Here is a 288,358-nt window from a genome sequence, read left to right as displayed (position 1 = left end):
TGTCCCAATGCCCCCTTCTATAAGACGCCACTCATATTAGGGGCCCACCCTACTCTAGTATGACCTCATCTTAATTAATTACATCTACAAGGACTCTGTTTCCAAGTAAGATCACATTCTGAGGTACTAGAGGCTAAGACTTCAGCATTTGAATTTGGGGAAACGCAATTATAGTGGAGAAAATATTTTTCTTTACCCTTCTGAGTTCTCAGCTGGGCCCCCTGTATCAAAAGACAGATTAACAAGAGAAAAACAAGCAGAAGTTTATGAACATGTACATTTCAAATGTACATGAGAGAAAACTCAAGGACAGAGTAACCCTCAAAGAGGTGGCTTAGATCTCCAGCTTATATAGCATCTTCAACAAAGAATTAGTACATTTTTAGAAAAATGACAAGGCAAAAGGAAAGGATGTTAATTAAGCCTGTAAGTGCAGCAGTTGTGGGAAGCCAATGATATAGAAAATTCATGTTAAATAGAGGCTAAATAGTAAAGTTTGTTACGTAGATTCCTCTGGTGCCCTCCCCAGGCTGATAATGGCCTAACTGTGTCTCCAGTGACCAACCTTTGCCCTTCCTGGTAGAGAGGGAAGGAGGGACATCTTTGTAAATTGATGTCCTGCTTTTAGACTAATAGCGGGGAGGGAACAGAGCTTTTCTTGTATCTGATTCTTCTCAACTGCCTTTAGCTCAAAATAATCCTTATACCAAAGTGGCACATTTTGGGGTGGCATATTCTGCACCATTCACTATGCCACCCATAACAGCAGAGAAACACTGGTGGGAGCTGAGCCTCAGAGGGTAATGGTGGATGCCACATGTAGCTGAGAGAACATGTTTTTGAGCCTATGTGAGAAAACTGCTGAAATTCCAGAAACTATGATGGAGCCCTTGTGAGTGGTGGAAGGTCTCACAGAGCAGATGGAGGCAAAGGACAGAAGAATATTACTTAATACTCTAAAACCTCAATTTTACTGCCTAGGCTAAGGAAACATATGTTCATATGTTATTCTGTTTTCTTCCAGTTTTTCACATATTTTTAAACATTTAGCCATCTGAACGGTTTCAAATTCATTGTGTTATATAGAGTAAGCATACATCTAATTAATTTTTCTCTCTCCTGATATTCACTTACCCCAATCATCTCTATTAAGCAATGACTTGAGAATAATATGTAGTGAGTTTTTATTGTATTGCAGTTGTAAACCAAAAAGTTGTCTGACACAGATCTCAATCAATTTTGAGGTTTATTTTGCCAAGGCTGAGAATGTGCCTGGGAAAAAGAAACACAAGTCACAGTAGGATCTGCAGCTTGTGCTTTTTCCAATAAGGGTTTTGAGGACTTCAATATTTAAAGGGAAAGAGCAGGCAGGAAAGGAAAGTGGAAAGAAAAAGGGAGGATAGGTAATGAGGCAAGTGGTCCCATTCTTGTAAGGCTTTGATTAAGGCTCACTGAATCCACATTTTACATGTGAAAAGAGAGGAGTGGGGAAAGTCAATTATGCATTTGTTTCATGCTCAGTAGATCTACATTTTACATAAGTATGTGAAATTACAGCTATCTGTTTAGGAACAAACAGAAGGCAGTTTTTGCATGACCCAGTTCCCAAGCTTAACTTTTCACTTTAGCTTAGTGAGTTTGGGGTCCCAGGATTTTATTTTCCTTTCACACAGTTAAGAAAGCAACTCTAGCCCATTGCCCTAACATCAAATGATTATTCAAATCTATTATAAAACACATCTTAAGGTTTATAACACTCTGTAAAAGGATGCTTTTCTAGTGTTATTTTGGAGGAGCTAATGATACAGCAACATTGAACCATTCTAATAAAAGTTGAGAATTAGATCACCAAAAAAAAAAAAAAGCCAGCAAGCAACTTGTCAGCCATGTCCATTCAATCCTTCCCTTCTGCTTGAGACTCCCAAAAATTTTGCTACAAGAAATAGCAAATAAGAAAGTACTGGTTTGAGAGGACTGAGTTGGTGCCCAATACCTTGAGTGCAACCCTGTGATGAAGCTGAGCTGGAGCATGCAACTGGGCCTGCAAACTGAAGCCTGCTCCAAAATCCTGAGATAATACCATTCTCCAGCCAGATGCAAGATCCAACAACACACCGATCTGCACTTTTTGACGTGTGTGTAGAGAAGAGAGAAACCTGGCAGGCCCTAAGTCACTTAGCACCCAAGCTCATGAAAGCAGCTCAGACCTGGAGGCAGGGAGGCAGAGGCAAGCTGAGCGCCATAGCCTCTCTCTCCAGTTGTCATATTGCTTCTATTTTGCCTTACATTCATTTTCTAATATATGTACAATAGAATAGACTCCTCTGGTCAGTTTATCCTCTTTTAACCCAATGCTATACTGTTTTGGTTTTTATTACTTTCTAAAATGTTTCAAATTTGACAGAGCAATTTTACATAAATGTATACATATTTACTATTTCATATTGAGTCCTTTAGTCCTCCAGGTGACTCCCCAATTGTCAATTTCTATTTTCTATTCTGCTATAACTTCAACTGGTAATGCATCAATCATGCAAAAACCTATGTGTTATATTTAGTTAAGAATTACTGTCTTCTTTACTTACAGTTCTCAATTGGCAATCGCATATATCTGTCCATTTATTCTTGTCCTCTTTTATCTTTCATGTTAGGATTTTATGATTTCCTTAAATGTTTTGTGTCCTGAGTTAATTCTCAGTAATTCAATATTTGTACAAACAAAAAAAAAGGAATCTTTTCTTAGCATTGTATATTTTAGCATTATGACATTCACATGTACAAATAATAAATCTTGCAGATTTATTTCATATGTGCATTTAGGAGAACTTATTACCTCTGATAATTTTTGATAGATCCCTTTGAATTTTCCAATGACAGATTCGTAAAATCTACAAAAAGTAAAATATTTATTTCTTTTTTCCTTTATTTGTAATTATTGTTTTCTTCTCAACTATCATTAGAATTTTTGAATAATTAGGGGGTTTTTTTTTCCATTTGGGTATATTCTTTCTGTCTACTAAGTCTCCCTTTAATGCTAAATTAAGTAATTTTTTTATTTCTACAAGTCTTAACGTCTGCTGTTTTTAAGACCAAATGGGCCAGGCATGGTGGCATACACCTGTAGTCTCAACTTCTCCAGAGTTTTAGGCAGGAGGATCACCTGAGCCCAGTTCAAGGCCACAGTGCACTATGATTGTGCCTGTGAGTAGCCACTGCACTCCAGCCTGGGCAACATAGCAAGACCCTTTATCTCTTTAAAGAATCACTTGGAAGGAGCTATTTGTGATTAAGCATAAGAAATTCAAATGCGAAGTAGAGTAGCAGTCTTTCATTTCCTTTAATGAATTAGGAAAACATCTCTAAAGAGTAACTATTTGGGGCATATCTCAGAAATCACTAACTTTGGGGGGCCATTAATTGCTTTCTCTTTCCCTGAAGTTTTCAAGAATAGTGCAGTCTTGAGTGAGGGTTTGTGGGGGAAGCAAAGGATGGGATTCTGATAGTCAGGGCCGATCATGTCTAGCAGAAGAGTACCTTGGAGAAAGTCACTCTCCCAGCTCTGATCCTAACGCCTGTGGGTTTTTCGAATAGAAAAGAGGATAATCAATGAGTCTAGTTCCATGGGCAGCTGGTTAAGGGACGGAATCTCCCTTCTAGCATAACTGCTTTAAAAACACTATTTTATCCTTTTAAAAATTATTATTATTTTAAGATGGAGTTTTGCTCTTGTTGCCCAGGCTGGAGTGCAATGGTGCAATCTTGGCTCACTGCAACCTCCGACTCCTGGGTTCAAGCGATTGTCCTGCCTCAGCCTCCTGAGTAGCTGGGATTACAGATGCCCACCAGCACACCTGGCTAATTTTTTGTATTTTTAGCAGAGATGGGGTTTCGCCATGTTGGCCAGGCTGGTCTCGAACTCCTAACCTCAGGTGATCCACCCACCTCAGCCTCCCAAAGTGCTGGGATTACAGGCAAAAATTATTATTTTTTAAATCATTCAAGATCAGTTATTTGTAGCTGACACAAAATGCAGTGGCCTCTCAATCTTGAGTTCCCAAGGCCGTGTTTCCATCCCCCTCCTGGCCACAGGGGTGAGTACTTGAGCCAAACTGAGCCAATCATGACACCTCACCCCTGGCCGCAAGAAACTGGCCAATAGCTAATTCATGGCAAGCAAAATCTTTCACCGCAATGCTCCAAAATGGAGCTGGAGGCAGAAAGAACCATGTCCTGTCTGTGGCAGAGTTGTTAGGACCTCAGTCTGGCACTGCCTACAGCCACATCCCCTGCCACAGAGAGAGAACGGGTTGGATAGAACAAAGCCAACACACAGAGAGAGGTGCAGGCGGGAGAACAGAGGACAAGAGGAAGTCCTGGTGGCATGCAAGTTTCTGATTCCTGTCATTCCTGGGGCCAGCTTGAGCCCCAGCCTTCCCAAGTTTCAAACTTGCAAGCCAGTAAGTCCCAATCTGCTTCAGCCAACTTGTAAATTTTTCTCTTATAACCCAAGGAGTCCTGAAGCTGTTCCTAGATTTTTTTCTCCCTTCTCTGGATTCCGTTGGGGTATCTATCACTAACCAACAGTGACTGCACTGTCTTTAAAGGCAGCTACAATTTCTCTCTCATTTCTTGTACAATCTGCGGCTGAATACAGGGACTCTTGAGCTATGAGTCTCCCTTAGTCTCCCAGCTCCTCTCTCCCTAGTCAAATCCCAGCTCCAGCACTTATTAGCTGGAAGACATAAAAACCCAGTGTGACACCTGGAGAAAGTGGTCTGTTTCGGTGGACCCTATTTAACAGGAATTCCTTCTTTTTTGTGGGCTGCTTTGTAGGTTGGCAATCACATAGCTTATGAATGTCACTAATCTGGGGGCTCCCGGAGCATTATCTCAAGTACACATTCCCATTTGGTCATTCAGGGCCATCATTCTTCAGCTTTCCCTTCCTTCACTATTCCTTTGTATCCTACACTGTCATTATAAAGGATCCAAAAAGCTAAAACCAGAAGAAAGAATAACACAGAGGCAGCACCTGCCAAAAGAAGACACAAATGGGAGGGAGATTCAGAGTAGAAAATGGATGTTTCTTGGGACTGTTGGAGCTTCCAAGGAGAGAAGTGTATTCTGTTTTTGTTTTGTTTTTTTGATATTAACTATCTTCTTTTCTTCTTATTCTTTTTTTTTAGAGATGGAGGTTTCACCATGTTGGCCAGGCTGGTCATGAAGTCCTGGCCTCAAGTGATCCACCGGTCTCAGCCTCCCAAAATGCTAGGATTACAGGCATGAGCCACCATGGCCAGCCAATACTAACTATCATTTTTATTTATTTTATTTTACTTTCTTTCTGTTTTTAGAGACAGTGTCTTGCTTGCTCAGGCTGGAGTGCAGTGGTGTGATCATAGCTCACCACGGCCTCTAACTCCTGGGCTCAAGGGAACCTCCCACCTCAGCTTCCTGAGTGGCTGCAGTCACAGGCACACGCCACCATGCCAGCTATTTTTTTTTTTAAAGATAGGGTCTCTGTATGTTGCCCAGGCTGGTCTCAAACTCTTGACCTCAAACAATCCTCCCGCCTTGGCCTCCCAAAGTGTTGGAATTACAAGCATAAGCCTTGGTGCCCAGCCAACTGCCTTTTTTATATTTACCATAATATTGGCTTAGAAACTTTCAGAGGACTATGAGAATTAATTCATGAAATACTGCCAAACTGGAAACTGAGAATTTCCTCATGAGGAGAGTGCTGTCGTGGCTAAGGTTTACAGATAAGACAGTGTTTGTTACTGATGGTACAGGGGCTGCCTAATCAGCTGGTGCATTATCACCACCATCCTGACAATTCCACGTACTTATTACATGTGATCCTTTTCCAAGGCTCCATCTAAAATGAAATGTTTCACAATCCTAGCCGCTTTAAGGTGTACCAAATCACTGTCATTAAGGTTTATAACAACTGAGTCATCTGCCAGGAAGGGGAAACCTTTGCCCTAGAACTATTCATCCAGAGAAGATAAGTTCTTGAGGACCTGGGATGTTTTTTGTTTTGCTTTGTTATACAATGATCAGAAAAATAACGAAATATTGAATCTTTTTATTATGACCATTAGAGTAAGAACACAAGAAAAACCCAAAATAGGAATATTTGAAAATACTTGGAAAAGGAAAATTTAAAAGCCTAGATAGCTAACCCAGCACGGTATCTAAGTTATAGACACTTGAGGCAGTTATATAAAAGGATATAGAAATCAGATCCTTTAAAACAAATCCCCTCACAGAGTAGATGTTCTAATTGTAGTTATTGGAAAAATATGTTAAAAATGTAATCACTTAAAAAATTAAAAAGGGAAATGTTGTACTTCTCTCTTTCTCCTTCTCCTGTCTGTGTATACTTTCCTAGGCTCCTAGGAGATCTGTTCAGATACATACACAGATGTATGTATGTATGGAACTGTAGTGTGGGTGTGGGTGGAACTGTAGCAGAAAGAGGACCTCAAGCTGTCTTTCTGGAAACTGCTGTGGCCATCAGCTCCTGGGCAGAAGGGCTTACTGAATTTTGAAACCTGGAAATTAGCCTTAAGTCTTAGGGAGATCAAAAGCAGTTAAAAGCAGAGATGAGAAAAGGCCTTAGGTGAGAGGACCAATCCTTTTATTGGCAGGTCAAGTAAGTTCCCTAGGACAGTAGGCTGCTGAGTCTGAGGAATGGCTTTGTAGTCTCAGTCAAATTGCAAATCTGATTTTTACCTCCATTCTCACACTTACTGGTCTAATTTCCTTTCCATTCGTTTTGGTGGTAGAGCATTGATTTGATTGGGCTCTGCTTGGTCATTTACCACCTTAAAGATCTCCATGTAGGTTCTGTGTAAGTTGCACTTAAAGGGGAGACAGGTTGCACCCTCTCCCCCTCCTGAGGCATGATGGGACCCTCCTGGGGTGGCATGTGCTGCCTGGGGACTGCGCGGTGGCCTCACAGAAGAGGCATGACTTGATGGCCAGACTGACCAAATTCTGACCCCAGTATTTCTCCTCCGCCAAGTGAGGATTAACAATGTCCCCTATCACAAAAGACTGTTTGGAGGATTAAATAAGATCATATACAAAACACCTGACACAGAGGCTAGACCTGAGTACAGTGTCCCTTCCTCCAAAACCGCATTATTCCCTCAGAGCAGGGAGTGATGATCTCTAAGATCCTAAAACTCATGCATATCCACCTTGAAGGGTCTGTTTCCACCTCCCAAGCTAGTCTGAAATAAAATCTCATGGCTATTTAAATGGCCAGTGATTAATTATATCTTTCCAAAACAGGTTTTCACAGGCATCTGAGAACACTGAAGAAATTTCTCATAATCGGCAGCTCTAAAGATGGCAAGCCCTTCATTTCTAATGTAAAATACATCTCACACTGGGGTTAATGTTATAGAAGCTTCCAATCTAATGACTCTAGCAGTCAGACTTGACTTCAGTGGTGAAATTTGGTTTTATGTTAAGACTGTAGATACCAGAGGATAATTGTCTTTCCTGCAGTCCACACACTTATTTAAGTACGATTACTGATACGGAAGATGATCTGAATCTGAATGGAGTCCTGTTTTTTCCAGGGCCTAACTAGTGATATCAGTAGAAATGCAGGAACTTTAAGGCCATTTTGAGCCCACAGATTAAATAATGTTCAATCTCTCCCTGGTATTTAAGAAAATAGATTAACTCATTAATTTCCCTGGGTGCCAATAGGCCCAAAAGACAGAATGAGGGTATATGCTTCCCTGAGTATTCAACTACTAGAGGATAATTTTGCCTATGAAATGTGATGTGGCAAAATTCCATGCAAAATGTGTAACTTTAAATTTGAAATAACACACTATTAAATGCAGTCATAAAGTCTCTGTACAAAATTTAAAATAATGTGAAACATCCCAAATTAAAAACTCTTCAAGAATCTCATCATTTTAAAGCTAGTAGTCCACATGAATTGAAAATTAATTATGTTACAGCCACAAAGGAGTCCATTTTCCACAAATATCCATTGTCCCTTGTCAGTCAAAACTGGTAGAACCCAATGGCATAACAAACGTGCAATGATAGGCCTCACAAGTCTATCTTGACAGCTTGCTGTCGTAAGGGGTATGGAACTATCAAAGGCTAGCAGGGAACCAAATCTGGAGATTAGCAAAGCCAATCCCCTCTTTCTACGGCACTGAGACCTTCTGTAGAGGGACCTATTCTCTGCTTTGAAACGATACTGAAAATTCTTGAACTCCCACTTGGGAAGCAGTTAATTATTACCTTAGGACATTTATCTTAAATAATCACAGGGAACCATAGAAAAAGTAATCAAATGAAAGTCTCCTGCTACTTACTACCTGGTACTCCTGGTACCCATTGTAAGTACTGGGCCATGACCGACTGACATGGTTCCATTTCCCCTCTTACTTTAAAAATAACTGGATATGGGATGGGAGTTCTCCTATAATTGAAAAAGAGGAAACATTTGCTACCAATTAGGCATGACTAAGTAAACTGTTGTATGCCCCAGTCATAATCTTTAAAAACAACTATAAAGCAAAAATCCATATACTATCAAAAAACTTAAAGTCTGAAACTAACAGGTCACTAAAATTTGGACCAAATATAGCTATATGATATTAATAAATGTCATTTGACTAAAATGTATAGATACCTGATCATTGATTTGTCCTTATGATATATTCTTATATTACATATGAGTAATATGATTATGTTCCCATATAAGAAACTGAAGGTTTTTTTCTTCTGTTGACCCTAGAGTAAAATATAAAATTCTCAAAAATTTATCTTGATCTCAATTTGAGAATTTTTTTATTATGGAGCAGTAACAGTTTACCCATAACTTGGTAGTAGGTAACCACCCAAGAGAACCATAGAACTTGTGGCTCAAATGGCATGGCTCTACATAGAAAACAATGATTAGATTAACCTTCAAAGGGCTGACTTTTGTTAATCGGGATTTTTATTGTAAACCATCGTAAACACATACTGCAAGGAAAGGCACATATGCTATTGCTTTTGCTAATCAGACTCATATTAGTTTATTTTCACTCTGCTATAAAGAAATACCAGAGACTGGATAATTTATAAAGGAAGAAGTTTAATTGACTAGCAGTTCTGCATGGGTGGGGAGGCCTCAGGAAACTTACAATCATGATGGAAGGGGAAGCAGGCATGTCTTACATGGTAGCAGGAGAGAGAGGAGAAAGCAAAGCAGGAGGGGGAGGAGCCAAGATGGCTGAATAGGAACAGCTCCGGTCTACAGCTCCTAGCATGAGCGACGCAGAAGACGGGTGATTTCTGCATTTCCATCTGAGGTACCAGGTTCATCTCACTAGGGAGTGCCAGACAGTGGGCACAGGACAGTGGGTGTGCACACCGTGCGCGAGCCAAAGCAGGGCGAGGCATTGCCTCACTCGGGAAGTGCAAGGGGTCAGGGAGTTCCCTTTCCTAGTCAAAGAAAGGGGTGACAGACGGCACCTGGAAAATCAGGTCACTCCCACCTGAATACTGCACTTTTCCAACGGGCTTAAAAAACGGCGCACCAGGAGATTATATCCCGCACATGGCTCAGAGGGTCCTACACCCACGGAGTCTCGCTGATTGCTACCACAGCAGTCTGAGATCAAGCTGCAAGGCGGCAGCGAGGCTGGGGGAGGGGCACCCGCCATTGCCCAGGCTTGCTTAGGTAAACAAAGCAGGCGGGAAGCTCGAACTGGGTGGAGCCCACCACAGCTCAAGGAGGCCTGCCTGCCTCTGTAGGCTCCACTTCTGGGGGCAGGGCACAGACAAACCAAAAGACAGCAGTAACCTCTGCAGACTTAAATGTCCCTGTCTGACAGCTTTGAAGAGAGCAGTGGTTCTCCCAGCACGCAGCTGGAGATCTGAGAACGGGCAGACTGCCTCCTCAAGTGGGTCCCTGACCCATGACCCCCGAGCAGCCTAACTGGGAGGCAACCCCCAGCGGGGGCAGACCGACACCTCACAGGTGTCAGTACTCCAACAGACCTGCAGCTGAGGGTCCTGTCTGTTAGAAGGAAAACTAACAAACAGAAAGGACATCCACACCAAAAACCCATCTGTACATCACCATCATCAAAGACCAAAAGTAGATAAAACCACAAAGATGGGGAAAAAACAGAGCAGAAAAACTGGAAACTCTAAAAAGCAGAGCACCTCTCCTCCTCCAAAGGAACGCAGTTCCTCACCAGCAACGGAACAAAGCTGGACAGAGAATGACTTTGACAAGCTGAGAGAAGGCTTCAGATGATCAAATTACTCTGAGCTATGGGAGGACATTCAAACCAAAGGCAAAGAAGTTGAAAACTTTGAAAAAAAATTTAGAAGAATGTATAACTAGAATAACCAATACAGAGAAGTGCTTAAAGGAGCTGATGGAGCTGAAAACCAAGGCTCGAGAACTGCATGAAGAATGCAGAAGCCTCAGGAGCCGATGCGATCAACTGGAAGAAAGGGTATCAGCGATGGAAGATGAAATGAATGAAATGAAGTGAGAAGGGAAGTTTAGAGAAAAAAGAATAAAAAGAAATGAGCAAAGCCTCCAAGAAATGTGGGACTATGTGAAAAGACCAAATCTACGTCTGATTGGTGTACCTGAAAGTGACGGGGAGAATGGAACCAAGTTGGAAAACACTCTGCAGTATATTATCCAGGAGAACTTCCCCAATCTAGCAAGACAGGCCAACATTCAGATTCAGGAAATACAGAGAATGCCACAAAGATACTCCTCGAGAAGAGCAACTCCAAGACACATAATTGTCAGATTCACCAAAGTTGAAATGAAGGAAAAAATGTTAAGGGCAGCCAGACAGAAAGGTCGGGTTACCCTCAAAGGGAAGCCCACCAGACTAACAGCGGATCTCTCAGCAGAAACTCTACAAGCCAGAAGAGAGTGGGGGCCAATGTTCAACATTCTTAAAGAAAAGAATTTTCAACCCAGAATTTCATATCCAGCCAAACTAAGCTTCATAAGTGAAGGAGAAATAAAATACTTTACAGACAAGCAAATGCTGAGAGATTTTGTCACCACCAGGCCTGCCCTAAAAGAGCTCCTGAAGGAAGCGCTAAACATGGAAAGGAACAACCGGTACCAGCCGCTGCAAAATCATGCCAAATCGTAAAGACCATCAAGATTAGGAAGAAACTGCATCAACTAACGAGCAAAATAACCAGCTAACATCATAATGACAGAATCAAATTCACACATAACAATATTAACTTTAAATGTAAATAGACTAAATGCTCCAATTAAAAGACACAGACTGGCAAATTGGATAAAGAGTCAAGACCCATCAGTGTGCTGTATTCAGGAAACCCATCTCACGTGCAGAGACACACATAGGCTCAAAATAAAAGGATGGAGGAAGATCTACCAAGCAAATGGAAACCAAAAAAAGGCAGGGGTTGCAATCCTAGTCTCTGATAAAACAGACTTTAAACCAACAAAGATCAAAAGAGACAAAGAAAGCCATTACGTAATGGTAAAGGGATCAATTCAGCAAGAAGAGCTAACTATCCTACATATATATGCACCCAATACAGGAGCACCCAGATTCATAAAGCAAGTCCTGAGTGACCTACAAAGAGACTTAGACTCCCACACAATAATAATGGGAGACTTTAACACCCCACTGTCAACATTAGACAGATCAACGAGACAGAAAGTCAACAAGGATACCCAGGAATTGAACTCAGCTCTGCACCAAGCGGACCTAATAGATATCTACCAAACTCTCCACCCCAAATCAACAGAATATACATTTTTTTCAGCACCACACCACACCTATTCCAAAATTGACCACATACTTGGAAGTAAAGCTCTCCTCAGCAAATGTAAAAGAACACAAATTATAACAAACTATCTCTCAGACCACAGTGCAATCAAACTAGAACTCAGGATTAAGAATCTCACTCAAAACCACTCAACTACATGGAAACTGAACAACCTGCTCCTGAATGACTACTGGGTATATAACAAAATGAAGGCAGAAATAAAGATGTTCTTTGAAACCAACGAGAACAAAGACACAACATACCAGAATCTCTGGGATGCATTCAAAGCAGTGTGTGAGGGAAATTTATAGCACTAAATGCCCACAAGAGAAAGCAGGAAAGATCCAAAATTGACACCCTAACATCACAATTAAAAGAACTAGAAAAGCAAGAGCAAACACATTCAAAAGCTAGCAGAAGGCAAGAAGTAACTAAAATCAGAGCAGAACTGAAGGAAATAGAGACACAAAAAGCCCTTCAAAAAATTAATGAATCCAGGAGCTGGTTTTTTGAAAGGATCAACAAAATTGATAAACCGCTAGCAAGACTAATAAAGAAAAAAAGAGAGAAGAATCAAATAGACGCAATAAAAAATGATAAAAGGGATATCACCACCGATCCCACAGAAATACAAACTACCATCAGAGAATACTACAAACACCTCTATGCAAATAAACTAGAAAATCTAGAAGAAATGGATAAATTCCTCGACACATACACTCTCCCAAGACTAAACCAGGAAGAAGTTGAATCTCTGAATAGACCAATAACAGGATCTGAAATTGTGGCAATAATCAATAGCTTACCAACCAAAAAGAGTCCAGGACCAGATGGATTCACAGCCGAATTCTACCAGAGGTACAAGGAGGAACTGGTACCATTCCTTCTGAAACTATTCCAATCAATAGAAAAAGAGGGAATCCTCCCTAACTCATTTTATGAGGCCAGCATCATCCTGATACCAAAGCCAGGCAGAGACACAACCAAAAAAGAGAGTTTTAGACCAATATCCTTGATGAACATTGATGCAAAAATCCTCAATAAAATACTGGCAAACTGAATCCTGCAGCACATCAAAAAGCTTATCCACCATGATCAAGTGGGCTTCATCCCTGGGATGCAAGGCTGGTTCAATATACGCAAATCAATACATGTAATCCAGCATATAAACAGAACCAAAGACAAAAACCACATGATTATCTCAATAGATAAAACTGGCACAAGACAGGGATGCCATCTCTCACCACTCCTATTCAACATAGTGTTGGAAGTTCTGGCCAGGGCAATTAGGCAGGAGAAGGAAATAAAGGGTATTCAATTAGGAAAAGAGGAAGTCAAATTGTCCCTGTTTGCAGACGACATGATTGTATATCTAGAAAACCCCATTGTCTCAGCCCAAAATCTCCTTAAGCTGATAAGCAACTTCAGCAAAGTCTCAGGATACAAAATCAATATACAAAAATCACAAGCATTCTTATACACCAACAACAGACAAACAGAGAGCCAAATCATGAGTGAATTCCCATTCACAATTGCTTCAAAGAGAATAAAATACCTAGGAATCCAACTTACAAGGGATGTGAAGGACTTCTTCAAGGAGAACTACAAACCACTGCTCAAGGAAATAAAAGAGGATACAAACAAACGGAAGAACATTCCATGCTCATGGGTAGGAAGAATCAATATTGTGAAAATGGCCATACTGCCCAAGGTAATTTACAGATTCAATGCCATCCCCATCAAGCTACCAATGACTTTCTTCACAGAATTGGAAAAAACTACTTTAAAGTTCATATGGAACCAAAAAAGAGCCTGCATCGCCAAGTCAATCCTAAGCCAAAAGAACAAAGCTGGAGGCATCACACTACCTGACTTCAAACTATACTACAAGGCTACAGTAACCAAAACAGCATGGTACTGGTACCAAAACAGAGATATAGATCAATGGAACAGAACAGAGCCCTCAGAAATAACGCCGCATATCTACAACTATCTGATCTTTGACAAACCTGAGAAAAACAAGCAATGGGGATAGGATTCCCTATTTAATAAATGGTGCTGGGAAAACTGGCTAGCCATACGTAGAAAGCTGAAACTGGATCCCTTCCTTACACCTTATACAAAAATCAATTCAAGATGGATTAAAGACTTAAACGTTAGACCTAAAACCATAAAAACCCTAGAAGAAAACCTAGGCATTACCATTCAGGACATAGGCATGGGCAAGGACTTCATGTCTAAAACACCAAAAGCAATGGCAACCAAAGCCAAAATTGACAAATGGGATCTAATTAAACTAAAGAGCTTCTGCACAGCAAAAGAAACTGCCATCAAAGTGAACAGGCAACCTACAGAATGGGAGAAAATTTTTGCAACCTACTCATCTGACAAAGGGCTAATATCCAGAATCTACAATGAACTCAAACAAATTTACAAGAAAAAAACAAACAACCCCATCAAAAAGTGGGCGAAGGACATGAACAGACACTTCTCAAAAGAAGACATTTATGCAGCCAAAAAACACATGAAAAAATGCTCACCATCACTGGCCATCAGAGAAATGCAAATCAAAACCACAATGAGATGCCATCTCACACCAGTTAGAATGGCGATCATTAAAAAGTCAGGAAACAACAGGTGCTGGAGAGGATGTGGAGAAATAGGAACACTTTTACACTGTTGGTGGGACTGTAAACTAGTTCAACCATTGTGGAAGTCAGTGTGGCGATTCCTCAGGGATCTAGAACTAGAAATACCATTTGACCCAGCCATCCCATTACTGGATATATACCCAAAGGACTATAAATCATGCTGCTATAAAGACACATGCACATGTATGTTTATTGCGGCATTATTCACAATAGCAAAGACTTGGAACCAACCCAAATGTCCAACAATGATAGACTGGATTAAGAAAATGTGGCACATATACACCATGGAATACTATGCAGCCATAAAAAATGATGAGTTCATGTCCTTTGTAGGGACATGGATGAAATTGGAAATCATCATTCTCAGTAAACTATCGCAAGAACAAAAAACCAAACACCGCATATTCTCACTCATAGGTGGGAATTGAACAATGAGAACACATGGACACAGGAAGGGGAACATCACACTCTGGGGACTGTCGTGGGATGGGAGGAGGGGGGAGGGATAGCATTGGGAGATATACCTAATGCTAGATGACGAGTTAGTGGGTGCAGCGCACCAGCATGGCACATGTATACATATGTAACTAACCTGCACATTGTACACATGTACCCTAAAACTTAAAGTATAATAAAAAAAAAAAAAAGGAAACCAAAGCAGGAGAGCCCCTTATAAAGCCATCAGATCTCGTGAGAACTCACTCACTATGAGGAGAACAGCATGGGGAAAACCGCCGCCGTAATCCATCACCTCCAACCCTCGACACATGGGGATTACAGGTCCCTTCCTCCACAAGTGAGGATTACAATTCAAGAAGAGATTTGGGTGGGGACCCAGAGCCAAACCATATCATCTATTGAAAAACTACTTTTATTCAGTTCCCCCTCTTCATCCTCCTTCTTCCTTTCCCCAGTTCACTGAGAATAATCTGTTTTTCTCTAATGTTCTTCCTCCTGCTTTTCTACCGCCCCCTGCTTTCTATCATCCCCTCATATTTCCTCTTCTAGCACTAGCCGTTCTTACTTACACAGAGCTTATGGTGTGCCAAACACTGTTGTAAACACTTTACATGTGTTATGTAATTTAATTCTTGCAACAACATTACAAGATGTGTATTTTTATTACTCATTATAGAGATGAGGGAATTAAGGCATAGAGACTTTAAGTAACTTGTCTAAATGCACACAGCTAGTTAGTGTGTGGCTGGGATTCAAACCCAAGCCATCTGGCTCCAGATTCTCCACCTTCACCACCAGCATGTGGGCCACAATTATTCTTCTGTCACTAAAGTGACTTGCTACACCTTCCTGTTTTGGGGGTGACCACAGCTCCAGGTTTGCCAGGGACAGCCAAAGTCTGCTGTCCACAGTCTTTTTTTTTTTTTTTTTTTTTTTTTTTTTTTTTTTTTTTTTTTTTTTTTTTTGGTGTGAAATCTTGCTCTGAAGCCCAGGCTGTAGTGCAGTGGTGTGATCTTGGCTCACTGGAGCCTCCATTTCCCAGGTTCAAGCAATTCTCCTGCCTCAGCCTCCCGAGTAGCTGGGACTACAGGCGTGCACCACCATGCCTGGCTAATTTTTGTATTTTTAGTAGAGATGGGGTTTCGCCATGGTGGCCAGGCTGGTCTCAAACTCCTGACCTCAGGTGATCTGCCTGCTTTGGCCTCCCAAAGTGCTGGGATTACAGGCTTGAGCCACTGCACCCAGCCCACAGTCATTTTTGACATCACCTTTTTCACCCTCAAAATTGTTCCTGTTCAGGTAATAAAGTACATCACACTTTTAAAACTACCTACTTTTTATATCTACCATTTGTTGAATGTCTGCTACATACCAAAAAATCTGTACTTATTATTTTATTTAACCTCATAGGAATTCCATGGTGCAGTGATTATTGTTCCCATTTTACAGCTGAGGAAATTGAGGCTCAGAGAATTAGGAAGCCTCCCAAAATTGCATAACAGTAATTACTGGTCCAGGATTGAAATTCAGGTCTATCTGATGCAAAAGCTCATGGTCTTAACCACTACCCCCATATTTACCCCTTATGAAAGGTAAGAAGCCATGAAAAATCATCTGAAATGTCACTAGCCAGGTAAAGAAAGGTCTACTATTACTGCCTGCATAGAGTTCAACTAGGGCAGTTATTCTGAAAGGGTGGTTCACAGACCCTGCAACCTCTGAGATCCTTCCATGGGTCATTGAGATTCAAAATATTTTCCTATTACTACTAAGATGTTATTGGCCTCTTTCACTGTGTTTACATTTGAACTCCTAGTGCAAAAGTAATGGTGAGCCCATGGCAAGATACCACTTCACACCCACTAGGATGGTTACAACTTTTAAAAATAGAAAATAATATTGGAAAGAATATGGTGAATTTGGAACTCTCACACATTGATGGTGTGAACGTAAAATGGTTCGGCTGCTATAGAAAATAATTTGATAATTCTTCAAAAAGTTAACACAAAATTACCATGTGGCCCAGCAATTCCACCAAACAACAATACACACATAACTTGGACAGCTTTGAAGAAGTTGATCAAATTTTTTGAAAAACAGCCACTATAACCTTCATGAAATATGAAATAGATAATTTGACTAGCCCTGTAACTATTTAAAAAAGTCAAATTCATAATTTTAAAACTCCCCCAAAAGAAATTCCAGGCCCAAATGGTTTTACTGAAAATTCTACTAAACATTTAAAGAATTAACACCAATTCTACACAATCCCTTCCCTCTCCCCCAACAAAACAGAAGAGGAGCCAACATTTTCCAGTTCATTTTAAGAAGCTAGTAGTATCCAGATATCAAAACCAGATAAAGACAGTACTGAAAAAGAAAACCTGACCGGGTGCCGTGGCTCACACCTGTAATCCCAGCACTTTGGGTGACAGAGGCAAGTGGATCCCTTGAGGCCAGGAGTGCGAGACCAGGCTGGCCAATATGGTGAAACCCTGTCTCTACTAAAAATACAAAAATTAGCTGGGTGTGGTGGTGGGTGCCTGTTATCCCAGCTACTTGGGAGGCTGAGGCACAAGAATTGCTTGAACCTGGGAGGCAGAGGTTGCAGTAAGCCAAGATAATGCCACTGCACTCCAGCCTGGGTGACAAGAGTGAGACTCGGTCTCAAAAAGATAAACAAAAAAGAAAACCCAACAGACCAATATCCCTTATGAATTTAGAGGCAAAAATATTTAACAAAATATAAGCAAATACAATTCACCAATACATAAAAAGAATCATACACCATGACCAAGTGTGGCTTCTTCCAGGAAGTAAGATTGGTTCAATATTCAGAATCAATCAATGTAATCCACAGTATTAACCAGTTAAAGAATAAAAATCTCATGATTACATAGATTGGTACAGAAAAAGCATTGAAAACAATTCTACACTCATTTATGATAAAAACTTCCAGAAAAATAGAAATAGAGAAAAACTTCCTCAACTTGAAAAAGAGAATCTATACAAATCCTACAGATAACATTATACCTAATAATGAAAGACTGAATGCTTTTCCAAGACTGAAAACTAGGCCAGAACGTCCACTTTCATCACTCTATTCAGTGTAGTTCTGGAAGTTCTAGTCAGTGCAACAGGCAAGAAAGGAAATAAAAGGCATACAGATTAGAAAAAATAAAATAAAACTGTCCCTATCTGTGAATAGCATGATCGTCTAAGTAAAAAAAAAATCAAAGAATCTCCAAAAAAAAAAAACTCTCCTAGAATTAAGCTAGCTCAGCACACAAGTTCAATATATAAAAATCAATTACATTACTATATACTAGCAATAAACACATGGGCACCAAAATTTAAAATATGATAGCATTTATAATAATAGTTTCATTGCTGGGCGTGGTGGCTTGTACCTGTAATCCCAGCACTTTGGAAGGCAGAAGCCGTGGATCACCTGAGGTCAGAAGTTTGAGACCAGCCTGGCCAACATGGTGAAACCCCCGTCTCTACAAAAATACAAAAATATTAGCCAGGTGTGGCGGCAGGCGCCTGTAATCCTAGCTACTCGGAAGGCTGAGGCAGCTACTCGGGAGGCTGAGGCCAATCCTAGCTACCTGGGAGGCAGAGGTCACAGTGAGCCGAAATCGCACCACTGCACTCCAGCCTGGGTGACAGAGCGAGACTCTATCTCTAAATAAATTAATTAATTAAAATAGTTTCTCCTAAAATGAGATACACACAGATGTAAATCTAACAGAGCATGCACGGGACTTGTATGCTGAAACCTAGACAATGCTGAAGAAAGAAATCAAAAAGGAACATAAGAAAGGGAGAGAGAAACTATGCTCATGGATTGGAAGACTCAACTTAGTAAAAAGGTGTCAATTCTCCCAAAATTGATATTCAGATTTAATTCAATTCTTGTCAAAATCTCAGCAAGAACTTTTTTCAGATATAGACAAGATTATTCTAAAATTTATGTAGAAAGAAAAAGAAACTAGTATAACTAAAACAGTTTTGAAGAAAAAATAATAAAGTGGGAGGAATCAGTCTACCCAATTTTAAAACTTACAACACAGCTATAGTATATGTGTAGTAATCAAGACTGTATGTCATTGGCAGAGAAAGATTATATAATCAAGACTATATAGTAATCAAAAGTCTATGGTGTTGGTAGAAGAATAGATGCATAGATTAATGAAATAGAATAGAGAATCTAGAAATAGACCCACACAAATATGTTAAACAAAAATGCAAAAACAAACCAATAGAGGAAAGATAGCTTTTCAACAAATAGTGCTGTAGCAATTGGACATCCATAAGCATCCCCCTCCCCAAAAAAATGAGTCTTAACCTAAACCTCACACCTTATACAAAAATTAACTCAAACTATATTACTGGCTTAAATGTAAAACATAAAATTATAAAACTTTTTTTAAGATATAGGAGAAAATCCTCAGGATGTAGGGCTAGGCAGAGGGTTCTTAGGCTTTACACCAAAAGTTCAATCCATTAAAAGGAAAAATTGATAAATTGGATTTCATCAAAATTTAAAACTTTCGCTCTGCTAAACACCTTGTTAAGAGAATAAAAAGATAAGCTACAGAGTGGGAAAATGTATTTCTAAATGACATATCTGACAAAGGAATAGTATATAGCATATATAAAGAACTCTCAAAATACAATAATGTAAGAACAAAAAAGCTTGGAGCCAGGAATGATGGCTCACACCTCTAATTCCAGCTACTCAAGAGGCTGAGGCTGAGAATCACTTGAACCCAGGAGGCGGAAGTTGCAGTGAGCCAAGATTGCACCACTGCACTCTAACCTGGGCGACAGAGTGAGACTGCCTAAAAAAAAAAAAAAAAAAAAAATCTGATTAGATGATTAGAGCATGAGCAAAAGACATGAAGAGATATTTCACTCAAGAGAATATGCAGATGGGAAATAAACACATGAAAATAGGTTCAATATTATTAGCTATTAGGAACTGCAAATGAAAACCATGATGCAATATCACCACATATTTATCAGAATGGCTAAAATAAAAAAATACTGACGATAAGTGAAAAAGATGCATCTAAAAAGGCTACATACCATATCATCCCAACTCTATGATATTTTAGAAAAGGCAAAACTATGATGACAGTAAGACTCAGTGGTTACCAGTGGTTGGTGGGGAGGAAGGATGAATGGGCAGAGTATAGAGGATTTTTAGGGAAGTGAAGCTATTTTGTATGATACTACCATGGTGGATACACGTTATTATACACTTATAGAACCTATAGATTGTACAACTCCAAGAATAAGCCTAATGTAAATGGTGGACTTTCAGTGATACTGATGTGTCAATGAAGGTTCATCAATTGTAACAAATGTACCATTCGGGTGCAGGATGTTGATAGCGGGGGAGGCTGTGTATCTGTGGAAACAGAGGTATATGTACTTTTGTTCAGTTTCATTGTGAATCTAAAACTGCTCTAAAAAATAAACTGTATTTTTAAAAAATCATGACAACACCAAGAACTGGAGAAAATGCAGAGAAACTGGATCATGCATCCATTGCTGCTGGGAAGGCAAAAATGGTATAGTGCTCTGCAAATCATTTTGGTAGTTTCTTTAAAAACTAAACATGCAGTATCTCAGAGAAATGAAGACTCAAAAGCTTGTACACAAACATTTATAACAGCTTTATTTGTAATAGTCAAAAAACTGGTAACAACCCAGATGTCCTTCAACAATGAATTATTCAACAAACTTTAGTCCATCCATATCATGGACAACACCAATAAAAAGCAACAAACATCTCACGGGCATGATAACCTGGATGAATCTGCAAAGAATTAAGTTGAGAGGGCAGGGGGAAGCAAATTCCAAAATGTGCCACACTGAATGGTTCTATTAATAGAACGTTTTAAAAAAAACAAAATGATATAGAGAACATATTAATGGTTGCCAGAGGATAAACGGGAGGTGGGAGAAAAGGGAAATGGATGTGGCTCTATAAAGGCAACTTTAGGGATTCCTGTGATGGTGGAAATGTTCTGTGTCTTGACTGTATCAATGTCAATATCCTGATTATGCTATTGTAGTATATATAGTTCTGCAAGATGTTACCATTAGGGGAAACCGAGTGAAGGGTAGACAGATCTCTCTGAATTATTTCATATTACTGTATGTGACTACAATTCTCTCAAAATAAAATTTGAATTTAAAAAATTGAGTAAAGTGAGCCTGATGCTACAAGAAAGACGGGATTTGTTGCCAACGATAAAATTTAATCTTTCAAACAAAAGTTAAAATTTTGGAAAATTTGTTTCTGCCACCATGAGCATAACAATTTCCCAAGACTTAAAGACTTTAAAAATATATATATTTTTAATTTGGGGGGGGGTTAGTCATTTATTTACTTATTTATTTCAACACAGAGTCTTGCTCTGTCCCCCAGGCTGGAGTGCAGTGGTGCAATCACAGCTCACTGCAGCCTTGACCTCCTGGGCCCAAGCAATCCTCACACCTCAGCCTCCCAAGTAGCTGGGACCACAAGCATGTGCCAACATACCCAGATAATTTTTTTTATATGTAGAGACAGAGTCTCCCTATGTTGTCCAGGCTGGTCTCGAACTCCTGGACTCAAGTGATCCACCTGCCTTGGCCTCCCAAAAATGCTGGGGTTACAGGCATGAAAGACTTTAAAATGAGATCAGTAGTGCAATTAACTAATGTTGTTTTCATACTGCATAATGAAATGTGTCAAATGTTGTAAAAGCTGCAGAACTCAGTGAACCAATATTTTCTAAATGATCAATGCACAGTATTGCAATATGAGACATAGCTGAAAGACTCAAAATACAAGATAGACTAATGGATTTTACAGGACGGAATACAAAAGTTCATTGATATGGTTTCAGATTTTGATTGCAACTAACATTTAAGAAGTTACCATTGTCAACTTTTAACAAAATTATTTCAAAAGAATATTCATATTTACCTGAGAAAGCTATTCAAATATGCCTCCTTTTTCCAAGTACATATTTGTGTGAGGTTAGATTTTCTTCACATCCTTCAAACAAATTAATATATCACAACAGAATAAATGCAGAAGCATCTGTGAAAACTCAGCTGTCTTCTATTGAGCTAGGCATTAGAGATTTTCCCAAAAAATGTAAACCAATGCCCCTCTCTTTGCTAAATATTCTCCTGTTTTGAAAAATATAGCGACTTTTCATATTTATGTTAGCATATAAGGGGCTTATTTTTTGTGATTAATAAATACATACTTTAAGTTTTTCCTGGTTTGAATTTCTAATAAACACTTATTTAAATCAATGAACTGCTCATAAGCAAAATAGATCCTCCGTAATCTATTTGAGATCCTCAGTAACCTATTTGAGATCCTCAGTAATTTTTAAAGTGTAAAGATTCCTGAGATCCAAAACTTTGAGACTTGCCACTCAAAGAGTGAAAGGTTTTCTTGCTGATTACAGTCGTATGCTCAAACAAATTCTAAACCAAGCTCATGTACCAAAGGGATTATATAAGAAAACAAGAGAGTAGCCAGTTTTGGAGAAGAATGTATATTGACAGAGAGTGGGGAGCTGTCTCATTACCCTTCCCAATGCTGGGAAAGGATGGCACTGAAACTGCTGTGATTCCGCATGGATGATCATTCCCATTGGGTGTTTCTAGCGGGTTTCTAAGGAATCACTTGTGAGGACACCACACTTGGCCCCCATATGGAAGGATCAGTAATTTGAAAAGCTATCTCTAACTGTTGCTCTCCCTTTTTTCTAGACAATATTATACTTCCAGAAGAGCCTGAATTGCTTTTCTCTCATTTAAAAGAAGGAAACACAAACAGCATTTCACCAATTTGACTTTGACCAAAATAGTGATTTATAGTATTTCCAGCTATTTACAGAAAAATATCCACTTTTAGAAGAATGAGGTGGCTGTAATATCACTTAGGCGAAATCCATGATGAAGAATCCTTTTTAATTTCATTTGCTGGCCATATTGTCGAGTTAATCTTCAAAAAGCATGCTGCTAAAAGGGGAAAGAACAATTGATGGTTTAATTTCTAAATTTAAAAACTGCTATTTAAATGAATCATAATAAAACGATCTGGTCTTTAAATGAAGTCCCCATCAGCAGTCTCCTGGCCTCCCTCCTAGCTGGCAATGGCTCCTGCTCCTGGTCTCCATTTAGAGCCCTGGTTTTTCGGGCCCACATGATTCAGATGCTAAAACATTAGGGTGAACACATACATTCGCCTCAGAAAAAAAGGTCATTCTGATTTAAGATCTAAACGACATCTGGGAGATCTGTTACCAGTGAATTAACTGTAGAAATGCCTAGCCTAAGATAATGTAAGTCAACTGCCTTGTCCTTAGGAATGTGTTTAAATGGCCCAGAAACAAAACAGCTCTGTTGTAATATTATGGAGTGTGTGTGTGTGTGTGTGCATGTGTGTTTCCACTTACTATCCTTACCATGTCTCTGATACTGTCATGGTTTCCCTGCTTTATTGACTTAGCTTCCTAGCTTCCTTCTTTCTCTTCTCTTTGGTTTTGTCATTTTTCTTTAACTCCTTCCAGTTTTTACTTGCTAAGTTAGAGCGCTTATAACAGCTGTTACACTACCCATTCATTGTTAGGGAAATATCCTGGCAATCCCATCCACCCAGTTAACTTGTCCTCTCCTGCCCTGCCACTCTTCCACCTTCCATGCACCAACTCCTGGCTCATCCCAGTGGCCCAGGAGACCGAACTTGCAGGCACAGCTGCCATCAGGTTGACCTACCAGGCCAAGTATTCACTGATCTTTCCCTTTTATTTTGAGTCATAAAATAAGCTGAAAGTTGTCTTAAAACAAAACAACCTGTTTATATTTTAAATACTTTTCTAATAATTTTGTGAGGTAATTGATCTATTGCCTTATTATTAGCATTAAACATCTTCCTGATGTTGAGGAAATAGGACAACAGCCTACGATAATACAACGATTTGCTTTCAGTTCATTATCATTGTTCATGTTTTGACTGACTTGGCCAAAAAATAATAATATCTTGATACCAGGCTGTCCCCTTTAAAAACTCATAGCTTTAAATATAGTATGTCTTGAATAATCGTTTTTCTTAAGAAAATGTACTCTTGCTTTAGCCAATTGCAGTATTTTTATTTTTGGAGATATTCTAATTGGGCATTTTTTCTGACTGGCTTCAGTAGCAATTTTCAGAGACTCCAATTGGAATGAAATAGAAATGGAAGAATTTTAGGGCTTCACTTTTAAGTAATGCTCAGATTTTATGCCACTTTCTCTGTGCTTCTTTGCGAGGAATATGAATCTGCATGTAAAACTCTGTACTCTACTGCTGGAGTATGTAGTGGATGCTAGGGAAGTGCTGCTTTGTCCTGCCCTTTGAATGAAGGCTGTTATGCAAGAAATGCCCTCCCCCAAAGGCCGTTGCCTTGCCCAATTTTATGCCCCCTCTTTGAGGGCAGCCCCCTTCCAGTGATGGGAGGACAAAGGCTTGGCCCCCTCCCTCGATTCAGGACGTGCCTAAGAGGGAGTCATCCCCACTCCAGAGCTCCCTGAAGGATGGGCTGAGGCCTCAGCTGCAACCACATCACAGTCCAACCTCACCCTCTGCCCAGGCCAGCGCCCTCAGCCTATTATATGTGCTCCAGGAGCCCTCCCCAATAAACCTCCTGCGTACAAATATCCATCTCAGAGTCAGCTTCCCAAGGGACCCACTGGAAACAGGATCGTTTCAGGAGTCTATTAGCATTCTAGAGATTTTTTGAGGCAAGACTTTAAATCCTTTACTTGAAAACTTGCCTTAGAATTAGTTATTCCACATGAAGCCAGAATGAACTGGAACCTTCTTTAATGAAAAAGCTTCCCCAAACATGCCTGCATCCCCTTCCTATGGCCTCAGCTCACCACCACTACAAGACCTTTAGAACAAAAACACTTGCAGGCCACCTCTCCCCTTTACCAGGAAGGTTTGAACTTTCAGGCAAAAATCAGTTGTGCCTTTCAGGTCACAGACCACCCCACACTCCAGGAAAAAAACCCACACACACAACTGTACACAATGTTGGATACAATTCCAGGAGGATAATGAACCTCCATAAATCCCAGTTTAAGAATCGTTGATTTACAGTGGAAGTAATAGGAACTTTTATAATCTGATATCAGTTGTCCCAGCATAGGAAACAGAAAGAAGAAGGCAAGAACCAAAGTATATAAAAAATGTCCTAGTTCCTCTCCATAAGATTTCACCAATAGGTTGTGAATAATCAAACATCAGCCTCAACTTACATTTTGCGGAGTCAAATTTGGTTGATTTGAGCTCATCCTTTCACGATATTTCTTCCTGGTGCAATAGACACTGACAAGAGTGATGATCAGCATCAAGGCGAACACAGCAACAGTAGATGAAACAGCAATGACTATGGTGTCTCGGGTGGAGCCTCTCTTTTCACACCTTTCTCCCATGTACCACCAGTCTTCCCCTGACTGGCACCTGCACGTTGAGAGCATGACTCAGAGTTATGAGTTGATATCTAACTCCAGAAATCTTCACAGTTAAAGATGTGGATCACCTTTAGTCTATTTGATCACCAATAGGTCATTGCTATATGAAACTATTTTACCCACTCTGGACTGGAGAGAGACTAGCATCTAGAGCACAGGTATAAGCAATGGAAAGAAAAAATGGAATTCCTCCTAATCTGATACTAAAACAGTATCTCCAAGTTAGGAAAGGCTGATAGCACAGATAGACAGAGAAAGTTTAGTTCTCAGTGTCCCATGCCCGCCACCCTCCAGATTCACATCTTGGCCAAGGGCTCCTCAGAACGTCAGTATCTTCATCTAGAAAATGGAGGTAGCTACACTTAAAATGACTGGACTGTTATGAGGACTTTTTCAGACAATTAGAATATAGTGTTCTATTTTTTTCATAAAAAAATTGTGTTGGCTATCACAAAGATAGTTCTTGAGGTTATCCAAAGCCCCAAAAGGAGAATAAAAAAAAATTCTATGAATGGCTGTGAGATGAGAATCAACTGATTTCATTCATAAGAACTATCTAGTAATTAATCCTACATTATGGAAATAAAATTTCTAACCAAAGAATGGAGAGATCTCTTCCAAATCATTCTTACCTGCACTCAGCTTTGCCATCTCGAACAGTGCAGACACCATCATTTTTACAGGTGGTTTTTGAGCAGAGGTCTTGAACACTAGGGGTTGGTGTTAGCTGGATTTGTGTAGAGTTGAGGTGAGATATGTCTAGGAAGATGGGGAAGAGTGTGGATGGAAATCAGCTTTTGTTTAATAATCATTTGATCTTTAAGTTTCTTTTTCTTTTAATGTTTCTTTTTTCCTTTTTTCTTTCTTTTTTTTTTTTTTTTAGAGGTGGAATCTTGCAATGTTGCCCAGGCTGGTCTTTGCTCCCAGGCTCAGACAGTCTTTCCACTTCGGCCTCAGAGTCCTGGGATTATAGGTGTGAGCCATGATGCCAAGCCCAATCTTAAGTTTCAGAATAAACAATGATCAGATTTTAGGCTTGTGAGAAATTCAGGTATCCTTGAAGCACAGTCTAGCGACATGCATAGGCAGCGAGATAAGAACTAGGCAAAGGGAAACTAGGCCAGCCTACTGGGGCTCCAACTCAACCACATGCTAGCCTGGATTGTGGGAGCCCAGAAGGGTACAAGCCACTGATACCAACTTTCAAGAGACAGATAAGGAAACCAAAACTCAGAAATGTAAAGTAATTGAGGGCATTGCCCAAGGTCACAGGTCTCTGGCTTGGTAGAGCAAGTCGGTGGAGATTTGGAGCAAGACACCAAGTGCCCTGACAACCAGTGTTAGGTTCTTTGCAGTATTTGTTATTGCTTCTGGTTGAAATCGCTATGGTCAGAGAGAACTGATGCTTACTGATTTTTGTTCTCTGCTACATAAAATGTTTTCTCTCTTAACAAAAGTTATTTCTGAATAATTTCTCCAAGAGTTATCATCTAGATTTACTCTAATGGACACTGGAGTCAAAATTTTGTGGGTTTTAATTGCACCACCTTTCATCACAAACAAGAATCTGATTTACTGACATCCAAGTGGGTCTTTAATAGAAAATGAGTTAAAATCCTACCACATAAAAAATGGAAACCACCAGAATTGCTGCAAAATGTATTTATTGGCTGCCAGGAGTAAGAAATTTAACATTAATCTAACAAGAGATTAATGTCATTTCTGTCAAGATATGTATATATATATATATGCATATATGTATGCATATGTGTATATATATACACATATATGTATGCATATATGTATATATATATGCACATATGTATGCATGTATGTACCTTTGAAACAGATAAGACACAGACGTTTCCAGTCATTTAATTTCATGTGCTTGTGTGATACTTTTATTTCAGGAATCCTAGAGTATAATAGTTCTATTTTAACTTATTTATTTTCTTTTTTTTTTTTTTTTTTTTTTTTGAGACGGAATCTCGCTCTTTGACCCAGGCTGGAGTGCAGTGGAGCAATCTCGGCTCACTGCAAGCTCCGCCTCCTGGGTTCACGCCATTCTCCTGCCTCAGCCTCCCAAGTAGCTGGGACTACAGGCGCCCGCCACCACACCCAGCTAATTTTTTATGTTTTTAGTAGAGACAGGGTTTCACCGTGTTAGCCAGGATGGTCTCAATCTCCTGACCTCGTAATCCACTCGCCTCAGTCTCCCAAAGCGCTGGGATTACAGGCATGAGCCACTGCGCCCAGCCTATTTTAACTTATTTCTAAAGAAATTTCCCAACCTGAAGGTTTCCACTATAGTTTCATGTGGTGGTCATTAAATTCTTTATTCTGGAATCCTCACTGTTTCAAATTAAATTATTTTCATATTGTTAATAATTCATATTCCTCCCAAACCCCATTCATGCCCATTCCCCCCACATCTCTATATAATACATCTAAAAGTGGAATGCAGAAAAAAAAACAGAAAATAATCAGTGGCCACAACAAAAAAAACTAGTTTATATAAAATTATTTTTATTGACATACCTTCCACTGTCAGTAGGATATAAACATCATCTCCTTTTATAAAATCTCTGCTTTTCAGCCTTTCGTGGGTTATAAAGGCACTGGTTCCATAGCCCCCACCTCTTCTAAACTGAGTTCCATTAGGGAACAAAGCCACTGTTCCCACTTTGGAAGGCCTGTCCCAGAAATAGTTTCCATTATCTGAAAAAGCAATTTATATTAATGGAGTGTGTTTATCATCATCGTAGCTTTTGGTGGTAGGAAAGAACAGGCAATGTGAAACACAATTAGGCTGGAACTCGAAATAATTAAATGATGCTATTGACCTGTGATGTATTCCCTGGCAAATCACTGGGGCTTGTTCATTTATACTGTCCTGGAGGAAATGAAATTGCCTGGCAGGGAGGACCACACTCTAGAATAAGAGTGGAGAGGTACCAGAAGTTTCCTAGGTACCAGATATTCCTGGGAATATCATATCTTTACTTATTGGCCAGTATAGAAACCCTCCTATCTATTAGAATAATTTAGAATAGCCTTCAAGGCTACTAAGAGAGTCCTTTTACAAAGTTACAGATTGTCCAGTTAAAGCAATATGTTGCTGAGAGAGTTTTTAATATCAGCATAGAATGATTTATCTTATTAACTGAATTATTCACCTAACAGAGCAAAGTGCTTGAGAAGTAGAAGACAACAAGAAGCACTGCTTCTGGGAAAAGATAATGACCTACCGAGCCCTGAGCTGTTTTTAATGTCATTTAGGAAGAAACACTTTAGGAAAAAGTGAAGAAATTCTGAATGTCAAGTCCCTACAATTCCATTGGTGAATATTATTGTTTTCCTATGAGATTAAGTTGGATTTTTTTCTATGTCGATTTGGTCCATGTTTTTCATATATAGAATTCACATTTGGCAAAATTATTCAGCTTGCCATAATTCCATTTTTTCCTTTACTAGGGTCTCAGAAGCAAAGAATTATTAAAATTAGTAGTGTGATCATTGCTTTCAGTGGGTTGCTTCTTTTTGAGATGGGAAAGATGGGGAATGATGTCATGATTAGCAAGTCCTCTGTAACTTTTTACTAAGAAATTATAATGCATTTTCATACCCTTCCCACCAACACTTGAATGCACCTGCTCAATACCTTCCTTCTGGTCAAAAACTACCCCCATTTCAAACGCTGAATTATTTTTGACAATCCCAGTGACGTGAACAAGGTAGCATGAGTTAGAAGAACCCAACATCTGAGGGCCTCTCCACCGCAGGCCTTTCCACAGCTTCCACACTTGACCTGTACTAATTCTCATAGCAAATCTGTGGAATGATTACTACAGCCCTGGCTTTACAGCTGAGGACACTGGGGCCCTAAGAGATTATTTGCTCAAGATTACATAACTAATGAGAAGCAAACTTTGGACTTGAACTCAGGCATGTCAGACTCTAAAACCAACACTTCTTGCACAGAAGTGGAAATTTGAGAAGGGCCATCAATTCTTAGGAATACAGTCAGTATTTGTTGGAGTCCTTGCTGACATTTCTGATGAGCTCCTGTCTGACAGACTCAGTCCACAATTCTTGAAACCTTTCCCCTAAATATCTGTTCTTAAGATTTGGGGCTCAAAATTCCCTAGGTAACTAACTGTGCAATCCCTCATTCCCAAAATTATCTGTCCCTCCTAGAGCAATGATTGTTTATTAGCAATAAAGAAAATGAGTTACGAACCGGTGGTCATAAATGGGTCTGTAGTTATACTCCGCTGATTGGACATACGCTGTCGAATGTCAGGATTTTGATCCAAAAGTGTCATTGTGGCTTGTTGCCAAGGACATGGCCACTGTAATTGGTCATCATTGGCTCCAGAGATCAAGTGGAAATATATCCCTGCATTAGTCACATGGGCTAGATTTAAGTAAATCTGAAAGGCATAACCTTTAGAAGAGTAAAATGGAGGGCTATACAGAGTTCCATTTGGGCTGCCAATGAACTGTTTGAAATTCCTTATATGCCAGATATGATGAGGGCACCGTGTTTCCGAAAGATTGATGTCATCAATAGACAGACCACCCAGTGATGCACCAGAGCCTTTGCGTCCTTCAAACACCACTCTAAACTTCTTGGTCACTTTCAATGTTACATGATAAAGTTGCCAGCTCCCAGTGGGTATTTCTGCAAAAGAGTCATTATTATTTCAAAGACAAAGAAGTTCAAATCATGTACATGTCAACATTAGATTTCTAGCCTTCTTAGACAAAGGGTCATCCAAAGCCGATTTATTTCTACAGGTCAGAAGTATGGTTTTGCCAAAGCTCCAGCCTAGAATTATTTACTTCAAGGTGCTTCTGTGGGGTCACACTGTTCTCTGGAATAGCTGAATGTTTGTCTAGCTGTTTCTCAAATAGATCACCCTTTCCTAGAGATCAGTGAGTAAATAACAACATCTAGCTCATGAGTACTTCATGCCCTACCTATGAGTTACCTGCCATTCTCCATTAAAGGGCCAGCAAACCCAACACTTGTAACACTTCTACCCAAGATTCCTGTGATACTCAGGCAAAGGCTTCTTTAATATATTTATAGTTTGATTGGAATACTTCCCTCACATACAAAGTCTTCAATCAACTTTTTGGTAATATTAAACAAAATCCACCAAACCCTAGAAAGCCCACATCCTGCAATCTACTCTTTAGATCACTTCCCAGTAACTCAGCATTGTAAGTATTTATCTGATATTTGGTACCACCTCCTTTCTTTCCAACCTGCACTTCCTCCCCAACTATTAGCCCATACCCCTCGCTAGCAGCACATGATATGCCATTCTGTCTGATTTTCTTATATCACATACTCAAATAAGAAGCAGTATACTAAATAATCTGCAGAGGCCCCCAGATGAACAACAGCTGAGGAATTCATGTCAAACTAGTGGTTAACACAAAGTCTTAAAACAAAAATATGTTGGCACTTAATGTGAAACACAGCTACTTGAAAATAAGCTAGACATACCCAAATGACAGAAAATAAGCAAGCTTCTTAAGTGCCTTTTTGTGTTATTTTGTATCAATGACGAACCCACAGATTGCTAATAGAAAGGACCCCCCTTCCAATCCTGGACAATTATATATATTACAGATACATTATATCAATATTTGTATTAATTTAGATATTAATACATAAAATATAATATTTATAGTAACATATATGGCTTATATATAAGGCTTTTATATATGTAATATATAATATATTATATATAATTATTCTTTATATATTTTATATTGTTACATAAATAATATATATGTATAATGTGTGTATATGCTTAGTGAGATTAAGAACCTTACTGCTTACAGGTGTTCACAAAGAAAAATATCGCCTGTATTTCAGATTGTTTCTCATTGTTAAAAACAGGAGGAAAATGGCATACTATATTGCATAATATGGATCCAATTGTGGAACAAATTGAATTACTCAATTCATTCAAGTCATGAGATGATTAAGTGGAATAGACAGTAATATATTTGCCAGCCCACAGCCCCTCCCTTTCTCAGTCACCCCCTTAACCATCTACTTGCATAGGTGGTCAACATGGCTCTCCTCTCTGACACATTATTGGTATGAAGGGTGGGTACCCATTTCCCACTCAGGAATTGCTCCAGAAGCTGTGTTTAACTTAAGACATAAGCATCCCAGTTCTTCACTGGGATTTATTTTTTAAGCTTTATATTAGAGGAAGAGTCCTTTTTCCAGACTGATAGCAAATTTGGTCAAATGTAAGCTGGGAAGTGAAACAACCAAAGTACCAGTCTTATAAAGAAAGCCATTCTGAGATAAAACAAGAGGTCCCCAGCAATGTTCAGAGACAGATCTATTAATAATTCCCCCTCAAGCCAGTGTCTCCCTCATCTGTCTCACAGGCTGTAACTAACCTTTAGCCAGGAGCCCATCCTATTTTGCCTAAGCTAGTTCACATTGTATTTTTATGTATTTTATTTTTATTTTATTTTATTTTATTTTATTTATTTTTTCAGAGATGGAGTCTTGCTCTGTCGCGCAGGCTGGAGTGCAGTGGCGTGATCTCGGCTCAACTGCCACCCCCGCCTCCCGGGTTCAAGCAATTCTCCTGCCTCAGCTTCCCAAGTAGCTGGGACTATAGGCGTGTGCCACCACTCCCAGCTAATTTATGTATTTTTTCAGTAGAGACAAGGTTTCACTATATGTTGACCAGTCTGGTCTCAAACTCGTGACCTCAGGTGATCCGACCGCCTCGGCCTCCCAAAGTGCTGGGATTACAGGTGTGAGCCACTGCGCCCAGCCTTGTATTTTTATTATTTGCCAAGAACTGACCTCCATAGTGCCAGAGACTGATCTACAGTTTCTTAAGTGAGTGTTACATAACAGAGCACTCAGAAAGAATCTTCATTCTAGCTTCCTTTCCACAGCTTAAAACAAGAATCTAGTTCTTAGTTGAAGTGTAGTGACTCAGTAGCCCCTGCCCTATTGTAAATTGTTGCATTAACTAAAGAAAAGACCTAAGATTGCCTCATTTTGAATCCAGACAATAAGGATGTTGACATTGTACCTTTTATTTCTTCCATAAGGGTTAAATTGCCATCCACATTGTCTGCAGAATACTCCCTGATATAGATGTTCAGTTGATCACTTTCACTGCCACTGTTATATAAGTAAAATTGCAGGCACTGAAATCCTCTTTTAGGGTACAGCGTTCTACTTTCCAGCACTGCTGTGGCCCCCACATTTACAGAGCTGCTATCGAAATGCATGAAGAAACCAGAACCTGTTAAAGAAAAGCAGAATTGAGAGAAAAACAGATACTGGGTATAGGAATGTGTGTTTGTTAATGGTGGTGCTAGATTCTTTACACGAGGCATAAGTAACATCCATATATAAATCGCCAGGGAGAAATGACAGAAGCCTAAGCTACATATCTGGCACTTGCAAAAGCTAGCAGATTGACATAACAGTATAAAACTCAAACCTCTCTATTATTTATAAAACGTTTACTTACAATAGTAGTTTTCCGTGGGCACTAATCCTTGCTTATCTTCATTTGTTATGAGCTATAAAGATAAAGCAAGTTTAAGTATCAAATGCTAACTTTTTAAAAATCCACTGTAAGGCTGCAGGTCAAGCCCAAACAGCAGGGCTAAAAGGTAGATTCTACATGGGACACCTTTCAAGTGTCCAAAACCCTGGTCCAGCTCCAAGTGGGAAGAGCTACCATTGGAAAAAGATGCTACAGAGGGTTGTTCCCCCGCTGAGAATATGAAAAAGGAAAATGGAAATTAAGTCAAAACAAGGGTTTGAAACTTGGGTGGGTAAAGAGTTGTAGCATCTGTGTCTCCCAAGGGTAATTCAACGTGAACTTCTAGGTCTTTCTGGAGAGGTGAACACACACTGCGGACAGAGGTGAGAGTCCAGCCAGGAAATCAGGGCCTTGGCTGACCTGCCCGCCCCCGCCTTTTTTTTTTTTTAAACACTTTCTAACTTCTTTGGCTTCAAACTGTCACAAAAAAAGAAGGAAGAAAAAAAGAAAAGGAAGAAAGAAATTCAACTTTCAGAAGATATTGTAACTACAGCAACCATCTGGGGAGATTCACATTTTAATATTTTTAAAATGATACTTGTAATGAAAACATTGAGAATAACTGAACCTGATAATTTCAGAGGCACCTCCCACTTATCTGCTTTCATTATCTGCAATACTTAACCTTCTAAGCCATCTCTAAAGAAGGCACAGCTAGTAATTCTGGTTTGAGTGTATATATATTTTCTTTCTTTTTTTTTTTTTTTTTTTGAGACAACATCTTACTCTGTTGTCCAGGCTGATACGCAATGGTATGATCTCAGCTCACTACAACCTCTGCCCCCTGGGTTCAAGTGATTCTCCTGCCTCAGTCACCCAACTAGCTGGGACTACAGACATGCGCCACCACACCCAGCTAATTTTTGCATTTTTAGTAGAGACAGGGTTTCACCATGTTGGCCCAGCTGGTCTCAAACTCCCAACCTCAGGTAATCCACCCACCTTGGCCTCCCAAAGGCCGGGGATTACAGGCATGAGCCACTGCACCCGGCCCAATTTTCTTTACCTTATTTCAAGTATTCGCTTAGTTTCCACTATATGCAGGGAATTGTGTTGGGCATTTAAATATGGTTCTAGGAGCAGGCGATTTATGAAAGAGACAACATTAGGGAACCTTTCCCTTACCACAGAAATTAGTTTTCAAAAACAGAAAAAAGTGAGAGCTACCTGGTCTGGATTCTTCTTCTTTTCCCCCTCCCTCCCTATCTACTTTCCTCTGGTCTGAGTAGGACCACTATCCACTATCCAAATATGCATTTAAAAAGAAAAATAAAAGGAAAAGCACCTTTTTGCCATTAGAGGCCTCCAATTCCTGCCTAGATCATCTGAGCTATTAAGCACTGGCCCTAAGTTCTGAAGTCTAGTTTTACATATTTGTTGCCAGAATAAGCAAATACGTAAAAATTTGGTCCTTGTAGCCAAATAACTACTTAAGGCAAAACAAAATGAAAATGGAAAAGGATACGCATCTGAAGAAAATTAAATAAACTCTGCTTTTTAGATATTTTTGTAACAGGAGCATATAATCACATCCAGCTACAGTTCTGAAACAATAATTCGCAGCCTAGTGCTGTCCATTGGAAAGAGTCTCTTGTATTCTGCAAACTTCTAGGAAACAATAGTACTGCCCCTGAGTTAAGAGGCCTTGCAGGAGGCCCAGTCTGGTACACTCTTCTATGGGAACACACTGGTAGAGGCATCACAGAGCCCAGCTCTGACTTGTAGAAAGAAAAATAAACTCAGGAAGGAAAAGCAAAGAAATTAACAATGTCTTTATCAGGTGCAAGGCCTATTTCTCAGTAGTAACCTAATGAATAATCATTAATAATTCTGATAGAAATTAGAGATAAAATCCCATTCTTTCATAGAGAAGTATGTGGCTGTAGCCACTGAGTATACAGTCTAGGAATATCTCACTCCTGTTACCTTGGCACTGGCCCATGTTGGAGTGATCACTCTCTGGCCCCCTGGGAACCTGTGAAACCCGTTGCCAGTCAGCATTATCTACTGAACTTTGGATCATGCCACACACATTTTCCAGTTCAAAACTGCACGAGTCCATAAAACTCAAGGAAGAGGCTACAAAAAGCAAAAAACAATTATTGACACTCATACAACATGATAATCTAAGTAACAAAAACTGAACTTATCACAGTATTAGAAATGCCAGGTTGGTATTACAGGGAACATCTAGCTGATTCTGGATGATGGTGGCTTAAAGATCCCTCTTTATTTGCAGAACCCCTACAAAGAAGGTAATTAATTCTGTATATCTGAATAAGCTCCCTGCCCGAAGTCTTTTTTTTAAAAAAACTATCTAATTTGTAGAAACCTGAGTCTATACTCCCCTAGTTATTCGAATCATTAAGCCACAATCCAGATTATTTGATCCCTTTCATATTACAACTAGACATATCATTTTGGCTAAAAGGAAGTGTGAGTATCAATCTGACCGACGTTTGAATTATTAACAGCTTTAAAAACTTGCCTGAGGCATATTCCTACAGGACCCAATTTGTTTTTAGATCTCAACACCAGACGTGGTGAAAAGAAAAATGCTGCTTCCAAGTTGTAGATTGAGATCTGAGTGCTATTCTGTTTATTTCCTGAATATCAAATCTCTATAATCGCAGAAACCCCACCAATGCTTGACAAAATGGCACAGACCATCATTTTTTCCTACATAACAGAGGAAAATATAAGTCATTTCAAAGAACCTGTCACATACAGCAGTTATACAGTTGATTCAACTTTAGGAGATCAGAGTCACTGAAATCCATTCGTTGGCCGATCACATCCTCAAAGTCTGAGATTCTTGTGACAATTGTCGGCTCTGTTCCATTTTGGAATGCAGTTTTACTGTAGTGCATTACTGAAGTGTAATCATAGGGAACATTCAGGGAATCTGATATGTCGTCACTATAGGTGTTAAAATTGTGCTCTCTGCCTAAAGGATAAATAAAAAATCTTTACTTGATGTTCACAAAATTCAGCTTATCTTACTCCAAATACTGCTCACTTAGAAATGGAGAATATAATAAACTCAAGCAATTTTTGCTACAACTAACAACAGTTTCATTATTCCCATCTTACAATATAATATTCAAGCTTAGAACTGTGATACCAGCAGTCACACTGAACATATCTAAGGTTCTATTGCAGCCCATAGTTAGGACATTGGCATTTAGTCTAAGGCTGTAAAAATTGCTCGTGGAAAGGAGGATTCTAGAAAGTGCTGCTAACCAGCCTGGGCAACAAAGTGAGACCTCATCTCTAATAAATATTTTAAGGCCAGGCGTGGTGGCTCACGCCTGTAATCCCAGCACTTTGGGAGGTCGAGGCAGGCGGATCATGAGGTCAGGAGTTCGAGACCAGCCTGACCAACATGGTGAAACCCTGTCTCTACTAAAAATACAAAAATCAGTCCATTGTGGTGGTGTGCACCTATAATCCCAGCTACTCAGGAGGCAGAGGCAGGAGAATTGCTTGAACCCAGGAGGCAGAGGTTGCAGTGAGCCAAGATTGCGCTACTGCACTCCAGCCTAGGTGACAGAATGAGACTCCATCTCAAATAAAATAAAATAAAATAAATATTTTAAAAATTAGCCAGGCGTGGTGGTGCATGCCTGTAGTCCCAGCTACTCCGGAGGCTGAGGTGGGAGGATTGCCTGAGCCTGGGAAGTCGAGCCTGCAGTGAGCTGTGATCATGCCACTGCACTCCAGCCTGGGTGACAAAGTAAGACTCTGTCTCAAAAAAAAAAAAAAAAAAAAAAAAGTGTTGTTGAACCAGTCAGGGCATTGGCCAGCAATGATGGCAGGCTGAGGACGTCCACAGTAGATGGAGATGGAAGTAAGAAGGCTTTGAAGGGATGGTGAGATGAAACCTGGGAATGATAACTTTCTAGTTATCCTACAAAGGAGTCATTAAAAAGCATTGACATGCAGTTATTGACTAACCATAATTCACGGTTACTGGAATAGGTGTAGATGTATTTAAAGCACAATGAACCAGCCTGGCCAACATGTTTAAACCCTGTCTCTACTAAAAATACAAAAATTAGCTGGGTGTGGCGGCGGGCGCCTATAATCCCAGTTACTCGGGAGGCTGAGGCAGGAGAATCACTTGAACCCAGGAGGTGGAGGTTGCAGTGAGCCAAGATCGCACCACTGCACTCCAGCCTGGGCAACAGAGTGAGATTCTGTCTCAAAATAAATAAATAAATAAAGCATAATGACTATAGTTAATAATAATGTATATTTCAAAATTGCTAAGAGAATAAATCTTAAATGTCTCACCATAGAAATGATAAGTGAGGTGATGGCTATGTTAAGTAGCTTGTTTTAGTCATTCCACGTTGTGTACACATGTCAAAATATCACTGTACCACATAAGTATATACAATTATGATTTGTCAGTTTAAAATAATAATAAAAAACAAAAATGAATATATTTAGAGAAGACATTCAGGCCATTTAGCATTATACTAATGGGCAACTGATTTCAACTTGAAATGGAATGATTCTGTGGACACTTTAAGGTGGTTCTGATCTCCAAAACATAAAGATGTGTTATGAAATGTGAGCAGAAGTTTAGATCAAAAATAAGACTTTGGGAATCCTAAGGAGTGTGGCTGTGGATTAAAGCTAAACACTGCTGTTTCTCTAGAAATCTTTTAGTTTGCTGCTATGCCTGACCCCATTTGAGATAAGCAGAGTCGGGGGATAAAGAGCAAGAGCTGTGATTTCAAGAAGTGTGGTGTCAGGGGACCTTGTATAGGGCACTCCTCACAGTGCCTCAGACATAATAGCAATGCCCTTTCCTCTGTCTCGCCCCACACAGGCAGGACAGATGAGGAAGCTGAGTGTCACTGTGGAATGTGGAAAACATGAGCTCTAGTCAGACATGGTTATTAAGACTTTGTGACTTTGAACACAAAATCACAAACAGTTCATGCTACTCAACTATTACTGAAAATTGTTCCATGAAACAATAAATCCAAATACTCTACAAGCTACTCTGCAAAAAGAAAAAAGAAGACCATGATCAAATCATTTTGGGAAATGCTCCTTTTCTTAGAGATTTACAATTCCTGTCAACCCAATAAACACTCAGAGCAGTATAGCAGGATAAGTAAGTCTTAATTTCTTTTAACCTAGGTGTTATGCCTTGAATATGTCCCCCCAAAAGCATGTATTGGAAACCTAATCCCCAGTGCAACAGTGTTGGGAGGTGGGGCCTAATGAGAGGTAATTAGGGCATGGGCTCCGTCTCATAAATGGATTAATCCCATTGCTGCAGAAGTAGGTTTGCTACTGCAGGCGTGGATTCCTTGTAAAAGGACAGATTTGGTCCTGTTTTTTCTCTCTGACTCTCCCTTGACCTCTGCCCTCTGCCATGGTATGTGACACAGCAAGAAGGCCCTCATCAAATGCCCACCCCTTGATTTTGGACTTTCCAGCCACCAGAACAATGAGGAATAAATTTCAGTTCTTTATAAATTACCCAGTCTGTGGTGTTTTGTTATAGCAGTGCAAGATGGACTAAGACTTGGGGATTTGCAAAACTAATTTGGCCACAGACTCCGTTCCACATAATACTCATGAACATATTGTGGGACTGAATATGCTTTAAGAACCACAAAACCAGTTTCTAGAGCATATCTAGCTCATATGGGTTCTGGAATACTAGTGCTCCAATAACTCAGAATGAGTTCAAGCTGAATGAATTAAGACCTCAAAACATCAAAGTTTTAAGATTATTAACAGTTGCCACAGATGACAAGAGAGGACACATGCTTAGAAATTCAGTCCTTAACTAAAAACATAGGAAAAAAAGAGAAATGTACCTGACAGAATTCTGTCCCACATTATCCTGACATAGTCATCCCGGTCAGAACGCGACTGCTCATGCCAGAATCCCAGAGCGTGGAGGAACTCGTGTTGAACTGTTGCTATTCGGTCACAGTTTGCCCCGATGGAAAGTTCTTGCTTCCCAACCCGCCTATTTCCTACTGAAGACCAGCAGCTTACAGGAGAGTTTACAAGAAAGGGGGAAGAGGATGTTACAATCTGAGGTCTCAGGGCAGAATCGCCACTGCCTAGTCCACTTCATTACCCACCTTTGCTCTTACATCTGAACACTGTGCGTTTCTCTCATAACCCAGGTGACATAGTTTGGACAATTGTCCCCACTCACATCTCATGTTGAACTGTAATTCCCAGTGCTGGAGGTGGGACCTCATGGGAGGTATTTGAGTCATGGGACAAACCACTCATGGCTTGGTGCTGTCTTCGCGATAGTGAGTTTTCATGAGATCTGGTCATTTAAAAGTGTGTAGCACCTCCCCCTCCCCACTCTTTCTCTGGCTCCTGCTTTTGCCATGCGACATGCCTGCTCCACCCTCACCTTCCACTATGATTATAAGCTTCCAGAGGCCTCCCCAAAAGCTGAGCAGATGTCAACACCATGCTTCCTATAAAGCCTGCAGAACTGAAAGCCAGTTAAACCTCTTTTCTGTATAAATTACCGAGTCTCTGGTATTTCTGTACAGCAATGCAAGAATGGCCTAATATACCAGGTATTGTATAATATTAAAAAACCTTACAGACCAGGTGATCTTTAAAGAACTTGCCCTAACACCAAATATTACATAGGAGCAAATCATCCCCAAGGTGGTCTAGACCTGGTTTTTCTTGTGAATTTCAAAGTCTTTGAGCTCCTCCTTGTTATGCCTGTGCCCATTAACAAGGGTTTTACAGGGACAGCAACCACTCAGAATTGCTGAGCTCAAGACAAATAATACTGTCGCCTTCTTAACCCAAGAAATAAGAGTGGTTAGGTTAAAATAAGCTTAAGCACAGACATGGACACACATAAATACACATGTTTTTTACTTGAAAGGGATAAAGAGTATGTAAATTACAAACGGGCTGAAATTCACAAGGTTGTGGGTCTGATGGCATTGCAATCCCATCCACTTTCCACTTTGTCTAAAGGCGGTTACATGTATGGGAATATAATTTCTATGTCTACAAAAACTAGATCCAGTTGTTTTTTACTCTCCAGCAACTAGCAAGAAAGTCCCCACCCCTTCCTAAAGGTCAGAGCCTAGGATGATTGCTGCAATGTAATGTCCCAGGCACTAGAGTTCTCCTTAGATGCCTTAGAAGACTAAGTCTGCAACTTACCCACTGCCCTTGAACACTGATATATAGTTTGTTTCTCCAGCCCAAGGCTTAAAGTCAATACATGTTTTAAGGCGATAACGTTCAAATGCATTGAGGATAACTCCCTTAGCATTCATTTCTGAAGGAAGAAAACAAACAAAAATATGCTTATTAAAACAATCACCACTGAAAAATCTTCCATGGAAGCAGGCCACTGCAATATATTGCTTATCATGAGTTAGTCCCTTCATGAATGTTGAGTCTTTTACTTTTACAAAAATTAGAATTCAGTACCCATTGAATATCATATACAGTATCTGCTTATTCTTCAGATCCCTTATTTGGCCTCATATTTCTCTAGCACTCACTAATGGTGCATTACTAAATAATAAAAATGCATCTTTACCTCAGAGAACATATCCATTGGATCACAGGCAATCAAAATAAATAATCACCATCACATACTTCATCTGAGAAGCCATAATATGTATTTAAAGCCACACAGCTGGGCTTTTAATCTGAGGATCTTCAGATGGGAGAGTCTATGAACACCCTGAAATAGTATGCAAAGTGTGTATGTGTGTGTGTGTGTGTGCATATCTACATATGCAAAGTGCATTTTCTAGAGAGAGCTTTCATGAGGTCTGCAAGTGAGTTCAGGGCCCAAAATAGGGGTAAGAGCCAATGCTCTGGATATAAGAGTGATATGGATATGGAGCTCAAAGAAGGCAGAGGTGTGGAAGAAACAACATGCAGGAAAAGAAACTTGTGAGTGACCAGGAGGAACGGGCTGTATCAGATGCACATGGAGAGGCATCACATGGGCCAGGTCCTAGTGACGTGAAAGATGGGAGCCTGCCAGGAGGTGGGAGACAGTATGGCAGAGGGGAAAGTGCTTGGACTTTGGAGCCAGACACACCTAAGTTCTTCCCTATCCTCACCACTCACTTTTGACATAAAACTTTTGCCAATTCAATCAACCTTTGGAGCTTTGGTGTTATTATCAGTTAAGTGAGGAAATAAAATCAACTTTGCAGGATATTGTGAGGATAGTAAGAGAAAGTAAAGGTGAAGTTCCAAGTAAAATTAGCATTTGTCAAATGTTCATTTCCTTTCTCCCTACTAGAGTAACCATTGCATAGACATTCAAGGAAGATTACTTGGTATGCCTCTGTTGAGGCAGGTCTAAGAAGATCAAGAACAGGATTCACATAGGAAGACCCTAAAATCCATAAGTTGTAAAAGGCACTAAGTTCAGACTTTTACAATACCACATAAGTAATACACTATCGTTATAAATAAGTTAAAAATTGATATGAATAAAAAAATTTAAAATCCTATCATCCAGGAATAATCAATCACCCTTACCATACATTTTGCCTTTGAATACATATATAACATACATATGTTAATATTTCTATAAAAAATAAAGTCATCTACATAGCATTTTACCATTTTTTCACTAAATATTATGTCATCAAAATCTTTTTTCATCATTATTGTTTTTATCATTTTAATGAATAGAGGATTACAAATTGGATCCATTGGACATTGGATCACAGGAAATCAAAATAAATTGCCACCACATACTTAATCTGAGAAGCTATAATATGTATTTAAAGCCTCACAGCTGGGCTTTTAATCTGAGGACGTTGAGATGGGAAGGTCTATGAACACCCTGAAATAGTATGCCGTGTGTGTGTGTGTGTGTGTGTGTGTGTGTGTGTGTGTGTGTGTATCTATGTATGGCTGTTAACGTTCAAAATGTTCTGTCCTATAAGTATCATATTTGGGCCATTATTTCAAATGTAATATTTCCTTCAAATAAGGCATGATAATACTGACCACCATATCACTGTTTTAAACAGAATGTAAAAGAGCATACTAGTTTAGGCCATTTATCAAAACTTAATGAGGATAGTTTCTTGAATTAATAAATAAAGTAACACGTGAAAGCTTTATAAACACTGAGGCCCTTTACCAAGATAAGATCTTTGTTTTCCATATGCCTTTATTTACTGAGGGCCTTAGTTAACCTTGCGTTATAGATGCAGAAAGCTCCACTTGGAACCATGCCAGGCTTTGGAAAATGAGGCAAGTTGCTGGCAATCCTAGGAGTTCAGTAAGCAGCTGTTCAGGATTGTTTCCCCTTAGTAGCCCCTTCAGGTTTCTAGCACCTTCCCCTTCATTTCCATCCCCAACTCTTTACCCTCAGCCTCCCCCACTGCCTTTTCTCCCTTGGTGCTAAGGCAAGGAATTATAACTTAGGCCCTGGAAAGTATAAACGGCTGCTATGAGTATTACTCCTTTCAGGGAAGTTGCATCTACCAGCCAGGTAACATCTGAAGTTCAAGCTCAAAGACTACAACCCTACTGGTAGAATTTCACAGGTTGACCTACTGGAATCTGAGTAATAGGGCCTTCCAGAAATCAACCCTTCATAGGTATTTACTTTTGCTACCTGTAAGAGTGGCCTTGCTTAGTAATTTTCTTAGTCTGAGTCATTTGAAGATGGTATACATTTCTGAAACGTAAGGATACTTTTCTTAATTTGAACATAGAAAACAAGTTGAATTCTACAATATTAAACAAAAGTATTTTCTAAATAAGAAATAATCAAAATCACATAATTGAAAAAAATTGTTCTATAAAAATTTGAAGTTTGATTCTATTATAAAGACTATACAATATGAAAAAATGCAATAACATTAAGTGAAAAAATTAGAACAAAAGATTTAAGACATCATAGTTATAACTATGTAAAAATGTACACAGTTTGGATGGTAGGATCTAGGCTGAATTTTTACCTAACATTTTTCATTTATATATATACATATGCTTATCAATTTATTTCAAAAATGTTATTACATGTAATATGCCAGAGACTATGGTAATCCTCCAATTTGCAAGATGAAAAATAGCTCTTATCCTCAAGGCATTCATTATGTTGTTTAAAAAATAAATAAAGCTCATAAGGTTAGATGGCTTTGGTTAAATACATGGCAAAAAAAAATAGCCTAAGATATATATAAAATTAAAGCTCCCTAATCTTTCATGGAACATACTTAGGAGAATAATTTTTTTAAAAAAAGAAATATAACTGGATGTGGTGGCTCACGCCTGTAATCCCAACACTTTGGGAGGCCGAGGTGAGTGGATTGCCTGGTGAAACCCCATCTCTACCAAAAATACAAAAAATTAGCTGGACATGGTGGCATGCATCTGTGGTCCCAGATACTTGGGAGGCTGAGGTGGGAGGATCATTTGAGCCTGAGAGGCAGAGGTTGAAGCCTGGGTGATAGAGTGAGAACTCGTCTCAAAAAAGAAAGAAGGAAGGAATGAAGGAAAGGAAAAAAAGGAAGAATTAAAACAAAAGAACTTAAAAATTTTTTAATCAAAAGACTAAACCAAAAAACATGTATATTCAAAATCTTTCAGGTTCCTAATTCCAAAAGTCAATGAACATCTTTCTCTCCTCATGCTCCCTGTGCTCTTTATGGCTTCCAACCCCGCTAACTACTCCTGCCCTGGCTTTCCCTGCCCTACTGTTAGTTTTTTATCTATGTTTCTGGCCAATTCCCCCTTCTCAATAACTTCCACTAGATCTTCCTTCTATACCAGTTCCAAAAAATGGCACTGAGTTTCATTCTCGACCATCTTCTTACTTATTCAACACAACCTTCCAGGATAAATCAATAAAATCCAGTTATCTATGGAGTACCTGCTCTATGCAAGGCACTGTGTGAAATGCTCATCCATACTCACGGCTTCAACCATCTCTTACATCCTAATAACTCCCAAACATTTCTCGACCTTGAATGACCAGGTCGTATACCAACAATTTATTTGGTATCTCCACCACAGTGACTCTGATGCATTTCAAATTCTGCATGCCAAAAACTAATTTCCACCGCGCTTCTCTGTCTCATGCTCCTCAAGGTTAAATTCTCCATTCTTGTTGAAGACATTACCATGCCCTCAGCTACCCAGGACTGAATCCTGAGCACTAGAATCTCTTTCTCTACACCCACCTTCTTCTTGACCTCTTACAGTCAATCACTAAATCTAACAAATGCATCCCAAATAGCTTTTAGATTTATCTTGGTTAGGAATCTCTTAATTCTTTCTCTGAATTTCCTCAGTAGTTTGCTAACTGGTCTCCCTACCTTCTTTTTACCCCACTAATGACACATCTTCTATACTTCAACCCAAGTGATTATTTTAAACTGCAATTTTAACAATCTCACTGCCACAATAATACTTTTGGTGGCACCATGTTATTAGTATACACGACAAGTTCTTTAACACCGGGAAGACCCAAGTCCTACCCCATTTGGGTTCCGCCTACCTGCTCAACTTCCTAGCTCCCCACTCTCAATCTAAATTCCAGCTCAGGATTTTCTCCCTTCTTCAGGACTTAGCAGATCGTGATGCATCTGGCTAAAGCACCCTTCCCTTGCTATCAGAGGCCACACTAGCCCACATGGTGCCTGTGTGCCAATTAGAAAGAGGCACTACCTCTGAGCAGGTGCTGCAGTTGCTGGCTGGCCAGATGGGTGAACAGCACTTTCACACAAAGAAACAAATGCCTCCTGGTGAACAGAAAGAACATAAACCTGGTATCAGCTCCACTTGTTTCCTGGCCCAGCCACCTGAGAGCAGCTTCTTGAAGCAGCTTTACATCATTAATGGCATTCTTCATTCATTCCTCTCAGTCAAAAAGTCTTGGAGAATCTGAAAGCTGAGGTGGCATGGCAGCACCAGCTCCAGGAGGTCATGTCAGTTGTACGGTGTACAACTTACACAATCTTCATGGCAGTCCTGCTATATAGTGTCCTCTGCTTATAATGCATATGCTTTTCTATCCAGGTTGAGTTTAATGCCCCTCCAATGTGCTCCCATAGCTCTTTGAACACATCACTAATCATAATGTTTATTCCATTCTATCATAATTCACTTTTGATTTATGTGAGTCTCCACTGAAATGCATGATCTTTAAGAAAAATAGCAGGGTTTTCAAATACCATATGTTTTCCCATAAGTGGGAGCTAAATATTGCATAGACATGGATGTAAAGATGAGAACAAAAGACACTGGGGACTACAAGAGGGGAAAGGGAGGGAGAAAAGGGTTGAAGAAGCCACCTATTGGGTGCTATGCTCAACTCCTGGGTGATGGGTTCATTTGTACCCCTAACTTCAGCATCATGCAACACACCCATGTAACAAACCTGCACACGTACCCACTGAATCTAAAATAAAAGTTGAAATTTTAAAAAACTATAACAGGCTGGGTGCAGTGGCTCATACCTGTAATCCCAGCATTTTGGGAAGCCAAGGCAGGCAGATCACTTAAGGCCAGGAATTCGAGACCAGCCTGTACGACATGGTGAAAGCCCGTCTCTACTAAAAATACAAAAATTAGCCAGGTGTGCTAGCACATGCCTGTAATCCCAGCTACTCGGGAAGCTGAGGCAGGAGAATCACCAAAACCTGGGAGGTAGAAGTTGCAGTGAGCCGAGATTATGCCACTGCACTCCAGCCTGAGATTGTGCCACTGCATTCCAGAGCAAGACTCTGTCTCAAAACAAAAAAAAAAAAACAAAAATGAAAAATAAAATTAAAAATTAAAAAACTATAGCAGGGTTTTTACTCAAACTTTTCCCAAACAGCAATTTCTAAGCTAATGCTGGTCAGTGACATAATTGTCACTAGTCCATAGATTAAAATGAAGACCATGTTTAGAGTTTTCCAACATATTTAAATTTCTTCTATAGAAAAGCTGTTCTTAGTTTTGGATTTGATTCTTCTGACTTTTTAACATTTTAATACTACACTAATAACATTATTTACTGTATGAAAAGAGGATGATGAAAGCTCTTTTATCATGTTGGGTTGTTAAGTTCCTGACCTGGCAAAATAAAATGTTGATAAAACAATGCCAGTTCCTCAAATTTAGTTGGTTATTTTATGTATTTTCTCATATGTATAATTGATCATAGGGTAAACCACTGCTTTAAAATAAAGACTGGCTCCCTGTGAGCCCATCAATCAGGCCCTGCACCTGTTTAACAAAGTGTAGGGAGCAGTGCACGCGGAGATCTGAGCCTGCCTGCGCCTCCTTGCCCGCCTCCACTACATCATGGGCAAGTACGCAGAGGCCCTGAGAAGCCAGCAGAAGGCAGTGCTGATGAGCGTGCGGGTGATGGGCATCGAGCACCCCAACACCATCCAGGAAAACATGCACCTGGCCCTGCACTGCTTCACCAGCAGGCAGCTGTCCCCGGCCCTCAGCCTGCTGCAGGGCGCCCACTACCTCACGCGCTGGTGCTTGGGGAAGACACCCCGAGGTGGCGTGCTGGACAACATCAGGCGGGTGCTGCACAGGGTGATGGAGTACGACCTGTCACTGTGCTTCCTGGACAACGCGCAGGCCGTCAGCACCAAGTACCAAGGGCCCAAAGCTCTCAAGGTGGCCCTTGGCCACCACCTCGTCACCTCGGTCTATGAGAGCAAAGCTGAGTTTCCGGTCGGCCCTGCAGCACCAGAAGGAAGGGCTGGCTGCACACCCTCCGTAAGACCCAGCTGGGCGAGGACCAGGAGAAGACCAAGGAGAGCTCTGAGTACCTCAAGTGCCTGACCCAGCTGGCCGTGGCCCTGCGGCGCGCCATGCATGAGATCTACCGCAACGGCTCCAGCAACAACATCCCGCCCCTCAACTTCACAGCCCCCAGCATGGCCAGCGTCTTGGAGCAGTTCAAAGGCATCAATGGCATCCTCTTCATTCCTCTCAGCCAAAAAGACTTGGAGAGTCTGAAAGCCGAGGTGGCGCAGTGACACCAGCTCCAGAAGGCCAGCAGAAACAGGGATAAGGCCAAGGAGCCCAAGGCCACCGAGCCCAAGCCAGCTGGGGCACCAGAGGACCTGGGTTCCCAGCCCCGGGCTGCCAATGACCCTTCTTCCCCGAACTTGCAGGGATAGAGAGGGACAGGCAGACGGACAGTCAGTCAGTGGCCTCACTCACCAGGGATCCAGACTCTAGGAGAAAGGAGCATACCTGCCATGGGAAGAGGAAGCAAGGCCCTCTTCTTCCATGTTTCACCCTCACCGCACCCCCAGCATAGCATCCTCCTGGGACCCTGGCCTGGCCTGTCTGCTCTCCAAAAGATGTTTTTGCACTGGTTCAATGAATATATGATGCAGAGCCCCTCCCCCAAAAAGAAGACTGGCTCCCTAATCGTTATGTCCCTAGCATAACAGAGTAGGCTCTCCGTAAACGTTGGTTGAACTCATTGCTATGTTGGTCAAGACACTGTAAATATTTCAGACAGAGTCATTTAGGTTACTTTCATTGTTCTTTTTGCTTATTTTTTTTTTCAAAGTAAATGTACATAGCCACACAAAGGAGCAAACCAAACAAAACCTTAAAGACCATATAAGCCCACCCTTTGAAACATTATAATCATATTTTTTGTCTATTTTGTCAGAAATAGACATTAGTTATGAATACTCCAAGGTGCATACTAACCCAAGCTATCTTCTAGAACATATGGAATGGTATGAGGCCATCTATACTTTTCTCCAATGATGGAATTTCTAATTTGTGCCTGTCAAAAATAAATGCAAAAGGGCTAGTTAAACAAATAAGGCAAACACTTAGGAAACCTGTAGTTAATCTAGAAATAAATGAAGTTTGAAGCTCTCCCAGTTCGCACAAACAAATTGTGTGTGTGTGTGTGTGTGTGTGTGTGTGTGTGGAGCCCTACTTTTATCATAATATAACAAAGTTTCTAGGAAGAAATTACTAATTTCTATCATTAATTTTGTTAATACAGTTGAAGAAGGAATAATGCAAAAAATAACTGTTGGAAAACTGAACTACAAATATTGGTAGATTTATAGGTTAGTTTCCTACACTTAAAGATTAAAAATTTGCAAGAAAACAGTGATAGCAAGACCTTGATAATCTGGATCTCACAATATCAGAAAAAGTCACACATGAGCTGGGCCAAAGTTTTCAAAAATTTTTAAAGGATTTTAAACTGTATAATAGAAAATGAGTAATATTTTACTAATGTATTTACTCAGTCCACAAATTGAATATTGTCCTAGAGAATAGAGATTCCTTGGTAATAAAGGTCTCTGGCTTCCTGGAGCTTATATCTAGTGGAGGAGAGAAAGAGTATGTAAAAAAAAAAATGTTTAAGCAGGATGAATGCAATAGGGAGGAAATTAGAAAGAGAGATGTGAACAAGGGCACAGGGATGACGGAGTACATGAGATGGAGTGATCAGGACAGTCCTCTCTGAAGGGATGATATTTAAGGGGAAATAGGGATCGCAAGACAGAGCCAGCATTGAAAGGGGTCCTGGGAAGATGGTTTCAGGCAGAGGGAACATTAGTTGTTCTGGTTCTGAGGTGGGAGTATGCCTGGGATGTTTTGAATATGTGTTGAGACCAGTAGCCTGATGAGTCTAAGAGAGAACATGGATGAGATAAGAGGAGAGGAAAAGAGAGAGAGGGGAGGACAGAAGCGGGAGCTAAGGCATGCTAGGCTTAGATGGCTGGGGCTAAATCCGGAGATGATTCTAAACCCATAGGCAACTGTGGAAGAGTTTCAAGCCAGGAGGTGAAATGAAGTCACTGCCTGTTTGAAAAATGACTTTGCTGTGAGAGATAAGGACAAGTAACAAGGTGGAAAAGATTATAGGGGAACAATATCTGAAATAGAAAGACAAATTAGGAGGCTAATGGAAAAGGCCAGGCAAGAGATGATGGGGCCTGAATTAGAGTGATGGAGAAAAGTGGATGATTTGCAGTGTATGTTAGAGCTAGAAATGATAGAACTTGCTGACGGGCTGGATGGGGAGTGAAGGAGAGAGGAGAAGCAAAGGTGACGCTCGAGGTTTTTATGTGTTCAGTTGAGTAGAGTCAGGTTGTGAGGATGACTTTATGAAGAGAGGAGAGTGGGGAGGAACAGTTTGGGGGGAAGGTCACAGTTCACCTGATCAGAGGACACCTTAGGTTTGAGATGTCTTGTAGACATTCAAGTGGAGCTGGCAAATTAGTGCTTGGATAGACCAGTCAGGAGCTCAGGGAAAGGAGAGGACCAGAGATATGCCTTTGGATTCATTGGCATGGAGATGACATTTGAATCCCTGGACCAAGGTGAGATCAAGAGAGAGCACAGATAGAAGAGTAGGCTCAGGACTAAGCCTGGGACACTGCAGCTGTGTTTCCTGAGGGTGGGAGGACTATGAGGGATGTTGGTGCTTATGATATAGGAAGTAAGGGAGTGACTTAGGACTGTGTTGGAAGGAAGAGCAGAATTTTACAGGAAAAGATCTACTGGGTAATTTCTAGGCCACATGGTGTATATATTTTAAACTATGCTAGCTCTTCTCAAATTGCCTTCTTTCTTTTTTTCAAATTTATACACTCTCCAGTATAATAACATGTTCTAAACACATTCCTAGACAAGCATCCTAGTTTCTCTCTATCATCACCAAAAGGGATAGTAAGTAGTAAGTTTCTTAATATTTTTCAATCTAGGGGGCAATAAACTATATCTTGTCTTTTGAAAAATAGTGCTTATTTCCATGCTGTGAGAGAACACTGAAAAAAACAGTGCTTTCATGATAGTGAACTTTTTAGTCCCCCTAATCTACCTGCAAGGTTCTTGTGTTTATCTGCGTGGCATGATGACTTAGATGAGAATCAGCACTCTTTATGAATAGGTTTGGGAGGGTCTTAACTTGGCAACATTATTTTTAGCTAAGGCCAGGGTAGAAGTCACAAAATCTATTTATTGGGGTAAAAAGCCTGATTCATTGAAGATGTTTACAAATTCAGTTTAATTTTGCCTCCACTAGATTGAATCTGTGAGGTCCTATTTTAAAATCAAATGTCATATTGCTCCAATAATGAAAATCAATCAAATCAATAAGACTAAGACATATGTAATGAGTTATGGTGGCTTGAACCACACAGAAATCTGAGTAATGAAAGATGAAGACACAATTATATGCATTTCTTTGAGTATAATATATTCATTGAATAAATGTGTCACCATGATTCTGCACCCTTAGAGATAGTTAGGCTTAACAAAATTCATGCTGTCTAATCTTTCTCATTTACTCTGAATTTGGCTTGCAGTGGTTAATGGAAGATTCTTCCTTATACTGTTTCAACTCACCCTATCAAGTCTGATGTCACCCTCAAAAAGATCCAGTCCCAAACCTAAGAGTAAAGATAAAAATTCATGTTAGCAAATTGGATTCAAACTCTCTACTTAAGAGATTATGTAAAAAAAATCCACAAACCTTCATTGATATCAAATATGTCCTGGTCCATTCCGCCATCTACATCTTTGATTAAAACAACAACAACAAAAAATTGAACATTATGTTTATAAAAGGAGAAAACCTTTATCATTTATATAATCAGAACTAAGCAAGTTTCTTTTGGCCTCAGGTAAGTGACTACTAGATTCAGACTCAACATACATTGATTGATTGATTGATTGATTGATTGAGAATCTCCTATGAGCCAGGTTGGGCTCTAAAGAGCTTTTATGTATGTATTCTGTCCTATCGACATTCCTTGAATGTCAAATGACTTCGGGAATAAGAAATTGGTTGCTCTATATATTATTAAGCATAATTTGAAAGACTAGAAGACTAGATTAAATAGGAAACAAATGATTAAATTTGGTCAAACTAGCCCAATCTACTCATACATGTATATCACTTGCTAGTAGTATACCTTGGAACTCTCAAGCAAAATTCTTAAGTTAAACTTGAATTACTATTTTAAGTTGCAAAGGTGTATCTAATATGGCCAAATCTCCGAGTATGCAAGTGAATACTGAGTAGACTGTTATTATTAGGTCCATCTGATTTGACACAAAATAACAAAAACAATAATAGCAAGCATTTATGGGATGTCTATGTGTCAGTCACTGTGCTTGGCCTTTCCTATACCATCTATTTCTTTGCTGGGCATATGAACCCTGGAACATGGACAATAAAATGTCCCTCCATAAATCAAAAGAATCCAGTATTAGATCAAAGTTCAATGCAATTATGCATCAATTATGCATATGTAATTATGTATGATGTTTAGCATTAAATATGTCCTAGGTTCTCTATAACCTAGAACAAAACTCAAAATAAACTCACCAAAGTTTTCTGGAGTTGGCTGGGAAATAAACACATAAACAAAACATATTATTATAATGCCCAGGAATGGTCTTCTTGGATTCAGTTTATATCTAACCATTTGTTGTTTGTTTGTTTTGTCATTAATATTATGGATTACTTCCTGACATGTATTTAGGATGGCTAAATTGAAGTTTAAGATGACTTTTTGACCAAAGGGTCTTCTCATTTCATATGGAAAATGAAACTGCCTGTTAAATCAATTTGAAGGTGAAGGAAACAAGAAACCAACTTCAAAAATTGGGGGGAGGAAAGGCAGAACATAAGACTCTAGCTCTCAAATAAGTGCTCACTTTACATACGATTTTCTAAAGCATTCATGGAGCAATGTTTGAAAAACCAAATAATTTATTCTCAATGTTGAAATAATACTGTAATTTATAACAATTCTTTAAAAAGAAATGTTATTCAAGACTCATTGATCAAGTTATTTTGCATTCATGTTTCTCCCAGAATAATTCTGCCTTCAAAGACAATACAAATATTTAAGAAAAACAATGGGTACATTTTGTGATTAATTTTTTTTCTGAAAATAGATTCTCCACAAATGGTCAATGAAACTCAGACTACATGTCCAAAGGAAAAAAAAAAAAACAACTAAGTAAACCTGAGAAATGTCTTAGTGTGATTGAATTAAAAAGCTCATAGGACTGTCTGGGTTATGTTACCGGTTCTACTAACTAAGGGTAATTCAGTTCACCTTCCAGGTACTCAGACTATCCATAAGATATGGTCAGTACCTGCTTTGCATGGGTATTGTGAGGGTTACAGTATATAATGTGAAAGAAGGCTCATTGTAAGCTATAATAAATTGTCACAAAAGTGTAAAGTACAATTTTATTCAAATACAGCTTACATATCTAAATACTAGAATCATTTGGAGCGTTTAACAAAATGTGGGAATGAACTGGATGGATGGTTACCATCATTTTTGACATTAACAAGTGCTTTGCATGTTTCACACTATAACCACACACAGGCATACACTCATAGAGGAATGCCAGTGCACCTACAGAATAAAATTATCAAGGATTTATTCCTAATTACACTTTAACATGTATTCATCTGTATCTCTTGTATGCAATGTTCTAGTTCCTATTCATAGAATATCACCCCAATATAATAATTGTTATTTTAAAATAACAACTGAAGGTTTTCCACTAGCCATTTGAAACTTCATTTAAAACCTTGGGTTGGTTTGTGATACAAACTACCTGATAGAAAAGATTAGTCCAAACTGTAGAAGGATTAGTCTAAACTGATGAAGAAGCATAAGAGAAATACCACGTTATAAAACTTTGTAAGTACTGACGGTGCCTGTGACACTCATTCATGTATCAAGTTACTGTGCAGCAATCTGCATTTCATTCAGCAGTAAAAATGGAATGATTTTCAAAATACACATTTATAATCTCATCAAAAGAAAACTTGTTACACAATGATGAAACTGAAAGGAAAACATAACTTTATATCAATGTCTCTACTCTGGTGTGGCTATTTGTCACTCCCTACACACTGCCCACCCCTAATCTCCAAGAAGAAACACTCATTTGAGATCAACATTTCAAGATGTAAAAAAAAACAAACAAAAAAAAAAACACTTGTTCTTTAACAATCAATATCAACTGCCCCAAAATTTTTAAATTATCTTCTATATACTGTTTCCTTACCAAGCCAGAAATCACGAGAAGAGCATCCAAGAACAGAAACCAAGACAGATTCCATAAATCCATGTTGTAGCTTCCAGTTGAAAGTAGCTAACTATGACATTCAGGGTTGAATTGACTTCTTTAAAGGCAAACATTATAATTTATAGCCTTTGATCTCAATGATCCATATTGCAGGTCAGCTTGATGCTGTAATAATACCTCCAATCAGGGGATGAAAGTCCAGTATTTTTAACACAGCTCTGTGGAGTTGGTTTGTTGGCTTTTTTTTTTCCCTGTGTCAACAATTAAGTGCCTGGCTGAGACTTCTTAATGAATACATTCTCTAATGTATGTGTACTGGTCCCTAAGACTAGTAAACACCACTTAAGCAAAAAATATATATATCAAATTAATTTTTAATCTTGATCTTATGAAACTCCTCCTCTCATATAGCCCCATGCTGCTTTAATATATCCAGTTATGTCCACTGCTTTTTATCATTCACTCATTTAATAAAAATTATTGAGTGCCTATAATTTATTGGGTTATAAAATCCATTAATGTGCTAGAAATCAGGCACACCGGTTATTCACATATAAAGTAGTAAGATAGCAATGTATCTCATCCCTAAAAATTCCCATCAAGCAAACACTGGTGGGACATGGGTCATAAAAGTAGGAATGGTCACTGATTTTCTAATAAAATAATGTTCCCAATCCATCTCTTAATTCTTTCTCACTTTTTCCTTCTTTTCTTGGGATAATTTCTCTTTAAAAACAACCTGTTCTCTCAGTTCCCATGGCTTCATATTCAACTTACTTAAGATGCAGGATAATATTTTTTGAATACTAATTTTTGGCCATGGTGGCTCACACGTGTAATCCCAGCAGTTTGGGAGGTCAAGGTGGGTGGACCACCTGAGGTCGGGAGTTCGAGCCCAACCTGGCCAACACAGTGAAACCCCATCTCTACTAGAAATACAAAAATTAGCCAGGTGTGGTGGTGCATGTCTGTAATCCCAGCTACTTGGGAGGCTGAGGCAGGAGAATTACTTGAACCTGGGAGGCAGAGGTTGCGGTGAGCCGAGATCACACCACTGCTCTCCAACCTGGGCAACAGAATGACACTCCATCTCAAAAAAAAAACAAAAAAAAACCCAAAAAAACCTAACTTTTTTCTAGTTTCCCCTTCCCCTCTCCAGCTTAGCCTTCACCCCATTTTGTGCTAATAGGAAGACTATCAAGAGACATGTAGCATAGACAAGGAGTTTGAGAGGTTGCTTCTTGAGTACAAGCCAGCACTTCCCACCCTATGAGGGTAGGATGAGAATGAAATGGGAAAACTGAAAACTGTAGTTATAGTCAGTTCTTCACTTGATCCCTGAGATCCCCTAGATATATTATAGGATCCAAAATCAAATGGTCCTGTTTCTTGGCTAGAGCTACAAGGAAGCAAAGGGACTCTACAGAAGAAGGCACATCTTAGGAAGAGGAGAATAACTCCTGGGGCCAAGGGAAGCACAGAAGTATCAGAAAAAGCTGTCATGCCTGAAGAGCCATGTGGATAGGAATAAGGATGTCTCCATTGCAGGCTGCACAGAATCACAAATAAGGACCAGACAGAGGGACTGATATTTTAGAGGATGCCTATGAGGATAGATGACCTCAGGGATCATAAGGGACCTTCCCAATGCATTGGGACTGTTAATTAAGGTTAGGCACAAGCCTAAAAGTAAAATGTGAATCCTGAATTAGCCACAATTAAATTTTTGACATCTATGTGAATGGGAACCTAAAATATCAATTATTATAACAGACCAATGGAACAGAGTAGAGAACCCAGAGAAACCAGATGCCAAGAACTTACACTGGGGAAAGGACAATCTCTTAATAAATGGCGCTGAGAAACTGGATATCCATATACGGAAGAATAAAAATAGATCTCTGTCTTTCATCATATACAAAAATCAACCCAAAATGGATTAAAGATTTAAATGTGGCTGGGCACGGTGGCTCACACCTGGAATCCCAGCACTTTGGGAGGCCGAGGCAAGCGGATCACAAGGTCAGGAGTTCGCAACCAGCCTGGCCAACACGGTGAAACCCTGTCTCTACTACAAATACAAAAATAAGCTGGGCATGGTGGTGCACACCTGTAATCCCAGCTACTCTGGAGGCCGAGGCTGGAGAATTGCTGGAATCCAGGAGGCGGAGGTTGCAGTGAGCTGAGATCGCACCACTGCACTCCAGCCTGGGTGGCAGAGAAAGACTCTGTCTCAAAAAAAAAAAAAAAAACCCAACAAAGAAACAAACAAACAAACAAAGATTTAAATGTAGGACCTGAAACTATAAAACTACTCAAGGAAAACATTGTAGAAATGCTCTAGGATATTGGTCTGGGCAAAGATTTTTGGGGGGTAAGACCTCAAAGATACAAGCAACCAAAGCAAAAACAGACAAATGGGATTACATTAAGCTAAAAAGCTTCTACACAACAAAGGAAACACTCAACAAAGTGAGGAAACAACTCACAGAGTGGGAGAAAATGTTTGCAAACTATCCATCTGACAAGGGATTAATAACCAGGGTATATAAAGAACTAAAACAACTCAATACCAAAAAAAACAAATAATCTGATTTTAAAATGAGCAAAAGACCTGAACAGATATTTCTCAAAAAAGACAAACAAATTGCCAATAGCTATATGAAGAAATGCTCAGCACCACTAATCATCGGGGAAATGCAGATCAAAACCACAATAAGATATCATCTTACCTGAGTTAGAATGGCTATTATAAAAGAAAAAAAACGAAAGATAACAAATTCTGGAAAGGTTGTGGAGAAACAGGAAGACTTGTACACTGTGAAAATGTAAAGTAGTAGAGATATTATGGAAAACAGTATAGAGGTTCCTCAAAAAACTAAAAATAGGACTCCCATATGATCCAGCAATTCCATTGCTGAGGATATATCCAAAAGAAGGGAAATCAGTAAATTGAAGAGATACCTGCACTCACACGTTTATTGCAGCACTATTTGTAATACCCAGGATATAGAATCAACCTAAGTATTTGTCAACATATAAATGGATAAAGCACATGTGGTCTGTATACACAATAGAATATTACTCAGCCATAAAAAAGAAATCTGACACTTTCAGCAACATGAATGGAACTGGAGGTCATTATAAGTGAAATAATCCAGGCACAGAAAAACAAATATCGAATGTTCTTACTCATATCTGGAAGCTAAAAAAAAATTTATCTCATGGAGGTAGAAAGTAGATTGGTAGTTACCAGAGGCTAGGAAGGGAAGGGAAGGGAGGAGGAGATGAAAAGAAGTTGGTTAAGGGGTACAAAAGTATAGTTAGATAAAATAAATGATTTAGTATTTGATAGTACAGTAGGTAAATTATAGCTAACACTTTATTATATATTTTTAAATAGCAAGAAAAGATTACTTGAAATGTTCCCAACACAAAGAAAAGATAAATGTTTGAGTTGATGGATACCCTAATCACCCTAATTTGATTATTATACATTGTATATAGGTATCAGATCATCATATGTACTCCCAAAATATAAACAATTATATATCAATAAAAATTTTAAAAGAAAAAGAAAAAAAGTATGATTATAGAAAAATAAAGACAGTCTGGGTACAATGGCTTAAGTCTGTAATCTCAGCACTTTGGGAGGCCAAGGTGGGGCAGATCACCTGAGGTCAGGAGTTCAAGACCAACCTGGCCAACATGGTGAAACCCCGTCTCTATTAAAAATACAAAAATTAGCTGGGAGTGGTGGTGGGCACCTGTAATCCCACTACTTGGGAGGCTGAGGCAGGAGAATTGCTTGAACCCGGGAGGCAGGGATTGCAGTGAGCTGAGATCACACCATTGTACTCGAGACTGGGCGAAAAGAGTGAAACTCTGTCTCAAAAAAAAAAAAAAAGAAAAGAAAAGGAAAGACATTTATTAAGCACAGCTGTTTCTATGAGCCAAGATTTGTAACTGAAACACCTGAGTGAATTCTCTGTGTTGCTACAAGCAGTTCATATTTGAAGTTAGGAAAAGTGGAAGCAGGAAGAACAGGAAGCAATCATTCCCAGGATGTTGGAGTCTGTTTTGAACCCTAATTACAGGACATGGGCAGAGCCTCACTAGGAATCTCATGGAAGTCATTGAGGCATGGCTGAAATCCAATTTCCAAAAAATGTATTTTGCCTACAATAAATAGATATCTTTTACAGTTTGTTCTTTTCTAAGGTTGTCAATGAAGCTCTACTGCAGAAGCTACACTTGGCTGGTCTAACATACCTCCAGCTTTCATCACTTGTATCCTGCCCCTAGAAAGCCTTTACAAGCTTCATCATGGCATTAGGAATCTGATCTCAGGAACCTTTCTGCCTTTGGTCATTGGTCCACCTCTGGTGTTCATTTTTCCCCAGGCAATATCATCAACAGGAAACCCAATGCTGAGATGATAGGATTTATATACTGTTCTGAGATCCCCTGGCACCATCAGGAAAGCATATTTCTCTTAGGAATGTGATTCTTAAAAAGTTTTTGTAAGTTATGTCATAAGTTTCCCAATACTAGCTCTTTATGAAATCTTACAAACATTTGCCTAACAGATTAGAAAGTTATGTATTTATTTGAATTTCAATTAAATTAAATGGGTTTAGGAAAAAGAAGAAAATGAAGATAGAGTAATTACAGAAGTCCCTGCGAAGCTGAGAACACAAATTCAATTGGAACTCAGCCAACTAAGGGGTGGAAGGGCTCATAAGACATCTTCCTAAGACATCTGCATTGCCTGGTATTGGACAGACTAAATCACATATTTCACACAGATCTTCCAAGTCACTCCCCCAAATTACCATCTTTTACCCCATTTTTCAAAATTGTAGTATGTTACTATATTAGTCAAGGTTTACCAAAGAAACAGAACCAATAGGATGTGTATATAGATAGATTGGATTGGCTCACATGATTGTGGAGGCTGGCAAGTCCAAAATCTGCAGGGTAGGCCAGCAGGCTAAAGACCCAGGCAGGAGTTGATGTTGCAGCTACAGTACCATGGCAGTTCGCTTCTTCTTCCTCTAAAGACCTAGAGGAAGAAAATGAAACTCTTCTCTCTCTTAAGGCTTTCAACTGATTGGGTGAGCCCCACCCACATCTGGATGGAGTAATCTAAACGTTAATTTCATCATTAGAAAAAAAATACCTTCGCAATTATGTTTAGACTGGTGTTTGACCAAACATCTGGGTAGCATAACCTAACTTAGTTGACACATAAAATTAACCATCACGGTTACTTTTTTTGCTTCTTTTCTTGTGTTTCCCAAGGATGGGATTGTGTGTACCCAACACTAACATGGTTTAAAAAGCCATTCATGGGATTTCCAGTTTCCAGTCTGGCATGTAAGAAGTCACCACTCTGCCCTAACAATAAGTGAAAATATGAACAAGCTGAAAAATAATCAATTCTTCTTAGATTTATAAAAGTTAGGTTAGAGGACAAAATGCTGTTGCTAAAGTGGGAGAGACCAACAGGTGAATACCCAGAATCACAACAGAGCAGAATCTGCCGCAAGGAACCATCACTGGGTTAAGGAAACCTGAACTGTAACTGACAAGTTCCTGGAGGGTCAATGTGGACAAATCTGAGTGATAAAAACTCCAGGGGGACCTGTCATGGGGAAGGGGTGGAGGGTATGCTTTTCCAAGTTTTACCTCCAGGAGCCTCATCAAGTCTTCACAGTGAACATCAGAGAAAAATTCCCTCATGATTACATCAAAGGCAGGGGAAAGAAACTATTCTGAAAACCATAAAAGCACTATGTTCTTCTGCTTTAGGTTCTGATAAAACCTGCTGGAACTCACCTGACGGAAGGAAAACACCCAATTCTATCTGACTCTGCCCTTCCGTGTGGAGGAACTACCCAACTCCAGTCCACTCTAGCCATCCTGCCCCACCTATGGGGGTGAGGTGGGGAGGTCTGAGAAGCACATGTGGAGTTCACAGTCCAGAGGCACAGGCTTACTGAAACACTGAGATCTAATCATAAGAGTATAGAATGCTTCCCTTCCTCCCACGCCTTACCAACACATTAATAAAGACCTAGTTACAGCAATTCCTTTTACCTGGTACATTTTGTTCAGCTATCAAGAAAAAAATGCAAGGCATACTAAAAAGCACAAACACAGTTTGAAGAGACTGAGCAAGCAATGGAACAAGACTCAGATATGGCAGATATGTTGGAATTATCAGACCAGAAATTTAAAACAACTATGATTAATATGCTAAGGGCTCTAACAAATAAAGTAGACAGCATGCAAGAGGACATGGGTAATATAAGCAGAGAGATGGAAATTCTAACAAAGACCCAAAAAGAAATGCTAGAAATAAAAAACACTAACAGAAATGAAGAATCCCTTTCATAGATTTATTAGTAGACTGGACACAGCTGAAAGGAATCTCACAACTGGAGGATATCTCAATAGAAACCTCCAAAACTGAAAAGCAGAGAGAGAAAAAAAAAGACTGAGGGAAAAAATCCAAAACAGAATATCCAAGAACTGTGGGCCAACTGCAAAAGATGCAACATACACATAATGAGAATACCAGAGGAGAAGAAAAAGAGAAATGAACAGAAGAAATATGTGAATCAATGACTCAGAATTTCCCCCAAGTTAGTGTCAAACACCGTAACACAGATCCAGGAAGCTCAGAGAATACCAAGCAGAATAAATGCCAAAAATCTATACCCAAACATATCATTTTCAAACAACATAAAATCAAAGATAATGAAAAAAATCCTGAAAGAAGACAGAGGAAAAAGAATATCTTACCTATATAGAAACAAAGATAAGAATTACATTAGAATTCTCAGAAATTATGCAAGCAGGAAGAGAGTGAAGAAATATTTAAAGTGTTCAGAAAGAGAGAGAGAGAAAAAAAAAAACTAGCCAAGAATTCTTTACCTTAGGAAATTATCCTTCAAAAGTGAAGGAGAAATAAAGCCTTTTTTGAACAAACAAAACTTGGTGAAATTTTTTGCCACTACACCTGCTTTGCAAGAAATGTTAAAAGAAGTTCTTTAGAGAGGAAGAAAATTATATAGATCAGAAACTTAGATCTACATAAAGAAAGGAACAGCATGGGAGAAGGGATAAATGAAAGTAAGATAAAACCTTTTATTATACATATTTTTAATTGATCTAACAGATAACAGTTTGCTCAAAAATGGTATAGCAATGTATTTGATTATGTATGCACATATATATGCTTATGTATGTTTATATATAAGTGAAACGAATAACAGCAATGATATAAGGATCAGAAGGAGGAACTGGGATTATTTTGTTATTATAAGGTGCTCACACTGCCCATGAAGTCATATAGTCTCATTTATTTATTTATTTATTTATTTTTTGAGACAGAGTCTCGCTCTGTCGCCCAGGCTGGAGTGCAGTGGCGCGATCTCAGCTCACTGCAAGCTCCGCCTCCCGGGTTCACGCCATTCTCCTGCCTCAGCCTCCCGAGTAGCTGGGACTACAGGCGCCCGCCACCACGACTGGCTAATTTTTTGTATTTTTAGTAGAGACAGGGTTTCACCGTGTAAGCCAGGATGGTCTTGATCTCCTGACCTCATGATCCACCAGCCTCGGCCTCCCAAAGTGCTGGGATTACAGGCGTGAGCCATCGCTCCCGGCCATATAGTCTCATTTAAAAGCAGACTTAGATTAGTTGTAAATGTATATTGCACACTGTAGGATGCCAATAAAAAAAGTTTAAAAGGCAGTATAACTGATATGCTAAGAAATGAGAGAAGATCCAATCATATAAAATGCTCAACAAAAACCACAAAAGGCAGAAAAGAGTGAAAGACAAAAATAGGAACACAGAAAAGGGCAACAAACAGAAAACAGTAACAAATATGGTAGATATTAATCCATATATAAAATAATCACTTAAAACATCAATGGCCTAAATGCACCAATTAAAAAACACAGATTGTCACAGTAGATCAAAAAACAAGACCCACCTATACATTGTCTATTAGAAATCACCTTTTTTTTTCTTGAGACAGGTTCTTGTTCTGTGGCCCAGTCTGAAGTGCAGTGGCACTATCACGGCTCACTGCAGCCTCAAACTTTTGGGCTCAAGCGATCCTCTTGCCTCGGCCACCCAAGTAGCTGGGATTACAGGCATGCGCCACCACACCCAGCTAATTTTTTTTTTTTATTTTTTGTAGAGACAGGGTCTCACTATGTTGCCTAGGCTGGTCTCCAACTCCTGGGTTCACGCAATCCCCACCCTCAGCCTTGTGAAGTGCTGGGATTACAGGTATGAGATACTGCATCTGGCCAAGAAACCCACTTTAAATATAAAGACACAAAAAGATTAAAAGCAAAGGGATGAAGCATGTCAAACCCAACTATGTATAAAAAGAACTATACACCACAAACAAGTGGGATTCATCCCAGATATGCAAGGCTGGTTCAACATTAAAAAAAAAAAAACTCTTGAAACTTAACAATAAGAAAACAGCCAATTAAAATATGAGCCAAAGACCTTAACAGATACCTCACCAAAGAAGATATACAGGTGGTGAAGGAGCATATAAAAAGATGCCCTGCATCATATGTCATCTAGGAAATTAAAATCAAAACAATGATGAGATACCATTACAAATGATGAGATACATTTGGCCATTAGAATGGCCAAAATCCAAAACACTGACAACACCAAATGCTGGTGAGGATGTGGAGCAACAAGCACTCTCACTTATTGCTGGTAGGAAAGCAAAATGGTACAGCCACTTTGGAAGACAGTTTGGCAGTTTTTTACCAAACTAAACATAGCCTTATTATGCTCTGGTTTCTTGTCAGAGCATATACATCTTTCACCTCTTAAATATATCCTTACCGTATCATCCAGCATTTGTGTTCCTTGGTATTTACCCAAAGGAATTGGAAACTTATGGCCACACAAAAACCTGCACATGAATGTTTATAGCAGCTTTATTCCTAATTGCCAAAACTTGGAAGTGACCAATATGTACTTCAGTAGGTGAGTGGATAAATAAACTGTGTTACCTCCAGACAATGGAATGTTATTCTGCCCTAAAAAGTAACGAGCTAGCAGGCTATGAAAAGCCATGGAGGAAACTGAAGTGTATGTTACTGAGTGAAAGAAGCCAATCTGAAAAGACTATGCACTGTGTGATTCCAACTATGGCATTCTGGAAAGGGCTCAATTAAGAAAACAGTGACAAGTTCAGTGATTGCCAAGGGACAGAGAACAGGAAGGGATGAGTAGGCAGAGCATAAAGCATTTTTAAAAGAGTGAAGCTATTCTGTGCATTACAGTTGTGGATTCATGTCAGTATACATTTGTCAAAATAAAACATACAGCACCAACACTGAACCCTAATGTAAATTATGAACTCTGGGTGAGAACAATGTGTCAATGTAGGTTCATTAGTTGTAACAAATGTACCACGCTTGTTGGGGATGTTGATGTGGGGAAGCCATGCATGTGTGGGGGGAAGGATATATGAGATATTTCTGTACCCTCCAGCCAACTTTGCCATGAACCTAAAATAAGTAGTCTCTAAAAAATAAAGTCCAAGAAAAAAAAATTAATCCAATAAATAAAAACCATTCAATATTTTAACAAAAACACGTAAGCTGAGAGTATCAGGTGTACATGTTATAGGCCCTGATACAGGATCACCAAGATTCAATTAATCAAGTTTAACCACTAGCAGGTGGCATCTTCTGTGCACCCAACACTGTGCATCATCTTGCTTCTCCTCTACTGCATTGACTTTTTGTTTTGTTTTACAGTGTGTGCCTTCTGAGAAAACTACTAGAATAACAAACATTTTCCAAAGGATGTAAATGACACTACCTGCAGTGCAACAACAGAAAGAGGCCAAAAAGTAAACAGGGTCACACACTTACTACAAGACTACACTGTTGCCGTGGAGACTCCACTACAATGTGTTCCTGAAGTAGGAGGGGGTCCATGGCATTGTTTAAGCATTCGCTGTACCTCGCAGTAGAAAACATCCTGCACAAAAGCAAAAAAAAAAACTTGTCACACACCCATGGGTAGATGGGTGGATGGAGAGCACATCTCCTGTGCTCAAGTTGACTTCAAAGAGAAATGTAGTTGAAAAAGCTGAAATAGCCTTTTAGGTAATTGTGGCTGTTCTGCTTAAGTACTACACCCAAACTCAACAAGCTGTAGTTTCTTAAACCACATCAGTGAACTTTTCATATTCTGTTATTTTTAAGTCCATTTCATATGCTGTTATATTCAAATCTATTGGTCTATCTTACATTTGAATGGATCCTTTACCTATGCATGATTTTCTAACATCATTCATCTTTTAGAAAATCTAGGCTCACTGAGTTATGCAGATCTTACAAATGTTGACACATTTAGTTATACTTTATCAGATAAATCACTTTGTTAATATCACCACCAATTTCATCAGAAAACTTTAGACGTATCTGGGAAACTGTCAAGTTCATAGTAGCAGATACAAGCTTTCCAAAATTCCAACTTTCTCTTGAAAGCTTAATTTTTTTCATTGCCAATAAATACCATCAATTGATTTTCTTGATGTTTTAGGCTCACTCCATTCACTTTCTTTTCTTTCCTTTTTTTCTTTTTTTTTTTTTTTTGAGATGGAGTCTCCCTCTGTTGCCCAGCCTGGAGTGCAGTGGTGTGATCTCGGTTCACTGCAACCTCCGCCTCCCAGGTTCAAGCGATTCTCCTGCCTCAGCCTCCTGAGTAGCTGGGATTACAGGTGTGTGCCACCATGCCCGGCTAATCTTTGTACTTTTAGTAGGGACAGGGTTTCACCATGTTGGTCAGGCTGGTCTCAAACTCCCGACCTTGTGATCCGCCCGCCTCAGCCTCCCAAAGTGTTGGGATTACAGGCATAAGCCACTGCACCCGGCCTCCATTCACTTTCAAGTACATTTCTGACAAATGCCTGATAACCAAAGTTTGTCTGTCAGTTGTTCTTCGAGTAAATATAGTGTGCCATGAAAAAGGCATCTTTTCCACAACTCAATCACACAAATGCTTTTCTTCCAAATGTGTACTTTACATTTTGTCATGCAGAATATTAAAAAGATGTGTACTCAAGGGTCTAGATTTAATAAAATTAATTTTTATAGCATCATCTGGACATTTTAAAGTGAGACTTTTGTTATTATTGTTTTTACTGTAAGTGCACAGTGATGAAAAATACAATGACTACCATTATCACTGCTTTTGCACCAAGGTACAGTTGTCAACGTAGTTTTTTTTTTTAAGACAAAAAGAGTCAGTATTATTGTAAAAATAGTTTTGACCTGTGGACTCTGAGAGAGTCTCAAGGACACTCAAGAGTCTATGGACCACAACTTGAAACTGTTGCCTCATGGTGATGGGAAGATAGAGCTGCACTAAAAAAGACTGGGGTTTGAACCCTTAGCTGAGAAGTTCAGCTTTGCATTAGCTAACTTTTTTTCTTCTGTATAGATGGGGTCTCCCTATATTGCCCAAGCTGGTCTTGAACTCCTGTGCTCAAGCAATCCTCCCACCTCGGCCTCCCAAAGTGCTGGGATTATAGGCCTAAGCCACTGTGCCCAGCCTCAACTTTCTTATGTATAAAATAGAAGTAATAAAAGGACAGGATTAGCATATTAAAAATTATATATGTAAAGTGCCTGAAAATTAGAACAAACACTACAATATGGACCAGAGACATGTATGTAAGGAAGTTCATGCAAAAGGGAATTATTAGAGAAAACTAAAGTGTTCTTTAATTAACATATTCATGCATTCATTCAAAATATTTATGGAGAACCACATCCTGGCATTGTGCTAGATACTGGGGACATAGAAACAATTGACATGATCCCTGCTTTTAAATAGTTTACAGGGGGCACAAGCATTTAAGTAGACTGTAAGGGCTTCGTCTGATCAGTTATAAGAAAGGTATCCACCAAGTGCTAAGGTCAAGCAGTGAAATACTTGCTCATAGTCTATGTCTGGACCTTGGAAGCCAATTTAAAAGGGAGGATGGACTCTTGGGTCAGTCCAAGTAGAGAAGAGAACAGAGAGCCTAGTTTTGGCAAGGTTTACTGAGTCACCAAAGGGCCTGATGGTCTGAGAGGGAGAGAGGGAGCTGCACCATTCTGAACTGCAAACTCTGCCCTTGGATGGGGAAGTGGGTCAAGGCGAGATTTTCACATGTACTGGGTTTTCAGATCCCCACCATGGTGATGAGAAGAAGCTGCTTCCCCTACATATGCACTGTGGGAACCCTAGGATCTATGATAATACTCAGCTGTTCAATGACTGAGGACTTCTGCTTTGACAGCTGCTGCATGTGGTGGGCCTTGATTGTTGACTTTGCTCCATGTGGCCAGAAAGGCCAGGTGAGCATGGAGTGGGTGAGATGTGACTCATTGCAGGTTTTGGTTAGAGTAAAAGAGAAAGAAAAACATTTGCTTCCCAGTTCAAATGTCTTAATTTAAGCCACAGGTAAGTGTTTCCATGGAGTCAGCTACCAGATGAGAGTTCTGAAGGGGTATGCCAGGGCCCAGAACACGAAAGAACACCACCGTACAGACACAGAATATTAGGTTATCATTTTTTTATGACAAAACAGACAGGAAGTACAAGCTGCTGTTCTATCTTCATCTGAGAGAGGAAAGAAGAAAAACAGAGAAATAATGAACAAGCTTGGAAATCATGACTACACTTACATGTGGGATAGGCAATTTTACCATCAGTATTAGACATTTCAGATCTGAGGACCAGAAGCCAAGAATAACCACCAGTTTTCACAAATTGGCCCAAAAACTGCATAGTGCAATGACTTGATTTGCTTCAATTATGCTAGAAACATCTGAGGATGGCTTTATCATACACAATCCTTTGCACTAATGTAGATATTTCTCACTATGAGGTTATGAACAAGGGGAGAATTTGAAAAGGGGGGTAAGTTACACATTCATACCTTCATTGCGTGGGCTCATTACTAAATGGATGGATGGATGGATGGATGGATGAGTGGATGAGTGAATGTGTGGATGGGTGGATGGATGGATGGATGAGTGGATGGGTAGATGGATGGATGGATGGATGGATGAGTGGATGAGTGAATGTGTGGATGGGTGGATGGATGGATGGATGGATGGATGAGTGGATGGGTAGATGGGTGGATGGATGGGTGGGTGGATGGATGGATGGATGGATGGATGGATGGATGGATGGATAGATGGATGGATATATGAGTGAATGGGCAGATGGATGGATGGATGGATGGATGGATGGATGAGTGGATGGGTAGATGGGTAGATGGATGGGTGGATGGGTAGATAGGTGGGTGGATGGATGGATGGATGGATGGGAAGGTGGGTTAGTGGGTGGTTTGCTGTGAAGTACGAACTTTAAAGTACATAAATTTTAGAATGAAATTAAAAGCTTCCAAGCTAGGGTGGCTCAGGAGAGCTTTCTGGGGGCCATTTGGTGAGAGAATAGAAAGCAGACTTGAGAGCCATAATCTCGGCCTAGAACAGGAGATTAGAAATCCTGTGAAAATTTCTAACACTCTGTATCAGCGAAGCCACTTACTTTTTGTTCCACTTATACTACATCAGGAGAATTCAAGACAGTGTCTTTGAGGGCTGAGAGATCCATAGACTCTGCTTCAGGATCTCTGAGGCTAGAGAGTCATGTGGTATCTATAATCCTCTTGCCATAATAATTCACTAACGTGGGGACATTCTTCACCTCCGTTGATCTTAATTTGGGGCCCACAGCCATGGATAGAAATCACAGGTTCTGAGACTGAGAAATAAAAAAATAATTACACCTTAATTTCATTAGCTTGTAATTAAAATGTGGCATTTCTCTCCATTGTGAAAATAGACGTCTACATCCTTACCACCCTGAATCCACCCAATCTCGTCTGATTTCAAAAGCTAAAAAGGGTCAGTCCCAGTTAGTATTTGGATGAGAGCCAGCCTGGGAATATTGTGTGCTGTAGGCTTTAAAAATAGATAGATAGAGGATAGATAGATAGATAGATAGATAGATAGATAGATAGATAGATGATAGATAGATAGATGATAGATAGATAGATAGATAGATAGATAGATAGATAGATAGATAGATAGATAATAGATACATAGATACATAAATAGAAATTTTTAAAAGAAAATAGGCAACAAGTCATAGTCATGGTATAAGTACCTATGACTTTGTCATCAATGGAAACATCAAATATTTTCATATCAGGTCACAATAAGGTCCTATATCTCAAAATATCATTTGTACTCATTGCTACTTTGAAATTACTATAGTTCTTAGGCCCACAGCTAGATCTTGTCATTTAATAGCTTAAAAAAAGAAACGTGTGTATTACTATATCACAAATTTATTCTTTTTCCTAACAGTATCTCAATAAGAATTGATTTCCTTTGTAATCCTATGTATATTTTATTTTGCACATTTAAAACATTATTCTGAGGAGGAATCCATGAGCTTCATTAGACTAACAAGTCCATGGCTCAAAAATGTTAGAATGGGAGCTGCCTCTTTCAATTGTCCCCGCTGTCCCTGCCTAGACATTGCCCTGAATTCTCATGAAGGGATAGGCAGTTTTTTCATGACATTTCCAGGAAGCAGCCCAAACCATCAAGTCAGGGGACTGTCAGCAAGCTGTTTTATCCATTAGGAACCATAGAAACAGGGCCCAGGGCCAATGAGCTTGAACAATGCTGTCTACAAACATGCTTGAGACAGACTTAGGGGGAAAAATTATTTGCTCCTACCTAAAAATAAAGCTACAGATGTGAAATCAATAAATGTCTAATTAAACATTCTACCAAATATGTCAAACTCATCAGTCATTAAATTTAATATTCATAAAATTTTTGCATAAAAAAATGACGTCAGATTTTCTCACTTTGCAAGAAGCCTCAAGTAAACATGATTATGAAGAAAGGCTATAAAAGATTAAAAGTTACTCATAGCCAAATATTTTCAGAGGCAGAATTATAAAAATATGCCCAATATTTTATGGGAAGAAGAATCTATGTGATGTGGAATGTCTGCATTTTAATATGTTTGATGGGGTGTAAGGTGGGCTTCAAAACAAGATGGAAAGGGGGTTAAGTCTTCCTAGGTTGCAAAACCATGACGACTAGAAGTTGTGACTTGTCCTCTCGGCTCCCGTGAGGAGCACAGTCTCAGAGTTCAGGACTTGGGAAGATTTCCAGCATTGACATCCCTTTCCCCTTTCCTCCCATGGGCTTCCCAATCCTCCCGCTGCCCTCTCTAAGCCCTCACTTTCAGCCTCACTGCCCTCTCCTGGGCATCTCACTCTCTGAGAAAAGTAAAGAAGACCCAGTTTAGTGAAAAAAGCCAGGCATGGTGGCTCGCTCCTGTAATCCCAGCACTTCGGGAGGCCGAGGTGGGAAGATCACTTGAGCCCAGGAGTTCAAGACCTGTCTGGGGAACATAGCGAGATCCCATCTCTACATACCAAAAATTAAAAATTAAAAGAAATGAAGAAAAAAAATTGAAAAATATTTGAAATTTGATACATTTATTTAAAGGCACCAAAGACAGGGAAAAATCAAAACGTTGATGTTCTTCCTCACGCTTACACTAAAATGTAAGATCTGTGCAAACAAAATTGTCCCAAAGCCTAGATTTGGAAAGAACTTCTTCCTAGGAAGAAATTAGCATCCTGATAAAACTCATAAGCCATTTTCTAAGGAGGTTTATTTGTTTGTTTGTTTGTTTGTTTGAGACCAAGTCTCACTCTTTTGCCTAGGCTGGAGTACAGTGGTGCGATCTCGGCTCACTGCAACCTCCGCCTCCCGGATTCAAGTGATTCTCCTGCCTCAGCATCCCAAGTAGCTGGGATTACAGGCACCCGCCACCACACTTAGCTATTTTTTCATGTGTGTGTGTGTGTGTGTGTGTGGTTTTAGCAGAGACAGGGTTTCACCATGTTGGCTAGGCTGGTCTGGAACTCCTGACAGGTGATCCACCTGCCTCGGCCTCCCAAAGTGCTGGGATTACGGGTGTGAGCCACTGCGCCCAGCCCTGAGGAGGTTTAATAGGACTAAGATTTGTTCTGGGAATCTAGTTCCCTGCCCCCTGTGTTACTGTCAGCTGCTTTTGACCAACTTGTAAAATTTCTGTATTTAATCTAACAAGGATTATATAAATATTCTCTTTTTCTATAAAATACTCCTACTGAGCATAAATCTTTCAATTTGCCTCCCAAAGGCCTTTCCCTATTTATGCAACGTTGTCATAAATTTTATCTGTTTATGATTAAATTGTCTGAGAAGTTTAGCATGTCTGTTGTTCTTGTTTTCAAATAAGGGGTTAGGCAATATGTTCTTTCGGAAATGTAAGTCTAAGCATGGTGGCTTCTGTACTGTTGAATTGCTTTATAAGCATATATTACATTTCTAGAAGAATTTCTTTAAAGAGTGTAGGCAAAGAAATTTGGTTTAATCACATTTCTCACATAGTTTTGTTAAGGTACAATACTATTACAATATAATATTTTAGAAGCTCATATTATGACCCTCATGCAAATATAAAATGTATGTATGTCAAAGATTGTATTCAATTAATCAAGAAAGAAACCAGTAAGATGTAAGAACCAGTTTAAGAGAAAATTTGAACAACAGTCATATGTAGAGAGGCAATTAGGAATGCTGAAATGCATATGCTAATGGTTGTAAAACTTATTAATATTATGTAAGAAAATGAAATGTAGCATTTGGGGTTATCTTTCTACACGGCAGAAATCAATTATATCTCTACCCGACAAAAGCATTTGCGTTTCTGTTGACAAGAATTGTTTGCCGTGACTACCAGTTTCCTGCAAGTTCAATTCTGCCCTAGTCATTAGGAGACAATCAAAGGTACCCATCCCTATAAAATCAGATAACATTCTCTGGACAGTGCACAGAACTCCACTGAAAGGTTACCGTGCATTCTGTTTAGCCAATTTTTAAGTCTTGGACAAATTTTCTTGATAATACATCATTTTATCAACAATTTTACCTTATCAAAAACCAACGCACAGAACAAATTAATGGTAAGGGCTACACAAATTATAGGTGAACAATTGCTAGCTCCTCCATTTTCCTCTTTTTGACTTTATAACAATAAAATGATACTTTATAAAATTATTTATAATTATAGTAGTTTCAATCTAAATCCCTTTTTTGTTTTGAAGAAGGAGAAATGTGAAAAAGGAGATTCTAGCGCTCACTCGGAAAAGTAAGCATCTGAAAATAGTCAAGAAAATTTGAAAAAAAAAATTGACTGATATAGCTAGGCACAGTGGCTCACATCTGTAATCCCAGTACTCTAGGAGGCCAAGGCAGGTGGATCACTTGAGGTCAGGATTTCGAGAGCAGCTTGGCCAACATGGTGAAACCCTGTCTCTACTAAAAATATAAAAATTAGCCAGGCATGGTGGTGTGTGCCTGTAATCCCAGCTACTCGAGAGGCTGAGGCACAAGAATCACTTGAACCTGGGAAGTGGAGGTTGCAGTGAACTGAGATCATGCCACTGCACTCCAGCCTGGGCAACAGAGTGAGACTCAGGAAAATAAAAAAAAGAAAAAAATTGAAAAAAAAGTCAAAAAAGAAAAAAAAATTGACAGATGGGGTGGTGGATATTAGTAGCTATGCAGGAAAAAGGTGGAGAGGCTTGCCTTCCCTCACATTAGATATTAAAAGTCATTTGAAATTTATAATAATAAAAATAGTAACAACACAAGAATGGATATATTAATAGAATATTAAATAATATAAGGCCCCAAACGAGACCCAAATGTAAGAATCTACCACATGCTGGAGGTGACACTGAAAATCAGTAGAGAAATGATGGGTTGTCAACTGATGACATTGGGACATCTAGATCCTTCATTATTTCAAAAAAATTAAAAGACCAGGGTATTAAACCATCAACTGGAGTAAGCTGGATGGAGATGAGAGAAGAAATTCAGACATTTTAGACAGAGGGCACCCAGAGCAAAGGAATCACAGTAAAGAAAGAGTTGCTGCATGCATGAATGAAACAATGAATTCAGACAAAGAACCCAATCAATGCCCAGCAGAGAAATGTTGAGAGATGAGGGGGGCAGAGTGGTCAGGAGCCAGCCATGTCAGCTGAGGATGCCATTCGAAAGAGGCTTGAACTTGATCCTAAAAAAGATGGGAAGCCTCTGCAGTTTTTAAGTAGGAAACTCTCATGATCAGGTGTTCCTTTTAGGTTGATTACTCTGCTGCCTGTTTAGCAAATGGGTTCCAAAAGGTTAAGATAGTGATATGGTTTGGCTGTGCCCCCACCCAAATCTCATCTTGAATTGTAGTTCCCATAATTCCCCACGTGCTGTGGGAGGGACCAGGTGGAGATAATTGAATCATGGGGGCAGTTTCCCCAATCCTGTTCTCATAATAGTCAGTGAGTTCTCGCAAGATCTGATGGTTATATAAGGGGCTTCCCCTTCACTAGGTACTCATTTCTCTCTCCTGCTGCCGCGTGAAAAAGGACGTGTTTGCTTCCCTTTCTGCTATGATTCTAAGTTTCCTGAGGCCTCCCAAGCACTCTGGAACTGTGAGTCAATTCAACTTCTTTCCTTTATAAATTGCCCAGTCTCAGGCAGTTCTTTATAGCAGCATAAGAACAGACTAATATAGATGGGATGCAGAGACCATTTAGGATAGTTACATAAGAAGGAGGTTCCAGAAATATCTAGGAATAGGAGCCAGATTGTAAAAGTTTCAGGGAGGAATTGATGGAAAGAAAAGAGTGTTGTCAGCACTATCCTCATGATTTAGGATTTGGGGAGTGAGAGAAAGGAGAAAGGTAGGGTGGTAACTAAGGGAGCAGCAGGTTCTAACAAAGCTTAGACCTAGCCTTGGCATGCTGGCAGTAAAGCAGGAGCCAGTGGAGACAGGGGAGAGGAGAAGATGAGAGGGAGGCCTGGGGAGAGTGGGGAGGAGTGGGGCAGGGAAGGGTTGGGGCACAGCCAAGACCCATCTATTTAACTTTACGAAAAGGAGAAAGGGGCTAACTTGGGGAATGGGCTAGTGTCATGCACTAAGCAGGCCTCATACTCAGCACTCATGTTCTTGTCTTTACCAGTTTTTGGAAACTGATTCTAAAAGGATAATATGCCTAATAAAAAGAACAAATCAACTTATTGCTCTAGAAAGCTCATAATCATCCATTTAACTTATTTCCTTTACCTGTTTTATGCCGGTGTTGTTCTCAATCCTGGGGATGAGGCAGTAAACTAAACAGATAAAGCCCCTTCCCTCGTGGAGCTTACATTCCCGTGGGAGAGAAGACAATTACCAATTACCACGGAACACAATTTCAGGGAGTCATAAGTGCGGTGAAGAAATAGAACTCAAGCAAAGTAGGTAGCAAGGCTGAGGAGGGGAGCTATTTTATACGATGTGCTCAGAGGAGGAATCTCCAGTCAGATGACATTTTTCTTAGACCACAAGAGCATAATTTAGTGAATGGTGGGCATAGTAATCAAAGTTCAGGATTAGCCTCAGGTCTACCTGAGACATGACTTCTATTCGTAAGTCCCTATTAAATGTTTCTTTCTGAGAGGGGGGAAAAAAAAGGACCTTTCAGGATTAACGATCCTGTAAAACACAACCTTCTAAGAAAATAAATAAATAAAAGAAATCTAGGCTAGTTATCAATTATCCAGTGGCATTTCCCAACTAAAGATTTATTTGGGCCTCAAATCAACCTTCCCTTAATCCAAAATCTGACTTGTCTCATTATAAACTGTGACTTAACATTTATTTCTGGTTCTAAAATCAGAATTTTGGAGAACTGAAGGATACAGTTGGTATTATAATATTTCAATTTCTGATAAGTTTCCATGAAAAACAATGGGACAAACTAAGAAAAGCCTGAAACAAATGGCTGGGATGTCTAAAATGTTTTAAATCTCTTTGTAATTTAATTGTTGATCAAACATGGTGCTGTGTGTCTTCAAGTGCCGAGCACTGACCTGGGCACCAAGGGTACAAGTTTTTGTTTGTTTGTTTGTTTGTTTTGTTTTGTTTTGTTTTATTATTATACTTTAAGTTCTAGGGTACATGTGCACAACGTGCAGGTTTGTTACATATGTATACATGTGCCATGTTGGTGTGCTGCACCCATTAACTCGTCATTTAGCATTAGGTATATCTCCTAATGCTATCCCTCCCCCTCCCACCCCATAACAGGCCCCAGTGTGTGATGTCCCCCTCCTGTGTCCAAGTGTTCTCATTGTTCAATTCCCACCTATGAGTGAGAACATGCGATATTTGGTTTTTTGTCCTTGCAATAGTTTGCTGAGAATGATGGTTTCCAGCTTCATCCATGTCCCTACAAAGGACATGAACTCATCCTTTTTTATGGCTGCATAGTATTCCATGGTGTATATGTGCCACGTTTTCTGAATGCAGTCTATCATTGATGGACATTTGGGTTGGTTCCAGGTCTTTGCTATTGTGAATAGTGCTGCAATAAACATACGTGTGCATGTGTCTTTATAGCAGCATGATTTATAATCTTTTGGGTATATACCCAGTAATGGGATGGCTGGGTCAAATGGTATTTCTAGTTCTAGATCCCTGAGGAATCGCCACACTGTCTTCCACAATGGTTGAACTAGTTTACAGTCCCACCAACAGTGTAAAAGTGTTCCTATTTCTCCACATCCTCTCCAGCACCTGTTGTTTCCTGACTTTTTAATGATTGCCATTCCAACAGGTGTGAGATGGTATCTCATTGTGGTTTTGATTTGCATTTCTCTGATGGCCAGTGATGATGAGCATTTTTTCATGTGTCTGTTGGCTGCATAAATGTCGTCTTTTGAGAAGTGTCTGTTCATACCCTTCACCCACTTGTTGATGGGGTTGTTTGTTTTTTTCTTGTAAATTTGTTTGAGTTCTTTGTAGATTCTGGATATTAGCCCTTTGTCAGATGAGTAGATTGCAAAAATTTTCTCCCATTCTGTGGGTTGCCTGTTCACTCTGTTGGTAGTTTCTTTTGCTGTGCAGAAGCTCTTTAGTTTAATTAGATCCCATTTGTCAATTTTGGCTTTTGTTGCCATTGCTTTTGGTGTTTTAGACATGAAGTCCTTGCCCATGCCAAGGGTACAAGTTTTTAACAGCCCTGTCCTTTAAGATCCCACTGCCAGGCTGGGTGCGGGACACACATCTGTAATCCCAGCAATTTGGGAGGCCAAGACAGGTGCATCACTTGAGGTCAGGAGTTCAAGATTAGCCTGGCCAACATAGTGAAACCCCATCTCCACTAAAAATATAAAAATTAGCTGGGTGCGGTGGCGCGCACCTGTAATCCCAGCTACTCCGGGGGCTGAGGCAGGAGAATTGCTTGAACCCTGGAGGCAGAGGTTGCAGTGAGCCGAGATCATAGCACTGCACTCTAGCCTGGGTGACAGAGTGAGATTCTGTCTCAAAAACAAAAACCACCGCAAAAAATCAAGATCCCACTGCCAAAAGGCCAAAAGGGATGGCTGTTGGAAAATTAATTACATCAAGATGGCTATAACAGAACATGGCCAAAGTATTTGAGAATAAAACATCAGAGAAAGTAGCATCTCGGAGAAAATCTGCTGTAACTTTTCCAATTGCTCTGCAAAGAAGATACTTTTCAATCTCTTTCTTAATCATCCATTATGCTGAATTTGGCTCTATTGAATATTTCTTCATTTTAGAAACTCTTTATGTCCTATTTACCCTGAAACCTCTCTCCCTTTTTCTCGAACCTTGCTGAATTCAGCCAGATTGGCAAACATGCCATATTCTTTTTATGATCTCAGTAGCTAGCAAGATACCTGACATATGATAGGTACTCAACAAATATTTGCTGAACTAAACCTAACCAGGTCATGCCTTGACAAAGCTCCAAGAATTCTTACTCAGGTTCTTCCTCTGCCAGACCCTTGCCACATCCTCCCACACTACACTCATTCACTCAGTAAATATATGTGGAATGGCTATTAAGTGCCAAGATCTGTTCTGATAAGATAGAAATGTACAGAAATGTATGGCTTCTTTCCATACAAGAAACTAGGGAAGCAGAGTTAAAATAGCTACCTTGGTATTAAAAAAAAAATTCTGGCTGAGCACAGTGGCTCATGCCTGTAATCCCAACACTTTGGGAGGCTGACATGGGTGGATCACTTGAGGCCAGGAGTTCAAAACCAGCCTGGCCAACATGGTGAAATCCCATCTCTACTAAAAATACAAAATTAGCCAGTGGCACACACCTGTAATCCCAGCTACTTGGGAGGCCGAGGCATGAGAATTGCTTGAACTGAGGAGGCGGGAGTTGCAGTGACCTGAGATGGCACTATTTGCACTCCAGCCTGGGTGAGAGAATGAGAGTCTGTCTCAAAAAAAAAAATAAATATAATAAACAATTTTAATATATATAGAGACTACCATAAAGGAGCTACTCTACATACTCATTTTTTGAGATCAAATTTACTTGATAAACTTAATTTTATGATTATATAAAAGGGCAAAAAAAAGTCTGTTCTGAGAGCCAAGGATACAGCAAAACAGGCAAAAATCCCTGCCTTGATAGAATTTACATTTCAAAGTAGGACACAGATAACTAAAATATAGAGCATGGGAGAAGGTGCTAAGAGATGTGGGGGGAAAAATAGGTTTATTAGGATTTGACCAGAGAAACAAGACCATTAACAGGTATTCACAGTGGTGGGCTGGAGCTGGCTAGTACTGGCCTGAGAGAGCTATCAGCATCTTGTCTCTTCTCCCCATTCAGTGATGTCACATTGGTGGCTTGAAATTGGCCATGGTAAGAATATTTATACCAGGAAAATTGGCAAATGCTACAAATTAGGGTTTTTTTTTTCTTTTTCCAGAAAGCTGGTTGTTAAACATTTATCCACATACCACAATCATAAACATGTGTAATGGCTTATTATAAGGACTTACTATAGGGATTTGCCTATATGCAAATGTGGGGGCTGGTTAAACAGTCTATATGGAGGCTATTGCTTCTGTGTCAGGCACTAGTGCCTGAAATCAATAGGGCAGGTAGTCCAGAAAGGAAGATGGGCTGGGCGCGGTGGCTCACGCCTGTAATCCCAACACTTTGGGAGGCTGAGGCGGGTGGATCACGAGGTCAGGAGATCGAGACCATCCTGGCTAACACAGTGAAACCCCGTCTCTACTAAAAATACAAAAAATTAGCCTGGCGTGGTGGCGGGCACCTGTAGTCCCAGCTACTCAAGAGGCTGAGGCAGGAGAATGGCGTGAACCCGGGAGGCGGAGCTTGCTGTGAGCCAAGATTTTGCCACTGCACTCTAGCCTGGGTGACAGAGCAAGACTCTGTCTCAAAAAAAAAAAAAAGAGGAATCCAAGCTGAATCCAAGTTTTAGAGCTAAGCAACTATACCAATAAAGTTGCTATTAAATAAACCTGGAAAAGCATAAGGACAACTAAGCTTGGATGGGATAGGAGGAGGTCAGGAGTTCAGTTTCGACAAAGTAAGTTTGAATTTTCTCTTAGACACCAAATCGGAAATGACAGTTGGATCTATGAAGAGGTAAGTACAGGCTAAAGATACCAATTTGGGAGTAACCGCATGCAATGAGAAATATTTAATACCACAAGATTGGATGAGATCACCAAGGCATGAACAGAGAAGAGAAGGTACAAGGACTGGTCTCCACTAAAAGTTCAGGGACACGAGGAGAAATAAGCAAAAGAAACTAAGGGACTGAGCAGAGAGGTAGGAGAAGAACCAAGAGCTTAGTAGCCTCTGACTCCAGTGACAGAAGAAGGAGGAGGTGATCAGCTGAATCAGGATGCTGCAGACAGGTCAAATTAGACAAGTACTGAGAGCTGATTGTTGGATTTACCAAAATGGAGGTCTTTGGCTACCTTGTTAAGGACAATTTAGGCAGACTAGAAGCCATAAAAGCCATACCAGCATGAGTTCACATGAGAATGAAACAGAGTAGTTAGAGACAATGAGTACAGACAATTCTTTTGAGGTGTAAAAGGAAGGACAAAAATGGAACATGAGCTGGAAGGCAGAATGGGGTCAAGGGTTTTGGTTGTGGTTGTGGTCTTGGTTTTGTTCGAACTAGGAGAAATAATAGTATGTTTGTATACTGATAGGAATGATCCACAGAGAGGCTGGATTTTATGAAGGACAGAGGGAGAGGACAATTGCTGAAGCAATGTTATTTTAGTAGGTGAGAGAGGATGAGATCTGTTCCACTGTGGAGGGGTTGCACTCTGAGAAAAGTTACTTTCATCCATAGAAGACCAAGCACTTGAGGTCAGCAGACCGAGGTGGATAGGTAGGTAGGTGTGTGGGTAGGGAGATTGTGGAAGTTCTCTTATTATTTCTAACCTCTCATTTCTATATAAATGGGGTAAAAGTATCACCTGAATAGGGTTTTGGGAGAATTAAGTAAGTTAATACATATAAACACATAGGAGGGTTATAGTGAATGTTAGCAACTGTTAGATATTATTCCATGTTAGTCTGGGTGACCTAATTTGTTCTCACAGTTTCGGTGACCTCCTATCCTTAACCTTCACATTCAAAATCCAATTCCTGCTGGACGTATCTCAAAATCAACTCATTTAGAACCCAATTCACTTTGTTCCTCCTAGGGAAAATCTATCTCCTGCAAGCTTCTCTCTGTTAATGGCTCCTCCCACTACCTGGGCACATCAATAGGAACACCTGAGTTTTCTGGATCTCATCCTGTCCTTCATATTCACACCTAAGCCATATCAAGCGTGGCTCATTCTTCCTCCTCAACATTTTGGAAACCCCCTTCTCTCCTCCCCCACCCATCATCCCTACCACATTATCCTTTCAGATTCTCAGCATCTCTCTCTTCTGGACTTTGGCCTCCTAACTGGCTCCTTCTGTCAACATGACCCCCTCTTCTGTATGTACAGAATGGTCTGTCCAAAATGCAAGACACTGTGTCACTTTCTGGGTTCAGCCCTTCAGTGGCAGCCTAGAAGCTGCAAGAGTAAATGCAATCTAGACAGCATGGCGTTGGAGGTCTTCCATCTATATTTATAACTTTGCCTAGTTGTAGATCTCCTGTCCCCTCCAACCTTGTACTCAATATGCCAATTATACCAAGTGTTTACAGCTTCCTTGCACAGTCCTCCCCAAAGCTACATCCCCAAACTGTTTTGTTTTGAGACAGAGTCTAACTCTGTCACTCAGGCTGGAGTGAAGTAGCGTGATCACAGCTCACTGCAGCCTTGACCTCCTGAGCACAAGAGATCATCCTACCTTAGCCTCTCAAGTAGCTGGAACCACAGTTGTGCACTACCACGCCCAGCTAATTTTTAAATTTTTTTAAGAGATGTAGTTTCTCTGTGTTTCCCAGGCTGGTCTCAAACTCCTGAGCTCAAGGAATCCTCCCACTTCAGCCTCCCAAAGTGCTGGGATTACAGGCAGGAGCCACTGTGCCCACCCTCTCAAATTGCTTAGTGCCTCCAAGCTAATGCTTAGTTATCCTTTAACTCTTGGCTTAAGCACCATCTCCTCCGGGAACTCTTCCTGACTTCCAGCTTGAGCCAAGTGCCCTTCCTCAGGGCTCTCACAACATCACATCCAAAACCCAGCACATGAGGGCTCCATGACTTAGTTGATATGTATTAGATGAACTACATTTAATTGACTAAACCATGTTAGATGACATCTTGAAGTCCTTCCCAGTACTATGATATTACAGCAGATATTTCTGTTTTGGTAACAATTTTATTGAGATATAATACGCATACCATATAATTCACCCTTTTGAGGTATACAGTGAAGACTGGCTTTTAGTATACTCACGGCATTAGCTGTCACCACAACAATTTTAGAGCATTTCATTGCCCCCCTCCCCAAATGCTTCTACCATTTAGCAGTCCTTCCCTCTTTCTTCACAGTCTCTCCAGCCCTGTGCAGCCCTAATCTGCTGTCTGTCTCTATGGATTTGCTTATCATGGACATTTCATATAAATAGAATCATATAATATATGGTCTTTTGTGTCTAGTTTATTTCACTTAGCATAATGTTTTCAAGATCCAGCCATCTCATAGCATATATCAGTACCTCATTTTTTTTCCAGAGAATATTCCATTGTATGGATACGCCACATTTTATTTATCTCTTCATCAGTTGATGGACTTTCAGGTGGTTTTCAATGTCTGGGTATTGCAAATAATGCTATTATGAATATGCTCATACAAGTTTTTATGTGAATATATGTTTCATTTCTCTTGTCTATATACCTAAGTGTAGAATTACTGGGTCATAGTGAAATTCCGTGTTTAGGCCATGCGCGATGGCTCACACCTGTAATCCCAGCACTTTGGGAGGCCCAGGCAGGCGGATCGAGACCATCCTGGCTAACATGGTAAAACCCCGTCTCTCCTAAAAATACAACAAATTAGCTGGGCGTGGTAGCGGGCGCCGGTAGTCCCAGCTACTTGGGAGGCTGAGGCAGGAGAATGTCGTGAACCTGGGAGGTGAAGCTTGCAGTGAGCCAAGATAGCACTGCTGCACTCCAGCCTAGGTGACAGAGTGAGACTCCGTCTTAAAAAAAAAAAAAAGAAAGAAAGAAATTCCATGTTTAAACTTTTGAGGAACTGCCAGACTACAGCAGGTATATTTTTCTGTTACCCAAATGAAACTGTGGATACCTGAGTGAAACTTAAGTTGCTTTTTAAGACCAGGCCTCACTATGTTGCCCAGGCTGGTCTCACCACAACTCCTGGCCTTGATCCTCCCACCTCAGCCTCCCCAGTGGCTGAGACCACAGGCATGCGCCACCGCACCCAGCCCATTTTTCTTTACAGAAGGTTTGTGCTGCAGTTGGCTGGTGATCCTGGTAGGGATAACTTTTCAGGTTAGCTGGTCCTCTGAAGGGCCACCGTGCATAGCAAACCACTGCCCAGCTGATTGCAAAGAGCCCCTTTCAAAAGCAAGCCCATGCCCTTGGCACTTTAGGTGGGATTTGCTTCTAAATAAAGTCGTAGTCATTGTCCTCTTCATTCATCATCCATTCCCCAGCTACATCTTTAAAAATTAGTCTATTTATAATAAATGTGGGCCATTATTTGTACTTTGTTCATAAAAAATATTTAAAGTGAAAATGAAAGATATTTCATGAGATTTGTTTTTGTCATTTTCTCAAATACTGTATATCTTTAAAATCTTTTCAACTAATAAAAATTAATATATTTAAAATAGAATGTGGTTCTCAAATTTATTTTGTGATCCAATTATATGATAAACCTACTGGCTATCATATGTTTGAATATTTATATATGTACAATAGCTACAGGTTGTACTTTATGACTTTTTTTGTTTTTTGTTTGTTTTGTTTTGTTTTGAGACACGGTCTTGCTGTGTTACGCAAGCTGGAGTGCAGTGGCATAATCATGGCTCATTGCAGCTGTGATCTCCAGGGCTCAAGTGATCCTCCCACCTCAGCCTCCCCAGTAGCCAGAACTACAAACGCACCACTGTGCCTGGTAAATTTTTTTTATTTTGATTTTTTTTTTTTTTTGTAGAGACAGTGTCTCACTATGTTGCCCAAACTGGTCTCAAACTCCTAATCTCAAGTGATCCTTCTGCCTTGGCCTCTCAAAGCGCTGGGATTGCAGGTATGAGCCACTGTGCCCAGCTTGTCTGGATGACTTTTATAAAACAAAATAACATCTAAGTCTCCAATTATACCCATATCAATATATCCTGCATAATCTTTCAAAAGTTTAGCCTCCACCAGGTCCTTACCCTGTTCAAAGGCCTGCAGTGCCTCTGGGGTAAAGGACAGACTCTCTGAGGACAGACTCCCAGGCGTCCTCATGATCTGGCCCCTCTGCATCTCAGTCTTATCTCCCTGTGCCACACCCTCCTGAACTGTTCTGGGCACCCTGTTCTACTCACCCTCACCTGAACACACCTTCCTGAGCCTCTGCCCCAAGAATGCTTCCCCCTCCTGTTATACAGTTATGATTCACCTTCCAAAGTCCAGGCCAATGCTAATCCCTTCTATGAAGCCTTCCTCCCTCCTCTGAGCATCTATAGCACTTATTTTTGCCATATGTTGTTGAAAGTGCATTTATAGATATGTTATCGTTTTCCAGTAAGTTATAAGTTCCTGGAGACAGGATGATACCACACCCTTTGCCCTATATCCATAGTTTTTACCCTACTGCTGGTCTGAAAAAATATGATTTTACTAAAATATAATTTTGATTTGTTGGAAGTTTAACAAAAGCTACGTTTTAGGTAGTATCTATATGGTTTATTGTAAATAACATTTCCTTTTAATTCCGTAATTTCCCACGTTCATGTGGTTCAGTGCTTAGCTTTTGGACTTTTTATTGGATAGGTTAAATTTATAACCAATCTTTATTAAATGCCTCCTCTGGGCAAGGTATGGAAATATGATCATTCAGACAAGGCGTTGACTCTTACGTCATTTGCCTTCTAGAAATCCAAAGTTTCATGATTATGTTACAAAGGCTGCTGTTCAAATCACTAGAAGGACATGTAGACGTGGCGATAGTATGGGTCAAAATAAGGAAGGGGGCTGGGCATGGTGGCTCACACCTGTAATCCCAGCACTTCGAAAGGCCAAAGCAGGTGGATCACCTGAGGTCAGGGGTTCAAGACGAGCCTGGCCAACACGGTGAAACCCCGTCTCTACTAAAAAATATTTTAAAAATTAGCCTGGCATGGTGGAGGGCACCTGTAATCCCAGCTACTCGGGAGGCTGAGGCAGGAGAATTGCTTGAACCTGGGAGGTGGAGGTTGCAGTGAGCTGAGATCACGCCACTGCACTCCAGCCTGGGCAACAGAGTGAGACTCTGCCTCAAAATAATAAAAATAAAAATACAAAAATTAGAGCCGGGCATGGTGGCTCGCACCTGCAATCCCAGCACTTTGGAAAGCCAAGGCGGGTGGATCACCTGAGGGCAGGAGTTCGAGATCAGACTGGCCAACATGGTGAAACCCCATCTCTACTAAAAATACAAAAATTAGCCAGGTGTGGTGGCACGCACCTGTAGTCCCAGCTGCTCGGGAGGCTGAGGCATGAGAATCACTTGAACCCGGGAAGTGGAGGTTGCAGTGAGCCAAGATCGAGCCACTGCACTCCAGCCTGGGCGATAGAGCGAGACTCAGGCTCAAAAAAAAAAAAAAAAAAAAAAAAAATTAGCTGGGTTTTGTGGCTCACGCTTGTAATCCCAGCTACTTGGTAGGCTGAGGCAGGAGAATGGCTTGAACATGGGAGGCGGAGGTTGCAGTAAGCGGAGATAACGCCATTGCACTCCAGCCTGGGCGACAGTGAGACCCTGTTTCAAAACAAACAAACAAACAAAAAAAACAAAACAAAAACTAGGGAATGGGACCTTGAGTTTCATGGACCCCTGGGTACAGCAGGTTTGCTCTGAGAAGTGGCAGAGAGGTAGACATTCTCTTCTCCCTTTTGCCCCTTTATGATCCTCTACACTGTGTTGCAATATTCCTCTGCTACTGTGTCCACACCTTCCATTTTCCAAAATATGTATTCTGTTTCCCTTCAGTTCAGCAGACATATATTAAACACCCACTATTTCAAAGGCATAGTAGAAAGCACTGGTTTCCTGATTCATCAATTAATGCTACATATTATTATAAAGTATAATATAGATGTATATAGTCTATAATAATATATGGATTTCTGTATGTATATTTTTATAAGCAGAGTAGAGTAGCAACTTAGTGAGGTTCTAAAGTAAATATGTTACATGAACCCCAGTGAAAGTAAAAGTACTCTTAAGAAGTCCTGGCCGGGCGCGGTGGCTCACACCTGTAATCTCAGCACTTTGGAAGGCCGAGGCAGGCGGGCGGATCACCTGAGGTCAGGAGTTGAGACCAGCCTGGCAAACATGCGAAACCCTGTCTCTACCAAAAAAAAAGTACAAAAATTAGCCGGGCATGGTAGCGCGCGCCTGTAATCCCAGCTACTCAGGAGGCTGAGGCTGGAGAATCACCTGAACCCGGGAAGCGGAGGTTGCAGTGAGCCGAGATCGTGCCAAACAGTCTGAGCAACAGAGCGAGACTCCGTCTCAAAAAAAAAAAAAGTTCTTAAACAGCCTATAAAAGCACGCCATAAAAGGTACGAAGGATGTGAGGCCACCTCAGGAAACAGCCAGCTCGCGACTGCACAGCTGACTCATTCTGGGGTTAACACTTCTCAAGAGTGAAATTGATGAGTCTTTGCTGTGTATATGCATTTAAGTGTGTGTGCCTGTGCTTTTTTCTAGGGCAAACAAAATTATAAGGATGTGCGCACCAAATACAATAAATCACTGTCTCTTTCTCCTTTCCCGGTTCTAATTGCCCCAATAAACCCGCTCTCCACTCTCCAGCCTGCCACATTCCCCGCTGTTCGGTCTTTGAATGGTCGATGCGTAATGTCACGGTTCTAAGCTGCCACCTTGTGGCCGTCCCACGTGTGTGTTTTAAGCAGCCTCTTCAATGTGCCGCTTGCCTAGCTATACTTGTAATTTGATGCGGTTCCTTTTGCTTTCTGCGTTTTGTGCTTCCTTCCCCCAGAGCTGCTAGTTGTCCTGTCGTAGATTCACGAAACTGAATTACAACACTTGACATCATTCAGGATAACAAGTATACCAAGAGCTTAAAATTATGGCAGAGTTGCACATTGCTTTGAACTCTAGTAGACACCATTATATTTTTCTCCCAAAATACTTTGTAATATTTATTTTAAATCCCCAGTATCCGAAAAGCAACAACGAATTCCTTTCCCAAGCATTTATTGAGCACCTATTAGCCACTGCCTTTGGGAGTTCCCAGCCTCATGAGGCGACATATGGGGCCATGTGGCAATTGCAAATAATGCAGGTGGACCGCTGTACAGGGGGGCCTGGGAAATCACTCTAGAATCTCTCTGAAGGGGTCAGCAATGCCTTCACAGAAGAGTCCAGGCTGAAGCTTAAGCCTGCAGGTCAGAGGGCCAAGCTTGGAGACAGGTTAGACATCCCAGACAGAAGGAAAAGCAGCACTATTTTGGTGAGGAAGTGCACGCATCATTCTGGGACTTGATCCCCAGAGCTTTGCCAGCCCAAACAGCACTCCAGGTGCTTTGAAGAATGTATTTATGCCAGGCACAATGGCTCACACCTGCAATCCCAGTGCTTTGGGAGGCCAAGGCAGGAAGATCACTTGAGCCCAGGAGTTTGAAACCAGCCTAGGCAGCATAGTAAGACCCTGTCTCTACTACAAATTTTAAAAATTGGCCAGTCATAGTAGCACATTCCTGTAGTCTCAGCTACTTGGGAGGCTGAGGTGGGAGGATGGCTGGAGCCCAGGAGTTTGAGGCTGCCATGAGCTATGAATGAGCCACTGCACTCCAGCCTGACCAATAGAGTGGGACTCTGTTTCAATTTTTTTAAAATAATGTATTTAAACATTCTTAAGAGAACTCCTCCCTTTTTACCCAAATAAAATATACTGAACCATAAGGGCTTTCTGAATCAGTTTGACCAACCACTGCTATTACCCAATATTTGTGCTCTCTTCCCTTAATAGTTTTTCCATTTCACAATTACTTATTCTAAAGCAATACTAGGTCTTTTCACAGCCTGTTCACTCTTGAAACTGGACTGCAAACTGGCTGACACTGATGTCCCCAAGAAGCCACTGAAAAAATGGACTTTTGGTACCTAGTAGCAGAGGAAAGAGAGAGGAGAGGAAAGCTCTTGTTTTCTCTTGTCCCAACAGTACATGCCCACAAATTAGCTCAGAGATGGATAACTCATGGGCAGCAAACCCTTAGGAGCCTTAGACACTATAAGGGGGCCACACCTTGTGGCAAATGTTATCTGTATAGTAATAACATCCCACAAAAATAAGAAATATGGCTCAAATGTATCTAAAGGTTGGGTGATTAATAAATTAGAAATCTATTTAGAGTTGTTAGCGGATTCATAGGACTGTGTATTTCCCCAATCGTTAAAAATCAGCCACTCTGAGCCTTCCACAGAAGACAATTAAAAAATCGGCTACTCATCATGTAGAGAGGTCTGAGAAATATTGTGAGGTTCAAAATTTTACCATGCTGGACAAGACAAGAAGCACTAGTTTAGTTTTGTACAACACTTTTGTCTAGTTAATGCCTACTCTTCCCTCAGATCTAGCTTTAACTGGCATCTTTTCTGTGACCTCCCTGACATAACCAAATTCTGCTATTATGTGCTCTCATAGCATCATAGCACTTAACACACTTGGAGTTTTAGAGTTGTGAGCCATATTTCTTATTTTTGTGGGATGTTATTACTATACAGATAACATTTGCCACAAGGTGTGGCCCCCTTATAGTGTCTAAGGCTCCTAAGGGTTTGTGAGTGTGGATATAGAATATCTCTCTCCCACTACTGTAAAACATCATACGGGCAGGCCTTATGTCTTCCTGATCAATACTGTCTGTCCAGGGTTCAGCACAGTTTCTAGCACACACTAATAACTCACTCAATGAATAAGTACAATAAGCTAAAAGTTCCTGTGTCCCAGTCCTAGGAGATAAATCCAGGGATGACATGTCAAAGTAAACCATCTAAAGGTCTTGGTGGCTGGTAGCTATCTCTAGAGACCTAGACCCAGAAGTAGGTCTCCTAGGAGAGGAGACCCGGATATGTAGAGGAAGGAGAATGTGGAGCTCATAAATGTATCCTGCCTAACAGCCAAAGTCAGGGGCAATTCCACCTTTTATGGACAGTTCTCAGTGTTAGAAAGAGCATTAGATTGGCCGGGCGCGGTGGCTCACGCCTGTAATCTCAGCACTTTGGGAGGCCAAGGCGGGCGGATCACAAGGTCAGGAGATCGAGACCATCCTGGCTAACACAGTGAAACCCCGTCTCTACTAAAAATACAAAAAATTAGCCAGGCATGGTGGCAGGCGCCTGTAGTCCCAGCTATTCAAGAGGCTGAGGTGAGAGAATGGTGTTAACCCAGGAGGCGGAGCTTGCAGTGAGCGGAGATTGCACCACTGCACCCCAGCCTGGGCGACAGAGAGAGACTCTGTCTCAAAAAAAAAAAATAAATAAAGGCCTTAGATTAGGAACTACATAGTGGGTTCAAGTTCTGGATCTACCTACCATCAACCTGGCATATAACCTTGGATTAGATATCTAACCTCATCAACCATGAATCAGATTCTTAATCTGTAAAATGGGGATGATGTCTGCCCTATCTACATCATCATTGTGAAAAACAAGCAAAATGATGGACCCTAAAGTACAGTGAAATTATAGAGTATTCGAGAAATATAAGGGTGGCATTTTTTTCTAAATACAATAAGTCCTCAATGTCATCAATAGGTGCTTGGAAACTGCAACTTTAAGCAAAACAAAACCAATTTTACCATAGGCTAATTGGTATAAACAAGAGTTTAGTTTCTTGTGGCATTTTTCTGGTCACAGAAACATCACCAAACTTCTAAATAAAGACACAAAACACTTCTAATATTAAACATTGAAATAAATGTGAGCTATATATACCTTTAAGAAATATTAATAAAAACAAGTAGCATAATTACCCAATTTTTGGTGAATCAGTGAGTGATGGGGGTTGCAATAGTGGTGGATTAAGTCAAGGAATAAATGTTCGCAAAGCAAAAAATATCAGAGTACTTCCTACCACTATGCAGCTCAAAAACAATCACAGACATGGCAGGCTCAATAAGCGCTTTTGTCCTGCATCATTTATTTTCATGCATGTATTAGTGTGTTCTCACACTGCCATAAAGAACTGTCCGAGACTGGGCAATATATAAAGGAAAGAGGTTTACTTGACACACAGTTCTGCAGGGCTGTGGAGGCCTCAGGAAATTTACAATCACAGCAGAAGGGGAAGCAAACTTGTCCTTCTGCACAGGGCGGCAGGAAGAAGTGCCAAACAAAGGGGGAGGCCCCTTACAAAACCATCAGATCTCATGAGAACTCACTCACTATCACGAGAACAGGATGGGAGAACTGCTCCCATGATTTAATTATCTCCACCTGGTCCTGTCCTTGACGCATGGGGATTATTACAATTCAAGGTCAGATTTAGGTGGGGACACAGCCACATAATATCAATGTATTTATATGATTTTCATATATTTTGTGAAGTTTTATTTTACCATCATATGTATCCATTCCTTTATTCATTTTCTAACCCACTTATTTCAGTTCAGGCTCACAGATGGCTGGATTCTCTTCCAGAAGCTCAGGGTGCAAGGTGGGAAATGACCCTGGAGAGAATGTAATTCCATTACAGAACACACTCACAGACACCCACATACTCACTCCAACTGGGACCATGTAGAAATGTGTACAGCTTTGAGATTTGGGAGGAAACTGGAATATCCTAAGAAAACCCACTCAGACATGAGGAGGATGTACAAACCCCACACAGACAGTAGTCCCCATTGGGAATCAGTTTTTTCTTTCTTTTTTTTTTTTTTTTTTGAGACGGAGTCTCGCTCTGTCGCCCAGGCTGGAGTGCAATGGAGCGATCTCGGCTCACCACAACCTCCACCTCCCGGGTTCAAGCAATTCTCCTGCCTCAGCCTCCCAAGTAGCTGGGATTACAGGCATCTGCCACCACGTATGCCTAATTTTTGTATTTTTAGTAGACACGGGGTTTCCATGTTGGTCAGGCTGGTCTCAGACTCCTCAGTTGATCCACCCTCTTCGGCCTCCCAAAGTGCTGGAATTACAGGCAGTTTTTCCACATTACAACGAAACCATGTTGAACAAAGTCATGTTATTTGAGGCCCTGCTGTGCTGTTTTTTTATGATTCTCCTCTTCAGCTTCTCCTAATTTATAAAATATGATTTATCTTTTCTTTTTAAATCTTCAGTTTTTTCCCATTTCTTTTTTTTTTTTTTTTCTTTTTTTGGCTGCACAATCATGGCTCACTGCAGCCTCAACCTCCTGGGCTCAAGCAATCCTCCCACTTTTGCCTCCCAAGTAGCTAGGACTACAGGTGCACACCACCACACCTGGCTAATTTTTAAAAATTTTGTAGAGACAGGGCCTTGCCATGTTTCCCGGGCTGCTTAAGTTTCTATAGTTTTTCTGGATATTTGTCTATCTGTTAACTTTCATTGATTATGCATCCTAATAATTACCTAAAATAAACCCAATTTCTCAAAGGCCCCATAAAGACTATTTATCTTGATGTCCTAGTAGCTCAGTGGACCGAGAGCCAATATCATTTCTTCCTACTGTCACAAAGCAGATCAACAAACACTTATTGATTACCCCACTACATGTTAAATGTTAGTTAATATCAAATGAGTAATACAACATCACATTTTCAAAAATTTCACAGCCGGGAGACTTCTGGTTTCAAAATGACAGTGTAGAGGTAAGCTGGTTTCACTCTCCCCCCATAGAATACCAAAAAGTATATATACGGCACTGAGATTTTCACCAGCAACAATCCAGAGCTCAGATCTGAGGATGAGACAGTTTTCAGGGCCTTAGAGAAATGGAAAACCTCTGAGCAGACAATAGGAGAAATGGATTTCTACATCTGTAATGACCCTCACCCCGATTCTGCCCAGTACCAAGTAAGTGAAAAATCTCTCCCAAACTCAGTTTCTACAATAGAAAAAGTGAAACTGAGGTGGTCAACCAGCTTCCCCACTTTCTTGGGTTCCCTGGCAGGAACCCTGTCCTTGCTTTAACCTATGGGAAGCATTGTGACTGCCTGATGGCAGAAATATCCCTGAGAACAGGAAGAGACAAAGTGGGGAGACAGGACTACCATCTCCAGCCCTAGGACCTCTGCTCTGTAACTCAGCCAAAGGAGATGCTAAATCAGAGTGGCCGTTCAGCAGCACCACACTGTAGGAAGTAAGTCCCACAGGTCTCCTGGGCATGAACCTCTAGCCAGCCTTCTGACACAGTCAGGATAATCCCTTTGGGACCTCCTCCATTTAGGACCGGGAGCACTCTGAGCATTAACTAAAGCTGAGGCAAACCTGGGCTTAAGGTGTCACCTAAAGCTGAAAAGGAAGCAATGACCTGCAGGCAAAGATGTGCTAAGCAAATATATTCAATTAAAAAAACAAAACAAGACTGAGAAAACTGGGATAAATAATCATCCAATGCAAAGACCTAGACATCCACAAGAAACAGCATGGAACCATGACCTCTCCAAAAGGATAAAGCAAAAATCCAGTAACTGACCCTAACAAGACAGCAATTTGTGAGCTCTCTGACCAATAATTCAAAACAGTAGTTTAAGGAAACTCAGTGATCTCCAAGATCACACAGAAAAGCATTTCAGAAATTTATCAGAGAAATTTAACAAAGAGATTGTAATTAAAAAATAGAAATCTTGGAATGGAAAAGTACATTTGCAGAACTAAAGAACCCTTTAAAGGCTCTCAAGAGCACAATGAATCAGAGGAAAGAATCAGCCCAAAGACTGGCTATTTGAAAATATGCAGTCAAAGAAGAAAAATGAAAAAGAATGAAAAGGAAAGAAGATCACCCACAAGATATAGAAAAGTAGCTCAAAAGATCAAATCTAAGAATTATTGGCATTCAAGAGGGAGCCAAACATGAGCAAGGGGTAGAAAGATAAATAATAACAGAAGAGTCTCCAAAACTTGAGAAGGATAAATGTCCAGGTACAGGAAGGTCTTAGAACACCAAACAGATTTAACCCAAATAAGACTAACCCAAGGCATATAATAATGCAACTCTCAAAGGTCAAAGGCAAAGGATCTAAAAGCAGCAAGAGAAAAGAAGCAAATAACATATAAAGGAGCTCCAATTCATCTAGCAACAGACTTCTAACAGAAACCACAGAGGCCAGGAGGGAATGGAATGAAATTTTCAAAGTGCGCCAAGAAAAAAAAAAAAACTATCATTCAAGTGTAATATATACAACAAAATTTCTCATTTAAATATGAAGGAGAAATAAAGTCTTTTCTAGACAAACAAAAGCTGCCAGAATTTATCAACACCAGATCCATCTTGCAAGAAATGCTAAAGGAAGTTCTTCAATATGAAACAAAAACAAAAACACACCAACATCCCAAAGAAAACATTTCAAGGCATAAAACCCATGTTAAAATTAAGTACACAAACAAACCCAGAATACTCTATTACTGTATTTGGGGGGTACAATCCACTCATAACTCTATTATGAAGCCCAAAAAATAAATCTGTTAAAAACAATAATAGCTACAGCAACCTGTTAAGAGATAGGTAATATAAAAATATATAGTTTGAGACAACTAAATCAAAATGGAGGAGGGGATAGAGTTCAAGAAGTAGAATTTTTTTGCATGTGCTTTTCTTGGCCTTTGTTTGCTTCTATTCTTTTATTTGGAGTCAAAGATAAGTTATCAACTCTTTAAAATAACTTGTTATATGTATAAGATGTTTTCTGTAAGCCTCATGGTAACCACCGTACAAAAACCTATAATACAATTCCTAAAAATAAAATACAAAAAAATTAAAATATACTACCAGAGAGAATCCTTAGCCACAAAGGAAGAAAATAAAGAAGGAAAAGTGGAAGGGAGGAGTCTCAAAACAACGAGAAAACAAGCAACAAAATGGCAGTAATAAGCCCCTATTTATCAATAATAACACTGAATGTAAATGGTCTAAATTCTCCAACTAAAAGGCATAGAGTGTCTGCATGGATAAAGAAACAAGACCCAACTATATGATGCCTTCAAGAAACCCACTTTACCTAGAAAGACACACACAGATTAAAAGTGAGAGGGTGGAAAAATATGTTTCAAGCAATTAGAAACCCAAAAAGAACAGGAATAGCTATTCTTATATCAGATAAAATCAGATGAAATACTTATTTCAGACAAATCAATGACTACAAAAAAAGACAAGGTCATTATATAATGATAAAGGGATCAATTCAGCAAGAGGATATAACAAGTATAAATATCTATGCAACCAACACCAGAGCTCCAACTATATAAAGCAAACATTAATAGATCTAAAGGAAGGGCCAGGCATGGTGGCTCGTGCCTGTAATCCCAGCACTTCGGGAAGCAGAGGTGGGAGGACTGCTTGAGGCCAGGAGTTCAAGGCCAGCCTGGGCTGGGCATGGCGGCTTGTCCCTGTAGTCCTAGCAAATTGGGAGGCTGAGGTGGGAGTATCACTTGAGCCTAGGAGTTTGAAGCTGCAGTTAGCTATGATCACACTACTGCACTTGGCCTGGGTGACAGAGTGAGACCCTGTCTCCAAAAAATAAAAAATAAGAAATAGATCTAAAGGGAGAGATAGACTGCAATGAAACAATAGTAGGGGATTTTAATACCCCAATCTCAGTAATGGACAGATCATCCAGATTATCTGCAAAGAAACAATGGAGTTAAACTGAACACTAGATCTAATAGGCCTAACTAATGTTTACAGAACATTTCACCCAACTGCTGCAGAGCACATGGAACATTCTCCAGAATAAACCCTATCTTAGGCCACAAAACAAATTTTTTAAAAATACAGATTTTATCACTGGCCATGGTGGCTCCCGCCTGTAATCCCAGCACTTTGGGAGGCTGAGGCAGGCAGATCACCCGAGGTTGGGAGTTCAAGACCAGCCTGACCAACACGGAGAAACCCCATTTCTACTAAAAATACAAAATTTTTATATTGTATATAAAAATTTATATTTCTATAAATTTTATATTTTATAGAAAATTTTTCTATAAAAATACAAGCTGGGCATGGTGGCACATGCCTGTAATCCCAGCTACTTAGGAGGCTGAGGCAAGAGAATCACTTGAACCTGGGAGGCGGAGGTTGCAGTGAGCTGAGATCGCACCATTGCACTCCAGCTTGCGCAACAAGAGTGAAACTCTGTCTAAAAAAAAAAAAAAAAATTTACCAAGTATCTCTTCTGACCACAATGGAATAAAACTAGAAATCAGTCACAAAAGGAACCTCAGAAAATACACAAACACATGGAAATTAAACAACATGCTACTAAACAACCAATGGGTCAATGAAAAAATTAAGAAGGAAATCAAAAATTTTCTTGAAACAAATGAAAGTGGAAATACAACATGCCAAAATCTATGAGATATGGAAAAAGTAATACTAAGTACTAAGAGGTAAGATTACAGCAATAAATGCCTATATCAAAAAAGTATAAAGACTGCAAATAAATAACAATGCACCTCAAGGAACTAGAAAAGCAAGAGCAAACCAAACCCAAAATTAGTAGAAGAAATAATAAAGATCAGAGCAGAAATAAATGAAATTGAGACTAAAAGACAATACAAAAGATCAACAAAAGGGTTGTTTTTTGAAAAGATAAGCAAAATCAACAAACCTTTAGCTAGACTAAGAAAAAAGGAGAGAAGACCCAAATAAATAAAATCAGAAACAAAAAAGAGACCTCAGAAATAGAATCATTAGAGACTATTATGAACTATATGCCAACAATTGAAAAGCCTAGAAGAAATGAATAAATTCCTGGACACATACAGCTTACCAAGGATGAACAAAGAAGAAATAGAAAACTTCAACAAACTAATAACGAGTAACAAGATCAAAGCTGTAATAAAAAGTCTCCCATCAAAGAAAAGCCCAGGAACTGATGACTTCACTGCTGAATTCTACCAAATATTTAAAGAACTAATACCAATCCTACTCAAGCCCTTCAAAATAACTGAAGAGCAGAGACTACTTCCAAATACTCCACAATACAAGCATTACCCTGATATAAAAACCAGACAAGGACACAGCAAAAAAAAAGGAAACTATAGGCCAATATAATTGATGAACACAGATGCAAAAATCCTCAACAAAATATTAGTAAGCCAAATTCAATATTTAAGAGATGATTCACCATGATCAAGTGAGGTTCATCCCAGAGATGCAAGGATGGTTCAATGTATAGAAATCAATAAATCAAGGAAATGAATATGTCAAAGAGACATCTGCCCTCCCATGTTTATTGCAGCACTATTCACAATAGCCAAAAATATGGAATCAAAGTGCCCACCAATGGATGAATGAATAAAACGTGGTACATATACACAATGGAATAATATTCAGCCATAAAAAGAAATTAAATTATGTCATTTAGCAACATAGATAGAACTGAGGGGCCATTATGTTAAGTTAAATACACCAAACACAGAAAGACGAATATTGCATGTTCTCTCTCGTATGTGGGAGCTTAAAAAGTGGATCTCATGAAGATAGAGAGTAGATTAATGATTACCAGAGGCCAGGAGAGGGAGATGGGAAGATGAAGGGGAAAAAATATAAGTGTATTTTATTACCACTAACCTGTATACTTAAAAATGGTAAAGATGGTAAATTATATATGTATATTTGGTCTAAATAAAAAATACATAAGTAAATAAAAGATATTAAACCAAAAAATAAAAATTGAAGGAAGTGCAAGTAAAAAGCAAACAAAAAATTTTCACAGTGGCTCTTAACTCTGGCTGTACATTAGAATCATCTGGGCCCTGCCCCAAACTAAATCAAAATCTCTGGAGGTGGGACCTGGGATATAGTTGTTTTTCCAAAGATTCTTACGTGATTCTATTGAGCAGACAATGTTGCAGATCTAGTTGGGAAAGAGACTTACACAAGTTGATGGTAATGCTGTGATGGAGGCATGAAAAAAGTGCTATTGAAATCATACATTCTGCTTGGGGCTGCAATAGAATATGAGCTCAATGAGGGTAGAAGCCTTTGTCTGTTTTGTTTACTGATATGTCTCAAGCACTAGAGCCTTTATTTCTAGCACAGCCACTCAATTCATATTGTTGAGCTGTAGCTTTAAGAGTGAACAAATAGAATGTCAGCAAGGCAAGGTATGGGAAAGGCATTCAAAGAAGAGGTACTTGGAAAATAAAAAAATTAAAAAAAAGTAAGTGCAGCACATATGGGAAAAATTTCAAATAGTTGACTAAAGCTAGATTATAATGTATAATCTCTAATGTATAGTGTATAATGGAGACTGGTGTAAAACTCCTTTTATTTCTATAAAAAGAAATTTGTTCTGTAGTGTGCAAAAATTGGTAAGGTACCAAAGAACAAAACGGTACACAACTTATAGTTTTCAAAAGTAACACTCAAGTTCTAAGGTTATCAAACATTTCTCTTTATGGACCTGGATTCCTATTAACAAGATGACTGCCTCCATTTCTGTAGTGGAGAAAGTTGATGAGGTCAGTTTTCCTGTGTTTAAAACTCCACTAATAGTTTGATCAAAGATGCTAAACTGGTAGATAGGCCTGGCTTTTGTTACAGAAGCACAAGACACAGAGATTACATTAGAGAAGCAATATTGAAATTTTGGGATTTACATACTGAAAATATGTAACATTGTTGGAAATAAGTATCTCCTAAGATAAAGGAAATTATAAAACTAGGTACACCTGAAAAGGATTCTGAATTTAATGTCTTAACAGATTGGAAAGGCAATTATTTAAAGAAAATTTCTTTTTGAAGGAAGACGCATGAATTAGTGAAAAAAAAGGTCATATTTCAACAAGTTCAGACTAAGGTAATATGATCCTTAGGCAAGAGATATTAAAAAGAAAAAGTTAGTAGAGAGGATATTCTAACAACGTTATTATAAATTGATCCCAATAAGGAAGGAAAGGGGGAATATTTGAAGAAATTAAAGTAACTGCCATTCTAACAAGATGAAAAATCAGTCTATAAAAGAGACATGTATACAAGGATAAATAGCAGTGAATCATTTCAAGAAGGTTAGTACCCCAGATATCTAAGACTCTTGAAAAATTCTGAAGATTTTATATTTTAACCTTTTAGAGAAATTTTTGGAACAAGAGAAAAAAAGACTGATAGGTTTCTGTTAGGAGCAGAAGATACAATGTCATTCATTTACTCCAGTGGTTCTCAAACCTTGCCTACATGAGAATCCCATGGAGGCCTTATGAAAACAAAGATTGCTGACCTTAGCTCCAGAACTTCTGTATTCAGAGGACTGAGATAGGACTTCGGAATCTGATTTTCTAACAAGTTCCCAAGTAATGCTGATGCTGCTGGGACAGGCACCATGCTCCAAGACTGACTTAGTGTGTGTCTTGGTTTGGGTTCCACAACAAGTAGACACTAAGACAAGGATACAAGTGTAAGTAATTTATTTTGGAGGTACAGAAAACACCTGTAGGGGGCTGAGCACAGTGGCTCACGCCTATAATTCCAGCATTTTGGAAGGCCGAGGAGGGAGGATCACTTGAGGCCAGGAGTTCCAGACCAGCCTGGACAACATAGTGAGGCCCCATCTCTCCAAAAAATAAAAAATTAAAAATTACTGAGTGTGGTGTTGTGCACCTGTGGTCCCACAGACTCAGGATTGCTGGAGCCCAAGAAGTCGAGGCTGTGAGCCATGATCATGCCACTGCACTCCAGCCTGGGTGACAGAGCAAGACTTTGAGAGAGAGTGAGAGAAAGACTGAGAGAGGGAAAAAAAAGGAAAGAAAGAAGGAAGAGAGAGAGAGAGGAAGGAAGGGAGGGAGGGAGGGAAAGAGAAAAAAAACCTGTTATCCCAGCACTTTGGGAGGCCAAGGTGGGAGGATCACTTGAGCCCAGAAGTTGGAGACCAGCCCGGGCAATAAAGTGAGGCCCTGCCTCTACAGAAAAATACAAAAAATATCCAGACGTGCTGACAAGCACCTGTAGTCCCAGCTACTCAGGAAGCTGAGGTGAGAGGATCACTTGAGGCTGGGAAATTGAGGCTAGAGTGAGCTATGATCATGCCACTGTACTCCAGCCTGGCAACAGAGCAAGATCCTGTAAAAAAACAAGAGAGAGAGAGAAGAGAGAGAGAGAGAAAGAAAGAAAGAAAGAAAGAAAGAAAGAAAGAAAGAAAGAAAGAAAGAAGGAAAGAAAGAAAGACCAACACCTGTAGAGGAGGGGAAAATGAGACAGGGAAACAGTAAAATACAGACCTCAGAGTTGTTCCACAAAAGGGGCTAGAGAGGTAGGATTTTATACATCAACTTCCATTGGGCATTGATCGAGGGTTGATGGAGGGGAGTGTTGATAAAAGAGATTGGTTAATTCTCCAACACTTCCAAACTATGGACCTCCAGGGCGTTACAGGAAGGCCTCATCAGAGGTGGGGATATAGATTCTGACAATTGACGATGCAGAATCACAGTTGATTCCTACTGTGTATTGGGCATTACTATGCCTCCCCCACTGAATAGTCCATTGCTGCTGTGTCCTCATGGAGCTTACATTCTGGGGGAGACTGGCAAGAAGTTATTTAATTGTAACTGGGTTAAATGCTAGGAAGCAGAACAGGTGCTATGGGAGGGTACAGCAGGACCAGAAGAGAGCTGGGTCATCAAGACTGCCTTGAGCAAGTAAGGTGAGAACTGAGCTTTCAGACGAACAGATTACAGCTAGATGGAGAAGGGAGGGTGAGGGTGGTGTTCTATGTTGAGAAAGCAGCATGTGTGGAGACCCTCTGGTGGGAATGGGCATAGCAACTTTGAGGAACAGAATCTATGGCTAATAGCGCCTGTGTCTCTAGTATGAAGAGTGATGATAAATGAGGCTGGGAATGTTATGTAAGATGCAGACGCTGTAGGTTTGTTGGCCAAATTAAGAGCATTTGTTTCTTTTTCTCTTGAGAACAATGGAAATCATTGGATGATTTTAACCAAAACAATCGTAAGAAATTTGATGATATATACTAAAGAGAACACAAGCCTATTCAGGCATACTGATCGCAGTCCAGAAGTAGGGATATCTTTGGGTAGTGGAATGACAGTGAATAGGAAGAAAGACAAAAGAGACTTAAGAAATAAAATCAACAGGACTCGTTAATGAATTAGATGTGTAATATATGGAAAACAGAAGTGACAAGGATGACTCCTAGGCTTTTGGCTTCAGCAAGTGCTGAAACATACTACTGTTACTGAGTTTCAGAATATGAAGACCAGATGTGAAGAGAAGATAAGTTTGGTCTTAGCTGTTATGAGTTTGAGACACCTGTGTGATCGTTGGTGCTGCTGAACAAATAGGTGGATATGCAGAGGACGGATGCGGATGAAAATTTGAGACTGGTTACCATAAAGATGGTAACTTGACGCTTGGATGAATGTGATCACTGATGCACAATGACGGATGAAAATGCTTGACCTTGAGATAAAGTAAAAGAGGAGAGACAGTACTGAGCCCTAAAGAACTCTGACATTTACATGCCCAATCTTAGGAGGTGAACCAGCAAAGAAGAAGTAGAGAGGAATGTGAGGAGAACCAGGAGAGAAGGATGCCACATTAGGCCAAGAGAAAGCAGTATTTCAACCCAATACTGAGTAGTACAGTAAAACAAGTACTAACTAGCTATGAGAACCCCGCCTAGGAAATAAGGGGCTTTTCAGCATTAAGGTTCTCAGGCTACAAACCTTAGTTAGCATCTTTTCTAAGGAAGAGTGGCATAACATAGTTAATAGTGAATTGAAGCTCAAGATACAGGAATAAAAGTAACTTGCTGCTTCAGATGAATTCATATCTCTAGGTCCAGATAAATTTCATCCTAGTATAAGGATGAGAGTGAAAACCTCATGACAATGACAAAAACTGCTGAAAACCTTCCTCATTAAATCTTCACATCCAACCTGTGGGTAGCCTGAAAAGAACAGAAGGGATACCTGTCTTCCAAGATCTATTCATGCTAAGAGTTGCCTGAACCAAACCCAAACCACAGCATACTCATACTTCGTCTCCTCTTTTCCTGCTCTGTGTCTGTTTCTGTTGACTTGCGTCTCCATCCCCCATCCAGTTCACTGTAGTTTCATCTTCCCTCTTGGCTCAGTGCATTTGAACTGGTCACACCATCACTGGCCTCTGGATTTATCTCAGGATTTTGTTTTCTGAACCTGGGCTCACAGACAACCCAAGATATACAGACCAGCCCTGCCACATACTCAAGGTGGATTGAATATCAAACTATGATGATGATGAAAATAGTCACTTTAAAATTCGTGACATTGGCCGGGCACGGTGGCTCACGCCTATAATCCCAGCACTTTGGGAGGCTGAGGCAGGTGGATCACCTGAGGTCAGGAGTTCGAGACCATCTTGACCAACATGGTGAAACCCTGTCTCTACTAAAAAAAAAAAAAAAAAAACACACACACACAAAAATTAGCCGGGTGTGGTGGCAGGCGCCTGTAATCCCAACTACTTGAGAGGCTGAGGTGAGAAGCACTTGAACCTGGGAGGTGGAGGTTGCAGTGAGCCGGGATCATGCCACTGCACTCCAGCCTGGGCAACAAGAGCAAAACTCCATCTCAAAATAAATAAATAAGCAAACAAACCAACATTCAGACAGGTGCAGAGGCTCACGCCTGTAATCCCAGCACTTTGGGAGGCCAAGGTGGGCAGACCATCTGAGGTCAGGAGTTCAAGACCAGCCTGACCAACATGGTGAAACCCCGTCTCTACTAAAATTACAAAAATTAGCCAGGCATGGTGGCACACACCTGTAATCCCAGCTACTTAGGAGGCTGAGGCAGGAGAATTGCCTGAGCCTGGAAGGTAGAGGTTGCAGTGAGCCAAGATCGCACCACTGCACTCCAGCCTGGGTGACAGAGCGAGACTCTGTCTCAAAAAATAATAATAATAAATAAATACATTCTTTCCTATGTTATAAATTTCACAAGCCTCACATCAACTTGCTGCTGCTGCTTTTTTTTTTTTTTTTTTTTTTTGAGATAGGGTCTTGCTCTGTCACCCAGACTGGAGTACAATGGTGTGATCTTGGCTCACTGCAGCCTCAACCTCCTGGGCTTAAGCAATCTTCTTCCCTAAGCCTCCTTGTGTAGCTGGGTTCATAGGCACTCGCCACCACACCCGGGTAATTTTTGGGCTTCTTGTAGAGATGGAGTCTCACTTTGTTACCCAGGCTGGTCTCGAACCCCCAGGCTGAAGCGATCTGCTCACCTCGGCCTCCCAAAATGCTAGGATTACAAGCATGAACCACTGCAGCTGGCCTCAACTTGCTTCCTTATCGTGATATTAGCTCATATTACAAAATAAGCAGCAGGGTGTTTATGAGAAATATGAAAGAAATAAGGCTGCAAACAGAATCTTCACTTCAATTTAGACATATTTGTACTGAGGAGTCTCATACTCATGATATCATAGGCCCTTGATAAGCCCCAGCCAGTCAGTATGTAAGAAACCCTATCTGGATCAAACTGCTCCTGATTTTTTGTTGAAAGAGATACTTTTATTAGAAATGTCCCCCAACATTCATGGCCCAAATAACAAGAGGGGGAAACAAAAACTTCCAGCTTTTTTGCAATAATACACCTATCACCAGTGAAACATATACAACATTTTACATGTGGTCACCTTTTAGTGATATATATATTTAAACATTTTGTAGAGACAGGGTTTCACCGTGTTGCCCAGGCTGGTGTTGCCCAGGCTGGTGTTGCCCAGGCTGGTCTCGAACTCCTGGATGCAAGCAATCCACTTGCCTCAGCCTCTCAAAGTACTGGGATTACAAGTGTGAGCCACTGCGCCCAGCCAACCTATCTTTCTAAAGAAAAAGAATGCATGCTCTGGAAATTACCAGTGAGAATCATGTTGTTCGACAAAATTCTAGAGTATCTGACTTGTAAGCAATTAGAAATTGAAATAGTAATTAAAGGACTCAAGGTGTATTCACTAAGTCAAATCAAACTAAATACATTTCACATTTTAACACATTTAATGGGCCAGAAGATTAAGAATTGTTATCATTGCAAACAATATGCTATGCAAGGGCTGGAGACTAGAACATTTAAGCATAAATATTAAAGTAATAGTTTAATAACTACACTCAAAGATTATTGATTAATAGATGAATGCCAGTCTAAAATAGCCTTTAATGATTTGTTCCTGGGCTCACCTTGGTCCTGTGCAATAAGGTGAAGGCCTTGCTTATTAGTCTGCACATGAATCTGGGAGTGGTAGCTAATATGTTGAGTGCCAAAATAAAAACTCAAAACATCTTATAGGTGAGACCCATGGCCAAAACTAAAAACAATGAAATTTAATAGTCTTTAAAGTAATGTCCTAAATTATGAAAAACATTTTAGGGATTATGATAGACATAAACTGCCATCAGTGGTCATGTAGTCTTGAGCAATTTTGATTAAAATGTGGTTTCTAATACAATGCACATAATGGTACCAAATTATTTTGCTTTGATGGGAAAACAATTTAAAGCACTGGACTGCAATTAAGAAGCCAACAATTTAGGGCGTTGACAAAACTGAACTGAGGCCAGACAATGGAAACCAGGAAGAGAAGTGATCCTAAAACCAGGCCATGAGGAATGATCAAAGCAAATGAGGATGTTACCTTGAAATGAAGTAAAATTTTGCTGATATTGTAAGAGACTCATGCATTCAAAGTTACGTTATAAAACGACAGAATTTTATGTCATTTATTTTTGGTAAGACTGGACTATAGAATTATGAAGTCGTTTTATGGCAATCACTTGGATGGAATGTTATCAAGCTGTGTCAGGAATTGGTGGGTTCTTGGTCTCACTGACTTCAAGAATGAAGCTGCGGACCCTCGCAGTGAGTGTTACAGCTCTTAAGGTGGCGCGTCTGGAGTTTGTTCTTTCTGATGTTCGGATGTGTTCGGAGTTTCTTCCTTCTGGTGTGTTCGTGGTCTTACTGGCTTCTGGAGTGAAGCTGCAGACCTTCGCGGTGTTACAGCTCATAAAAACAGTGTGGACCAAAAGAGTGAGCAGTAGCAAGATTTATTGCAAAGAACGAAAGAACAAAGCTTGCACATTGTGGAAAGGGACCCCAGCGGGTTGCCACTGCTGGCTGGGGCAGCCTGCTTTTATTCTCTTATCTGGCCCCACCCACATCCTGCTGATTGGTAGAGCCAAGTGGTCTGTTTTGACAGGGTGCTGATTGGTGCGTTTACAATCCCTGAGCTAGACACAGAGGTTCTCCACGTCTCCACTAGATTAGCTAGATACAGAGGGTCGACACAAAGGTTCTCCAAGTCCCCACCAGAGTAGCTAGATACAGAGTGTCGATTGATGCATTCACAAACCCTGAGCTAGACACAGGGTGCTGATTGGTGTTTGCAAACCTTGAGCTAGATACAGAGTGCCGATTGGTGTATTTACAATCCCTGAGCTAGACATAAAGGTTCTCCAAGGCCCCACCAGAGTAGCTAGATACAGAGTGTTGATTGGTGCATTCACAAACCCTGAGCTAGACACAGGGTGCTGATTGGTATGTTTACAATCCCTGAGATAGACATAAAGGTTCTCCAGGTCCCCACCAGACTCAGGAGCCCAGCTGGCTTCACCCAGTGGATCCCGCAGGGGCCTGCAGGTGGAGCTGCCTGCCAGTCCCGCGCCATGCGCCCACACTCCTCAGCCCTTGAGTGGTCGATGGGACTGGGTGCCGTGGAGCAGGGGGTAGGGTTCATTGGGGAGGCTTGGGCCCACGGAGAGGGTGGGAGGCTCAGGCATGGCGGGCTGCAGGTCCCCAGCCCTGCCCTGTGGGAAGGCAGCCAAGGCCTGGCGAGAAATTGAGCACAGCAGCTGCTGGCCCAGGTGCTAAGCCCCTCACTGCCCGGGGCCGGTGGGGCCGGTTGGCTGCTCCGAGCGCGGGGTCTGCCAAGCCCACGCCCACCCGGAACTCACGCTGGCCCGCAAGCACCGCGCACAGCCCTGGTTCCCGCCCACGCCTCTCCTTCCACACCTCCCCGCAAGCTGAGGGAGCCGGCTCCGGCCTTGACCAGCCCAGAAAGGGGCTCCCACAGTGCAGCGGTGGGCTGAAGGGCTCCTCAAGTGCCGCCAAAGTGGGAGCCCAGGCAGAGGAGGCGCCCAGAGCGAGCAAGGGCTGTAAGGACTGCCAGCACGCTGTCACCTCTCAATGCCACAGCCTGAAAACACTCTGTAAAAGCCTACTAGCTCAGAAAGTCCTCCTCTCAGCTCCATGGCACTAGTTCCACAGAATTAACTATTATTATTATTATTATTATTTTTTTTTTTGGTGTTTTTTTGCTAAACTATCATCTCTGCTCCACTTAATCTTCTTCATAATCTGCTGCAGTTTGCTGCTTGTCAGTTGAGGACATGGTTTACATTTCAAAAGACATAATTTAAGCTTCTTTCCTTAATAAAAGTACTTTTTAAAAAATGTTCACGCATTTATTTCTTTTGAAATAAATCTGAACTTTAAGAAAATTTGCGGCTGGGTAGCCAGGCGTGGTGGCTCACGCCTGTAATCCCAGCACTTTGGGAGGCCGAGGCAGGCGGATCATGGGTCAGGAGATTGAGACCATCCTGGCTAACACGGTGAAACCCCGTCTCTACTAAAAATACAAAAAATTAGCCGGGCATGGTGGCGGGCACCTGTAGTCCCAGCTACTCGGGAGGCTGAGGCAGGAGAATGGCGCGAACCGGGAGGCAGAGCTTGCTGTGAGCAGAGATCGTGCCACTGCACTCCAGCCTGGGCAACAGAGCGAGAGTCTGTCTCAAAAAAAAAAAAAAAGAAAGAAAGAAAGAAAATTTGCGGCTGGGCACAGTGGCTCACACTATAATCCCAACACTTTGGTATTACAGAAAAAAATAAAAATAAAAAAAACCCAGGATGCAATAAAGAAGCCAGTCAAAAGCTGTCAAAACCAAGATGGTGACCAAAGCAACCTCTGGCTATCCTCACTGCTCCTAATATGTTAATTATAATACATTAGCATACTAAAGTAAACTCCCATTAGTGCCATGACTGTTTATAAATGCCATGGCTACATCCAGAAGTTACCCTACATGCTCTAAAAGGGGGACAAACCCTCAGTTCCAGGAACTCCTCACCCCTTTCCTGGAAAATTCATGAATAATCCATCCCTTGCTTAGCATATAATCCAGAAATAACCATAAGTATAGCCAGTCAAGCAGCCCACACTGCTACTCTGCCTATGGGGTAGTCACCCTTTTATTCCTTTACTTTTTAATAAACTTGCTTTCACTTTACTCTGTCAGCTCACTCTTGAATTCTTTCCTGTGCAAAGCAAAGAACCTACCTGGCCTTCTGGGCTAAGCCCCAGCTTTGTGGTTCACCCTGTGACAGAGTGATAAGACACATAGATCAATGGAACAGAACAGAGAATCCCAAAAGAAACTCACATATGTATGCTCAAATGATTTTTTACAAAGTTGCAACAGCAAACTCAATGCAGGATGGATAGTGTTTTCAACAAATGGTGCTGGATTAATTGGAGAACGATAAGCAATAACAAGATAATGTCAGCCTAAACCAAACCATTTATATAAACATCAACTCTAAATGGAGTAGATTTAAATGTAAAGCATAAAATTATAAAGAATTTTAGAAGAAAACAGAAAAAAACCTGCAGGACATAGGACTAGGTAAAGAATTTTTAGGTATGATACCAAAAGTATAATCCATAAAAGTTAAACTCAATAAATTGTATTTCATGAATATTAAAAACTTTGTTCTCTTAAAGTTTTTAATTTATCAAAAACTTATATATTTTCTTCTCCCCATGTGTATGTTATTTCCTTCTTCCCTGTAAGATGAGAGATCCAGTATATGAGAGACCCAGTTTCTCTGCATCCTTGCCAGCATTTAGTATTATGAACATTTTTTCTATTTTAAACATTCAAATAGGTATATAATGACATTTCATTTGTGGTTTAAATTTTTATTCTGTAATAGATCATGGCATTTGACATCTTTTATATCCCTTATGTCCCTATAAGAATAAGGAAACAACAGATACAGATGGGGAGAAAATATGCAGTAGAAAAACAAATAATCCAGTTAGAAAATGGGCAAATGATAAGAAGATATAAAAGGACATTTCACTAAAGAGAGATGGCCAGTAACACACTAAAAGATGTCAAATACCATTAGCTATTACTGAATAAAAAATTAAACCACAATGAAATGTCATTATATATCTATTTGAATGGCTAAAATAGAAAAAAATACTTATAACCATGTGATTTGTGCCTGTAATCCCAGCTATTCCAGAGGCTGAGGCACGAGAATCACTTGAACCCAGGAGGTGGAGGTTGCAGTGAGCTGAGATCATGCCACCGCACTCCACCCTGGGTGACAGAGTAAGATGCTGTCTTAAAAAAAAAAAAAAAAAAAAAACTAAAAAAATTTTGACTCTTAAGTAGAAGTCTTTTTTAATATTCTGGATAACAAAAGGGGGAAGACACATAAAGTACATTTCCTGCATAAGGAGGTACAATGGTTGTCTCAAGGAAATATATTTGTGCAAATTATATTGAGTTATGACCTCAACCAACTTTTTTTTTTCATGGCATGGCCACTTTTACTTAAAAGAGTGACTGGCAAAATATTTATATGTGGGTATTTGGAGGGAGAAAATCAGCATGTCACTTCAAGGTAACAACCATTTTTTGTCAAAGATAAAATTTGAGGTTTTAAGCAAAAATCAGAGTTTTGTAAGCTTCCTGGCTTCCCAATTTTTAAAGACTTGATGAGATCCATGGTGATATTAATATAATTGCTACAGTATAAAAAGTGAGTAAATATTTGATAGATCTCCATAACTCAGTGCACCATCTTTTGGACTGACCATCACATAATGCTATGCAATCATGTGCAGGTAGAAGGTCCATTCAAATACAGGATAGATCTATGGATTTTCCTGTTAAGTGTACAAAAAGTTTGATGTGGTTCGGATTACAACTAACTTTTAAGAATTTACTATTTGTTCAGGAGGCTGAGGCAGGAGAATTGCTTGAACCTGGGAGGTGGAGGTTGAGGCGGAGGTTGCAATGAGCTGAGATTGTGCCATTGCACTCCAGCCTGGGCAACAAGAGCGAAACTACATCTCAAAAAAAAAAAAAAAAAGTTACTATTTGTTGTTTTTGTTTTGATGCAGTATGTAAGAATACCCAGCCAACTTTTTTTTTTTTTTTTTTTTTTTGAAACTGAGTTTTGCTCTGTCACCCAGGCTGGAGTGTAGTGGCACAATCATGGCTCACTGCAATCTCAACCTCAACCTCCCTGGGCTCAAGAGAACCTGCCACTTCAGCCGCTGTGGGTAGCGGGGACTACAGGCACATGCCACCACACTCATTTAATTTTTGTATTTTTTTTTTGTAGAGACAGGGTTTTATCACATTGCCCAGACTGGTCTCCTGAGCTCAAGCCATCCGCTCGCCTCGGCCTCCCAAAGTGCTGAGATTACAGGTATGAGCCACCTTACTGGAACTCAGTTATCTTTTTTAAAAGGCTATTAAAATATTCCTCCCTTTTCCAACAACATTATCTGTATGAGACTAGATTATCTTCATATCCTTTAAGCAAAATAACCCACAATAGGTTGAATGCTGATGCATATATGAACAATATGAACAATCTAGCTGTCTTCCATTAACCTAGATATTTGAGAGATCTGCTGAATATTTTTGCAAGTTATTTTCCATTACAAATGTTAATGATAATGTAATGAGCTTATTATTTTAAATGTTAATGTTTTCACTTTGTCAATTCTTTTTTTTTTTTTTTTTTTTTTTCTTAAGAGACAGGGTCTCATTGTGTTGCCCAGGCTGGTCTTGAACCCCTGGCCTCAAGGGATACTCTTACCTTGCCTCCTAAAGTGCTGAGATTACAGCCATTAGCCACTGGGCCTGGTCCACTTTATCAGTTTCCTATGTGATAAACGTGATAAATACAGTCATGCATTGCTTGATGACAGGAGTATGTTCTGAGAAATGTACCATTAGGTGATTTCCTCATTGCGTGAACATCACAGAGTATATTTACACAAACCTAGATGATATAAGCCTACTACATACCTGGGTTATATGGTGTGGCCTATTGCTCCTAGGCTACAGAACTGTATGGCATGTTACTATACTGAATACTGTAAGGAACTATAACAGTTTATCTAAACATATCTAAACATAGAAAACATATCTAAACATAGAGAAGGTACAGTGAAAATACAGTATTATAATCTTAAGGGACCACCATTGTATATGTGGCCCATCAACGACCAAAATGTCGTTATGTGGCGCATGACTATATTCACAAAAACAAAACTGCTTTTGGGTTCTCAATAATTTCTAAGGGTAAAGGGCTCCTGAGGCAAGAAGTTTGAAAAGTGTGAGTCTAAGTAAACCTAAAATTACTTCATAAACACAGAAAATGCTGTTGTGATATATCAATTCTATCTGGAAACAGAAACAGTTGGTATAGAGTAGTATTCTCAACCATTACTCATAAAATTTTCAAAAAGCTCAGAAAAACTATTTTACACCCTTTGATACTACCAAATAACCTAGATAATCATATGTAAGCTAGTCAAGTGATTTGCTAATGTTGCAAAATAATTTTTTTCCTAGAGACAATAGTTTCATTCTAATTATTAAAGAACCAAACATGTTAAAAAATGGGTGGGTTAAGTAAATTTCTCATCATACATCCTAGGTATACATTCGACTGAGAAGTATGATCATCAGCTGATTGTTTATTATTCTTTTTCTTTTTTGTTTTTTTTTGTTTTTTTTTTTTGAGGAGTCTTGCTCTTGTTGCCCAGGCTGGAGTACAACGGCGCAATTATTTTAAGATATGTTTTATTTAGAATTCCTCATGTGTGGGGTATTTGTACTTCTTGGAAACAAAAACAATGTCTCAGATCTTCCCACAAAAGTTGAGGCTAGCAAGCCAGGTATGACGCACACCTGCAGTCTCAGCTACTCATGAGGCTGAAGATCCCTTGAGACAAGGAGTTTAGGTTCAAGGGATCGAGGCCTTGAGGCCAAAGCAGGAGGATCACTTGAACTCAGGAGTTTGAGACCCACCTGGGCAACATGGCGAAATCCTCTCTCTACAAAAAATACAAACAGTTGAGGCCAGCAAATAAAGACTAGTAACCCTTTAGACTCTATATCCTTAAGGGGGAAAAAAAATCCAGACTGTCTTGACAGGATTTTAGACTAAAGTAGGACCTGACAGATATAAATACAATAGGTTGACTTGTACTGGATACACAGTAACAATAAACGTAACATGCTCTGTTCCAAGCTCTTTGTAATATTAACTAATTCAATCCTCACAAACCATAGAGGTAAAAAGGGCTAAGAAATGTGTCCAAACTACACAAGTAGCAACCAGCAGAATCATCAAAAACGGGTTGTCTGGTCCAAGAAAGTAGGCTCAGTTGTTTTAAATGCTTGGTCTTCTGGCAAAGATCTACCCAACACCCTTCTGTATCTGCTGCAACCGCTTTTGTTTCTATTGGTGGCTTCAGATCCTATCCCAGAAAATATTGTCCTTAAATACTCATTAAAATCTCCTATTTCCCATGATTTGAGGGAGCCTAACAAAAAAATAAAATAGAAAAATAAAATTCTGTACCTACAAAAATGCCTTGAAAAGAAACATCCAGGCCGAGGTAGGGCACGGTGGCTCACGCCTGTAATCTCAGTACTTTGGGAGTCTGAGGTGGGCGGATCACCTGAGGTCAGGAGTTTGAGACCAGCCTGGCCAAGATGGCGAAACCCCGTATCTACTAAAATATAAAAATTAGCTGGGTGTGGTGGCGCATGCCTGTAATCCCAGCTACTCGGGAGGCTGAGGCAGGAGAATCGCTTGAACCTGGGAGGGGTTGAAGTGAGCCGAAGTCAGGCCGCCGCACTCCAGCCTGGGTGACAGGGCGAGACTCCATCCCCCCAAAAGATAAAAGAGCATCCAGGCCCTGCGCGGTGGCGCACACCTGTAATCCCAGCACTGTGGAAGGCTGAGGTGGGCGGATCACTTAGGGCCAGGAGTTTGAGACCAGCCTGGACAACGTGGTGAAACTCATCTCTACTAAAAGTATAAAAATTAGCTGAGCATGGAGGCGCACGCCTGTAATCCTAGCTACTCAGGAGGCCGAGGCAGGAGAATTGTTTGAACCCGGGAGATGGAGGTTGCAGTAAGCAGAGATTGCACCACTGCACTCTAGCCTGGGTAAGAGTGAGACACTGTCTCAAAAAAAAAGATAGAACATCCCATACACAGCTCATGGAAAGTCAGGTAAGAGCCGCAGAAGGCCATTTGGCTAGACTCTTCACTTCCTTCCTCAGTTATGAGGGGAAGACCAGCCTGTTCTGTTTTTACCTACATTTGGCATCCCCAGGTACCAGCATACATAAAAGAATCACTTGTAATACATTTAACACAACTTTTACAAATACTAAAATGTAACTTTAGAAGACTAAGCTTTTCTGTTCTGGACAAAGGACAAGTCACTGCTGCTGTAAATGCAAGAAAAAAACAGAAAAATCTCAATGTTATAAAAGCCAAATATAAAATAATATTTACTGTGTGCTTCCACTTAACACAAACCCATTTATGGTATTAGAAGTTATGTAGTGATAATACTTAGTTGTGACCGGAAATAGAAACAAAAAGACTTAGGAGATTCTAGCAATTTTTTTTCTTGACTTGAGCATGGATTACTTCAGGTTATCGTTCACTTTGTGCACTTTCAGTATCATGTGCCATTATTGCCCACTTAGACTAATACGAAATCTCCCTCACATCATATTTTCTTCCTCTCCATATCCTCCACCAAATGGCTGTGACTCATCTGCTTACCAGTCTTCCATATTTATTCCCCTGCCTTGCTTGTCTTAAATTCTGCAGGATGTCTTTCACTATTACAATCTTAAGAATTCCTGTTTTTTGGCCGGGCATGGTGGCTCACACCTGTAATCCCAGCACTTTGGGAGGCTGAGGTCAGGAGTTCAAGACCAGCCTGACCAACATAGTGAAACCCTGTCTCTACCAAATACAAAAAATTAGCTGGGCACGGTGGCGTGGGCCTGTAATCCCAGTTAAGACAGGAGAATCGCTTGAACCTGGGAGGCGGAGGTTGCAGTGAGCCTAGATCATGCCATTGCACTCCAGCCTGGGCAACGAGAGAACTCCGTCTCAAAAAAAAAAAAAAAAAAAATTCCTGTTTTTTGTTGAGACAGGGTCTTGCTCTGTCATCCAGGCTGGAGTGCAGTGGCACAGTAACGGCTCACTGAAGCCTCAACCTCCCCAGCTCAAGCCATCCTCCCACCTCAGCCTTCTGAGTAGTTGGGACTACAGGTGCACACCACCACACCCGGCCAATTTTTTGATTACTTGCAGAGATGGGGATATATGTTGCCCAGGCTGGGAGAATTCGTTATATAGGACATCATACAATACAGTTTAAATTGTTTGTTTGTCAGTAAAGTACATAATGGAATACACCCATTTTACTCATATTGGGAGAAGAATGCAGTGTATGTCATCTTTCTCAATCCCAGGACTGGACCACTGCTATTGAAGCAGGGAGACAGGCTGTGACACCCGTTTTCCTGAGATTCCTGTATCCCCCTTTAACTCACCTCCCTTCCCCATCTTTTTTCAAAACTGTACTGCACAGATAATTATGTTACACACTAAGTGATATCATGGAATGAGTGCTTTACTTATATGTCTGAGTTTTATAGTATCTGTATTTACATGTTTTCTGGGTCACACCTTTTCTACATAGTATGCTAAAAAGTCACGCTTCTACAAGGGGTTTGAGTAGCAGCTGTAAGGGGTTTCTGTAGAAGTTATGATGTATTGAAGATCATAATTAATACTTACCAAGCAACCCATACAAGGTATATGACATTGTATTTGGCAACATAGTCTTATAACCCTGGTATCTTACTTAAAAGTACTATCTCCATATAAAAGTGTTTATTAAGCAAATAAGCTTTCTGCCTAGCTGCTAACAGGGCTTGAAAATCTTGCTCCGCAGACACTTCATAAAATTACTTTATAAGGTGATTAACATTTGAAATGGATACAAATAAATAGGTTTATAAAGTTAAATCTGACATATAGCACCAGCATGTGGTAGCTTTTTCTTATCCACTTTTAAGTGCAAAATAATGGGTTATCTCCTACATGTCTTTCAGTGTGAATTATGAGAGTTAAATGTTTGCCTCCAGACAAATTTTAATTAGACACACAAGTAGGAGAAAACCACTTTTAATTGAAAAATAAAGCAATACATCTCAAATAAGACTCTGTTTTAACAACAAAACTGTAATTTGTTGAAATAGCTTTCCTAAGTGGTATTGTGAAATTTAGGTATTGGAGTATCAATACAATTCCCTCCTTTAATTCTGACTCAGCTATAAGTAATATTAAAAATAAAAACTTTTCCCCATAAATTTAATGTCCATAAATCTGTAAAGTCTATCCCTATTCCCAATTCACTGACAAAAAGAGGGGAAATTTTAAACAATCATTTTCATACTGAGAAATTCTCAGATAAAAGCAAATAAAGTATTTTCCTTATGAAAAAGCTGATATGTGAGACACACAAGACTATCAATGGTATTTAACTCATTCACAAAACTTTAAAACACAATTCCATCAAGATGACCTCTACTACAATTTTCCTTTAAAGAAGTTCCCAAATCCCAGAATGGTTTAACTTGACATATTGGATGTATTAAACTTTGAAAGAAACTATGAAAGTTATTGCTTTAAACTGGAAAACACTATGGTCAAAAGTCTCTTAAAAAGGAGCTGTTTTTTAAATTACACCCATGTAACTGAGAGAAAATGCTCAAGCACACACATAGTAAACACCACTCTTTAAAATGACAGAACAAAGGCGTATGTTCATTAAGATGTATGGCTTTTCTTGTGGTTGTTATTACAATCCATAAATAAAGTCTTTACTGTTTGACTGAAAAAGGTTTTTACAAAACTCCACTTCCAAAATTAACATTTTTATTAAATCAAGTTAAAAAAAATGTTCAGTGTAGAAAAGTCAACAAGGGTTTTAACAAAACCAAAATATACCTTTTTATACAATATATGTATATATTAGCAGCAAACTACTTCTGAGATTCTCTTTTATGTTCTTCTAGTTATTTTAAAGAAAGCATAAACAAACAATGTATATTAGTATGGAATGTCAGCAAATCCACTCTTAGTCCTTTATTCTGTGATTTGGGCCTTCTACAAAATACTTTGTGATTCTCACTAATGAATATTAAGAACATACCCAATTTTAACTAAAAAGTAGTGAAACAGTGGTTGGTAGAATCTTTCTCACTATATCACGGTCACACATTATATTTGAGAATAACAAATGAGCACCATATAAACAGGTAATAGTGTGTGTGTAAACTCAATTTTTAAGGTGTAATAGCAGCCAACTAGATAACTTAGCACTGTGACTATCACTTTTTAAAAATTTGGTGATATACAAAATTTTAAACAAATCAGATAAACACTTCAACCCCCTATTGCTTGTCCATTTAAAAAATCCTTAATAGAAATTCTATATATAACCTGACAAACTGCATACACACATATGTGTATATATACACACAAAAGTATATGTATATATACATCTTTAGCTTTGAATAAATTTCTAAACTGAGATGAAGCCAAACCTCTCATTTATATCTTCTAGAATACAATATCACCAACTGAAAGTTTCTAATAAGAGTTTCAACTTAATCAGAAATACTGGCTACTGAAAATTCTGAGGCCAAAGAGCTGTTATTCAGCTTAGTATATTCTAGGCTTACAAATCAGTCAAAGACTGAAATTATCAAATGCCCATGAAAGAAAGAAATTTTTCTCTTTGTATGTCCTTCTAATAACAAAAAGAAAAGAAAATATCTTTACAACAAGCTTTCACTTTTTAAAGAATTAAAATTATTACAGAAATCTCACTAGTCTTCAAAAATAGTAAATGTTATATAAATACAATTTTCTTATAGTTGAATTTTTCAGCTAGAACCTGCATTTAAAAAATTTCCTTTGGATTATTCCATTTAGCACTTCAAGTTTCTATTCTGCAACTCTAATAATAACTGGCTCAGATTTGTTAGGTTATATCAATCACATCGTTCAAAATTTGCTACTGTGTGTTAAATGTGTACAATAATAAAGTAAATGGGAGGAATGCATCAAATTTCAAAAGCAACATAATAATGAAAAATTCAAAAATAATATTACAAAAAGATAAAGTACAACAGGGATTCTCTTTCACCGTTACATTAGTGAAACATCTTTTTTACACCTTTAAAGCTAATGTCATAACTTTCATTTTTTAACTTATCAAGATGATGAAGTTTTTAGAAGCCCTACCTTTATTTCCAATCAAAAACTAAAATGACTGAATTACTTTTATTAATATACACATCAAGTTACTGAAACGGTGACTTCATGTAGTTTCCCCCTTAAAGATGGCACTTGCAGGTACAAAGATGCAGAGATGTCTACAGCCTTCAGATGTTTACTTGAAAAGATTCTTCAACAGCAGTTTGATATTGGGTTTCTTCATCTAGCTGAAGATTCTAAAAACAATAACATTCATGTCAACAGGAAAAACATACTCAACTACTCTAATACTTTGCCCAAAACATTAGACATCTTGATACACAGTACACACACTCAGGACAGTTATGTAAAACATATATAACAGTATCTTTTAAGATACAAGATTTGAATACCTGAACTTTAATAAGACATTAAGTTCAGTTGTAACTGTTCAAGAATAACAAACAAACAGAGAGGATCATCACAGAACAAAATTTGAGTGTTATAATGCCTTTATAAGTCATTCATAAAAAATGTGGTTAACTGGAAAGCTGGGTAAGCATGCGCCTGTAGTTGCAACTATTCAGGAGGCTGAGGCAGAAGATAGTTTGAGCCTATGAGTTTGAGGTCAGCCTGGGCAACACAGGGAGACTGTCACTTTAAAAAATAAAAATAAAAAATGAAAAATAAAACTGAAGTTAATCATAACACACAATCATAAATGTGTCATCTCTAGAAAATAATGCCAAATATCTGACAGTAAACTGATTTTAAGAAAACAAGCATTTATTGAATTATGAGTTGAGTAAGAAATTTTTTTGGGGGGCAGTTTGGCTCTGTCACTCAGGCTGGAGTGCAGTGGCACAATCTTGGCTCACTGCAACCTCCACCTCCTGGGCTCAAGCAATTCTTGTACCTCAGCCTGCCAAGTAGCTGGGATTACAGATACGTACCACCACACCCAGCTAATTTTTGTATCTTTAGTAGAGACAGGGTTTTGCCATGTTGGCCAGGCTACTCGAACTGCTGACCTCAGGTGATCCACCCACCTCGGCCTCCCACAGTACTGGGATGACAGGCATGAGCCATCATGCCCAGATGAGTAATAAATTCTTAACCATAACATGAAGCCTACAGCTTATTCAATCATTATAAAACTACTCCTTAATTTTAAAAATTATATTTGCTACCAATTTTATGCCCTATGCGTTTCGCTTTAAAATCAAGGCCTCTATTTGACAATCTGAAATAATTAGATCACCTACTTTTCTTTTCTTTTTTGAGACAGAGTCTCGCACTGTCACCCAGGCTGGAGTGCAGTGGCGTGATCTTCACGCACTGCAAGCTCTGCCTCCCAGGTTCATCCCATTCTCCTGCCTCAGCCTCCCAAGTAGCTGGGACTATAGGCACCTGCCAACACACCCGGCTAACTTTTTGTATTTTTAGTAAAGACGGGGTTTCACCTTGTTAGCCAGGATGGTCTCAATCTCCTGACCTTGTGATCCACCCACCTCGGCCTCCCAAAGTGCTGGGATTACAGGTGTGAGCCACCAAGCCCTGCCTAGATTACCTACTTTTCTATGGCAAGATAAAACAACTTGACAATTAGATCAAAAGTGGTTCACAAATTTTTGTATTTCCAAATACATTACATAGCAATCTTTCTTACAATGAGAATTTAATAATAATCTAGAATTACTTTATAAATTGCTAAAGCAATAAAGCGCACCTAAATTTTACATATATTTGAATTTTTACTTTGAAATTGGCTAAATAATGCAAATTCTACAAAATTTAAAAACCATTTAAACAAGAATGATGTAATTTCAACACTGGAAGGCAGACAAAAATGTATATTTTGTTCATGTCACTCTGCTTACCTAAACTGGAAAACAAATAGCCATTCTTTGTCAGGACTAATCTTAAATAAAGTTTTGATTAAACTGAAGTTGAATAAAATGCAATTTAATAATTAATAAAACAGGTTTTCACCTAATTAAAAAAGTATATCACACATTTAGAAGTACAAATTAACCCATTTTGCTTTATGAATTCATTTTTACATTATATAACTTCTCTTACACTCTTAGTCTCTTTGTAACCTGGCTTTGCCTGATAACTAAGCTCCCTCGTTTTTAAAAACATTGTGTCTTACATGCTAGATTTGAGAAATCTAAGATTTCTAGCATAATACAAGCAACTTATACTACATGAGAAAGACATCCTCCATATGTTGTACCAATTTTACTTCTCTTGTAGGTACAATTTTCCCTTAAATCTTGACAGAGTTTTCATGTAAATCATCATTTTGTTAATCTGGGTGCTTGCTGTTACTCTATTAATTCTCTCTCTAGTACAGGAGGTGGAGAGTAAACTCAATTTTTACCTTACCATTTCTACAAGCTAAAGTTCACCAGTATTATTAAAAACCTAAGAACTTGCTCTAAATCCATCCAGTAAGATACAACAGCTTGCCACAAAATTTAAGTCGATTAAAAAAAAGTTATTTTAACTTTAATATTTAAACAGTACTTTCTTAATCTTGAAGAATTCACTTACCACAAATTCTCCATAATCAAATTGATGTCTCTGATTTAGATGACTAACGAAATTTCTGGTAATCTGGCTAGGATCTCCCCAAGGAAGAGACACACAAATAGGACATGTCTATAAGAAACAGATTGTTTTAAACAAAAAATAATAAAAATAACGAAATATTATACAATTGACAGTATTAAAATAACACAGGGATATGTTAACCAAAAATATCTATGTGAGAAGCATTTTTAAAGGCCAAGTTCCATGACTAGATCATTTCCCAATCAATTACCTTAGATAAATGACATTAATTTAACACAGTAAGAGAGATCTTAGACATTCTATTCCTTAAATCTCTTATTACACAAATGTTTCAACAGAAAAACCACATCTAGCTTTTAATAATACCAACTGTAATGACAGTTATCACTAACTGGCTGCCTGCAACATATCCAATATATTATCTCATTTGATCCATACAATAACCATATAATTATTATTAGTTTTATTTCATTTGTAAGTAAAATAAAAATGAAGTAAACTGGAAAATTTACTTTAAATTGTATCCTTAGTTTTTCTTTTCTTTTCTTAAAACTAGAGACACAGTCTCACTGTTGTCCAGGCTGGGTCTCAAATTCCTGAGCTCAAGCAATCCTCCCGCCTTGGCCTCCCAAAGTGCTGGGAGTAAAGGCATGTGCCACCACACCCAGCCATATCCTTACGTTTAAATGAACTACATCTTAAAAACTGAATGGATAAATAACTGAAATAACACACAAAAAACCTTCAGTAATTAAACTCTAGCCAAAGTTTATGATATATCGAATATTATGCAGAAATGAATAAAAATTTGGTAATCCAATATAAAACTAAGTAAAATCTTAAATATGAGCGAGATTTCCTGGAACATCTTTGGCACTGTATTTGTCTATTTAAGCATAACTGAACCCATTCTAATAAGCAAAGTAGGTAGTACACCTTCTTAGGTGGTATGTGAGAGCTTAAGGTCATCCTCAATGGTTATTGAAGCATATTCTTTTTATTTTATTTTTAAATAGACAGGGTCTCACTATGTTGCCCAGGCTAGTCTCGAACTCCTGGGCTCAAGCAATCCTCCCCTCTCGGCCTCCCAAAGTGCTAAATTACAGGCATGAGCCACCGTGCCCGGTCCTGAAGCATATTCTTTCACAACTTTTCCTAGCATACTCACTAAAACAGCTTAGAAATATCTACAGTTCTTATTGATAACATTTTCCTTCCTATTCTCCTTTCTGAAGACAATTATTTATATATCAAAATGTTCAGCTGAAAGGGAAATCTCTCTCCCAGCTCAGTTTCTCCTGTTCCATTCACAGCTGAAATAACTTACCTATGAAACACTTCTAGGATCATTATATGTTGGAATCCTGAATTCTGCTCTATCTCCCTCATTATCAAAAAGCTCTCACCATTTTCTTACATACCCTCAAAATGTCAAAAAATACGTAGGCATCAAATACAAAGTCTAAGTCTTTTCCTTCCTTGCTTTATGCATTCACATACTATATGCTGCAAGAAAACAATAAAAATACCTACTGACTTTATTCTTACTTACAGGTATTTTCACCTACAGCAATCTACCTGACTAGATCTACTTGTCTGCCATCTACAGAGCAAGTAACTGAGGCCTCAATAGACAGGTTGTGCTACTGCGCAGGAATGAGTTCCCGGTTCATCTTTCATTACTTCACTCTTCTCCAGACTGTGCTATATTACCTCACACTATGCATCTCCCTTTTTATAATGAGAGTTACTGCAATTTTAAATATCTCATTTTGCTTCACAGTCATCAATCCTTTGTTGACAAAAATCTACCTTACTGATAATGCCCCAACCAAATATAAATCAACTACTTTCCCTTGCATACATGAAGTGAAATAAATAGAACAGCATGTTTTATTCTAAGCAGAAGACTGTCTCAAACATATGTACTTACCACAGGAACTATCTGAAATAGGTGATTACTGTTACAGTGATCCAGTAAACGCTGTCTGGTAAAATTTGATTCTTGACACAGGGGACACTTAAAAGTAGGATGACCAGAAGAACTATAAAACAATTTTAAGTGAAACATACTTAATTCAGAATAACACAAAAATAACGCTCTCCTATTTTTTGAGGAATCACTATACATTTTTTTAAAAAGTTATAATTATTAGACTATTCAAAGATTCTCTCGTTTTGAACATACATATTCAGGAAATGATGCATTACAGAGGTTCCCAATCTCAGTTTACAGTACTCTTAGTATCCTCAATAAATTTTTTCATGGCACCTCTAGGCCAAAACAAAAACAAAAACAAAAACCTAGCTGACTCCATATATTATGTAGTTAGGTCCAAACTTAATTGTAGTTGTTTTCTGATGCCAATAGCTGTCACTGTATGTCCCTTGAAAATTTTTAATATTCTGTAGTATTCCACATTTTGCAAACCTTTTATCTAGGAACTTAAAACTTCTAAAAGACTTCCATCAATATCGTATCTCTAATAAATACCAGGCCCTAGGAATCCAACATCCAAAATTCAAAGGAAAAGAAAAAACAAAAGCACTGATCATGAGAATGAAATACTCGAAAACATTCTGAGGATCAAGCATCACTGAGTTTTAATACTTCTGAATTTCAGGAAGGGACAGTTCAACACAGACAACTTTACCTGAATTGTGTGTGGAAGAAACCTGACCACAGTGAAAGAGAATAACTAAACTCTTCTAACCTAATGTGATTCTTAAAAGCAGTAACTGCATTTTCTATTTCTAAACTGCTAACTTCAAACACTATGCCTAATGATGTAACTGATTTTTTTTTTTTTAAGTTTAATTTATGGCCAGGCGCAGTGGCTCATGCCTGTAATCCCAGCACTTTGGGAGGCCAAGGCAGGTGGATTATCTGAGGTCAGGAGTTCGAGACCAGCCTGGCCAACATGGTGAAACCCTGTTTCTACTAAAAATACAAAAATTAGCCGGGCGTGGTGGCAGGCACCTGTAATACCAGATACTTGGGAGGCTGAGGCAGGAGAATCACTTGAACCTGAGAGGCGCAGGTTGCAGTGAGCCAAGATTGCACCACTGCACTCCAGCCTGGGAAAACAAAGTGAGACTCCGTCTCAAAAAAAAAAAAAAAGTTTAATTTAAAAAGCTATTTGATAAGTGATAAATATAATATTACTTGCTAAAGTGGCAGGATTTTTCAAAAGCTTACCTTGTATTCTCTTGGTAAGTTTCTGTGTTATCAGATGTGGATGTTTCACTCCTATTGCTTAAGAAGCACAGGGGAAAAAGTTAATACCTCAAAGTAATGAAAACACACTAAAGGTTCATTATCTTGAACCATTAATGAAGAAGACTAGTCTGAATTTGTTTTAAAAGTCTGAACTTCAATACACCTTTTTCCTATTAGGTCCTTGAAAAAACAAAATTTGAACTTCAAATGGTTCTGAACTATGAAATAATTACAATATTAATTACTTTTAAATAAATTGACTGCTTACTAGATTCTTATTTATGTTCTTTAAAATTAACTTATGCACAAGTTACAAAAGTATAGAGAATTTTGCAGAATTACCTTAAATCCCATTCCTCTACCTTTACCTAGACTAGTAAGGTTTTAAATGCTACGGTAGACTCAAGAATTTGTGAACTTTTTTACTTCAAACTAGGATATGGTATAAGGTTATGCCCTCCAAAGTGGAGTAATTTAAGAAAATATGTAAATGTTCATTATGTTTGTATTTTATTTCCAGAAAGGAAAGAAACCAGGCTTCACTAATATTTAATATACAGAACAACTTAACATCTCCACTTTTACCATATGCCAGAGAGTCATGTGTCACATGGAATATCAGAGGAATCCTGAGGGAAGAGTAAGTATTCCATACAGGGACTGTCACCTGTGTGCTACAGAATTTGATCAATGTGGTCAATTTTATTTATTTAGTTATTTAGTTATTTAGTTTCTGAGATGGAGTCTCAATCTGTCGCCCAGGCTGGAGTGCAGTGGTGCAATCTTGGCTCACTGCAACCTCTGCCTCCTGGGTTCGAGCAATTTTTCTGCCTCAGCCTCCCAAGTAGCTGGGATTACAGGCGTGAGCCACCATGACCGGCTAATTTTTGTATTTTTAGTAGAGATGGGGTTTCGCCATGTTGGCCAGGCTGGTCTTGAACTCCTGAGCTCAGGTGATCCGCCCACCTCAGCCTCCTAAACTGCTGGGATTACAGGTGTGAGCCACCGCGCCTGGCCCAATGTGCTCAATTTTATAAAAGCAACGTCTTTCAATAGTAGAAATCTTAACACAGTAATAAGATAAGTAGTGGCTAAGAAAAATTGTACAATACAGGTTGGTTCTATATCTCAATGCGAGTTTAAAAAGTTGAACTTAAATGGTTATTCATTTTTCCTTTATAAAAAGACAAGGAGTACTATATCATCTACTTAGCAGCTGATCTTTCTTTTCTGTTTACTTTCATAATAAATGTGTATACAACAATGTGTACACAGTGAAAAGGCACCATTCCAATGACACTCAGTTCACTTCTGTGAAGATAACAATGTTATCTCTCCACACATAGCCCAAGCGAGCAAGCAGACTTCACTGTTAAAATACATAACCCAGGCCGGGCACAGTGGCTCACACCTGTAATCCCAGCACTTTGGGAGGCTGAGGCGGGCGAATCACAAGGTCAGGAGTTCAAGATCAGCCTAGCCAACATGGTGAAACCCCGTCTCTACTAAAAATACAAAAATTAGCCGGGTGTGGTGACGGGCGCCTGTAATCCCAACTACTCGGGAGGCTGAGGCATGAGAATCACTTGAAACCGGAAGGCGGAGGTTGCAGTGAGCTAAGATCATGCCACTGCACTCCAGCCTGGGCAACAAGAGCGAAACTCAGTCTGAAAAAAAAGGACATAACCTAAATAGAAGACTATTAAACTACTATTTGTACCTTTCTGGAACTAAAAACCTGCTCTTTAAAATAAAGTCAAATTATGGAGAGTGCACTTATTAAGGGAGTGTTACATGATTTTGTTACCAAAAACAGCATGTGTCACCAATTAAAGAAAAACAACTCATATCTATACATTTAAAATTGGTAGATGTTTCTAACCAGCTTAAAAAATCTTCCAAATTAATATAATCACTGGGTTTTGAATGTGCCCTTTAAAAATACTGTTAACAACTTCTAATAGGTTTATAGAACTATAATATCATTGGGGAGGATGAAAATTTCAGCAACAGTCCTTTTTATATTTAGAAAATAGGATTAAAACTTTTTTTTTTTTTTTGAGATGGAGTTTCGCTCTTATTGCCCCGGCTGGAATGCAGTGGCGTGACTGCGGCTCACCACAACCTCCGCCTCCCAGGTTCAAGCGATTCTCCTGCCTCAGCCTCCTGAGAAGCTAGGATTACCGGCATGTACCACCACACCCGGCTCGTTTTGTATTTTTAGTAGAGATGGAGTTTCTCCATGTTGGTCAGGCTGGTCTCAAACTCCCAACCTCAGGTGATCTGCCCGCCTTGGCCTCCCAAAGTGCTGGGATTATAAGCGTGAGCCACCACACCTGGCCAGGATTGAAAAAATTTTTATTTTATCCTATGGCATACATCTTCCATTTGGATCTGCTTTTTTTTTTTTTTTTTTTGAGACAGTCTCGCTCTTGTCTCCCAGGCTGGAGTGCAGCGGCGCGATCGCGGCTAATTGCAAACTCCTCCTCCTGGGTTCAAGTGATTCTCGTGCCTCAGCCTCCCGAGTAGCTGGGTCTATCGGCCATGCCACCATGCCTGGCTAATTTTTGTATTTTTAGTAGAGACAGGGTTTCACCATGTTGGCCCAGCTGGTCCTGACCTCAAGTGATCCACCCACCATGGCCTCCCAAAGTACAGGGACTACAGACATGAGCCACCGCACCCAGCCAGTACTATGCAGTTTTAAATAAACACAAACACTGGGGGTACATACTCAATTCTTTCACTGATAGGGTAATGCAATCACAAAACTTCTGATTTAAAGCATTTAATATCAAAGTTAATGCCCTTTTCAAACACGTTCTCCCTTCTGTCTACCATTATAACTCTCAATTTTCCATTATTACTGTCATCATCATCATTCTAGTTCTTCCTAGTCATCCTTGTATCACGCCTAGTCTGTTGTATCATGCCTGCTCATTTAGCTCAGAATAGGTTCAACAATAGAAAATCAATTACTGACAGCAAATTATTATTTTTTTTAAAACTTATGATTTTATCAGATACAGAAACACCAATAAAATTCAATCTCCATAATAAAACAAAAACAAAAAATTATTTTCCCATAGTTATGTCTTGCTTTTTAATTTAATGTTCTATATCACACTTGGTTTACTGCATTCAATAGGATCTCTATCCAATGTTAAATAGTAAGCACAATGCTTTTTAAAAATACAAATGCCTAGACTCCAGGTATCAGAATATCTGGAACTCTAGCCAGATGTATATATGTTTTTAATTTCATACATGATTCTGATTTGAGTAAAACTATTAATGGGGAAACCTTAAATTCAGGGTAATACTGACATGGGGCAGATAAACTGTAAAACTAAAAGATCTACGGTAAAAAACTATAGTAAATATTATACTTATTTGTAATATTATAGGTGTATTCCCACTAAAATCAGGAACAAGAAAAGGTGCCTGCTATTTAACACAATAGAAAACCTATTCAATGCAATAAATCAAGTATTATATAGAACATTAGGTTTAAAAGAAGCAGACAAAACTATGGGAGAACATAATGATTTTCTATATAACAAATCTAAAAGAATCAACAGGTAGATTATAAGAACTGCCAGATTAGAACTATTACAACTAACAAATCATCAAAGCTGCTGAAAACAAGATTAACATAAAAATCAATTTACTCTCTAGTAATAACTAATTAGATTATCAAACAGGAAAAAAAAAGGGGCTCATTTTTATAGCAACAAAAACTATAAGGTTTTACTAGAAAAAGATATAAAACATTTACTCATGTTCTAAATGAACTTTTAATCCATTTCTTTTTAAATGAGAAAGAGGCTGGGGGCAGTGGCTCACTCCTGTAATCCCAGCACTTTGGGAGGCCAAGGCAGGCGGATCACCTGAGGCCAGGAGGCCGAGACCAGCTTGGCCAACATGGCGAAACTCTGTCTCTACCAAAAATACAAAAATTAGCCAGGCGTGGTGGCACATGCCTGTAGTCCCAGCTACTCGGGAGTCTGAGGCAGAAGAATCACTTGAACCCAGAGGCAGAGGTTGTAGTGAGCTGAGATCACGCCATTGCACTCCAGCCTGAGAGACAGAGTTAGACTCTGTCTCAAAAAAATAAAAATAATAAATAAAATAAAATAAAATGAGAAAGAGGCCAGGCACCACAGAGGCTCATGCCTGTGATCCCAACACTTTAGGAGGCCAAGGCGGGAGGACTGTTTGATCCCCAGAGTTTGAGACAGGCCTGGGAAACATAGCGAGACCCTGCCTCAATAAAATAAATAGTAAAATGAGAGAGGTCATATTTCTAGAGGAATGAACAATGGATCACCTCCTACTGCGCCCCCCCCCCAGAAAAAATCAGGATGCAGAGATGTGTAGAACAGAAGTGGCATTATAAATCAGTAGACAAAGAACTGACTCCTCAATGAATGTTACCAAATGGTTTATCACATGGGGAAAATTTTTCCTACCTCACATTATACATCCCAAATAAATGTGAAAAGCTCAGCTTTTAAAGTTTAAGAAGAAAATATCTTTTATAACCTTCATGTAGAAAAAAATTTCTCAGGCACGATATAAAAAGAAAATTAAAGAATATGCATATACATGTAAATACTTTTCTATGTCAAAAGACACCATACAAAACCAGCCAAAGACTAAACAAAAATATCTGCAATGCATGTAATGAAGGATTATTATTATTATTATTATTATTATTTTCTTTTTTTCGAGACAGAGTCTCGCTCTGTCGCCCAGGCTGGAGTGTTAGTGGCACGATCCCGACTCACTGCAACCTCGGCCTCCCAGGTTCAAGGAATTCTCCTGCCTCAGCCTCCTGAGTAGCTGGGATTACAGGCGCGCGCCACCACGCCCAGCTAATTTTTCTATTTTTGGGAGAGACAAGGTTTCACCATGTTGGCCAGGCTGGTCTCGAACTTCTGACCTAGTGATCCACCCACCTCAGCCTCCCAAAGTGCTGGGATTACAGGCGTGAGCCACTGCGCCCAGCATTATTATTATTTTTTGAGAAAGAGTCTTGCTCTGTCTCCCAGGCTGGAATGCAGTGGCCAGATCTCGGATCACTGCAACCTCTGCCTCCTGGGTTCAAGAAATTCTCCTGCCTCAGCCTCCTGAGTAGCTGGGACTACAGGTGTGTGCCACCATGCCTGGCTAATTTTTGTATTTTTAGTAGAGATGGGGTTTCACCATGTTGGCCAGGCTGGTCTTGAACTCCTGACTTCAGGTGATCTGCCCACCTTGGCCTCCCAAAGCTGGGACTACAGGCGTGAGCCACTGCGCCCAGCCATAACAAAGGATTACTATCCAGAATATATGAAGAATGCCTATAAACAAGAAAAAGAACATTTTAATACTATGCCAGATTTCTTCATAGCTATTTAGCCACTTAAAATATTGAACAATCTGGAGAGAAATTTATTAGGAAAAATAAAAGACTGCTGGTAATTTTTTTTTAGTTTTTGTGAAGAGCTGTATTTGAAATAAACTGTATGAGCCTACTGACAACCAGTTACTAACGTTTACAGAGTCAAGATTAGTAGGAACAGCCTGAAAACAGACCAAATGATTTCCAAGGAAGATAAAATTGAAATGTCTTCTGTATCTTAATGATTACATTCATCTTCCCTCCTCCTCCCCACTTCCTGTGGCTAAAGAAAACAAAAATATATAATCTTATGTTAGCAGCAGAATGTTGTTATAAAATAGGAATGGCCTTAGTAAAATTAGCACTGCTATCTAATTATTATGAGAAACTACCCCACACCAATGCAATAATTTTGCTAAAACATCCTCCAACATTTACTAATTTACAGTAAACAGTACTACTCTGAATGATATGAATGAAAGTGACACAGATTATTTTTTTTTTTTTTTTTGAGAAGGAATCTCGCTCTGTCGCCCAGGCTGGAGTGCAGTGGCGCGATCTCGGCTCACTGCAAGCTCCGCCTCCCGGGTTCACGCCATTCTCCTGCCTCAGCCTCCCGAGTAGCTGGGACTACAGGCGCCCGCTACCACGCCCGGCTAATTTTTTGTATTTTTAGTAGAGACAGGGTTTCACCGTGTTAGCCAGGATGGTCTCGATCTCCTGACCTCGTGATCCGCCCGCCTCGGCCTCCCAAAGTGCTGGGATTACAGGCGTGAGCCACCGCGCCCGGCCGACACAGATTATTTTAGATGGCTCAACTGGAAGTTATAGCTTACAGTTAGATACGTGGAAAAAATAATGTCTGTTTTACCAATTCCTGTATATTCATAACGTGGAGTGTGTCCAGCACTTAAGAACGTATAACAAACAGTATGAATTAGTGAAATGATCTATGGATTTATTTTGCAATTTTTTTTTCTACTCAGTTGCATGCAAATGCCACTTTAAGAATTTCCATAGCCATGCTCTATTCAGCTCTCTTCTTCAGGTTCTGGTATCTATTTCCTCCTCTCTCCTGCTTTCAGTAGACCCAGAGCACACCATTATTCCTTGTGGCTTCCTATACCCTACTTATATAGTGTACCTAACATACTACTCTTTGAAAATAGTCTCTTTACTAAATTCTCCTCAAATCGCATAATTAGAGCCCACTGTTTCCTGCTCAGACCGTGAATATACCACAGATCATATTTTTCCTACCATTAAAAAAAAAAAAAAAATTTCTGGCTGGGCGCGGGTGGTTCATGCCTGTAATCCCAACACTTTGGGAGGCCGAGGCAGGCGGATCACCTGAGGTCAGGAGTTCGAGACCATCCTGTCCAATATGGTGAAACCCCATCTCTACAAAAAATACAAAAATTAGTTGGGCGTGGTGGTGGGCACCTGTAATCCTAGCTACTCAGGAGGCTTAGGCAGGAGAATCACTTGAACCTGGGAGGTCGATGTTGCAGTGAGCTGAGATCGCACCACTGCACTCCAGCCTGGGCGACGAGCAAAACTCTGTCTACAAATAAATTAATTAAAAATAAAAATAAACATTTCTGGCCAGGCGTGGTGGCTCACACCTGTGATCCCAGCACTTTGGAAGGCCAAGGCGGGTGGATCACCGGAGGTCAGGAGTTCGAGACCAGCATGGACAACAAATTGAGGACCCCATCTCAATGTGTTTAACACCAAAAACCACCCCCCCACCCCAAAAAACCAAAAAATTAGATGGATGTGGTGGCATGCGCCCATGGTCCTAGCTACATGGGAGGCTGAGGCAGAAGGATTGCTTGAGCCCAGGAGGTCAAGGCTACAGTGAGCCATGTTCACGCCATTGCACTCCAGGCTGGATGACAGAGCAAGACCCTGTCTAAAAACAAAACAGAACAAACAAAATAAATTTAAAAATTAAAAAAAAAAAAAAAAAAGCTTTTCCTTCCTTTGCCAAGTTTCTTACTGACTAAAAATCCATATACAAACTCAATTCTTCCATTGCAATCAGAACTCTGCAAAGGATATAGAAATAAATAAGACTTAAAAGCTCATTCTAGGTGAGGAGACAGGCTGAAATAAATAAATAAATACAATAAAGTTTAGAGATCTAATAGCATAAAGAACAGTTCTACCAAGAAGAAATTCTAGAGCTCAGGAAGGATTTTACTGAGTAGCTAACACTTGGTCTAAGTCTTCAAGGAGAAGAAAAAAGTCAATCAGCTGGCAAAATGCAGGTTGGGATATTACTGGTAAAAGTGTGGAGGTGAGGGAGTGATAATGAGGATGATGAGGAAGAACTAACATTTTCCAAGCAAAGTACTATTCAAGTTTCTTTACCTGTATTAACTTATTTATTAACTTCAACTCAATGAGGACCTATCATCATCATCGCCTCTCATACCTTTCCTTAAACACATGAGACAACTGAGGCAGTTTCTTGACAATGTAATACAATTAGTAAGTGACATCTGAAATTTGAACCCAGCATTCCGGCTCCAAGCCTACATTTTTAACCACAGTCATACTGTTTTTCAAGAATGGCAAAGAGAGGGAACAAATAAATCAACATGGCTAAGGCATGTGATGCAACGATGGATAACCAAGAAAGAGGCTATAAAAAGAGAGGAAAGGGCCAGATCAGAAAGGGCTTTGGAATAAGGAAGTGTGTGTGTGCGTGCGTGCGTGCGTGCGTGCGTGCGTGCGTGTGTGTTTTAGACGGAGTCTGACTCTGTCGCCCAGGCTAGAGTGCAGTGATGTGCTCTCGGCTCACTGCAACCTCCGTTTCCTAGGGTCAAGTGATTCTCCTGCCTAAGCCTCCCAAGTAGCTGGGACTATAGGCACGCGCCACCACGTCCAGCTAATTTTTGTATTTTTAGTAGAGACAAGGTTTCACCATGATGGCCAGGCTGGTCTTGAACTCCTGACCTCAAGTGATCTGCCCACCTTGGCCTCCCAAAATGCTGGGATTACAGGTGTGAGCCACCGCGCCCAGCCAGAATTTTGTCTTTTATACTTCATTAATATTACTTTGGCGATAGAATGTAAAACAGATTAGAGGATAACTACCAGCTAAAAAGGCTATTATCATAGTTCGAGTGAGAGATGATGAGGGCCTGAGCTAGGGAAGTGACAAGATAAAATAAAAGTACAGATGAGGAATATTGCTATTAGGAATCAAGTGTCTATGACCAAGTGGATCTAAGAAATAAGGGGGAGGAAGGCCTGTTTCCTGATAAGAAAAGTTGGTCATTAAAAGTGTGATTGCAATCATGTATACTAAGAACTTTACTAAAAGCTGGAGATATGCTCAACAAGACAAACACCATCCCCTCACTTAAGAACAATCTATTGGGTAAAAAAGCAGATAGGAAATTACAATAAAGTAGAAGTACAACAATAAGAAAAACATAGAAATGAAGAAACCCAGAAGGACTAAAAAAAAACTATAAGAGCAACAACTTTCAAACAAATTTCCTTGACACTAACAAGTCAAGTAAAATGAGAACCTGAAGTTTTTTCAGACTAGGCAATCAGAAAATTACTGCAGATCTTTACCAGACAATCACTAAAAGATTTTTACCAGAAATTTCAACTGAGTAGGGAAGACGCCTAATGTAGTATGATCAACATGAAGTGCTTAAGGGCGGTTAAGTTACTAAAAATTAGCAATATGTAAAATGAAAGGCTACTAAAATAAAATATTAGAGACTGCTTAATATACTGTCTCCTGGGAACCTTTCTATAATAGTGACAATATTGTCTTTCCTTACAGTTACGTATGTGCTTACTACTGAAGTTTTCAAAATTAACAATGCATTGTTTAGGGATACATGCATGGGTGATGATACATAAAGAAAATCAAAGGAATGAATAATCCAAATAAGAGAACAGTGGTTGCATCTAGGAGTGTACGGTTCAAATGGGCAGGAGCTCACATAGAGATCCTAAAGTTCTGAAAAATGTTCTTTCTTGACCTGGGTTAATAGGTAACTGGATGTTAATCATTATTTTTTTAAACCACAAGTGCATTTTGGCCATTTTTCTGTGTAAAATACATTTCATAAAAATGTTTAATGTACATGAATCTGAGATAAGATACAAATCAATCCAAATCTAGTTGTTTAAAAGAAATGAGACTCAAATAGAACTGCACTGCACCTGGTTTCATTTTTACATGACATTTTAGAATAAAAATTTCAAACTCTAAGTCTATCCCTTAGATAGCAAAGAAAAAACAGGTTGTAGTTTGCAAATACATTACTGAAAAGAATTTTCTATAGTTTTTCAAATCATTTCAGTTGCAAAATCAGTAAGAGAAAAATCTCCAACTTATTTTTTACTCAAAAAAATGAAAATTCTTAGAATGATTTTAAATAACATAAGCTGAAGTTCATGAAGTCATCTCCCAGATGAGAGCTTACGTGTGCCAAACAGATTTTAAGGCAAATGCTGTAGTTCTGATACTTGGCAATTCACTTTAAAAACACATGTGCACATACACACACACACATCCCCCCAAATACCTTATCATATAGTTCCCAAAACAATTTCCATTTCAATTATGAAAATTCTGTATTTAGGAATAAGTATTGCTTACCTGTTCCCTACTGAATCTTGAGAGATCTGAAAGTTTGGAATGATAGAAGAAACACCATATTCATCCTGATACTTCTTACAAGATTTGTAATGATGTCTCATGCGATAGAATTTAATCTGTAAATTATTAAAATGTGACTTTTAATTTAAAATAGAAGTCGTAAGATTTGAAATAGTGTAAAAAGAGGAAAAAAATAAAAGTAACTAAATACTCCATTTAAACATGAGTTGTATTTTTTTAAAGTAAATGATTTCATCCTTAAGTAGGAGTTAAGAATAGATAATACATTTCTGTTCATTAAATGTAGAGATGGAGAAGAGTCCATCTGTCCATAAATTCACTGCAAAAAACAGCAAATAACTTCACACTTGAAAAGACACTACCAGCAGTAGACAAAAAAATTAAAAGCACTAAGAGGATGCCAGATGCTATTGGGCATGTCTTATTATTTAACTTCTGCAGCCTGGCAGAGTTAGAAAGCACTTTAAAAAAATTAAGTTCCTGGCTGGGTGCAGTGGCTCGCGCTTGTAATCCCAGCCTTTTGGGAGGCTGGGATGGGTGGACTGCTTGAGTTCAGGGGTTCAAGACCAGCCTGAGCAATATGGCAAAATCCCGTTTATACAAAAAATACAAAAATTAGCCAGGTGTAATCTCAGCTACCTGTGGGGCTGAGGCAGGAAGATTGCTTAGAGCCTGGGAAGTCAAAGCTGCAGTGAGCCGAGATTGTGCCACTGTACTCCAGCCTGGGTGACAAAGTGAGGCCCTGTCTCAAAAAAAATTAAGTTGCCAGGAATACTTGGAACATTTTTCAGTTTCTCACTGAGAGGAATAGCCAGAATCTCTCGAGTGTGTTTTCCAGCTTCACGTCATTGCCTTGTCAGTTAAACACTTCCTTCAAAAAGATGTAAAAGCAGATCTGACTTGTGTGAATGCATGAAATAGCAACCAGCTTTGCTCACTGAATTCATTAGCTATTAGAAAAAATGTCGGTGATAAATCTATAGACACATGGATATACTCAAAGCCTAACCACCCCTCTCTATTTTATTCCTTCTCCAAATGATAGAATAAAATCCAGATTAGAGAATTAATGCTGGTTATTTGTTAACACCTGATTTTCCTACATGTTCCTTAAAATTAACCAAATATTTTGTGATTTCTTTCTTCTTTTTTTTTAGACAGCGTTTCGCTCTTGTTGCCCAGTTTGGAGTGCAATGGCGCAATCTGAGCTCACCGCAACCTCTGCCGCCCAGGTTCAAACAATTCTGCCTCAGCCTCCCAAGTAGCTGGGATTATAGGCATGCACCACCACACCTGGCTGATTTTTTACTTTTAGTAGAGACGGGGTTTCACCATGTTGGTCAGGCTGGTCTCGAACTCCTGACCTCAGGTCATCCACCCACCTTGGCCTCCCATAAGTGCTGGGATTACAGGCATGAGCCACCATGCCCGGCCCTTGTGATTTCTTAAATACATACATAAATACATAAGTAAAGTGAGGAGCTAGAGAGTTCCTTAACTACATAAATCCATGTGCCCAAACTAGTAACATTTCTATGTGCAAAGCTGCAATAATGATGCTACCATGAGAAAAACTTAAGGGGTGAATTTGTACCAGAATGGGGTTTAAATGAGCTAAATGCCAGCTTGCTAATTTAGTTACTTTAGTAAGTAATCAATGAGAAATTACTTTTAGAAAAATGCCATGCTAAGTATTATGAAATTCAGTGATTTTTTTTTCAGTCTCATTTCTCAGTAAGTTTATAATCTAGTAAGATCTATGACCACAGCTTTTTTTGGCCTTTTCTATCCAATTCCCAGTCTAAATACCTTTCATCTTTTCAAAAAAAAAAAAAAAAAAAAAAAAACACCAACCAAGAAAATTCAAATAAGAATTTCAGAGTAGAAACTTGGCTTCCAAAGAAGAGAGATGTCACATTTACTCTACCTGTTTTGCACAGCATCTGCAGCTACCAGAAAACTTCCTCATTATATTTTCAAGGTCTAAGGCCCGTTCAGGACATGCTCTCTCTCTTCTAGTCACATTTCCACGACATAGGGGACAATGTGCTCCGCTTTCCCTCATTGCAGTCAGGAAACATTTTCTACAGAAACTAAACCAAACATTGTGACACATTAATTACAAAAAAAATTACTCGCTTCATCTCTATAATTAAATACAAACAAGTGATTATAAATATGTATTCATATTAAATAAGTTAGGCTACTCATATGTACATAAATCTCAGAAGTTTAGTAACTGTATATGTATTTATCAGAGAGTAAGACTGATAACTGGACTAGATGGGAATATTTGAACAATTACACTCAAGTCTGCTTTACAACTTCTTAATATATGATGAATATTAATGCTACATATTAATACTACTACTAGAGGAAGCATGGTACAAAGGAAAAACTGGATCCTGGCTCTGCCATTTAGTAGCTGTGTAATCTTAGGCCAACAAATTAACGCACACTGGATCTCCATTTCCTCCCCTTACAAAATAAAAGGATGAATAACATAAGCTTTTGTCTCAAACTGATGTATATCCACATGTTGTTCCACAAGACATAAACAGGTCTACTACAAAAGAGCACACAAATTGGTTTGGGAAGTTCTAGGATAAAGTTAATAGGTTTTACCCAAAGTTAGGTGTTACCCAAAGTTATCTGCGTGTTAACAGATATTTGGTTATTTGGTCCGGAAATAGGGAAATTTCCCAAACAGTATGCAATGGAACATAATTTGAGAAATACTTAAGAATACTTCCGGCGTTGCCGGGCACGGTGGCTCACGCCTGTAATCCCAGCACTTTGGGACGCTGAGGCAGGCGGATCACGTGGTCAGGAGATCAAGACCATTCTGGCTACCACGGTGAAATCTCGTCTCTACTAAAAATATAAAAAATTAGCCGGGCGTGGTGACAGGCGCCTGTAGTTCCAGCTACTCGGGAGGCTGAGGCAGGAGAATGGCATGAACCCAGGAGACGGAGGTTGCAGTGAGCCGAGATTGCACCACTGCACTCCAGCCTGGGCGACAGAGCGAGACTCCGTCTCAAAAAAAAAAAAAAAGATTAAACATTTATAACCAACTTTCTAATTAGAATCAAACTAAAATCTTTTTATCTTCTCTAGCCCCACCAAATACCTTATTTGATCATTTTGCTTTCAAGAGAACCAGTTAAATTACAGACATATATATCTGGGATCTAGAATACATATACATTTAATCCAATCTCCTATAAATATATATGAATATTCCTCCTCTATACTAACGAAAGTTGAGAAGAAATGGTGCAGTAACAGATCACATAACCTGAGTTTCCTAACTATGCAGCACTTTTAAACAAGTCAGTTTTCCCCTCTAATATCAGTTTCCTCACTCATGAAATAATAAAAGTATCTACAACTGATTCGGCTGTTCAGAGGATTAAAATAGATAACAAGTATAAAATGCTTAACACACTATTTGTCATGGTCAGGAAAGTGCTCAATAAATAGTAGCTAATATCATTAAAGCAGCACTAGAAGTCATTACCAATTAACACCATAAACTAAAACATTAGGCAGGGCGTAGTGGCTCATGCCTATAATCCCAGTGCTTTGGGAGGTCAAGGCAGGAGGATAGCTTGAGGCAAGGAGTTGAAGACCAGCCTGGGCAACAGAGCAAGACCCTGTCTCTACAAAAATTAAAAATAAAAAAAATTAGCTGGGTATAGTAGCATGCACGTCCAGTCCCAGCTACTCAGGAGGCTGAGGCGAAGGATCACTTGAGCCCAGGAGGTTGAAGCTGTAGTGAGCTATGAAGGTGCCACTGCATTCCAGCCTGGGTAACAGAGCAATACTGTCTCTCAAAAAACAATAACAATTAAAAATATTTACCATAGCCAGAAACCAAAATAACGCAAAGTAAACAAGATGCCAGTTTTCACTTGCCAAACTAAAAACTAGTTTTATTTATTTTATTTTTTTGAGACAGAGCCTCGCTCTGTCGCCCAGGCTGGAGTACACTGGTGCGATCTTGGCTCACTGCAACCTCTGCCTCCAGGGCTCAAGTAATTTTCCTGCCTCAGCCTACCCAGTAGGTGGGACTACAGGCATGCACCACTGCGACGGCTAATTTTTGTACTTTTTGTAGAGATGGGATTTTGCCAGTTGCTCAGGCTAGTCTTGAACTCCTGAGTTCAAGTGATCCAGCCATCTCAGCCTCCCAAAGTGTTGGGATTACAGGCGTGAGCCATGGTGCCCAGCAAAACTAGTTTTAAAAATAGTAAAAGTAACCAAATCTGGGCACAGCAGCATGTACCTGTAGTCTTAGCCACTTGGGAGGCTGAGGTGGGAGGGTCTCTTGAGCCAATGAGTTCAAGGCCTGCCTGGGTAACACAGCATGACCCTGTCTCTAAAAAAATAGTAATAATAAAACAATGGCCAGGCACAGTGGCTCACACCTGTAATCCTGCACTTTGAGAGGCTGAGCGGGGCAAATGGCTTAAGCTCACAAGACCAGCCTGGGCGACATGGTGAAACCCCATCTCTACTAGCCTGGCATGGTGGTACATGCCTGTAGTCCCAGCTACTCAGGAGGCTGAGGTGAGAGGATCACTTGAGCCTGTGAGGCAGAGGTTGCAGTGAGCTGAGATCGTGCCACTGCACTTCAGCCTGAGCAACAGAGTGAGACCTTGTTTAAAAAAAAAAAAAGAAAGAAAAAGACAAAAATGAAAACGGTGGGAAATACCAAGTGTTAGGGAGAATATGAACCAACCTAAACTCACATTGGAGGCTATGGGAGTATAAACTTTTACAACCATTTGGAAAACTGGGTGGCAATATCCATTAGAGCCCATAAATTCCACTCTGAAGTATATACCCATCAAACCTATATACATAAAACCATGGGTAGTGGCTTATGCCTATAATCCCAGCACTTTGGGAGGCCAAGGCGGGAGGATTACTTGAGGCCAGCCTGGACAACATAGTGAGACTTTGCTCCTGTAAAAAAATTAAAAATAAAAATAAAAAATTAGCTGGGCACTGTGGTGCATGCCTGTAGTCCTAGCTACTTGAGAGACTAAGGCAGGAGGATTGCTTGAGCCCAGGGGGTCAAGGCTGCAGTGAGCTATGATCACTCCATTACCCTCCTACCTGAGCAAGAGTGAGACCCTGCATCCATTTAAAAACCAAACAAAACAAAAATTACATATATAATCAGAAAAAATTTGCTAGAAAGTTCATAGCCACACTATTTATAATAGCCCCAAACTGAGAACTATACATATGTCCGCCAACAGAAGAATGCATAACTAATTATGGTATATTCGCAAAATGAAAATTACAATATGATGTATTGAGAATGAAAATGTTACAGCTATAAGCAACAATATGAACATAATGATATAATGTTGAGCTAAACAAGCCAGATATAAAAGAGTACAAACTGCATGATTCTATTTTTTAGAATGTACAAAAAGCAGTTAAACTATGTTAAAGGTCAGGATAATGGTATCCTGAAGGAGGTGGGATATGTTCCCTTAGAGAAGGGAACATTAGGGGAGTTTCTGGGATGCTAATAATCTGTTGCTTGACATAGGTGCTGAATGGTTGCTTGATATGGGTGTACTCAATTTGGGAAAATTCACTGAGCTGGATATCTGTGATAGGGACACGTTTCTGTATGCATTTTATAGTTAAATAAAAAATATTTGGCCAGGCATGGTGGCTCACGCCTGTAATCCCAGCACCTTGAGGAGCCGAGGCGGGTGGATCACCTGAAGTCAGGAGATCAAGACCAGCCTGGCCAACATGGCAAAACTCCATCTATACTAAAAATACAAAAATCAGCCAGGTGTGGTGGCAGGTGCCTATAATCCCAGCTACTCAGGAGGCTAAGGCAGGAGAATCACTCGTACCTGGGAGGCGGAGCTTGCAGTGAGCCGAGATGGCGCCCCAATCTGGGCGACAGAGCAAGAATCCGTCTCCAAAAAAAAAGTACCCTTTAAACAAGGGTAGTTATATTAAAACTGTTATAAAAACAATTAAATAAGGCCGGCGCAGTGGCTCACACCTGTAATCCCAGCACTTTGGGAGGCTGAGGCGGGTGGATCACAAGGTCAGGAGTTCGAGACTAGCCTGGCCAACATGGTGAAACCCCGTCTTGACTAATACAAAAAATTAGCCAGGCATGGTGGCACACGCCTGTAATCCTAGCTACTTGGGAGGCTGAGGTAGGAGAATCACTTGAACCTGGGAGGCAGAGGTTGCAGTGAGCCAAGATCACGCCATTGCACTCCAGCCTGGGTGACAGGGTGAGACTCCATCTCAAAACAAACAAACAAACAAACAAACAAAAAACTAAATTAAGATTATCTTCTAACTGGCCTTTAAAAAAAAAAAACTGCTAAAATTTAAAAAAGAACAAATTACTAGAAAAAAAGGAAAGTGGGCCAGGTACAGTGGCTCACACCTGTAATCCCAGCATTTTGGGAGGCCGAGGAGGGCGGACTGCCTGAGCTCAGGAGTTCGAGACCAGCCTGGGCAACACAGTGGAACGCTGTCTCTACTAAAATACAAAAAAAAATTAGCCGGGCGTGGCAGCGTGCACCTGTAGTCCCAGCTACTCGGGAGGCTGAGGCAGGAGAACTGCTTAAACCCGGGAGGCAGAGGTTGCAGGGAGCCGAGATCGCGCCACTGCACTCCAGCCTGGGTGACAGAGCGAGACTCCGTCCCCCCCCCAAAAAAAAAAGGAAAGTGAATTTAACCAGAGACAGTTAACACACAAGAGCCCTAATCCAGTGGCCCAATAGCCATAGGAGACAGAAAGAGAAAATTATTTTCAAAGAAACAAAAGGAGAAAGTGAGAGTGTGAGGGGAATTTCCAGAGCTAAAAAATATGTCAGCAGAATAAAGACAAGTGAAGGACCTGTACAATAAATTTAAGAGTCACAACCAGAGAGATTACTGGAAAAACTTCAAATAATAATTTTTCAGCCGGGCGCGGTGGCTCACGCCTGTAATCCCAGCACTTTGGGAGGCCCAGGCAGGCGGATCACGAGGTCAGGAAATCAAGATCATCCTGGCTCTAACACAGTGAAACCCTGTCTCTACTAAAAATACAAAAAATTAGCTAGGCATGGTGGCGGGCGCCTGTAGTCCCAGCTACTCAAGAGGCTGAGGCAGGAGGATGGCGTGAACCCGGGAGGCGGAGCTTGCCATGAACCGAGATCGCACAACTGCACTCAAGCCTGGGTGACAGAGCGAGACTCCATCTCAATAAACAAACAAATAAATAAATAAATAAATAAAATAAAATAAAAAATAATTTTTCAACTTCTAGTATCTTCCAGAGAGGAAGTAAAAATAGATCACCTACTAAGGAAAGAGAATCAGATTAGCATCAAACTCATGAGCAATAACAAATGACAAATATAATGATGTGTTCAAAGTTCTGAGGAGAAATGATTTATAACCTAGAACTGCATCTTCTGGATATTAAATCATTTTGTATCACTTAAGGCATTTCTGATATAATGTAACATATGAAACACTGAAAACCTTGGCATTCTGCATACCCGCACACTAAAACTTATAGGGCTTATGGAAAAAAATGGTTGGAATAGACCACTCGTGCAACCTTGTCGCCAGACTACTACTAACAAAACCCAAACAATCCAAATAAAAATACGAACGATTCTGAAAAGGTATGTAAAGTTCCTAATAAACACTTCACCCTAAAATTTTCTTAAAAGAAGAGAGGGATAAGTGGTTGAAGCTGTTAAATTATGGAAATAAATTTAAAATGCACAAGGGAAAGGAGAAACATGCAATAGGTATTCCAAGAGAGAACTCATAGCCAAACTGAACTAAGAAGAATGAATGTTGGGCACCTTGTGTCATAGTGCTTAATTCTATGGTTTGTTATATTCAGCTATGTTTTAATGTGCTTTGCTTCAGCTACCATTTGTTGATGGACCAAAACAATTTTCAGGGGGAAAAAAGTCACATAGAAAGCTATCTGTTCTGATATAATCTGTTGCAGCAAGTAGAACAGACTACATTCAGTCCATCATTTGTCTTTAACCTTGCTGCTTGTGGTCTTCCGATATGGAAATTTTTTAACTTTTAGACATGGCCTTTTCCTAAAATTATGGTTTATGCTTTTGCAGTCTTAAGAATTCCCCACTTCAGGATCAGAGATATTCCCCCACATTTCCTTCTAAAGTTTAAGCTTTGCTCATTAAAGTTTTCAATCCATCTGGAAATATTATCATGTATAGCACACAGCAGAGATTCTACATATAAAGCTATTGCCCAAATACTATCTTACTGATCAAAGCCACCTTTTCCTCATTCATTTGCAATGTCACGTCTATCAAAGATAAAAAGTTCCAAAACATGTGTGGAACTATTTCTGGACTCTGTAGTATATTCTAGTCATTTATCTACTGCTGAATGAACACCATACGATTTGGCCAGTGCGGTGGCTCATGCCTGTAATCCCAGCACTTTGGGAGGCCGAGGTGGGTGGATCAATTGAGGTCAGGAGTTCAAGACCAGCCTGGCCAACATGGTGAAACCTGTCTCTACTAAAAATACAAAAATTAGCCATGTATGGTGGCAGGTGCATGTAATCCCAGCTACTCAGGAGGCTGAGGCAGGAGAATCACTTAAACTCAGGAGGCGGAAGTTGCAGTGAGCCAAGATGGTGCCACTGCACTCCAGCCTGGGGGACAGAGGGAGACTCCGTCTCAAAAAAAGAAAAAAGCATATGATTTTTTAATTTTCATTTTGTATTTTTATATTTTTAATTTAATAATATTTTCACAGGAAAATCAAAGAAGCCAACCATACCATTTTAATTACTATTGTTTCATAATATCTCATTATATCTGATAGGGTTGTGCTATCTGTATGTTCCTCTTTTTCAAATATTTTCTTAGTTATTCATAATCATTAGCTCTTTATTAGAATTTTTAAATCCATTTTTCAAGTTCTACCAAAAAATCATGTTGGGACTTCACCAGAACTGTATGTTTAGAACTGTGTGGAGAAAATTTATACCTTAAATTTATTAAATCTTTCTAACCATAAATGTCATGTTCTCTTACACTTTTCAATAAAGTTTTGTAATTTTCTTTAAGAAGCTGTGTATATTTTTATTGTTTAGTCCAAATAACATTATAATTTTGTTGCTATTGTAAGTGACGTTTTTCTTCTATTAATTTTTTTATCTGATTACTGCTGGTATAAAGATATGTTGTTGATTTTTGTCTGTTCTTGCATCAAACCTCCCTGTACTCTTATTGTTTCTCTTGTTTTTAATCGACAAATTATGACAATTTTATCTCTTCCTTTTCCATCTCTGTGTATCTGATTTCTTCTTCTCTCACTGAATTGTCTAAAACCTGAAATACAATGTTAAATGTCAGGGGTGATGCAGACTTCTTTGACTAGTTCCTAACTAGAAAAGCACCTAAAGCTTACAACTAGGTATATTTGCTATAGATTTTAGGGAAGCCACCCTTAATGAGGATTTTTTCTTTAAAGTTTTAGGCCAGGTCTGGTGGCTCATGCATGTAATCTCAGCCCTTTGGGACGCCGAAGTGGGGGGATCACTTGACCTCAGGAGTTCGAGACCAACCTGGCCAACATGGTGAAACCCTGTCTCTACTAAAATACAAAAATTCGCCAGGCGTGGTGGCATATACCTGTAATCCCAACTATTTGGGAGGCTAAGTCACTAGAATTGCTTGAACCCAGAAGGCAGAGGTTGCAGTGAGCCAAGATCAGGCCACTGCACTCTGGCATGGGCGACAGAACTAGACTCTGCCTCCAAAAAAAAAAAAAAAAAAAAAAGTTTTTTAGCCTATTCCTAATTTGCTATGAAGTTTTCTTTTTTTTTTCTGAGACGGAGTCTTGCTCTGTCGCCCAGGCTGGAGTGCAGTGGCGCGATCTCAGCTCACTGCAAGCTCTGCCTCCAGGGTTCACACCATTCTCCTGCCTCAGCCTCCCGAGTAGCTGGGACTACAGGTGCCCGCCACCGCGCCCGGCTAATTTTTTTTTGTATTTTTAGTAGAGATGGGGTTTCACCATGTTAGCCAGGATGATCTCGATCTCCTGACCTCGTGATCCACCCACCTCGGCCTCCCAAAGTGCTGGGATTACAGGCGTGAGCCACCACACCCGGCCCATGAAGTTTTCATAAGCTCAACATGTACTCTTGTCTAAAAAAAATTTTTTAATGATAAAAAGGGATAATAAAAATATTTTGTGGAAAATTGCTGTTTATTGATTGTGTTCTTTGAAGGACAAATCTTTTTTTTTTCTTGGTGCCTTGAATATCAGGTACACAAAAATGTTTAATCAAATGCTGAATGAGACCAGACACAGTGGCTCGCACCTATAATCTCAACACTCTGGGAGGCTGAGGCAGGAGGATTATTTGAGCCTAGGAGTTCAAGACCAGCCTGGGCAACATAGTGAGATTTCCCCACCTCTACAAAAATTTTTAAAAATTAGTGAGGTATGGTGGTATGCACCTGTAGTCTCAGCTACTTGCAAGGATGAGGCAGTAGGATTCCTTAACTCCAGGAGTTCAAAGCTACAGTGAACAATGATCACCCCACCCCACTGTACTCCAGCCTGGGCAACAGAGTTAAATTAAAACTAGTCTCTAACCAAAAAATGAAAAATAAACACATGCTGAATGAATTTTTACTAAAAAAGGAGAAACAAAGCCAACAATTTCTATTCAGCATTTACTTTCAAAAATATTGGCACACAACTAATAAATGCAATGGTCTGGATTCAAAAATATACATATACACACATGTATATATATATAGGCTATAAAGACAAAGCAAATATTTAAAGGCATAAAAATATAGAAAAGCAAAAAATCAATTTAGATCACAAAACTATTTTGTTAGAAAATCCCAAATTGGCCAGGCATGGTGGCTCACACCTGTAATCCCTACACTTTGTGAGGCCAAGGCAGGTGGATCACCTAAGGTCAGGAGTTCAAGACCAGCCTGGCCAACATGGTGAAACCCCGTCTCTACTGAAAATAAAAATTAGCTGGGCGTGGTGTTGCGCACCTGTAATCCCAGCTACTCGGGAGGCTGAGGCAGGAGAATCACTTGAACCTGGGAGATGGAGGTTTCAGTGAGCCGAGATAGTGCCACTGTACTCCAGCCTGGGCAACGGAAGGAGACTATTTCTCAAAAAAAAAGAAAATCCCAAATTAACCTCCAAAATTACATGTGATAAATCAGGTGACAAACTGTACAATACAAACTCTTCAAATATTAATTGCATTACTACAGACTAGTGACATTATTAAAAACATTCATATAAGAAACTAAAAAAAAGGGCCGGGCACGGTGGCTCACGCCTGTAATCCCAGTACTTTGGGAGGCTGAGGCAGGCGGATCACGAGGTCAGGAGATTGAGATCATCCCAGCTAACATGGTGAAACCCCATCTCTACTAAAAATACAAAAAATTAGCCGGGCGTGGCGGCGGGCGCCTGTAGTCCCAGCTACTCAGGAGGCTGAGGCAGGAGAATGGTGTGAACCTGGGAGGTGGAGCTTGCAGTGAGCCGACATTGCGCCACTGCACTCCAGCCTGGGTGACAGAACAAGACTCCGTCTCAAAAAAAAAAAAAAGAAACTAAAAAAAGGTCAGGTGTGGTGGCTCACACCTGTAATACCAGCACTTTGGGAAGCCCTGGCCAGAGCATCACTTGAGTCCAGGAGTTTGAGGCCATTCTGGGTAACACAGCGAGACCTCCTCTCTACTGAAGAAAAAAAAAAAAAAAAAATCAGCCAGGCATGGTGGTGCACGCCTGTAGTCCCAGCTACTTGGGAGGCTGAGGTGGGAGGATCGCTTAAGCCTAGGAGGTTGAGGCTGCAGTAAGCCGTGATTATGCCCCTGCACTCCAGCCTGGGCAACAGAGTTAGACCCTGTCTCAAACAAGCAAAAATGTAATATGGAAAAATGCATGCAGCCTTGCTAGCAACTAAAGAAATACATTTTAATGTGACTTCTAGACACCATTATGAACTGTATTAAAATAGCATAAAAATGCTTAAAAAAACAAAATTGGCAAAGATGATGGATTACAAATATACTTTTATAGTACTAATGGCATTTTGTAAATTAGCTCAATTTTTGGGAAAGCAACATGACATTTATGAAAATAGCAGTTACCACTTATTGAGTACATAATATGTGCTAGGTGCTAGGCTGGATCCCAGAAACTATCCATTCATGATCTTGAATTCTTAAAAAAAAATAAATTTTTCTTAATAAGTTCCTTCATTTTACAGATGAGGAAACTAAGGCTTAAAAAAATAAAATGTTAATAAACCTATAAGAGTGAGGCAGGCAAATCACTTGAGGTCAGGAGTTCAAGACCAATCTGGCCAACATGGTGAAACCCTGACTCTAATTTAAAAATATATATATATACACAAAAATTAGCCAGGAGTGGTGGTGCACGCCTGTAATCGCAGCTACTCAGAAGACTGAGGTAGAAGAATGGCTTGAACCTAGGAGGCGTAGGTTACAGTGAGCCAAGATTGCGTGTGCCACTGCACTCCAGCCTGGACAACAGAACCAGACTCTGTCTTTAAAAAAAAAAAAAAGAAAAAGAAACCTATAAGAGGTTGAAGCCCAGAAGATGCTTCTGTCATTCAAATACAAAGCCCTGCATGTTCCCTCCTACCTCGGGACCTTTGTCCAGAATGTTTCTTCTCCCCAGAATGTTCTATGCACAAGCACAGCCCTCCACAAATTAATACCTATATCTCTCTTAGATATCAGCAACAATATCACTTCCTAAAGAAAGGGTCATCGATACTCACCCACTAGATCTAGTCCCTCTCTTATACTCTCTCGAAACCTATACATTTGTAATTACACCATTTTTCTGAGTGTTTATTTTAATTTAAATATATCTCAGGCCAGGCACAGTGGCTCAGGCCTGTGATCCCAGCACTCTGGGAGGCCAAGGCGAGCAGATCGCTTGAGCTCAGGCATTCGAGACCAGCCCGGCCAACATGGTGAAACCCAGTCTATACAAAAAATACAGGCCGGGCGCGGGGGCTCATGCCTGTAATCCCAACACTTTGGGAGGCCGAGGTGGGTGGATCACCTGAGGTCGGGAGTTCGAGACCAGCCTGACCAACATGGTGAAACCCCCGTCTCTATTAAAAATACAAAATTAGCCGGGACTGGTGGCGCATGCCTTTAATCCCAGCTACTTGGGAGGCTGAGGCAGGAAAATCGCTTAAACCCGGGAGACGGAGGTTGCAGTGAGCCGAGATCGCGCCATTGCACTCCAGCCTGGCCAACAAGAGCGAAACTCCGTCTCAAAAAAAAAAAAAAAAAAAAAAAGTTAGTTGGGTGTGGTGGTGGCACATGCCTGTAGTCCCAGCTACTGGGGAGGCTAAAGGGGGATTACTTGAGCCCAGGGAGGTCAAGGCTGCAGTGAGCCATGATCATGCCACTGCACTCTAGCCTGGGCAACAGAGCAACAGAGAAAGACCCTGTCTCAAATATATATACAAAATAATAAAATAAAATAGAGGTATTCAGGTCTTTTATGTCCAATTTTACTGTTCCTTCCCCTGTACAACCAAAGATTTTATATATATATATATATATCTCAATCACTAACACCCAGCTCCAAGAGGGCAGGGATCCTATCTATTTGCTCTTTACAATATCCCTGGCACCTAACAGTGCTAAGCACCTATTAGGCAGTCCTAATATTTGCTAAAGCAATGAATGCCAATTTACCTTAATTTAAAAAGTATTAAATCCCTTAACCAAAAGATATAATTGACAGTTCTCAAATCAAAACCTTGAGCACTTTCCATGAACAAGACACTTCACTAGAGCTGCAACTATTCTTGTGTGATGTATCAGAAATATTTGTTTGTATCTACCCTTTGACCCAGCAATTCCATTTGTCAGAATTTAGCTGGCAGGAAAAACTCTCATATGTGAAACGATATATTAGTAGGCTTAAGTAAGTAACAGGAGATCTTGGATGCTTTCTTTATAAAGCTTGCAGCCTAACCAGTGAAACTGACATTGGTCAAATTATCTGATTCCAAAAATGTTATGATTACAAACTGTGATAACAGGTACAAAGAATGGCCGGGTGCAGTGGCTCACAGCCACTGTAATCCCAGCACTTTGGGAGGCCGAGGCGGGGCAGATCATTTGGGGTCAGGAGTTGGAGACCAGCCTGACCAACATGGTGCAACACTATCTCTACTAAAAATACAAAAAAATTAGCCGGGTATAGTGGTGCATGCCTGTAGTTCCAGCTACACGGGAGATTGGGGCAGGAGAATCTCTTGAACCCAATGGGTGGAGGTTGCAGTGAGCCAAGACTGCACCACTGCACTCCAGTCTGGGCAACAGAGCGAGATTTTGTCTAAAAATAAAATAAAATAGAGATATTCAGGTCTTTTATCTCCAATTTTACTGTTCCTTCCTCTGTACAACCAAGCATGTTTCTTCAGACATAAAACGAATTATTCTCATCTCACTTTGGGCTGGAATGGATCAAAGTGCTAGACAGAACTTATTTCAAAACAAAGCAGAAGTAGGAAGGAAAAAGGTACAAATCAAGAATTACTAAAACTAATTTTCATGTTCCTGAAAAGGCCCGTATCTTCAGAACAGGGCATTACCCTATAACCAAAAAAGGTCTCTTTACATTTCTCTCAACTTTAAACTAGCAGATGCTAGACGAATTTCCGTTACGCATTCTCCCAACAAAAGGCTAATCAACAACACTGGGAGAGGAAAAACAATATTCCCACTCATCATGCTCCCAATTTCAGTATAAATTAAATAATTTAAAATCTGGCACTTAGTCTATCTATTTTCCGAGTCAATAATCGAGATCATTCCCCAAAAAAACTTCAAAAAAAAAAAAAAAATCAAAGGTTGTAAACTAGTCCTCAAGATTTAAAATTAAGTAAATCTTTTTTTTTTTTTTTTGAAACGGAGTCTCACTCTGTCGCCCGGGCTGGAGTGCAGTGGCACCATCTCAGCTCACTGCAAGCTCCACCTCCCGGGTTCATGCCATTCTCCTGCCTCAGCCTCCCAAACAGCTGGGATTACAGGCGCCTGCCGCCACACCCGGCTAATTTTTTTTTATTTTTAGTAGAGACGGGGTTTCACTGTGTTAGCCAGGATGGTCTCGATCTCCTGACCTTGTGATCCGTCTGCCTCGGCCTCCCAAAGTGCTGGGATGACAGGCATGAGCCACCGCGCCCGGCCTCAACCTTTTATTATATAATTAAATAGCACAGATTTTAGGAAAGAAGAAAATTATTTTAAAGTATATACTTACAGCATAACTACTCAAGTAACAAGATACCAATAAAGGTGTTAAAATTACAAAGCCAGGTGCTGTGGCACTCACCAGTAGTCCCCGCTACTCAGGAGGCTCAGGTGGGAGGACTGCTTGAGACCAGGAGTTTGAGACCAGCCTGAGCAATACAGCAAGACCCCATCTCTAAAAAAATTTAAACTATAAGAAATATATTGTGGGCACAGTGGCTCACACCTGTAATCCTAGCACTTTGGGAGGCCGAGGCAAGAGGATCACTTGAGGTCAGGAGTTCAAAACCAGCCTGGAGTTCAAAACCAGCCTGGCCAACATGGTAAAACCCTGTCTCTACTAAAAATACAAAAAATTAGCAGGGCGTGATGGTGCACGCCTGTAATCCCAACTACTTGGGAGGCTGAGGGAGTAGAATCGCTTGAACCAGGGAGGTGGAGGTTGCAGTGAGCCAAGACCGCACCACTGCAATCCAGCCTGGGCAACACAGTGAGACTGTCTCAAAACAAACAAACAAACAAACAAAAATATATATATACACACACACACATATACACACATATATACATACACATATACACATATATACACATATACATACACATATATACATAGCCCGAGCAACAGAGTGAGACCCTGTTTCTAAATTAATTAATTAGGCCGAGGATAGTGGCTCATGCCTATAATCCCAGCACTTTAGGAGGCCAAGGCGGGCAGATCACTTGAGCACAGGGGTTCGAGACCAGCCTGGCCAATATGGTGAAACCTCATCTCTACTAAAAATACAAAAAAACAAAAAACAAAAATTAGCCGGGCATGGTGGTGCATGCCTGTAGTCCAGCTACTTGTTGTGCCTGTAGTCCCAGCTACTCAGGAGGACGAGGCAGGAGAATCGCTTAAATCCAGGAGGTGGAGGTTACAGTGAGCCAAGATCCCACCACTGCACTCCAGCCTGGGCAACAGAGAGAGACTCGGTCTCAAAAATAAATAATTAATTTAAAATTGTTTTAAAATTAAGGATTAAAAAAAGTAAATATGAACTAAAAACTCAGGAACTGGATGTTCAAGCTGGTCAAATAGGAAATTACACAAATTTGTGCTTAACAAGAAGTAGAAGTTCATTTTAAAAGATGCCTCCTTACAGAGAGGCCTAAAAGCAAAAACAGATTAGATTTCCATTTTTAAGAGTTTAGCAAAGAATCAAACTTGTTATATGTAATTTTTATTGCAATAGTAGCTTACTTCTGCCATGTACAAGAATTATTTCCTTGACTGTTCAAAACAAGGAAGAACAGAGGTTTCCAAGAGCCTTTGAAGATTACAGAATAAAACACCAAAAGAGATAAACACCTTACTCCTACGCCAGTCTGTACTTTCTTCTGAAGCCTTGCTTTGACTACCTGCTCAACTTTCATATTAATTTGTCTTAACATGTTTTTCAAAATATTACATCTGCCAGGTGTGGAGGCTCTTGCCTGTAATCCCAGCACTTTGGGAGGCTGAGGCAGGAGGACGGTTTGCACCCAGGAGATAGAGACCAGGTTGGGCAACAAAGCAAGACCCATCTCTACAAAAATTTTTTTTTTAATAGCCAGGCATGGTGGTGAGTGCCTGTAGTCCCAGCTAGCTACTTGGGAGGTTGAGGTGGGAAGATATTCTTGAGCCTGGGAGGTCGAGGCTGCAGTAAGCTATGATCATGCCACTGCCCTCCTCGCAACAGAGCGAGACCCTATTTCAAAAAAAACAAAAACAAAAACAAAATTACATCTGACCACTCTAAGGCCTCTGAAAATGCTGACTGCTTCCTTAACAATCATTTGCAGATGATCTGAATCCTCAGTTTCCACTCTCACTTTATTCCTGGTTTTCTTCCTATCCTTCTGTTCGTTCCTTGTCTGGCTGCAATTTTCTCCACTCGATATTTAAGTAAGTATTCTCCAACACTTTGCTCTATCTAGGTGCTCTTCAATCTTTCCATTTATATACCTCACTGGGTGACCACGTCGACACCCACAGCTTTAGCTCCATGTATTCCAGATCTACATATGGTATACACACTTAACTACTGAACACAGTCATCGAATCTTACACACTGTCCTTAAAATGTCAGGAGTCTCTCTGCTCCATTCCTACTATCATTTCCTTAGTTCAGGTTCTAATCATTTCTCTCCCTGACACATCAATGAATGACCTCTTCACTAGTCTCACCACTACCAAGCTGAAAACCCTGCTATGAAGGTAAACTTTCTAAAAATGAAATGTGGCCACGCTGCTCCCCTGCCAAAAATTATTTACTAGGTCTAGTATTATTCATTAGGTTATCTAATTATTTAATAGGTTTTCAGGAAAACGCTCAAATTAGCTTACACAGTAAGTTCCTGCCAATAACGCTAAGCTCCATCTCCACTACGCTGTCTTTGGTTCCAGCCAAACCTCAAAGTCCAGCTCACATTCATCCTCTGTACCCTCCTTGACTCTGGCATTCCCCACAAACACTGAATACAAACGCTGACCTAAGGCATTACTTCATCTAGGAAATTATCCCTATCCTTTAGGCTAATTTAGATACCTGCTCTAGATGCTCACATAAAATCTCTTCTATATCAATCACACTCATTTATAGGTCTCTCCAGCGGACTATTAAGTCTCCAGAGAAACAGTACTTAGTAGTCCCTGCACCAGACAAAGAGCATTCAACAACTGCAGTTTCAGGGAATGAATGGGGATTAAACGGGAGTTTATATTTTAGTAATGTTATTCTAATGATAATGAACTTGCTCCTTTTACTAGGATAGTCAGTAGTCAAATCCTTACCTGTCATTGAAATGGCAATTAAAATTTTTCATTTTCTAACTGATCCACAGTAACCCAAAGCCCTTATCACTTCAACTCTCTATTCGTGAATCAAAAATTGATTTTGCAGCCAAATATAAGTTTCTTTAAAGGCATAGGTCTGTCCTTTGTGAAGAAGGTAGAGCAAATGACATAGATAACTATGTTAATTAAAAAACAGGTCAGGTGCCATGTCTCACGCCTGTCATCCCAGCACTTTTGGAGGCCAAGACAGGAGGATGACTTCAGCCCAGGAGTTCAAAATCTGACTGGGCAACGTAGTGAGGCCCTGTCTCTATAAAAAAGAAAACAAAATTAGTCAGGCATGGAGGCATGCTCCTGTAGTCCCAGCAACTTGAGAGGCTGAGGCGGGAGGGTTGCTCGAACGGGGGAGGTCAAGGCTGCAATGAAACATGATCACACCACCGCACTCCACCCTGGACAACAGAATAAGACCATGTCTCAAAAAAATAATGATAATTTATAAAATTTGTCTCCAATTCCCCCACTAAACTCCTTCCAACTGATTAAAATCCTGTTCCTCCATTACCACCTCTTCCAAATTAAACTTTTTTTCTCCCTCTGCCTATTCTTTTAATTCATTGTTCAGGCAGAACTGTCTATGTACAATCAGTTGATTTGAGAAAGGTCCTGAATTAAAAACAGTCATCTCCAACATTTTCCACAGTCTTGAGGTCAAATCAAATTATAAACCTTGATTTAAAATGTCCCACAAGGGAAGCGGACTAGAGCAATCTACACGGAATTTTGGGGAGTGCTAAAAACTACAATGAGGCCCATTAGGTCAATGACCCAAAGGATAATTAGAATGATTCTATCCAAAAAAGACCTGCTTTATATATATATATATATATATATATATATATATATATATATATATATATATATATATATATATATATATATATATATATATATATATATATATATATATATAGTTAGCAGCTATTACAGCTTCCTCTCACCTTGCTCTCCTCCCTCCCTTTTATCTACCCAATGCCAACACAGCACTTAAATTTTTTTAAAATATTGGAAAGGGACCAAGTTATGCTAGATTGAAGGTGGAAGATCTATATTGTGCCCTAGACACCTCCAAACGTTTTTTTTTTTTTCATGTCAGATGGGTAATGTGCTGACCCTGTAACAAGGTTTGAGGATGGCATATCTCACACATGCCTGTGAACACTCAATCATCACACTATGAACCGCAAAAGGATCCCTCAAAACATTTCCCTAAGAATCTGCATTTGTTGCACAAAATAACAAGATGTCATTCATCTCCCTTAAAGAGCAAAAGCGTAACTGGCATAATTTCTATCATGAAAATCCACACACTCTTGGCTCACACAACCAGCACAAAATAGAAATAAAGTAGACAGTGCAGTTAAGATTGGGGAAAAAATGAGAAGCGTTGGTATCAAGAAAACAACCACAGTAAGGGCATTTGCAATTAAGAACCAAAAATTCAATCTATCCTTTACAAAATTATAGAACCTCACCTCAAAAAAAAAAGAAAAAAAAGTCGAAGGAGAATGAAATACATTTAGAAGGTTGGTCAATTCTTTTCAGTTATTTGCAAACACACGTAACTTTCAAGCCTGAGTGTGTTTTTTAAAAATAAAGATTTCCGGGCGGGGCGCGGTGGCTCACGCCTTTAATCCCAGCACTTTGGGAGGCCGAGGCGGGAGGATCACGAGGTCAGGAGATCGAGACCATCCTTGCTAACACGGTGAAACCCCGTCTCTACTAAAAAAAAAATACAATAAATAAATAAATAAAGATTTCCAGGCCCCACCTGCCCGAACATTCTTTTGTTAAGTTTGAAATGGAGCCTGGGAATTGGTATGTTTACTTAAAAAGTTCCCCGGGGACTCTGATCATCAGTCAGGTCTGTCAGAAGGGCTATACACCTTCTCAACAAGGGCTCTTTCCAACCCTTACTCACACCCTAGCCGTCCATAAAATTTTATCAAAGTTCTTGTAAATATGCCTGCCAATCAAACGCATGCGTTATCTCACCCAACCCCTTTGTGTTCTCCCTCACCCTGGGTAGCATCTCAATTTCGGCTCATTCCTCATAACAGAAGTCTTCCTTTCTCCTCTCCACCCTTGTATTAATCAAGTAATAAGCAGAAAGGTAAAACAAAGGGGAACGCTCATTTCAATGCCCGAAAATCCTGTCAGTTTTAAGAGACCAGAGAAGAAAACTCATTCTAGATCCCTCTAACACATAGTGGACTGGAAACGAAACAAAACGCTCTCGAGGGTGTTCTGTGAAGCAGGGTTGAGGGGAAGTTACAGAAGAGCTCTTGGACCGAGGGGACGGACCAAGGTTCTGAAAGAGGAAACTTGAAAGCAGGGCAGGTCGCGGGGTGAGCGGGCCCGCGCGAGCACCGCCGGCCGCTTTTGACACTCGACACCCCAGCCTTCACCCGGGTTGCTAAGAAACAAAAAGGCTCCAAGATCCCTGCAATTCCTCCCGGGCCTGGCGGAGACGACAGGGGCCTCCGGGGCCTGAACACGCCGCAGGGAACGGCCTGGCCACTGCCCCGGGGGCGCGAAAGCCAGGGAGAGCGGGAGAGCGGGAGAGCGGGAGCTTGGGCTGAGGGGGCTGGACGCGGGGAGCGGGCCCCGAGGCTGAGGAAAAGGCCGCCCCGGGACTCTGAGGGGCGGGGAACGGGACCTCGCGGGGCAGCGACGCTCGGGCAGGGCGCGGCGGGCTCGGTTCCCGCCAGGCGGCAGCCCGGGGTCCCGGGCCGGAGGCCGGGCCTAAGCGACAACCCGGCTCCGCGCGGGGGAGGGGGCGTCTACTCACACGTGCTGACAGGCCGTGGTCCGCACGGGCGTTTTGAGCACCTCCTGACAGACGGGGCAGTAGAAATCATCTTCGGTGTAGGACGTGGCCGCAGAGAGGTCCTCGGCCATGGCGGGGGATGGGGAAACAAGGCTATGGCGACAGCGGCAGCGGCCGAGGTGATGGTGGCGGCCCGGGGCCCGACTCCCTACGCGAACCCGGAGGGGGGAGGGGGATCGCATCAGGATACAGCGCGCGCCAGGAAGGGGGCGGGGCCCTGGGTAGGGCGGGGCCGAACGCAGAGACGCTACCGCCGCACGCGCCGGGCAAGAGGCGACCCCTCCCACGGCTCCTCCCACAGGGGCTGGATGGGGGACGGTGCTTGGCGGGAGGCTGGGCTCGCAGCGTGCCGTGGGCCCGCCCCGCTCGCCCCTCACCCCGCCCCAGGCCGCGGCCTCACGCTCTAGGCCACGCCCTCACCGGGCTCCAGGCGCGGGCTCGCGCCCCGCCCTCAGCCCCCGTCTTCGCCCAAGGCCTCCCTTTTCACTGCTTTTCCGCCTCTACTCACCCCGACCCCGAGCCCCGAGTGCCCAGCCCGTGTCCGCGGCTTCCTCCCCGCCCCGCTTCCCGGCACCCCGGCCCCTCCACGCTTCCGCCGGGGAGACTCTCACCTAGGAGCCCCGAAGCGGCGCTGTGGACGGAGCTGCTTTTCCTTCACGTGTTCGTAGAGAGGCGGCCCAGCGCTTTCCTCGGGCTTCCTGTCCGGCCGCCGCTATCTTCGCAGCCGAGGCCCCGGGGCAAATGGAGGGCGGCGTGCGCTGTGCTTATCGGCCCCAAACGGGGCTGGAGCCGAGGCTCATGGTGCAGGGAGATTCGCCCGCCGCCGCCAGCAGCTCTGTCTTGGCATTGCGCTGCCTACAGCCTACCCGGCCGTCACCGAATGCGGGAGCGCCGGGGATCTGGGCGGAGGAGCCAGGAGAGGCGGGGAGGCACGGGGTGTGAAGTGCGGCCACTATAGCAACCAGCGCACGGCTCCTTCCGCGGGTTGTGACGTAAGCAGTTGGGCGCCCGCGGTAACACCTGCGCCTTCCCGCCCCGCCTCGCTAGGCCCGGGACCCCAGTTACCTCTCCTGTCAAATACATTGGGCCTTTCAGGAAGTTTTCGTCAATGTTCAAGATTTAGCCTTTACTATTTGCCCTACCAGAATGTTTTGATCTTGTCAAGATGTGTTATAAACGAATATTTGTTACGGGATTTTAATCCTTTGGGGGCAGGATTAAAGTTTCCTTGAGAGAATGTCCACTTTCTCCTTTAACAGCATGACCGATGCTTAAATACGGTCGCAGATGCAGTCTTCTACTACACCTTTGGGTTGATTTTTGATTTTTTCTTTTTTTTTTTAGCTTTGAAGAGAAATGCCGTTGAAGCATGGACGTGGCTTTTCACCAAGGTTATTCATTAATTTAAGTGTTTTTTTTTAATTTTATTTTATTTTATTTTATTTTTTGAGACAGGTACTCACTCTGTCTCCCAGGCCGGAGTGCAATTATCTGTACAATTGATAATCTATAAGATGGTCCAACCTGCGTAACAGAGTGAGATTCCGTCTCAAAAAAAAAGAAAGAAAGAAAGAAAAAAGGCCGGGCGCGGTGGCTCACACCTGTAATCCCAGCACTTTGGTAGGCGAAGGCGGTTGGATCACTTGAGGTCAGGAGTTCAAGACCAGCCTGGCCAACATGATGAAATCCCATCTCTACTAAAAATACAAAAATTAACCGGACATGGTGGTGGGAGCCTGTAATCCCAGGTACTCGGGAGGCTGAGGCACGAGAATCGCTTGTACCCGGGAGGCAGAGGTTGCAGTGAGCCGCGATCGCGCCGCTGCACTCCAGCCCTGGCGACAGAGTGAGACTCTCTCAAAAAAAAGAAGAAAAAAAAAAGGATAAATCGATAAGATGGGATCACAATGACGTGAAAGAAGCTAAGGAAAATCTGGAACATTATACAGCATCTACAATTAGCTTCAGAGAAAAGAAAGGTTTTATTACCATCCTTTGTTAAAACCCTCCCCCATGGTCTAAATGAATAAACAGAAGCCATTTAAGGGACTATTTAAATCAATTCTGCCATTTATTGTCTATGTTGACATTGGCATTGTTAGGTGTTATGCAGATGTCATGAACTTTGCTCTCAACCTGTTTACATTATTACATATCTATCAGAATGAGAGAGAAAAAATGGTATTTGCCAAAGTATTAAATTTTGCATTAAACGATGGCTGTAATGAGGATAGGAAATGGAATGATTAGAAATATATAGATTTAACAGAAAACTTTATGGAGGAAATGGGTTTCAATGTACATCTCAAAAGCATTGATTCCTAGAATAATAATAATTTGTCCAATGAATAGCTAATTCCCTCTACCAAACTATATTTTGTATTTTTGTTGCTTTTCCTCCTTAGCAGCAAGCGCAGTGGAAGCAAGACAAGAAAGCTAATACTAGCTTCAGATTTCCTGGAAGGAGGAAGAGCACGTGACGAGAGGGGCAGCTAATAGCAGTAGTTCAGGTGCTTTTCACATTCACTTATAAAATGGTTCTTTGAGTTCAAATTTTTAACAGCCCAGAGAAGAAAACTCACTTTTTTTCTTTCTTCTTTTGAGACAGAATCTCACTCTGTCACCCAGGCTGGGGTGCAGTGGAATGATCTCAGCTCACTGCAACCTGCGCCTTCCAGGTTGAAGCAACTCTCCTGCCTCAGCCTCCCAAGTAGCTGAGATTACAGGCATGCACCACCATGCCAAACTAATTTTTGCATTTTTAGTAGAGACAGGGTTTTGCCATGTTGGCCAGGCTAGTCTCGAACTCCTGGCCTCCAGCGATCCGCCCACCTTGGCCTCCCAAAGTGCTGGAATTACAGGCCTGAGCCACTGTGCCTGGCCTACATTTTACTTTTTTGATAATTCCACTCATTTCATTCATTCTGACCATTTAGGAAGTAAGGTGTATTTTCTGTATAATAGTGTTTCCCATTATTCATTGGGAATATCTAACCATAACATTAATTTTGTGACCCTAATTTTATTTGCTTCATTCTTTCTCTGCAACGGCAGCTTTACTTATGTCTAATCCAAACATATTTGTATCACTCCCCCATATATTCTAATAAGTCATTCGGTATACACGTAAGCATATAGCTGGCAATATGTGGAAATCCAGCAAAAACTTGGACATAAGAAAAATATAGATACCCTTGGAAAGTTAAGCTTAAAAAAATAAGTTGCAATTACCAATGACACAATCTTCTTTCTTGGCAACATTTCTGGTGAAAAGCTACTTGGTATTTTTATAAGAATGTCATAGATTTACTCAAAATACATTCAGCTGCGTAAATAAAATGTCCTCAGCCTTTGGTCATTAGAAGGGAAAACCCTAGATGTAGACCGATTTGGTAAACTGTGCTGCAGTAATTTAAACAGTTCCTTTAAGTTTGGGTTAAACCAGTCAGTCCCTCTCAGTGGGCTTCCCTCAGAATGGCATTTGGGAGAAGGGAAGGGAGGATGATGGGTAGCTGACATGAACTCAAGGCACTATAGGGGAATCTGGGTCCTGAAATCTGCAAGTTCTCTTTTGCATTTTTGCCGGATTTTCTTTAGCCAGACTAATTTTCGCTGCTCCTTGAGATGCAATGTGTCCTGGGTGTTCTCTTGCTGAAACTTGCTGATGAAGATTGCTCGGACCTGTCTCTCAGCTGGGCCAAGGCCCTGAGATATGTCCTAGCTTCACCAACACTGTAAAACCTTCTGATTTCTGCCACGATCACCTTCCAATTCCTTAACCCTTAACATGGCAGGCTCCTTAGCAGGCTCTCTGGCTCTCAACACAACTACTGTCTATGACATCCTTTGTGGTTCTCCCTCTGGTTCTGAACAGCCTGTAAGGCCATGTGCTTCCAGGGCACGCACTCCAACCCATCTAAACCACCTTTCCCCCCAAGAATGAAGCCCCTACTTTGTTTCTTCTCCTACAGTCTCTTGGATTAGAAGGAATGGACTTTTCCCCTTGCCACTTCTTGCTGATTGGGTGCTCTAAAACTCTCCAGTCAAGGCCAGGCGTGGTGGATCATGCTCCTAATCCCAGCACTCTGGGAAGCCGAGGCAGGCGGATCACTTGAGGTCAGGAGTTCGTGACCAGCCTGGACAACATGGCGAAACCTGTCTCTACTAAAATACAAAAATTAACCGGGCATGGTATGCATGCCTATAGTCCCAGCTACTCCAGAGGCTGAGGCAGAAGAGTGGCTTGAACCCAGGAGGCAGAAGTTGCAGTGAGCTGAGATGGCACCACTGCTCTCCAGCCTGGGTGACAGAGCAGGACTCTGTCTCAAAAAATAAAAAATCAAAATAAATAAATAAAACTCTCCAGTCAAGTTCGATGGACCTTGATATGCAAAAGAGAAAAATAAAATAATTTAGAATACTGATTTCTTGACAAGGCCTGGCTTTATCTTACTACAAACCTTCAAAATCCTGTTTTGCTGGCAAAAGTAACTGCCTTTGAAGAAGTGAACTGGGAAGCTGGAGGATGGAACAGGAGAGAGGCTCATGTTTCACTCTCTACCCTTTGGTATCTTTGTAAATTGCTACCATGTGCAGTGTTGACACTCAGCTGGTTTGTACCAGTACCATTTTCCTAGTCTTTTTCAGCCTTGTCCATCCTGACTGGGGAGTAGTCTGCCCTGAATGACCAGTGCCAATTTGGTTCCAGTCGCTAAATATTTTTATTTTAGCAAATATTAGCTAAATATTACTCTTGACTATGTACATACACAACTGTTCCATGAAAGGGCTATATATGCAAAGTGACTCTCAAATGCAGAAGAAGCCAAAAATCCAAAGAAGAGGCAAACAAATCCAGTTTGCTGGTAGCAGGTGATTTACTGGGGAACTTGTGGATGGAAGTGTGGTCTTGGGCAGCAGCAAGACAGGTGGATCTTCGTACTGTTATCCTGCAGACCATAAGGAAAGGGTATACATAATGTGCAGGAAAATTAAAGTTCACCCCTGAGGGAAAGACAAGAATACTATGTGCATTACAGCCTATAATTTGCTTAAGGGCAGGATTTATGATTAAGATCATGCTCTTTTTACACAAGGAATCATAAAGAAGAACTCTTAGGGGCATTCCTGGAACTGGGGTTAATCAGAAGTCAACCTAGCATGTTAACATCCATGATGGAGTTCTTTAACCTCCACAATAACCAATTGTGTAGGGAAAACTCTAACCATATTTTACCTTTACTCTCACAGCACCACAACAATCAACACAGAAGAAGACTTCTGTGAACAAATATGTGGGGGGTTTTCCCCACGCACCAAGCAGCAGACAGCAAATGGGTGTCCTCTAATTCAGTTCCTACCTACCCAGAGACAGTGTCAGATCCCACAGGTTGGGGGCCCAGTTCCCAAGACTGGCTTCCATACCCCCAGACACCACTTACAAGTCCGGGCCTCCAGAACTTCTGATCAACCAGCTTCAAGTTGTGGTTCCCACGGCCCACTCTTTGGGTTTCATTAATTTGCTGGAGCAGTGCACAGAACTCAGAGAAACATGATTACTGGTGTATTATAAAGGATATTGCTCCAGCAAATTAATGAAACCGAAAGAGTGGGCTCTGGGAACCGCAACTTGAAGCTGAAGCAGCACACACAACTCAGAGAAACACGATTACTGGTATATTATAAAGGATATTGCAAAAGATAGAGATGACGAGACGCATAGGGTAAGGTATGGGGGAAGAGGTGCAGAGCTTCCAAGCCTTCCCTGGATTGGCCGTTTCCTCTGGTTTAAGCATGAGTGTGTATGTGACTCAGTTATGACCAAAAGGCTGTGAAGGGAATTATTATGAGGGGCATCGGCAAGCACTTTTCTTTGATGATCAAAGACAAGGCCAGGCATGGTGGCTCATTCCTGTAATTCCAGCACTTTGGGAGGCTGAGGTACGAGGATAGCTTGAGGTCAGGAATTTGAGACCAGCCTGGACAACATAGTGGGACCCTGCCTCTACAAAAAAATTTTAGAGGCCAGGCATGGTGGCTCATACCTGTAATCCCAACACTTTGGGAGGCCGAGGCAGGCAGATCACCTGAGGTCGGGAGTTCAAGACCAGCCTGACCAACACAGAGAAACCCTGCCTCTACTAAAAATACAAAATTAGCTGGGCGTGGTGGCAGGAGCCTGTAATCCCAGCTACTTAGGAGGCTGAGGCAGGAGAATCACTTGAACCTGGGAGGCAGAGGTTGCGATGCGCTGAGATCATGCCATTGCACTCCAGCCTGGGCAACAAGAGCAAAACTCCATCTTAAAAAAAAAAAAAAATTAGAAATTAGCATGGTGTGGTGGCTCACACGTATAATCCCAGCTACTCGGGAGACTGAGTTAGGAGGACTGGTCGAGCCTGGGAGGTCAAGGCTGCAGTGAGCCATGATCACTCCACTGCACTCCAGCCTGAGCAACAGAGAACCTGTCTGAAAAAAAAAAAAAATATATCTAGGTGCAGTGGTGTGCACCTATAGTCCCAGCTATTCGAGAGGCTGAGGCAGGAGGATTGCTTGAGCCCAGGAGTCCTACCTAAGCAACACAGCAAGAGCTTGTCTCTTAAAAAAAAAAAAAAAAAAGACAAATCTACTCCCCCATCTAGATGTTTCTGTGTCTATATGTGCTACGTGGAACTGCAACCAGGATGAAACCATGCAAAGAGCCAGCCGTGAAAAGATAAGCCAATGTGCTGAAGGTGGTAAAGCTGAAAGATGGAAAGAATATATAGGTTCTTGATATATTAATATTTGAATTATTCAATTACTCTAGTCAACCCTGAAACTGCCCTGCCTCCTATCTGTTAATCAAGATTAATTAAACACCTTCTAGTTTGAGCCATTCTCAGTGGGTTCTTTGGTTATTTGTAGTTGGAAGTATCTGACCTAGGCATTTGCCTTTCCACATCTCTTTCCCTGTTCTGCTCTTATTGTTCTGCTCTTGTTGTTGGAGCTGACTCTTATAAACTGTTTCCCAGTTTCCCTTACCAGCTGACTTCTGGCTATATTCAGCCAATACGAGGCACCAATGAGAGATCAGGAAGGAAGGAAGGACGAAACCAAGTTACTTCTCTCTCTTTTTTTTTTTTTTTTTTGATAAGACGTTTCACTCTTGTTGCCCAACCTGGAGTACAATGGTGCAGTCTCGGCTCACTGCAACCTCCACCCCAGGTTCAAGCGATTCTCCTGCCTCAGCCTCCCAAGTAGCTGAGATTACAGGCGCCCGCCGCCACACCCGGCTAATTTTTTGTATTTTTAGTAGAAATGGGCTTTCACCATGTTGGTCAGGCTGGTCTCAAACTCCAGACCTCAGGTGATCCTCCCACCTTGGCCTCCTAAAGTGCTGGGATTACAGGTGTGAGCCACCTCACCCAGCTTGCTCTCTCTCTCTCTCTCTCTGCTTCTGGCAGTGGTTTCATTTCTTCTGCGGTTTTGGCTTCTGTGAGGCTGCACTTTCTTTGGTCCTGCTTCCTGCTGGGCAGGCCCTTCCTTTTCTCAATGCCTTGTGTATTTGCTTCACTGTCACACTTGGCCTTTCTGCTCTTTTAATGTCTTTGTAATTAGTTTCCCATATTAATCATCCTCTACTGAACCACCCTTGCAAGCTCCGCTTTCCTGATTGGCCCCTGTCCCAGTTTCCTAGCTGAATCAACAGTTCAGAAGGAGAGGAGAGGCAAGTGACAAAGAAATGCCGCAAAGTGGTTCTTCCTTCCCAAAGACAAGGAACTGGGTTACTTTTCATTGTAAGCTTAAATTCTCTCCTCACACCTCTGCAAAGTAGCTGAAATGGAAGTTCAAAAGTGAGATTAAATTAACTATAGAAAATGAAGGAATTTATCTTTTGAATTCACCCCAGTTTGAGACAGTTACATTTCAACTTCTTCATAAATGTCATTATGAACATGAATTTTCATGACATTTAATTTCATATCATCCATATTTTATGTATTATTATACAGCTTCCATTTTTAACAATGTTCATATGAGTAGCCCTGGTGACCCTGTTTATCCTGTGGAATCTGGCCTCTATGTTACAGTTGATTAGGATAGAGGTGAATATAATCCCAGCTTGTGATAGCCACACTCTGTCTCCCAAGACTGTGGAACTGAGATTCTGATATTCTAGTCAGTCTCTATCAAATCCCTTAATTTGGAAGGCATGTTAACACAGGAGCTGTGGGGCAGCCACCTTATCCCTTGCCCAAACACACAAATCAGTCAGTAGAAAGAGAGCAAACCAACAATGAAACAGATATTCGGAATGCAGCTAAAGTCACTTCACTGAATAAACCATGCTGTTCTAGGAGGCAGAGCCCTAGAATAGACCAGTAATGATGAATAGATTTCAACAAATTAACTCACATTTCAACTTTTCTTTGACACTGTTCTTGTTTTTTTTGTTTGTTTGTTTGTTTGTTTGGAGACATAGTCTTGCTCTATCCCACAGGCGGGAATGCAGTGGCACTATCTCGGCTCACTGCAACCTCCGTCTCCTGGGTTCAAGCGATTCCCCTGCCTCAGCCTCCCAAGTAGCTGCGATTACAGGCATGCGCCACCAAGCCTGGCTAATTTTTGTATTTTTGTAGAGATGGGGTTTCAGCAAGTCGGCTAGGCTGGTCTCCAACTCCTGACCTCAGGTGATCCACCTGCCTCGGCCTCCCAAAGTGCTGGGATTACAGGCGTAAGCCACCGCGCCTGGTCAGTTGTTTTTTAATCTTTGAGAGAAACATTTATATTTGAAGCTAAAAGATCTTTCTCCATTTCTCTCTCGCTCTTCTCTCCCTTTCTCCCTTTCTTTTTCTTACCTTTTCTCCCTCCCTCCTTCCTTTTTTTCCCTTTTTGTTTTTCCTTTACTCCACATTTTTTTTTCGACACAGGGTCTCGCTCTGTTGCCCGGGCTGTAGTACAGTGGCACAATCATAGCTCACTGCAGCTTCAAACTCCCAGGCTCAGTCAATCCTCCTGCCTCTGCCTCCTGAGTAGTGAGAACCATAGGCACACACCACCACACTCAGCTAATTTTTGTAGAGATGGGGTTTGGCCATGTTACCCAGGCTGGTTTCAAACTCCTGAGCTCAAGCAATCTGCCTACCTAGGCCTCCCAAAGTGCTGGGATTACAAGCATGAGCCACCGCACCTGACCTACTCCACGTTTATTAACATCCTCTGGGCATTGTTCTGCCCCCCGCCGGCTTCCTCGCCAGGACAGAGGCAACTATAACAAGATTAGTTCCAGTATCACACTGGAGGCAAAAGCCTGACACCAGTTTTAAAAAGCAAACAAAGCCTACATTTTAGGGAAACAGAAGAACCCTCCAGCCCACATATAAGCCCTTCTTTCTATACATGAAGTTCAATAATTCCAGCCTTACCCCTTAATATATAGGCATTTATTATTTTCTCGAAAGGAGGTAATCCAAAGTCCCTTCTGGCAGCAATGTCACAATGTCATGAGACCACTATTTTTCCAGTTCAGTATTGCCAAATGATTTACCTTTCCCTTTACTTGGGTCTTAATCTGGTCCAATTTTGAGATCTCATGATACTGCAACCTTAGACCAAATAAGAAATGTAATTCCTATCAACCACCTGTTATGTACCACAATGGAGAGCAAATACAACTACAATGAAAACTTCCATTTAGAACATGGAAAAAGGGGAAGAAACACAGGACATGTACCATCTGTTGCTGGACAGAATTAATAAAGCAAAGCAGAGAACCACAGCATCTCATGGGCATCATTTGGTTGACTTTGCAACAGTGAGAGCTCTATTGCCAACAAATCTAGCTTCTCTGATATTGCCTTCTGGGATCATTTCTATTGTCAAGGGAGCATCTGAAAGGACATTAGAGGAGACTACCCTGTTTGGGGAGAGAGGATGGGTATATCTCACAATTCACTTTTTGTTAAAGGTATTGGAGTCCACAAATGCCCTGAGGACCTTAGGGTCTCCAAGGAACTAGGACATTGGTTTCAATGAATCACAGTCCTGTTATACGAATTGTGTTTTTCCAGTGCTATAATTCTAATAAAAACTTAGTCACCTGTCCATCATTTTCATTATAGGGGAAATTCCTAAAAGCAAACACCAAAAATGTCAGGTCAGCAGGGCTGCTAAATTGAAGAGCCAAGGCTGGCCTACACACATAGAGTTTCCGTTCCTTAGCAGCAACTCTGGGGGCGATGTATATCCCAGTACACTCTGTTTGACAAACTTTATATCAGGACAGCGTGAAGACAACTACCTGGGCTGGCAGAGAGGTCTTCTCTATTCCCTAAAATATTGCCTGGTGATCTGAATTCACAGCATCCTGAATCTACGCTCCCAGGTTGCAGATCTCAAACTTGGCCCAAATAAACTCTCTACTTATATTTAAACAGACATATAATATAAATACAAATATAATATATATGATGTGTGTCCATGTATATATATGTGTGTGTGTGTGTGTGTGTTTGTGTGTGTATATACATATACCAGTCCAATGTATTTTGTACAGGTAGTGACATCTTATTTGATTTGCCAGGAGAGAAGCCAGTGTGAGGTTTTGATTTCCTATTTGATTTGCCAGGAGGGAAGCCAGTGTAATGTACTGAATACCAGTCCAATGTATTTTGTACTGATAGTGACATCCTATTTGATTTGCCAGGAGGGAAGCCAGTGTGAGGTTCTCTAATGTAGCTCAGGGAGCCAAGATTCCCCAAACCCTCCATTCCATTCATTCCTTCCCACTCCGGTTGCCAGGATCTCAAACTTTCCCACTCAGCATTTCAAACTTACATACAGAAAAGGAAGTGAATCAAAGAACTTGACTCCTGTACCTCAGTCCATCACATGATTACTTTCTTCATTTGGACCTCCACATTCTCAATTCCCAACTTCCTTTTTTCTACTCACATCCAGAAAAATCTCCATGGAAGAATGTAAATTTCTGGTTGTACCTTATTGAAAGTACTCAGGAAAAATCAACACAATCTGATTTATCAGTCTGGGTCTAATCATGAGAGAGAAACCACACAATAATTTGAACAGAGAAAGTTTAATATTAAAAATTTTAAATTATAATAGATTTTATAGGTTGAATTGTATCCTTTTCTCTCCCCAATTCCTATGTTTAAGTTCTAACCCCAGTACCTTAGAATGTGACTCTTTTTGGAGGTATGGCTTTTAAAAAGTAATTAAGTTAAAATGGGGGTGATACTAACTATAACTTGTAACTCAGTAAATATCTAAGAGATGGTACAATCACTGCAAATGGTGGGGGAAACAAGCAAACAATGTTCTGTGCTTTAAGCTTCATCCAAAGTCTGGAGAGAGACCAGTGGGTGAAAAAAATAGCAACAGAGAGTAAAGTTGTTGTCTCTATATTTAAATACTTCATTTTTGAAACCCCAAGAGCTTTGCCAGTAAGATGACATTTCTTCTTTCCTAAATTTCACTGACAATTATAATTTCCTAAACTGGGTGTCATAGAACTATATATACACCATGGTATTTGCTTAAAATTTTTTGTTTGTTGTTTTTTTCTTTGTGTTTAAAAACACACAACATGAAATTTACCATTCTGACCTTTTTTTTTTTTTCAGATGGAGTCTCACTCTGTTGCCTAGGATGGAGTCCAGTGGCGAGATCTTGGCTCACTGCAACCTCTGCCTCCCGGATGCAAGCGATTCTCCTGCCTCAGCTTCCTGAGTAGCTGGGATTATAGGCTTACAGGCCTGCGCCATCACACCCGGTTAATGATTGTATTTTTAGTAGACACGGGGTTTCACCATGTTGGGTCAGGCTAGTTTCAAACTCCTGACCTCGTGATCCGCCTGCCTCAGCCTCCCAAAGTGCTCGGATTACAGGCTCGGATTACACCGCGCCCAGCCCATTCTGACCCTATTTTTTTTTGCCTTTTTCAGACGGAGTCTCGCACAGTCCCCCAGGCTAGAGTGCAGTGGCACCATCTTGGCTCACTGCAAGCTCCGCCTCCCAGGTTCACGCCATTCTCCCGAGTAGCTGGGACTACAGGCGTCCGCCATCACGCCCAGCTAATTTTTTGTATTTTTAGTAGAGATGAGGTTTCATGACTTTTAAGTGTATAAGACAGTAGCGTTATCTATAGTCACCTTGTTACGCAACAGATCTCTAAAACTTTTTATCTTGCAGAACTGAAACTCCATACCCATGAACAACAACTCCCCTTTTCTACTTTCAACTACCATTCTAAGAGTTTGATCACTTTATTAAGTTTTTTAAATTAGAAAGTTACAGTTTCTCTCTTTAAGGTAGTTTTAAAACCAGCATGCCTCAAGGCCGAAATTTCTGGAGGACACATCCTTGAAATACTGTCAAAGGACAGTATGATTTTGTTATAAGACTTTGACCTTCTTGCATACATTAGTAAGAGTGTTTCAAAGGCACAAAGTGAAATACCCTTAGAGGTATATCAAAACATAGTGGATAGGCCGGGCGTGGTGGCTCACACTTGTAATCCTAGCATTTTGAGAGGCCGAGGTGGGCAGATCACCTGAGGTCAGGAGTTTGAGACCAGCCTGGCCAACATGGTGAAACCCTGACTCTACTAAAAATACAAAAATTAGCTGGGCGTGGTGGCGCGTGCCTGTAATCCCAGCTACCAGGGAGTCAGAGGCAGGAGAATCGCTTGATCCCAGGAGGCGGAGGTTGTAGTGAGCCGAGATTGCACCACTGCACTCCAGCCTGGGCGACAGAGCGGGACTCCATCTCAAAACAAAACAAAACAAAAACAAAAACATAGTGGATATAAGAGCTAAACATTTTCTTCATTTTACGTGATTACCTAGGTTAGTCCATTTTATTTGGTTACCTAGGTTGACTCTGTAGCAGATTACTACACTGTAACATCTAGAGCCAATGAAACTCAGCAACTATAATATATACAGTTGTCCTTCAGAATTAGCACTATAGCTTTAAAATGAACACAAAATAATACCGCTTCTCCTATAAGAGCTATATCACTGGACTAAATCTTTACTTTAGAACTCTGTCCAGGAGAGAAGTTGTCTGGTAGTTTGGTTCACTTGATGGGCATATCTCTAAAGAGAAGGAATGCATCTGGCTTGAAGACATTATTCATTAAGAACATCTTGTGTAAGCATATCAAACTACAATTTATTCACTAACTTATTTATCAGATGTTTATGGAGTGCCTACAGAGATGCATGACACTGTTGCTAAGTTCCAGAAACAATAATGCACAAATTTAGACACAGGGCTGCTTTCTTCATTATAATTTTGCTCCCCATGTAGGCTTTATTGCTAAGAAAATACACTGAAAAGCTAACATGAATAGTCTCATCCATTTTTTAGCCATTCATTCATCCAGTCAATGAACATGTTGTTAAGGACTGAATGTTTGTGTCTTCCAAAATTCATATGTTGAAGCTCTAACCCACCATTTGATAGTATTTGAAGATGGGGCATTTGGATGGTAATTAGGATTAGATGAGGTCAGGAGAGTGGAACCCTCAGAGGAGATTAATCCCCTTATAAGAGACTCCAGAGATCTTCTCTCTCTCTTTCTCCCCCTCCCCACCATGTAAGGACGCAGTGAGAAGTCGGCTGTCCAAAAATCTGTTACTAAAGTCACCCAGTCTATGGTATTTTTTTATTGTAGCCTGAACAGATTGACACATGAATTGAATTTCTAGTAAAGCCCTGTGATTACAAAGATAAATCCCAACCTTTGCCCTCAAGGAACTCCCCATCTCATGGATCTCAGATATATAAACAAAGAAATATAACGTGATAACTGTAGCAACAGATGTATGGTCAAGGGATACTGGTGATATAAAAGATGGTGTGACTGACTCTACTTGGGTGGGTCAAGGAAGTCTTTTCAGAAAAATAATGAAATTTATTTCAGGCTGAGGAAAAAGTGTGCAAAATCACAGAGGCATAAAACAACATGATGTGTTGGAGATGGAAGGACTAGGGCAACAATAAAATATTTCCTAAAACCTTAGAAACAGTGAAAAGGATTGCACTATGAGAATTAAATTAAAACTAACTAAAGCAAAGTTTAAATATAGTAATTTAAAGATACACATTTCTTCCCAAGCTGACTTGAGAGTAAACTGAATGATGTATTTTTTTTCTTTTCTTTTTTTTTTAGAGATTTGGTCTCACTCTGTTGCCCAGGCTGGAGTGCAATGGCATGATCATAGCTCATTGCAGCGTTGAACTCCTGGGCTTATACAGTCCTCATGCCTCAGCCTCCCAAGTAGCTGGGACTACTACAGGCACATGCCACCGTGCCCAGCTATGAATGATGTATTCACCGATCTTTATTATTATTATTTTTAAGCTATATCCTACAGGAAGGATATTCACCTATCTAATGACAGTGACAATCAAAAAGTGCCACTATTTAACCGTTATTAGACTTTATTACGTCCCACTCCTTTTTTGTCATTATGAATGGTGTTGCAATAAATTTCATCCTGCATATAGATTCCATTTTGGATTAGAGTGCCAGGAAATATTTCCAGATGTAGAATTACTGGGCCAAGAGGTAAGATATTACTATCAACTTGCTTTGAAATGTGTAAGTGATACCGCTATCACCAGCACAATATGCCAGTTTCACCATATCATCCTTTCATGGGGGATTATTAATTGAGAAATTTTGCTAATAGACTGAATCAAAAAATATTTATTGAAGGCTGGGCCTGGTAGCTCACGCCTGTAATCTCAGCACTTTGGGAGGCTGAGGTGGGAGGGTCACTTGAGCCCAGGAGTTTGCAGCCAGCTTAGGCAACATAGTGAGACCCTGTCTCTACAAAAAATTTTAAAAATTAGCTAGATGTGGTGGTGTGTGCCTATAGTCCCAGCCACTCAGGAGGCTGAGGTAGGAGGATCACTTGGACCTGGGAGGTCAAGGCTGCAGTGAGCCATGTCACACCACTGCACTCCAGCCTGGGTGAGAGGGTGAAATCATGTCTCTAAAAAAAAAAAAGAAAAATTATTAGAGGTTACACTATGCCAGACATTATGCTAAGAGAGAAAAATGGTACATGATTAGAGTGGTCAAGTTAATGTCTTTGATTACTGGTAATATTAGGATTTTTTTCTTCTTTCAAAAATGGGGTTTTACAGCCCGGCGAGGTGGCTCACACCTGTAATCCCAGCAATTTGGGAGGCCGAGGTGGGCGGATCACTTGAGGTCAGGAGTTCGAGACCAGCCTGGCCAACAAGGTGAAACACTGCCTCTGCTAAAATACAAAAATTAGCTGAGCGTAGTGATACATGCCTGTAATCCCAGCTACTCAGGAGGCTGAGGCAGGAGAATCGCTTGAACCCGGGAGGCAGAGGTTGCACTGAGCTGAGATCACACCACTGCACTCTAGCCTGGGCGACAGAGCAAGACTCCGTCTTAAGTGTTGGGATTACATGTCTCAAAAAAAAAAAAAAAAAAAAAATGGGGAGAGGTGTTGCTATGTCGCCCAGGCTGGAGTGCAGTGGCTATTCACAGGCACTATCATAGTGCACTATAGCCTCAAATTCCTGAACTCCTGGGCCAAGCAATCCTTCTACTTCATGCTGGATGTTTTATATGTGTGTTATCATCACACACTGATGATGTGTATGTGTATATATCATCAGTAGGTCTCATGATAGATTAGACAGCTGAAATATTTACTAAGTACTTGACATGTGCCATTGTTTTAGATTTTGGAGAATTTAGTGGTGAATACTTGCAATCAAAAATTTATATTCTAGAGAGAGGAAATAACCAATAAAAATGAAAATAAATGTATAAGATAACTTCTCATTCTAGTACAGTTATGGAGACATTACAATAAAACAATAGACAGATTTGGTAGAGGAGTGACTTTGGCTGGAATTACAAGGTAATTCCTTTATGAGAAGATGACATTTGAGCTGACAGTTGAATGATTTAGAAGGCAGTCATGTCAAACTCCCAGCGAAGAGCTTTTCAAACAGAGGGAATAGAAAGTGCCAAGATGCAGGACCCACTGTAAGTGTGGTGTGTTTAATAAACCTAACAGTGTGGCCAAAGTATAAGGATCAAGGGAGAGAGTGGAGTGAGATGAAGTTGGAGAGGTGGGCAGGGACCAGGTTGTGAAGGGCTTTGAAGGGCATGGAAAGGCCTTTAGAATTTATTCTCATAATAATGGAGGCCGGGCATGTTGGCTCACACCTGTAATCTCAACACTTTGAGAAGCCAAAGCAAGAGAATGGCGGGAGTCCAAGAGTTAAAGACCAACCTGGGCAACATAGTGAGACCTCCATTTCTACAAAAATTTTACAAATTAGCCCAGCATGGTAGTGCATGTCTATGATCCCAGCTACTAGGGAGGGTGAGGTGGGAGGATGGCTCGAGCCCAAAAGGTCGAGGTTGCAGTGAGCTGTAATCATACCACTGCACTCAGCCTGGAAGACAGAGTGAGACCCTGTTTCAAAAAAAAAACAAAAAAACAACCAAAAAAAACCTCTTTCCACCATCTTTCCACGTCACCACAATGGTGCGCATAAATGTCCTGGCTGATGCTCTCAAGAGCATCAACAATGCCAAAAAGAGAGGCAAACACCAGGTTTTTATTGGGCCATGCTCCAAAGTCATCATCCGGTTTCTAACTGTGATAATGAAGCATGGTTACATTGGCGAGTCTGAAATCATTGATGATCAGAGCTGGGAAGATTGTGAACCTCACAGGCAGGCTAAACAAGTGTGGAGTGATTAGCCCCAGATTTGATGTGCAACTCAAAGATCTAGAAAAATGGCAGAATAATCTGCTCCCATCCTGCCAGTTTGGTTTCATTGTACTGACAACCTCAGCTGGCATCATGGACCATGAAGAAGCAAGACGAAAACACACAGGAGGGAAAATCCTAGGTTTCTTTTCTAGAGATGTAATATATATTTACAAATAAAATGACTCGTGGACATACACACACAAACAACAACAACAAAGAAAACAATGGAGGCCCTGGGAGCATTTTAAGCAGTGAAAAGGTGGCATGGCACAATCAGATTGATGCTTTTAAAGATCTCTCCAACTGCTGTATGAGGAATGGACCTTTTTTTTTTTTTTTTTTTTTTTTGAGATGGAGTTTAGCTCTTGTTGCCCAGGCTAGAGTGCAATGGCACGATTTCGGCTCACTGCAACCTCCGCCTCCCAGGTTCAAGCAATTTTCCTGCCTCAGCCTCCTGAGTAGCTGGGATTACAGGCATGCACCACCAAGCCCAGCTAATTTTGTATTTTTAGTAGAGTTGGGATTCCTCCATGTTGGTCAGGCTGGTCTTGAACTCCCGACCTCAGGTGATCCACCCATCTTGGCCTCCCAAAGTGCTGGGATTACAGGCATGAGCCACCGTGCCTGGCCGATTTTTTGTATTTTTAGTAGAGACGGGGTTTCATCATGTTGGCCAGGCTGGTCTCGAACTCCTGACCTCAGATGATTCACCCACCTCAGCCTCCCAAAATGCAGGGATTACAGGCGTGAGCCACCACGACTGGCTGAGAAATGGACAATTTCTTAAATGTGGGCACGGAGTCCAATTAGATAGCTCTAGGGATCCAGGCAAGAGACGCTGATGGATGGAGTAGAATTGTAAAAATGGAGGTGGTGAGAAATGGGCAGGTTGGCATACATATCAATGACTTCCTGATGAATCCATGATAATTTCAGAGATTCTGTACATCTGGAGAGGGCCCAGGAAAGTGCAATTATAACAAGTATCCCAAGTGGTTCTGATGGCGGCACACAAGGAGTATACTGAGAAAATACTGTTGTAAGGGACAGACAACATATTTGGCATTTTTGTTAATAAATAAGAAAGAACAATTCAAAAAAAGAAATCACTATTTTATGTCTGAGAAACTGACAGTTCTTTCATTTGGTAAAATAATCCCAAACTTTAAGTAAAATTAACGAAAATATTACCATGGCAGGGCCAGGCGTGGTGGCTCACGCCTGTAATCCCAGCATTTTGGGAGGCCAAGGCAGGGGGATCATCTGAGGTCAGGAGTTCGAGACCAGCCTGACCAATATGGTGAAACTCCGTCTCTACTAAAAATACAAAAATTAGCTGGGCATGGTGGTGCATGCCTGTAGTCCCAGCTACTCAGGAGACTGAGACAGGAGAATTGCTTGAACCTAGGAGGTAGAGGTTGCAGTGAGCTGAGATCATGCCACTGCACTCCAGCCTGGGTAACACAGCAAGACTCCATCTCAAAAAAAAAGAAAAGAAAAAGAAAATACTACCATGGCAAAAATGAACGTGACTTCGTGTTTTAGAAAGCTAGTCTCATTTTGACTTTTCACCCCTCCTTTCCACACATATTTTTAATGTCTTTACCCTGTGTACTTCCTGTCTTCTTTGTCAACTCTGCCTGGCTTGTACCTTCATGGTTGGTATTACTATTATGCCTCAGTATCCAGTTGTCTTCTACGTGAGAAGACTGGATTTCCTCAATGCCTTGACATTACATATGGCCATGTGACTTGCATTGGCAAATAATGAACAGAAATTACCTGTGTAGCCAACTCAGCAGCCTGTTGCGAGGGGTGATATAGGAACACACAGTGATATACAAATGCCATGAGATGAAAGTACCCTGGAATTCTGAAGCTGAAGAACAGCTTCCCTGGAGAAGAGCCAGGAACCACAGTGGACTTTGGATGAGCACTGGGATTTGGGACTTGTAATTGTACCATAACCCAGTTCACCTAGATCAATACTACTCCCTGTGATTCTCCTTCGTTGGGCTTCTTACATGGCTATTGTGGTGGCAATGATTAGCCTTAAGATCCATGCGTTGTCTTTGCTGAAATCTTTAGGATTAAAATACCACATGATTTTCTAGTAATAATACAAAAACATAACTATTAGCTTCAAGGATCTCAGACATGAGTGTCCCTCTGTAATATTTTGTCTTATTTCAATAAAGATAATCTAAATGATGAAGGTAAATCTTCTCAACTGATCTGGGTTCCCTCAATCATCTAGAACGTCACTCAGCAAACAGGCATCAGAGGTTTCGTCAGTAACACTTGTGTTCTGTCCTGTATGTGTTCTTGCAAAAAATCAAAAAATTAATATGCTCATGACATATGGGTACGCATGACAGCTACAGCCATTCAAAACTTAGTATGGATTTAGCGGGGGGAAGAATCTATCTACATCTTACCTTTTAAATTTCAGTGAAGCCTCTTGCTAGCAGAACAAATAATAATTCCATAGTGCTCAGTATTATGTTGACCAAATCAGAGTTTCTAAGCCTAGGCACTACTGCCATTTTGCGCAGGATAATTCTTTGTTGCGAGGGGCTGTCTTGTGCACTGTAGAATGCTGAACAGCATCCCTGACCTGTATCTAGATCTCAGGCCACTAGCACACCCGAGCCCTGTTAGGACAACCCAAAATGTATCTAGACATTGCCAATGTCTGCGGAGAGACAAAATTACCCCCAGTTAAGAACTACTGGCCTAAATGAATGTACACCTTTGTGACAGATGTTGCTCAATGACGAAAATTTAAAAAGCATTATTAAACTTGAGTTAAAAAGTAACCAAGATTAATGTTTAAGAATAGACACAGTAGATATTTTAATAAAAACAATGGTCCTGCCATTTTTTATTTATCATAGCAATACATACTTACAGAAGAAAAAGAATCATACATTTTAAATTCTGATCATTACACTATTTGTTGAATAATAAAAGAATGAATCTCTTAGTGACTTTTTAAAATACCTTCAATGTTTGAAAAATGCAAATTATGATATGATAAACATTCAATAACTGGAGTAAGTTCACTTCCAAATGAAAGACACTTGGCACCCAGTAACAGTAATGAAATTAAACATCACTGAAGACAGTAAGGAGGTCTGCCTGGAGGTCTCTAAGGAGGTCTGCCTGGAACCATATCTTTAGTGTAGATTCACAATCAATCCAATCTTTCAACCTACATTTTAATAATTTAGCTTTAGAAGAATAACATGTGAATCAGTTTTTCTCTAATAAGACCCTGAAAAAGTTGTATCCTGAAGCACTATAGAGAGAGTGAAACTTTTTTGTTGGTAATCAACAGCTTCAAATATTGGTTTTTATCAATGAATTATAAATACCTTTTTATAAAAGGCCAAAGGCACAGTAAAACAATGAGTATTTGTACTTTACCATTTTAGAGCTCAAAATAATTCAGAACACAAAATAATTCAGGCGACCAGCACCTAATCTGTCCTGTAGGTGGCAAAATTATCATAAGAGGAATCCAGGCACAGGAGTCAGAATTGCTGCACTGAGGTTAATAGTGACAGATGACTTAAAGCTTTATCCGACATACAATTTTTAACTTTTTCAAGTTTTATAGATTCAAAGTGCCTTTTGTATTGCTCTGAATTAACAAAAGTTTGTCTGCATGGTCAACACCAATGCTTAAAAATATGTTTTCATTTCTCAGGCTCTGGACTTTCAGTCTGATGATCATTTCTCTTTTTATGATTATTCCTGAAAAATTCCTCTCCTTTTTCTCATTTCCCAACAGATTTTGCTTTATTTTTATTTATATTTAATTATTTATGTTTTTGGAGACAGGGTCTTGCTCTGTTGCCCAGGCTGGAGTGCAGTAGCATGATCATAGCTCACTGCAGTGTTGACCTCCTGGGCTCAAGTGATCCTCCAACCTCAGCCTCCTTAGTAGCTGAAACTTAAGGTGTGCATCATGCCCAGCTTTTTGTTTGTTTTTGTTTTTGTTTTTGTTTTAATAGAAGGAGTCTCACTATATTGCCCAGGTTGGTCTTGAACTCCTGGGCTCATAAGACCCTCCACCTCAGCCTCCCAAAGTGCTGGGATTATAGGTGTGAGCCACTGTAACCAGCCAGGTTTTGCTTTATTGTATGATCCATCTAAATTGAAGAAAGAGAGGTAGTGGAACTAAAAATCAGTTGTTACTTTTTAGCAGCTGTGAAAAGCAAACTTAAAATCAATATCTAAAAGGGAGGATATGAGGCTCACTAGATTTCATTCAGCTTTACATTTTTCCCAATTATTTGTACTGGATAAAAGAACTGTAGCAAGACCTTTAAGGAGTTACAATAACTTATAGAAAATTTTGGGCACCATGGTTATGACTATGCTTATATGTAAGGAACAAAGAAGTTTATAAATGATTACAATTAAAAAGCTAACTCTAGTCAAGTAACATTTTATCCTCAGGAGTTGATATTACTTATTTTCCTGGCTTCTTTGCATCCTTACAAGATGGAGATACTAATCTATGCCCTGGATTCATAATTAAAGAGTCAGATATGAGAAACAGTCAGAGCCATCAAATAAAAACGGGGCAATCGCCTGGCGCGGTGGCACACACCTGTAATCCCAGTACTTTAGGAGGCCAACACAGGTGGATCACTTGAGGTCAGGAGTTCAAAACCAGCCTGGCCAACATGGCAAAACCCATCTCTACTAAAAATACAACAATTAGCCGGGTGTGGTGGTGCCCACCTGTAATCCCAGCTACTCGAGAGGCTGAGGCAGGAGAATCACTTGAACCCGGGAGGCGGAGGTTGCAGTGAGCCAAGATCACACCACTGCACTCCAGCCTGGGCAACAGAGCAAGATTCCACCTCAAAACAAAACAAAACAAAACTGGGGGCAAGTGTTAAATATATAGTTGAAGAACTAAGAATAAATGGGGGATAAAAGGAAGAAAGTACAGTATGCTATACCAGTATATTCTGAAAATGTTGACACAGTATAACTATTTTAAAAATTGGGGTGTTGGGCGCAGTGGCTCACACCTGTAATCCCAGCACTTTGGGAGGCCGAGGCAGGCGGATCACCTGAGGTCAAGAGTTTGAGGCCAGCCTGACCAACGTGGAGAAATCCTGACTCTACTAAAAACACAAAATTAGCAGGGCATGGTGGCACATGCCTATAATCCCAGCTACTCGGGAAGCTGAGGCAGGAGAATTGCTTTAATCCAGGAGGCAGAGGTTGCAGTGAGCCGAGATCGCACCATTGCACTCCAGCCTGGGCAACAAGAGCTAAACTCCATCTCAAAAGAAAAAAAAAAAAAAAAATTGGGAAAGAATGAGAAAAGCAACTGAAAACTTTTTAATTGTTTCAATTGCCATATTATTTGTGGTTGTATTTCTATTGTTATTCTGAGACAGCTGTAAGTGTAAGATAAATAAAAGAAATGAGTAATTGTGGGATGTTCTAATTCTATCGTGCCCTGTGTTCTTGAAAACCAGGACTTTCAGTACAGAAGAAGAGAGGTACAGATGTAACAGAAAGGTTAGATAAAAACCCTGTAGGCCGGGCACAGTGGCTCACGCCTATAATCCCAGCACTTTGGAAGGCTGAGGTGGGTGGATCACAAGGTAAGGAGTTTGAGACCAGCCTGGCTATTATGGTGAAACCCTGTCTCTACTAAAAATACAAAAATTAGCTGGGCACGGTGGCTCATGCCTGTAATCCCAGCATTTTGGGAGGCCAAGGCTGGTGGATCACTTGAGTTCAGGAGTTCAAGACCAGCCTGACCATTATGGTGAAACCCCCTCTCTACTAAAAATACAAAAATTAGCCGGGCATGGTGGCATGCACCTGTAGTCCCAGCTACTTGGGAGGCTGAAACAGGAGAACTGCTTGAACCCGGGAGATGGAGGTTGCAGTGAGTCGAGATCGTGCCACTGTACTCCAGCCTGGGCAACAGAGTGCAACTCTGAAAAACAGAGAAAGAAAAAGAAAGAGAGAGAGAGAGAAAGAGAAAGAAGGAAGGAAGGAAGGAAGGAAGGAAGGAAGGAAGGAAGGAAGGAAGGAAGGAAAGAAAGACACCATGATTTACAGTCTTGCCAAAGGACTGAACCTAAGTCTTCTCAAATTCAATGTGCCTGAACCTGCACCTTGTGCTAATATCTAGAGGACAGGGCAATGTGCTGAACCGTGCCATGAGTGTGCAATCAGCAAAATACAAAGTATGGGAAACTCTATAGGTCCTAGGATCAGGTTCTTCACCAGGTAAATTTTAAGGAACTGGAAAGAAGGAGGAACTTCTAGATTAAAAAAGAGATGTAAAATAAAATATACATTTAATAACAACTTTAAATTGATAATATTAAAATATAGATATATGCATTTAGGTGTGGCAGCAGTAATCAAATGCAACAAAGTGATTACTATTTAAATCAGTCTAGCAGTTACTTTTGTGCGGTTGTAATTGTGACAGGACACAAAAAGGACACGTGGGGTGACTGGCTGAGTCCTAAAAGAGTATTTCCTTATAATAAGGCATTCAGCTATAAATTTTGTGTCTGGTTTTCAGTACTTTTATTTCATAATTTTTAAAATGTTACAATCAAAAAAGATATCAAAGCCCTTAGGGTTTTCTACTAAAAAGTCTGGATGTGAATACTTATACTGTAAGTATCATCTGATGGTTTTTAAGAAATTGCTTATATTATAGAAATATTTCTAAATAAGCTATAAATATTTGAAAAATATTGAATTCTTATGTATGCAGTTATAAAAAGTCAAAGAATTAAGTATACTTTTCTAACACAAAATTTGTTTTGTTAGAGTATTACGTAAGACAATTTGGTTAAATGGATTTTTTTTCTTCTTTTTTTTTTGAGATGGGGTCTAGCTCTGTCACCCAGGCTGGAGTGTACTGGCGCAATCTCAGCTCACTGTAACCTCTGCCTCCCGGGTTCAAGTGATTCTTCTGCCTCAGCCTCCCAAGTAGCTGGGATTACAGGTGCCCGCCACCACGTCCAGCTAATTTTTGTATTTTTAGTAGAGACGGAGTTTCACAGAGACCAGCGTTGGCCAGGCTGGTCTCGAACTCCTGACCTTGTGATCCGCCTGCTTCAGCCTCCCAAAGTGCTGGGATTACAAGCGTAAGCCACCGCGTCCGGCCTAAATGGACTTTCTTGACTTCCAAAATTTTCCTTTCCAACTCCCATACAAGATTATTAACGTTAACCTATTAGAGATTAGAACAAGAGCATTGGAGCAGATTTCTTATTTCTTTGAATGTCTGCACTTTGTTTCACTCTCCATTTTTTTTTTACACAGAACAAAGATTAGTTATCGTGCCTAACCACGATGGTAGTTATTAATATGTAGCATTATACACAGAGTATTATCTAATTTGCAAACTGAGATCCTCCACCTACTTGCCTACCATGTGTCTTTTCCATGTAACAATGACTGATGTAGATAATTTTTTTTGTTGTTAGATGTGTAAGAATCTCAAGGATGTAAAACAGATTTAAACAATTAAAATTAAAGCAGTTTTTAAATGCACTATAACAATAAACATGGACAAACACATAACTGTGTTGTACATTTTTGCCCATCAATCATTGACAACTTCCCTCCAATTTGTTCAAGCAGCATCTTAAATGGTGCAATTCAGTGGTCCCTTTTCCCTTCGTTTTAATAAAATTATGTGGTGTTCGAGTGATTCACATATTCAAGAAGTGACCGGTCTAAGACTCTTCGGATAAGAGCTTCCTCAATTATATTAAAATCCTACAATAAAGAAAAATAATTAGAAATATTCAGAGTCAATAGTATTTCAGAAACTAGAGGATGAGGGTCAATGCAATACCCTCATTTTGTAGGGAACTAAAGTTAGGAGACTTGTCCAAGGTTCCACAAAGCCTGTCATAGAACCCAGGACTTTTGCTTTGGGGCTAATGAATTTTCTACTTCACTTTGTTGTCTATCGATTAACTAGTTACTGTCATAATAAACAGTCTTGATTCGGAATTTGAAGTTTTTATCTGATATAATGAGAAGTTTTTAGTCACCATTACAAATCCTGGTCAGAGTGCTATGTTCCACATAAACCTGTAAAATGGAGCAAAGTTCAGGCTCCCCCACAGGCTTCACCAATGCCAGCAGTACCACTGAATGGCTATTTCTGAAGAAAATGTTAAAAACAAAACTTTCTCCTTGCCTCCTATGTGTCAAAGGGGAATTCAAAATTCTATGTCAGCACATTCTATAAGTAAAACAAAAACCACTAAGAACCCTATCCTCTGCAATCCCTCTCCTCTTCCGCAATAACAAAAGGTGAAATCTCTATTCAAAGTCCATTCTGCAATATAAAAACAAAACAAAAAAAACCCCCACAAAATCCAAAGGAAAGTCATAAAGCACAGCAGAGCACAAGGTTTGGTCTTGATACTGGCTTGTTCTTAGATAATTCAGTTAACCTTTGAGCTTCAGATATTTCAGTTAAATGAAGATAAAAATACAGTATTCACTTCACGGAAGTTGCTACAAGGAATAAAATGTGATATATACATAGAGTGCTTAGCTTAGTATATAGTAGCTCAGGAAGCAAAAAATCAAAACAAAGAACACTACTTCAAGTTCACTTCCCTACCCAAGAATATGGCTGTGAGTGGCTGGAAAGTATTCTTATCAAAGTGGCTTCATCCTGCCTAGCTCTGGATCATGCTTTGTCTGAAAGATCTTGAGAACAGACTGAGCATGATTAGACAGAACAGCCATAGAATCGACCTGGCTTTTAGAACACCTCATAGAGCTAAGGTAAAGAGAAACCTCTTGAGACGGAGTCTCGCTCTGTCACCCAGGCTGGAGTGCAGTGGCGCGATCACAGTTCACTGCAAGCTCCGCCTCCCGAGTTCACGCCATTCTCCTGCCTCAGCCTCCAGAGTAGCTGGGACCACAGGCGCCCGCCACCATGCCCAACTAATTTTCTTGTATTTTTAGTAGAGACAGGGTTTCACCGTGTTAGCCAGGATGGTCACGATCTCCTGACCTCGTGATCCGCCCATCTCGGCCTCCCAAAGTGCTGGGATTACAAGTGTGAGCCACCACGCCCGGCCAAGAGAAACCTCTTTGTATTACCAGAGAGAACACATAGACCAGAACCAAGTTCTGTTGAGGCCTGTGTGCCATATGGGCCACAAAAGACATGCTTAGAGATATGGAGCTGAGAATTTAAAGCCTCTGTCATGTTCCTTGTTCAGTTCCTCAAGTGGTCCTAACAATTCTACTCCCATCCCATCTCCAATTTGCCTAACATCTGCACCTGAACTGTGCAAAGCACTTTATATACATTATCTCATTTAATCCTAAGAAGAATTTTGGGAGTAGGTGCTTTTAATCTCTTCCCTTAACCAGTGCACAAACTGAGTTTCCGAGGTTAAATACCTTCTGCAAGGTCGCACATATATGACAGAGCTATTGCTTAAAACTAGTTTAGAACCTGAGCTCCTTGTATCCAACCTGGATAATAATAATTGGCAGATAGAAAGCATGGAGAAAATTCTCAAATGACAATCTTCAATCGTTATTAAATTTTATCTTGAAATTGCATTTCTTTTTTTTTTTTTTTTTTTTGAGACAAAGTCTCACTCTGTTGCCCAGGCTGGAGTGGAGTGGTGCGATCTCAGCTCACTGAAACCTCTGCCTCCTGGGTTCAAGCGATTCTCCTGCCTCAGCCTACCGAGTAGCTGGGACTACAGGCGTGTACCACCATGCCTGGCTAATTTTTTTATTTTTAGTATTTTTAATAGAGATAGGATTTCACCATGTTGGCAAGGCTGGTCTTGAACTCCTGACCTCAAGTGATTCGCCCACCTCGGCCTCCCAAAGTGTTGGGATTACAGGCGTGAGCCACTGCACCAGGCCAAAACATTCTATTTTCATGATTTCTTACTTAATGCTAATACTCAACACTATAGCTATATACACATTTTTTCCTCTATAATTTTATTCACTTGGATCAGAAAGGTAAGCTTAACAAGACAGCATAAAAACATAATGTAAAAATAAGAAAATATACTTACTATGAAATCATCATAAAACAAAGTGTGACTAACTTGCAGATGTCTTATTAAACTGCCACTGAAGCTGCTTGGATTCTCATCGGGTATTAAACGGCAAAGTGGACAGAACTGGAAACAAACAAGACCAGGGGTCCAAGAAAGAATTTAAAATCGTTATTAGTGTCAGAATTAAAAACAACGGCTGGGCGCAGTGGCTTACGCCTGTAATCCCAGTACTTTGGGAGGCAGAGGCGGCCGGATCACCAGGTCAAGAGATGGAGACCATCCTGGCCAACATGGTGAAACGCCGTCTCTACTAAAAATACAAAAATTAGCTGGGCGTGGTGGTATGCGCCTATAGTCCCAGCTACTCGGGAGACTGAGGCAGGAGAATTGCTTGAACCCGGAGGCAGAGGTTGCAGTGAGCCAAGATCACACCACTGCCCTCCAGTCTGGCGACAGAGCAAGACTCCGACACACAAAAAAACAAAACAAGATGGGGTGCAGTGGCTCCCACCTGTAATCCCAACACTTTGGGAGGCTGAGGCGGGTGGATCATGAGGTCAGGAGTTCAAGACCAGCCAGGCCAAGATGGTGAAACCCTGTCTCTACTAAAAATACAAAAATTAGCTGGGGGCAGTGGCAGGTGCCTGTAATCCCAGCCACTCAGGAGGCTGAGGCAGGAGAATCACTTTAATCTGGGAGGCGGAGGTTTCAGTGAGCCGAGATCTTGCCATTGCACACCAGCCTGGGCAACAAGAGCAAAACTCTGTCTCAAAAAACAAGACAAAACAAAACAAACAATAACAACAAAAAACAACAACAGATAACCATTCAAAAATAAACTGTCAACTTTATTCATCCATTAGCCATACCTCAGTATTATGTTATAAAATTGCATAAACATGAAAGCAACATTAAGCAAATAAAATTACGTCTTCATATGCATTTATTGCTCATATGCATACATAACTATAACTATTTCATATTCATCAATTTATTATTTAAACAATATTACAATTAATACATGTACCATAATTTACTTAATTAGTTTGCCTACCTCTTGGAATACTTGTTTGTATATGGATATTTTACTATCACAAATGAGAATAACTATAGTGTTTACCTTTTAGGGGATTAGTTCCTTAGGAGAAATGACCAGAAATGGCAATTACCAGGTCATGAACGTTGGCCAGGAGCGGTGGCTCACTCCTGTAATCCCAGCACTTTGAGAGGAGGCCAAGGCAGGTAGATTACTTGAGGCCCAGAGTTCAAGACCAGCATGGCCAACATGGTAAAACCCTGTCTCTACTAAAAATACAAAAATGAGTCAGACGTGGTGGTGCACACCTGCCTGCTATCCCACCTACTTGGCAGGCTGAGGCAGGAGAATTGCTTGAAAAAAGATTTCACTAGGTTTTGCCTGTACTCATATTTTTCAGTGTGTGTGTGTGTGTGTGTGTGATAGAGTTTGGAAACTTGTCCCCACCCAAATCTCATGTTGAAATGTAATCCCTGGGTGTGAAGCCAAAAAAATTAGCCAGGTATGGTGGCAGGCACCTGTAATCCCAGCTACTCAGGCAGCCGAGGCACCAGCTCTGTCTCAAAAAAAAAAAAAAGAAAAAGAAAAAGATTTCACCAGGTTTTGCCTGTACTCATATTTTTCAGTGTGTGTGTGTGAGATATAGTTTGGAAATTTGTCCCCGCCCAAATCTCATGTTGAAGTGTAATCCCTGGGCACCGTGGCTCATGCCTGTCATCCCAGCACTTTGGGAGGTGGATCACTTGAGGTAGGAGTTCATGACCAGCCTGGCTAACATGGCAAAACCCGTGTCTACTAAAAAGACAAAAAATTCGCCAGGTGTGGTGGTGCACACCTGTAGTCCTGGCTACTCCAGAGGCTGAGGCAGCAGAATGGCTTGAACCCAGGAGGCGGAGGTTGCAGTAAGCCGAGATCACACCACTGCACTCCAGCCTGGATGACAGAGTGAGAACCTGTCTCAAAAAGAAAAAAAAAAAGGACTTGATGGATTAAAAAAAAAAAAAGATACAGACCATTCTGTCACTACAAAGGAATGTCAGTGCGTTGCTATCCTTTATTTCCTTCTCTCTCCCTAACCTCTGCTCTGTTCCCCATATTATTATTATTACTATTTCGAGAAACTTATATAAATAGAACTATACAGTATTTAATCTTTTGAGATTGGCTTTTCCCATTGAGCATGACTTTGAGATCCATCTAAGTTGCTGGGTGTAACCATAGCTCCCTCCTTATTACTGAGTAGTATTTCATGTATGGATGTCCCACAGTCTGCTTATCCATTTATTTTGTAAAGGGCATTTGGGTTGTTTCCAGTTTTTGGTTAAGATAAAGCTCCAAGAAATATTTGTGTACAAATGTTTGCATAAACATAAGTTTTCATTTCTCTAGGATAAATTTTCAGGAGTGTGATTGCCTGGTTATATGATAAGTATATGTTTAACTTTGTAAAATATTGCCAAACTGTTTTCCAGAGTGGCTGTACTATTTTACATTCCCACCAGCAATGTATGAATTATTCAGTTTTTCTTTATTTTCCCCAACATTTGGTATTGTCCAAATTTTTTTATTTTAGCCATTTTGTTAAACGTGTACTGGTATCTCACCATGGTTTTAATTTGCACTTCTATGATGGCTAATATAAATAACTCTTTTAACATATATTACTTTATCACATTTTAACAAAGGGTTCACTTTTTTAAAATTATATTTATTCATGTATTCTTTTTCTTTTTTTTTTTTTGAAATGGAGTTTTGCTCTTGTTGCCCAGGCTGGAGTGCAATGGCATGGTCTTGGCTCACTGCAACCTCCGCCTCCTGGGTTCAAGCAACTCTCCTGCCTCAGCCTCCCAAGTAGCTGGGATTACAGGCGCCCACCACCATGCCCAGCTAATTTTTGTATTTTTAGTAAAGACAGGGTTTCACCATTTTGGCCAGGCTGGTCACGAACTCCTGACCTCAGGTGATCTACCCACCTCGGCCTCCCAAAGTGCTGGGATTACAAGCATGAGCCACCCCGCCTGGCCCATGTATTCATTTTTTAAAGTATGAGATACAGACTTATTACTGAGTGCCAAGTATGTGTTGTTAGGTAGTAAATTAGGTAGTATTCTCATTTGATCCTCACAACAACCCAGTGAATTAATTGCTATCCTTATTTTGTTGATGAGCCCAATTTCAGAGAGAAAAAAATAGCTTGAATTTACTCAGCTGTAAGTATCAGATCTGGAATCAATGTCGCTGATCCTCCAATGTTCTTTTCACATTCTAACAGTGTCCAATTTATCAACTTGGGTGATAATGTTTTTCTTTATTTAAATGAGGTCTTTATATATTTCTTTTCTTTCTTATTGTTTTATGAGGATCTCAGTTTCAATATGCTCAATTTCTATAATTAAAGGTCTATTTCTGAATTTTGCTCAACTTCGCTAATTTTTACATCTTATTTTTAGTAAAATTACATCCTTTTAATTAATTATTATTGAATTATAATCATTTACAATTTCCTAATGTTCTTGGTTAATTGGCACTACTGGTCATTCCAAGACAGCATTTAATTTTCCCTGATGCCACTATGTATAATGAGAACAGAGCTGAGACCAAGAAATATTTCAACAAAAGAGCACTATTAATATTTGTAGTGTGGGAGAAATTTGTTCATCCAACACTCTTTATTATGCCCCTACTACGTGCTCCGCACTTAGAATATAGAGATCAGTAGGATACTTTGAAGTTAGATACTTTGGGTTCAAATCCTAGCACCAGCAGTGTGATCTTGAGCATGTAAGTTTCCCTTTCTGTGAAATGGAGATAATAACACCTGCCTTGTAGAGTAGCTGTAATATTTACAGATAATGTCTGCAGTGTGCCAGGTAAACATCAAACATTCAATAAATGCCACATATTTACTACTATTTGATCCCTGTCCTTGAAGAGTTGGGGCTCCCTGAGGGAAGAAACTACCATGTGTCTAGTTGATCCCTACATTCTTAGTACCCAGAAAATAGTTTCCGATTTCATCTCAGCCTCTCGCTGATTTTCTGTGTCTCAGAGCTGTTAGATTTAAAATAATACACCATTTACTATTATAAAGCTCAGTCATTATATTAGCTCAGTCTTTAGCTGCCATTATTATCACTTAAGCAGATACTTTCAATAGTGTATCAAGTGCCATACTCAAGATGTGAACAGACAACTGTTCAAGATCTGTAAAGGGAATTACTAATTTTGCCCAAGGGTTTGGAAAGGCTCCAGCAGAGCTGCTGGTAACTGAAGTGGGTCTTGAAGAATGAGCCAGCCAGGCCAGCAGGGAGGAGCATCACAGCAGAGGAATCAATGTGGGAAAAGGCAGTAAATCCTAAAAGAAAAAGGCCTGCTTAGGGCAATGGAAAAACCTCAGTGTAACTGAAAGTAGGGCAAGTTGGGGAAGTGGTAGGGGATGAGTTTGGAATGATAAGTTGGAACTAGCTCTGCTCCATATTTATCCAAGCACCTGACATGGTTTTGGTAGACTTGATGCAAGGAGTCAGAGGTACAGAGATGTCTGTTACCTTGATCCCTACCAATAAGGAGCTGATTAGAGTCTAGTGGAGAAGACAAATACAGAAAACCTGGAATTTTAGGCCAGGCGCAGTGGCTCACACCTGTAATCCCAGCACTTTGGGAGGCCGAGGTGGGCGGATCATGAGGTCAGGAGATCGACACCATCCTGGCTAACACGGTGAAACCCTGTCTCTACTAAAAATACAAAAAATTAGCCGGGTGTGGTGGCGGGCGCCTGTAGTCCCAGCTACTTGGGAGGCTGAGGCAGGAGAATGGCGTGAACCCAGGAGGCGGAGCTTGCAGTGAGCCGAGATTGCACCACTGCACTCCAGCCTGGGCACCAGAGCAAGACTGTCTCAAAAAAAAACTGGAATTTTAAGCAAACAAGATTTTGTTTTGTTTTGTTTTTGAAACAGGATCTCACTTTGTTGACCAGGCTGGCCTTGAACTCTCAGATTCCAGAGATTCTCCTGCCTCAGCCTCCTGAGTAGCTAGGATTACAGGTGCAAGCCATTGTTAGTCTGACGTTAATAGGCAACTAGTGGAGTCTTCAGTCTCTGGTCAACATAAAATTTAATTGTGTGACTAAAGACACATCTATCAAAACGACATTGCAAAACAATGGGCTGAAGTCGGTACTAGTGGAAAAACTTCTTTTGTTTCTTAAATTGGGAGATTAAACCTGAGGGAAGAGAGGGTAAGAATAGGAAGGAGAAAGAAATGGTAGGTGAGAGACAGACTGAAGATTACCTAAGTATTGACTTATACTCAATGTTGTCCATTTCCTAACATCAGCTCATCCTTTCTTACTTGTCTCTACTCAATGCTCCCAGGTTATACTACTTATATTAAGAGCCAACAACTATACAGTGTACATTCAAAATATGCTGGTTTCATCTCTGTATGGGCTTTTTCTGATGGTGAATGCAATGGGCGAATAACAGCTACCATATTAGAAGCTACTACCAACTTCAAATAATTGAAAATTGTTTCTAAGATTAGCCTCCCACTTACTAGACATGGTGATATTATCATGTCCTTATGCTCCCACCAACCCACCCGCAACAATGACAGGTCTTTAGTGGATAAGCCTACAGCCCATTCACTGTGCAGGCCAGTGTGTCAGGGACCGGACATCTGCCTGTCCTGATTTGTGACCTGGCAGCTTTGAAGAGCTTCACCTCATCCTACTGATGCCTTCAGTTGATCCCCTTAGCCCTGTGGTTTCTATTTCCTGGCCTTGAGCATGTTGACTCCAAGTAGGCCCTTTCTATGCAATGAATCTTCATTTATTGTTCTTTCCTTTCAAGAAACCATAAAGCCAAAAATAACCAAAACCATTGAGTAGATTTTCTCTACCTTTGTTTTACAAATGACCAAATTGAGGACCAAAGAAATCCTCTTGCTAGGAAAAGGGGAAAGATCTCCTGACCAAGGCTGCTTTAATAGGATTGAAACAAAACAACACTTGATGTGGGTGGAAACAGATGTTTCTTTCCATTTTTGATCAGATGAGGAAGATTCTTTTGAAAGGATAATTATTCCTCTAAATCCTTAGGATATAGATTATTCAATGCTGGTCAAGATAGTATCAAATTTAAAAAAATAGTCAAAATCAAATCAAAATGGATTAAAAACTTGAATCTAAGACCTCAAACTATGAAACTACTAAAAGAAAACATTGGAGAAACTCTCCAGGACATTGATCTGGGCAAAGATTTCTGGAGTAATACCCCACAAACACAGGCAACCAAAGCAAAAATGGACAAATGGAATCACATCCAAAAGCTTCAGCACAGCAAAGGAAACAATCAATAAAGTGAAGAGAGAACCCACAGAATGGGAGAAAATATTTGCAAACTCCTCATCTGACAAGGGATTAAAAACCAGAATATATAAGGAGTGCAAACAACTCTACAGGAAAAGAAATTAGTAATCCAATTTAAAAACAGGCAAACGATTTAAACAGACATTTCTCAAAAGAAGACATATAAATGGCAAATAGGCATATGAAAAAGTGCTCAGCATCATTGATCATCAGAGAAATGCAAATCAAAACTACAATGAGATATCATCTCACCGCAGGTAAAATGGTTTTTATCCAAAAGTCACACAATAACAGATGCTGACGAGGATGTGGAGAAAAGGGAAACTTCATACATGGGTGATGGGAATGTAAATTAGTACAACTACTACGGAGAAGAATTTAGAGGTTCCTCAAAAAACTGAAAATCAAACTATCATATGATCCAGCAATCCTACTCCCAGGTATATTCCCCAAAGAAAGGAAATCAGTATATTCAAGAAATATCTGCACTCCCATTTTTATTGCAGTACTATTCAGAATAGTCAAGATTTGGAAACAACCTAAGTGTCCAGCAACAGACAAGTGGGTAAAGAAAGCATGGTACATATGGAGTACCATTCAGTCATAAAAACGAATGAGATTTTGTCATTTGCAACAACATGGATGGAACTGGAGGACATTATGTTAAGTGAAATAAGCCTAGCACAGAAAGACAAACTTCACATGTCCTCATTTATTTGTGGGAGCTAAAAATTAAACCAATTGAACTCATGGAGATAGAGGGTAGAATGATGGTTACCAGAGGCTGGGAAGGGTAGTGGGGATTGGGGGAAGTGGGCATGGTTAATGGGTACTCAAATATAGTTAGATAGAATGTATAAGATTTAGCATTTCATAGCACAACAGGGCAATTAAAGTCAACAATAATGTGTTGTACATTTAAGAGTATAGGCCAGGCACCGGGGCTCACGCCTGAAATCCCAGCACTTTGGGAGGCCAAGGTGGGTGGATCACCTGAGGTCAGGAGTTTGAGACCAGCCTAACCAACATGGTGAAACCCTGTCTCTACTAAAAATACAAAAATTAGCTGGGCGTGGTCACATGAGCCTGTAGTCCCAGCTACTTGGGAGGCTGAGGCAGGAGAATCCCTTGAACCTGAGAGGCGGAGGTCACAGTGAGCCAAGATCGCACCAATGCACTCTAGCCTGGGCGACAGAACGAGACTCCCTCTCAAAAAAAAAAGAGTATAATTGAATTGTTTGTAACACAAAGAAAGGATAAATGCTTAAGGTGGTGGGTATGCCATTTACCCTGATGTGATTATTACATGCTGCATGTCTGTATCAAAGTATTTCATGTGCCCCATAAATATATACACCTACTATGCATCCACAAAAATTGAAAGTACATATATGGTCATACTTCTCACTTGCCCTTTAATTTTTTTTTTTTTTTTTTTTAGAGATGGGGTCTCACTCTGTCACCCAGGCTGGAGTGCAATGGTATGATCATGGCTCACTGTAACCACAAACTCCTGGCTTTAAGTGACCCTCCCACTTTGGCCTCATAAAATGCTGGGACTACTGGCATAAGCCACGGTGCCTGGCCACTTCAGCACTTTAAAGGAAGCAATGGTTCTCAGCGTGGGGTCCTCAGACCAGCAGCATTGCCACCATCTGGTAACTTCTTAGAAATGCAAATTTTCAGGCCCTAGCTCAGACCTATTTTATCAGACACTCTAGGGGCAGAGGCCAGCAATCTATGTTTAAACAGGTCTTGTAGATGATTCTCATGCATGATAAAGTTTGAGAACCACTGCCTTAAAGACAATATAATTTCTTTCAGAGAAACAAGATAAAATAGTAGGCGAACAAATGAGAAATTCTAAATCTAATACCTAGGCTGTAATGGAGAACACCTTTCTTAACTCCAGTACCTATAAAAAAAAAGTCATTTGGACCAGGTGCAGTAGCTCATGCCTGTAATCCCAGCATTTTGGGAGGCCAAGGTGGGCAGATCACCTGAGGTAAGGAGTTTGAGACCAGCCTGACCAACATGGAGAAACTCCGTCTCTACTGAAAATATAAAAATTAGCCAGGTATGGAGGCATGCCCCTATAATCCCAGCTACTCAGGAGGCTGAGGCAGGAGAATCGCTTAAACCCGGGAGGCAGAGGTTGCAGTGAGCCAAGATCGCGCCACTACACTCCAGCCTAGGCAACAACAGCGAAACTCCGTCTCAGAAAAAAAAAAAAAAAAAAAAAGTCATTTGGGGTTCTATTTTACTGAGAATCATAATTAGGCCGGAAATATGACTCAATCATAAAAAAGCTAGTACAGTGCTGTATGGATAACATTCAATTATCTAGAATAATGGTTGTTTCCTCTGTTCTGCATTCACTGACCATTCTTGGAGTGCTGTGTTCTATTTTAAGTGCTGGGTAAGGAAAACATCAATAAACTGCAATAGACACAGAAGGGAAATTAAGATGTTGAAAAGTGTAGAAACAAAATCCTTGTAATAACTGGGTTACCATTCTGGAAAACTTCAAGCACTCATACAGTAAGTTACTTATCACCTTGAGAGGGAGGCTACATTAGATCACCTCTGAGGACCCTTTTCTCTACGACTATGTAAAAATCTTTATTAGCTCAATACTATAAACAGCCCAAGTATAATGTAGAAATAGAAATGCTGCTGTATGTCTATTATGTATAAGCTTGAGGAAGAGAGGTAAGGAAGAAGGTTTGTAATTTTTTGCTGTGTAAAAAAATCATTGTTGGCATAAAGCCAAGGGCATTGAGTTTCTTTTGCACCTGTTCTCATTCTCCTACTGTAATCCATGAGAATTAGAAAAACTTCCCACTCCTTTTGCTCTTTTTTTTAAAATTTTTTTTGAGATGGAGTTTTGCTCTTATCTTTTTTATTGTTTAATGTTATTATCTTTTTTTCTAAAATTGTCTTTTTTTTTTTGAGACAGAGTTTTGCTCTTTTTGCCCAGGCTAGAGTGCAACGGCGTGATCTCGGCTCACTGCAACGCAATCTCTGCCTCCTGGGTTCAAGTGATTCTCCTGCCTCAGCCTCCCGAGTAGCTGGGATTACAGGCATGGACCACCATGCCCAGCTAATTTTGTATTTTTAGTAGACATGGGGGGTGGTTTCTCTATGTTGGTCAGGCTGGTCTCGAACTCCTGACCTCAGGTGATCTGCCCGCCTCAGCCTCCCAAAGTGCTGGGATTACAGTCGGGAGCCACCACGCCAGGCCAGTCCTTTTCCTCTTTATTCATGTGAGTCATTTTCTCAGAGCTTTGTAGGGCAATTTTAGAACAGTCTAGATTTACGAGGAGTCAGTACCTGAAGTCTGTTCACTTTACAGAAAGTCTACGAAATCTCTCCTTCTTCCTACGTGAGCCACTTACTTTCATTTTCAGGAATACTGAAGAGAGTAAGAATCCTTGCAAATTCCAGGAAAAAAAAAGTCCTATATGATGTTAAAAAAAAAAGTGTCTTTTATAAAGGCAGCCGGAAATAATAATGGATTTCTTAAGTTTCTTAAAATTAGGGTTTAAATTTTTTTTAATTTTTAAATGTTCTTTTTTCTTTTTTCTTTTTTTTGAGATGGAGTTTCACTCTTGTTACCCAGGCTGGAGTGCAATGGCATGATCTCGGCTCACTGCAACCTCCGCCTCCCAGGTTCAAGCGATTCTCCTGCCTCAGCCTCCCGAGAAGCTGGGATTACAGGCATGCGCCACCACACCCAGCTAATTTTGTATTTTTAGTAGAGACGGATTTCTCCATGTTGGTCAGGCTGGTCTCAAACTACCCACCTCAGGTGATCCACCCGCCTTGGCCTCCCAAAGTGCTGGGATTACAGGCATGAGCCACCACACCTGGCCTAAATGGTCTCTTAATAATCCCCACAATCTCCAAGTGTCAAGGGAGAGACCAGGTGTAGGTAACTGAATCATGGGGGCAGTTTCCCCCATGCTGTTCTCATAAAAATGAGTTCTCACAAGATCTGATGGTCTTATAAGTGTGTGGTAGTTCCTCCTGCGTTCATTCTCTCTCCTGCGTGTGAAAAAGGTGCCTTGCTTCCCATTTGCCTTCTGCCATAATTCCTGAGGCCACCCCAGCCATGTGCAACTGTGAGTCAATTAAACCTCCTTCCTTTCTAAATTACCCAGTCTTGGGCAGTTCTTTATAGCAGTGTGAGAATGAATACAGGGAGCAAGATGTTGGAACAGGAAAAACTAAATAAGAATAACTTGGTCTAATTTCTTTTTTTTTTTTTTAGAGACATGGTCTCCTTTTGTTGCCCAGGCTGGAGTGCAGCGGTGCCATCATAGCTCACTGCAGCCTCAAACTCCTGGGCTTAAGGGATCCTCCCACCTCAGCCTCCCTAGTAGCTGGGATTACAGGTGTGCACCACCAGGTCCAGCTAATTTTGTTGTTGTTGTTGTAGAGACAGGGTCTTGCTCTGTTGCCCAGGCTGGCCTTGAACTCATGGGGTCAAACAATCCCCCCAGCTCGGCCTCCCAAAGTGCTGGGATTACAGGTGTAAGCCACTGCAGCTGGCCTAAATTCTTGCTATGTTAGCTTGCATAGGATTTGGCACATAATAGAAGCTCAAATTCAATTTTTCATATCTAAAGTAGGAATAAAATATATACTTTGCAGATTAGATAATATATATTTTATTCAAATTTTCTTCTTCCTTGGAATAAAGGATCCTAGGGCAAGAACAAATCATATTTATCTTATTTCCTTATGCCTAGACCTAGCATAACTTGACACACAGTAGACACCTCATGAATAAAGAATTCCTTTTTGGGAAAAAGATTTCTAGTACTTTTCTTTCTCTTCTGACGGATTTTTGCTAGCCTTTTGTTTTTTCCAAATGTCTTCCACTTCACATCAGTTCCTATAACAGAGCACTTGGGCAGGTCAGAAATGGAAGAAGAATAGTTGATACACAGAATCAGATGAGAATTCTTTTTCAATGATATAACCTTCCTTCCCTAAATTCTGATACAACCACATTTTCTCCCCAGAGGAGTTCTCACCACTCTCATGCATCACTATTACTTATGGAAAAATAAGAATGATTTTGTTCAGTATTATATTTTTTAGATGTGATGGGACAGAGAAAATATTAGGAATCACCAATGTAAGGGCTTCTGAGAATACATAAAATGTACAGGGCAGATGCGGTGGCTCATGCCGGTAATCGCGGCACTTTGGGAGGCCACAGCGGGAGGAACACCTGAGGTCAGGAGTTCGAGACCAACTTGGTCAACATGGTGAAACCACGTTTCTACTAAAAATACAAAAATTAGCCGGCATGGTGGCGCACGCCTGTAATCCCAGCTACTTGGGAGGCTGAGGCAGGAGAATCATTTGAACCCAGGAGGTGGAGGTTGCTCCGAGCCGAGACTACGCCATTGCGCTCCAGCCTGGGCGACAAGAGTGAAACTCTGTCTCAAAAAAAAAAAAAAAGTACGAATATCTTCACAGGATCATATGAGCTTTGATCATCAGAATCATAGGTGAGAGCATCTAACATAGGTCTATTAGGATACATTTCCTAAAGTTTCTCACACCAAACACCAAAGCCACAGAAATGGAGTTGATACTGCTTCATGGATACATGGAGTCAAATATCCTGTCTCCCCGCCTAGTCTTTCTGAACTGGTCCTTACCAGGGTTTTCAATAAGACACCCCTCCCTTATCCCATTAAGAATAAAGGCAATATTACTGACAGATCATAACCAACAGGGTAGTCGGCTTTCCAGTTCTCCTATTTTTTTTTTAAAAACAGGGTTTTACTCCCATCACCCAGGCTGGAGTGCAATGATGCGATCTCTGCTCACTGCAGCCTCTACCTCCCGCGCTCAAGCAATCCTCCTGCCTCCTAGAGGCACACACCAATGTGCCTGGCTAATTTTTAAAATTTTTTTCTAGAGATGGGATTTTACCATGTTGGCCAGGCTGGTCTCGAACTCCTGACCTCCTGACCACAAGTGATCTGCCTGCTTTAGCCTTCCAAAGTGCTGGGATTACAGGTGTGAGCCACTATGCCTGAAGAGTTGGCCTAAAGTTGATAGTTTTTCCCCATTTTTGTATTGTTATAGGGAATCCCTAAAATAATATCATACTCAGTGCAGGTCTGACAGCCCTCACTGTGAATGACATATATGTTCTTTCTTTTTTTTTGTTTGAGACAGAGTTTCACTCTTGTTGCCCAGGCTGGAGTGCAATGGCACAATCTCGGCTCACTACAACCTCCACCTCCTGGTTCAAGCGATTCTCCTGCCTCAGTCTCCCAAGTAGCTGGGATTACAGGTATGTACCACCATGCCCGGCTAATTTTGTATTTTTAGTAGAAACAGGGTTTCTCCATGTTGGTCAGGCTGGTCTCGAACTCCCGACCTCAGGTGATCTCCCTGCCTCGGCCTCCCAAAGGGCTGGGATTACAGGCATGAGCCACCACGCCCAGCCAATGACATCTATTTTCTACTATAAAACTTGAATTCCATTTCTAAAGTCTGTGCATGACTGATTTAATATTTAATAGAAAATAAGTGTGTCAGAACTTAATTTTTTTCTGGTACCCTTTTCTTAAGTTCTAATAGCATATATGCAAGAACACCATATTTTACTGTTGAGGGATTTCAGTTGCCAAGTACTATGTATGCAATCTAATATCAATGATCCTTAGTGAACAGCATGTTCTATCAAGTTCTCCTGAAGTCAGAAGATGACTCTAGGAGTACAAGTGTAAAAGAGCTGGATGACAGTGCACTCATGTTACAGCCATTCCAAGATGCAAAGGATTCGATCCTTCAGAATATCTATGATAATGGACACTCCGCTCTATCTGTGGCTTAGATTAACCTCCACAGCAACTCAGCTGATTATAGAACACTTCCCATGTGATGACAAGTGCCATTTGAGGAGGTAATTAAAGGTTACTCAATCCAATACCCAAAGAAGAAAAAAGGAACATGCACTGAAAATATTCACAGGCACCTATGTAATTAAAATCAAGGTACAAGACTGCATACCTAATTTTTTTTTTTTTTGAGATGGAGTCTCGCTCTGTCACCCAGGCTAGAGTGCAGTGGCACGATCTTGACTCACTGCAACCTCCACCTCCCAGGTTCAAACGATTCTCCTGCCTCAGCCTCCTGAGCAGCCGGGACTACAGGCGCGCGCCACCGTGCCTGGCTAATTTTTGTATATTTAGTAGAGATGGGGTTTCACCATATTGGCCAGGCTGGTCTTGAACTCCTGACCTTGTGATCTGCCCACCTCAGCCTCCCAAAGTGCTGGGATTACAGGCACGAGCCACCACACCCGGCCACTGAAAGCAAATCTATTGGAGATTTTTTTTTCCTTCCAGAATTATTACCACATAGATCTCCACTGTCACATCAAGTCACAGATATTCTAAGTACTCACGGAAATTAACTGCTATGGAGAGGGGTAGCCCAGGATGTAATCATCACAGTTTACACTTCAAACCAAAAGTCCTGTCCCTTCCTTAAGGAATGAGCCCCCAGGGTAACATTGAAAATATAGAACTCAGGCTGGACGTGGTGGCTCACGCCTGTAATCCCAGCACTCTGGGAGGCTGAGGTGGGCAGATCACAAGGTCAGGAGATCGAGACCATCCTGGCCAACATGGTGAAACCCCAACTCTACTAAAAATGCAAAAATTAGCTGGGTGCAGTGGTGCATGCCTGTAATCCCAGCTACTCGGGAGGCTGAGGCAGGAGAATTGCTTGAACCAGGGAGTCAGAGGTTGCAGTGAGATCACACCACTACACTCCAGCCTGGCAACAGAGCAAGACTCTATCTCAAACAAAAAAAAAAAAAGAAAGAAAATATAGAACTCACTGGAACCCCTGAATCAGGGTGAATGGAATCATGCCTTTTTTTTTTTTTTTTTTTTTTTAAGACTGAGTCTTGCTCTTGTCGCCCAGGCTGGAGTGCAATGGCATGATTTTGGCTCACTGCAACCTCCGCTTCCTGGGTTCAAGCGATTCCTGCCTCAGCCTCCTGAGTAGCTGAGATTACAGGCTCCTGCCAACATGCCCAGCTAATTTTTGCATTTTTAGTAGAGACGGGGTTTTGCCATGTTGGCCAGGCTAGTCTCGAACTCCTGACCTCAGGTGATCCACCTGCCTTGGCCTCCCAAAGTGCTGGGATTACACATGTGAGCCACCGCGCCCAGCCTGTCTTTCTTTACTATCTTTTTTCCACATCACTACATCCTGCTATGTTCTAGGCACTCTGCAAAGAACTGGGCATGCAGTGTTAAACGAAAGACTTAGGTCCCATGACTCCATAAGCCTAATAAATTAGAGGGAGAGACAGACATGAAATGAATATGCAATTATAAGTTGTGGTAAATACTGAAAAGTAGAGGGGAGAAAAGCAAAAGCTGAAATTAATGAGTATCAGGGAGGGCTTCCTTGAGGAAGTAAAATTTAAGCTAAGCTCCAAAGGATGAGTAAGAGCCAACCAGTGACAGAAAGAGAACTTTGAGGCCGGGCGCAGTGGCTCATGCCTGTAATCCCAGCACTTTGGGGGGCCGAGGAGAGCAGATCGCTTGAGCTCACAAGTTCGAGACTCAGCCTGGGCAACATGATGATGAAACACCGTCTCTTCAAAAAAAAAAAAAAAAAAGCACTCTAGACAGAGAGACTAGCTGGAGGGCAAGGTTCTTGCTAAAACATCTTCCCTTTACAGAATAAAATACATTTCTCTCAAAAGTGGTCTCATTAATGTTATCTACATTTAAGGAAAAAGAAAAAAAGTGGTCTCATAATTCAGTCTAAAGCATGCTGTTTGTGTCACCTGCTTCCTTTGAGTCTAATATTCCAGAGATGGAATTATTATTTAAAAAAATAAATGACCGAGCTTAGTGGCTCATGCCTGTAAACTCAATGCTTTCAGAAGCCAAGGTGGGAGGATAGCTCGAAGCCAGGAATTTGAGACCAGCCTGGGCAACATAGCAAGATCTCATCTTTACCAAAAATAAAAAATAAAAAAATAATAATTAAAGAATTATCCAGTTGTGAAGGTGCACACCTGTAGTTCCAGCTACTCAGGAAGCTGAGGTAAGGATCACTTGAACCCAGGAGTTCAAGGTTACAGTGAGCTATTACTGCACCACTGCAGTCCGGCCTGGGTGATAGAGCGAGACCCTGTCTCCAAATTTTAAAAAATGGCAGAATATAACAATATAATTACTGCTTGACAAAAAGGAGCTATTGGCTCTTAAGGATGCATATAAGAAAAGTCAAAATCCCCTGATGTTTTTAACAAACATTTTATCATTCTTGAGCAGCTCAGAAAGAAAAGATGGTTATCTTGTGGTTTGATCTCTGAGTTATCTAATTATTTTTGGAAGTCAGAAGAATCATTTACCCAGGAAATCTCTAACTGCCAGGAAACCTCTTATGTGAGGTAAGTCAGATGATGTCACTGATCTTATCTGCTTGCAAAACCTGTAATCCAGTCCTTTAAAGCAATAATTCCTGGTTAACTTCCACACCCATCCAGAATCAGCATTGGACCCAGCCCTCCTTGCCCAGGACTTCCCTCAGTGTGTTTTCACCCACATGTCCCCATTAGGGATCCCTAAGCACGTGAACCCCAGCTATACCACATATCTGTCCCCTGCCTTTTCCTAACCATGGGGTAAATCATGACTTCTAATGGCTCTAGATCCTTCAGAGTGACATGCTCTTGAGCTTCTGCTCAAGAGTGAAACACTAACACAGGACACCTGAAGGTCTTGTGTTCCAATTACCACCTCTAGACAGCCCTAGGGTATTACAGAACCTTGGATTTCTGAACAATCTGCTCCTGCTTCAAGGCCATGATAGCATCCTGGTCTTTGTGGTGAGATTTTACCACTTCACTTCCCCATCCTCCTCCTCCCCGCCACCCCCCCGACTCACACCACCACCCCATGTGGGTTCTCTGTGAGAGGACATCACTTCCTGTAAGAAATCTGCTCTAGGCCTGATTTTATAGAATTGAAAAAGTGTAGTGAACCTCCACTATCACCACCACCCTCTTCTATTAATGGAGTGAACACCAGGAGACAGAGTGCTTACTTTATTATATGCCTGATTCATTTACTACTTGTGAAAAAGGCATGAATGTCATCACCATCCCCATTTTACAAATGATGAAACAGTGACAGAATTTCATAGACTTCCTGGGATTAGAACCAAGCCTATCCCCTTTAAAGCCTAGGATTTAACTACAAAATCCCACAGGCAATCTGATTCCACCATTCCTAGTTTGTTTCCCTGCTTAGGTCAGCTGTCTTCAATGACCCTGAAGACCTGTAAAATCATGGAGGACCTAGCTTCATGGGCCACCTTCAATTTGGGCCAAACTGAGCAGCATGTGGACTGGATTTCTGCTGGAGCAGGTACACAGTACCACGGAACTGACCAGTACACGGCCTGCCCCAGACTGCTGCTTAGATGCAGCCTAGGACCACAGTCCAGAGGGCCTGGCATTCTTCCAGCCAAAGCAGCACCCTGGGTACTAATGGTCAGGGTTCAACCTTCTTCACAGAGTTGCTAGGAGACAAGAAAATACTTATAACTCAGTAAACTCAGTGATAGTAGTCACTATCATTCCATCCTTATGCTTCCTTCTAACTTCCTCTAGCTCCCCAGGGACCTATTGTGAAACAACTCCCTAGCCCAGTTCCTCCTACAGAGCAGCTTGAGCAGGAAAAGCCCGTGACCATCGGCTCTGCTCCCTCAACACCTAACAAGCTCCTACTTAGCCATTCCAATTGCCAACTCCCTAGGCCATTAAGATCAATAACAAATATCTCTGCATGCTTTTCTCTTGAACTTGCTATAGACCACAGGGGTTTCCCACACAGCCCTGGAGCTAGATCACTGTATTCAAATTCTGTCTTTGTTACTTACCAGCTGTGTGACCTTGTATGATTGACTTAACCTCTCTGAGCCTCAGTTTATCATTTTTAAAATGGGGATAATCATCAAGCCTATCTCATAGGATTGCTGTGAGGATTTTCTCTCTTTTTTTTTGAGACAGGTTTTTTTGGGTTTTTTTGTTTGTTTTTTGAGATAGAGTTTCGCTTTTGTTGCCCATGCTGGAGTGCAATGGCGTGATCTCAGCTCACTGCAACCTCCGTCTCCCAGGTTCAAGTGATTCTCCTGCCTCAGCCTCCCGAGTAGCTGGGATTACAGGTGACCCCCACCACACCCGGCTAATTTTTTTTTTTTTTTTTTGTATTTTTAGTAGAGACAGGGTTTCACCATGTTGGTCAGGCTGGTCTTGAACTCCTGACCTTAGGTGATCCATCCGCCTCAGCCTCCCAAAGTGCTGGGATTATAGGCATGAGCCACTGCACCCGGCCTGAGACAGGTTCTTGTTTTATCACCCAGGCTGGAGTGCAGTGGCACGATCTCAGTTCACTTCAACCTCCGTCCTTCCAGGCTCAAGCAATCCTCCCACCTCAGCCTCCCGAGTAGCTGGGACTGAAGGCGCATGCCACCATGCCTTGCTAATTTTTGTATTTTTAGTAGTAGAGACGGGGTTTCACCGTGTTGGCCAGGCTGGTCTCGAACTCTTGGCCTCAAGTAATCTGCCCACTTGGCCTCCCAAAGTCCTGGATTACAGGTGTGAGCCACTGTACCTGGCTGTATCTTTCTCTTTATTCTCTATCATCTTTATTTCTATCCATTATCTATCTACCTACCTGTCTAATATATTTATGTTTTAATTTCATCCACTTTCTGAAAGGATTTTATGGAAAAAACCCTAAAACTAAAAAACCCCTAAAAACTCATATGAGAAAACACCACACACACATTTGTGTATATATTACATAAAACTACATACTACATAAAATAATCTTCAAAGTATCATTTTATATTTGTTGAGCCAGGGTAAATTAAAAGTAAATGTTCCCAATTATGGTCAGATTAAGGTAAAAGTGGTTTACTCATACATTGCTGACACAAATATAAATTGACTCAGACTTTTTGGAAAGCACTTTAAAAGTACATTTCAAGAGCTAATAAAAAGTCTGCATTATTAATTGCAGAAATAATAATGTAAGGAATTTCCTCTTAGAAAAATTCCAATATAAGGAAAAGTTTAAGCATACAAGAATATGAACTCAAATTCTAAAAACTGGTTAACAATCCAGGCCAGGCGCGGTGGCTCACACCTGTAATCCCAGCCTTTGGGAGGCCGACGTGGGCGAACCACAAGGTCAGAAGATCGAGACCATCCTGGCCAACATGGTGAAACCCTGTCTCTATCAAAAAAATACAAAAAATTAGCCGGGCATGGTGGCGCACGCCTGTAGTCCCAGCTACTCAGGAGGCTGAGGCAGGGGAATGGCTTGAACCTGGGAGGCGGAGGTTGCAGTGAGCCAAGATCACGCCACTGCACTCCAGCCTGGCGACAGAGCACGTCTAAAAACAACAACAACAACAACAAAAAATTAGGCAGGTGTAGTGGCACGTGCCCACAGTCCCATCTATTTGAGGGGCTGAGGCAGGAGGATCGCTTGAACCTGGGAGGTCAAGGTTGCAGTGAGCCGAGATGGCGCCACTGTACTATGGCCTGTCTCAAAAAAATAAAAATAAAATAGCTTAAGTAAACAATGATGTATCCACTCTGCCTTACCTCACAACTATACAAAAATGAAAATTATAAAAGCCACTCTACAAAGAAGAACTAAAACGCCAAGGCTGAAAAGAAAAAAGCATCATTCACAATGAATATAGGAAATAATGAGCAATATGTACATTTACCATACAAACATATGGATAAATATTAACCATGAATAAAACGACACATTAATGAAGATGAATGACTACTTTTTGTTTCTAGTGTAGTGTCATAATAACACTATTTGCATTTTTTTTTTTTTTTTTTTTGAGACAGAGTCTCGTTCTGTCGCCCAGGCTGGAGTGCAGTGGCACGATCTTGGCTCACTGCAAGCTCCGCCTCCCGGGTTCACACCATTCTCCTGCCTCAGCCTCCTGAGTAGCTGGGACTACAGGCGCCCACCACCACGCCTGGCTAATTTTTTTATTTTTTTAGTAGAGACAGGGTTTCACCGTGTTAGCCAGGATGGTCTCAATCTCCTGACCTCGTGATCTGCTTGCCTCGGCCTCCCAAAGTGCTGGGATTACAGGTGTGAGCCACCACGCCCAGCCTTATTTGCATTATTTTTAAATGTTCTAAACATGGCTATAACCATGGTTAGTGTACTAAACTTAGATCTCTCTTTCTCTTTTTTTTTTTTTTTTTTTTTTTGAGACAGTCTTGCTCTGTTGCCCAGGCTGGAGTACAGTGGCTCCATCTCGGCTCACTGCAACCTCTGCCTCCCAGGTTCATGCGATTCTTCTGCCTCAGCCTCCCTAGTAGCTGGGATTACACACGCCCGCCAATGTACCCAGCTAGTTTTTGTATTTTTAGTAGAGATGGGGTTTCACCATATTGGCCCAGCTGGTAAACTTAGATCTTAACTGTGCATTTTGGATCATTTTAGTTGATTATGCCCATGATTACCTGTTAGAGATAATGTGTAATTTCATAAATGAGTGATTACACATTAGTCGTTCTTATCAGTTTCAACTGAACACTTTCACACATTGTAAACAGTCACATAGTTACCATAACCTTAACTTAAATCATTATCCTTTATAAGGTATCTATAAATATAAATCTATTAAATGGCTTTCCTAATGTGTCCTGAATTCAGACATTGCTGTAATACATGTAACAAAAATCCTTACCACAGGCCTCCGTTCCGATCTGTGATGAGTAATACAATGATCCAGCAAGCTGTCTTCATCCAGTTCCCTCTGACAAAAGGGACATACACACCTGGAAATAGCACAGAATACAAATAATATTAAAATGGTTGGCAACTAGATAGTAGTCACTTTTTTTTTCTTTTTTTTTTTTTTTTGAGACAAGAGTCTTGCTCTGTGGCCCAGGCTGGAGTGCAGTGGCATGATTTCAGCTCAATGCAACCTCCCCACCTCCCGGGTTCAAGGGATCCTCCTGCCTCAGCCTCCCAAGTGGCAGGGATTACAAGCCCCCACAACCACACCAGGCTAATCTTTGTATTTTTAGTAGAGATGGGGTTTCACCATGTTGGCCAGGATGGTCTCAAACTCCTGACTTAAGGTGATCCACCCACCTCGGCCTCCCAAAGTGCTGGGATTACAGGCGTGAGCCACCACACCTGGTCACATATCTGAATTTGGACTAGCCACATTTCAAGTGCCCAGTGGACACATCTTGGACAGCACAGATAAGCGACAAATATTCCTAAGTGTACATAAGGATTTAATAAGGTAGCTGCAGGTCACTTTTCTTTTTCTGTCTTTCTTTCTTTTTTTTTTTTTTGGAGAGGGAGTCTCGCTCTGTTACCCAGGCTGGAGTGCAGTGGTGCAATCTTGGCTCACCGCAACCTCCACTTCCTGGGCTCAAATGATCCTCCTGTCTCAGCCTCCCGAGTAGCTCAGACCACAGGCACATGCCACCATGCTAATTTTTTGTATTTTTAATAGAGGTAGGAGTTTCACCATGTTGCCCAAGCTGGTCTCAAACTCCTGAGCTCAAGCAATCCACCCGCCTTGACCTCCCAAAGTGCTGAGATTTCGGGTGTGAGCCACCTCGCCCGGACTGCAGGTCACTTTTCCTTCTTCACTGGAAACTAACAATATAGGCTGATGCACATAGTTATATGCTAGTGAAGTTGGAAAACAAATAACACCCCATCTAAATGTTATGTGAATTCGGAAAGGGAGGAAGAAAAAGGTAATCCAAGGACAGCTGGGTGCTGCAATACTCAGTTTCTCAGTTAATGCATGCTCAGATTGCACTTCTCTCCTAAAGAGAAGTGCAGTGAGCTGGTATCGCACCATTGCACTCCAGCCTGGGCAACAGGCGTGAAACTCTATCTCAAAAAAAATAAAAAAATTCAGATTTGCTGGATGTATAAGATACACACTGAATTTTGAGGGCTTAATGTAAAAAGAAAAAAGAATGTAAAATATCTTGATAATTTTTATACTGATTACACATTCAGATGATAATATTTTGGCAATATTAGGTTAGATAAAATATATTGAAAGGCAATTTAAACTTTATCTTCTTATTTGTTTAAATGTCGCTACTAGAAAATTTTGAATTACATGTGATTAACATTATATTTCTAGGCTGGGAGCAGTGGCTCAGGCCTGTAATCCCAGCACTTTGGGAGGCCAAGACGGGTGGATCACGAGGTCAGGAGTTCAAGACCAGCCTGGCCAAGATGCTGAAACCCTGTCTCTACTAAAAACACAAAAATTAGCCAGGCATGGTGGCACATGCCTGTAATCCCAGCTACTCAGGAGGCTGAGGCAGGAGAATCGCTTGAACCCGGGCAGCAGAGGTTGCAGTGAGCCAAGATTGCGCCGCTGCACTCCAGCCTGGGTGACAGAGCAAGACTCCATCTCAAAAAGAAAAGAAAAGAAAAGAAAAAAAAAAAAACCCATTATATTTCTACTGGACAACACTGCCTTAAGTTCTTAGGGACAATACGGAATCTTGGAGTTGTTTGCTCACTTTCTGTTACAGATGTAACTTCCTGTCCCCCAAAACTTGTACTCTGGACAAACTCTATGTGTAAGAATTTTTAAAATTTGAATTATGTGGTAAATTCTTCTGTAAAGCAAAGATTTTTATCATAAATCAAAATATTAATATATCTTGTAAAATAATCAACAACCCTCTCCATTTTCTATTATTTTAATTCTTTACTATTTAATTCTAATGAGTAAAAGAAATTGGGATTCAAATTAGCTTTCATATATTTTTAAATTTTCATAAAAGCCATCAACCTTGCAATCAAACCCATACACTTTCTCAACCCATTGGTAATCCTTCCTTCCTATTGGTCATTGTGGTCAATCTAACAGGATCCATACTCTGTTTATAGCTAAAATACTCATTTGAAATTTATAAAGTCAGGGTATAAAGCTAATCCTATAATAATAGGTACTTTTGCAAGGCGATCTCTAGTAAAACATAAAGAATGAGGTGATTGTTTAGACTTTTAGGTTTAGAAATGTAAGCTATATTTTGAGTATATTTTCTAAAAATGAGCAGAGCTAACATTTTTCTCCAGGAGAGAGAAATTAAACAGAATACCAATATTGGATAAATGAATCCATAGGCAGATTAATGGCTGGAAAGCCATCAATCTTTGCTAGAGAGCACAGATCACTTTATTTGGTTAGTAGGGGCAGATTACAAACTTTATAATTACTCTGATGCAGCTAAATTACCTTTCTCATCAGGAGAATAATGACTTAGATGTGTTTCTTTTTTTTTTTGAGACAGAGTCTTGCTCTGTCACCCAGGCTGGAGTGCAGTGGCCAGATATCAGCTCACTGCAACCTCTGCCTCCCAGATTCAAGTGATTCTCATGCCTCAGCCTCCAGAATAGCTGGGATTACAGGTGTGCACCACCACGCCCAGCTAATTTTTGTATTTTTAGTAGAGATGGGGTTTTGCCATGTTGCCCAGGCTGGTCTTGAACTCCTGACCTCAAGTGATCTGCCCGTCTCAGCCTCCCAAAGTGCTGGGATTGCAGGTGTGAGCCACCACACCCCACGAATGTTTCTTTCTCTCTTTTTTTTTAAAGAATAAAATACTATCAATATCCTCCATTACATCTGTCAGCTACCTCCATCTTTCCCCTACCCCCATACGAGATTACCCATCAAAAAGGCAAAGGATTCAGGATGCCTGCCCAGCCTGTTCTCTTGTATACTGAGATGCTGCTGTCTATATTCTAAAGAGAAACAAGCAAAATGATAAGGAATGAGCTGGTGAAATGAGCAGTGGTGATAGAAAATGGATAATCCCAAACACAATCTACTTCAGGAATCTATTAGAAAACAAAGCCTAGCAGAAATGTAACAGTTCTGCATTCTATTTTTGGATCTGTGTTAACACAAACTTGTTTGAGGAAGTTGCCCCAATCTCTCCAGTCTGTGGTTGGTTACCCCTGGAAATTTTTAAAGTAGACAGTGCAAAATTCCTTAACAATGATTGCTATCAACAAATGATTACCAGTACCAGGTATTATAGTTAAGAACATAAACATAAATATGTAAATATTTTCATAAGAATGTTAAAGTTTCCAATCCATTAAATTCTTTATAAACATTATCAATTTGAGCATTAAACTATATTGTATTGAAACAAACCTTGCTGCTGTCTCCTCGAGTTCTTGTAGTGGTCCATACTTATCTATGTACTTCTGACAAGTCCGAATATGTGCCCTCATTTCACTGAGGCAAACCTACATAAAAACAAATTCAAAATAAACTCACTGTTAAAAAAGGGCTCAATGAAAGCTTATGCGATCCAGCCTTTTAACTTTCAAGTAAGGTCATACTGTGGGATCAACTGACTAAATAGATGCATTCGTAACACCAGTACCACCAAAAATTAAGGCATTATCAAGAATACTACTATTTTTCAAATTCTCCAATACTTAGAAGACCCAACTGTTAAGTTCTTGAATTTGGTTCTTCTAAAAAGCATATACATTTTTTAAAGTAGATAGATGTGTGGTAACTCAAATTTACTTCTTTTGCATGCCATTACATAAACAGGTTTTAGAAAGAAGGAAGCAAGGGAAAAAAATGGGTGAAGAAAAAGAGCACAAGAGAGAAGAAACAATCTAAGATGGAAAAAGAGACAGAAAAAAGAAATGGAGAGATAAGAAGAAATGGATACATTTTAGAGGTGCCCATAGTAAGTTAAATGAAACACTGTGCCTTAGGGAAAGATATAAATACCATGGTTTTATAACACACCCAACAGTATTACATGAATTCACAATACACAGTATACTTAATGGTCCCATTAAGAGCAAACATAAAAGACAGCTCTTGCAGTCCATTTTTATCAATGCAGAATAAAAAGCCCTTGTTCTTTCACATATACATTCAGAGAGCCTAACCATGAGGGATCTGTTGCTAACATAACACATCCTATTAAATGTTTCATTAGAAACTCTGATAAGATCTTGTGCTAAAGGAAGCTCTGTACAGCTGTGGTAAGGTGGCCGACCCACTCTGCTTCATTTTGCCCAAGCTACGGAAGTTAAACCTCAAACATGAAATCTGCCATGTCAAGGAAACAGTTATAATTGTTTAACAGAGGGCAAAAATAAAAGCAAGTGAAAAGTAAGAACAAAACCCTGGCTTTACAAGTATCCACCTAAAAGATATAAAAACTAGGATTGATCTGCATAAGCTGTCTTAAACAGATGTATTTTACAATCTGTAACATCCAACTTTGCACATTAGCGTTCTCTCATGTCTTTATGACTTTTGCTAGTAAAAATTTCTATTTGTATTCTTTGTTCAACAAAGATAAGCATTAGTCATGAAAATTAACAAGCCGTGGACTATCTACTGACAAATGAATTGATCAATTCATAGTCTAGACACAAGATTATTTGAAACATTATAAAAAATGGCAGAAGAAATGCAATTCATTGTGCCTGTTCTAATGGTGCTTACAATCTAACAGAAGAAAAAAGGATGTTAGACAAGTAGATAAGAAATTGTTTGATATACGGGCTGGGCGTGGTAGCTCACGCCTGTAATTCCAGCACTTTGGGAGGCTGAAGTGGGTGGATTACCTGAGGTCAGGAGTTTGAGACCAGCCTGACCAATATGGAAACCCCCTCTCTACTAAAAATACAAAAATTAGCCGGGCGCGGTGGTGTGCACCTATAGTCCCAGCTACTTGGGAGGCTGAGACAGGAGAATTGCTTGAACCCAGGAGGCGGAGGTTGCAGTGAGCTGAGATGGTGCCACTGCACTACAGCCTGGGTGACAGAGCAAGACTCTATCTCAAAAAAAAAAAAAAAGAAAAGAAAGAAATTGTTTGATATAGGGAACTGGAAAACTAAGGCCAGGCCTCAAGGAATGGAGATCTGGCCGGGACTCTGAAGAACACAGAGAGTGCAACATGGGAGAGGGCAAAATGTGCGTAGAAGGAATGGGGAGCATTCCTAGAAAGAGGGATAACACAGAAAGGAAAAGACAGAATATAAGAAGTATCTCAAAGCTGGGCGCAGTGGCTCATACTTGTAATCCTAGCACTTTGGGAGGCCGAGGTGGACAGATCACCTGTAGTCAGAAGTTCAAGACCAGCCTGGCCAACATGGTGAAACCCCGTCTCTACTAAAATACAAAAATTAGCCGGGCATAGTGATGCATGCCTGTAGTCCCAGCTACTCGGGAGGCTGAGGCACGAGAATCTCTTGAACGTGCAAAGTGGAGGTTGCAGTGAGCCAAGATCATGCACCACTGCACTCCATCCTGGGCAACAGAGTGAGACTCCATCTCAAAAAAAAAGTATCTCAAAGAAAAAAATCAAAATCTTTGTGATTAATCAGATAATGGGGGAGGGGGAGGTGGTGAAAAAAGGATTTCCACACAAGTTAATTGAGAGAATCCTCTTGTTTCTGACAGACACCAAGGTGGGATCAAGAATTGATGATTAAACGATATAATGAGTTTGATTTTGTGTATGAATTTTATGTGAAGACAAAGTAAAAATAAGCAATAATCTATTATTAAGAATGTAAAAAGCTATTAATTTTGAGCATTTACTATATTCTAGACACTGTGTTAAAAGCCAATCATCAGTTATATATATCACATATATATTTATCATTTACCTTTAAAACCACCCTCTAACATGAACATGAACATGATCCTCTCCCCAGCTCCTCTTTTTTGTTGAGAGAGTCTTGCTATGTTGCCCAGGCTGGAGTGCAGTGGCACAATCATAGTTTACTGCAGCCTTGATCTCCTGGGCTCAAGCGCTCTTCCTACTCAGCCTCTGGAGTATCTAGGACTACAGGCATATACCACTATGCCCCAGCTAATTTTTTTGAATTTTAGTAGAGACAAGGTCTCTTCCCAGGTTGGTCTTGAACTCCTGAGCTCAAGCAATCCTCCCGCCTCGGGCTCCCAAAGTGCTGGGATTACAGGCATGAGCCACTGCGCCTGGCCTCCAAACCATTTTCTATGTGTATGTTAGAGTGATATCTTAAAGATACAAGCCTGGGCTGGGCATGGTGGCTCATGCCTGTAATCCCAGCACTTTGGGAGTCCGAGGCGGGCAGATCGCCTGAGGTCAGGAGTTCAAGACCAGACTGGCCAACATGGTGAAACTGTGTCTCTACTGAAAATACAAAAGTTAGACAGGCGTGGTGTCGGGCCCCTGTAATCCCAGCTACTCGGGAGGCTAAGGCATGAAAATCGCTTGAACCCAGGAGGTGGAGGCTGCAGTGAGCTGAGATCGCACCACTGCACACCAGCCTGGGCAACAGAGTGCGACTCTGTCTCAAATAAAAATAAAAATAAAGATATAAGCCCGATCTTGGCACTCCAAAACTTACTCTCTTTCTCTGGCTTACTATTGCATTTAAGATAAAATCTAGAATCTTCTACATAACTTTCAAGACCTCACATGATCTGGGGAAGCTGATATAGTACCCAAGTTGAAAACTGCAACAGGCAAGGTGTGCTTGATAGAGACAAATACTGCAAAGTCCAGATCAATACAGGTGGAAATATGTCACTGGGTTTGATAATAAAGCTATTCATTAGTGGTCTGCAATAGAGTAGCAGAACTGGAGGACATATCATAGAGGATCACTGGAGTAATGGGAAGAAGGGAAAATGGAGGTGGTCAATGAAAGCATTTCTTTGACAAATTACGGGTGATGGTAGAAGTTCAGGGTTTTCTGCAGATGATATATGTACATATATGAAATTGGAGGCTGGGTGAGATGGCTTACGCCTGTAATCCCAGCACTTTGGAGGCCAAGGTGGGCAGATCACTTGAAGCCAGGAGTTTGAGAACAGCCTGGCCAACATAGCAAAACCCTCTCTCTACTAAAAAGACAAAAAATTAGCCAGACATTGTGGCACATGCCTGTAGTCCCAGCTACTCGGGAGGCTGAGGCATTAGAATCACTTGAACCTGAGAGGCGGAGCTTGCAGTGGGCCGAGATGGCGCCACTACACTGCAGCCTGGGCGACAGAGCAAGACTCTGTTTCAAAAAAAAAAAAAAAAAAAAAAGGCATGGACCCAAAGAGTGAGTGGTAGCAAGGTTTCTTGTGAAGAGCAAAAGGACAAAGCTCCCACAACATGGAAGGGGACCCAAGCCGGTTGTCACTGCTAGCTGGGGGTGGCCAGCTTTTATTCCCTTATCGTCCCCGCCCATGTTCCGTTTCTGTCCTATCAGAGTGCACTTTTTCCAATCCTCCCTGCGGTTGGCTACTTTCAGAATCCTGCTGATTGGTGCGTTTTACAGAGTGCTGATTGGTGCACTTTACAGAGCACTGATTGATGCGTTTTACAGAGCACTGATTGGTGCATTTTACAGAGCGCTAATTGGTGTGTTTTACAATCCTCTTGTAAGACAGGAAGGTTTCCCAAGTCCCCACTCTACCCGGGAAGTCCAGCTGGCCTCACATCTCACCAGCACTTTGGGAGGCCGAGGCAGGAGGGTAATGAGGTCAGGAGATTGAGACCATCCTGGCTAACATAGTGAAACCGTGTCTCTACTAAAAATACAAAAAATTAGCCAGGCGTGATGGCACGTGCCTGTAGACCCAGCTACTCAGGAAGCTGCGGGCAGGAGAATCACTTGAACCCGGGAGGCGGAGGTTGCAGTAAGCCGAGATCGCACCACTGCACTCCAACCTGGGTGAAAGAGCGAGAACCTGTCTCAAAAAAAAAAAAAACAAAACAAAACAAAAGGTGCGTACCATGGGGTCAGAAGCAGAGGTGAAATGATAACTTTCGCAGGGACTTAAGCTGGTAACCATGAACATAGGTGGGGTCACATACATACCAGGGTGTCACACTCAGCACAGTTCTTATACTCTGATTTCATTCTTTTGGCTACATCAGTTGCTGGAACTCCTTCTGAAGGAAGATATGCCCGGCAATAAGGACAGGTCCACTTGTTGTTCTTTAGACTGGTAGCAATACAGGAACGGCAGAATCTACCCCAAACAGACCAAAAATACATCACTTTCCTTGAAAGCTATAAGGAGCCACCACCATGTATTCATTTGTGTAAACTGTAATTTAATGACACCTCGTACCCCATGAGCCATACTACCAAATTACAGGTCCACTTGCACCCTGCACTTCCCGAGAATTGCTTACCTTCCCAGCAAGACTTCTTTAGAATCACACATTCTTACCACATGCACTTTCACACATTTCAAGAAAAGTAAGAATTCAAAGTGGGTGAAATAGCTTTCCTATAGGCTAAGTTTAAACGATACTTTAAAGAATGTCTAAATTGGATTTTACCTCAAATTTCTTGAGAAAATATGTCTTTCTTCTGTGGGGTTTTGTGTGTCACATAAGAAAATAGCAGGAAGTCAAGGAAGTAAAAATACCAGACACATTATAATTCCCTATAAAACCATTTTCTCCTTCCCTCCCTTCCTCCCTCCCCTCCCCTCTCCCCTCCCTCCCTTCCCTCTCCCCTCCCTCCTTCCCTCCCTCCCTTCTTCCTTCCTTCCTTTCCTTCCTTCCTTCCTTTCTGGTCAAGAAATATGTTCTCTGGTTTATTTAAAGGTGCTCATTATGAAATCTTAACATAATCAACATTTCCAGAAAATTCTGACCTATTTATAGGAGTTGTTGAAGACTCCATAAATATAGAAATAAAAATGAGCATTTAGGTAATTTATACACATCAGCATGACCTGATGCCTCTTAAACTACTCAGCACATAATATCTATTTGGGAGTATTAATACATGTCCAAAGGTAGGCTTTTTAAATTTTAAGTATACTGTACATACTGGAAAGTTCTTATAAGCATATAGTTGAATGAAATTTCAAAACTGAACACATCCATATAACCAGTACCTATAACAAAAACAGCATGGCCAGCCCCTAAAATTTCCCCTCTTGTTTCCTTCTCTTTTTTTTTTTTTTTTGAGATGGAGTCTTGCTCTTGTCACCCAGGCTGGAGTGCAATGACCCGATCTCAGCTCACTGCAGCCTCCACCTCCTGGGTTCAAGCAATTCTCCTGACTCAGCCTCCCAAGTAGCTGGGATTACTGGCACCCACCACCACGCCTGGCCAATTTTTTGTGTTTTTAGTAGAGACAGGGTTTCACCATGTTGGTCAGGCTGGTCTCGAACTCCTGACCTCAGGTGATCCACCTGCCTCAGCCTCCCAAAGTTCTGGGATTACAGGCGTGAGCCACTGTGCCTGGCCTCCAGACACAATTCTATCCCCTCCAAAGTAATCACTGACTTTTTAAAATGTATTTTAACATATGAAAATTATACTTTTCAAACATTGTACCAGCCTATAGACTGCAGCTTTCTCATCCCTGCTTACCATCCTTGGTGGTGCTAATCATTGACTTCTAATAACAAAGATCAGTTTTGCCTGTTTCTGTACTTCCTATAAATGGAACCCTTTGGTATGTATTCTTGGTCTTCTTTAGCTCAATATTATGGTCAAAAGATTCATTATATTGTTGTATATAGTTGAGATTGTCCATTCTAATTTTGTGAAGTCTATTGTATGAATACACCCAAATTTATTTACCCTTCTGTTGTTAATGGACATCTGGGTAGTATTTAAATACTTGCTGATGATAAACTTTAGTGATGGGCAGGCACAGTTATTTTCCAAACAATTCTTCTTCTTCTTTTCCTCTTTAACTCCTAATTATATTAGTCACTACCGATTTTTTTACTCTTTATTTTTTTCTTATTATGTTTGAATTTGGCTTGGATCATGACTGATTCGTAACAGTATTCTCTTCTGCATCTGTTATCAAATTACTATAAGCACACAGAGGATGCTCACTTGTGCAGTGATTGAGACATCTACTTGTTGTTTATACCTGTCCAGCATCCATTCCTCCTTTTTCTTGCAATAGCATCCTGCTCTTGCTCTTCAGGAACAATACCTCTTATATTACATATAGTCTCAGTGGGACCTCAGTCAAGGTGCCTACCAACTCCTGCTGAAGGCGTGAGCACCTGGCAAGCCAAGTCAAGTATAGACCATGTCTCTGGAAGTTGAACACTGCACACAGTGACATAATGACTGATTCAGTAGCAACCAGATGGAACTTTTCTCCCTTTACGTAGAACTCCATATCTGCCTTGGTTCCTACCCTTTCCTTTTAGCTATTTTTGTTATTGTATGGTAATTTTTTTTTTTTTTTTGAGATGGAGTTTCGCTCTGTTGTCCAGGTACAATCTCGGCTCACTGCAACCTCCGTCTCTCAGGTTCAAGCAATTCTCCTGCCTCAGCCTCCCAAGTAGCTGGGATTGCGGGTGTGCACCACCATGCCCGGCTAATTTTTTTTTACTTCTAGTAGCGACTGTGTTTCGCCATGTTGGCCAGGCTGGTCTTGAACTCCTGACCTCAAGTGATCTGCCCGCCTCGGCCTCCCAAAATGCTGGGATTACAGGCATGAGCCACTGTGCCCGGCCAGTAATTTTTTATGTCTAATTTCAAGCTTGATACACTGGTTCTCTACAAAAGTTTTTAAAAACACTTCCATATACCTTAATTCATTTAACCTTAATACACTCCCAAGAAAGATCATTATTTCCATTTATAGATAAGGAAACCAAGGCACATACAGGGTAAGTTGCTTCTGCAAGATCACATAAAGGAACAGTGTGAAGAAGCAGCAAGAACAACCCCCAGACCGACTATAACCTATGCGCTGTTGCATCCCTTACCCAGGGCTTATGTCCCGCTGCAGCTGCCGCCCTGCTCAAGAGAAAGACTGAGCGGGATGCTAAGGAGATAACGCCAAGGTGAAGGATGAACCACAGAGAAGATCCGCGAGGTTGTCTGTTAAACTTGCTTCTCCAAAGCCAAGTCTAAGGAGACCCTTGCAAAGAAGGGAGAGAAGGTACCCAAAGAGAAAAAGGGAAGAACTGATGGTGGCAAGGAGGGGAATAACCCTGCAGAGAATGCAGATGCCTAAACAGACCAGGCACAGGAAGCCAAGGTGCTGGAGGTGCCAGGTGAAGTGTGTGCATCTGTGATAACTATGTACTTGTGGTGACTGTACAGTTTGAAATACTATTTTTTATCAAGTTTTATAAAAATGCAGAATTTGGTTTTCTTTTTTTTTTTTAAAGGTATGTTGTTAGCACACAGAACACTTCATTGTTGTTTTCTGGGGATGGGATATCAGTCACTGTCACTAATAGAACGTCTAGAAGCTGGATTGATGTGGGGAAAACACCTTTCCCTTCTACTTTTTTGTTTGTTTGTTTGTTTGTTTGAGATGAAATTTCACTCTTGTTGCCCAGGCTGGAGTGCAATGGCAAGATCTTGACTCACCGCGACCTCCACCTCCCAGGTTCAAATGATTCTCCTGCTTCAGCCTCTTGAGTAGCTGGGATTACAGGCATGCGCCACCACGCCCAGCTAATTTTGTATTTTAGTAGAGACGGGTTTTCTCCATGTTGGTCAGGCTGGTCTCAAACTCTCGACCTCAGGTGATCCGCACTCCTCGGCCTCCCAAAGTGCTGGGATTACAGGCATGAGCCACTGTGCCCAGACTTTTTTTTTTGAGGTGGAGTCTTGCTTTGTTGCCCAGGCTGGAGTGCAATGGCATGATCTCAGCTCACTGCAACCTCCACCTCCTGAGTTCAAACAATTCTGCCTCAGCCTCCCAAGCAGCTGGGATTACATGCGTGTGCCACCATGTTTGGCAAATGTTTGTGTTTTTAGTACTAGAGGAGGGGTTTCACCATGTTGGCCAGGCTGGTGTTCCCTTCTAGTTTTGAGAGGCTTCCTCTTGGCTCCCAGGAGAAGGGATTCCCTGACTTTGACAAACACAGACACCTTGGCACAACAGCCTTGTGGTATGGAAAAACAAATTTGTTCCTATGTCCTCTTCTCCCTTTCCATCTTCAGCATAATCTTAACTCCGTTAAACCCACACACCTGTTGGGGACTGGCCCCCAATAATTGGTTACCAGCATGTCAGGCAATCTGGACTTTCCAGTGATGCCACTGAGATGGGGCTCCTCAAAAGAGCAGTGGTTCAATTTCTACATTGTGTATTGTCAGACAAATTCTGCCATTTTCATTTCACTCCCTGAAAGTCAGGGTCGGCTCATGTTAAACAACATGCTAAATGTGAAATGTCAACCCTCACCCTAAACTTTCTTGTTCAGAGTAGCAAATGAATACTCCATTGGGTTTTTTCGTTTTGTTTTGGGTTTTTTTGTTTTGTTTTTTTTTTGCCAGAAGTCTTGCTCTGTCGCCCAGGCTGCAATGGCGCAATCTCGGCTCACTGCAACTTCTGCCTCCCAGGTTCCAGTGATTCTCCTGCCTCAGCCTCCCAAGTAGTTGGGATTATACAGGCGTGAGCCACCAAGCCCGGCCCTCCACTGGGTTTTAAAGTGGCTTTATGTTTTTTGGTAGTCCATTGAAGAAGCGAGTTTGAAAGTTGTTGTATACTGTTAAGGATTGTCTGCCCACGTCCTGCCTGAAATACTGTGACTGTTTATGGAAAGTATCTTTAATAAAGCTGGATAAAGTTTGGCTTGGGGGGAAAAAAATCACATAAATAGAAAGTGCTTGAGCTTGGTCAGGCACAGTGGCTCATGCCTGTAATCCCAGCACTTTGGGAGGTAGGTGGCTCACCTGAGATCAGGAGTTCGAGACCAGCCTGGCCAACACAGAGTGAAACCGTCTCTACTAAAAAAAAAAATACAGCCAGGCATGGTGGCTTCTGCCTGTAAACCTAACACTTTGGGAGGCTGAGGCAGGTGGATCGCTTGAGGTCAGGGGTTCGAGACCAGCCTGGCCAACATGGTGAAACTCCATCTCTACTAAAAATACCAAAAATTGGCCAGGCATGGTGGTGGGTGCCTGTAATCCCAGCTACTCGGGAGGCTGAGGTGGGAGAATCACTTGAACCCGGGAGGTGGAGGATGCAGTGAGCCAAGATCGTGCCACTGCACTCCAGCCTGGGTGACAGAGGAAGACTCCGTCTCAAAACAAAACAAAACAAAAATACAAAAATTAGCTGGGTGTGGTGGTGCATGCCTGTAGTCTCAGCTACTTGGGAAGCTGAGGCAGGAGAATCACTTGAACCCAGGAGGCAGAGGTTGCAGTGAGCTGAGATCGCGCCACTGCACTCCAGCCTGGGCAACAGCAAGACTCCATCTCTCTCTCAAAAAAAAGAAAGTGCTTGAACTTGGTTGGTCTTAAGCTGGGGTTTTCTGACCCAAATTTCAGTAACCTTTTATTCCACTACCACAGCTACCCCAGTTGGGAAGATCAATATTTTAAGATCAAGAAATCTAAGTTCTCTGCTATACATATTTTACTTCTTTCTATCTCAGCTAATTATAAGTTCTAAGGTACAATCTGACCTTGGATGTCTCTGAGTCTCTAAGAATTGGTTCTCAAAATGTAGTCTTGAATGAAATTTATGACAAATGGTTCAAATGCTCAACTCACAATTAACATTTCTAATACAACACTTATGGTTCTGACATGAATTATTTGCTTACATTATTTAGAGGCAAGCAGATAACATTTTGTTTTTTTGTCAACTAGCAGTTTTTCCTTTTTTTTTTTTTTTTTTTCCACAATTTGAGTTGTATGCCAATGCAAGCAGAATACAAATACTGGTGCCGAGCCCTATGGGGGACACTTGTATACATTATCCCCTATTATTGTAGGCTCCTACAATAATTCATAAAACGCTACTGTGCTTTCTCCTCATTTTATTGATGGCAAACTAAGGTTCAGAGTAGTGTAGCAACGTGCCAAGTTTATGCAGCCACAGACAGTAGTGCTCTGATCCTTAAACAGTTTGGGTAGGGCCTCAAATTTTGTAGTCTTTTCAAGAAACCTCAGTTCTTCCCAGTAACAAGCAGAAGTCACAAATATAAGACCATGAATGTGCCTGTATAACCAGGAGGCCTGATATAATGAATGTGTCCCCCCAAAGTTCAAGCATGAAAACTTGGTTCCTCTTGTGGTGGTATTGAGAGGTGGAACCTTCAGGAGGCATTTAGGTCATAAGGGCTCCACTGTGATGAATGGATGAATGCCGTTATCACAGGAGTGGGCTAGTTCTTGCAGAAGTGGCTTTGCTATAAAAGCCAACTCTCTGAGGCAGGAGGATCACTTGAGCCCAGGACTTTGAGTCCAGCTTGGGCAACATAGTGAGACCCCCATCTCTAAAAAATAAAATAATAAAATAATAAGCGAGCTCTCTCACGTGCATTTTCCCACTCTGCCAACTTCTTTCTACCTTTCCACCAGGGGATGACCCTAGCCAGGTCCCAGCACCACGCTCTTGGACTTCCTAGTCTCCAGAACTGTGAGCTGAAAAAATTCTTTTCTTTATCTATTACCCAGTCTGTAGTATTTGATAAATACCCATTCCCATCATGGCGTGAACTAGTGTTTCTGGTTTACTTTAGAATGCCCTTGGCAGAGAGGAAAGGTCCATTCAGTTGGTTGGGGGCCTTAGAATTTTATTTTTGGTTTACAGTGGGATTGCAAATGTCCTGTAAGAATGAAAGCCACTCATGCATATTTCTGGATCAATTTAAAACTCATCAGGAAGACTCTCAGACTCTACTTAGGAAACCACCAATTTGATGTATGCTTTACTGCTCATACTTGACCACAAATTGAACGTTTCAATCCATTTACCTGAAAGTATTTCAGAATTATCCTAAACAGAGTTTCATTTTCTAAAAATTAGGTACATTCACTGCCGGGTGGGGTGGCTCACGCCTGTAATTCCAGCACTTTGGGAGGGAGAGGCGGGCGGATCACCTGAGGTCTGGAGTTCGAGATCAGCCTGGCCAACATGGTGAAACCCTGTCTCTACTAAAAATACAAAATTAGTTGGGCGTGGCAGCATGCGCCAGTAGTCCCAGCTACTCAGGAGGCTGAGGCAGGAGAATCACTTGAACCAGGAGGTGGAGGTTGCAGTGAGCCAAGATCGCGCCACCGCACTCCAGCCTGGGTGACAGAGCGAGACTGGCTCAAAAAATTAAATTAAATAATAAAAAATAAAAATAAAAATTAGGTACATTCTATGACTTAGAGCAGTTGTATCTGAGGTCAATGGAGACTTGGCTCTTTCTTATGGTGTGCTCCAGTTCATTTAGCTCTCTTCAGCCCATTCTCAACCTCTAGATGCTTTTTAGATAACTCAGTCTCCAGCCCTGATCTCTTTCCCCTAGTCTATTCCTCCAGAGCCTTTGGATATTTCCATTTGGATATCTGCCTATCAGACTGCTGTACATTCAGCAGGCCCATTCATGAGTGCACTCACTTCCTCCTGTGCCAGTCTCTCTGACCCCGTTTATTCACCAGCCTTAAAGCCCAGTGGTTGGCTTTGATATCTTTCTCCCTTGCATCTACTGTTTTCAATCTGACAACAAATGTCTTTGAGTATTTCCTTTGAATGTAAATCATTTTTTTTTTTGAGGCAGGGTCTCATTCTGTCACCCAAACTGAAGTGCAGTGGTGCAATCACTGCTCACAGCAGCCTCCCGAGCTCAAGTGATCCTCCCACCTCAGCCTCCCGAGTAGCTGGGACTACAGGCATGCCCCACCATGCCCAGCTTTTTTTTTTTTTTTTTTTTTTCTGTACAGACGAGGTTTCACTTTGTTGCCCAGGCTGGTCTCAAACTCTGGGGTTCAAGCAGTTCCACCTCAGCCTCCCAAAGTGCTGAGATTACAGGCGTGAACCACCACACCCAGCCTCCAGACTCCTTTTAAGTTCCATTTATACAGCTCCAAGTTATCTACTGGCTCTCACCCCAGCTTTCTAATAGAAGATAAGGCAGAAGTGAGAAGGCTCTTCCCTCAAATCTATTTTTTACAACTGATACAGCAATATGAATAAAGTTCACTTAAAATTATAAAACATTAAAGTGAAACTTCTTAAATTAAAGTCCACCAAAGGAAAAAGAACTAAGCTAAAAGTGAGGCTATATGAGACATCTTAGAAATGTCATAGATCAACTTTTCATGGCACAGTGTTCTTCCAAAAGAAATACAGAGATAAGAAATAATATCTGTTCCTGGGGTTTTGCTTATGGAATGACTGAAGGAAAGAGAAACCATGTTTTGAGCCTTTACTATGGGATACTTTTACATTTTAAATATTCATAAAAATGGCACTACTCACCCCATTTTACAAATGAAGAAACAGAGATTCAAAGAGATTAAGCAACTTAGTGGTAAAGAAAATTGGCTGGGCAGGGTGGCTCAACCTGTAATCCCAGCATTTTGGGAGGCTGAGGTGGGCAGATCACTTGAGGCCAGGAGTTTGAAACCAGTCTGGCCAACATAGCAAAACCCCATCTCTACTAAAAAATACAAAAATTAGCCGGGCGTTTTGGCACACACCTGTAGTCCCAGCTACTCAGTAGGTAGAGGTTACAGTGAGCTGAGATCACGCCACAGCACCCCAGCCGGAATAACAGAGCGAGACCCCATCTCAAAAAAAAAAAAAAAAAAAAGGAAACAAAATATTTTACCCCCAAAAATAATTATTTGACATACTTTGAGATGGCTATTGAGATGGCCTGCAGAAAGGAAAAACCCTGAAAAGCTGCATGTTGTGGGGGAGAGAAAAGTCTACATTGGTAGAGAAAGTCTACATTGGTGAAATAAATAGGCAGGCTTTCTGAGGTCTCCCCTGCGCAATCTAGGAGATTAACCAAGAGTCTGAAACGTTTGAAGGTCTAACAAAAAAACTTATCATGAACCACTACCTATTCTTTTTTTTTTTTTTTTTTTTAAGACGGAGTCTCGCTCTGTTGCCCAGGCTGGAGTGCCGTGGTGCAATCTCGGCTCACTGCAAGCTCTGCCTCCCTAGTTCACACCATTCTCCTGCCTCAGCCTCCTGAGTAGCTGGGACTACAGGCACCCGCCACCATGCCCGGCTAATTTTTTGTATTTTTAGTAGAGACGGGGTTTCACCATGTTAGCCAGCATGGTCTCGATCTCCTGACCTCATGATCCGCCCGCCTCAGCCTCCCAAAGTGCTGGGATTACAGGTGTGAGCCACCGCGCCCGGCCGACTACTACCCATTCTTTCTGAGAGCTTCTACCTGTGAAGTTTCATCTGTATAACAAGAACAGCTTTGCCCCTTATCTTTTTTTTTCCCTCTTATAACTTGTCTTGCCATCTTGCAATCCCCCATTCTTCTGTAACCTCAAGTATAAAAGCATCAAGCATCTGGCCCTCTCTTTCAGTTTTCATATTTTGTATGACTCCCACGCCCATATGCATATTAATAAATGTGTATGCTTTTATCCCATTAATCTGTTATCTGCCTGTTTTATAGACTCAAAGTATCGAATCTTTAGGAGAAAAATTTTTGGTGTTGTGATCAGGATGTAAGTCATTTTGTTCATTCTAGAGCCAATCCATTCATTGGATTCTTGGAACAACGGATGAAAAGCCAGCAAAGAAAGGTAAACTCATTTTTTTTTAACCAAGTCAGTTCTCCTCTCCGATCTCTGCCTATAGTGCCTGGTCAAATGTGGATGGTATGAGTCTCTGTGTTTTACCCTTTCTAAATTTGGATCAACAGAGAAAAACATATAAATTAGTTCTTGTATTGGTTTCGATCGCTTTTAAAATAAATGAATGGCTATATTTAAAAGAAAACTTTTTAGAGCTCACATCTTAAATAGCTACCTTATTGGTACCTATGAAAAGATACAAAAGGAATACAGGTTTAGAAACTCCCTCGGCAAGATTTTTGAAAAGTAGAAATCAGATTTAAAACAAAGTTAAAATCCTTTGTACTCAAATTGCATGCTTTAGATTCCTTATGAAATTTGTTAAATTAAAAAAAAAAAAAAAAAGACTCCATCCTGTAGTCTAGTGGTAAGGATTCTGCACTTTCACCACTGCAGCCTGGATTCAATTCCCTTTCAGGGAACAAGACCCCAGGAGATGTAAATCCTTTAACTCAGGAAGGAAAAATAAAAGAAATACTTGGAAAAAATTAGTTTGAATTGTTTTGAATTTATATTTGTATGACTTCTTAACCTTTGGGGTACCCATTCATTTTGTAAGCCTCTCATCCAGCTGCTGTTTTCCTCTGTCTTAAACCCTAGAGAATATGGCCAGACAAAAATGTGGGTTGTACCCCATTTGCGGCTGGCAAAACCTTGCTTTCTTTAAGCTGTTGTAGGGAATGATCTGGATTTTGAAAGGGTTGCAACTTTTGCTCCCTCTTAGGAAACCTTGGTTGAAGCCATCAAGAGCTTCTTGGTTTCAGTCTCAAATGTTCTTATTTGTTTTGATTTTGAGTTATTTCCTTTGGTTAAAACGTTGGTTTATATTTAGAGTGTGATAGTAACTTTTTCCCCATTAATCTGCTTCCTCTACGGGGCCAGAGAGACATACCTCCTGCTACGGCTGGGAACCAAACAGGTGAGGAGAGGTGGGTACCCCCTAAAGAGGGGGTGCTGGGAGGATCTGGGGAAAAAGAAGCATGAAATGCCACAGCTACCATTCTCTCTGCTCCCACAAAAGACTGGGTGCTCAGGCTGGGGACAGTGGCTCACACCTGTAATCCCAGCACTCTGGGAGGCCGAGGCAGGCAGATCACCTGAGGTCAGGAGTTTGAGAGCAACATGGTGAAACCTCTTCTCTACTAAAAATACAAAAATTAGGTGGGTGTGGTGGCACACCCTCGTAGTCCCAGCTACTCGGGATGCTGAGACAGGAGAATTGCTTGAACCCGGGAGGCAGAGGTTGTAGTGAGCCCAGATCGGGCCACTGCACTCTAGCCTGGACGACAGAGCAAGACTACATCTCAAAAAAAAAAAAAAAAAAAAAAAAAAAAAAAGACCGGGTGCTCAGAGGACAAAATGTTTGCTGCTTGCATATTTAAAAGGATTTTTTAGGCTGAGGCACGAGAATCACTTGAACCCAGGAGGCGGAGGTTGCAGTGAGCCGAGATTGCGCTGTTGCACTCCAGCGTGGGCAACAGAGCAAGACTCCATCTCAAAAAAAAAAAAAAAAAAAAGTTTTTTTTAAGAAAGATGGCTCTGTGGTCAAAAGCCAGCTTAATTAATAGCTGATATTCTCTGTTCTCTTTCAAATCCTGTTTCTCCCTTGGGAACTTCTTAGTCAACTAGACCTTTTTTTGTTCCTCAGACTCCTACTAACTAAAACTGTATTGGCCTTTTGAAAGCTTAAAATCTCCCCAAATTGGCTCCTCTAAGACTTGTTCTTCCATTTCCTTCCCCTTCTGCCCCTCCTCCTTTTTGCCATTTTTGATACCACATGAAGAGGCCTAGAGGGGACTTCTGTGAACCCTGAGACCCCTTGAGGAACACACACGCGCGCATACACAAACACAAAAGCCACCAATCGCCCCTCTTTGGGGGTCCTCTGTCTTCTTTTTTTGTTTTTTTGTTTTTTTGAGACAGAGTTTCATTCTTGTCACCCAGGCTAGAGTGCAGTGGCGCCATCTTGGCTATTGCAACCTCCACCTCCTGGGTTCAAGTGATTCTCCTGCCTCGGCCTCCTGAGTTGCTGGAATTACAGGTGCCTGCCACCACCCCTGGCTAATTTTCTTGTATTTTTAGAGAAACGGGGTTTCGCCATGTTGGGCAGGCTGGTCTCGAACTCCTGACCTCAGGTGATCCTCCCACCTCAGCCTCCCAAAATGCTGGGATTACAGGCGTGAGCCACCACGCCTGGCCATTGGGGGTCCTCTGTCTTCCCACTGAGCCACAGAAGCCATGGGCAGGGTCCATCCTCTCATGTCTAAAGTTCTGCTCTCCTGCATTAAACTTCCGAATCTCTCTGGCTTTTGGATACTGGTGTGTGCATGTGATATATGTTGTGTCTACATGTATATATATGTTTACACATGAGTTTGTATAGTCTGTAGTACCAAACTGACTTCTAAATAAATGAGTACTCACAAATTAACTATCCCAAATGTTTTTCAGAGTTCATATGACTTTAGTAATCTTTGATAAATCAAGCTAGGTTTTTTTGTTTGTTTTTGTTTTTTTGAGAACGACTCTCGATCTGTCACCCAGGCTGGAGTGCAGTGGTGCGATCTCAGCTCACTGCAACCTCTGCCTCCTAGGTTCAAGCGATTCTCCCACCTCAGCCTCCATGTGCGCCACCATGCCCGGCTAATTTTTTCGTATTTTCAGTAGGGACAAGGTTTCGCCATGTTGACCAGGCTGGTTTCCAACTCCTGGGCTCAAGTGATCCGCCTGCCTCGGCCTCCCAAAGTGCTGGGATTATAGGTGTGAGCCACTGTGCCCAGCAATAAAGCTAGTTTTAAATTGTTGGTTGGCTGGGTGTGGTGGCTCATGCCTGTAATCCCAGCAGTTTGGGAGTGCTCATGCCTGTAATCCCAGCTCTTTGAGAGGCTAAGGCAGGAGGATCACTTGAGCCTAGGAATTCAAGATTGGCCTGGGCAACATAGGCAGACCCTGTCTCTATAAAAAAATAAAATTTTAGCAGGGTGTGGTGGGGCATGCCTGTTGTTCCAGCTACTCAGGAGGTTGAGGTAGGAGGATTGCTTGAGCCCAGGAATTTGAGGTTGCAGTAGGCTATGATCACATCACTGAGTAGTTTGTTCTTAGATCATATCTCTAAAAACAAACAAATAAAACTACTAGAAATAAGACAAACAATTCTTCAGGCAGAATATACCAAAAAAGCAAGATATGTTTTTGGAGAGAAAGGTTGTAAGAATGGCATGAGGCCGGGTGTGGTGGTGCACGCCTGTAATCCCAGCTACTCAGGAGGCTGAGGCAGGAGAATCGCTTGAACCTGGGAGGCAGAGGTTGCAATGAGCCAAGATCATGCCACTGCACTCCAGCCTGGGTGACACAGTGAGACTCCATCTTAAAAAAAAAAAAAAAAAAAGAATGGCATGAAGTGTGATTTTTTTGTTAATGGAAAACGAATTGTGTCTAGTTTAGAAGTTATTTGAAGCTTGTTTCAAATTGAAAGAATAAAAAAAGATATAGATAAAACTAAATGAATATAGAAAGTTGGAAATAGAAGAAAAATCGTAAGAGGTTATAAAAGATATGTAAATCTTGTGTGGTCAAAGCTGACTGAAATTGGATGGACTTGTTTATTAGGTTTTATTTAAATGTATTATTGATATACTGATTCAAAAGTAAAATATGGTTTTCTCTTTTGAACAAGACTTTTGTGTAGTAGAGATGGGGTCTCGCTATGTTGCCCAGGCTAGTCACAAACTGCTGGTCTCAAGCCATCCTCCTGCATCGGCCTTCCAAAGTCCTGGGATTACAGGCATGAGCCACTGCACCTGGCCAAGTATACTTTTGTGAGCAAAATAATTTACCTTTTTCTCTTTGGATTCACAAACTGGGTTTTGAGTATTCCTATTTCATGGCAATATAGTTACATGCATAAGTTCAGTAACAGTCTGAACAGGACATAATTGGAGACAGTGGTTATTTTAGCAAGGCTTTAACTGGAATGTCATACTTAGATACATGATCAAACTGTTTTGAGGGACTGAAATTGACATTCAAAAGCCAACAGACTTAGAAAAAGATTGGCCTGGTACCCTGTGTATATGGTTCCCTTACAAAATCCTGACCTTGCGGTATGTAAAGAATTGTCACTTTCTTGGCTGGGTGCAGTGGCTCACTCCTGTAATTCCAGCACTTTGGGAGGCCGAGGCAGGCAAATCACCTGAGCTCAGGGGTTCAAGACCAGCCTGGGCAAAATGGCGAAACCCTGCCTCTACAAAAAATACAAAAACTAGCCAGGTGTGGTGGTGCATGTCTGTAATCCCAGCTACTAGAGTGGCTGAGGCGGGACAGTCACTTGAACCTGGGAGGCGGAGGTTGCAGCGAGCTGAGATCACGCCACTGCCCTCCAGCCTAGGTGACAGAGCGAGACTCCGTCTCAAAATAAACAAATAAGTGAAAAATAGCCAGGCATGGTGGCAGGCACTTATAGTCCCAGCTACGTGAGAGGCTGAGGCAGGAGGATTGCTGAGCCCAGGAGGTAGAGGCTGCAGTGAGCCATGATTGCACCACTACACTGCAGCCTGGGTGGCAGAGTGAGATCTCACCGCTATAAATAAATAAATAAATAATAAAAATAAATAAAGGAAATGTTTAATGTTTTAAAAATTAAGCTTTAAATGGGGGACTAAAGGAAACTGAAAATATTTCACCCCAAAATGTACTTCTTTGATATATTCCCACAGGAATAACCCTGAAAAGCTGCCTTTTGTGGAGGAGACTTGTATCTGTAGAGAAAATCTACACTGGTGAAATAAACAACCAGGCTTTCTTGGAGGCACCCCCTTATCTGTACCTAGGAAATCATTAACTGAAAGTCTGACACCTATGAAGGTCTGACAGAGCAACTTAACACAGGCTCATGCCAATTCTTTCTAGGAGCTGCTATCTATGAAGTTTCATCTGCATAACTAGACCATCTTTGCCCCAGCCCCTTCTTTCTTTCTCCCTCCCATAACCATGTTCCAAGCCCCTACTCTGCTGTAACCTCAAGATGGTATAAAAGCATCAAGCATCTGGCCCTTTCTCTCAGTTTTCATATTTTGTATGACTCCCATGCCCATATGCTCATTAATACATTTGTAAGCTTTTCCCCCCTTGTTAATCTATTAGCAGTTTGTTTCATAGACTCAAATGATCAAAACTTTAGGGGAAAAAAATCAAATTCAAATTTCCCTAAAGTGGTCACACATCTGGCTAGTGGCAGAGGTGAATTTCAAATCCAGCTCTCTGTAAGGGCCAGTTACTACTGCATCACAATACAACTTATAAAGTGCTCTTACGTATTCATTCAAGGTACTGTTGTTATTATTAAACTTGTTTGACTTGAGATAGGTTTACAAACAAAAATCAGCATAAACCACCTAGTTCAACATGTCTGAAAATGTAGCTTCAATATGGGATAATAAAATACAGAAGGTTCATTTGCATTTATTCGTTTTCCAACTTAATTTCAATGGAAAAGAGTAATTCATTTAGAATGTACAAATGGTATTAACGCTCACAATCTCTACTGCAGAAAGGACTCTGGTTAACATTTATAAAGTGGAAGGGGACCAAGTAAGTTTGCCAAAAGGAGGAATATGGAAATTCTGCCCACAGCCAGAACAATGGACATAGATTTGTCAAAACAAAGAACAGTAAAGAGAGGAAAGGCAATTTGTTCAGCCCTTGTAATGCTATTTTATGACTATTTTTCCAGTTGCTAGTTTCCTATTCACTTTAACAAAGAAAAAGATTAAACAAAAAATTTAACATTTTGCAAATTTATATTATCCTTTAGTAGAAGGAAAAATATTGTAAATGGTAAATTAAATATTCAAAGTCCAAACCGGGAAAACAATCTCCAGTCAGATCATTGAATAGCAAAGCGGTCTGTTCCAAAAAGAATCTTCAAAACGCCCACTGTTTATGTTTTGCACAACTTTAAAGTTTTAATGCTAATAATGATTCAATTTAAATGGAGATATCTTTAGGCTGTTATTGCCCTAAAATAATCAATATATTTTATGACTCACACAGCCCATCTTGGCTTCCAGACTGGCCTGTGGATATTATGTTAATAAGCTACATCTGGACAGCTGAGCAACAACATCAGTAATAGAAAGGAGGGTAAATTCAAGCCTCGAGTTTTAAGAACAAAGCTGAAACAACAGGCCTTGAAAATACAGCTACGGCCGGGCGCCATGGCTCACGCCTGTAATCCCAGCACTTTGGGAGGCCGAGGTGGGCAGATCACGAGGTCAGGAGATCAAGACCATCCTGGCTAACACGGTGAAACCCCGTCTCTACTAAATATACAAAAAAATTAGCCGGGCGTGGTGGCGGCACCTGTAGTCCCAGCTACTCGGGAGGTTGAGGCAGGAGAATGGCGTGAACCCGGGAGGCGGAGCTTGCAGTGAGCCAAGATCGTGCCACTGCACTCCAGCCTGGGCAACACAGCAAGACTCCATCTCAAAAGAAAAGAAAACACAGCTACGAAATAATGCCCAAAGCACTCTTTATTTATACATTGTGCAGGCTGCACACTTTTGTCCCTGGCTCACAGACGGGCAGTAGTGAAAACTGCTTTTCAGATACAAGGCTATAGGTATTAAGGATTACCTAAGCCCTTTCAAAACTTTCTTTTTTTTCTTTCTTTTTTTTGAGACTGAGTTTTGCTCTGTTGCCCGGGCTAGAGTGCAATGATGCCATCTCAGCTCACTGCAACCTCTGCCTCCCAGGTTCAAGCAGTTCTCCTGCCTCAGCCTCCCAGGTAGCTGGGATTACAGGCACGGGTCACCACACCTGGCTAATTTTTGTATTTTTAGTAGAGACGAGGTTTCACCATGTCGGCCAGGCTGGTCTCGAACTCCTGACCTCAGGTGATCCATCCACCTTGGCTTCCCAAAGTGCTAGGATTACAGGTGTGAGCCACCACGCCCGGCCTCAAAACTTTTGACTGCAAGTGCACAACATGTTTTTAAGGACTACCTGAATCCTTTCAAAAGTGGTCCTCAAAAACATGTTGTGCACTTGCATTCATAATAACGCTATTTCTTTCTTCCTGCTAAGCCAAATGCTGGTACAAGCCACTGTGGTATCACACAGGGCTTCATCATACTATAGTCACCCTTCAAAGGACACTAAGTAGGCTTCCGCTCCTGATCTGTGCAGACACAACACACACACGCGTATCCACGAAAAAAATTCAAAACAAAGAGAGAAGGCTGGGTGCAGTGGCTCACACCTTTAATCCCAGCACTTTGGGAGGCCGAGGTGGGTGGATCAATTGAGGTCAGGAGTTCAAGACCAGCCTGGCCAACATGGTGAAACCCCATTTCTACTCAAAATTCAAAAACTAGCCGGGTGTGGGGGTGGGCGCCTGTAATCCCAGCAACTCGGGAGGCTGAGGCAGGAGAATCACTTGAGCCTGGGAGGCGGAGGTTGCAGTGGGCGGAAGTTGCAGTGAGCCGAGATAGCACCACCGCACTCCAGCCTGGGCGACAGAGCCAGACTACGTCTCTCTCTCTCTCAAACACACACACACACAGTAAACAGAGAGCACAAATTAACAGATCCAACTCCACCAGTTATTCAAACACACATTAAGGATGTGCCAATTTTATATAGGGACTTTGTTTTTAAATTCTTCTTAGAAACGACCACGGCTTTGCACCAACTGTGAGTTTTAGCTAAGTACTATGCGGTTTTGAGAAAGTTATTTTACTCTGTAATTTCCGCCGGTTTGGAGAGACCGTGCGTAAAGCAGGTAGCCTGCCACCTCCTGTTACGTTGTGGCTGGGTTTTGAAGGAGTACATTCAGGGGCTTGCGGCTAACGTCCAAGCCCCACCCTAGCAGGTTGTTAAACTCTAACGACTGTGGAAAGTCACTCGGAAGCTCCAGTTTGACTTGCCCTTTGAGGGGCTGGGTGTCTGTGTTGGGAAAGGGTAGCAGGGGTGGGGGTGGAAAGACACTTTGCACAGATCCTTGTTTGCTTAAGACGAGCCTCTGTAGGCATTCTGGGAACACGTGCACAGCTCCAGCAAAACAAAACGGACCCGGGTTTCTGGGGCAGAGGGAAGCGCAGCCCGTTCTACCGTGTTCAGCGGGGTAACTGCGCTTTGCGGGAGCCCCTGCCTTGTAGCTGGAGCTCGTTTCCTTTCCGTGCCTGGGCGAGCGCTGGTTCTCCAGCCAAGAGCACCCTCCCCAGTTGGCGAGCCCTGGCTCTGGGCGGGACCCGTGCCTGGATCCCCTTCTCTGGAGTTCCGCACCTGGGCTTCGGGAGCTGAAAGCGCAAGGGGGCTACAGGACCCGCTTGTTTCTTTTTTCTCCTCCCGAAATCCTATGTCACCTTCCGACCCGCGTTTTCCCCGTGGTCCTGCATCCGACGGGTCCAGGTTTCTCCCTGCAGCAATTTCCTAAGACGCTGTCTTCCGTCCCCCTCCTTCCCCACACCATGCCCTCAGCTTCCCCACACCATGCCCTCAGCTTCCCCACATCGCCCTCCTTAGGGGTGGGCGCAAACCGAGCTCCCCTGGAACTTACACGTGGCCACAGCGGGTCCGGACAGGCTGGTGTAACACCTCAAGGCACACGGCGCAGTCGAAGGACGTGACGGGCAACTCCGGGTCCCTCCTGCGCTCCAGGGCCCGCGCGGTGGCAGAGGCGGGCGCCGATTTGCCGCTGTCGGTGCTCAGCACGGAGCCCATCGCTGTGCCTCTCGCCCAGACAGCTGCGAAGCACTCAGTGCCTGCCGCAGGGTTGTTTTGTTGCCGTGCGGTGGAGGAAGGAAGTCCCGGCCCAGCTGCGATCGCCGCCTCCCAGCTCTCCCAGCTCGCGCAGCCCAGAAGCCACCTCCGCCGCTGCGCCCAACCCTGGTCTAGGGCAGGGCGAGCGCGCGGCCGCGGGGCTGAGATCTTCGGCAAGCCGCCTAGGTTAAGGCGCGGAGGCGGAGGCGGCAGCCGCCCCGTGCTCTGTCTTGTGGTATTGGGAGGATTGAAACCTGAAACCTCAACTGCAGAGAAGAGGACTTGAGGCAGCAGTAAACCTTCCAAGCTATCACACACAGCTGCTTTCCCCACTGTCAGAAGTTAAGTGCGGGCGTGGCCATGCTTAATGATAATCAGAGAACAGCCGCTTTTAAGGTGGAGGACCATCCTCCACTGTTGTCATCACAATAAGCTGCAAAAATGACCTATGACCTATGATTGGGCGTCTCCTAAGACGGTGCTATCGCTACTCTGTCATCCAATCAATAGTCCATTAATGGAGAGATAGCCTGGGTAGTGGAAAGAGTCCTGGAGATTAGGATTCCAATCTTACCTCTCCTACAGAGATTCTAGTGCTAAACCCTGCCATCTCCAGTTTCCTCTGCGGCTCAGGATTTCCTCTGTTGTTTGTACGCTCCCCACCCCGCCCTTTAAACATGATCAGCCAGGCGCGGTGGCCCACGCCTGTAATTCCAACACTTTGGGAGGCCGAGGCGGGCTTGAAACTCCTGCTTGAGGGCAGGAGTTCGAGACCAGCCTGGCCGACATGGTGAAACCCCGTCGCTGCTAATAATACAAAAATTAGCTGGGCGTTAATTTACACTTTTTACGAAGACTTATTTAGTGCCCACTGCACGCCAGACTCGGTTCTAGTGATGAAGACGCAATCGTCAACAAGCAAACAAAATCCCAGTTCTCACAGAACTTACTTTAAAAAACAAAAACAAAACTTTATTTTGAGATAATTATAGATTCACACACAGTTGTAAGAATAGTACATAGTATATAATACACATATACAATAATATATAATATAACACATGGGATATAATAACGCATATAATACATGTACGTATTTAGCAGGCCATAAACTTCACCCAGTTTACCCCAGGCTTTACTTTTAATTAGGAGATATAGGCCGGGTACCGTGGCTCACGCCTGTAATTTCAGCACTTTGGGAGGCTGAGTTGGGAGGATCACTTGAGCACGGGAGCCAAGATCACACTACTGCACTCCGTCCTGTGCGACAGAGTGAGACCATGTCTCAAAAAACAAACCAAGCCGGGGCAGTGGCTCACGCCTGTAATCCCAGCACTTTGGGAGGCAAGAAGGACAGATCACCTGAGGTCAGGAGTTTGAGACCAGCCTGGCCAACATGGTGAAACCCTGTCTCTACTAAAAATACAAAACTTAGCTGGGTGTGAGCTACTTGGGAGGCTGAGGCACAAGAATCGCTTGAACCGGAAAGGTGGAGGCTGCAGTGAGCCGAGCTCATGCCACTGCACTCCAGCCTGGGCAACAGAGGGAGACCCTGTCTCAAAAAACCAAAACAGGCTGGGTGCAGTGACTCATGCCTGAAATCCCAGCAATTTGGGAGGCCGAGGCAGGTGGATCACAAGGTCAGGAGTTCAAGACCAGCCTGGCCAACATAGTGAAACCCCGTCTCTACTAGAAATACATTTCTTTAGTAAAAATTTTTGTACTAAAAATACAAAAATTAGCCAGGTGTGGTGGCACATGCGTGTAGTCCCAGCTACTTGGGAGGCTGAGGCAGGAGAACCACTTGCACCCAAGAGGTGGAGGTTGCAGTGAGCCGAGACCATGCCACTACACTCCATCGTGGGTAACAGAGCGAGACTCTGTCTCAAAAACAAACAACAAACAAAAGGAAGATACATGTAATCAATCCATAAACAAATGAACAAAATCATTTCAGATAATCAGAGCCATGAAGAAGATAAAACAGTAAATGACAATGAGGAGAAGAATAAGCTCAGAGAAGAATTTTTGGATGAAGTGACATTTGAGCAGAGCCATGAATAATGAAAAGAAGTGAGCCATTCAAAGATTTAGGAAAAAGCGTGGACTGGGAACAGTGAATGAGGCAGAACCAAAGAAAGGAAAGACCTATGGAGCTGGAGCATGGGTGGTGGGGGGCAGGCGGTGGGGGGGGGGGGGGAAATAAGATGAAAAGGTAGTTATTCCCATCTTCAAAAGGAAAACAAAAACCTCCCTTTCATCCCACTTATGCCTCAACTCCTGCCCCATATCCGCTTCAAGGCCAAATCTCTTGATCTGATCCTCTACATTTTGTCATCATTTCTTAATTATTCACTTCTTATTCAGTCCAGCCTGGGTTCTGAACCAACCTCTCCACCTCCATCTGTCCAAAAACTGCTTTATTATCAGTGTCACTGGTGACGTTCATGTAACTAATTCCAATAGATTCTTTTCAGCTATTTTTTTTGCTTGACCCCTCAACTATGTTTGTCAGTGCTGACCATCCCCTCCTTCTGGAAACACTCTGACTTTCCTTCTTTCTTTCTGGCTATTGTTTCTTCTCCCTTGCCAGAGTCTCCTTCTCCACTGGCTCTGGGCTGGAGATCCTAGGATTCTGTCTTAGGACCTTTTCCCTTCTCTTCTCTCTCTCTTTCTCTCTTTCTCTTTCTCTCAAAAATCACACAGGTTCTGTCACTATTTCGGTTCCAAAAACTTTCACATCTTTATCTCTACCCCAGGCCATTCAAATGCCCAATAGCCTAATAGCTTACATGACTGACCATTTGACATAAACACCCTCAGCCCAATGTCTCCAATAATGAACTCTTTATAGTAGCAGCCTCCTCCAGTGGTTGATCTCTCTTTTAGCAAATGGTACTATGATCCACTTTATAGCTCAGTCTAGACACCTGGAAGTCATCCTTGATTTCTTCCTCTTCCTCATTCACATTGAATCAAGCATAATCACAATCCTGCCTCCAATATGTATCTCAGTAGTTCTTTTTTTTCTGAGATGAAGTCTCTCTCTGTCGCCCAGGCTGGAAGTGTGCAGTGGCACAATCTCAGCTCACTGCAACCTCTGCCTCCTGGGTTCAAGTGATTCTCCTGCCTCAGCCTCCCGAGTAGCTGGGATTGCAGGCGCATGCCACCACGCCCGGCTAATTTTATTATATTTTTGGTAGAGACGGAGTTTCACCACGTTGGCCAGGCTAGTCTTGAACTCCTGACCTCATGATCCGCCTGCCTTGGCCTCCCAAAGTGCTGGGATTACAGGCGTGAGCCACCATGCTCATTTTCTTCTATTTCCATAGCCACCGCTTATTTTAAATCACTGCATTCTCTTGTGTGACTTAATGGCAGTAGTTCCTAACTGCTCTACCCGCATCCATCATTGCCTCTCTCCAGTTTATTATCCACATGGCAACTAAAGTGATCTTTTGAAAAGCAAACATCTTGTGTCACCCCATGCACAAAATCCTTTAATAGCTCTCCTAATCCTTAGGATTAAATTCCAAATCCTTAATATTATCTAAAAATTCCTGCAAGACTTACTTTTGATGGCAGGAATCAGAAATTCAACTAAAAGTGCCTCATTCAGTAAGGATATTTATTATCGCCCAGCTCAGTGGCTTACACCTGTAATCCCAGCACTTTGGGAGGCAGAGGCAGGCTGATCATGAGGTCAGGAGTTCGAGACCAGCCTGGCCAACGTGATGAAACTCCGTCTCTAATAAAAATACAAAAATTAGCCGGGCATGGTGGCACACACTGGTAAGCCCAGCTACTCAGGAGGCTGAGGCAGGAGACTCGCTTGAACCCAGGAGGTAGAGGTTGCAGTGAGCCAAGATCATGTCACTGCACTCTAGCCTGGGGCAACAGAGCAAGACTCTGTCTCAAAAAAAAAAAAAAAGATATTTATTATCGAATATGGCAAACTAGTCCAGGTGTAAACAGTTCCAGAGATGTCTCAGCAGCTCAATTATGTCCTCACAGCCTCAGCCCCTTGCCATCCTCAGCATGTCTCCCTTATGGCTGAAACAGTCACTTCTATACACAACCTCCAAAAACAAAAAGGAAAGGATAAGATTTCCCCCTTGTAGCTCTCTCTTCTTTTACATGGGAGAAAAATGCTTCCTAGAGGCCTTCCTCTGCAGGCTTCCCTTCCTATCTAATTGGTCAAAATTGGGCACCATTGCCATCCTAAATCAGTCACTAGCAAAAGAGAATGGGAGCACTCTGATTGGCTTAAACTCATTATTTATTCCATAGGACTTGGCACCTCAGCTCTCTGAAACAACATAAATAGGGTTCTTATACCAAGAAAGGAGATGAGACAATTGGATGGACCAACAGTAAGGTTTCCCAAAGTAACTATTTGGGGGTCTTAGCTGCTTTCACTCTCCTCCCTATTTTTCAGGCTTCTAAATTTCTCTACTTATTTCATTCCTTGAGTGTGTTAAGTTCTCTCTGACTCAAGGCCTTTATCCATGCTTTTATTTTTCTCTTGGACTTAACACTTCCTACCCAACATTCTGCCATTCATAACTCAACTTTCTCAAATTTTTGTGTTTTTGTTTTTGTCTTTGTTTTCCCTGAGATGGAGTCTCGCTCTGTCCTCCGGGCTGGAGTGCAGTGCCACGATGTCAGCTCACTGCAACCTCTGCCTCCTGGGTTCCAGCAATCCTCCTGCCTCAGCCTCCTGAGTAGCTAGGATTACAGGTGTGAGCCACCACGCCCGACTAATTTTTGTAGTTTTAGTAGCGATGGGGCTTCACCATGTTGGCCAGGATGGTCTTTCTCTTTTGACCTCATGATCCACCCACCTCAGCCTCCCAAAGTGCTGGGATTATAGGCATGAGCCACCACCCCTGGCCAAATTTTGGGTCTTAGTTTAGAAATCTTTCTTTTCTTTTTTTTTTTTTTTGAGATAGGGTCTTGCTCTGCTGTCCAGGCTGGAGTGCAGTGGTGCCATCATGGCTCACTGCTGCAGCCTCAACCTCATGGGCTCAAACAGTCCTCCCACCTCAGTCCCATGAGTAGCTGGGACCACAGTCATGTGTCACCACACTCAGCCAACTTTTGTATTTTTTGTGGAGACCGTGTCCCGATATGCTGCCCAAGCTGATCATGAACTCCTGAGCTCAAGCAATCCTCCTGCCTCGGTCTCTCAAGGTACTGGGATTATAGGCATGAGCCACAATGCCTGGCCTTGGAAACCTTTCCAAATCACATTCATCTCATACTATCGTCTTAGTTTTTCATAGCCTGCTATATTTGCCTTCCTATGTGGCTACTCTGAGGGCTAGAGGACCTGGCATGTGAGAGGTGACAAATATATTCATATTTATACATGTCTTTCAATAATTATCTCACAAGGTGAATATTATTATTCCCATTTTATATGCTCAGATTATTTAACTTAGCAAAAGTCACATAGGAAATAAGTTGTAGAACCAGATTTTAATTCTAGATTGTCTTTTATTTTAAAAAATCTATGCATTTTTTTCACTAAGGCTCTGCTGTAGAGATGAGAAGCATAAAAATTCTTAGAAAATAATAAAACAGTATTAAACAAAATGAGGCAGGCAAATGGGATATGGAAGGATAAAAGCATCGGATATAATAAGACTCTTTCATAGAAACAGGGTCTCGCCAGGCACCGTGGCTCATGCCTGTAATCCCAACACTTTGAAAGGCCAGGGTGGGCAGTTCACCTGAGGTCAGGAGTTCGAGACCAGCCTGGCCAACATGGTGAAAACCCGTCCCTACTAATAATACAAAAAAATTAGCCAGGCATGGTGGTGCATGCCTGTAATCCCAGCTACTCGGGAGGCTAAGGCAGGAGAATCGCTTGAACCTGAGAGGCGGAGGTTGCAGTGAGCCGAGATCATGCCACTTCACTGCAGCCTGGGTGACAGAATGAGATTCTGTCTCAAAAAAAAGAAAAAAAGAAACAGGGTCTTGCCATGTTGCCTAGGCTGGTCTCGAACTCCTGGAGGTAAGCAATCTCTCCTTGGCCTTTCAAAGTGCTGGGATTGTAGGCATGAGCCATCACACCAGGCCAATAAGACTCCTAATAAATCTTTTTCTTTCTTTCTTTTCTTTCTTTCTTTCTCTTTTTTTTCTTTCTTTTTTTGGAGACGGGGTCTTTCTCTGTGATTCAGGCTGGAGTGCAGTGGCGCGATCTTGGCTCACTGCAATCTCCACTTCCCAGGCTCAAGTGATCCTCCCATCTCAGCCTCCCAGGTAGCTGGAACTACAGGCATACGCCAACATGCCCAGCTAATTTTTTGTATTTTTTGTAGAGATGGGGTTTCACCATGTTGCCCAGGCTGGTCAATCTTTAAACTTATAGATGACAAGGGTGATGATGATAACAGTGATGGTGATAGTGTCAGCCTGAGAATAAATTCACAATTCAGTTTCTAATCCCTGAAGTATATCAAAAGTATAGATTAGTACAAAGAAAATTTGAAAGGCCTATAATCAACATCCTGTCACCAAGAAGACTAATGTATCTCTCAACCAACCCAAAGGAAAGCAAAGCTACAGCTCTTTAAAACATCTAGAAAAATATGTACTTCACTTATTTATTTCCACGGAGGGATGAAAAGAAATTAGTTTATAATTTGAAGCAGGGTTGAAGAAATGAGAAAAACATTCCTATATTCTTTGAAGTTTATTTATTAACAAAACCATTAGGAAACCCGAATGTTCATCATAGAGAAATGTTTTTGTAAAGTATGATAAATTCACTCAATGAATAGATAAAACAATGTTAAAAATGTTTGGCCCACCATTTTTAGGTCCATTAGAAAGTATTTCATAAAATAAAAAAAGTACGTAGACAAGATAACATATGGATATTTATTGTAGTGTTGTTTGTTATAGCAAAATATTAGAAACATTTTATTTTTGAGGCATTTTATTTATTTATTCATTTATGTATTTATTTTATTTTGAGATAGTGTCTCATTCTGTCATCCAGTCTGGAAAGCAGTGGCTCACACATCACTGCAGCCTTGGCCTCCTGGGCTGAAGCGATCCTCCTACTTCAGCCTCTTGAGTAGCTGGGACAACGGGCACATGCCACCATGCTCAGGTAATTTAAAAATTTGAAATTGTTTGTAGAGACACAGTCTCGCTATGTTGCACAGGCTGGTTTTGAACTCCTGGGTTCAAGTGATCCTTCTGCCTTCACCTCACAAAGCACTTGGATGACACTCATGAGCCACTGCAGCCAGCTAGAAACATTTTAAATATCCACCAATAGGTGACTGGTTAAATAAATTATGGCATCTCCAGATTGCTGTGAGCCGAGATTGCGCCACTGCACTCCAGCCTGGCAACAGAGCGAGACTCTGTCTCAAAAATAAATAAATAAATAAATAAAGGCATCTCCATACAATGGAATACTATGCAGCCATTAAAAAGCAAGGCAGCTTTATAGCTGCCCTAGAGAAACCCCTCTGAGATGTATTATTAAGTGAAAAAAGCAAAGTACACAACTCCATTTATTGCACACTATCATTGATTTTTTGAAAGACTATACATGTGCACACACATAGGTATAAGTGTTTATGTGTATGTATAACATATGTAGATGCACAGTATGTATATATACTGTTTATGCATATTGATTTTTTGAAAAGATACATAAGAAACGAATAACTGTGGTTGTTGCTAGGGAGGGGAACTGGTTCCTGGGGAACAGAAATGAAAGAAAGACTTTTACTGTAGGATCTTTTGTGCATCTTGAAATTTATACTGTTTGTATGCAGTGCCAAGTTAAATATTAATAAATAAAAATTAATAATTTCAACCAGGCATAGTGGTATGTGCCTGTAATCCCAGCTACTCAGCTGGCTAAGGTGAGAGTGTTACTGAACTGAAACTGCCTTTGCAGAATTATGACTGAGACAGCAAAAGAGATCTAACTTAATTGACTCCATCTTGCTTCTAATCTCCAAGCTGTCCTTGTTCATTCCCTGGGCATAGGCTGAACTAACTTTGGGAAAAACTTAGTTTATAGTTTAAAACAAAGACAGTAACAGCCCATTCCCAAAGCAGACCTTCTTGCCTGGGGACTAGACTGCCTTTGTAGCACCAACATTAGCCACAAGTTTAGAAATTATGGTTTAGGAGTCATGCAGCTAGAGGCTACAAGATTCTGACCCTCCCTAAACTGCTCCTAAGATGAGTGCTTAAGACGTTTTGCAGACTCTACACTTGATGGATCAGTTGGCACCACCCAGATCAATAAACTGGCTCATCTCATCTTGCAGCCCCACCCAGGAACTGACTCAGTGCAAGAAGACAGCTTCAACTTGCTATGATTTCATCTCTGACCAATCAGCATTCCTGGCTCACTGGCCTCCCCTCTCCGCCATCAAATTGTCCTTAAAAATTCTGCTCCCCAGGGAGACTGATTTGAGTAATAATAAAACTCTGGTCTCCCATACAGCTGGCTCTGCATGAATTACTCTTTCTCTGTTGCAAATCCCCTGTCCTGATGAATCGGCTCTGTCTAGGCAGAGGGCAGGGTGAACCCTTTGGGCAGTTACAAAACCAGGCCTGTTTTGCCCACACCACAGTAAGCCAACCATGAACATAATGAGTTTTGTAGCGGAGAAAGAATTTATTTATGTGGGCTGCCAAGCAAGGAGATGGGAGAACGGGTCTCACATCTGCCTCCCCAAAGATGGAGTTTAGGGACATTTATGGGCTAGAAGAGCAGGGTGGTCTAAGGTGTGGGGAAAGATAATTAGGCATAAGGAAAAGTGAGGTAATCAGTGTTCTGTAAAAGTGTAGTCTAGATTTTTGGTTCTTCATAGGATACATGTTCAAAAAATGGCAGCATTGGCCGGGCAAGTGGCTCAGGCCTGTAATCCCAGCACTTTGGGAGGCTGAGGTGGGAGGATGACTTGAGCCCAGGAGTTTGAGGCTGCAGTGAGCTATGATCACAACACTGTACTCCAGCCTGGGTGATCCTGTCTCTATAAAAAAGAGAAAGAAAATAAAAGAAAAGAAAAGAAAAAGAAAGAAAGAAAGAGAAAGAAAGAAATCGAGAGAAAGGGAGGGAGGGAGGGAGAGAAGGAAGGAGGGAGGAAGAGAGGAAAGAAGGAAGGAAGGAAGGAAGGAGGGAAAGAAGAAAGAGAAAGAAAGAAGGAAGGAAAGAAAGAAAGAAAGAAAGAAAGAAAAAGAGAAAGAAAGAAAGAGAGAAAGAGAGAAACATGGCAGCATTAGCATGATCTGAGGTGGAGCTCTCAGCCCTCTGATGTCAAAGGTCACCCATCAGACATGCGCGTAGGCCCAGTTGAAGGATCAGTGGTCCCACCTGGTTTGAGCTGAACCAAAGCTGATTCTATGTTCCTGAAAAACAACTTAGGCAACTATTACCTTTGTGACCCATACATCAGAGATGTTATTTATAGTAAGGCTGAAGGGGCCCTTTCTTTACGGAAGAAAAAAAAAAAAAACAGCTAAAAGCAAGTGACATCAGTGTCAGGTTTGCCCTCTGCTTTAGGAGAATTGCTTGAGCCCAGGAGTTTGAGACCAGCCTGAGCAAAATAGCAGGACTCCAACTCAAAAATAAAAATAAAAATAAAAAATAGAGGGGTTGGGGAAAAGGGGAGAGAGAGAGCATTAGGACAAATACCTAATGCATGCGGGGCTTAAAATCTAGATGACGGGTTCATATGTGCAGCAAACCACCATGGCACATGTATACCTATGTAAAAAACCTGCACATTTAGCACATGCATCCCAGAACTTAAAGTAAAATAAAATAAAATAAACATAATAATAACTTTTTTTTTCTTTGAGATGGAGTCTCATTCTGTCACCAGGCTGGAGTGCAGTGGTGCAATCTCAGCTCACCGCAACCTGCACTTCCCAGGTTCAAGCGATTCTCCTGCCTCAGCCTCCTGAGTAGCTGGGACTACAGGTGTGTGCCACCATGCCCAGCTGATTTTTGTATTTTTAGTAGAGACAGGGTTTCACCATGTTGGCCAGGATGGTCTCGATTCCTTGACCTCGTGATCCACCCGCCTCAGCCTCCCAAAGAGCTGGGATTACAGGCCTGAGCCACCACGCCCGGCCTAATAATAACTTTTAACATACATGTACCCTTTAACTCAACATTTCTACTTCTTGAACTAATGTGTAGGCAAATGTGCACAAGGAGGTTTGAACAGAAATGTTGTTCTTTTTTTTTTTCTTTTTTGAGACAGAATCTCACTATGTTGCCCAGGCTGGAGTGCAGTGGCATGATCTCGGCTCACTGCAACCTCCACCTCCCAGATTCAAGTGATTCTCCTGTCTCAGCCTCCCGAGTACCTGGGATCACAGGTGCCCGCCACCAAGCCTGGCTTATTTTTTTTGTATTTTTAGTAGAGACGGGGTTTCACCATGTTGGTCGGGGTGGTCTCGAACTCCCGACCTTAGGTGATCCAGCCCCTCCTCAGCCTCCCAAAGTGCTGGAATTACAGGCGTGAGCCACTGGCCCCAGCCTGTTGTTCTCTGAAACACTGTCTATAGTACCAAAAATATGCAAGCAACAAAATTTCTATTTATTAGAGGGATAATTAAATATATTACAGTGTAATATATTTAAAATATAAATATTAAATGCAGCAGTTAAAAAGAACTTTTCGGGGGGGCAATGGGGACAGGATCTTGCTCTGTCATCCAGTCTGGAGTGCAGTGGCTCACTGTTTCTGCAGCTTCAACCTCCTGGGCTCAAGCAATCCTCCCACCTCAGCGTTCAGAGTAGCTGGGACTAGAGGTGACTGCCACCACGCCTGGCTAAGTTTTTTTTTATTTTTAGTAGAGACGAGGTCTCATTATGTTGCCTAGGCTGGTCTCAATCTCCTGGGCTCAAGCTATCCTCTTGTCCCAGCCTCCCAAAGTGCTGGGAATACAGGCATGAGCCACAGCGCTTAGCCTAACAAACAAAACTTTTGATAGCACTTAACTATGTATCAGGTATTATTCCAAGTGTTTTATATGTGTTAACTCATTTAATCATCATAATAACTCTATGAAATAGGTAACTAATATTATCTTCCTGCTTTTTACAGAGAAACAGAGGTACAGACAGTCTAAAAACTTGCCTCAGATTACATTTATGATAAAAAAAACAGCTGAGTTGAAGCCAGGAATTCTGACTCTAAATGTCAATGAACTTAACCGTTACGCAATATTGACCTTCTTCTATTTTTTCCAAGACATTGTTAACTAAAAAGAGATGTTACTGAAGAACACAAAAATCAGGCCAGGCATGGTGGTTCACACCTGTAATCCCAGCACTTTGGGAGGCCGAGGCTGGCAGTTCACCTGAGGTCAGGAGTTCGAGACTAACCTGGCCAACATGGTGAAACCCTGTCTCTACTAAAACTATAAAAAGTAGCCGGGCATGGTGGCGGGCACCTGTGATCCAAGCTACTAGGGAGGCTGAGGCAGGAGAATTGCTTGAACCTGGGAGGCGGAGGTTGCAGTGAGCTGAGATTGTGCCACGGCACTCCAGTCTGGGCGACAGAGCCAGACTCCATCTTAAAAAAACAAACAAACAAACAAACAAAAAAACTGTGGACAGCAGGCTTTGCTTGTTCCTGGCAAACCTGGAAGTGTGTCCCTTTTATAATTCTTTATATTCTTAAACTTAACATTAAATTACAGGTTAATTTGGAAAGAACTGCCATGTTTATAGTGCTGAGTCCATAAATAAGGTATATCTCTCTATTTAAGTGCTCTTTCAAATTCTTCAGTTTTTTGTTTGTTTTGTTTTGAGATAGGGTCTCACTCCTGCCCCCCAGGCTGGACTGCAGTGGTGCAATCTTGACTCACTGCAACCTCCGCCTCCTGAGCTCAAGCTGTTCTCCTGCCTCAGCCTCCCGAGTAGCTGGGATTACAGGCACCCGCCACCAAGCACAGCTAATTTTTGCATGTTTAGTAGAGACAGATTTCACCATGTTGGCCAGGTTGGTCTTGAACTCCTGACCTCAGGTGATCCGCCAGCCTTGGCCTCCCAAAATGCTGGGATTACAGGAGTGAGCCATTGTGCATGGCCACATATACTTCTTGTGGAGAAAAAAGGTTCTATATTTCTCACTGAGGGAAGTCAATGCCCACACACTCAAGGCCACAGCTTTCTCTTGCTGAGTGTCCTTGGCAAGTTTTTTCTTTAGTCTTAGTTTCCCCATCTGAAAAAACACAGTGTTTACCTACAGAATTGTTGTGAGAGGTTAAATGCAATAGCAAGTAAATCCTTGAGTCATTGCCTGGTAGGTGGTGTTAAGTAAGTATCAGTTCTCTCTCTCTCTGACTTCAATCATTCTGAAAATATTCAATAAAAGCCTAATTTGTATTAAGCACCTCATTAGACATTGGGGGCACAGTCCAGAGCAAGGCCCAATGGAGTGAACCGCTATTGTTTTCAGCTGCCAAGTATCTCTTCACCTTCTTCTGTAACAACACCATACACCCTTCCTTTGGGGGAATTTTTCCTTCATCAAGCCAATATCCAACGGGTAGCATTTTGATTGATTACTATGAACTGTCTCACGTGTCCCTGTGAAGAGAACACCACACAGGCTTTGTGTGAGCAACAAGGTTTTGGGATAGGTGGTGGAGTTAAGAGCAATGTTTTGGGGGCAGCGGTGGATCTCACAAAGTACATTCTCAAGGGTGGGGAGAATTACAAAGAAACTTCTTAAGGGTGGGGGAGATTACAAAGTACATTGATCAGCTAGGGTGGGGCAGAAACAAATCACAATGGTGGAATGTCATCAGTTAAGGCTATTTTCACTTCTTTTGTGGATCTTCAGTTGCTTTAGGCCATCTGGATGTATACATGTAGGTCACTGCGGATATGATAGCTTAGCTTGGGCTCAGAGGCCTGACATTCCTGTCTTCTTCTATTAATAAGAAAAATAAAATAAAATAGTGGTAAAGTGTTGGGGGGGCAAAAATTTTGGGGGGTAGTATGGAGAGATAATGGGCAATGTTTCTCAGGGCTGCTTCGAGCGGGATTAGGGGTGACATGGGAACCTAGAGTGGGAGAGATTAAGCTGAAGGAAGAATTTGTAGTAAGTGGTGATACTGTGGGGTTGTTAGAAGGAGCATTTGTTGTATGGAATTATTGGTGATGGCCTGGATGCAGTTTTGTGTGAATTGAGAAACTAAACGGAAGACACAAGATCCAAATAAAAGAAGGAGAAAAACAGGTATTAAAGGACTAAGAATTGGGAGGACCTAGGACATCTAATCAGAGAGTGTCCAAGGGGGTCCAAGGGGGTTTAGCATAATTACTTGCTTGGTTGGCAAGTTTTCAGGCTCTATCTTTGAGGGTTTTTTTAATGTCGTCATATACCAGGACAGATTGATTTAGGGAAAAACAACACTCTTCATTTAAAAATATACAGAGTCCTCCTTTTTCAGCAATGAGTAAATTGAGGCCTCGGCAATTTTGGAGGAAAGAGAAACGCAAAGCCAGCAATTGTTTGTTAAAGAAGGATTAGAAATGGCTAGGAGACAGTGAGTGAGGTTGATAGTGTGGTGGAGATAGCTGGGGAGAGGTAGAGGATGGCATAAGAATGGGAACGAGAATAAGAGTGAGTATAAAAGTAAAGAATAGGACTTCATCAGGGTGAAAGCTTTGGAGTGTGTCCTGTCAGCAAAGATCATCTATCCACTCAAAGAGGGAGTCAAGAATGGGGGATTGGGGATAGATATTCATGATGGAAAGGAAAGGAGAGGTTTTAAGAGGCAGGCTAACAGCTTGTAACCTACATGGAAGAGGTTATGAAATGATGACAGAATAGAATGGGCCTGTGAGGCTGAAAGGAGATATTTTCCTTGGTCCAAGAACCATTTGCCTTGTGTGGGAAGAAATTGATAGGTGGAAACTTCAGTAAGAGAGTAAATAGGAGTGACCAATGAGAAGGAGAAAAACTGGCCATGAGGGACAGAAGTTGGAAAGCTAGCTGCTTCTTTAGCTACCTTATCAGCATAAGTGTTGCCCTGAGTGATGGGATCTGATGCCTTCTGATGGCCCTTGCAGTGAATGACTCCAGCTTCCTTTGGAAGTAAAGCGGCTTTGAGAAGAGTTTTTATTAAAGAAGTGTTAATGATGGAGGAGGACCCTTGCATAGTGAGGAAATTTCTTTCTGCCCATGTAACAGCATGGTGGTGCAGGATATGGGAGGCATATTTAGAGTCAGTATAAATATTGATGCGTAGTCCCTTTGCAAGAGTGAGGGCCCAGGTTAAGGCAGTGAGTTCGGCTTGCTGAGAGGTAGTGGAGGGGGGCAGAGCGGTAGCCTCAATGATAGATGTGGAAGATACTATAGCATAGCCTGCCTTTGCTGGTGAGTGGCGATTAGGCCTGGTGGAACTGCCATCAATAAACCAAGTGTGATCAGGGTAAGGAATAGTAAAGAAGGAAATATGAGGAAATGGAGTGAATGTCAGATGGATCAGAGAGATACAGTCATAGGGGTCAGGTGTGGTATCCAGAATAACGTGGGAGGCCGGATTGAAGTCCGGGCCAGTAATAATGGTAATTGTGGGAGACTCAACAAAGACTGAGTATAGCTGAAGGAGCTGGGGGGCAGAAAGCATATGTGTCAAATGTGAGGAGGACAATAGATTTTGAAAGTTATGGGAACTGTAGAGAGTAAGTGGAGCATAGCTTCTGATTTTGAGAGTCTCTAAAAGTATTAAAGCAGCAGCAGCCACTGCATGCAGACATGAGGGCTAGGCTAAAACAGTAAGGTCAAGTTGTTTGGCCAGAAAGGCTACAGGGCGCAGTCCCAGCTCTTGTGTAAGAATTCTGACCACACAGCCCTGTACTTTGGCTGTGTGTAATGAAAAGGGTTCGGATGAGTTAGGGAGAGCTAGTGTGGGAGCAGCTTTTAGGGCTGTTTTTTAAGGAATGGAAAGGGGAGTGGGGAAAGGATTTAGGATGTATGGGGTCAGCTAGGTTTATCTAGAACAGAATGGGTTGTGGAGGGAGGTATTGAGGATAGGAGAGTATATTGGTTTGGCACCACAGGGTGGATAGGCAAGATAATTTGGTTGATAAGGCACAGATCCTGAACTAACCTGTAAGACTTGTCTGGTCTTTGGACAGGTAAAATGGGGGAATTGTAAGGAGAGTTTATAGGCTTTAAAAGGCCATGCTGTAACAGGCAAGTGATAGCAGGCTTTAATCCTTTTAAAGCATGCTGCAGGATGGGATATTGGCGTTGATTGGGGTAAGGGTGACTAGGTTTTAATGGGATGGTAAGGGTTGCATCATCTGTCGCCAAGGAGGGAGTAGAGGTGTCCTATACTTGTGGATTAAGGTGGGGAGATACAAGGGGAGGATGTGAAGGAGGCTTTGAACTGGGGGAAAAGGCGGCAATGAGGTGTGGCTGTAGCCCAGGAATAGTCAGGGAAGCAGATAATTTTGTTAAAATGTCTCGACCTAATAAGGGAGCTGGGTAAGTGGGGATAACTAAAAAGGAGTGCATTAAAGAATGCAGTCCAAGTTGGCACCAGAGTTGGGGAATTTTAAGAGGTTTAGAAGCCTGGCAGTCAATACCCACAACAGTTATGGAGGCAAAGGAAACAGGCCCTTGAAAAGAAGGTAATGTGGAGTGGGTAGCCTCCGTATTGATTAAGAAGGGTACGGACTTACCCTCCACTGTGAGAGTTACCCGAAGCATCCGTGATGGTCTAGGGGGCTTCCAAGGCGATCGGGCAGCGTCAGTCTTCAGCCACTAAGCCGAGAAGATCTGGGAAGGAGTCAGTCAGAGAGCCTTGGGCCAGAGTTCCAGGGGCTCTGGAAGTGGCTGCCAGGTGAGTTGAACAGTCCGATTTCCAGTGGGGTCCCGCACAGATGGGACACAGCTTAGGAGGAATCCCAGGCTAGGGGCATTCCTTGGCCCAGTGGCCAGATTTCCAGCACTTGAAGCAAAATCCTGGGTAAGTTGGTCCTGGAGGAACGCCTGACCACTGCAGTTCAGACGTTTTGAAGTTCCTGTGTGCTGGAGATGTGGCTGGGGTTTCTCTCACAGTGGAGGCAAGTAATTGCAACTCAGAAATAGTTGAAACTTGGCTGCCTCTACTCTATTATTGTACACCTTGAAGGCGAGGCTAATTAGGTCCTGTTGCGGGGTTTGAGGGCTAGAATCTAATTTTTGAAGCTTTTTTCTAAAGTCAGGAGCTGACTGGGTGATAAAATGCATATTAAGAATAAGGCGGCCTTCTGGCCCCTCTGGGTCTAGGGTGGTAAAGCATCTAAGGGTTGCCGCTAAGCGGGCCATGAACTGGGCTGGGTTTTCATCTTTACCTTGGGTAGTTTCTTTAAGTTTGTCATAATTAACAGCTTTGTAAGCTGCCTTTTTAAGCCCTTCAACTAGGCGGGAAACCATGTAATCTCGCCTAGCTATACCTGGGGAATCTGCCTGATAGTTCCATTGGGGATCTTCTCAGGGAACTGCTGTAATGCCTTCCTGGAGGTCTGGCTCATGAAGCCGGCGGTTGTCAGTGTGAGATTGGGCTAGAGAAAAAACTCTTTCCCATTCATCTGGGGAGGAGGTAGAAGTTAGGATGACATTTAAGTAACTCTAGGTTAAATTGTAGGACAGAGTTAGATATCAGAATTCCTGTATATATTTAGTGGGGTCTGATGAGAAGGAGCCTAAATGCTGACTAATCTGAGAGAGGTCTGATAGAGAAAAAGGCACATGTACCCTGACTATGCCTTCAGCTCCAGCCACCTCTCCAAGAGGAAATTGTTGGGCAGGTGGGGGAGGGCTAGTCGCAAAACGAAACTGTAAGCCAGGCCTGGGTGTTGGGAGGGGAGGTGATAGAAGGATTATAGGATTGGGGAGCAGAGGCTGAGGAAGAACCGGGACCTGGCAGCAGCCTGGGGAGAAGGGGAGAGGTCAGATGAGTCCATAGAAAAGGATTCAAAGGACTCAGAGCTTGGGGTGGAGATTGAAGGAACAGACAGGAGAGAAAGAAGAAAGATTTGGGACGAGTCACATTGGGAGCAGAGACTAGGGAGGGACCGACATGTAAAAGAATGCCTGGACGTCAGGCACCTCAGACCATCTGCCCATTTTTCGACAAAAATTATCTAGATCTTGTAGGATAGACAAATTGAAAGTGCCATTCTCTGGCCACTCGGAACTACTGTCAAGTTTGTATTGGGGCCAAGTGGTATTGCAGAAGAAAATAAGATGCTTAGATTTTAGGTCAGGTGAGAGTTGAAGAGGTTTTAAGTTCTTGCAAACACAGGCTAAGGGAGAAGAAGGAGGAATGGAGGGTGGAAGATTGCCCATAGTGAAGGAGGCAAGTTTAAAGACAAGGGTAGAGACATGGAGAAGGGGGTGGGTGAGCAGCCCTGGGCTGCAATGTGGGTGAGCAGCCAAAGCAGACGTCCCTGCAATTGATTTGCCACCAAGGGAATATGGGTGAATGATGAAGGCAGGCATTCCTGCGGTGATCAGACACCAATGAAATGCAGGTGAATAATCAGGCAGGCATCCCCGCAGTGATTAAACACCAAGAGAAGACTGTCTTCCCAAGTCCGTGACCAGCACCGGAGTTTTGGGTCCACAGATAACATGTGTCTCTTTTGTCTCTACTAGAGAGGAAAAAGAACTGGAATTGGAAGGACAGGGAGATTGAAGGGTAGCGAGAGAGGAAGACTGAAGGGTAGCGAGAGAGGCTGGAGAAGATTGAAAAGACCACTTACCCGATTTGAAATTGGTGAGATGTTCCTTGGGTTGGTTGGTCTGAGGACCTGAGGTCATAGGTGGATCTCCTCACGGAGTGAGGGCGAGGACGGGGTACCGGTCTCCTGAAGGAGTCCCCCTGTCCTGGGTTTCGGCACCAAATGTCTCACATGGCCGTGTGAAGAGACCACCAAACAGGCTTTGTGTGAGCAACAAGGCTGTTTATTTTACCTGGGTGCAGGCTGGCTGAGTCCAAAAAGAGAGTCAGCAAAGGGTGGTGGGATTATCATTAGTTCTTATAGGTTTTGGGATAGGTGGTGGAATTAAGAGCAATGTTTTGGGGGCAGGGGGTGGATCTCACAAAGTACATTCTCAAGGGTGGGGAGAATTACAAAGAACCTTCTTAAGGGTGGGAGAGATTATAAAGAACCTTCTTAAGGGTGGGGGAGATTACAAAGTACGTTGATCAGTTAAGGTGGGGCAGAAATCAATCACAATAGTGGAATGTCATCAGTTAAGGCTATTTTCACTTCTTTTGTGGATCTTCAGTTGCTTCAGGCTATCTGGATGTATATGTGCAGTTCACTGGGGATATGATGGCTTAGCTTGGGCTCAGAGGCCTGACACGAACCACACACAATGTTAAATGTAATGTATGTGTATGTATGCATGTGTATGTTTCAGTGACATAACAATGACTTGTTGAGGCTGCCACTGATAGTCTCCACTTTTTGTCCTTCATGGCCCTCCTCTGACATGGGTAGGAGTTCCTATTGCTGTGACCTGCAGCTTCCCCAGTGTCTGCCCTTTGTAAGCATAGTTGAAATACTTCTTTTTTATCTCTTAGCTATGCAGCATCTCACCAATACTTCTTTCTTCAGATTTGAGTTCTGTTGCCTGCAACCAAACTAACCTGTCCTCAAGACTTTCATGGCCTATTATGTGATATGTATAGAAAAATAGCCCTTGAGGCCAGGCGCGGTGGCTCACGCCTATAATCCCAGCACTTTGGGAGGCCGAGGTGGGCGGATCACCTGAGGTCAGGAGTTCAAGACTAGCCTGCCCAACATGGAGAAACCCTGTCTCTACTAAAAATTCAAAATTAGCTGGGCGTGGTGGCACATGCCTGTAATCCCAGCTACTCGGAAGGCTGAGGCAGGAGAATCTCTTGATTCTGGGAGGCGGAGGTTGTGGTGAGCTGAGAACACACCATTGCACTCCAGCCTGGGCAACAAGAGCGAAACTCTGTCTCAGGAAAAAAAAAGAAAAATAGCCCTAGCATTTATAATTCAATATGATAAGACTGATGATACAGATCTACAAAGAGAAAGAGCAGCCATGTTAACTTAGTTCAAGGGATGTAATGAAAGGCAGGAAGAAAGAAGAAACATTCTAGATAGAGAGGCCTGGAAAGAAAAGACAGGAAAAGGCCGGGCGCAGAGGCTCATGCCTGTAATTCTAGCACTTTGGGAGGCCAAGATGGGTAGATTGCCTGAGGTCAGGAGTTTGAGACCAGCCTGGCCAAAATGGTGAAACCCTGTCTCTACTAAAAATACAAATGTTAGCCAGGTGTGGTGGCAGGTGCCTGTAATCCCAGCTACTTGGGAGGCTGAGGCAGGAGAATTGCTTGAACCTGGGAGGTGGAGGTTGCAGTGAGCCGAGATTGTGCTACGGCACTTCAGCCTGGGCAACAGAGCCTAGATGACGCCATTGCACTCCAGCCTTGGCAACAGAACAAGACTCCGTCTCAAAAAAAAAAAAAAGAGAAAAGAAAGGAAGGGAGGGAGGGCATTCCAGATAGAGGGGACCTGGTCAGCCCAGACAAGGAGACCAGAAGCAGCAAGCTCTGTTTGCAGAGACTGCAAACAGTTCCTTGTTGCTGGAATTTTAAGCACACAGCACTCAGTGGGGAGAGAATAAAACTGGAGACCTAGGCAGAGAAGTCATTAAAGCTGTATTTGACAGGTTAAAAACTTTCAACTTGCTTCTGTGGCTTTGTGGAGCCAATTAAGGGTTTAGGTAGAAGAGGGAAAGAGTCATACCTACAATTTTGACAAGTCATTCAGTTTAAGTCAAGGATTCTCAAACTTTATCTTGCATCAATCACCTGAGGAGCTTGTTAAAATGGCCCCATTCTGAGATATTTCAATTCAGTGGGTTGGGGTGAGCTGCAAAAGCCACATTTTTTAGCAGTCCCTGGCTGATTCTGAAGGGGTCAGCAGACCATTCTTTGAGATATACGGTCCTACATGATGGACCACAGCAGACTCTGCAGGTTACTTTACAGCAGGAGGGACGTCAGGTGGCAGGAGGGAGTTACTCACATTTATTCTAGTGTCTTCTGCCCACAACTCTGCCTCCTCACTACTGGATGACATTACACTGGTTAAATATCCTGGCACTGAAACATAGATATTTCTACAGTTAATAAGATAATTTTAAAAAATTCTTATCTATAAACCTATTGAGAGTAATAAAGCTTCACAGTATTCTACAGAAATACAAACATCTGAGATATGAATTTGAAAAGCACACCTCCTCAATCCGAAGCAACATTTGATGGTAAAACAAGGCACCATCTCTTAAAGCCAGAAGGACATAATCACAAATAAAATTCTGCTGAATGAAGGATTTATGAGTTCACCCAGGTAAGACAGCCAAGAACCTGAATCTTCTGCCTTGATTTTGGCACAATTGGATTTTCAAACTTGCATATTGCCCTCAGTTTTTCTGCTAGCCAATCTCATTGCTATTTGTTGCTAGGCCCCCCAGATAGCATATTGGAGGCAGCTGTCTTCTTGACATTCTGACCATTGCAGCTTACTTCAACTGTGGGCAGTCACATTACAGCATACCTTCAAAGCATGCTGTCTTCTTCCAGGAATAATTCAGTGAATATTTCAGCAGCTGTCAGTTGGCAACAAAACTGGGTAATGTTTGCCAGGCGTGGTGGCTCATACCTGTAATCCCAGCACTTTGGGAGACTGAGGCGGGCGGATCACCTGAGGTTGGGAGTTCGAGACCAGCCGGACCAACAGGCAGAAACCCTGTCTCTACTGAAAATACAGAATTAGCCAGGCGTGGTGGTGTATGCCCTGTAATCCCAGCTACTCGGGAAGCTGAGACAGGAGAATCGCTTGAACCTGGGAAGGGGAGGTTGTGGTGAGCCGAGATTGTGCCATTGCACTCCAGCCTGGGCAACAAGAGCGAGACTCAAAAAATAAAACAAAACAAAAAAACTGGGTAATGTTTGAATCAACTCCACATTTGGGGTGTTCTAGCTCAATATGCATGAAATCATGGCATATTTAGAATGGGAAAAGTCAAAAAGGGCATCTGACCCAATTCTCTAATTTTGCAGAGAAGCAAACTGACTCTCAATGAGGTGAAAGCATATTATATCTGGAATATTACATCCTTCAACTTTCCAGATCAACACATTTGAAATAAAAATTAAGTCATTAAGTACAGTACTTAGAAAGCACTAGCCTATTTAGAAGGGATGTAACTTATTTGGTAAGGTAAAACCACAAATGGTAAAAACATTTAAAAAAATAAACTATTTAAATAGTAGTTTAAAACAAAATTAGCCTGGGCGTGTTGGCTCACGCCTGTAATCCCAACATTTTGGGAAGCTGAGCTGGGAAGATCGCTTGAGCCCGGGAGTTTGAGAACAGCCTGGGTAACAGAGTGAGACCCTGTTTGTACAAAATGTTTTTTTAAAAATTAGTTGGGGCTAAGTTTGCATCATGAGGCTGCATTGAGCCCTGCTCATGCCACCCTACTCCAGCCTGGGTGACAGAGCAAGACCCTGTCTCAAAATAAATAAATAAATAAATAAATAAATAAAACAATAAAACAAAATTAGAAGCAATATAACAAAGCAGTCCATGGGTGATTAATTGCAGGCAATTATAAGATCTTTTTGTAATTTTTTTTTTTTTGAGACAGTCTCGTTCTGTCTCCAGGCTGGAGTGCAGTGGCACGATCTCAGCTCACTGCAACCTCTGCCTCCCAGATTCAAGCGATTTTCCAGCCTCAGCCTCCCGAGTAGCTGGGACTAGAGATGCACACCACCGCGCCCAGCTAATTTTTGTATTTTTAGTAGAGACAGAGTTTCACCATGTTGGCCAGGATGGTCTCGATCTCTTGACCGTGTGATCTGCCCACCTTGGTCTTCCAAAGTGCTGGGATTACAGGCGTGAGCCACCGTGCCCGGGCTTTTTGCAATTTTTTTATTTTTTACTGCACAACACCAACAATTATATCAATAGTTTTCTATTGGACATTCTTCTATTACCTACACAACTAACCATCTTTTGTCATTTTGTCACAGAAGAATGTCAATGCTTTGGACTTTACTTTCTTTCTTTTTTTTTTTTTGAGATGAAGTCTTGCTCTGTCGCCCAGGCTAGAGTGCAGTGGTGCCATCTTGGCTCACTGTAATCTCTGCCTCCGGTGTTCAAGCTATTCCCCCGGCCTCAGCCTCCCGAGTAGCTGGGATTACAGGTGCCCGCAACTATGCCCACTTACAGACTTTACTTTCAGATAATGTGATTGCTTCCTGTGCTGACACTGTAAGTAAATAATGGGTTAATTCTACCCTAAACATAAGTCTTGTCGGAATAAAAACTCAACAAAAATTTTAAACTGAACTACAGGGCTTGTGGCACACATAAGACCTAACTCAGAAGTGATTTTTTTTTTTTATACAGCATAGCAGTGCCCTTTTTCTAGCTTGTCTCTGTGTTATCGAAGTGAATAAATGAAGAAAAAAAAACTAAAACAGAAGATTCTAAGTCAGCAGTTGCAGAGGTAAGAGAAGAATCATTGTTTCCTTCACTTTAAGGCCCCCGGAGAGTCCTCCCTCAGGAAGTACGGTGGAAAAATCAATGCCAGATGGCGCTCAAGGAGATGCTGCTAATGGTTCTGCTATTGTTAAACCCCCTGTGGAGAAAATTCCCTCACAGTTAATCAATACAGTAATGCAGCTCTACAGACTTTCCATCTCAGGAACCACTGACCTCCATCATAGGTGACCACCCGGCTCTGTGTCACCCCACAGGCCCCAGCAAAAACTATATCTTATGATACCAATAATTTACAACTTGGTTCAGACGAAGCAGCAGAAATATCCCCCCCTTTCCACTTTTTATTTGTTTTTAAATGGTATTTTAACCAATTAAGGAAAATTTATAAATAATACCAGCTACTGCTTATAAGGCACTCATTATGTACCAGTATGGTGCTGAGCATATTACATCGACTCACTCATTGCATCCTTAACTTTTGGATAGGTATTATCTTCATTTACAGTTAAATAAATGGCACAAGGCTATGTAGCTTGTAGGTGGTGCAGCTGGAATGCAGATGGGGTGGCGGGGGGTGAGTGTGACAACAAAGTTTCAGTTTTTTATCTGCTGCATTATGTTTTCTTTTCTTTTTTTTTTTTTTTTGAGACGGTGTCTTGCTCTGTCGCCCAGGCTGGAGTGCAGTGGTTCCATCTCAGCTCACTGCAACCTCCACCTCCCAGGTTCAAGCGATTCTCCTGTCTCAGCCTCCCCCGTAGCTGGGATTATAGGCGCACTCTACCACGTCTGGCTAATTTTTGTATATTTTTATTTTGAGATGGAGTTTCACTCTTGTTGCCCAGGCTGGAGTGCAATGGCGTGATCTTGGCTCGCGGCAACCTCTGCCTCCCGGATTAAAGCGATTCTCCTGCCTCAGCCTCCTGAGTAGCTGGGATTACAACCATGCACCACCACGCCCAGCTAATTTTGTATTTTTAGTAGAGACGGGGTTTCTCCATGTTGATCAGGCTGGCCTCGAACTCCCGAACTCAGGTGATCCGCCCACCTCAGCCTCCCAAAGTGCTGGGATTACAGGCGTGAGCCACCAGGACTAGCCAATTTTTGTATTTTTAGTACAGATGATGTTTCACTGTGTTGGCCAGGCTGGCCTCAAACTCCTGACCTCAAGCAATCTGCCCGCCTCGGCCTCCCAAAGTGCTGGGATTACAGACGTGAGCCACCACGTCCAGCCTGCATTATGTTTTCTGTTCTAAAATACAAAATTTAAAAGAATAACCTCATAAATAATCTCATAACTTTGATAAATGCTTTCGTTTTCTCATATTCCCTTTCGTTGTTGTTCAAGTGTATATTGCTAAGAACTTCTTTTCTCTTTATTGTTCTCCACTACTGCTCTATCCGTTTGGTACAGCAATAGTACCCACTTTCCTAGAAGTGGCCTTCAACCCGACACCCCTTCATCAGCCACCAGCCACTGTTCATTAGTTCAAGCATGGCTACCTCACCCAAGCTGGGCTAAGTTTGTTCTGTAGGAATTTCAAAATTCAGACAGAGAGATTTCAAAAGTTAGAGAGGAAGGGAGGAAGAGAGGGAGAGAAAATAAATCAGTCTCTCTGCATTAGCTGTAACACGGAAAATTCAAAAGCTGTGTGTAGTTATGTTCTTAATTGTGGACTGACGAACAAAGAAAGCCTTTTTGGCAGTAAGAAAAAAGGCACTGCAAAAAGATGAAGAAAAAGGACTCTTGAATTCCTTACAATTGGCTTATTCCAGAGGCCAGGCTGTGACTCTGTCCTTGGATTCCATGAAATGTCCCAATTTTCCAAAAAAGTTATCTCTTTTGCTTAAGTTAGCTACTATTTACTCTTGTTACTTGCAATCAAAAGCATCCAAATTAATACTTTTTTAAATGCTGTAAACATTTTCTCAATGGTCTGGAGGGGAAAGGGTTGGAGTGAAGTCTGAAGATGCTCCTTCTCTCCGCCAAAAGGGGAGATAGTCCAAGTCATGCTGACTTAAATGGTGAGGAGACTTAGTGGTTCAGGAAGCTACGAGTCCGGAGGAAGTGCAGGTTTCTGGGATGACTTAATCCAGGGACTCTAGCACCATTTCCCTGCTGTTCTTCTGATTTGCCTCCTCCATGTCCACCTCATCCTTGGGCAAGTGGTGAGATAACTGCTGCCTATGAGTGCAAGGAAACTTTTCCAATGTTCCCCAGCACATTTTCATTGGGCTGAATTCTTTTTTTTTTCTTTTTTTCTTTTTATTTTTTGAGACAGTGTCTCACTCTGTCATCCAGGCTGGAGGGCAGTGCTGTGATTTTGGCTCACTGCAACCTCTGCCTCCTAGGTTCAAGCAGTTCTCCTGCCTCACCCTCCCAAGTAGCTGGGATTATAGGCACCTGCCACCATGCCTGGCTAATGTTTGTATTTTCAGTAGAGACAGGGTTTCACTATGTTGACCAGGCTGGTCTTGAACTCCAGACCTCAGGTGATTCACCAGCCTTGGCCTCCCAAAGTGCTGGGATTACAGGTGTGAGCCACCATGCCCAGTCTGGTCCTGATTCTTGTAGCAATTCCTGTGACCAGGGTACAGTCATGTGCTGAGGTTAGGCCCTGAACTAGCATCTGGTAAGCAGGATGGAGATGCATCAGGGTCACTTTCTGGAAGGATGTAGCTGCCACTCTAGGGCCTGGCAGAATAGCTGATGGAGATTCTACCACAATGTCACCTTGGGCTCAGCCAGGGGTTTGTTATCTGCCTTACACATGCCCCTTCCCCTTCCTTACTGAGAAGGAATACATATGGTATGAATAGTGCAGGCTGTGAAGGCAGAGTGCCTGAGATTTTTCAGATTCTTGGCTTTCCTCTGGGTCTTTTTCCGGTTCTCAGCAGCAGCTGCCCCTGTCCCATTCTTCGTTTAAAGGAGACACTGGAGTCTTTGGTCTGTGTTAAGGAGACTGTGCTCCCCATAACCTCTACATGGCCAATGACTGCCCCTTCCGAGATAGCCCAAGAAGCTAGGGGTGAGCCGGGGAACGCCTAGAGTCAGTGATGCTGTTGGCCATGGGCAACCTGAGCCCACTGCCACATTTTATCTGGTCTGCACCTGCTTCTTACAGCAACTTGATATTTTTCTTGGCCTTGAATTTCTCTGTAGTGGTGCTGGGTGCAAGGTGTTGGCATGTCATGAATACTATCTAAGTGTCTCCAAGATACTAAAGAGTGCAGTACTCTGCAAACAGATTGCCTAGGCTTGGATCCTAGATTTGGCACTTACCAGCATGTGAACTTGGACAGCTTAACTGAACCTTTCCGTGCCACATTCTTTCCATCCATAAAACAAAATTAATAATAGCATGTACCACATAGGGCAGTGAGAATTAAGTGAGTTAATATATGTAAAGCATTTTGAAGAGTGGTTGGCTCATAATAAGTCCTAAGTATTTCCTAACACATTATTACTATTATTGTTATTATTATTATTATTATTATTATTATTATTATTATTGAGATGGAGTTTTGCTCTTGTTGCCCAGGCTGGAGTGCAATGGCATGATCTTGGCTCACCACAACCTCCGCCTCCCAGGTTCAAGCGATTCTTCTGCCTCAGCCTCCCGAGTAGCTGGGATTACAGGCATGTGCCACCACGCCTGGCTAATTTTGTATTTTTAGTAGAGATGAGGTTTCTCCATGTTGGTCAGGCTGGTCTCAAACTCCTGACCTCAGGTGATCCACCTGCCTTGGTCTCCCAAAGTGCTGGGATTACAGACGTAAGCCACCACACCCAGCTTCCTAACATTATTATCATTATTATGTATTATCTTAGGTTGCATTCCTAGGAAATAGACTTTTTTTTTTCTTAGATGGAGTCTCGCTCTGTCGCCAGACTAGAGTTGCAGTGGCGTGATCTTGGCTCACTGCAACCTCTGCCTCCTGGGTTCAAGTGATTCTCCTGCCTCAGCCTCCAGAGTAGCTGGGACTACAGGCGTGCGCCACCACATCCAGCTAATTTTTTTATTTTTAGTAGAGACGGGGTTTCATCGTGTTGGCCAGGATGGTCTCTGTCTCTTGACCTCGTGATCCACCCGCCTCAGCCTCCCAAAGTGCTGGAATTACAGGCATGGGCTACTGCACCTGGCCTGAGATAGACTTTTTAATATTAACTTTTTTTAAAATTAGAGACAGGATCTTGCTATTTTCCCCAGACTGGAGTGCATTGGTGTGATCACAGCTCACTGAGCCTCAAACTCTTGGGCTCAAGTGATCCTCCTGTCTCAGCCTCCTGGGTAGCTGGGATGACACCTAGTTAGACCCTGAGATAGGGATTTGGGTGTAGTAAGGTTATTGGGTAGTACTTTTGGGATCAACCACTGTGAATAAGAGAAAGAAGCAGGATTGGGCAGAGAGAGGGGTTGAACAGTGATGCAGATGCCACAGAGGCCTCAGCCTATCCCCAGGGGAGAGGTGCAGCAGGGATGACACTTGAGGCCTTTGTACCACTCATCATTCCACACTTCTGTTTCCCTATTTCCCTGAGAGTATGTTGGGTGTAGGCTTTCCCTGAGGACAGGTATAATTTGGAGACATGACAATTCCTAGAGGGGGACTTGGCTGTGGGCCATTAGCCGACTTCACTCCTGGCAGTTGGCAGGAATGAGTGCTTTGGTCATAACCCCGCTTGTATGAGACACATTCACCTAGAAGTCAACCCAAAGACCCATCTAATTGTGATACCAGCACCAAGCTGAGCAATCTGGGCATTGTGTTGTCATGTTTATCAGTCCTGGCTATAGCTTCTCAGAATGATAACGTACCTCCCAACACCCCAGTACTCAAAGAACAAGATTACTGTTAAAAAGTTGGAAAATAGGCCAGGCACTGTGGGACGTGCCTGTAATCCCTGCACTTTGAGAGACTGAGGTGGGTGGATCATTTGAGGTCAGGAGTTTGAGACCGCCTGGCCAACATGGTGAAAACTCGTCCCTGCTAAAAATAAAAAAAATTAGCCAGGCATGGTGGCATGCACCTGTAATCCCAGCTACTCAGGAGGCTGAGGCAGGAGAATTGCTTGAGCCTGGGAGGCAGAGGTTGCAGCGAGCTGAGATCACGCCACTGCACTCCAGCCTGGGTGAGAGAGTGAGACTCTGTCTTAGAAAAAAAGTTAGAAAATAAGAGACTGGGCAACAATACACACTGTCCACTGTTCCAGAACACATACCACATCCTGTTGGACAGGAATAGCAAGAGCTCTGTGACATGCACAGGGTTGAGGCCCTTGATTAACCACACTGGCAGTCTCAGGCAGTACCCCTGAGAAGATTGCCCTTTCTATTCCCCTTATTGAGCCCTAGTTCTGTCTTCTAGAAGGTTTTCTTTTATCCCATGTCCTTGTCCATATTTGAACATCAGCATAGATCCTCTTCTAACAGCAATATCTATTAAGCAACTTCTTCCCTAATGACAGACTTTCCAGGTCATGGAGATTACCTGAGAACTAAATGGTCATAAGATGTTCAAAATGACACTTTCTTTTTTTTTTTTTTTTTGAGACGGAGTTTCGATATTGTTGCCCAGGCTGGAGTGCAATGGCACAATCTCGGCTCACTGAACTTCCACCTCCCGGATTCAAGCGATTCTCCTGCCTCAGCCTCCCAAGTAGCTGGGATTACAGGCACGTGCCACCACGCCCAGCTAATTTTGTATTTTTAGTAGAGACGGAGTTTCTCCATGTTGGTCAGGCTGGTCTCGAACTCCCGACCTCAGGTGATTCGCCCGCCTCAGCCTCCCAAAGTGCTGGGATTACAGGAGTCAGCCACTGCTCCTGGCCCAAAGTGACACTTTCAAAAAGTCCTAACAAATTTATCTTATTAATCTGAATCAGGTTATATACAGTCTCAAAATAAGAATGGTCTAAATAATTTAGGCCTGGGATCCTGAAGTAATAATTGGGGAATGGAATAGATTTATCTAATTGGGGCACATCCCTATAACTGTTCCCTGTTTCTCAATAATTTGGCTTAAAAAATAGTAAATGAAGTAATGGATATTGAAGAATCATCTATACATTGCTCCATTAGTGACTCAACTGGATTGACTGGTTTGATGGGCAAGATATATAAAGCATGGACAAATTTGGAAAATTTTGCAGTATAATCTCCTCCAATTGTACTCAAGAATCCGAAACTGTTCTTTCAGCCAAAACAATTGCTAAAGAGACATAATTTATTCTAGAATATAGTTTAGAGATAAATGTTTAACAGGTGATTATTAGTGGCCAAGAGAGGCAATTAGCAAATTAATTTATTTGGTTTTACTTATATTGCTTTTATAATGGTGGCTTATTGTTCATTTTACATTAGATGGTATGATTTTCCAATCATTACCGTCAAAGGATAAGTAGAAATGCCAAAAAATCAATAAAAATGCATAACGTCCATGGTTAAATAAAATAGGGTGTTGTGTCTGTTTCCCCAATTAGGAACTTGATCTCATTCAGCTTTATAAATCTGACAATTTATCACAAGGTCTTAACCATAGTGGAAACATGACCAAAGGCCGGACGCGGTGGCTCATGCCTGTAATCCCAGCACGTTGGGAGGCCAAAGCAGACGGATCACTTGAGGCCAGGAATTTGAGACCAGCTTGGCCAACATGGTGAAAAACCATCCCTACTAAAAATGCAAAAAAATTAGTCTGGCATGGTGGCGCGTGCCTGAAATCCCAGCTACTTGGAAGACTGAGGCATGAGAATCTCTTGAACTCGCGAGGCGGAGGTTGCAGTGAGCTGAGATCATGCCACTCCACTCCAGCCTGGGTAACAGAGTGAGATCCTGTCTCAAAACAAAAACAAACAAAAAAAAACCACACACACAAACAAACATGAACAAAGATTGTTAAACGGCAAATGGAAGTTCCTGGTAACTAGTTGTTCACAATTATTCCACATTTACTAATATTTTTAAAATGAACTCTTCAGGATGAAACTTTTTCTCATCTATCTATAAATCTAGCATAAACTGCAGAAATATAGTGAGTTCTTGAGAAATGAAATTACTAGGCTGGGCGCGGTGGCTCACACCTGTAATCCCAGCCCTTTGGGAGGCCGAGGCGGGAGGATCACGAGGTCAGGAGATCGAGACCATCCTGGCTAACACGGCGAAACCACGTCTCTACCAAAAATACAAAAAAAAAAAAAAAAAAAATTAGCCGGGCGCAGTGGCAGGCACCTGTAGTCCCAGCTACTCAGGAGGCTGAGGCAGGAGAATGGCATGAACCCAGGAGGCAGAGCTTGCAGTGAGCCGAGATCTCACCACTGCACTTCAGCCTGGGTGACAGAGCAAGACTCTGTCTCAAAAAAAAAAAAAAAGAAGAAATGAAATTACCAATATTAATGCCAAAATCACCTCATTAGCAAAATAAGACTTCCAAATTAGTTGAAAGTGGTTGAAAACAATTTGCTTTTCTAAAATGTATAAATATATATCATTTGTATTTATGTAGTGAAAATTATTCTTTTTGGGAAAAGTGAAAATGAGTAAATTTTCCAATGCTTTATCTGTCTATAGAAGACATGCACACATATTAATAATCATCTTTCAGGGTCAGGCGCAGTGGCTCATGCCTGTAATCCCAGCACTTTGGGAGGTTGAGGTGGGAGGATCACTTGAGGTCAGGAGTTCAAGACCAGCCTGACCAACATGGTGAAACCCCGTCTCTACTAAAAATACAAAACTTAGCTGGACGTGGTGGCACATGCCTGTAATCACAGCTACTCAGGAGGGTAAAGCAGGAGAATCGCTTGAACCTGGGAGGCGGAGGTTGCAGTGAGCCGAGATTACACCAGTGGACTCCAACCTGAGTGACAGAGCAAGACTCCATCTCAAAACAAAAATAATAATCAAATAATAAATAAATAAATAAAGCTTCAATGAACATCCTGGTAGTCAAACCTTGCACATTTCCTTAATTTTTGCTTTAGGATCATAATTGCTAATTTAATCTGCTTTACATGTTTCTTAATAACAAGGAGATGATTTCATATGCCCTCAAGGACTGAATAGTTTTCAGAATTTGGAAGAGCAATTTGATAAAAATAGAAAATATTAACAATCATACCAGCTTAATTACCAGCTACAACAATTCAAGGAAGAACTGTCCAGTGGCTTAGGACAACATTTTCCTGGCTACATTAGTTTTGTTTAGAAACTGTTCACCATCAAGCAAACGATGTGGTTTTGGAACAATTTTTAGATGTTTTTATTGCTTGGCTTAAAATACGTAATTAAGCCATTTGAGTCTTTAAAAAAGTACAACTGAATAAGAATGAAATGAGCTCCTTTAATTTTACTATTTTCACCTGTTTAAATAATGCAAACATTTAAACAGAAGTAGTGTTTGTCTAAGAGCACATTCCAGGGAAACCAATAATGGGAGCTCTAATGAGGGCAAAGAAAGGACATAAGGAAGTTTCTGAAGCAGAGCTGGCTATTTGAGTTATTAGGACCAAAGAAAAACTCCCAGCTGAAATCTGGAAATTAGGAAGGGTACCACATCCTCAACATTTATATCAGTTTTGCTTTGTTTCTTCTGCTAGTGTCTTGCCTGTCAACCAGAATCTAAACCTGGTTTGCCAGAGGCAAATCTCAAGCCAATTATCTACCCCTTATTCCAGTCTTCTTTCTTTTTCAGAGACTGAGTCTTCTCATCACAACCCCTATCAATAAGTGTTGTTTTGTTTTGTTTTGTTTTGTTTTGTTTTGTTTTTTGAGACGGAGTCTCTCTCTTGTTGCCCAGGCTGGAGTGCAATGGCACAATCTCGGCTCATGGCAAGCTCCACCTCCCGGGTTCAAGTGATTATCTTGCCTCAGCCTCCCAAGTAGCTGGGATTACAGGCATGCACCATCAAGCCTGGCTAATTTTATATTTTTTAGTAGAGACAGGGTTTCTCCATGTTGGCCAGGCTGGTCTCGAACTCCCGACCTCAGGTGATCTGCCCGCCTCAGCCTCCCAAAGTGCTGGGATTACAGGCATGAGCCACCATGCCCGGCACCAATAGGTGACTTCTAATGGATCTCCCGGTCATGATCACTACATTGAGTGACTTACAAATTAGGTCTCTACCTAAAATAATATTAATAGCTATCATTTATATATATATGTACTACACACTACACTAAAATCTTTAATTATTAGGATTTATTCTCCCAGTCACCCTGGGTTGCTATAATCTGCAAGTAACATAAACCTGACTCAAATTCACTTAAACAATAAGAAATTGTATTGGCTCAGCTGGGCATGGTGGCTCACGCCTGTAATCCCAGTACTTTGGAAGGCTGAGGCAAGCAGATCACCTGAGGTAGTGAGTTCAAGACCAGCCTGGCCAACGTGGCAAAACCCTATCTCTAGTAAAAAACAAAAAAAAAAAACAAAAATTAGCTGGGCATGGTGGTGGGCACCTGTAATCCCAGCTACTCAGAAGGCTGAGGCAGGAGAGTTGCTTGAACCCGGGAGGTGGAGGTTGCAGTGAGCTGAGATCACACCACTGCACTCTAGCCTGGGCAACAGAGCAAGCCTCCATCTCAAAATAAATAAAAGAATAAATAAATAAATATATGACTCATATTGACATTAGAAAACAGATCATGCCAGTTTCCTGTTATGGATGCTTCCTCCGATAACATTCTCCTTTCCCTCTTGGAGAAAAAGCATGACATCATTTATTGCTGCCAATATCCAACAATAGCTGGTCAACATTCACTATGTATTCATGCTTGGAGTAGGTCTTATCCAGTGGAATTCTGTTCAGGCAAGAATCACTTCTGAGCTGGCAGATTGCTTTAAAGTTGAGTTAAATGAAAGTAGTAAGTGGGAGCTAAACACAGAATACACATGGACACAAAAAATGGAACTACAGACACTGGGGCCTGCTTTAGGGCAGAGAGTGGGAGGAGGGTGAGGACTGAAAAAGTGCCTATCAGATAGCATGCTTATTACCTGGGTGATGCAATAATCTGTACTCCAAACCCCTGAGACATGCAATGTACCCATATAACTAACCTGCATATGTACCCTTGACACTAAAATGAAAGTTAAAATAAATAAAAAAGAAAGTGGCTACTGATGCTAATGAAATTGATCCTTGAAAAAGGTGAAGTATCCATGTGAAGCCAGTATATCAAATATACTGAGAAGGTGGATACAAAATTAAAGGTCCCATAAAACTTTAGCATCATATTCTGCAAGTTTGCTTTTTTTTTTTTCTGAGACAGAGTCTCACTCTGTCACCCAGGCTAGAGTGTAGTGGCATGATCTCAGCTCACTGCAGCCTCTGCCTCCTGAGTTCAAGCGATTCTCCTGCCTCAGCCTCCCGATGTTGGAAACAGTGAGTTCCTCTTCAAAGGTTCTGCTTGTCCTCTATTTTCAGAGCCTAATTTCCTTGCCTCCTTGCCGCTAGTTATGGTAAACAATTTTCAGCTGTTCCCAATCTGTAACCCACATCCATTCCCAATCTGTAATCCACATCTGTTCCCAATCTGTAACCCACATCCATTCCCAATCTGTAATCCACATCTGTTCCCAATCTGTAACCCACATCCATTCCCAATCTGTAATCCACATCTGTTCCCAATCTGTAACCCACAGCCATTCCCAATCTGTAACAACCCACACCTGTTCCTTATTTGGCACCCTTAGTTCCGAAACTGCTCTTTCCTCTGCTGTAGCTCCCACCCCTGTTCCATTTTGAAGTAGCCAAATGGGATCAGCTTAGATTGTGCGGTCCCACCCCAGCCAATGCAGACTGGACACAGTAGTAGGGACTGACTGTGTTAGGGATAAAAACCCATTCCCTTCTTTGTTTGGTGTATTCTTGCAGTGAGCAGAAGAACGAGCAGCGCTTCTGCAGAGGTAAATTTGCCTTGCTGAGAAATCCTTTATTTGAGTGCTCATTTTCTTTGTGACTCCGAGCTCTTATTTCCCGGGCTCGTCTGGGATTCCCATTCTCCTCTGGGAAAGGGTCTTCAGTCCCCTCCCATGAGGAGAAGCATCCCACTGCCTTGTTGTTGTGGCCTCAGGGTAAGGAATTGGGCCCTACCCGGTGTGATGAATAAACCTGGACACTCAGCAACGTGGGCAGAAAGGATCCTCGCATACTGCAGCAACCAGGTAACTCTGTGCACAGACCAAGGTAAGAAATGTCGTGGGGGGCGACAAAGTATTTCCTTGGTGGTCAGGATAAAGGCAAGAAATCTCCAGTAAGGGGGGGTTGAGCCTTTCGAGAAAGGAAAGGCAAGAAATCTCCAGTAAGGGGGGTTGAGCCTTTAGAGAAAGGAAAGGTAAGAAATCTCTAGGATGAGGGATTGGGCCTTAGGTCAAATCTCCAGGATGGGAAACCCCAAGTCTCCTTTATCCCCTAAAAACTACAGGAAGTAAGTCAGAAACCAACTCCTCAGAAAAGAATAGGGTTCCTACCTCCAAACAGTCCACCAGAGTATGGGATCCTGTAGACCACCTTCCCCTGCTTAATGCCCCTGATCCTAACCTCCCTCCCCCTCAGACAGCCACTGCTGCCCCAGATCCTTCCCTTACTCACGTTGTTCCTCCTCCTTATGACCCTGACTTTTGGGAACTATCATTCCATGAGCCTGCTCCTAAGTACCCTTCCCTAAAAGGATTTCAACGTGAGGTAGAGCAATGTAAAAAGGATATTCAGAACTTCCCTTTCCCCTCTACCTCTAGGGAATCAGCTCCAACATTCTTCCCCTTAAGAGAGGTGCCCATAGGAGGGGGAGCCATTGGCTTTGTGAATGTCCCTTTAACCAGCTCAGAAGTTTGAAATTTGAAAAAAAAGTCAAGCCACTGTTAGATGACCCTTATGGAGTGGCAGATAAAATTGACCAATTTTTAGGACTCCAATTATATACTTGGGCTGAATTAATGTCCATCATGGGCATCCTCTTTTCAGGGGAAGAAAGGAGAATAATCTGTAGAGCTGCTATGGTAATTTGGGAACATAACATTCTCACATCAAAATGTTCCCGCTGCAGACCAAAAATTCTCCGCCTAAGACCCCCAGTGGGACAATAACTATGCAGCTCACTGGGAAAATATGAAGATCCCCTTGGGCAGGGAATGCTAAAGACAAAAGATAGAGAATTGAAAAGACCGTCCCATGAACGAACTCCTTAGGGAAGCTCAGAAAGTATACGTAAGCAAAAACAAAAAGCAAGTATTATGTTATCCACCTTCCAGCAGGGGGCTCCAAAGGATAAGGCCCACTGAAATTACTCTCCATTGGCCTCCTTAACCATTTCGGATAAAAAGGCTTACAGGTTTCAAAGGGAAAACTCCAATTTGTAGAGCCTGAAGTTAGGCTCTTAATAAGTAAGGGCACTTAATAAGTAAGGACAAACGAAGGATAGGACCTGAGCGAGTTGAAGGAATTGTATCCCTAACTTTGCCTAAAACTAAGCAGGAACTCCTAGAAAAGCCATTTTACCTCTTTGTTAATGTAAACAAGGGGGTAGCTTTAGGGGTACTTACCCAAGAACATGGGGGCCACTGGCAACCTGTAGCCTTTCTATCAAAGGTTTTAGACCCCGTAACCTGTGGATGGCCAGAATGTGTTCAATCTATTGCAGCCACTGCTTTGTTAACTGAAGAAAGCAGAAAGCTAATTTTTGGGGGAATTTTGGTTGTAAGCACACTCCATCAAGTTAGAGCTATTTTAAACCAGAAAGCAGGAAGGTGGCTCACTGACTCAAGGATTTTAGCGTATGAAGCTATCCTATTAGAAAGAGATGATTTAACACTAACCACTGATAACTCGCTTAACTCAGCAGGTTTTCTAACAGGAAATCCAAATCTAAAAGGACCTGAGCATCAGTGTTTAGATTTAATTGATTATCACACAAAAGTCAGGCCCAATTTAAGAGAGACCCCTTTCAAAACAGGACAGCATTTATTTATAGATGGCCCTTCCTGGGTAATTGAAGGAAAGAGACATAATGGGTATTCAGTAGTTGATGGGGAAGCTCTTGCAGAAATATAGTCAGGAAGATTGGCTAATAATTCGTCCACCCAAACTTGTGAATTGTTTGCATTAAATCAGGCTTTGAAACACTTGCAAAACCAGGAAGGGACTATTTATACTGATTCCAAGTATGCCTTGGAGGCGGGGTAGCTCACACCTGTGGAAAATTTGGACTGAACGAGGTCTCAATAGCAAAGGCCAAGACCTTGTCCACAAGCAATTAATCACTCAAGTATTAGATAACCTCCAGCTGCCAGAAGAGACAGCTATTGTCCATATCCCAGGACACCAAAAAGGTCTTTCTTTTGAAAGTCGAGGGAATAACCTTGAAGATCAAATAGCCAAACAAGCTGCCATTTCCTCTGAAACACCCGTTTTTCACCTAATCCCTTGTCTTCCTCCCCTGACCAGTCCCCATCTTCTCTTCCACCGAAAGGGAGAAATCAATGAAAATAGGTGCCAAAGAAAATTCAGAAGGGAAATGGGTGCTACCAGACCAAAGATAAATGTTATCCAAACCCCTCATGAGAGAAGTCTTATCTCACTTGCATCAAAACGGGACCTCAAGCTATGTGTGATGCAGTTCTCAGGGTTTATGGATGTATAAGAATTTATACTCTGGCAAGACAAGTTACAGATAGTTGCCTAATATGCAAAAAGACTAATAAGTAGACCCTTAGAAAACCACCCCTTGGTGAAGAAGTCCAGGATTAAGACCATTCCAAAGTGTCCAAGTTGATTACACTGAAATGCCCTCAATCATTCGCCTAAAGTACTTATTAGTGATAGTAGATCACCTTACTCACTGGGTGGAAGCTATTCCCTTTTCAAGTGCAACTTAATAATGTAGTCAAAGCATTGATTGAAAATATTATACCCAGGTATGGACTAACAGAAAATATTGATTCAGATAATGGGACTTATTTCACTGTGCATGTCATTAAGAAATTAACCCAAGCACTAGACATAACATGGGAATACCATACTCCCTGGCACCCACCTTCATTGGGGAAGAGTGGAGAAAATAAAGAGTCACTTAACCAAATTAGTCTTAAAAGATTCGGTTGCCATGGACTAGATGCCTACTCATTGCCTTGCTAAGAATCTGAACTGCCCCTCAGAAAGATGTTGGTTTATCTCCTTATGAGATGCTATATGGACTGCCCTATTTACACTCCACTGCCGACATTCCTATGTTTGAAACAAAAGATCACTTTCTCAGAAATTATATACTTGGTCTATCTTCCACTTTCTCTTCTCTCAGAACTAAAGGTCTTTTAGCACAGGTGCCACCCTTAGAGTTCCCAGCACACCAGCATCAGCCTGGGGGTTATGTCCTCATCAAAAGTTGGAAAGAAGGAAAACTAGAACCAGCTTGGGAAGCACCCTACCTAGTGCTTGTAACCACTGGGACTGCAGTCCAAACAGCAGAAAGAGGATGGACTCATCATACCCGAGTCAAGAAGGTGTCACCACTTCCAGAGTCATGGACCATTGTTCCGGAGGAGAGTCCTACCAAACTAAAGCTAATAACAATTTAACCCTCCTATACCTCCTTTATCCCTTCCATACCCAGTGACCACTTGGATGGTCTTCCATTCGACAGGGCATGAGCTTTATGGTAACTCTCTTCCAAGACCCCACAGCCTGGGGTAATGAATTCTGCTGATCTCTTTCTCTGCTACTCCCTAAAGTCTGACACCCTGTGGGTCAGCCTCCGAGGGCCATCCAGCCTCTGTCTCCTGATGCCAATTTTACCTCCTGTCTCTCATGACAGGAGGAAAACTTAGCATTCCTTGGAGACGTAATGGGATGCAGTGAGCTTAAGCCCTTCCAAGAGCTTACCAACCAGTCTGTCCTGTCCTTATTCCATCCCTAATAACATAGCCCCCAGTGGAACAATTACAAAGGCATTACAAGGCCTTACCTCTTGCAATTGTTATAGGTGTACTTATTCTTGTAGGATGCTGCATCATACCCTGTATTCATGGATTGGTGCAGAGACTTATAGAAACAGCTCTCACCAAAACCTTTAATTCTCCCCCACCTTACTCAGATAAACTCCTACTTTTAGAAAACCAAGCAGAACAGCAGAGTCAAGACATGTTAAAGAGTTTGAAGAGGAAGAATTATGAAAATCAAGAGGGGGAAGTAGTAGGAAACATTGAGTTCCTCTTCAAAGATCCATTGTCCTCTATTTTCAAAGCCTACCTTCCTTGCCTCCTTGCCCCTAGTTATGGTAAAAAATTTCCAGCCATTCCCAATCTGTAATCCACATCCATTCCCAATCTGTAACCCACATCCGTTCCCAATCTGTAACAATCCACATCTGTGCATTATTTGGCACCCTTAGTTCTGAAACTGCTCTTCCCACCGCTGTAGCTCCCACCCCTGCTCCATTTTGATGTAGCCAATCAGAATCAGCTTAGGTTGTGCAGTCTGACCCCAGCCAATGGGGACTGGACACAGTAGTAGGGACTGACTGTGTTAGGGATAAAAACCCATTCCCTTCTTTGTTCAGTGTGCTCTTGCAGTGACAAGAATGAGCAGCACCCTTCTACAGAAGCAAATTTGCCTTGCTGAGAAATCCTTTATTTGAATGCTCATTTTCTTTACAACTCTGAGCTCTTATTTCCAACACTGAGTAGCTGGGATTACTGGCATGTGCCACCATGTCCAGTGAATTTTTGTATTTTTAGTAGAGATGGGGTTTCACAATCATGGCAAGGCTGGTCTTGAACTCCTGACCTCAAGTGATCTCCCCACCTTGGCCTCCCAAAGTGCTGGGATTACAGGCATAAGCCACCAAGCCCAGCCTGTTTGTTTAAGAGACAGTGTCTTACTCTATCACTCAGGCTGTGGTACAGTGGCACATTATAGCTCATTGCAGCCTCAAACTCCTGGGCCCAAGAAACTTCCCATCTCAGTCTCATGAGTAGCTAGGACTATGGGTGCAAGCCATCACAACTGGTTAATTTAAATTTTTTTTTTTTTTGGCAGAGACAGGGTCTCACTATGTTGCCCATCCTGGTGGTGGACTTTGGGCCTCAAGTGATCTTCTTGTCTCAGCTTTCCAAAGCACTGGGGTTCCAGGTTTGAGCCACAGTGCCTGGCCTTGTTCTGCAAGTTTTCTTAAAAACAAAAATAGGCCGGGTGCAGTGGCTCATGCCTGTAATCCCAGCACTTTGGGAGGCTGAGGCTGGTGCATCACAATGTTAGGAGTTCGAGACCAGCCTGGCCAATATGGTGAAACCCTGTCTCTACTAAAAATACAAACATTAGCTGCATGTGGTGGCAGCTGCCTGTAGTCCCAACCACTTGGGAGACTGAGGCAGAAGAATAGCTTGAACCCAGGAGGCAGAGGTTGCAGTGAGCCAAGATTGTGCCACCGCACTCTAGCCTGGGCGACAGAACGAGATTCCATCTCAAAAAATAAATAATATAGAAAAGCTGGCATGTTTTGTTTGGTTAGATTTTTGGTTTTTTATTTTATTTACTTTTTTTTTTTTTTTGAGATGGATTCTCATTCTGTTGCCAGGCTGGAGTGTAGTAGCACAATCTCAGCTCACTGCAACCTCCACCTCCTGGGTTCAAGGGATTCTCCTGTCTCAGCCTCCAGAGTAGGTGGGACTACAGGCGTGTGCCACCATGCCCAGCTCATTTTCTTTGTATTTTTAGTGGAGATGGGGTTTCACCATGTTGGCCAGGATGGTCTAGACCTCTTGACTTCGTGATTTGCCTCGGACTCCCAAAGTGCTGGTGTTACAGGCATGAGACACCGTGCCCGGTCTCTTTTCTTTATTCTTTCTTTTGGTCTCACTCTGTTGGCCAGGCTAGAGTGCAGTGGCATGATTATACCTCACTGCAGCCTTGACTTCCTGGGCTCAAGCACTCCTCCCACCTCAGCCTCCTGAGTAGCTGGAACTACAGGTGCATGCCACCATCCCTGACTAATTTTTAATTTTTTTGTAGAGAAGGGGGTCTTGCTATGTTGCTCAGGCTGGTCTTGATTCCCGGGCTCATGTGATTCTCCCACAATGGCCTCCTAAAGTGCTGGGATTACAGGCATGAGCCACCATTCCCAGCCTGGCTTTTCGTTTAACAACATTCAGAAATACTTTTGGATTGCCAGCTACATACATTCCAATAGCTGTAAAACTTTTTTCTTTAACTTTCTATTTGTTAAATGACATTATAAGAAGTACACTGTCAAGATGGTAGAAGAGAACATTGCATTGTACTTCACACTGGTCAGATCTCATCTGGAACTGCGTGTTCAATTCTAAGCATTGCATTTTTAGGGCAACACAGGCAAATAAAAACATTCTTATAGAAGAGAGGGGGAAAACGGAGAGGGAGTTTAAAATCATACATAAACGAACATGCTAAAGAAGGTGTTTATTTTGGGCCGGGCACAGTGGCTCATCACTGCAATCCCAGCACTTTGGGAGGCCAAGGCGGGTGGACCACGAGGTCAGGAGTTCAAGACCAGCCTGGCTAAGATAGTGAAACCTCATCTCTACTAGAAATACAAAAATTAGCTGGGCATAGTGGCAGGCATCTGTAATCCCAGCTACTTGGGAGGCTGAGGCAGAGAATTGCTTGAACCCGGGAGGAAGAGGTTTCAGTGAGCCAAGATCGCACCACTGCATTCCAGCCTGGGCAACAGAACGAGACTCCCCGCCCTCCACCCCCACCCCCCAAAAAAAGGTGTGTAAGAGAAAGGCAGATGATCAGGGCACACAAAAGCTAGCTAGCTCTCTTCAACTATGTCCAAAGAGACAGCATTCTCTTTATATATCGCAATGGAAAGTAAAACCCAGGAAAAGGCTAGAAGTCATGAGGAGTCATGTTTCAACTCAATCTAAGACCTAGATTAGGTCTTTGCTTTGGTATTCAATGAATTCTGGATTATCAGCAGTAAACAGGCTTAGACTAGACTACCACATTGCTGGAATATTGTAACTTTTTTTGAGACAGAGTCTCACTCTGTCGCCTAGGCTGGAATGCAGTAGCACAATCTCAGCTCACTGCAACCTTTGCCTCCTGGGTTCAAGCAATTCTCCCACCTCAGCCTCTCAAGTAGCTGGGACTACAGGTGCCCACCACCACACTGGCTAATTTTTGTAATTTTAGTAGAGACAGGGTTTCACCATATTGGCCAGGCTGGTCTCGAACTCCTGACCTCAAGTGATCCACCCACCTCAGCCTCCCAAAGTGCTGGGATTACAGGGGTGAGCCACCGGGCCTGGCATGTAGCTTTTAATTCTATTTTGAATATTAGATTTTATGTTCCTTCTTGATCTTTAGTCAATGTGAAACTCAGAATCTGATGAAAACTTAGGCCACAATTTGTAGTTCTACAATACATTTGAAAAGCTTTAGCTTATATAAGTTGACATAAACCTAGGTATTTTCTTTGAAACCCTGTTACTCACTGCTCTTAACTAATTGCAAGTTGTGCCTGATCTCATTCATATTTCTGATGTATATTTCCAAGGATAAATACTATAAAATATCTCATGACCTTAAGGACACAGTTCAGAGATATGGATTACTTACAGAGCCAGAAATATAGCTTTTCAGCTTTTTAAAAATTGAAACTTCAAGTGTATTTTTTTTTTTAAATAGATTGTGTTCAACCTGTCCTGCAATTTTCTGGAAGAAAACCTGCTATCAGTTTTCAGAGAATCATCCTGGGAAGTGCTCTCTGACTTTCAGAAGGAGGATGGAAATCATATCCTATGTATATCGCATCCAGTGGATGGGCAGAGTGCCTCTAGAAAGTATTACTCACGGATGCACTGCTCTGAGTGAGGGATGAGTGTGAGGGTCATAGGATCCAGGCAATGCATACGTGGGGGTGGGGCAGGGAGGAGAGAAGTAGGAGGATGCAGATCAGCAGGAGAGGGGGAGGACTGGCAGGTGTCACAGAAAGTGGTGGTTAGAACCTTTAGCAGAGCAGCTGAGATTGTGCAAAGATGCATGCAAGGAGACTGTGGAAAAAGCAAGTGTCTTTCCCTTTCTGGAAGGACACTTAGATGGATGAAAGGAGAATTGTATAATCAGATTTCAATCTATTGATGTTGAAAATGGAGACACTTAACAGATTCTGATGATGGTAATAATACTACTTTTTGTCTCAATGCTATCTTATATTTTTCAAAATTCTTTCACATTTTTTATGGGACCAAACATAACATTGTAGAAATGTTAATGTTTTCTTGAATTTTTTGAAGCCCCAAACCTGCTTGCTGACTGCCAAATTCAGAGTATCAAATGTCATTAAAGGTCAGTGAATTCAGTGGGTGTCCGTGATGTTGTCTGCATTTTACTCCTGCAATAACTAATACAAAGATCATGTTCCCAACCTCACATTCTAGCCTACTGTGTAGTTTGGAAAGTTAGAGTTTGTAATTCTGTGGTGCAGAATATTGTCCAAAGAGAGTTTGGTCAGGACACTCACTCAAATGCTTAAAAGCATGAAGGGTCTAGGATGCATTTTATATATTTATTCTGGTTTATTCTAATAAACTTTATGTTAATGTAGTTTTAGGTCTTGTGCCAGTGATTCCTCAAACTAAAGCAGAAATGTTGAGTATTATTTTTGAAATTAATAACTAAAAGCCTTTGGCCGGGTGCAGTGGCTCACGCCTGTAATCCCAGATGGCAAGATGGCACCATTGCACTCCAGCCTGGGCGACAGAGTGAGACTCCGTCTCAGATGGAGTTTTGCTCTTGTCACCCAGGCTGGAGTGCAATGGCAGTCTTGGCTCACTGCAATCTCCACCTCCCAGGTTCAAGCGATTCCCCTGCCTCAGCCTCCCGAGTAGCTGGGACTACAGGCGCCCGCCACCAGGCCCAGCTAATTTTTGTATTTTTAGTAGAGATGGGGTTCCACCATGTTGGTCAGGCTTGTCTCAAACTCCTGACCTTGTGATCCACCCACCTCGGCTTCCCAAAGTGCTGGGATTACAGGCGTGAGCCTCTGCACCCGGCCCAAAAATATTCGTATAGAAGAGTGGGAAAATGGAGGGGAGTTTAAAATCATACATAAAGGAATGTGCTGAAGAAGGTGTGTATTTTTGGACAAGAGAAGGTCAGATTATCAGGGCATGCAAAAGCTGGCCAGCTCTCTTCAACTATATCCAAAGAAACAGCATTCTCATTATATATCACAATGAATATATACTAATGGCCACAAATTAACAGTCTTACAACTTAAGGTCTTTCTCTGAAAATCCCAACTCTATTATTTCTCAAATGCATATTAAGAATTATATTCAGACCCACTTAACAAGTATTTATTAAGGATATAGCCAAAATACCAGTTATGACATTATGAAGCATTGTGGCAACAGAAAGGATATAGTATATAATGGATAAGAGTATGGAGTTGGCCAGGTGCTGTGGCTCACACTTGTAATCCCAATACTCTGAAAGGCTGAGGTGGGCAGGTTGCTTGAGTCCCTGAGTTTGAGACCAGCCTGGGCAACATGGCGAAACCCTGTCTCTACTAAAAAATACAATAGCTGGGTGTGGTGGTGTGTGCCTGTATTCCCAGCTACCTGGAAGGCTGAGGTGGGAGCATCGTGTGAGCCCAGAATGTCGAGGCTGCAGTGAGCTGAAATTATGCCATGGTACTCCAGCCTGGGAGACAGGGTGAGACCCTATCTTTTTTTTTTTTTTTTTTTTTTTTGAGACGGAGTCTCGCTCTGTCGCCCAGGCTGGAGTGCAGTGGCGCGATCTCGGCTCACTGCAAGCTCCGCCTCCCGGGTTCACGCCATTCTCCTGCCTCAGCCTCCCGAGTAGCTGGGACTACAGGCGCCCGCTACCACGCCCGGCTAATTTTTTTGTATTTTTAGTAGAGACGGGGTTTCACCGTGTTAGCCAGGATGGTCTCGATCTCCTGACCTCGTGATCCGCCCGCCTCGGCCTCCCAAAGTGCTGGGATTACAGGCGTGAGCCACCGCGCCCGGCCGAGACCCTATCTAAAAAAAAAAAAAAAAAAAAAAAAAAGTAACAGTAGGGAGTCAAGCCATACTGTTTAAATTCTAAGTCTGCCACTTACTACAGGGGATTTCTGAGGGAAGTCAATGAATTTTGTGCCTTTGTTTCCTTGGTTGTGAATAATAAGACCTACCTCTGAGAATTGTTGTGAAGTTTCAATGAATCAATACATGTAGAACACTTTGATATTGCTTGGATTTAGGTAAACACTCTGTAAATGGTAGCTATCATTATTCAAGGATGTCTACTTGGAGTTCTAAGAATTAAGCAGAAGTCTTCTTTTTTTTTTTGAGACAGAGTTTTTGCCCTGTTGCCCAGGCTGGAGTGCAATGGTGCAATCTCCACTGCACCCTCTGCTTCCTGGGTTAAGCAATTCTCCTGCCTCAGCCTCCCAAGTAGCTGGGATTATAGGCGCATGCCACCACACCCAGCTAATTTTTGTATTTTTAGTAGAAACGAGGTTTCACCACGTTGGCCAGGCTGGTCTCGAACTCCAGACCTCAGGTGATCCACCTGCCTCGGCCTCCCAAAGTGCTAGGATTACAGGTGTAAGCCACCACACCTCACCAGTTTTCTTAACTTACCACAGAGTTTGAAGAACAGGAAAAGAATTTTAGAACCTTAGACCTTTATAGAAAGTATGCTTCTTACTGTTTTCAGTATTTTATTTTTATGTATTACTTTTTTCAGTCAGTGGAAAGACATTTAATATGAGATTAAACAAACAAGATTATCAGCCAGGTGCAGTGGCTCACATCTATAATCCCAGCACTTTGGGAGGCCAAGGCAGGTGGATCACGAGGTCAGGAGTTCCAGACCACCCTAGCCAACATGGTGAAACCCTGTCTTTACTAAAAATACGAAGAATAGCTGGGCGTGGTGGTGGGTGCCTGTAATCCCAGCTACTCGGATGGCTGAGGCAGGAGAATCATTTAAACCCAGGAGGGAGAGTTTGCAGTGAGCCGAGATTGTGCCATTGCACTCCAGCCTGGGCAACAGGGTGAGACTCTGTCTCAGAAAAAAAAGAAACAAGATTATCAAGAAAAAGCATTTGTTTCCTCCTGGCTACCAGAGTCAACTCCCCATTGGATATGCAGCAGGACAACCCTTTGCTGCCAGACCCGCTCTGAGGAGGAAGCAGACAAGACCTGCCTCTGCCCACCTTCTGCCCAGATGTACAGAATGAGACCCACAGAGCAGCAAAGGGCCTTAGAGACCCCTGAACCAGAGCAGCCAAGGGGCTAAAAGTCCCTTTATAACCAAACTCAATCCAGACCAAGGACAATTTGCCTGGGCTGCCAAAGGCTCAGTACCGAGGATAGATTCAAGCTCTGCGGGGGCCACCACTCCCTAAGCCTGGGGACACCCATCCCACCTGTCACCCATTGCTGCTGCTCTAGCAAAGGGTGAGAAGCACTTCCATTACTCACAGCCATGGTAGGAGCCCAGGGACACCTGGCCTTACCATACTCCTGCTCCGAGTGGCTGGTGGAGAGGTTGGGCTGGCTGGAGCCTCACCCAAGGTGATCTGGTTGCTGCCCATGCCAGTGGCAACCTCGGCCATGTGCTCTTTGGTTTTGAGAGCCTGGGCCCCCTCAGCTTTCAGTCATTCCTCATCTTTGAGGAGGGCCACCAGTTGCTTTGACTTCTCATGCACGTTGATGCCCTGGTCCTTGCCATCTTGGTCAATGTACTGGAAGTCCTTCAGGGTCTGGATGGCAAAGATGATCTCACGGCACTGCTGGGCCATGCACTCGGAGCCTGTCTTGATGAGGTAGTCCAGCAGCAGCAGCTCCTTGTACACATGCTGCCAGTTCTTGCTATGGTCATTGAGCCGCTTCCACATCATGCTCATGATCTCCGAGAAGGCCACCATGTTGTAGGTCAGGTCCGCAATCTCGGTCATCAGAGAGCTGGATGGGCCCCATGGGTCATTGGAGGTGGCCTCCCGGACTTTGATTTCTGCCTCTAAGTAATTTTTCACAATGTTTTTCATCTGCTATCTGATAGATAAAGTCGTCATTTTTCTTTGTTACATATTTAAAGCCCTTCAAAGAGAGAAACTTTCCTGTCCTTGGTAAGTGCACACCCAGTGAAGGTTCAGTTTCCATAATCAAGCTGGAGCAAGAACCCTGAACGGTCATTTCCTCCTTTGGAGGCTCAGATCCAAAAAGCTGGAAGCCATGACTAGGCTACAGTGAGGTCCACGTTTGTTACATGAGGCTCTGGTCCACAAGTTTGATAACCTCCATCTGCTTCATCACCATTGAACACCTAGCACTTAGCACTGTGCCCGACACAGAAATGAAGACTAAAATCCTTGGAATCTCCACAGTGATGTCTTTTTGCCTGTGAATGATTGACTGAGGGCTGGCAGCCCCTAGGCAACTTCAGGATGGGGTTGGTCACCAGAAAGGCAAAGGCAGGATCAGTCCCGGGAGGGGACTGAAGGTTAAGTTTATCACCAATGGCCAATCATTTAGTCAATCGTGTCTCCATAATGAATCCTCCAGACAAACATAAAAGGACAGGTTCAGGAAGCTTCTGGATGGCTGAACACATGAAGGTTCTTGAAGGGTGGCACCTAGGTATGGCATGGAAGCTCTGCACTCCTCCCATACCTGGTCTATGCATCTCTTCATCTGTATCCTTTGCAATATCCTCTGCTCCTCCGGGCTGGCGTGGGTGTGCCGCCAGCGCTGGGGAGGTGGGAGCTACCAGAGCCCACGGAGCCGCGGCCGCCACGTCTGTCTCTGTTTTCAGAATTTTAATTAATGGACAAAAGTAAATATAATATTTAGATATGTATCATCTTTTTTTAAAAAAATAGAGAATTTAGATATATGTAGATTAAGGGACTTGCCCAGGGAATGAATGAGGAAGACTGGCATAGGGATTCTGTCTTCTGATAGTCTGATTATCTCTAGAGCATTGCTTACACAGGTAAACCATAATCTTCAAGCAAAAGTAAATAAATACCCAGAGCTTATTTTGGGTTACATATATTATTAATACTTTTGTTCCCTTTGGTGTCTTTATAAACATAGTTTTAAATGGAAAGTGATTGATATGGTTTGGATGTGTTCCAACCCAAATATCATCTTGAATTAGAGTTTGCATCATTGCCACATGTGTGGGAGGGACCAGGTGGAGATAAATGACCCATGGGGATGGTTTCCCCCATCCTGTTCTCATGATAGTCAGTTCTCATGAGATCTGATGGTTTTATAAGTGGCTTCCTTCTTCTTCTTCTCCTTTCTGCTGCCATGTACAGAAGGAAATGTTTGCTTCCCCTTCCACCATGATTTTAAGTTTCCTGAGGCCTCCCCAGCCCTGTGGAACTGTGAGTCAATTAAACTTCTTTCCTTTATAGATTACCCAGTCTAGGGTATGTCTTTATTAACAGCGTGAGAATGGACTAATACAGTGAGTTAAAGTCCAAGGTGAATTTATCTTAGTGAATTGAGTCATTTTACCTCTCATTTGCCTTTCCGTGCCAGCAACTTTAAGATAGGATCCACACCCAGACAAGGTAGAATAATTAAACTGGGAAAAGGAAACCATGTAATTCAAGCCAAATGACCTGTTTTGGCCTGAACTATCCAATAACTATGACTAAATTGGTTTTTTGTTTGTTTGTTTGTTTGTTTTTGAGTGGAAGTCTCGCTGTCCCCCAGGCTGCAGTGCAGTGGTGCCATCTCAGCTCACTGCAACCTCTGCCTCTTGGGTTCAAGCAATTCTCCTGCCTCAGCCTCCTGAGAGTAAGCTGGGATTACAGGCATGTGCCACCATGCCTGGTTAATTTTTTTTTTTTTTTTGAAACAGAGTTTTGCTCTTGTTGCCCAGGCTGGAGCGCAATGGTGCAATCTCAGCTCACTGCAACCTCTGCCTCCTGGGTTCAAGCAATTCTCCTGCCTCAGCCTCCCAAGTAGCTGGGATTACAGGCATGTGCCACCACTCCTGGCTAATTTTGTATTTTCAGTAGATGGGGTTTCTCCATGTTGGTCAGGCTGGTCTCAAACTCCCAATCTCGGGTGATCCCCCCGCCTTGGCCTCCTAAAGTGCTGGGATTACAGGTGTGAACCACCACGCCTGGCCTTATTTTTTTGAGACGGAGACTCAATCTGTTGCCCAGCCTGGAGTGCAGTGGTGCAATCTCGGCTCACTTGCAACCTCCGCATCCCAGGTTCAAGCGATTCTCCTGCCTCAGCCTCCCAAGTAGCTGGGACTACAGGTGCCCGCCACACGTCCAGCTAATTTTTGTATTTTTAGTAGACATTGGGTTTCACCATATTGGCCAGGCTGGTCTGAAACTCCTGACCTCAAGTGATCCGCCCACCTTGGTCTCCCAAAGTGCTGGGATTACAGGCGTGAGCCACCACACCTGGCCTTTTTTGTTTTATTTTTAAATTTACTTATTTTTGAAACTAGAGGATCAGCAATAAAAGTGGATAAAGAAAGAACTAAATTATCCAAACTACCTCAATTGGCTACCCAGGGAGAATCAGTGTTGATCTTTCTTTCTTTCTTTATCATCAGTCTGATGTAGCTTTTATTGAGTAAAGGAAAAAGGGAATTCAGCCGCATGATACAGAGGTTCCAATTGATCAGAGTGCACAAAGACCCTTCCCGTCTGCATGATGGGAACCACACCAGCACATGGGGCATGCGGAAGCCACTGCTGCAGGGAGGTGGTTCCCACTCTCACACACATGAACAGCTCCTGGTCAGTCCCAAGAGGCAAGGGCAGAGGGCACAGCGGCTCTTACAGAGCTACTTTACAAATAAACTGTGTGCCTTCCTCAGGAGTCTCTTACAACACTTTTTAAAAAGATCTGGGCCAGGGGTGGCTCATGCCTGTAATCCCAGAACTTTGGGAGACCGAGGCGGGAGGATCATGATGTCAGGAGATCGAGACCATCCTGGCTAACATGGTGAAACCCCGTCTCTACTAAAAATACAAAAAATTAGCCGGGCGTGGTGGCGGGCGCCTGTAGTCCCAGCTACTCGGGAGGCTGAGGCAGGAGAATGGCGTGAACCCGGGAGGTGGAGCTTGCAGTGAGCCAAGATCGCGCCACTGTACTCCAGCCTGGGCGACAGAGCGAGACTCCGTCTCAAAAAAAAAAAAGGGCCAGCTGGCAGTGCCATGAGGCTCATGGAATGTCCTGGTCTGTGGAATCGTGGAGGGTGACAGGAGCAGCATCATCATCATCAGGCATTGTATGACGAGGATGATACACTGCCACCGTGGCCTGTCCAGTTGGTGTGGATAAACTGCCCTGGTTTGGCCAAGAGTTCATAGGTGTGAGCCCCAAAGGAATCCCGCTGAGCCTGGATGAGGTTGGCTGGAAGCATCTCGTGTCTGTACTTGTCATAGAAGGAGAGGGCAGTGACAAAACAGGGCATGGGAATGCCAGCCTGGACCCCAGTGCTGACTGCCCGCCACCAAGAGTCCTAGCGGTTCTCAACAGCTGACTTAAGAAGTCGTCCAGTAGGAGGTTCTGAGGTTCTGGGTTTCGATCAAACGCATCCTTTATCTTTCCTAGGAATACACTTCTAATAATGCAGCCCCCTCTCCACATCAGGGCAATGTCACCGTAATTGAGGGTCCAGCCAAACTCGGTGGCTCCCTGCCTTAGCAGCGTAAAGCCTTGAGCATAAGAGATGATCTTGGAAGCGTAGAGGGACATTCTGAATATCCTCCAGGAATGATTTCTTATCACCATCAAACTGGAACTTTTGGGGACCCTTCAGCTTTTTGCTAGCTTGAATTCTCCCATCCTTCAGAGATGACAGGCACCGAGCAAAGACGGCTTCTCCAATGAGGGTGACGGGTATGCCGTACTCCAGGGCAGAGATGGTGGTCCACTTCCCCATGCCCTTCTGCCCTGCACTGTCCCTGATCTTTGGCAGCAAGTGTTTGCCATCAGCACCTTGGAACTTGAGAATATTGGCTGTGATTTCAATCAGGAATGAGTCTAGCTCTGTCTTATTCCAATCCTCAAAGGCCTGGGCCATCTTGTCCTGTGCCATGCCCAGCACGTCTTTCATCAGGTGGTATGCCTCACAGATCAGCTGCATGTCCCCATACTCTATCCTGTTGTGCGCCATCTTCACAAAGTGGCCTGCTCCCTCATCTCCCACCCAGTCACAGCAGGGTTCCTACTTTTGCAGCAACGCCTTGGAAGATGGTCTTGATGTGGGGCCATGCTTCTTTGTTCCCTCCTGGCGTGAGCAATGAGCCATACCAGGCCCCTTCCTCTCCACCACTGACTCCGCTCCCCACAAATAAAATTCCCTTGGCCTTGAGGTCTTGGCACCGTCTTGTGGTGTCCCTATATTCAGAATTTCCTCCATCAATGATGATGTCACCAATGTCCAACAATGGTATCAGTTTTTTGATGAAATAATCCACAGCTTGCCCAGCCTTCACCAGGAGGATGATCCGCTGGGGCTTCTTCAGCTTGGAGACCATCTCTTTCAGGGACTGGGCACCCACCACTTTGGTTCCCTTTGCCTCATTGGCCAAGAAATCATCCACTTTGGAGACAGTCCTATTAAAAGCACAGACCACAAAGCCATGGTCTTTCATGGTCAGAATTAAGTTCTGGCCCATGACTGCCAATCCGATCAGCACGATGTCAGCTTGGGCCATGGCAGTGGACAGAGTAGAACCGAAGAGCGGCGAGGCATGGAGGAAGAGTCTGATCTTTAAAACTGATAATAGGAAGTGCTGTGAAGGCATTTTACCCAAAAATAAGAACCCTAGGCTGAGTGTGATGACTCATGCCTGTAATTCCAGCACGATGGGAGGCTGAGGTGGGAGGAGTGCTTGAACCCAGAGGTTTGAGACCAGGCCACACAACATAAGGAGACCCTGTGTCTCAAAAAAAAAGAAAAGAAAAGAAAAAAAAGAAAGAAAGAAGAAAAATTAGCTGGGTATGGTGGTGCCTGTGTAGTTCCAGCTACTTGGGAGGGTAAGGTGGATAAGGTGGGAGGATCACTTGAGCCTGGGAAGTTTAGGCTGCAATAAGCTGTGATTGTGCCACTGCACTCCAGGCTGGGTGGCAGAGCGAGACCCCGTTTCAAAAAAAAAAAAAAAAAGAACCCTAGCTCCTGTCATTTCATGTGATAGCATAACTTCTATCTAAATTCAGCTTTTATATTTTAAGAGTATTGACATTATTAAAAATAAATAAAGAGGCCAGGCACAGAGGCTCACGCCTGTAATCCCAGCACTTTGGGAGGCCAAGGTGGGTCAATGGCTTGAGCCCAGGGGTTCAAGACCAGCCTGGGCAACATGGTGACACCTCATCTCTACAGAAAATACAAAAATTAACCGGGCGTGGCAGTGGGTACCTGTGGTCCTTGGTACTTAGCTACTTGAGGGGCTAAGGCAGTAGAATAGATTGAGCCTGGGAGGTAGAGGTTGTAGTGAGCTGAGATTGTGCCATTGCCCTCCAGCCTGAGTGACAAGAGTGAAACTCTGTCTCAAAACAAACAAAACAAAACAAAACCCTGTCTCAAAAAAGAAAAAAATATTTCCATGAAGAAACCCCAGTTTCAGTGCTGAAAATTTTTAAATATTCAGGAAATAAATAACATCAATCATATATAAACTCTTTCAAAAAAAGAGGAGAAAAGAACAACTCCTCATTTTTAGAGATGGGGTCTCCGTCTGTTGCCCAGACTGGTCTCAAACTCCTAAGCTCAAGTGATCCTCCTGTCTTGACCTCCCAAAGTGCTGGGATTACAAGAGTGAGCCACTGAGCTCAACCCCAATTTGTTTTTTGTTCTTTCTTTCTTTTTTGTTTTTTTTTTTTTTAGACGGAGTTTTGCTCTTGTTGCCCAGGCTGGAGTGCAATGGCGCAATCTAGGCTCACTGCAACCTCTGCCTCCCAGGTTCAAGCAATTCTCCTGACTCAGCCTCCCAAGTAGCTGGGATTACAGGTGCCTGCCACCACGCCCGGCTAATTTTTTTTGTATTTTTAGTAGAAACGGGGTTTCACCATGTTGGCCAGGCTGGTCTTGAACTCCTGACCTCAGGTGATCCACCTGCCTCGGCCTTCCAAAGTGCTGGGATTACAGGCAGGAGCCACTGCACCCAGCTGTTTTTTCTTTTCTTGAAACAGAATCTCATTATCTTGCCCAAGGTAGGGTGCAGTAGTGTGAATACAGCTCACTGGAGCCTTGACCTCCTGGGCTCAAGCCATCATCCTGCCTCAACCTCCTGAGAAGCTGGGACCACAGACGTGCACCACCAGGCCTGGCTAATTTTTTTAATTTTTTTGTAGAGACTAGGTCTTGCCATGTTGCCCAGGCTGGTCTAAAACTCCTGGGCTCAAGCAGGAATCTAAAACTCCTGGGCTCACCTCGGTCTTCCAAAGGGCTAGGATTACACACTTGAGCCACTGCACCTGGCTACTCAATTTGTTTTATGTGGCCATAATAACCACAAACTAGACAAATATATTACAAAATTAAATAAATAAAATAATATGCTAATATCCCTCATAAATTATATAATATGCTAATATCCCTCATACTAAAAAATTATTTATAAAATATTAGTAAATTTAATCCAACAACATATTAAAGGATTATATATATAAATATATATATACACATATATATACACACACACATATATATATGAAACCACCCCCACAGGATTGACAAGAATTGCATGTAGGGTTCTGGACAGCTATGTAGTCATAACTAAGTATTAATCAGTCTGTACTTTGGCCCGCTTCCTTGTTGCTAAAAGTCAGGTAGCACCAGGTGCTGACCATTTGCATTCCCATTATTCCTATAGATAGGATTTCTGAAGTTAGGGTTGTAAGACTGTTTAAGAATTGATTTGCTTTAACCTGAGGAAGGAAATTCAAAGAAAAAAAGAAATAAATAAAAGAATTGATTTGCATCCCCTTTGTTCCTATAGGCAGGTTCTCTGACATTGGAATCATAAGACTTTTGTTTAAGAATCACTTGTAGGCTGGGCACAGTGGCTCATGCCTGTAATTCCAGCACTTTGAGAAGCTGAGGCAAGCGGATCACGAGGTCAGGAGATTGAGACCACCCTGACCAACATGGTGAAACCCCATCTCTACTAAATACGAACATTTAGCAAGGTGTGGTGGCACATGCCTGTGTAATCCCAGCTACTTGGGAGGCTGAGGCAGGAGAATCACTTGAACCCAGGAGGCAGAAGTTGTAGTGAACCGAGATTGTGCCACTGTACTTCAGTCTGGGCAACAAGAGTGAAACTCCGTCTCAAAAACAACAACAACAAGTCACTTGCTACGCGCAGCGGCTCACGCCTGTTATCCCAGCACTTTGGGAGGCCGAGGCGGGTGGATCACCTGAGGTCAGGAGTTCGAGACCAGCCTGACCAACATGACGAAACCCCCCTCTCTACTAAAAATACAAAATTAGCCGGGCATGGTGGCAGGTGCCTGTAATCCCGACTAATTGGGAGGCTGAGGTTTCAGTGAGCCTAGATGGCGCCATTGCACTACAGCCTGGGCAACAAGAGCAAAACTCCATCTAAAAAAAGAATCACTTAACACCTTAAGCGATGGCTCACTCCCATAAGCCCAGCACTTTGGGAGGCCCAGGCGGGGCAGATCACCTGAGGTCAGGAGTTCAAGACCAGCCTAGCCAACATGGTGAAATCCTGGTCTCTACTAAAAATACAAAAATTAGCCAGGTGTGGTGGCACATGCCTGTAATCACAGCTACTCGGCAGGCTGAGGCACCAGAATCCCTTGAATCCAGGAGGTGAAGGTTGCAGTGAGCCAAGATTGTGCCACTGAACTCCAGCCTGAGTGACAGAGTGAAACTCCGTCTACAAAATAAATAAATAACTTCGGATGTTTTTCACACCCTGACTTCCAGCAAGTAGTTTGAAGACCCCCACAGAGAAATGTGATCAGCATAAGAATACATCTTCATTTCTTTGTCCCTTGACTTCATCCTGCATTCTTTTTTCTATTGATTAGTTTTTATTTTTGTGGGTACATAAGTGTATATATTTATGGGGTACATGAAATGTTTTGATACTGACATGCAATGTGAAATAAGCACATCATGAAGAATGGGGTATCCATTCCCTCAAACAAACCAATTATACTATTTTATTTATTTATTTGGAGACAAAGTCTCGCTCTGTCACCTAGGCTGCAATGAAGTGGCACCATCTTGGCTCACTGCAACCTCAGCCCCCCGGGTTCAAGCGCATTCTCCTGCCTCAGGCTCCCAAGTAGCTGGGATTACAAGCACTTGCCACCACATCTGGCTAATTTTTTATATTTTTGGTAAAGACAGGGTTTCACCATGTTGGCCAGGCTGGTCTCGAACTCCTGACCTCAGGTGATCCACCCATGTAAGCCTCCCAAAGTGCTAGGATTACAGGCATGAGCCACCGTGCCCAGGCTACACTCTTTAGTTTAAAATGTACAGTTATTGGCCGGCGCGGTGGCTCATGCCTGTAATCCCAGCACTTTGGGAGGCAGAGGCTGGCAGATCACCTGAGGTCAGGAGTTCGAGACCAGCCTGCCCAACATGGAGAAACCCCCATCTGTAATAAAAATACAAAAAGCCGGGCTGGGCACAGTGGGTCACACCTGTAATCCCAGCACTTTGGGAGGCTGAGATGTACGGATCACTTGAGGTCGGGAGTTCAAGACCAGCCTGACCAACATGGAGAAACTCCGCCTCTACTAAAAATACAAAATTAGCTGGGTGTGGTGGCGCATGCCTGTAATCCCAGCTACTCGGGAGGCTAAGGCAGGAGAATCGCTTGAACCTGGGAGGCGGAGGTTGCAGTGAGCCAAAATCGCACCATTGAACTCCAGCCTGGGCAACAAGAGCGAAACTCTGTCTCAAAAAAAAAAAAAAAAAAATAGCAGGAATAATATCTGGTTGGTGTTGATCTCTAGGAAGAAGATAATTTTTTTTTTTGAAGAAAAGAATGACAGACTCAGAGCTTCACATGTAAATGAATACAAGAAATCTAGTCCCAACTTTCTAAGCTTAAAGATAAAGAATGCTAGACTCAGGCCAGGAGCAGTGGCTCACACCTGTAATCCTAGCACTTTGGGTGGCTGAGGCAGGCAGATTGCCTGAGCTCAGGAGGTTGAGACCAGCCTGACCAACATGGTGAAACCTGTCTCTACTAAAAATACAAAAATTAGCCGGCGGGGCATGTGCCTATAATCCCAGCTACTGGGGAGCCTGAGGCAGGAGAATCGCTTGAACCCAGGAGGTGAAGGTTGCAGTGAGCCGAGTTCGCACCATTGTACTCCAGCCTGGGCGACAAGAGCAAAACTCCATCTCAAAAAAAAAAAAAAAAATATATTAAACTATATACTGGTGTAGCATACAGTTGATAGGATTCTTCCATTGGAGGAGAGAAATGAACAGTTTTTTCACTCACGTCAGTGTGAAGAGACCACCAAACAGGCTTTGTGTGAGCAATAAAGCTGTTTATTTCACCTGGGTGCACGTGGGCTGAGTCCGAAAAGAGAGTCAGCAAAGGGTGGTGGATCATCATTAGTTCTTACAGGTTTTGGGATAGGCGGTGAAGTTAAGAGCAATGCTTTGCGGGCAGGGGTGGATCTCACAACGTACATTCTCAAGGGTGGGGAGAATTACAAAGAACCCTCTTAAGGGTGGGGGAGATTACAAAGTACATTGATCAGTTAGGGTGGGGCAGAAACAAATCACAATGGTGGAATGTCATCAGTTAAGGCTATTTTTACTTCTTTTGTAGATCTTCAGTTACTTGAGGCCATCTGGATGCATTCGTGCAAGTTACAGGGGATGCGATGGCTTGGCTTGGGCTCAGAGGCCTGACGAGTTTCATCTTCAGTACTGGGAAAAGACGTCCTTAATTGCTTGTGCTTTTGTTATTAATTTGTCCAGCAAGCTTCCTCTGTTTTAGTGACAGACCCTGTCCTCTTGGCCTTGAAGGCTGGCACATGACCAAACCTGGTAATCATAGGTTCTCACTTTTACTGGACGTGATAAATTGTCCAAAGGGCATGCGATGCAAGCAGGGCCCAATGCCAGATGATTCAGAGACACAGACAAGTAATGTGATATCCTAGACCCCAGGGAAATACCTCTTGCTGGGTACCTCATTCCTGATTAAGTGTGGTGGAGATCACTATTATCCCACATTCATTCTACTCCTCTTCCTTTAGCAACAGAATCCTTGCGCCTATGTTTTCCAGCCTATTTTTGAGATAGGTGTGTCCATGAGACTCACTGGGGCCAGTGGGATTGACTGAAGTTATTGAATGGCATTTCTATGATTTGACTTTTTAAATTTAAAATTTTTTTTTTTTTTTTTTTTTGGAGACGGAGTCTCACTCTGTCGCCCAGGCTGGAGTACAGTAGCACAATCTCGGCTCACTGCAACCTCCACCTCCCGGGTTCAAGCAATTCTCCTGCCTCAGCCTCCCAAGTAGCTGGGACTACCGGCACCCGCCACCAAGCCTGGCTAATTTTTTTGTATTTTTTAGTAGAGATGGGGTTTCACTGTGTTGCCCAGGCTGGTTTTGAACTCCTGAGCTCAGGCAATCTGCCTTCCTCGGCCTCCCAAAGTGCTAGGATTACAGGTGTCAGCTACCATGTCCAGCTATGATTTGACTTTAAACCATTAGACATATACTTTTTCATTCTCTTTTCCCTATTCCTGCAGGCCGGAAAGCAGATGGGGCAGTGACTCAGCTTTAATCCTGTAGAAGCGGATAACATCTTAGACGATGGTAGACCAATAAGCTAGAAAGATTTGTTCCTTATTGATTTTTGTCTCCAACTCCTCTAGAAAATACTTTATGATCATTCCCAAGTCCTTACAGTTTTGCAAACAAGAAGTAGGTGCAGAATCAAGAGAATATTCTATCTCTGCCTTTTTCATCTCTCTTAGGAATGGCCTTGGAGGATATTGACTAAGGGATATCTTCCTAGCAAGCAGGACTGGAAGTAGATCAGTTTGACCACAAGATTCATTCCACTGACTGGAGAATGAATTTTTGCTGTCCTTGTCCAGTGGCCATTGTAAATTGTCTTTCCTTTAAAATATGGTATTAAAAGATTGTCCTGTATTCTTCCATTGTTGACTGGGGTTGTTTTAATTTTTTTTATTTTTAAGGTCTGGATTGAGATGAAATGGGGTTGTTTTTATTTAAAATGTAGTCATTTGAGATAGGACCATGAAGACCTGACCAAGAAAAGCACACATCCTCAAGAGATCCCTTGCTTTGGAACTGTGCGTGGTGACTTTTTTTTTTTTTTTTTTGAGACAGTCTCGCTCTGTCGCCCATGCTGGAGTGCAATGGTGTGATCTGGGCTCACTGCAACCTCTGCCTTCCGGGTTCAAGTGATTCTCCTGCCTCAGCCTCCTAAGTAGCTGGGATTACAGGTGCACACCACCACATCCAGCTAATTTTTGTATTTTTAGTAGAGACAGGGTTTTGCCATGTTGGTCAGGCTGGTCTCCAACTCCTGACCTCATGATCCACCTGCCTCGGCTTCCCAAAGTGCTGGGATTACAGGCATGAGCCACCGAGCCCGGCCTAATTTTTGTATTTTTAGTAGAGATGTAGATGTATTTTTAGTAGGGATGGGGTTTCACCATGTTGGTCAGTCTGGTCTCAAATTCCTGACCTTGTGATCTGCCTGCCTCGGCCTCCCAAAGTGCTGGGATTACAGGCGTGAGCCACTGAGCCTGGCTGGATGTGATTTTTTGCTTGTTTTCCTTTGGATGCAGGATAAGCCTATTTTCAGTTTTAAAGGGGATAATTACTAGTTAGCAGCATTCTTGGAATCATATATATGAGAAGAAGGGTATGTGTGAATGCTGAGAAGCCAATGGGTAGTTTGTGGTATATGATGGGTATTGTTTTTGTTTAGCCAGTAAACTTTCCCATTCCCATTTTACTCATCATAGTTTCTATCTCCCTGCCTACAGGAATGGAAATATGACCTATGCCTGGCTAGTAATATCGCCCATTTACCTGGAAATCGATTGGTTCAGGGTGTCAACAAAAAGAGTCAAACTGTGTAAGATATTTGAAGAGATTTATTATGAGTCAAATATGAGTGACCATGGCCCATGACACAGCCCTCAGGAAGTCCTGAGAGCATGTGCCCAAAGTGGTCAGACACAGCTTGGTTTTATACATTTTAGACAAGCATGAGACATCAATCAAATACATTTAAGAAATACATTGATTTGGTCCAGAAAGGCAGAACAACTCAAAGCAGGGGGCTTCCAGGCTATAGGTGAATTTAAACATTTTCTGGTTGACAATTGGTTGAGTTTGTCTAAAGATCTGGGATAGCTAGAAAGGCAATGTTTAGGTTATGATAAAGATTGTGGAGACCAAAGTTCTTTTGAAGTCTTATAGTGGCTGCCCTTAGAGACAACAGGTGACAAATGTTTCCTATTTAGATTCTAGTTAATCTCTTCAAGATTGGGAGGGTCTGGAAGAAAAAGATCTAGCTATGTTAATAGAGATTCTTCCCCCCCCTCCCCCAGACGGGGTCTCACTCTGTCGCCAGGCTGGAGTTCAGTGGCGGGATATTGGCTCACTGTAACCTCTGCCTCTTGGGTTCAAGTGATTCTCCTGCCTCAGCCTCCCGAGTAGCTGGGACTACAGGCATGCGCCACCATGCCCAGCTAATTTTTGTATTTTTAGTAGAGATGGGGTTTCACCATGTTGGCCAGGAGTTAATAGAGATTCTTTACAGATGCAAGTTTTCCCCCACAAAGAAGAGCTTTGCAGAGCCATTTCAAAGTATGGCAAAGAAAAATGTTTTGGGGTAAAATATTTTGATTTTCTTCTTTGTCTCGTAATGTTATGTCACAGTCAGGTTGGAAAGTAAATTATGATATATAGGGTTAAATAAAACCCATCTGATGATAATTTAGGATTTGTAGGGCATGACTCCCAGACTCCTTAGGAATTTAGACAAGATAAAAAAAAAATCAGAGGTTAGTCCTCAAGGGAAAGGCATGTGATACAAGCAGGGAAAATCAGATGCATTCCCTGGGATTGATATATTGATCCTTTCCAGGACCCCTGGAGGTTCACTGAAAATCACTGACATGAGGCAGGTTGAGTAACAGGAGAAAAGGCATACACGTTTATTATTTATATATTTATTTATTCATTTGAGACAAGGTCTCGCTCTGTTGCCCAGATTGGAGTGAAGTGGTGCGAATATGGCTCACTGCAACCTCAACCTCCTGGGCTCAAGCGATTCTCCCACCTCAGCCTCCCAAGTTGCTGGGACTATAGGTGTGCACAACCACACCCAGGTAATTTTTTTTTTTTTGGTAGAGACAGCATCTCGCTATGTTGTCCAGGCTGGTCTTGAACTCTTGGGCTCATGTGAAGCCCTTGCCTCAGCCTCCCAAAACGCTGGGACTACAGCCATGAGTCACTGCCTGGCCAACATACAAATGTATTTAACATGCGTACGTGGGAGCCTTCAGAATGACCACTCAACCCCTCAGTTACAGAAACTTATATACCATCTCTTTTTTTTTTTTTTAAATAGAGATGGGGTCTGGCTCTGTCGCTCAGGCTGGAGTACAGTAGCAGGCTCACACCTCACTGTAGCCTTGAACTCCTGAGCTCAAGTGTTTCTCTTGCCCAAGCCTCCTGAGTAGCTAGGACAACAGGCAAGAATCACCACACCGGCTAATTATATACCATCTTGAGGCTACAGAAAGAATGGGAGCATTAGATCCTTGCAAAACAGGTTATGGGAGTGAGGACAAGAATTCTGTTGAGGGGCAATAAATGATTACTGGGGAGAAGGACTGGATCAGGAAACAGAAATTAATGTGTAAAGAGTTCTTTTTGAAATGCAAATGATCCTTGGAGACAGTCATTATACTTGTGAAAGAGTCTGTTCAGCTGTGGGTACATCTTGGTCTTATTTTCTGCAATAGATGAGATTACAGGGAGGGGGAGAAAAAAATAATAGTTTTCCTTGGTAGGTCTGGATCTTAGGTAAATAAAGAACTTCAACTTCAATGGAGGAGGGTGGGTCAAACAGATCTTGCAGCTTCTTCAGTTCAGCAGGTCAAAACACCTTATTTTGAGATACTGGTTTCTAAGGACTAAACTCAGATTTTTTTTATTTTGCCCAAATTCCTATCTGAGGGGTCTGGGGAGTCATGCTCTACAAATCATAAATTCTCAACAGATGGGTTTTATTTAACCTTATATATTGCAACTTACTTTCCAGCTTTACTCTGGCATAACATTACAAGACAAAGAAGAAAATCAAAATGTTTTACCCCAAAACATGTTTCTTTGCCATACTTTGAAATGGCCCTGCAAAGCTGTTAGTTGTGGGGGAAAATTTGCATCTATAAAGAATCTCTGGCCTGGCCCGGTGGCTAATGCCTGTAATCCCAGCACTTTGGGAGGCCGAGAAGGGCTGATCACAAGGTCAGGAAATCGAGACCATCCTGGCCAACATGGTGAAACCTCGTCTCTACTAAAAATTAAAAAAATGGCTGAGTGTGGTGGCTCATGCCTGTAATCCTAGCACTTTGGGAGGCCGAGGCAGGCAGATTGCCCGAGCTCAGGAGTTCGAGACCAGCCTGGGCAACACGGTGAAACCCTGTCTCTACTAAAATACAAAAGAAATTAACCGGGCATTGTGGCATGCGCCTGTAGTCCCAGCTACTCGGGAGGCTGAGGTAGGAGAATTGCTTGAACCTGGGAGGCGGAGGTTGCAATGAGCCACGATTTCGCCACTGCACTCCAGCCTGGGCAACAGAGTGAAACTCCATCTCAAAAAAAAATAAATAAAAATAAATAAAATTAGCCGGGCATGGTGGCACATGCCCGTAGTCCCAGCTACTTGGAAGGCTAAGGCAGGAGAATCACTTGAACCCAGGAGGCAGAGGTTGCAGTGAATCAAGATCGCACCACTGCACTCCAGCCTGGGTGACAGAGTGAGATTCTGTCCAAAAAAAAAAAAAAAAAAAAATCTCTATTAACATAGCTAGTTCTTTCTCTTCCAGACTGTCCCAATCCTAGAGAGATTAATTAAGATCTGAATAGGAAATATTTGTTGTTTACTGCCTCTAAGGGCAGCCACTATAAGACTTAAAAAGAACTTTGACCTCCACAATCTTTATCTTTTTTTTCTTTTTCTTTTTCTTTTGAGACGGGGTCTTGCTCTGTCGCCCAGGCTGGAATGCAGTGGCACGATCTCGGCTCACTGCAACCTCCGCCTCCTGGGTTCAAGCGAATATCCTGCTTCAGCTTCCTGAGTAGCTGGGATTACAGGCATACACCACCATGCCCGGCTGGCTGATTTTTGTATTTTTAGTAGAGATGGGGTTTCAACATGCTGGCCAGGCTGGTCTCGAACTCCTGACCTGGTGATCCGCCCACTTCAGCCTCCCAAAGTGCTGGGATTACAGGCGTGCGCCACTGCGTCCAGCCACAATTTTTATCTTAAACTGAACATTCCCTTTCTGTTTTTTGTGTTTTGAGATGGAGTCTTGCTCTGTCGCCCAGGGTGGAGTGCAGTGGTGCGATCTAAGCGGATGAATCCCAGTTAGACAAACTCAACCAATTATCAACCAGAAGGTGTTTGGTAACCCAACCCCCTGCCCCACTTTGAGTTGTCCCATCTTTCCGGATCAAACTGTAGCAGGACAAGCCGCGGACAAAACCCCTCAGACACCTAGTTAAAGAAGGAAGGGCTTTTTTCGGCCTGGAGCTTCAGCAAGACTCACATCGCCAAAAACTGAGCTCCCAGAGTGAGCAATTCCTGCCCCTTTTAGGGGTTTACAACTCTAAGGGGGTCCGCGTGAGAGGGTTGTGATCAACTGAGCAAGCAAGGGGTACCTGACTGGGGGCTGAATGCACTGGTAATCAGAACGGAACAGAACAGGACAGGGATTTTCAAAATGCTTTTCCATACAATGTCTGGAATCTATAGATAACATAACCAGTTAGGTCGGGGTCGATCTTTAACCAGGTCCGGCACCAGGCTGTGTGCCGGTGGATTTCATTTCTGCCTTTTAGTTTTTACTTCTTCTTTCTTTGGAGGCAGAAATTGGGCATAAGACAATATGAGGGGTGGTCTTCTCCCTTAAAACCAGTGTATTTCTTAAATGTATTTGATTAATGTCTCAAGCCTCCTTAAAATGTATAAAACCAAGCTGTGCCCGACCACCTTGGGCACATGTTCTCAGGACCTCATTGTCACTCATATTTGGCTCAGAATAAATATCTTCAAATATTTTACAGAATTCGACTCTTTTTGTCGACATTCTGAGCCTCAACAATATGATCTGGGGATGTGGGCAAACCCTATCATGTAGACAGAGGCTTCCTGAAAAACGAAGCCTAACAGAATTAGAAATTAGAGATAGAGGGACTTGCTGGTAACAAATCCTGGCCTTTGGTCCTTGAAGCCATTATTTTTGCAGCTCTTCCTTCTTTCCTGTGACCTTTATCCCACCTCTACCTGTAGTTACATGAGCCATTAAATTCTCTAGTTTGCTGAAGTTAGTATAAATTTAATTTGCCTTTTTTGTTTTTGAGATGGAGTCTTGCTGTATTGCCCAGGCTGGAGTGATCTTGGCTCACTGCAACCTCCACCTCCCAGGTTCAAGCGATTCTCAGCCTCCCAAGTAGCTTAGACTACAGGTACATGCCACTATGCCTGGCCAATTTTTGTATTTTTGGTAGGGACGGGTTTCACCATGTTGGCCAGGCTGGTCTCGAACTCCTGACCTCAGATGATTTGCCTGCCTCGGCCTCCAAAAGTGCTGGGATTACAGGCATGAGCCACCGTGTGCCTGGCCTAATTTGCTTTGTTTTGACATTGAAAGAATCCTGACTAAAAGGTCTGCTACTATGGTCACAGTAAATATTGTCAACAAAAAGTATCAAACTCTTTAAAACATTTAAAGAGGTTTATTCTTTTTTTTTTGAGACAAACTCTCACTCTGTTGCCCAAACTGGAGTGCAATGGCGTGATCTTGGCTCACTGCAACCCCCACCTTCCGGGTTCAAGTGATTCTCCCACCTCAGCCTCCTGAGTAGGGGACTACAGGCACGCGCCACCATGCCTGGCTAAAATTTTGGCATTTTTAGTACAGACTGGGTTTCACTATGTTGGCTAGGCTGGTCTTGAACTCCTGACCTTGTGATCCGCCCACCTTGGCCTCCCAAAGGGCTGGGATTACAGGTGTGAGTCACCGTGTCCGGCCCTGAAGAGGTTTATTCTAAACAAAATATGAGTGACCAAGGCCTGAGGCATAGTCCCAAGAGGTACTGAGAATATGTTTCCAAGACTGTTGGGTTACAGCTTGGTTTTAATACAACTTAGGGAGACATAACACACCAATCAATACATTTGGGGTATACATTGGTTTGTTCGGGGAAGGTGGGACAACTTGAAGAGGGTTTGGGGGAGGGCTTATAGGTCATAGGTGGATTAAAAGATTTCCTGATTGGCAATTGGTTGAAAGAGTGAAGTTACTATTTAAAGACCTGGAATAAACAGAAAGGAATGCCTGGATTAAGATAAGGGGTGGTGGACACTAAGGTTCTTATTATGTAGATGAAGTCTCCTAGGTGGCCATCCTTAGAGACAATAGATGGCAAATGTTTCCTATTCTGACCTGTAAAAGGGGCTAGACTCTCAGCTAATCTCTTCAGAATTGGGAGGGCCTGGAAGGGGGAAACATCTAATTATGTTGACAGAGATTCTTTTTTTTTGAGATGGAGTTTTTTGCTCTTCTTGCCCAGGCTGGAGTGCAATGGCGCAATCTTGGCTCACTGCAATCTCTGCCTCCTGGGTTCAGGCGATTCTCCCGCCTCACTCTCCAGAGTAGCTGGGATTACAGGAGCCCACCACTACGGCCCGCTAAATTTTTAGTAGAGATGGGGCTTCGCCATGTTGGCCGGGCTGACCTCAGGTGATCCACATGCCTCGGCCTCCCAAAGTGCTGGGATTGCAGGTGTGAGCCACTGCTCCCAGCCAATAGAGATTCTTAACAGATGCAATTACCTCTCTCCCCACAAAATAGCTTTGCAGGGACATTTCAAAATACGGCAAAGAAATATATTTTGAGGTAAAATACTTTGATTTCCTTTATCTGTCATGTGATGTTATGCCAGAGTCAAGTTGGAAAGTAAGCCATATTATATAAGTTTACATAAAACCCATCTGATAACTTTTTTTTTTTTTGAGACGGAGTCTCGTTCTGTTGCCCAGGCTGGAGTGCAGTGGCATGATATTGGCTCACTGCAACCTCCACCTCCTGGGTTCATGTGATTCTCCTGCCTCAGCCTCCTGAGGAGCTGGGATTACAGGCACACACCACCACGCCCAGCTAATTTTTTGTGTATTTTTGGTAGACGGGGTTTCACTATGTTGGCCAGACTGGTCTTGAACTCCTGACCTCGTGATCCACCCACCTCAGCCTCCCAAAGTGCTGGGATTACAGGCGTGAGCCACCGCGCCTGGCCCATTTGATAACATTTTATGTTTTGTAGGGTGTGACTCCACAGGCCCCTTAGATAGGAATTCGGGGAAGAGGGGAAAAACGTCAGAGTTAAGTCCTCAGTATCATCTCCTTTAAGGTGTTTCCACAGTTCAAACAGTACCTTGTCAAAAGAAAGAAGAGACCAGGATAGACTATGAAAGAAGTAGATTTACACAGTGAAGTTACTCACTGGAAACACTGTGTATGGGTGTGGTATTAGATTGTGAAGTCAGGCTGGGTGTGGTGGCTCACACCTGCAATCCCAGCATTTTGGGAGGCTGAGGCAGAAGGATCACCAGAGCCCAGAGTTTGAGGCCAGACTGGGCAATACAGTGAGCCCTCATCTCTATATATTTAAAAAAAAAAAAACCAACTGTAAAGTCAATGCATAAGACAAAAATCCATTTAGGCTCAGCCATAAAAAGGAATGAAGTAATGATTCATGTTACAACATGGATGAACCTTTAAAATATATTGATGAGTGAAGTAATATGTGTACAAAGGCCACATATTGTATAATTTCACTTATATGAAATGTCCAGAATAGGTAAATCTACACAGACAGAAAGTAGATTAGTGATTGCCAGGAGTTGGAGGGCGTGGCAGGGTGCAGAATGATAAAAGCCTGTACAAGGCTTCTTTTTGGGATGAACATATTCTGGAATTAGATAGTAGTAATGGTTGCACAACTTTTGGAATAAACTGAAAACCACTGAATTGGACACTTATTTGAAGTGGTAAATATTATGGCATGTGAATTATATCTCAGAAAAATCTATTTTGGCTAAATTACCATTGAAAGTCCTTTTCAAAGAGTCTAATTCAGCTGTTTTTACTTTCAGCATAAAAATAAATGGCCTTTGAAACTTTTTAGAGTACTAGATAAATAGTATGTTTGCATTTAGGAGTCTTGTTATAAAAAATGTATCTTATAACTTGAGTCACACTAAATTATGTGAGATTCTCACATTATAAAGGGTAAGGAAGTGAATCAGAAGCATTGAAAAGGGATTGTGTGTATCCCTAGGGATTTAATAATAATTTCCAGACATAGTTTTAAGGAAATGAATTTCCAGACCCTTAACTTGCGCATGTTATCTCTTGCAAAAGGAAATTAAATTTTGAGACCCCAAACTGATTTAGCCTGGTCACGCAAATCTGCCTCCCCCTTTTGGTTCCTAAATAAGATTGCTGCAAGATGAAAAGCTACATCTCTCCCCCATATTTTGCCCACAAGGAAATTCTTAGTGTGCTGTTAAAACTTCATGGCAATGCAAATTGATAG

General features: G+C 41.7%; 3 protein-coding genes, 1 non-coding gene and 4 pseudogenes across 9 annotated transcripts; 2 read left to right on the top strand and 6 right to left on the bottom strand.

Moving 5' to 3' along the window:
• Positions 1 to 13,525: 13,525 nt before the first annotated feature.
• Positions 13,526 to 64,229, bottom strand: MEP1B (meprin A subunit beta). The gene is made up of 15 exons (XM_003830251.4): positions 53,132 to 64,229; positions 51,423 to 51,441; positions 50,565 to 50,609; positions 50,438 to 50,481; positions 47,771 to 47,849; positions 40,265 to 40,382; positions 38,923 to 39,101; positions 35,805 to 36,023; positions 35,003 to 35,155; positions 32,552 to 32,767; positions 29,704 to 30,147; positions 28,002 to 28,181; positions 26,096 to 26,222; positions 25,248 to 25,452; positions 13,526 to 22,967 (listed from the first exon to the last, which is right to left on the bottom strand). Exons 1-15 carry the CDS (start codon positions 53,192 to 53,194, stop codon positions 22,953 to 22,955), a joined length of 2,106 nt encoding a protein of 701 aa, XP_003830299.1. The 5' UTR covers positions 53,195 to 64,229; the 3' UTR covers positions 13,526 to 22,952.
• LOC117976773 (clustered mitochondria protein homolog) lies at positions 42,528 to 47,842 on the top strand (annotated as a pseudogene).
• A 46,056-nt stretch (positions 64,230 to 110,285) lies between the features above and the next one.
• RNF138 (ring finger protein 138) lies at positions 110,286 to 150,264 on the bottom strand. Of its 3 annotated transcripts, XM_034943467.3 has the most exons (8): positions 149,884 to 150,264; positions 149,234 to 149,420; positions 130,151 to 130,316; positions 128,203 to 128,318; positions 118,160 to 118,216; positions 116,894 to 117,005; positions 114,940 to 115,047; positions 110,286 to 112,637 (listed from the first exon to the last, which is right to left on the bottom strand). In XM_034943467.3, exons 2-8 carry the CDS (start codon positions 149,341 to 149,343, stop codon positions 112,569 to 112,571), a joined length of 738 nt encoding a protein of 245 aa, XP_034799358.1. In that variant the 5' UTR covers positions 149,344 to 149,420; positions 149,884 to 150,264; the 3' UTR covers positions 110,286 to 112,568. The 3 variants fall into 3 exon arrangements, with proteins under 3 accessions (XP_034799358.1, XP_034799359.1, XP_034799361.1); XM_034943468.3 differs by lacking the exon at positions 118,160 to 118,216 and having other exon boundaries at positions 149,884 to 150,023; XM_034943470.3 differs by lacking the exons at positions 128,203 to 128,318; positions 130,151 to 130,316 and having other exon boundaries at positions 149,884 to 150,023.
• Positions 147,533 to 147,635, bottom strand: LOC112437811 (small nucleolar RNA U13). The gene has a single exon (XR_003026324.1). It is a non-coding gene; the product is annotated as a small nucleolar RNA U13 (small nucleolar RNA).
• Positions 150,265 to 163,086: 12,822 nt separating the features above from the next.
• On the top strand, positions 163,087 to 168,093 carry LOC129394621 (small ribosomal subunit protein uS8-like; annotated as a pseudogene).
• Positions 168,094 to 168,921: 828 nt separating this feature from the next.
• On the bottom strand, positions 168,922 to 223,352 carry RNF125 (ring finger protein 125). Of its 4 annotated transcripts, XM_034943534.2 has the most exons (6): positions 222,722 to 223,352; positions 204,485 to 204,638; positions 199,800 to 199,894; positions 196,329 to 196,419; positions 176,140 to 176,247; positions 168,922 to 173,845 (listed from the first exon to the last, which is right to left on the bottom strand). In XM_034943534.2, exons 1-6 carry the CDS (start codon positions 222,883 to 222,885, stop codon positions 173,759 to 173,761), a joined length of 699 nt encoding a protein of 232 aa, XP_034799425.1. In that variant the 5' UTR covers positions 222,886 to 223,352; the 3' UTR covers positions 168,922 to 173,758. The 4 variants fall into 4 exon arrangements, with proteins under 4 accessions (XP_034799425.1, XP_034799426.1, XP_054958616.1 ...); XM_034943535.3 differs by lacking the exon at positions 176,140 to 176,247 and having other exon boundaries at positions 222,722 to 223,350; XM_055102641.2 differs by lacking the exons at positions 168,922 to 173,845; positions 176,140 to 176,247 and adding an exon at positions 176,271 to 176,866 and having other exon boundaries at positions 222,722 to 223,351.
• A 44,441-nt stretch (positions 223,353 to 267,793) lies between these two features.
• On the bottom strand, positions 267,794 to 268,551 carry LOC100974200 (epsin-2-like; annotated as a pseudogene).
• Positions 268,552 to 269,952: 1,401 nt separating this feature from the next.
• Positions 269,953 to 275,029, bottom strand: LOC100992501 (6-phosphogluconate dehydrogenase, decarboxylating-like; annotated as a pseudogene).
• Between the last annotated feature and the right edge of the window lie 13,329 nt (positions 275,030 to 288,358).

The sequence above is a fragment of the Pan paniscus genome, chromosome 17 (genome assembly GCF_029289425.2).
Source record: "Pan paniscus chromosome 17, NHGRI_mPanPan1-v2.0_pri, whole genome shotgun sequence".
NCBI classification, from domain to species: domain Eukaryota; kingdom Metazoa; phylum Chordata; class Mammalia; order Primates; family Hominidae; genus Pan; species Pan paniscus.
The sequence above is the reverse complement of the archived record's forward strand: the minus strand, read 5'-3'. Positions and strand labels throughout refer to the sequence as shown.

Bases quoted from the DNA above. Each gene is read 5' to 3' on its own strand.
- RNF125 (XM_055102640.1), bottom strand. From the start codon at position 222,885: ATGGGCTCCGTGCTGAGCACCGACAGCGGCAAATCGGCGCCCGCCTCT. The intron at 204,639-222,721 runs GTAAGTTCCAGG...TGTTTGGGGTAG, and splicing joins CGGACCCGCTGTGGCCACGT to ATTCTGCCGTTCCTGTATTG. The intron at 178,114-196,328 runs GTAAGGATTTTT...TTTTTGAGACAG, and splicing joins GATCGGAACGGAGGCCTGTG to GTTCTCACTCTGTCATCCAG.
- MEP1B (XM_003830251.4), bottom strand. From the start codon at position 53,194: ATGGATTTATGGAATCTGTCTTGGTTTCTGTTCTTGGATGCTCTTCTC. The intron at 47,850-50,437 runs GTGAGTTGAAAC...TATTTTTGACAG, and splicing joins GTGACATCAGACTTGATAGG to GCACAAATTAGAAATTCCAT. The intron at 40,383-47,770 runs GTTAGTATGCAC...TTCTTCCTTCAG, and splicing joins TGTTCTAGAAGATAGCTTGG to AAATGAATGCTAAGGGAGTT.
- RNF138 (XM_034943467.3), bottom strand. From the start codon at position 149,343: ATGGCCGAGGACCTCTCTGCGGCCACGTCCTACACCGAAGATGATTTC. The intron at 128,319-130,150 runs GTAGAGTAAATG...AATAATTTACAG, and splicing joins GCAGATGCTGTGCAAAACAG to ATTAAATTCTATCGCATGAG. The intron at 118,217-128,202 runs GTAAGCAATACT...GTGCTTCTTAAG, and splicing joins CAAGATTCAGTAGGGAACAG to CAATAGGAGTGAAACATCCA.